General features: G+C 44.9%; 1 protein-coding gene across 1 annotated transcript; it reads left to right on the top strand.

Annotated features, from left to right (window-relative positions):
• The first annotated feature begins 6296 nt into the window (after positions 1–6296).
• cables1 (Cdk5 and Abl enzyme substrate 1) lies at positions 6297–200012 on the top strand. The gene is made up of 10 exons (XM_072271720.1): positions 6297–6978; positions 92390–92461; positions 95204–95296; positions 114809–114886; positions 137756–137861; positions 153274–153430; positions 166445–166548; positions 191581–191687; positions 195601–195808; positions 198413–200012. Exons 1-10 carry the CDS (start codon positions 6533–6535, stop codon positions 198551–198553), a joined length of 1512 nt encoding a protein of 503 aa, XP_072127821.1. The 5' UTR covers positions 6297–6532; the 3' UTR covers positions 198554–200012.
• The last annotated feature ends 11344 nt before the right edge of the window (positions 200013–211356 follow it).

Raw genomic sequence — 211356 nt, forward strand, 5'->3', positions numbered from 1 at the left:
CCTCCCCTCTCTCGCCTGCCCGCCCTCGCTCTCCTCCCGCCCGCCGTCTCTCTCTCCTTCCCTCCTCCTCTCTCTCCTTCCCTCCCTCTCTCGCTCCTCCCTCCCTCCCCTCCTCTCCTCCCTCCCCTCCCTCTCCTCCCTCCCTCCCGTCCCTCCCTCCCCTCCTCTCCTCCCTCCCCTCCCTCTCCTTCCTCCCTCCCCTCCCTCTCCTCCCTCCCTCCCTCCTCCCTCTCTCCTTCCCTCCCGCCTCGCTCTCTCCTTCCCTCCCTCCCCTCTCTCTCCTTCCCTCCCTCCCCTCTCTCTCCTCCCTCCCTCCCTCTCGCTCCTCCTCCTCCCCTCTCTCTCCTCCCTCCCTCCTCCCTCCCTCTCTCCTCCCTCCCTCTCTCCTCCCTCCCTCCTCTCTCCCTCTCTCTCTCCTTCCTCTCTCTCTCCTCCCTCTCTCTCTCCTTCCCCTCCCTCTCTCTCTCCTCCCTCCCTCTCCTTCCATCCCTCTCTCTCCACCCTCCCTCTCCTGCCTCTCCTCTCTCTCCTTCCCTTCCCCCTCCCCTCTCCTCCCTCTGCTCCCTTCCCCTCTCTCCTTCCCTCCCTCCCCTTTCTCCCCTCCTCCCTCCCCTCTCTCTCCTCCTCCCTCCCCTCTCTCTCCTTCCCTCCCTCCCCTCTCTCTCCTTCCCTCCCTCCCCTCTCTCTCCTTCCCTCCCTCTCCTCTCTCTCCTTCCCTCCCTCCCCTCTCTCCTCCCTCCCTCTCCTCCCTCCCTCCTCCCCTCCACTCCCTCCCCTCCCTCACCTCCCTCCCCTTTCTCCTCCGTCCCTTTTCTCCTCCTCCCCTCCCCTCTCTCTCCTTCCCTCCCTCCCCTCTCTCCTCCCTCCCTCTCCTCCCTCCTCCCTCCACTCCCTCCCCTCCCTCACCTCCCTCCCCTTTCTCCTCCGTCCCTTTTCTCCTCCCTCCCCTCCCTCTCCTCCCTCCCCTCCCCTCTCTCTCCTTCCCTCCCTCTCCTCCCTCCCCTCTCTCTCCTTCCCTCCCTCCCCTCTCTCTCCTTCCCTCCCTCCCCTCTCTCTCCTTCCCTCCCTCCCCTCTCTCTCCTTCCCTCCCTCCCCTCTCTCTCCTTCCCTCCCTCCGTCTCTCTCTCCTTCCTCCGTCTCTCTCTCCTTCCCTCCCTCTCTCTCCTTCCCTCCCTCTCTCTCTCCTCCCTCCCTCTCTCTCTCCTCCCCCCTCCCCTCCCCTCCCCCCCCTCCCCTCCCTCTCCTCCTCCCCTCCCTCTCCTCCCTCCCCTCCCTCCCCCTCTCCTTCCCTCCCTCCCCTCTCTCCTTCCCTCCCTCCCCTCTCTCTCCTTCCCTCCCTCCCCTCTCTCTCCTCCCTCCCGCCCCTCCTCTCTCCTCCCTCCCTCCCTCCCTCTCTCCTCCTCCCTCCCCTCCCCCCTCCCCTCTCTCCTCCCTCCCCTCTCTCTCCTCCCTCCCTCTCTCTCCTCCCTCCTCTCCTTCCATCCCTCTCTCTCCGCCCTCCCTCTCCTGCCTCTCCTCTCTCCCTTCCCTCCCTCCCCCCTCCTCCTCCCTCCCCTCCTCCCTCTCCTCCCTCCCTTCCTCCCTTCCCCCTCCCCTCTCGCTCCTCCCTCCCTCCCTCTCTCTCCTCCCTCCCTCTCTCCTCCCTCCCTCTCTCCTCCCTCCCTCTCTCCTCCCTCCCTCTCTCTCTCCCTCTCTCTCTCCTTCCCGCTCTCTCTCCTTCCCTCTCTCTCTCCTTCCCTCCCTCTCTCTCTCTCCTCCCTCCCTCTCCTTCCATCCCTCTCTCTCCACCCTCCCTCTCGTGCCTCTCCTCTCTCTCCTTCCCTTCCCCTCCCCTCTCCTCCCTCTGCTCCCTTCCCCTCTCTCCTTCCCTCCCTCCCCTTTCTCCCCTCCTCCCTCCCCTCTCTCTCCTCCTCCCTCCCCTCTCTCTCCTTCCCTCCCTCCCCTCTCTCTCCTTCCCTCCCTCCCCTCTCTCTCCTTCCCTCCCTCCCCTCTCTCTCCTGCCCTCCCTCCCCTCTCTCCTCCCTCCCTCTCCTCCCTCCTCCCCTCCACTCCCTCCCCTCCCTCACCTCCCTCCCCTTTCTCCTCCGTCCCTTTTCTCCTCCCTCCCCTCCCCTCTCTCTCCTTCCCTCCCTCCCCTCTCTCCTCCCTCCCTCTCCTCCCTCCTCCCCTCCACTCCCTCCCCTCCCTCACCTCCCTCCCCTTTCTCCTCCGTCCCTTTTCTCCTCCCTCCCCTCCCTCTCCTCCCTCCCCTCCCCTCTCTCTCCTTCCCTCCCTCTCCTCCCTCCCCTCTCTCTCCTTCCCTCCCTCCCCTCTCTCTCCTTCCCTCCCTCCGTCTCTCTCTCCTTCCTCCGTCTCTCTCTCCTTCCCTCCCTCTCTCCTTCCCTCCCTCTCTCTCTCCTCCCTCCCTCTCTCTCTCCTCCCCCCTCCCCTCCCTCTCCTCCCTCCCCTCCCTCCCCCTCTCCTTCCCTCCCTCCCCTCTCTCCTTCCCTCCCTCCCCTCGTCTCCTTCCCTCCCTCCCCTCTCTCTCCTTCCCTCCCTCCCCTCTCTCTCCTTCCCTCCCTCCCCTCTCTCTCCTCCCTCCCTCCCCTCTCTCTCCTCCCCTCCCTCCCCTCTCTCTCCTCCCTCCCTCCCCTCTCTCTCCTCCCTCCCTCCCCTCTCTCTCCTCCCTCCCCTCTCTCTCCTCCCTCCCTCTCTCTCCTCCCTCCCTCTCCTTCCATCCCTCTCTCTCCGCCCTCCCTCTCCTGCCTCTCCTCTCTCTCCTTCCCTCCCCTCCCCCCTCTCCTCCCTCCCCTCCTCCCCTCTCCTCCCTCCCTCCTCCCTTCCCCCTCCCTCTCCTCCCTCTCCTCCCTCCCCTCTCTCTCCCTCCCTCCCTCTCTGTCCTCCCTCCCCTCTCTGTCCTCCCTCCCTTCTCTCTCCTTCCCTCCCTCCCCTCTCTCTCCTTCCCTCCCTCCCCTCTCTCTCCTTCCCTCCCTCCCCTCTCTTCCCTCCCTCCCCTCCCCTCTCTATCCTTCCCTCCCTCCCCTCTCTCTCCTCCCCTCCCCTCTCTCTCCTCCCCTCCCCTCCCCTCTCTCTCCTTCCCTCCCTCCCCTCTACTCCCTCCCCTCTCTCTCCTCCCATCCCTCTATCCCCTCCCTCCCTCTCCTCCCTCCCCTCTCTCCCCTCCTCCCTCCCCTCTCTCCCCTCCTCCCTCCCCTCTCTCTCCTTCCCTCCCTCCCCTCTCTCTCCTTCCCTCCCTCCCCTCTCTCCTCCCTCCCTCCCCTCCACTCCCTCACCTCCCTCCCCTCCACTCCCTCACCTCCCTCCCCTTTCTCCTCCGTCCCTTTTCTCCTCCCTCCCCTCTCTCTCCTCCCTCCCCTTTCTCCTCCCTCCCCTCTCTCCCCTCCCCTCCCCTCCCTCCCCTCCCCCCCACCCCCTCCCTCCCCCTCCCCCCCACCCCCTCCCTCCCCTCCCCCCCACCCCCTCCCTCCGCTCCCCCCCACCCCCTCTCCTCCCTCCCCTCCTCCCTTTCCCCCTCCCCTCTCCTCCCTCTCCTCCCTCCCCTCTCTCTCCTCCCTCCCTTCTCTCTCCTCCCCTCCCCTCTCTCTCCTCCCTCCCTCTCTCCCCTCCCTCCCCTCCCTCCCCTCCCTCCCCTCCCTCCCCTCCTCCCTCTCCTCCCTCCCCTCCCTCCCCTCCCTCTCCTCCCTCCCCTCCCTCTCCTCCTCCCTCCCCTCTCTCTCCTTCCTCCCTCCCCTCTCTCTCCTTCCCTCCCTCCCCTCTCTCTCCTTCCCTCCCTCCTCTCTCTCTCCTTCCCTCCCTCCCCTCTCTCTCCTTCCCTCCCTCCCCTCTCTCCTCCCTCCCTCTCCTCCCTCCCTCCTCCCCTCCACTCCCTCCCCTCCCTCACCTCCCTCCCCTTTCTTCTCCGTCCCTTTTCTCCTCCCTCCCCTCTCTCTCCTCCCTCCCCTCCCTCCCCTCCCACCCCTCCCTCCCCTCCCACCCTTTCTCCTCCCTCCCCTCTCTCTCCTCCCTCCCCTCTCTCTCCTCCCGCCCCTCTCTCTCCTCCCGCCCCTCTCTCTCCCCTCCCTCCCTCTCCTCCCTCCCCTCTCTCCCTCCTCCCTCCCCTCTCTCTCCTTCCCTCCCTCCCATCTCTCTCCTCCCACCCCTCTCTCCCCCTCCCTCTCCTCTCTCCCCTCCTCCCTCCCCTCCTCCCTCCCCTCTCTCTCCTTCCCTCCCTCCCCTCTCTTCCGTCCCTCCCTCCCCTCTCTTCCTTCCCTCCCTCCCCTCTCTTCCCTTCCCTCTCCCCTCCCTCCCCTCTCTCCCCTCCCTCCCCTCTCTCCCCTCTCTCCTCTCCCCCCCTCTCTCCCCTCTCTCCTCTCCCGTCCCTCTCTCCCTCCCCTCTCTCCCCTCCCCTCTCTCCCCTTCCCTCCCTCTCCTTCCCTCCCTCCCTGCTCTCTCCTCCCCTCCCTCCCCTCCCTCCCTCCCTCCCCTCCCCTCTCTCCCCTCCCCTCTCTCTCCTTCCCTCCCTCTCCTCCTCCCCTCCCTCTCTCTCCTCCCTCCCTCTCCTCCCTCCCTCCCCTCTCTCTCCTCCCTCCCTCCCTCTCTCTCCTCCCTCCCCTCTCTCTCCTCCCTCCCTCCCCTCTCCTCCCTCGCCTCTCCTCCCTCCCTCCCCTCTCCTCCCTCTCTCTCCTCCGCTCTCTCTTCTCCGCTCTCTCTCCTCCCTCCCCCCTCTCTCTCTCCTCCCCTCTCTCTCCTCCTCCCTCCCCCCCTCTCTCTCCTCCCTCCCTCCCTCTCTCTCCTCCCTCCCTCCCCCCCTCTCTCTCCTCCCTCCCTCCCCCCCTCTCTCTCCTCCCTCCCTCCCCCCCTCTCTCTCCTCCCTCCCTCCCTCTCTCCTCCCTCCCTCCCCCCCTCTCTCTCCTCCCTCCCTCCCTCTCTCTCCTCCCTCCCTCCCCCCCTCTCTCTCCTCCCTCCCTCCCCCCCTCTCTCTCCTCCCTCCCTCCCTCTCTCCTCCCTCCCTCCCCCCCTCTCTCTCCTCCCTCCCTCCCTCTCTCTCCTCCCTCCCTCCCTCTCTCTCCTCCCTCCCTCCCTCCCCTCTCTCTCTCCCCCTCCCCCCCTCTCTCCTCCCTCCGTCCCCTCCCTCTCTCTCCTCCCTCCCTCCCCCCTCTCTCTCCTCCCTCCCTCTCTCCTCCCTCCCTCCCCCCCTCTCTCTCCTCCCTCCCTCCCTCTCTCTCCTCCCTCCCTCCCTCTCTCTCCCCCTCCCCCTCCCCCCCTCTCTCCTCCCTCCCCCTCCCCCCCTCTCTCCTCCCTCCCTCCCCTTCCTCTCTCTCCTCCCTCCCTCCCCTTCCTCTCTCTCCTCCCTCCCTCCCCTCCCTCTCTCTCCTCCCTCTCTCTCCTCCCTCCCTCCCCTCCCTCCCTCTCCTCCCTCTCTCTCCTCCCTCCCTCCCCTCCCTCTCTCTCCTCCCTCCCTCTCCTCCCTCCCCTCCCTCTCTCTCCTCCCTCCCCTCCCTCTCTCTCCTCCCTCCCCTCCCTCTCTCTCCTCCCTCCCCTCCCTCTCTCTCCTCCCTCCCTCCCCTCTCTCTCCTCCCTCCCTCCCCTCCCTCTCTCTCCTCCCTCCCTCCCCTCCCTCTCTCTCCTCCCTCCCTCCCCTCCCTCTCTCTCCTCCCTCCCTCCCCTCCCTCTCTCTCCTCCCTCCCCTCCCTCTCTCTCCTCCCTCCTCCCCTCCCCCTCTCCTCCCTCCCTCCCCTCCCTCTCTCTCCTCCCTCCCTCCCTCCCTCCTCTCCTCCCTCCCTCCCCTTCCTCTCTCTCCTCCCTCCCTCCCCTTCCTCTCTCTCCTCCCTCCCTCCCTCCCCTCTCTCTCCTCCCTCCCTCCCTCCCCTCTCTCTCCTCCCTCCCTCCCTCCCCTCTCCTCCTCCCTCCCTCCCCCCCTCTCTCTCCTCCCTCCCTCCCTCCCCTCTCTCTCCTCCCTCCCTCCCTCCCCTCTCTCTCCTCCCTCCCTCCCTCCCCTCTCTCTCCTCCCTCCCTCCCTCCCCTCTCTCTCCTCCCTCCCTCCCTCCCCTCTCTCTCCTCCCTCCCTCCCTCCCCTCTCTCTCCTCCCTCCCTCCCCTCTCTCTCCTCCCTCCCTCCCCTCTCTCTCCTCCCCTCTCTCTCCTCCGCTCTCTCTCCTCCCTCCCCTATCTCTCCTCCCTCCCCTCTCTCTCCCCCTCCCCCTCTCTCTCTCCTCCCTCCCCCCTCTCTCTCTCCTCCCTCCCCCCTCTCTCTCTCCTCCCCTCTCTCTCCTTCCTCCCTCCCCTCTCTATCCTCTCCTCCCTTCCCCTTCACTTTCCCACCCCTCTCTCCGCCCCATCCCAGTCCGGGGACTGCCGGAGCGCTTCAAAGTGTCCGCACGGTGCGGTGCAGCCTCACGCTCGCTCATGTACCCACACGTAGACGCGGACACAGACACACGAGCGGACAGATATGCATTCACATCTATAACATACTCGGACAGATTTCTACATGCATAGTGATATAAATCCACATCTGCAGACAGCGGGCAGAGGGTTGGCACTAGCACTAGGCGATGGCGGCCGCTACGCGCAGCAACAGCAACTCGGCCGCACTGCACGGCGCTCACGGCAGCCTGGAGCCCCCCAAGAAGCGCATAGACCCGAGGAGAAGGCAGGCGGCTCTCAGCTTCCTCACCAACATCTCCCTGGATGGGCGTCCGGCGCAGGGTGAGGGTGAAGCGCAGGAGGACGAGGAGGAAGCACCGACCCGCACCGACTCCTGCCTGTCCTGCAGAGCCGGCGCTGCGAGCTGCGGGAATGCAGCGGAAGGGGAGCCGACGGCGAGGTGTGCCGAGCGCAGGGTGCACACCGGCGGCGCGGGCGCTTCCCCCAGGGGGAGGATCAATTCCTTCACTCTGGGAATTGTGCCCACTGCTTTCCTGAGACAGGCGTCAGTGCCCAACTACTGCCTGGAGCAGGGCCAGATTGGCAGCGCCGCTTTCGACTTACAGCGATCCAGGTCAGTGCCTAATCTCTACATTAATAAACCCTGCTAATACTTACTTACCCCGACTGTGGCATAGGCCGCCAACAGCAGCTCGCCAGAGTCCCCAGTCCTGGGCCAGTTTTTCAGTTTGCCCTAGGTGTAGCCCGGTGAAGACGCATCCTCTCCTCTGGAGATTCTGTCGGCGTTTCTGTAGCTTTGGGTCTTTACAGGATGGGTTTGCTAACCCTCCTCCTCTCGCAGCCGGGCTTGGTGGAATTCTGATGGTCGTCAATACAATTCCTATTGAATTGAGACCGTTCTCAATACTGCCTTGTTACCACGAGTTTGTTACTGTAAACTGTATTGTGCAGTGATGTTGCTGTATATCTGTCCATGGGCAATCTAGATGTATACAGTTTCGATGTGTTTATACCCTGTCAATATTATGTGTTCAGTTTATTATTGTGGCAGACATTGCTCTTAGATAAATGAGGCAAATAGTGTTAATATTTAGGTAGAGATAGTACAGCTAGTTTACACGAATTCATAATATCAAGTACAGTATTGTATGTATTTGGCTGTTGAGAGCTGGGCTATACTTCTCTTTCTATATACAGTATTTGTTATTTGCAAGGTTTGTCTTTTTACACATTGGTTGTTTGTTAGTCCTGGTTATGCTTAAAGATTTATTGTCAAAGGATATATGTCACCAAATGCAACCCTAAGATCCATTTTCTTGCGGGCATTCACAGTAAATACAAAGAAACACAATAGACAGTGAAACATGCAGAGGCAGACAAGCAACCAAAAGACAACAAGCTATGCAAATCCAAAAAAGAAAAAAAAACAATAGTCAATATTGAGAACAAGTTATAGAGTCCTTGAAAGAGTCCATAGGTTGTGGAATCAGTTCAGTATTGGGATTAGTGAGGATATCCATGCTGGGAGGTAGGGTTGTAAAGGAAGGTTTGGAATCTAAGACCAGAGGATACAGCCTCTAAATAGAGGGACATCCTTTTAGAATGGAGATGAGGAGGAATTTCTTTAGCCAGCTGGTGGTGAGTCTGTGGAATTTGGTGCCACAGGCAGCTGTGGAGGCCAAGTCACTGGGTACATTTAAGGCAGAGGTTGATAGATTCTTCATGACTCGGGGCATAAAGGGATACAGGGAGAAGGGTTATGAGACTGGGGCTGAGCAGGGAAATGGATCAGCTATCATGACATGATGGAGCAGACTCAATGGGCTGAATGGTCTCATTCTGCTCCTATATATTATGGTCAATGGTCTCTTGGCACACTGGCCTTCATAAATCAAGGTATTGAGTAATGGAGTTGTAGAAGACAATTGTGAGGCCTAATTTGGAGTATTGAGTACAGTTTTGGTCACAAACCAATGTGAAAGATATCAATAAGATTGAAAGAGTACATGGAAAATGTACAAGAATGTTGCCAGGACTTGAGGACCTGAATTCTAGGGAAAAGTGAACAGGTTCGGACTTTATTCCCTGGAGTGTAGGAGAATGAGGGGAGATTGATAGATGTCTACAAAATTATGTGGGGTATAGATAGGGTAAATGCAAACAGGCTTTTTCCAGAGGTTGGGTGATCTAGAGGCCAAGGGTTAAGGGTGAAAGGTGAAACAGGTTGGATTTCAACATTTAAGAGAAATTTTGATTAGCACATATGGAGTGTCTATCATCCAGGTGCAGATCAATAGGACTAAGTAGATTAATAGATCGGCATGGACTAGATGGGCTGAAGGGCCTCATTCTGTGCTATAGTGCTCTATGACTCTGAGACTCTATATGGATACTGCGATAGTAAATTCACTTTGTACTTTGAACTTTGTTGGACTGTAAGCTGAAGCTGGTTGGTTGAACCACTGATGGTTAAAGTTGTAACATCTAAAAGTTAAAAACCAGTTTAGGAAAGTGATCTATTAACTACTGTCCATCAAGATCACTGGTATTAAATATGAACTATTTTCAGCAACAATTCTAATTTCAACAAGAATGAATTGTTGGACACTGCTAAATTGTTAGATTATATATAATTTATTTAAAAAAATCTAATTGCTAATACTAGGCCGCATAATTTTAAGATATTTGTCGGAAAGTACGACGGGGGTTGTCAAAGGCAAGTTTTTTGCACAGAGAGTAGTGAGTGTTTTGAATGCCCTGCCAGAGGTAGAGGTGGAGGCAAATACATTAGGGACACAGTAGAAACTCTTAGATAGGCACTTGGGTGATAGAAAAATGTAGGGTTATGTAGGAGGGAAAGGTTAGATTGATCTTGGAAGGCCAAATGTTAAAATGCCAATTTCTATATGTAATATAATGCCAGATTATATATATAATATCACATAATTTTGACAATGTATTTGCAAGTTTATAGACGTTTTTTAAATCTCTAAGTTCACTTTTAACTCATTCTGTTGATGTGACTCTGAAGTTTAAAATACTTGTCAGTCCTTGCATTCTCACAATCCTCACTTGTAAAGGAGACCTTCGTTGTTGCTGTCCTTGTTCAGTAAGGACCCAGGTATCCTGTTAGCCCCTTGGTGCTCACATCAATTCGAATTATCAGCATCCTGCTTTACCAAAACGTATAATAGCGGAGCTTGGAATGACAAGTCTAAGGCCACATTCCATTACGTGATTGGTACTGTACAATCTAGCCCAATATTTTAAGTAGTTTAAAGTTAGGATGTTTCAGTTTTGAAGAAGTTGAAGGATAAAGTGTTGTTCCTTCTATATTTGATTTAGAACAGGGGTTCCCAACCTCTTTTGTGCCATAGACTCCTGACATTAACTGAGGGGTTCATGGGCCGCAGGTTGGGAATGCCTGATTTGGTATGTATGTGCAGTATTTAAATATATTTATTTCATATATTTTTCAGTTATGGTATATTTATGTAATACGTGGTTTACAGTGATGGAAACTTGGATTTAAAATTGTTGCAATAATCAATCCATGACTTTTATAATTTTGGAATATTTTTATTTTATGAAGTTTATCTGAATCCTTTCAAGCACAAGGGCCTTGTCAGTATTTGTAGTTTTTGGTAAAAAAGGTAGTAAAGAAATAAGTGTTTCATGAGCACAAGAGATTCTGCAGATGTTGGGAGCCCAGACAACACACACAAAATGCTGGAGGAACTCAGCAGGTCGGTAAGACACAGGAGCAGAATTAGGCCATCTGGCCCATCGGATCTGCTCCGCCATGCTACCATGGCTGATCCCTCTTTTCCCTCCTCCTCAACCCCTGTTCCTGGCCTTCTCCCTGTAACCTTTGATGCCATGTTCGATCAAGATCCTATCAAGCTCTGCCTTAAATACACCCAGCATTTATGGAAATGAATAAACAGTCGACATTTTGGGTCAGGGCCATTCTTCAGGACTGGAAAGGAAGAGGGGAGAAGTCAGAGTAAGAAGGGGGGAGGGAAGGGCGACAAGCAAGGGGGTGCTAGGTGAGGCCAAGTGGGTGGGGGAGGGGTGAGGTAAGAAACTGAGAGGTGATAGGTGGGAAAGGTATAGGGCTGAAGAATAAGCAATCTGATTGGAAGAAGTGAGAGAACGTAGAGGGGAATAGAAGATGGGGGAAGGAATCTGATAGGAGAGGAGAACGGACCATGGGAGAAAGGGAAGAAGGAGGAGCACCGGGGGGGGGGGGGGGGTGGTAGGCAGGTGAGGAGAGGAGGTAAGAGGCCAGAGTGGGGAATACAGGAAGATGGAATGGGGAGGGAAAAATTACCAGAAGTTAGAGAAATCAGTGTTCATACCATCAGGTTAGAGGCTACCCAGAGGGAATATGAGGTGCTGCTCCTCCTCCCTGAGAATGAACTCATCATGGCAGAAGAGGTGATGGACTGATTTGTCAGAACAGGAATGGGGATAGGAGTTCATATGGTTTGCTGCAGGGAAATTCTGCTGTTTTGTGGTTGGAGTGGAGCTGCTCGACATTTAACCCTAGACTAATCACAAGATTTTTTACAAAGATCAATTAACCTACTAATTGGCCTGCCTTTGGAATGTAGGAGGAAAACAGAGCACCCAGAGGAAACCCAGGCTGTTCACGCAGAGAACTTACAGATGAGGTCAGAATTTAAATTCAAACTCCAACATCCCAAGCTATAATAACATCTTGCTGAGCACTACGCTACCATGGCACCCCAATGTGTCAATAACATTTCCCTGTAGGTGTAGAATAACAGAGTAATTATCTTGTTACTGTAGATGGTCTATCGCTCGGAGGGAATGGGCCAATGTCACACTTCCAGTCAAGTTCCAAGAAAACACTCTCTAATGGTGAACGTGATCTGTGGGTCATTGTTTACTTTGGCTTTATAACCCTCTGAGTCATGACCTGGTGATGCAGGTAACTTGTGACTGGTGGTTAAACTGATATGTAATCCAGCCTAAGTAATAAGGAGAAGGAAAACTTTGATCTCAATCCTCACTGCATTGCATCTAAACCCACTCATGGGGAAGGCTTTGTTGGTAAACCCTGAGGGAAAAATCAAGAGCTGGAGTCCTACATTGAGTTCAACGCTGACTGGCAACTCCTGCGATGCCACTGGTCCCAAACTGTATCAGTGTTTGCCAATTCTTTGTATTGAGCATCTGCGTGGAGAGGGGGTGCCTGCTGAATGGGCAAAAGTTCGCTCTTCATATCGTAGTGCCCTGCCTTGCCTCCGCAACGTAGGCAGCTGGGATGCAACATCTGTGGCTGATCTCAACCAGTGGAGGGCCTCCTATTCCAACCTGGCACATTTAGAGATCAGTGTCAGTCTGTGTAGGTTTGAAGTTTATCACTTCGTGGTTCCAATCAGAAGATAGCAACTTCCGTGCATCAAGTTGTATTTAATTTACACTCAGTGGCCATGTAATTATTACCTCCTGTACATCCTGTATCTAATAAAGACCATAAGATATAAGAGCGAATTAAGCCATTTGGCCCATTGAGTCTGCTCCGCCATTTCATCATGGCTTATCCAATTCCCACTCAGCCCCAGTGTCATAGCGGGGCGCTGGGAGCGGACCCAAATGCAAGACACAGACACTGGAGTATAAGGAACAGGACTAGGTTAGTAAAGGCAGCAAGGGAAGAGGGGAAGAAATGACGCTGGACATTGACACAGGCCCTGAATGAGACAAGGATTCAGGGCCTGGGCTAGGACTTGGACAAGAGACACGGGACCTGGACGTGGATCTAGGAACAAGGAGCCTGGACTAGTGACACGGAACTCTGGAACCAGAGCCTAGACCAAGGACCCAGAACCTGGGTCTTGGTCGGGACTCAGAATCTGGGCCGTGACTCGGAACCAGAACCCGGGTCTAGGCTAGGACTCGTGGCTAGGATCTTGGCAAGGACAGGGTATGGCTACAGAACAGGACGTGGAACTGAGGTTCTTGGATGTGGCTTGGACAGGACGAGGTTCTTGGACGTGGCTTGGACAGGACGAGGTTCTTGGACGTGGCTTGGACAGGACGAGGTTCTTGGACGTGGCTTGGACAGGACGGGGTTCTTGGACGTGGCTTGGACAGGACGGGGTTCTTGGACGTGGCTTGGACAGGACGGGGTTCTTGGACGTGGCTTGGACAGGACGGGGTTCTTGGACGTGGCTTGGACAGGACGAGGTTCTTGGACGTGGCTTGGACAGGACGAGGTTCTTGGACGTGGCTTGGACAGGACGAGGTTCTTGGACGTGGCTTGGACAGGACGAGGTTCTTGGACGTGGCTTGGACAGGACGAGGTTTTTAGACGAGGCTTGGACAGGACAAGGGAACTCCAGCACTGGGCTGGGCAAGGTACTCCTGGGTTGGGCGAGGCACATGGACAGGAAGAGAACACGAAGCCTTGACTTGGTCAAGGGAGACAGGAACGCAGATCCGGGACCCCTCCTTGGAAACAGGACGTAGGGCCGGGTCGACATCTGCATCTCAGGTTCCTGGATTTTCTCCCCCTTTTAGAAAAGAGTCCACACATTTATTTCCCCATTCTGATGTTTGTTCTGAACAACAACTAAACCTCTTGACCATGTCTGATGGCTTTTATGCATTGAGTTCCTGCCACGTGATTGACTGATTAGATATTTGATTAATGAGTAGCTGACGAAGTGGCCACTGAGTGTATCATATCTCAACTACCACAGGTTCTGTTGCCCAGTTGAGATGGTAAACTATCAGTGCAGTGGGGACTGTGCACAGACATGAATCAGCTGTGATCTGCGCCACAGAAACCATAAAAATGCAAAAGTACAAGATAAATTATCAACAGCTGAAGGAAATGTACTTTCTCTAAACATGAACTGACGCTGGGATGGACAATTGCACCTGTGTAGCAATGCTTATGGCACCCTGTCAATGTGAAAAAAGTAGTTAATTCTTATCTCTATATTAAGTGCATGATGTTGTTTACAATAAAACTTAAAGTGAGTATAGCCTTGAAAGGTAAGATTGTAGTTAAGTTTATTAACTACACCATGTGGTTTTGCTGAGAATCAAAACAACAGATCTAAAGAACGTAACACACACACAGAGTGCTGGGGGAGCTCAGCAGGCCAGGCAGCACCAACGGGAAAGTCCTGATGAAGTGTCTCAACCCGAAACGTTAACTATACTGTCTTTCCACAAACGCTGCCAAGTCTGCATTCTGAGTGTGTTGCTTGGATTTCCAGCACCTGCAGATTTTCTCTTGTTTGTGAGATGGAGAAAGTGTTTTTATGAAGAATCGCACGCACTCTGCTCATGGACTGTTTGTCCCACTCCCTTCAGGGTACATAGCATCAACGCCAGGACAAAAGCAGTTACTTTCCATAAGACCATAACACAGAGGAGTAGACTTAGACCATCGAGTCTGCTCTGCCATTCAATCACGTTGGTCCCTTTTATCCCTCCTCAGCTCCACTCCACTCCCCGGCCTTCTCCCCATAACCTTTGCTGCTGTGTGCAATTAAGATCCTTGGCCTTAAATACACCCAACAACCTGTGGAAATAAACCCCACAAATTCACCATCCTCTGATTAAAGGAATTTCGCCATATCTCTGTTTTAAATAGACATGCCTCTATCCTGAGGCTGTGCCTTCTTGTTCTAGACTCCCCCACCATGGGAAACATCCTTTCCACATCTACTCTGTCTAGGCCTTTCAACATGCGAAAGGTTTCGGTGAGATCCCCCCTCATCCTTTTCAACTCCAGCGAGTACAGACCCTGAGCCATTTACCTGCCCCTCCACCGGTTCTTGTATCATCTGCAAACTTGGCAGCATAGCCATCTAAATCATTGCTATACAGCATAAAAAGAAGCAATCTTAGCACCCACCCCTGTGGAACACCACTAGTCACTGGCAGCCAACCAGAAAAGGATCCTTTTATTCCCACTCGCTGCCTCCTACCAATCAGCCAAAGCTCTAACCATGTTAGTAACTTTCATGTAATACCATGGGCTCTTAACTTGTAAGCAGCCTCACTTGTGGCACCCTGTCGAATGCCTTCTGAAAGTCCAAATATACAACGTCCATTGCATCCCCTTTATGTATCCTACCTGTAATCTCAATCAGGCAATTTTGCCCATAAGGAAACCATGCTGACTTTGTCCTGTCTTGTTATGTATCACCAAGTACTCCATAACCTCATCCTTAACAATTGACTCCAACACCTTCCCAACCACTGAGTTCAGACTAACTGGTCTATAATTTCCTTTCTGCTGTCTTCCTCCTTTCTTAAAGAGTGGAGTGACATTTGCTATTTTGCAGTCCTTTGGCATCATGCCAGAGTCCAAAGATTATTGTAAGACCATTACCCATGCTTGCACAATCACTACAGATACTTCCTTCAGAACCCTAGGGTGCATTTCTTCTGGTCCTGGTGACTTGAGTACCCTCAGGTCTTTCAGCATCTTTCTCCCTTGTAATAGTAACTGCACTCACTTCTCTTCCCTCACACCCTTCAATGCCTGGCACACTGCTCGTGTCTTCCACTGTGAAGACTGATGCAAAATACTCATTTAGTTCATCTGCCATCTCCCTGTCCCCTGTTATTTCCTTGGCCTCATTTTTTAGCGTGCCATATCCACTCGCATCTCTCTTTTATTTTTGACAAATTTGGAAAATGTTTTACTATCTACTTTGATATTATTTGCTAGCTTATTTTCATATTTCAACTTTTACCTCCTGATGATTCTTTCAGTTGATCTCTGTAGGTTTTTAAAAGCTTCCCAATTCATTGTCTTACCACTAATTTTTGCGTTGTTGTATGCCTTCCCTTTTGCTTTTACCTTTTTGACATGCCTGTTCTAATTCCAAGAGACAACAAACTGTGCAATTATGAAAGAAAAAATATAATAATAAATAAATAAGCAATAAATATTGAGAACATGGGATGAGGAGTTGTTGAAAGTGAGCCCATCGGTTGTGGGAACAGTTCAGTGTAGTTATGCCCCTGGTTCACGAGCCTGATGGCTGAGGGGTAATAACTGTTCCTGAACCTGGTGGAGAGTCCTGAGGCTCCTGTACGTTCTTCCTGATGGCAACAGTAAGAAGAGGGCATGGGCTGTGTGGTGGGGGTCCTTGACGATCGATGGTGCTTACCTGTGACAATATTTCATGTAGATATTTTCAATGGTGGGGAGGTTTTTACCCTTGATGGACTGGGCTGCATTCACTACTTTTTGCAGACTCTTCCTGGGCTTTGGTGTTTCCATACCAGGCTGTGATGCAGCCAGTCAGTACTTTCCACTACACATCGATAGAAGTTTGTCAAAGTTTTAGATATCATGCAGAATCTTCGCAAATTTCTAAGGGAGTAGAAGCACTGCCAGGCTGTTTTTGTGATTGCACTTGTGAGGTGGGCCCAGGGCAGATCCTCCGAAATGAGGAATTTAAAGTTGCTGACCCTCTCCACCTCTGATGCTCCGATGAGGACTGGCTCATGGACCTCCAAACTCCTCCTCCTAAATTATTATTACCTCCTTGATCTTGCTGACATTGAGTGTGTGGTTGTTATCATTGCACTATTCTGCCAGATTTTCAATTAAGTTTAATATCGCCACATATATCGTGAAATTTGTTGTTTTGCAGCGGCAGTACAGTGGCCAAGTGGTTAAGGCGTCAGTCTAGTGATCTGAAGGTCGCTGGTTCGAGCCTCAGCTGAGGCAGCATGTTGTGCCTTGAGCAAGGCACTGAACCACACACTGCTCTGCAACGACACTGGTGCCAAGCTGTATGGGTCCTAGTGCCCTTCCCTTGGACAACATTGGTGTCGTGGAGAGGGGAGACTTGCAGCATGGGCAACTGCTGGTCTTCCACACAACCTTGCCCAGGCCTGTGCTCTGGAAACCTTCCAAGGCGCAAATCTATGGTCTCATGAGACTAACGGATGCCTATATATAACGGTGCAATACATAGTCACATGGTGTGAGCAGAATTATCTGCAGCTTAATGTGAAAAAGACTAAGGAGCTGGTGGTGGACCTGAGGAGACCCCTGTTTCCATCCAGGGGGTCAGTGTGGACATGGTGGAGGATTACAAATACCTGGGGATACAAATTGACAATAAGCTGGACTGGTCAAAGAACACTGAGGCTGTCTACAAGAAGGGTCTGAGCCCTCTCTATTTCCTGAGGAGACTGAGGTCCTTTAACATCTGTCGGACGATGCTGACGATGTTCTATGAGTCTGTGGTGGCCAGTGCTATCATGTTTGCTGTTGTGTGCTGGGGCAGCAGGCTGAGGGTAGCAGACGCCAACAGAATCAACAAACTCATTCGTAAGGCCAGTGATGTTGTAGGGATGGAACTGGACTCTCTGACGGTGGTGTCTGAAAAGAGGATGCTGTCTAAGTTGCATGCCATCTTGGACAATGTCTCCCATCCACTACATAATGTACTGGTTGGGCACAGGAGTACATTCAGCCAGAGACTCATTCCACCGAGATGCAACACAGAGCATCATAGGAAGTCATTCCTGCCTGTGGCCATCAAACTTTACAACTCCTCCACTGGAGGGTCAGACACCCTGAGCCAATTGGCTGGTCCTGGACTTATTTCCTGGCATAATTTACATATTATTTAATTATTTATGGTTTTATATTGCTATACTTATACTCTGTTCTTGGTTGGTGCAACTGTAACGAAACCCAATTTCCATCGGGATCAATAAAGTATGACTATGAAAACATGAATTACGGTAAGTGTATATATAAAGTAGTTTAATTAAACAAGTAGTGCAACAATAGAAATAAAAAAAGTAGTGAGGTAGTGTTCATGGGTTCAATGTCCATCAGAAATCGGATGGCAGAGAGGAAGAAGCTGTTCCTGAATCGCTGAGTGTGTGCCTTCAGGCTTCTGTACCTCCTACCTGATGTAACAGTGAGAAAAGGGCAAGCCCTGGGTGCTGGACACCACCTTTTTGAGGCACTGCTTCTTGAAGACATCCTGAGTACTTCGGAGTCTAGTTCCCAAGATGGAGCTGACTTCTTTTGCAACTTTCTGCAGCTTATTTCGATCCTGTGCGGTAGCCTCCCCACTCCACACCAGACGGTGATGCAGCCAGTTAGAATGCTCTCCATGGTACATCTGTAGAAACTTGTGAATGTCTTTGTTGACGTACTGAATCTCGTTAAGCTCCTGATGAAATATAACTGCTTTCCTGCTCACTCTGCCCACTTCTGATCCCTCTATGAGGACGAGTGTGTCCCCTCGAGGGCCTTACCCGTTCTGAAGTTCTGTGGTTTTACTGATGTTGAGTGCAAATTTGAGAGTGCCCATCTGAAATTCTGCTAACAATAGTTGTGTCATCAGAAAATTTATAGATGGCATTTGAGCTATAAAGAGCCACACAGTCATGGATGTAGAGAGAGTAGAGCAGTGGGCTAAGCATATATCCCTGAGGTGTGCCGTGTTGAGGGTCAGTAGGGAGGAGATGTTACTTCTAATCTACACATTGTGGTCTTTCAGTTAGGAAGGCGAGGATACAGTTGTAGAGGGAGGTACAAAGGCCCAGATTTTGATCAGAACTGTAGGAATGATTGTGTTAAGTACTGAGCTGTAGTCAATGAACAGCAGCCTGACATAGGTATTAGTATCGTCTAGGCACGAAGAGCCAATGAGATCGCGTCTGCCGTAGACCTATTGTATCAAGAAAACAACCTCTCCCTCAATGTTGCAGAAACAAAGGAGCTGGTTGTGGATTACAGGAGGAATGGAGACGGGCTAACCCCTATTGACATCAATGGACCCGGGGTTGAGAAGGTGAACAGCTTTAAGTTCCTCCGCATACACATCACAGAGGTTCTCATGTGGTCTGTACACACTGGCCGTGTGGTGAAAAAAGCACAACAGCATCTCTTTCACCTCAGACGGTTGAAGAAGTTTGGTATGGGCCCCCAAATCCTAAGAACTTTCCACAGGGGCACAGTTGAGAGCATCCTGACTGGCTGCATCACTGCCTGGCATGCCCAGCACATTTGTAGGTGTGATCTTCCCACTATTCAGGACATTTACAAAGACAGGTGTGTAAAAAGGGCCCGAGTTATCATTGGGGACCCGAGTCATCCCAACCCACAAACTGTTCCAGCTGCTACCATCCAGGAAACGGTACCGCAGCATAAAAGCCAGGACCAACAGGCTCCGGGACAGCTTCTTCCACCAGGCCATCAGACTGATTAATTCATGCTAACACAGCTGTATTTCTATGTTATATTGACTGTCCTGTTGTACATAATATTTATTATAAATTACTATAAATTGCACATTTAGGGCCTAACAAGGTTTTCCCTTGGGCCCTATGGAAGGCAAGTGCAGAAATTGCCAGGGCCCTAGCAGAGAACATACTTAGCAACAGGAAAGGTACCAGAGGATTGGAGGATTGCCAATGTGTCTGAAAAAGGCTACAAACAGAAACCAGGAGATTAGAGCCTGGTGAATAGACAATAGACAATAAGTGCAGGAGTAGGCCATTCGGCCCTTTGAGCCAGCACCGCCATTCACTGTGATCATGGCTGATCATCCACTATCAGTATCCAGTTCCTGCCTTATCCCCATAACCTTTGATTCCGCTATCTTTAAGAGCTCTATCCATCTCTTTCTTGAAAGCATCCAGAGACTTGGCCTCCACAGCCTTCTGGGGCAGAGCATTCCATATATCCACCACTCTCTGGGTGAAAAAGTTTTTCCTCAACTCTGTTGTAAATGGCCTACCCCTAATTCTTAAACTGTGGCCTCTGGTTCTGGACTCACCCAAGTGTGGGAACATGCTTCCTGCCTCCAGCGTATCTAATCCCTTAGTAATCTTATATGTTTCAATAAGATCCCCTCTCAGCCTTCTAAATTCCAGAGTCTACAAGCCCAGTCACTCCAATCTTTCGACATATAACAATCCCGCCATCCCGGGAATTAACCTTGTGAACTTACGCTGCACTCCCTCAATAGCAAGAATGTCCTTCCTCAAATTTGGAGACCAAAACTGCACACAATACTCCAGGTGTGGTCTCACCAGGGCCCTGTACAGCTGCAGAAGAACCTCTTTGCTCTTATACTCAATTCCCCTTGTTATGAAGGCCAGCATGCCATTAGCTTTTTTCACTGCCTGCTGTACTTGCATGCTTGCTTTCAGTGACTGATGCACAAGAACACCTAGATCTCGTTGTACTTCCCCTTTTCCTAACTTGACTCCATTTAGATAATAATCTGCCTTCCCGTTCTTACCACCAAAGTGGATAACCTCACATTTATCCACATTAAACTGTATCTGCCATGCATCTGCCCACTCACCCAGCCTGTCCAAGTCACCCTGCATTCTCATAACATCCTCCTCACATTTCACACTGCCTCCCAGCTTTGTGTCATCGGCAAATTTGCAAATGTTACTATTAATTCCCTCATCTAAATCATTAATATATATTGTAAACAACTGCGGTCCCAGCACTGGACCCTGCAATACCCCACTGGTCACCGCCTGCCATTCCGAAAGGGACCCATTAATCGCTACTCTTTGTTTTCTGTCAGCCAGCCAATTTTCAATCCATGTCAGTACTCTGCCCCGAATACCATGTGCCCTAATTTTGCCCACTAATCTCCTATGTGGGACTTTATCAAAGGCTTTCTGAAAGTCCAGGTACACTACATCCACTGGCTCTCCCTTGTCCATTTTCATAGTTACATCCTAAAAAAATTCCAGAAGATTAGTCAAGCACGATTTCCCCTTCGTAAATCCATGCTGACTCGGACCAATCCTGTTACTACTATCCAGATGTGTCGTAATTTCATCTTTTATAATTGACTCCAGCATCTTTCCCACCACTGACGTCAGGCTAACGGGTCTATAATTCCCTGTTTTCTTTCTTCCTCCTTTCTTGAAGAGAGGGACAACATTAGCCACCCTCCAATCCACAGGAACTGATCCTGAATCTATAGAACATTGGAAAATGATTACCAATGCATCCACGATTTCTCAAGCTACCTCCTTAAGTACCCTGGGATGCAGACCTTCAGGTCCCGGGGACTTATCAGCCTTCAGACCCAGCAGCCTATCCAGCACCATTTCCTGCCTAATATAAATTTCCTTCAATTCATTCATTACCCTAGGTCTTTTGGCCACTATTACATCTGGGAGATTGTTTGTGTCTTCCCTGGTGAAGACAGATCCAAAGTACCTGTTCAACTCGTCTGCCATTTCCTTGTTCGCCATAATAAATTCACCGGCTTCTGTCTTCAAGGGCCCAATTTTGGTCTTAACTATTTTTTTCCTTTTCACATACCTAAAGAAGCTTTTACTATCCTCCTTTATATTCTTGGCTAGTTTACCTTCGTACCTCATTTTTTCTCCGCATATTGCCTTTTTAGTTACCTTCTGTTGTTCTTTAAAAGATTTCCAATCCTCCGGCTTCCCCCTCGTCTTTGCTATGTTATACTTTTATTTTTATGCTGTCCATTACTTCCCTTGTCAGCCACCGCCTCCCCTTACTCCCCTTAGGATCTTTCTTCCTCTTTGGAACGAACTGATCCTGCACCTTCCACATTATTCCCAGAAACACTTGCCATTGCTGTTCCACTGTCATCCCTGCTAGGGTATTGTTCCACTGAACTTTGGCCAGCTCCTCCCTCATAGCACCATAGTTCCCTTTGTTCAGCTGTAATACTGACACTTCCGAGTTTCCCTTCTCCTTCTCAAATTGCAGATTAAAACTTATCATATGATGGTCACTGCCTCCTAATGGCTCCTTTACCTTGAGGTCCCTGATCAAATCCGGTTCATTGCACAACACTAAATCTAGAATTGCATTCTCTCTGGTAGGCTCCAGTACAAGCTGTTCTAAGAATCTATCTCGGAGGGTCTCCACAAACTCCCTTTCTTGGGGTCCAGCACCAACCTGATTCCTCCAGTCTACCTGCATGTTGAAGTCCCCCATACCATCTGTAGCAATACCTTTGCGACATGCCAACTTTAACTCTTGATTCAACTTACGCCCTACATCCAGACTACTGTTTGGGGGCCTGTAGATAACTCCCATTAGAGTCTTTCTACCCTTAGAATTTCTCAGTTCTATCCATACTGACTCTACGTCTCCTGATTCTATGTCCCCCCTCGCAAGGGACTGAATATCATTCCTCACCAACAGAGCCACCCCAGCCCCTCTGCCCATCAATTTGTCCTTTCGATAGGACGTATACCCTTGAATATTCATTCCCCAGGCCCTGTCCACTTGAATCCATGTCTCTGTTATTCCCACAACATCATACTTACCAATTTCCAACTTTGCCTCAAGCCCATCCACTTTATTTCTTATACTCCGTGCATTCATATACAATACTTTTAATTCATTACTCCCCTGACCTCCCATATCAGTTCCTATTTCACTTGGCCATACTGTACGATCCCTTCTTGAGCTTTCTGCTCTGTTGATTCTGCTGTCATTCTTAACTTACTCTCACTTTCCCTGTAACTCCATCTTTATATTTCCAGTTCATCCCCTCCCCACCACTACTTAGTTTAAACACCCCCGTGTTGCAGAGGCAAACCTACCTGCCAGAATGCTGGTGCCCCACTTATTAAGGTGCAACCCGTCCCTTTTGTACAATTCATCCTTACCCCGAAACATACCCCAATGCTCCAAGAATGTAAATTCTTGCTTCCTGCACCATTTCCTCAGCCACACATTCAGATCCATTATCTCCCTGTTCTTGCCCACTCCAGCACGGGGAACTGGAAGCAAACCGGAGATAACCACCCTGGAAGTCCTGCTTTTCAGCCTTCTTCCGAGTTCTCTGAAGTCACGCTGTAGAATGTCTTTCCCGTTCTTCCCCACGTCATTTGTGCCGACATGCACCACCACTTCCGGATGTTCTCCTTCACCTTTGAGGATTCCTTGTAATCGGTCCGTGACATCCTGGATCCCAGCACCAGGGAGGCAACACACCATCCTTAAATCTCGCCTGTTGCCACAGAAACCCCTTTCTGTACCTCTCACTATGGAGTCCCCTACTACCACGGCTCTGCCTGATGTCTGTCTCCTCGGCTTTGCCTCAGCGCCAATTGTTGACTCTCAGACTGGCACTGTCTTCTGTCCTGACAGCTTCCAAGAGGGTGAACCTGTTTATGAGAGGCACATCTCCCGGAATCTCCTGTACTTCAAGCATCCTGAATCTGACATCTGTTGTGGGAAAGTTATTGGAAGGTATTCTAAGAGACCAGATATATAAATATTTGGATCAACATGGACTGATTAAAAATAGTCAGCATGGCTATGTGCATGGTAGGTCATGTCTAACCAACCTTCTACCGTTTTTCAAGAATGTTACCAGGAAAGTGGATGAAGGCAAGGCAGTGGATGGTGTCTGCATGGACTCTAGTAAGGAGGTTCAGTCGCTCGGCTTTCAGGATGAGGTAGTAAATTGGATTAGACTTGATCATGGACAAGGATAGATCTGGTCCTAGGGTTGAGGTTCTTAACTGGAAGAAGGCCAAATTTGAAGAAATGAGAAATAATCTACATAGCGTGGATTGGGACAGGTTGTTCTCTGGCATGGATGTGATCGGTAGGTGGGAAGCCTTCAAAGCAGAAATTTTGAGAGTGCAGAATTTGTATGTTCCTGTCAGGATTAAAGGCAAGGTGAATAGGAATAAGGAACCTTGGTTCTCAAGGGATATTGCAACTCTGATAAAGAAGAAGAGGGAGTTGTATGACGTGTATAAGAAGCAGGGAGTAAATAAGGTGCTTGAGGAGTATAAGAAGTGCAAGAAAGTACTTAAGAAAGTAATCAGGAGGGCTAAAAGAAGACATGAGGTTACCTTGGCAGTCAAAGTGAAGGATAATCCAAAGAGCTTTTACAGGTATATTAAGAGCAAAAGGATTGTAAGAGATAAAATTGGTCCTCTCGAAGATCAGAGTGGTCGGCTATGTGCGGAACCAAAGGAAATGGGGGAGATCTTAAATAGGTTTTTTGCGTCTGTGTTTACTAAGGAAACTGGCATGAAGTCTATGGAATTAAGGGAAACAAGTAGTGAGATCATGGAAACTGTACAGATCGAAAAGAAGGAGGTCCTTGCTGTCTTGAGGAAAATTAAAGTGGATAAATCCCTGGGACCTGACAGGGTGTTCCCTTGGACCTTGAAGGAGACTAGTGTTGAAATTGCAGGGGCCCTGGCAGAAATATTTAAAATGTCGCTGTCTACAGGTGAGGTGCCGGAGGATTGGAAAGTGGCTCATGTTGTTCCGTTGTTTAAAAAAGGATTGAAAAGTAATCCGGGAAATTATGGGCCAGTAAGTTTAACATTGGTAGTAGGTAAGTTATTGGAGGGAGTACAAAGAGACAGAATCTACAAGCATTTGGATAGACTGGGACGTATTAGGGGGAGTCAACATGGCTTTGTGCGTGGTAGGTCATGTTTGACCAATCTGTTGGAGTTTTTCGAGGAGGTTACCAGGAAAGTGGATGAAGGGAAAGCAGTGGATATAGTCTACATGGACTTCACTAAGACCTTTGACAAGGTCCCGCATGGGAGGTTAGTTAGGAAAATTCAGTCGCTAGGTATACATGGAGAGGTGGTAAATTGGATTAGACATTGGCTCGATGGAAGAAGCCAGAGAGTGGTGGTAGAGAATTGCTTCTCAGAATGGAGGCCTGTGACTAGTGGTGTGCCACAGGAATCAGTGCTGGGTCCATTGTTATTTGTCATCTATATCAATGATCTGGATGATAATGTGGTAAATTGGATCAGCAAGTTCACTGATGATACAAAGATTGGAGGTGTAGTAGACAGTGAGGAAGGTTTTCAGAGCCTGCAGAGGGACTTGGACCAGCTGGAAAAATGGGCTAAAAAATGGCAGATGGAGTTTAATACTGACAAGTGTGAGGTATTGCACGTTGGAAGGACAAACCAATGTAGAACATACAGGGTTAATGATAAGGCACTGAGGAGTGCAGTGGAACAGAGGGATCTGGGAATACAGATACAAAATTCCCTAAAAGTGGCGTCACAGGTAGATAGGGTGGTAAAGAGAGCTTTTGGTACATTGGCCCTTATTAATCGAAGTATTGAGTATAAGAGCTGGAATGTTATGATGAGGTTGTATAAGGCATTGGTGAGGCCGAATCTGGAGTATTGTGTTCAGTTTTGGTCACCAAATTACAGGAAGGATATAAATAAGGTTGAAAGAGTGCAGAGAAGGTTTACAAGGATGTTGCCAGGACTTGAGAAACTCAGTTACAGAGAAAGGTTGAATAGGTTGGGACTTTATTCCCTGGAGCGTAGAAGAATGAGGGGAGATTTGATAGAGGTATATAAAATTATGATGGGTATAGATAGAGTGAATGCAAGCAGACTTTTTCCACTGAGGCAAGGGGAGAAAAAAACCAGAGGACATGGGTTAAGGGTGAGGGGGGAAAAGTTTAAAAGGAACATTAGGGGGGGCTTCTTCACACAGAGAGTGGTGGGAGTATGGAATGAGCTGCCAGACGAGGTGGTAAGTGCGGGTTCTTTAACATTTAAGAATAAATTGGACAGATACATGGATGGGAGGTGTATGGAGGGATATGGTCCGTGTGCAGGTCAGTGGGACTCGGCAGAAAATGGTTCGGCACAGCCAAGAAGGGCCAAAAGACCTGTTTCTGTGCCGTAGTTTCTATGGTATGGTTTAGGGTTTAGACATTGGCTTTGTGGGAGAAGCCAGAGAGTGATATTAGATGGTTGTCTCTCTGACTGGAGGCCTGTGACTAGTGGTGTATCGCAGGGATCGGTGCTGGGTCCCTTCTCGCTTGTCATCTATATCAATGATCTGGATGATAGTGTGGTTAATTGGATCAGCAAATTTGCAGATGACAGCAAGATTGGGAGTGTAGTGGGCAGTGAGAAAGGCTATCATGCAATGTTTCCCCTAATTTGTAATGAGCAGTGTGTATGCTGTGCAATTTTTTGTCCAGTGACGACAACTTGTGCGCACTGAATTTCGGAACCTGAAGGTATTCTAAGAATAATAAGCTATCAAGTCCAGTTTGTTATTCATTGTTTAAAATAATAAAATAACTGTTAATAAGAACTTTGATCTGCTTTGGGTTTGATCATTTTCGCTCTTGTTCATCTGCACTCTCACAAAACATACGTAGCAGGCCTGTAATGAGTAATGAAGGGTTTTCTCGCTGTTCTTTTGCACTTCCGTCCCTTTGCTTCTTTGGAATTTGACATAGTGAATCAATAATTTCTTCAATAAAATAGATAGACAGAGAGACATACTTTATTGATCCCGAGGGGAAATTGGGTTTCGTTACAGTTGCACCAACCAAGAATAGAGTATAAATATAGCAATATAAAACCATAAATAATTAAATAGTAATACGTAAATTATGCCAGATGGAAATAAGTCCCGGACCAGCCTATCGGCTCAGGGTGTCTGACCCTCCAAGGGAGGAGCTGTAAAGTTTGATGGCCACAGAGAGGAATGACTTCCTATGACGCTCTGTGTTGCATCTCGGTGGAATAAGTCTCTGGCTGAATGTACTCCTGTGCCCAACCAGTACATTATGTAGTGGATGGGAGATGTTGTCCAAGATGGCATGCAATTTGGACAGCATCCTCTTTTCAGACACCACCATCAGAGAGTCCAGTTCCATCCCCACAACATCACTGGCCTTACGAATGAAAAGAGCCCTGTTCTAAAATCTGCAGATAAACCATGCTAAACTGTACATGGTCAACACTGTCTGCTTCAGAATCCAGGAAGGGAAATGTGATTGCATATGATTGTGAAATATACTTAACATGCCAGTGAGGTAGAAGGTGACAAACTTTTGTGCACAGACTTAATTCCTTTTTGCACTGGTAGCAAAAGATGTGTATGTGCGCACAATTGCACACCTTGGAGAAGGATCTACATCACGGGGAAAGACCATAAGACCATAAAATATAGGAGTAGAATTAGGTCATTTGGCCCATTGAGTCTGCTCCGCCATTCAATCATGGGCTGATCCAATTTTTCCAGTCATCCCCACTCTCCTGCTTTCACCCCGTACCCTTTGATGCCCTGGCTAATCAAGAACCTATTTATCTCTGCCTTAAACGTGCCCAGTGACTTGGCCTCCAAAGCCGCCCATGACAACAAATTCCACAGATTTACCATCTTTGACTAAAGTATTTTCTCTGCATCTCAGTTCTAAATGGATGCTCTTCAATCCTGAAGTAGTGCCCTCTTGTCCTGGACTCCCTACCATGGGAAATAACTTAGCCATATATAATCTCTTCAGGCCTTTTAACATTTGGAATGTTTCCGTGAGGTTCTTCCTCATTCTCCTGAACTCCAGGGAATACAGCCCAAGAGCTGCCAGATGTTCCTCATACTGTAGCCCTTTCATTCCTGCAATCATTCCCATGAATCTTCTCTGAACCCTCTCCCATGTCAGTATATCCCTTCCAAAATAAGGAGCCCAAAACTGCACACAATACTCTAAGTGTGGTCTTACGAGTGCCTTTATAGAGCATCAAGAATGGGCTGAAAAGCAGCAGATGGAATTGAATGCAGACAAGTGCAAGGTTTTGCACTTTGGTAGGACCAATGAAAGTAAGTCAATGGGAGTAGGCAGTTTAAATGGTTTTGGCATAGACTAGAGGAGCTGAAGGGCCTGTTTCTGTGTTGTACTTCTCCATGAGTATACGACTCAGGGTTGATGTGCATATGATTCTGCCTCCAACCTTGTTTGAAATTGTTCTTTTGCTCTTGAGATAGCCCCCTGTAAGTTGATGTGATTTTCTTGTACCGTCCTGGATCTCTAGACTTGAATGCCACAGATTTAGCCCTCAGCAAACTACAAACCTCCTGGTTCAACCATGGCTTTTGATTTGGGCATGCATACTAAGTTCTTGTAGGCACACTCATCCACACAGATTTTAATGAAGTCAATGATAGCTGTGGCATACTCATTCAGACTCGAAGATGAGCCCCTGAGTACAGTCCAGTCCACTGATTCAAAGCAGTCCTGTAAGCGCTGTTGTGCTTCCCTTGTCCATACCTTCTTGGTCCTCACTACTGGTGCTGCAGGCTTCAGTCTCTGCCTATGCTCAGGGAGCAGAGGTACAGACAGGTGATTAGACTTTCTAAAGTGTGGGTGTGGAATAACACGGTAAGCTGTCTTGATGGTAGTGTAATAGTGGTCCAGCGTGTTGATTCCTCTGGTATTACAAGTGATTTGTTGGTAATAATTATTGAGGGACATTTTCAAGCTGGTCTGGTTAAAATCTCCCAAAATGATAAGGAAGGTATCAGAATGCACTGTTTCATGCCTGTTTATCACATTGCTCAGGTCATCTAGAGCCTGTTTGACATTGGCCTGAGGTGGTTGTACACCACTACCAAGATGATTGCTGAAATCTCCTGCAGCACTTGATGACACTTGATCGCAAGAAGTTCCAGATCGGGTGAGGGGGACTGGGACAACAACAGCACCACGTTTGTACACCACAACCATACTGCAGCTCATCTGCCTTTGAAAGACTCAGCTGTCCTATCTTGAATTGTGATCCCAGCAAGCTGTATCACCATATCCGGAACGGAAGTGGTTAGCCAAGATTCAGTGAAACAAAAAACACAATTGGTCTTGTGATTATGATTATGAAGACACGTAGTCCTCTTTTATTATCATTTAGTAATGCATGCATTAAGAAATGATACATTATTTCCTTTGGTGTGATATCACAAAACACAGGACAAACCAAGACTGGAAAAACTGGCAAAACCACATAATTATAACATATAGTTACAAACAGTGTAACAATACCATAACTTGATGAAGAAAGTCCGTGGGCACAGTAAAGTTCAAAGTTTCTCAAATGTCCCACATCTCACGCAGACGGGAGAAGGAAGAAAAACTCTCCCTGCCATGCCGACCACAATCCGACTCTGAGTCATCCGAAAACTTCAAGCTCTGGTCAGTTCTCCGACACCGAGTACTGAGCGCCATCTCTATCTGAACGATTCGACCTCCTTCTAGGTCGCCAAAAGCAGGCAAGGCCGGGGATTTTGAGGCCTACCCCCGAAAGATTCACGACCACACAGTAACGACAGCAGCGAATGAGCGTTTCAGAAATTTCTCCAGATGTTCCTCTGTGCTTTCACGTCCATTCTCCATCAAATCAGAATTGTCCATGGCCCCTATTTAATGGAATACGATATCATTTTCACCGGAGAGCTGCGCATGCGCAGTGCGCTGCCATCTTCTGTTAATGTATAATTAATGTCCTTAATTATACCAAAATATAAGGAAATGTGAGTTCACTGAAATAATACTAAAATGTAAGGAAAAGAAACCGAGATGGAGGAGATCTTAAATGGATTTTTTACACCTGTATTTACTCAAGAGTACACACAGTACATTCAGTCACACAGAAGTGAGACAAAGCAGCACCACCTTCACGGAACTCGTGTAGATTACAGAGGATGAGGTGTTTGTTGTCTTGAGGCAAATCAGGGTGGATAAATCCCCAGGGACAAGGTGTACCCTCAGATCCTGTGGGAGGCAAGAGCTGAAATTGCTGGGGCCCTAGAGGAGATCCCGATCTGGAGGCACAACCTCAAAACTGAGAGGTAACCCTTTAGAACAGAGGTAAGGAGGAATTTTTTTAGCCAGCCAGTAGTGAATTTGTGGAATGCTCTGCATGACCATGCCCATGGGTATATTTAAAGTGGAAGTTGACAGTTTCCTGACTGGTCAGAGCATCAAACGACATAGCGAGAAGGCAAGTGTATGGGGTTGAGTGGGATCTGGGAGCAGCCAGGATGGAATGGCGAGCAGACTGAATGAGCTGGATGGCTTAACTCTGCTCTTACGTCTCATGGTCTTGTGGTTTGAGAGCCTGACAGTTGAGCATTAATAACTGTTGCTGAACTAGGTGGTGCGACAATGCTCCATGCAGATGTGCTCAAAGTGTTGGCTGGGGTTTAACCATGATGGACTGGACCATATCTTCTACCTTTCGTCATAAGATGCTGCAGACAGGTAGGCTGTATACGCACAGTCAAGACTGCGCAATGCATCCCCGCAGCAGCCTACACATCATCGAGGACACCTATACAGAAAAGTGCTGGGAAAGGGCCAGTAACATCATCCACCCTGCTCATGGACTGTTTGTCCCACTCCCCTCAGGGTGGAGGCGACATAGCATTCATGCCAGGACCACTAGACTCAAAAACAGTTATTTTCCCCAAGCAGTAAGGCTGATCAACACCTCCACCCACTAACCCACCTCTCCACAACCCCAACCACCAATACTATCATTTCCTGTCAGTCACCTTATGTACAGACCCTCCTGTGCCGAGCGTCACTTTATGGACATACAATCAATCTATGCATATAAGCTATCTTATGTATTTATATTGTGTGTTTTTTAAACATTGTGTTCTTTATTTTACTGTTTTTTTTTTGATCTGTAGTAGCAATTATTTTGTTCTCCTTTTAAACTTGGGTACTGGAAATGACGCTAAGCAGTTTTGAATCTTGAAGCACAGGAGAACATTTTCAAAGTTGAATGAGGAATATTTTATCTTATGAACTTGTTGGAGTAGCAATTTCTGACAAGTTGCCTGAAGTCCAGGGTTCCATTATACAGTATTGTGCCCGAACTGGATGTCTTTGACACACGGTTCAGATAGAGAACTATCCTATGACATTCCAGGGTCTCATCAGCTGACACACCGCTCAGCTGCAAGCTTGCTATTGTTCAGTGAACTAGCCTGACTTTGGGCTGCCCCGTTCAGCGTGCCTGTTACGCCAGCACTGCAGTAATGCGAACATTCTTGAGAGCACAGCACGACCCACGTGGCTGCCGAGACTGATAAATTATGAGTTTACAACAGCAGTCGCTGGTTCGTGGCTCAGCAGAGGAGCCAGTTACAGGACAGCATAGAAAGTTAAAATGCACGTCCAGAACAGGCGAATTAGTGGTTTCTTTTTGTAACGCCAAGACGATATGCTTAAACTAGTTCTAAATGACAGAATTTATTTGCGCTCGTCCAGCTGTGTTTCTGGAAGGAATCTCTTTCAGACAGTGACCAAAACAATTCACCCTGAATAGTAGCTTTGTTTTCTTTGAGGAGGATGTCAGATGATGTGTTTGGATTGGATTACTGGCTCCAGTACACTGCAGGAAACTGACAAACAAAGACAAAAATTGCCGTACTTGTAACAAATGAAATATAAAACCCTCATCTGAGTCCGGCGATTAGTATCATTTGCAGAGTGGCACACACAATAATTTTTAAAATTTATTTAGAGACACAGTGTGGAATAGGCCCTTCCTGTCTCACCAAACTGCGTTGCCCAGCAACCCCCGATTTAACCCTAGTCTAATCACAGGACAGTTGACAATGGCCAATTAACCTATGAACTGGTATGTCTTTTGACCGTAGGAGGAAGCTGGAGTACCTGGAGGAAATCCATGCGTTCATGGCGAGAATAGACAAACTCCTTACCGACCGCATCGGAATTGAACTCTGAACTCTGTCACCCTGAGCTGTAATAGCGTTGCACAGGCCGCTGTGTTACCATGACGCCCATTTGTTTCGAGTAGTAGTGACTATCCGTGAACATTTTGAGAATGCTGCGTAGTTTTGTTTCTCCTGATATTGGCACTAACAGGCCAGTCGTGAGTAGATGACCATTTCTGCTTCCTGATGGTAGTGGGTCAAACAGGTCGTGGTATGGATCCTCAACAATGCTAGGCCTTTCGTCTGCAATGTTCCTGGTAAGTGTCACAAATAGGAGGGAGCGAGATCCCAGTGATTCTCTCGGCAGTGGTTGCTACTCCTTTAGTTGTCTTTACTGGGGCAGGTGGGGCCTGTACAAAAGGGACGGGTTGCACTTGAATCCACGGGGGGGGGGCAACATTCTTGCTGGCTGGTTTACTGGAGCTGTTGCGAGTGGTTTAAACCAACATGGCAGGGGGATGGGAACCAGTACGACAGAGCTGAGGATGAAGCAGCAGGTTTACGATGGGTGTAACATGAATGTAAGGAAGGATAAGCCAATAATTGGGTTAAAATGCAGACAGAGCAAAGAGTTAAATTATACCATAGAGGCAAAATTCAAAAGGGGTGAAGAATACAGGACTGAAGGTGCTGTATTTAAATGCACAGACTATTCAGAATAAGGCGGATGAACTTGTGGCACAATTTGAGATTGGTCAGTATAACTTTGTGAGCATCACTGAGTCATGGCTGAAAGAACATTGAAAGCATAGTTAATATCATAGGATATACTTAGTATCGAAAGGATAGGCAGGAAGGCATAGGCAGTGGTGTGGCTCTGTTGGTAAGAGACGGAATTACATCTTTAGAAAGAGGTGACATAGGGTCAGAGAATGTTGAATCTTTGTGGGTGGGGTTAAGAAATTGCAAGGGTAAAAAAAAACCTTTATATGGGGATCATTTATAAGTCTCCAAATAGTAGCCAAGATGTGGGGTTGAGACTGCAAAGGGAGCTGGAAAGGGCATGTAATAAGGGTAATGGCACAATTGTAATGCGGGACTTCAATATGCAAGAGGATTGAAAAAACCAGATTGGTGTTTGATCGCAAGAGAGAAATTTTGTTGAATGTCTATGAGATGACTTTTTAGAACAGCTTGTGTGTGAGCCTGCTCGGGGAAAGGCTGTCTTAGATTGGGTGTTGTGTAATAACCCAGATCTTATTTGCGAGCATAACATAAAGCAACCCTGAGGAGGCAGTGATCATAATACGATAGAACTCGTACTGCAGCTTTAGAGGGAGAAGCATAAGTCAGATGTGTCGGTATCACAATGGAATAAAGGGAATTACAGAGGCATGAGAGAAGAGCTTGCCCTAGCAGATACTTCTGGGGTTGACAGTAGGACAGAGATGGTTGATGTTTCTGGAAATAGTTCATAAGGCAGAAGATAGATATGTCCCACAGAAGTAGTTCTCAAATGGCAGGTGTAGGCATCCATGGATGACAAGGGAAGTCTACTCTTTAAGAAAGGAGGACAGCAACAGAAAGCAAATTGTCGACCAGTTAGCCTGACCTCAGTGGTTGGGAAGATGTTGGAGTCAATTGCTAAGGGTGAGGTGATGGAGTACTTGGTGCCACAGGACAAAGTCAGCATGGTTTCCTTAGGGGAAAATTCTACCTGACAAAATTCTTGAGGAGATTACAAGTAGGATAGATAAAGGGCATGCAGTGGATGTTGTATATTTGGACTTTCAGAAGGCTTTTGACCAGGTGCCACACATGAGGTTGCTTACCACATCAAGAGCCCATGGTGTTAGAGAAAGGTTACAGACATGGTTAGGACATTGGCTGATTGGTAGGAGGCAGCGACTGGAAATAAAGGGATCCTTGTCTGGCTGGCTGCCAGTGACTAATAATGTTCCAGGGGGTTGGTGTTGGGACTGCTCTTTATGGTGTATATCAATGATTTTGAAAATGGAATCATTTGTATTCAAGTTTGCAGATGATACAAAGATTGGTGGAGGGGCAGATAGTGATAAAGAAACAGGTAGGCTGTAGAAGGACTTAGATTAGGAGAATGGGAAGAATGTGGCAAATTAAATACAATGTTGGAAAATGCATGGCCATGCACTTTGGTAGCAGAAATAAATGAGCAGACTATTTTCTAAACGAGGAGAAAATCCAAATATCTGAGATGCAGAGGGTCTTGGGTGTCCTTGTGCAGAACACCCTGAAGGTTAACTTGCAGGTTGAGTCGGTGGTGAGGAAGGCAAATTCAATATTAGCATTCATTTCAAGAGATCTAGGATACAAGAGTAGGGGTGTGATGCTGAGGCTCTGATAAGGCCTCACCTCGAGTATTGTGAACATTTTTGAGCTCATCTAAGAAAAGATGTGCTGGCATTGGAGAGGGTTCAGAGAAGGTTCACAAGGATGATTCCAGGAATGAAAGGGTTATCATACGAGGAACGTTTGATAGCTTTGGGTCTGTACTCACTGCAATTTTGAAGGATGAGGGGGTTTCTCATTGAAACCTGTTGAATGTTGAAAGGCCAAGACTAGTGGTCACCAACCTTTTTAAGCCCAAGATCCCCTACCTCGACCTTAGTGAAAGGCAAGATCTACCTACTAAATCGTTTAGAGAAAAAAACAGCTCAGGTTGTACTTCCAATTTGAGGCCTTTTATTTGGGCTAATTGTATTTGAATTACACAAAATACATTTGTCAAACTTTCAAATTAATTCAAACAAGAAAACAGTGTAACTAGCATATCGAACAGGCCATAGCTGTCTTTCTCTAAGAATATTACATACTTCACATCTTTAATTCTAAGTTTCATTATTTAATTTTATTTCAACACGAAAAATAAATGAATAAAAATTGACTGTTGCACTCAGTGTGATGACTGGGGCTGAATACTTTCTGCTCGTTCCCTGAAATTTGGCTCATAACTACAGACAGCCAGTCTGAGACAGTCTGTGAGGTGTCTGTCAGTAAGACAGCTCCTGTACTTAGATTTAATAAATTTCATCTGTGAAAATGCAAGTTCACACAGGTAAGTTGACCCAAAGTAGGCACTGACAAAGCCATTCTGACCAATACAACCAGCTGAGCTGTTTGCATTACATCCAGGGATTCATCGAATTGTAGTGAAAAATATCCACGTCCTCTGACGGTGACTCTACCCTCCTTGTCACTGTTGCAGGGCCAAGCAGTATATTATGTATTGCGGTTGTGATGTCGTTTTCGTTTTTAAAGTCATTAAAAACAGTCTCTGCGGTAATGGCCATTGTTTTCTTAAATAAATCGCCATCTGTAAAAGGCTTCTTGTGTTTAGCCAAAAGGTGACTTACATGAAATGATGCTTCAATAGCAGCCTTATTTTGAGCGGCATGTTTTGTGAAAAACGATTGCTGGGCCTTCAACCCAGATTTCAGCTCCTCAACTTTCCTGGCATGAATTGTGCTCTTTGTGGGGTAGGTGTCTTTAAATTTCTGGTGGTTGGTAATGTGGTGCTGCTCCAGATTCCCTCTTTTAGTCAGTGCTTGTGTTTGGTGGCACAATATACATACACACTTGTCTTTCACCAAGGTAAATAGAAATTCCTCTTCCCATTCTGGATGGAATTTGTACTTTTTTGCCTTCTTTAGATAGTGGATAGGGGAGAACCAGTGGATGTGGTATATTTGGATTTTCAAAAGGCTTTTGACAAGGTCCCACACAGGAGATTAGTGTGCAAACTTAAAGCACACGGTATTGGGGGTAAGGTATTGATGTGGATAGAGAATTGGTTAGCAGACAGGAGGCAAAGAGTGGGAATAAACGGGACCTTTTCAGAATAGCAGGCAGTGACTAGTGGGGTACCGCAAGGCTCAGTGCTGGGACCCCAGTTGTTTACAATATATATTAATGACTTGGATGAGGGAATTAAATGCAGCATCTCCAAGTTTGCGGATGACACGAAGCTGGGCGGCAGTGTTAGCTGTGAGGAGGATGCTAAGAGGATGCAGGGTGACTTTGATAGGTTGGGTGAGTGGACAAATTCATGGCAGATGCAATTTAATGTGGATAAATGTGAAGTTATCCACTTTGGTGGCAAAAATAGGAAAACAGATTATTATCTGAATGGTGGCCGATTAGGAAAAGGGAAAGTGCAATGAGACCTGGGTGTCATTATACACCAGTCATTGAAAGTGGGCATGCAGGTACAGCAGGCGGTGAAAAAGGCGAATGGTATGCTGGCATTTATAGCGAGAGGATTCGAGTACAGGAGCAGGGAGGTACTACTGCAGTTGTACAAGGCCTTGGTGAGACCACACCTGGAGTATTGTGTGCAGTTTTGGTCCCCTAATCTGAGGAAAGACATCCTTGCCATAGAGGGAATACAGAGAAGGTTCACCAGATTGATTCTTGGGATGGCAGGACTTTCATATGAAGAAAGACTGGATGAACTAGGCTTGTACTCGTTGGAATTTAGAAGATTGAGGGGGGATCTGATTGAAACGTATAAAATCCTAAAGGGATTGGACAGGCTAGATGCAGGAAGATTGTTCCCGATGTTGGGGAAGTCCAGAACGAGGGGTCACAGTTTGAGGATAAAGGGGAAGCCTTTTAGGACTGAGATTAGGAAAAACTTCTTCACACAGAGAGTGGTGAATCTGTGGAATTCTCTGCCACAGGAAACAGTTGAGGCCAGTTCATTGGCTATATTTAAGAGGGAGTTAGATATGGCCCTTGTGGCTACGGGGATCAGAGGGTATGGAGGGAAGGCTGGTGCAGGGTTCTGAGTTGGATGATCAGCCATGATCATAATAAATGGCGGTGCAGGCTCGAAGGGCCGAATGGCCTACTCCTGCACCTATTTTCTATGTTTCTGTGTTTCTTTCGTGGAGCCTCCGCCATGCTATCAGGACATCACGAGCGAGTGTCGTATATTGATGTTTGCGACAGTCTGTACTCTTATCTAATCTAATTGGTCACTTTGATGCAGCACAAGCTACGCTGAAAACGCGGTGCGTGGTAGGGGAGCTACACACATGCGCACTGGGCAGAAAGAACAGAACTAAAACCCAGCAACCCGGAAACAATCTCTCTTTACAAACAGCTTTCAGTAGCTGAAGTATTGCTATATTACCATTATCCTAATTAGTATTACTTATTTTTATAATGCTCACATTACAACAGTATTTGTGTATTTATTTTTGATTTTTTTCGGGATCTACTGGGAAACTCTCAAAGATCGACTGGTTGATCGCGATTGACGGGTTGGCGACCACTAGCCTAGACTGACTAGGTTGGAAAGGATGTTATCAAAGATGTGATAACAGCACATTTGGAAAGCAGTGAAATCATCGGACAAAGTCAGCATGGATTTGTGAAAGGAAAATCATGTCTGACGAATCTCATAGAAATTTTTGAGGATGTAACTAATAGAGTGGATAGGGGAGAACCAGTGGATGTGGTATATTTGGATTTTCAAAAGGCTTTTGACAAGGTCCCACACAGGAGATTAGTATGCAAATTTAAAGCACACGGTATTGGGGGTAAGGTATTGATGTGGATAGACAATTGGTTGGCAGACAGGAAGCAAAGAGTGGGGATAAATGGGACCTTTTCAGAATGGCAGGCAGTGACTAGTGGGGTACTGCAAGGCTCAGTGCTGGGACCCCGGTTGTTTACAATATATATTAGTGACTTAGACGAAGGAATTAAATGCAGCATCTCCAAGTTTGCGGATGATACGAAGCTGGGGGGCAGTGTTAGCTGTGAGGAGGATGCTAAGAAGATGCAGGGTGACTTGGATAGGTTAGGTGAGTGGGCAAATTCATGGCAGATGCAATTTAATGTGGATAAATGTGAAGTTATCCACTTTGGTGGCAAAAACAGGAAAACAGATTATTATCTGAATGGTGGCCGATTAGGAAAAGGGGAGGTGCAACGAGACCTGGGTGTCATTATACACCAGTCATTGAAAGTGGGCATGCAGGTACAGCAGGCAGTGAAAAAAGCAAATGGTATGCTGTCCTCTCCGTCTCTCCTTCGACTCCCCGCCAAAAACCCCCGTTCCCAGTCATATGAGACAGCATTATCACCCGAAAAGAAAACAATACATGAATACCCATTGGCTAATAGCACCCTGCTATCTGTATTAAACCAAGCAAATGTCTAGCGAGAGACTTTCTCAGCATTTAACATAACAAAGAAGCATTCCCCAGTATAACATAACAAAGAAGCCATTTTAATTAGCCTACGCAGTAACATAAGAGACGAACCCCTTACACATATGTTAAAAGACTGGATCGACTAGGCTTATACTCGCTGGAATTTAGAAGATTGAGGGGGGATCTTATTGAAACGTATAGAATTCTAAAGGGATTGGACAGGCTAGATGTAGGATGATTGTTTTTGATGTTGGGGAAGTCCAGAACAAGGGGTCACAGTTTAAGGATAAAGGGGAAGCCTCTTAGGACTGAGATGAGGACAAACTTCTTCACACAGAGAGTGGTGAATCTGTGGAATTCTCTGCCACAGGAAACAATTGAGGCCAGTTCATTGGCTATATTTAAGAGGGAGTTAGATATAGCCCTTGTGGCTAAAGGGATTAGGGGGTATGGAGAGAAGATAGGTACAGGGTTCTGAGTTGGATGATCAGCCATGATCATACTGAATGGCGGTGTAAGCTCGAAGGGCCGAATGGCCTACTCCTGCACCTATTTCCTATTTTTCAATGTTTCTATGTTTCCCATGATGGGGGAGTCTAGGGCAAGAGGGCACAACTTCAAGTCAGAGGAGTGTCTGTTTCCAACAGAAATGCAGAGAAATTCTTTTTTCGCCAGAGGGTAGTGAATTTGTGGAACTTGTTACCACAGGTAGCTGTGGAGGCCAGGTTGTTGGGTGTATTTAAGGCCGAGCTTCATGGACCATCAATTGGACACAGCATCAAATGTTACGGCGAGAAGGCCAAGAAGTGGGGCTGAGGAGGGGAAAAAGCATCATCCATGATTGAATAGTGGAGTAGACTCAATGGGCCAAATGGCATAATTCCATGCCTGTGTCTTATGGCCTTATGGTTTTAAAGACTGCATAAAAGCCAAGGAAAGTGCATATTAAGTAGCAAAAGTGAGTGGGAAGTTGGATGATTGGGAAGCTTTTAAAATCCAACAAATGGTAACTAAAAAAGCTATAAGGGAGGAGATGAAATATGTGGACAAGCTAGCCAATAATATAAAGAGGATACTAAAAATTTTTCAGTTATATGAAGAGTAAAAGAGAGGAAAGTGTTGATATTGGTCTATGGAAAATGATGCTAGTGAGGTAGTAATGGGGGATAAGAAATGGCAGATGAATTTAATGAGTACTTTGCATCAGCCTTCAGGTTGACAGTGTGCCAGAGGTCTGTGAGTGTCAGGGAGCAGGAGTGAATGCCATTGCTATTACAAAGGGAAAAAGTGTTTGGCAAACTCAAAGGCCTTAGGGTGAATAAGTCACATGGACGAGATGGATGACATCCCAGAGTGCTGAAGGAGGATTCTGAAGAGATAATGGATGCATTGGTCATGATCTTTCAATAATCAATTAATTCTCACAAGTTCCCAGAGGACTGGAAGATTGCAAGTGCCACTCTACTCTTCCACAAGGGAAGAAGGTAAAAGAAAGGAAATTATTGGCCAGTTAGCCTAACCTCAGTGGTTGGGAAGGTGTTGGAGACTATATTAAGGATGAGGTTTTGAGGTACTTGGAGACTAATGATAAAATAAGTCAAAGTCAGCATGGTTTCTATAAAGGGAAATCTTGCCTGACAAATCTGTTAGAGTTCAAGGAAGTAACAAGCAGGTGGACAAAGGAGAGGCAGTGGATGTCATTTACTTGGATTTTCAGAAGGCATTTGATAAGGTGCCACAAACGAGGCTGCTTAATGAGATAAAATCCCGTAGCATTGCGGGAAAGATACTGGCATGGAAGGGGAATGGCTGTCAGGCAGAAGGCAGTGAGTGGAAATAAAAGGAGCCTTTACCTGGTAGGCTGCCAGTGGCTAGTGGTGTTCCTCAGGGGTCAGTATTGGGATTGCTGCTTTTCACATTGTTTGTCAATGATTTAGATAATGGAATTGATAACTTTGTTTCAAAGTTTGCAGATGATACAAAGATAAGTGGAGGGGTGGGTAGTGCTGAGGAAGCAATGTGATTGCAGCAGGACTTAGACAAATTGGAAGAATAGGCAACAAAGTGGCAGGTGGAATACATTGCTGGGAAATGTATGATAATGCATAATGCAGACTATTATCTAAATAGGGAGAAAATTCAAACATTGGAGGTGCAGAGGGACTTTGGAGTCCTTGTGCAAGACTCCCAGAAGGTTAATTTACAGGTTGTGTCTGTGGTAAAGAAGACAGACACAATGTTGATATTTATTTCATGGGGAATAGAATATAAATGCAAGAAGATAATGCTGAGCCTTTATAAGACTAGTTAGGCTGCACTCAGAATACTGTCAACAGACTGGGCTCCATATCTGAGAAAGGATGTGTTGTCAATGGAGAGAGTCAAGAGGAGGTTCACGAGGATGATTCTGTGAATGAAGGGGTTAACATATGAGGAGTATTTGGCAGCTCTGGGCCTGTACTGTCTGGAATTTAGAAGAATGCTTGGTGATCTCATTGAAACCTACCAAATGTTGAAAGGACTAGATAAGATTGAAGTGGAGAGGATGTTTCCTGTGGTGGGGTATCCAGAACTAGTCGGGGGGAACCTCAAAATTGAAGTGCAACCTTTTAGAACAGAGGTATGGAGGAATTTTTTCTTAGCCAGCATGTAGTGAATTGGAGGAATGCATATACTGAAATTAGAAGTTAATAGTTTCCTGATTGATCAGGGTATCAAAGGATTTGGCGAGAAGGCAGTTTTATGGGGTTGACTGAGGTCGAGGATTAGCCATGATGGAATGGCAATGGCCTAATTCTGCTCCTATGTCTTATTGTCTTATGGTCTTTACAACTACACACACGTTTATTCCTTCTGTGAGCAGGATTCAGCAAACCTTTATCATCCTTCTGTAGGGAATCTATAGTACTTCAAGCAGGTTCCTTATCAACGTGTCTTCACAATGTCAGCAGGGGAGTTTTCCGAACCAGAAAGAATAAATTAACACAAAATCATTCACAGGAGTTGATCAAGATATGAAGCAGACTGAAAGACAAAACTACAAAAAATATATTTCTGAAAACCTCTAACAATAATTAACATCTGGACTTATCTTTATTAATTCCAGATGTTAATTATTTTATAAGACGCACAGGTTGAGTGGACAGCCAGAGACTTCTTTCCAGGGTGGTAATAGCTAATATCAGGGACATCATTTTAAGATGATTGGAGGAATGTTTAGGTGGGGGATGTCAGAGGTAAGTTTTTTTTTTACTCAGAGGAGTTCCTTCTAAGATTCAAGATTGTTTAGTGTCATCTCCCGTGCACAAGTGTAAAGGAGAGCAGAGTAATTGTTATTCCGGATCCAAAGGAGCATAAAAAAAACACAATAGATATAAAAACAGAATAATTGTAAATACATAAGACAGATTATATGCACCGATTGTATGTCCATAAAGTGACACTAGGCACAGGAGTCTGTACAGAACATAACTTTGAAAGGAAATGATGAAGTAGTGGTGGTTGGGGGTGTGGAGGGGTGGGTTAGTGGGTGGAGGTGTGGATCAGCCTCACTGCTTGGGGAAAATGATTGTCTTTGAGTCTCATGGCCCTGGCATGCATACTATGTAGCCTCCTCCCTGTGATGGGAGTGGGACAAACAGTCCATGAACAGGGTGGGTGGGATCCTTCAAAATGTTACTGGCCCTTTTCCGGCACCTTTCTGTATATACAGAAGTTGTTGATAGGGGGTAGAGTGGTGCTGGCGATGTGTTGGGCTGTTTTCACTTCGAGAAGCGATGTGATACATACACTCTTATTTATATCTGTAGTGCTTGGATTGAGGTGGTTGAGTGTCACATTCCTAGGAGTGAGAATCTTTAATCATTTGTGCTGGTCCAGCCATGGAGATGCCAGATCAAAAGGCCTGAAGGACAGTGCCTATCCTGCTGTTGTGACCATTGAATGGAGCTCTATGATTAAACTCTTGATCTCACAATCTTGTCGGGGCTTTGCACCTTTTGTCTGTTTGCTTTTCCCTTCTGCTCTTGGACTCTTGGATTAGATGAGTTTAAGGACTTGTTTCTGCTGTAGTGCTTCATGACTCTGTCCTGATGTGGTGGAGTGATTTGTATTGATGGCATACCAAACAAACTTTATCACTGTACCGAGGGACATTTAAGACTCTCTTACATGGCATGTGGATGATAGAAAAAACAGAGGGCTATCTTAGAATAGGTTGAAGAAGGCAGGAGAACGGGATTGAGAGGGATAATAAATCAACCATAATGGTATGGCAGAGCAGACTCAATGGGCTGTATGGCCCAAATCTGCTCCGATGTCTTATAAGCTCAAAACAACGTTGTGGGTCGAAGACCCTGTACTATACTGTCGGGTTCTATGTTCTATATAATAATAATAAACCAATTTGCTAATTAGACCATCAGAATTAATATCCAAACATTGAAAACAAATTTGATGTCTCCAATAGTCCATGAGCAGGTGTATGTATTAGGACTAAACTCGATCAAATTGCCACAGGGAGATTTGAATGTAATCTCTGGGCTAAATTGTTACTTATCTGATGGCATCACAAGAGATTCTGCAGATGCTGGAAATCTCAAACCACACACACACACACACACACACACACACACACACACACACACACACACACAATGCTGGAAGTTTTGTACCGCTGAGTACAGATGCTGCCTGACCTGCTGAGTTCCTCCAGTATTTTGTGTGTTGATGTATAATTGCAATCAGTCCTTGAGCAAGTGTATGCCTGATGTCTGAAAGGGATGTAGGACAATGATTGTACATGCAGACAATTATTCCATTAATGAAGATTCACATAGCACACTACAGCACATTAACAAGCCCTCAGCCCATCTAGTCCATGCCTAATTATTATTCTTCCTAATCCCATTCACCCACATCTTGATCTCCATAGCTGAAAATACCCCTCCCATCCAGGTACCTATCCAAACCTCTCTCAGATGTTGAAATTGAACTCACATTCACCACTTCTCCTGGCAGCTCGTTTCACATTCTCACCACTCTGAGTGAAGAAATTCCCGCTCAGGTTCACCTTAAACACTTCACCTTTCACCTTAACCCATGACCTCTAGTCTCACCTGACATCAGTGGAAAAAAGTTTGCCTGTATTTACCCTGTCTATACCCCTCATAATTTTGTATGCCTCTACTGAATCTTCCTTCTTTCTCCTCCGCTCCAGAGAATAAAGCCCTAACCTATTCAACCTAGGGTGAAGCATTTTCAGTAAACAGTTAAGTACAATTTTCCTCAGTTGTGTGTGCAGAAGCAGAACACTATGTTATATTGAACTACGTGGTTTGAGACTGTTCCGTGCTGTATGCTGACTTAGGTGAGCTCTCGAGCTGGAGATTGGAATTGTCTTCTGTTCCCATTCTGATCAGTGTCCAGTGAGGATTGCTGCTTGTGTGGGAAATGTTTGCTGCTGCGATCGACTTGGCTGTGTGGAGGCCGCAGTTGAATTGTAGGGTATCACTCTCTGCCAAGTTGTAGAGATGATGAACGACCAGTTGTTGAAATTCTGGAGAATGTCCAGCAATTTGTGTGTCCCAACCAGAGTCGATGTCTTCAGCAAAGGAAGAAACTTCTTTTGGGGAAAAAGTGGTGTAATAGATTCACAGAGCACTGAGCAGAGGTCTTATCCATCTCCTGGGAAGAAGTAGTACAACTATTATCCAGCTGATTACGCAGGTTTCCAAACATAATACAGTACGTTTAAAATGCAGAACAACACGTTAATCCATCAACAACACACACTCAGTGCTGGAGGAACTCAGCAGATCAGGTAGCATCTGTGGAAAAGAATAAACAGTCGATGTTTCAGGCTGATGCCCTTCACTGGGACTGGAAAGGACGGGGAAGATGCCAGAACGGAAGGGTGTGGAGCAAGACCCTGTACAAGCTGGAAGGTGATGGGTGAGATTAGCAGAGGGGATGAAGCAAGAAGCTGGGAGATGATAGATGGAAGAGGTAAAGGGCTGAAGAAGGATTCTGAAAGGAGAGGAGAGTGGATCATGGGAGAAAGTAGAGGAGGTCACCAGGGGGAGGTGATAGGCAGGTGAGGAGAAGAGGTAAAGGGCCAGAGTAGGAATTAAAGAAGAGGGAAAGGGGAGTGGAAAATTAGTGGACGTTGGAAAAATTGATGTGCACACCATCAGTTTGAAGCCTGCCTAGATGGGATATATTTCTTATTAGAAATAAACGTTGATATATTGTATAATTTATTCCTCAATATGTAGGATTTTTATTGAAGATCTTACACAAGAATGTAAGTGAACTGAAACAGGGATAGGCCATTCAGCCCCTCTTCTCTGCTGTCTGTTCACTCTACTAGTCTCCTTGTTGTTCTAATTCATTAATCTCTGCCTTGAATAGATTCAAAGATTCTGCCTCCACAGTCCTCTGGGATAGTGACTATCTGCAGTTGTATCCTCTAGTTCTAGATATTGCTATCAGGGAAACATACTCATAACATTTAACCTTGTCAACCACCCTTGGTTTTTAGTATGTTATAGCAAGTTCACATCTCGTTCTTCAGAGCGTCAATGACCACGGGTCTCACCTCAGTGGCCATGAGTCAAACCTGCTCAAATTATCTTCTGTGACAACCAGGAATCAGCCCACTTCCAATCAGACAGATTACTCCTTAGATGTGGAGACCATAACCCCACACTGTAGTACTGTTACCATCAGGTAGGAGGTACAGGAGCCTGAAGGCACACACTCAGCAATTCAGGAACAGCTTCTTCCCCTCTGCCATCCGATTCCTATACAGACTTTGAAGCTCTAAAGCTTAACCTTTTTTAATATACAATATTCCTGTTTTTGCACATTTTTTAATAATCTATTCAATATATGTAATTGATTTGTTTATTTATTATTATGTTTTATTTTATTTATTATTTTTTTCTCTCTCTATATTACATTGACCTGCTGCTGCTAAGTTAACAAATTTCACGTCACATGCCAGTGATAATAAACCTGATTCTGATTCTGATTCGGGTTTGGATTCGTAATCACCTTGTAAATTTGAATCAAAGTGTACCTTTCTTTAGCTTTTAACCTACTCAAGGATCAACCTAGTGTTTGCAATCTACATAGCCCTCCATTTTTCCACCAAGCATGTGCCTATCTCTGTGCAAAAATCTTGGTTCTAACCCCATCCTATACTTTCCTCCAATTATCTTAAAATTATGTACTCTTGTATTAGCTGTTTCCACTCGGGGGGGGGGGGAGTCTTCAGCAATCCACTCTACCTATGTGCCTTATCTTCTTGTACACCTCTATCAAGTCACCTCTCATTCTCCTTCGCACCAAAAAGAAAAGCCCCAGCTCACTCAGCCTACCCTCATAATACATCTTCTCTAATCCAGCAGCACCCTACTATATCTCCTCTACACCCTCTACAAAGCCTCCACATCCTTCCTATAATGAGGTGACCAGAACTGAACACGATATTCCAAGTGTGGTCTAACCAGGGTCTTATAGAGCTGCAACATTACCTCACGGCTCTTGAATTCAATGCCTCCTGACTAACGAAGGCCAACACATAACTTTGAATGAGTCTGTGAGCGAGGCTGCAGTCTATGTAGTGTCCTCTGGCCCTTGGAGCTATGCTACCCAGCAACCCCTGACAACCCCGACTTAACCCCAACCTAATCATGGGACAATTTAAAATGACCATTTAACCTACCTGGTACGTCTTTGGACCTTGGGAGGAAAGTGGAGGACCCAGAGAAAACCCACACATTCCATGGGTGGGAGTACAGAGACTCCGTACAGAGGGCCATACGACACAGGAGCAGAATTTGGCCATTTGGCCCATCGAGCCTGCTGACCATTCAATCACTGCTGATCCCTTTTTCCCCTCCTCAGCCCCACTCCCCGGCCTTCTCCCCATTTCCTTTTAATATGTGTGCAATCAGCAACCTACCAAGCTCTGCCTTAAATACACCCAACAACCTGGTCTCCACAGCTGCTTGTGGTAATAAATTCCACAAATTTGTCACCCCTGGCTAAAGAAATTTCTCCGCATCTCGGTTCTAATTGGACATCCTTCTATCCTGTGGAGGCAGTGAGTGGGAATAAAAGGGGCCTTTTCTGCTTGGCTGCCAGTGACTAGTGGTGTTCCTCACGGGTCAGTATTGGGACCGCTGCATTTCACATTGTTTTTCAGTGATTTGGATCATGGAATTGATGGCTTTGTGGTAATGTTTTTCGATGATACAAAGATAGGTGGAGGGGTAGGTAGTGCTGATGAAGCAATGCGATTGCAACAGGTTCATCAGGTAAGATTTTCCCTTCAAGAAACCATGCTGACTTTGTTCTTTATTGTCCTGTGTCGCCAAGTACTCCATAATCTCATCCTTTAACAATTGACTCCAAAATCTTTTTAATCACTGAGGTCAGGTGAACTGGTCTATAACTTCCTTTCCATTGCCTTCCTTTTTTCTTAAAGAGTGGAGTGATATTTGCAGTTTTCCAGTCTTCTGGCACCATACCAGGGTCCGATGATTTTTTGAAAGATCATTCCTAATGCCTCCACAATCCCTTCTGCTACCTCTTTTAGAACCCAAGGGTGCAGTTCATCTCATCTGGGTGACATGTACTTTTAGGTCTTTCAGTTTTTTGAGCACCTTCTCGCTTGTAATAGTAACTGCTCTCACTTCTCTTCTCTCACACCCTTCAACGCCTGGCACAGTGAAGACTGATGCAAAATACTCATTTATTTCAGCTGTCATCCTCTTGTCTCCTGTTATTTTTTCTCCGACCTTATTTTCAAGTAGTCCTATATCCGCTCTCATCTCGTTTTTTGTTTTTACATACTTTAAAAAGTTTTACTATCTACTTTGATATTGTTGGCTAGCTTCCTTTCGTATTTCATCTTTTCCCTCCTAATGATTCTTTTAGTTGCTCTCTAAGTTTTTAAAAGCTTCCTAATTCTCTATCTTTCAACTAAGTTTTACATTATTGTATGCCCTCTTGCTTTTACACTAGCTTTGACTTCTCTTGTCAGCCTCGGTTGTACAATTTTGCCATTTAATTTTTTTTTGGAATACATCTTTCCTGCACTTTCCTCTCTTTACCCAGAATATCACACCATGGCTGCTCTGCTGTCATTCCTTCCAGCATCTCCTTTCAAATTTCTGTTGAACTCAATCATATTGTGATCACTGCCTCCTAAAGGTTCTTTTTCCATAAGCTTCCTGATCACCTCCGGTTCATTGCATAACAGCCAATCGAGTCTAGCTGATCCCTAAGTGAGCTGAACAACAAGCTGCTCTTGAAAAAAATCTCATAGGCATTCAACAAACTCATTCTCTTGTGATCAATTCTCAACCTGATTTGCTATATCTGTCTGCATGTTAAAATCTCTCATGACTATCATAACATTGCCCCTTTGACTTGCCTTTTCTATTTCTCATTGTAACCTGTGGTCTGCATTCCAGCCACTGTTGGGAGGCCTGTATATAACTGCCATCAGGGTCCTTTTACCCTTGCAGTTTCTTAACTCAACCCACAAGGATTCAACAGCTTCCAATCCTATGTCACATCTTTACTGATTTAATGCCATTCTTTACCAGCAAACCACCCCACCCCATCTCCCTACCTTCCTACCCCTGCAATACAACTTGTAACCTTGGACATTCAGCTCCCAACTACAACCATCCTTCAGCCACAATTCAGTGATGACCACGACATCAAATCTGACAATCTGTAATAGTGAAATAAGATCATCCACCTTATTTATATACTCTGTGCATTGAGATATATCACTTTGAGTACTGTATTTGCTACCATTTCTGATTCTGTATCCCAAATGCATTGATTCTCACACTGTTGGCTGCAATTATGTACTATCACCTGCCTGACAGTCTGATTACACGCTATCTTTGCCTTTTTATTATCTGTCCCTTCACTCTGGTTCCCATCCCCCTGCCAAATTAGCTTAAACCCTCCCTCCCCAGCAGCTCTAACAAACCTGCTCACGAGAATATTGGTTCTCCTTGGATTCAGGTGCAACCCGTCTCTCTTGTACAGGTTGTACCTCCCCAGAAGAGATCCCAATGATCCAAGAACCTGATGTCCTGCCCCCTGCACCAGCTTCTCAGCCGCACATCAATCTGCCAAATCATCCTGTTTCTAACCTCACTGGCACCTGGCACCTGCAGCAATCCAGAAATTACCACCCTGGAGGTCCTGCTTCTCAGCTTTCAGCTCTCTAACTTCTCTGTTGAGGACCTCTTTGCTTTTCCTTCCTATGCATACCAATCTGTCCCAAGACATCTGGCTGCTCTCCCTCCCTCTCTAGAGTGTTGTGGATGCAATCGTAGACATCCCTGACCCTGGTACCTTCGAGGCAACATACCATTCGGGTGTTCTGTTCTTGTCCACGGAATCTCCTGTCTGTTCCTCTCACTATTGAGTCCCCTATCACTACCACTCCCCTCTTCTCTCTCTTTCCCTTTTGCATCATGGACCCACGCTCAGCACCAGTAACCCAGTCTCCATGGCATTCTCCTGGGATGTCATCCCCCCACAACAGTATCCAAAATGGTATACTTATTATTGAGGGGAATGGCCACAGGGGTGCTCTGTGCCAACTGCCTATTCACATTTCCGTTTCTCCTGACAGTTACCCGGTTACTCACCTCCTGCAACTCTGATCGATGAGCTCCTCGCCCTCCCATACAAGCTGAAGGTCATCCAGCTGCTGCTCCAGATCCCTAACATGTTCTTCACGGAGCTGCAGCTGGAAGCACCACGCAGATGTAGTTCCCTGGGAGACTCTGGGTCTCCCAGCACTCCAACATCCGGCATGAAGAACACACAACCGCCATTTACTACACTCTGTGGTAAGAGGCAAAAAAAAGGAACCTTAATAGAAACTTAACTAGAGCCAATGCCGCATTCGTGCTGAAGTCTCCTTTGAGCCAAAGCCTGACAATCCTACTCTCACCACTGGCTACTCCCAACAATGGCTGCCCTGCTTGTCCCCTTTGTACTTTTAAACAGGTGTCGCTGACCTGCGAGAAACCTCGTCACTGTGGCCTGCACCCAATGCTTGTGAAGTTCCTGTAACATCAGCAGCATTGGCGTACTGTAATTACCCTATCTATTAACAACAAAAAAGAACAATCACCGTTCGTCCACAATGGTTCTGCCCAGCATTAAACCTGCACTCTTATTTTCTGAATTGGACGTAAGTCAAACAATTTCCCCCAGGATCAATAAAGTATGACTATGACTATGAAGCTGGGTATCAAGTTACAAACAAGGAAATGAACAATACCTTAACACATCTTTTACATGTAGATAATTTGGAGTTATATGCTCCTTCATCAGTTAAGGTAAAGCAATTAATTCAAGTAGCAGAACTATTTTCAAAAGATACAAACGTGACCTTTGGAGTGGGTAAATGTAGAGTATTAAACATACAGAAAGGTGCAATAGGGCTAATAGAATACAAAACAGAGCAGCAGGATACAATACGACCGATGGATGATTGTGAAACATATGCCGTAAGTCTTTGGGATATCAACAAGCAAAGAAATTAGATCATAGCGTGATTATTTACTTTAAGTCTTAAGAAAATCTGTCAAACAGCACTCAACAGTAAAAATATAGCAAAGGCAATAACCACTTACGATATACCTATATTAGTGTAATCTTTCGGCATATTATATTGGTCCAAAACCGATCTGGAAAATTTACAAAGAAACATAAGAACTGAAATGACAGATTTCAGAAAACATTATGTACATTCAAATGTGCTTAGATAAACACTACCTGGGATAGAGAGGGAAGAGAAATAACTGACATTAACAATCTACACAACAGTTAGATAAAACTTCTGAAGATATACTTTCATGAACAAAAACAGGAATCGACACTCCACACAAGCATACGCCATTCCGATAAGAAGTACACACCACTAAACTTAAATGTGACCACAATGCAGAAAAATGAAGAAATTATCACTATCAAAGAAAAAGTTAACCAATGGAACAGCATGACCCTTCAAGGAAGGCATCCCCATGATCCGAGTAGACTAGATGTTCACAAGAAAGCATCAAGTGCCTGGCTCAGTGTTGGAGACCTCTCCTGAGAAACAGACGGCTCCTGTGGTAATACAGGACCAGGTGGTTTACCCCAAAATGATTAAAAATACATAATAAAAGACCAACAGATTCAAGATGATAAATGTAGAAATTGTCGGAAAAAAAACCAGAATCAGTCCAACACATTACAGGATCCTGTAGCAGTTTAACACAATCTGATTACTTACACAGGCACAAACAAGTGGCAAACATCATTCATCAAAGCTTGCTTTTAAATGCAAACCCATAAGTGAAATTGCTCCTTGCTATAAATAAGAACATAAGAAATGGGAGCAGGAGTCGGCCATCTGGCCCGTCGAGCCTGCCCCGCCATTCAATAAGATCATGGCTGATCTGGCCATGGACTCATCTCCACCACATAACCCTTAATTCCCCTACAATGCAAAAATCTATCCAACCTTGTCTTAAATATATTTTCTGAGGTAGCCTCCACTGTTTCATTTGGCAGATATACAGGCCTGATCCAGTTTTAGAGTCAGAATACCACAAATTATATTGTGACGGATCAATTATTACGGATAGGACATTGCATAATAACCATCAGGATATCATAATAGAGGATAAACAAGTAGGAACAACTTATTTAATAGAAATAGCCATTCCAAACACACACAACCTACAGAAGTCAATCAGTGAAAAACACCTGCAATATGCTGAATTGGAAGAGGAAATTGAAAAACTTTGGGGCTTGGAGAAGCTATACATTGTCCCGATAGTAATATCTACAACTGGTTTCGTCCAAAAGCATTAAACAATTTGGGCTACACAGTAATATCTATGTAAATGTTCAGAATGCCACAATACTTAACACCACTAGGATAGTCTGAAAGTTCCTAGTGATTGAGAAATGAGTGTGCTTGTACTTCAGGTTTTACCAGCTTGAGTTGAGAAAAGAAAATGTGTTTTCATTAATGATATTAATAGCAGTGCAGTGCAATGTCTCATTAGAGGCACTCATTAATAGAAATCCTAAACTGTAATAAAATGAGAACACCGAAATGGCAGAAGGGATTAAGAAACAAAATTGGAGCAGAAATAACCCACCGATTGGAGTATAAAATGGATAACCCGAGCAAGAAAGTTGAGAGAAAAGCTAAGGAAATATTAATAAAATATAAGATCCATGTCAGATACGATCAACCTAACAAAACTATTGTGGAATTTATAGGTGCACTAAAACAAAAGCTTGGTGCATAGAAAGCTAGACTAAATATATACATGATGTGTGACAGACGAAGGAAACAGAATTATCAGTTCAGAACAATGAAAAAGGTTTGAACAGGGTATTGAAGCTAAATTCAATGCAGAATTACCAACAAATAGACTGGTATTTTACCAGTAGTGGGGTATTTTTTATAAACACTTTTTAGCATATCCATTGTAACTTCAGATTGCATTTCTTCATTCTGTGAGTGTGTTCTTTTTCCTCTCTCACCCAGCTCGCTTCTTAATTGTACATAACCCTGTTTGACCAGATATTAGACCAAAACTGATGAAGCCCACCATAATCACCATATCCATTAACATTCAAAATAAACTGAGGCATTTTCCAAGTTGATTCTGGTTTTGTCTAGCTTTAAACACACACTTGAATTTACTGAATCAGATGAAAAGAGTATGAAATCAGAAATAACCAAATAAATTATATCTTGACATACCTTCTCTACATGGCATTCAACAGTTAGGCCTACACAGCAATATTTCTGTAAATCTCAGAAAACCACAATTATAGACACCACTAGAATAGTTGGCAAGTTCCTAGCAATTAAGAAATTAGTGTGCTTGGCCTTCCCTGTACCTCAGCATTTATTAGTTTGAGCTGAGAAAATAATAAAAATAATAATAAATAGTAAAGAAATAATACTGAGAACATGAATTGTAGAGTCTTTGTGAGTCTTTGTAAGGTTGTGTAAGCATTTCAGAGTTGTGGTGAATGAAGTTAACCATGTCGTGTGAAGCTAACCAGAGTTGTGGTGAGTTAATCAGGAGTCTGATGTTTGAAGGTTAATAACTGTTCCTATGTAGGATTTTGCAAATAAAACGATGTGAGGCATTGCATGTTTAAGAAAAACTGTGACAACACATTTATTGTACTCCAAACACTGGACACAAAAAGTTTGGTAACAGAACTCATGTAATATGTCATCACGTCTGACCCGCCTCTTAAAGTAAACCCCAACTCAATGTTGGTGTTTGTGAATTATGTATGTTTCCTCCAGTGATATTACCCCACAAAGCCCTGCCCCAGAGCTCACTAAAACCGACATTGGGAGCCTGTCCAGAGTTCAGGTGAACCGCCTGGCTTCAGACCTGTACAGCAGGTGCCTCTGGCTTGTCCAGATGTGTGTTGTCACACTCATGGTGGTGTCGTGATGGCAGGGCCATGGTAGCGGAATTCTCCTCTTGGTTTTAAGTGGTCCACTGAAACACATTCAGGTTTACCCCTCTTATTTATGATAAACATCTTCTCTCTGTTCCAAAATGTGAACGGGCCATCATAAGAGGGCCTAAGGGAGGGCGGGCGTTGGTGTGCATATGGCTGACGAAAGCAAACAAGGTGGAGTATCGGTCAACAGGAACCCAGGAGTGGTGTATGCCATAATGGGAGGTAGATATATGCGCAAAGGAATTAAGTTTACTGAGGAGGGTGGAACAATGTTGACAGACCAACCTAGTGGTCATGGCATCTGGAATAAAATAACCCGCGTTATTAACGGTTGGCCATATACCATCTCAGCCACAGACAACTGCAAGTCCTCTTTTGGAGCAGTTCTGAACTCTAGTGTTATTATCTCCCGTGGGAGGCAATCATTCATCAGGAAGGCCCTCAGAGCTGCCTTTAAGGAGTGGTGAAACCACTCGCATAGGCCATTTGACCGGCTAATAGACCGTGGTGAGATGTAGCCTAACGCAAGGGTTCTGATCCATCACGGCCCAGAGGTCTGATGAGAACTGGGGACTGTCAGAGGAATTATCGGATGGTATGCCAAACTGAGCAACGCAAGTGTTGATTAATGCCAAGGCCATGTCTGCGGCTGCCATCGATGCTAGAGGGATCTGGTTGTACGGTCTACCATGGTAGGGAGGTGCATGAAACCGCAAGGGGAGAAAGAGGATCAACAAAGTTAAATTGACATGGGACCTCAAAAGGTGCCAATGGCACCTGAGCATGGTGGTTAATTTCTTTCCACTGGCACTCCAGATAGGCTGCAGTCCAATCGCACACAACCCTTCTAAGGCCTTGCCACACAGACTTTAGTGCAACCATTTTCTGTGAGGTCTTCTGGCCTGGATGCGAAATGCCATGTATGGGGTCAAAAGCAGTTCATCTTCAGATTGCGGGCATGATGCGATGAGGGCAGCCAGTTGAGACATCACACAGGGGAGAAACCCCAGCTTCCCTGAACTTAATGTCAGCCAACCACAAGCCCATGCCTCGACCTCAGGGTTGGTAGCTTGTTCAGCTGTCATTGTCCACCCCTATGTGTATGGCCTCATCAGCCACAGCAGTACTTTTCCCCTTGATATGTTGTATATCAGTTGTGAACACTGATATGCAGGCCATGCGGTATTGCTGCCGTGCAGACAAGGGTGCGATATTTTGGCCATCGTGCACAAGGGTTTGTGGTTAACAGAGGCTGTGAAATGGCGACTCTCTAGAAGAAAACGAAAATGGTGGACAGCCTAGAGACCGAGAAGCTCACGGTAAAATGTGCTGTACTTCCTTTCAGGGGGACTGAGCTGCTGGCTGAAGAAGGCCAATGTTCGTGCACAGCACCATCAGCATCGTCTGAAGTGTCAGTAGTAATGGCTATGGGTGCGTTGGGGAGAAGGAGCGGCAGTAGGGTTGCATTGGAAAGAACTCGTTTGGTATCATCAGATGCCCAGATCGTGTCCGCTGACAGTCAAGCACAGAGGGGTATTGTCTTTAGACGCATTATACAGGGGGAGCATAAGTTCAGCAGGTCGTGGAATGAAGTTCACCATGCCTAACAACTCCTGCAGTTTGTTAGTAGTGTGGGGCGGGTAGCAAATCCATCATAGTGGCTACTTTTAATAGGAAGGGTTTTGCACCTTCTGCAGAGATGCGATGGCCAAGAACGTCAATGGTTGACAACCCAAAGTGGCATTTAGCAGGGTTAATAAGCTCTCAAAAAGTGTGCGGAGATGAGAAACGTGTTCAGCTTTGGATACACTGGTGACAAATATGTCATCCCGGTAAACATAAAATCTAAGTCATTTAATACCGTAAGATAAGATATAGGAGCAGGTTTAGGCCATTTGTCCCTATCGAGTCTGCTCTGCTCTTTCCTCTTGGCTGATCCCTGTATTCTTTCTTGCCCTGACCAATCAAGAATCTGTCAACCTCTGCCTTAAATTTACAGAAAGTCTTGGGCTCCCGCAATTCCACAGATTCACCACTTTCTGGCTAGAGAAATTCCTCCTCGTCTCCGTTCGAAAGGGACACCCCTCTATTCTGAGACTATGTCCTCTGGTACTAGACTTTCCCACCATCAGAAGTGTTCTGTCCGCATCCACTCTCTCAAGGCCTTTCAGTATTTGATAGCTTTCCATGAGCTCATCCCTAATTCTTTTGGATTCCAATAGGCCCAGAGCCATCAAACGCTCTTCATATGACAAGCCATTCAAATCATTTCCCTGAACCTCCTTCAACCCTCTCCAGTTTCAGCACATCCCTTCTAATATCAGAGGCCCAAAACTGCTCACAATACTCCAAGTGAGGCCTCACCAGTGCCTTATAAAGTCTAAGCATAACATCCTTGCTTTTATACTCTAGTCCTCTTGAAATTAATGCTAAACTTGAATTTGCCTTCCTCACCACAGACTCAACCTGCAAATTAACCTTTAGGAAGCCCTGCACAAGAACTCCAAAGTCCCTCTGCACCTCTGATGTTTGAACCTTCACCCCATTTAGATAATAGACTGCACTATTGGTCCTTTTACCAAAATGCTTTTTGTACATTTCCCAACACTGTATTCCATCTGCCACTTTTTTGCCCATTCTTCGGATTGTCTTAAGTCCTGCTGCAATTGCATTGCTTCCTCAGCACTACCTACCCCTCCACCTATCTTTGTATCATCCGCAAACTTTGCCACAAAGCCATCAATTCCAGTATACAAATCTGTGACAAGTAGTGGTCCCAATACTGACCCCTGAGGAACTCCGCTAGTCACCGGCAGCCATCCAGAAAAGGCCCCTTTTATTCCCACTCGCTGACAACTGTCTGTCAGCTATTCCTCTATCCATACCAGTACCTTTCCTGTAACACCATAGAATTTTATCTTGTTAAGCAGCCTCATGTGTGGCACCTTATCAAACATCTTCTGAAAAGCCAGGTAAATGACATCTACTGCCTCTCCTTTGTCTACTCAGTGTGTTACTTCCTTGAAGAACTGTAACTGATTTGTCAGGTAAGATTTCCTTTACAGAAACCATGCTGACTTTGACTTATTTTATCATTAGTCTCCAAGTACCTCGAAAACTCATCCTTAGTAATAGACTCCAACACTTTCCCAACCACTGAGGGTCATTGCACAACACCCAGTCCAGAATTGCTGATCCCCGCTTGGCCTCAACCACATGCTGCTGGACAAAGCCATCTCGTAGGCAACCTAGAAAATCCCCCTCCTGGAGTGCAGTACCAACTTGGTTTTCCCAATCTGCCTGCATATTGAAGTCCACCATGACTATTGTAACATTGCCCTTTTGGCATATCTCTCACTGTAATTTGTACACCACGTCCTTACTACTGTTTGCAACACCCATCGGAGGCGTCTTAATTTTGCAGTTCCTTAGCTCTGTCCGGAGCTATTCAACATCTTCCCATCCTACGTTACTTCTTTCAAATGATTTGATTTCATTTAATTACTCTGGAGTGGTCCTAGAGCATCGGGGTTTTGCACATAAAACAATGCGAAGCATTTTATGTATAAGAAAAACCGAGCAACTCATTTATTTTTGTCCAAACACTGAACAGAGAATGTGTGGTCACAGAACTTCATACGTCATCACGTCTGACCAGCCTTTTTAATGTAAACCTGAACTTAATGTCAGTGGTTATAAATTATGCACATTACTAATTACATAAACCTCCATTGGAGCGAGCCTGGTGCTGTGGGTCCTGAGGCTCTGTACCTCCTTCCTGATGGCAACAGCATGAAGAGAGCATGTTGTGGGTGGTGGGGACACTGCCTTCCAGCAACCACACTCTGTGTAGATGTGCTGAAATGTGCGAGGAGCTGGCCGGTACCCAGTACGTTTTGTAGGGTTTTCCAAAGACATTGACGCTTCCATCCATCCATGTGATGCGATCGGTCAGGACACTCTCCGTGAATAGAAGTTTGTCAAGGCTTCAGCTGACATAGTGAATCTGCACAAACCACAGAGAAAGTAGTGGTGCTGCCGAGCTTTCTTTGCCATGGCACTTAGGTGCTGGTCCTGGGACAGATCCACTAAAATGATAACGCCAAGGATGATGCCTTTAACCCCTTTGTGGAAAATTGAGCTTGTGGTATATTAAAAGCTGAATTTATGTCTTTTGCAGACCAGCAATCTCTGATTGCAATCCCACTTGTTATCAGCAGAGGATGTTGAGGCATGTGCGTTGAACCAGCTGAAATTTTTCATAATCAGAGGACAGGTCACACATAACACACAACAGTCCGAAGTCACAAGAACAGGACATGTGTGGCCTGGACCAAGCATATGTTCAGAACACACAAAAAAATCTCATTTGGAGATACGAGTGAGACTGCAAAAAACTGGAAATGTGGAACAACACTCTGCAATGCTGGAGGAACCCAGCAGCTCGGTCAGAATCTATGTCAGCTAGGGGATGAAAGGGGTAAGAAATCAGCCAATTGCTGAATTCTGCTCCTACCTGATCTGATTTCTAGAAGTAAAGCAGTATTTAAATCTATTTGCAGTTAAGAAAAATACAAGAATTTGTAGCACAGGTGTACATGGGCCCTTACAGCTGCAGTGAAGGTTTATTCAGCCATGTTCCTCCTTCTCTACCTTCTATCACAAACACACATACTGTCTCACACTCTCACAACCACATACACACTCACACACACGCTTTCTCAAACACACACTCTCACATACGTGGTCTCTCACGCTGTCACATATTCTCACACTCACTCAAACACTCACTCACACACACACTCTCAAACTCATTTACTCTCACATACACACACTTACTCTCAAAAACACATACTAACACACTCCACTCATGCACACCAGACACTCTCATACACTTTCTCTCTCACACACACACACACACACACACTCTGTCTCTCTCTCACTCCAATCTGTGCTACTGACCTGTGCAGAATGAGGTAACCACAATCGGACAAGGAATGCTGTTCCCTATTTGGCCTCTGTTTCCCTTGCCTGAGGGAGGTGACATACCAGTTTTGTGCATACTGGTTTAGGTCAGGATTAAACCACTAGGATTACCTGTGACCTCCCTTCATTTGAACTTGCTTTTAGACTTGTGAATGGTTGGACCAGGTATTGGGGATGATGAAAATCCCTGGAAACATATATCAGCAACGTCTTCCTGTGAGGAGAGAACTGACATGGGAAGGTAGATTTTAGGGGAAATGACAGACTGTTGGGAAAATATTATCCCATTAAATCCTTTCAAACTTCAGGAAGCAGAAATTTACAAGTTTATTGAGTGTAGTTCAGCAGTGATTTTGGAATGAAAGGAAAAGTAATGTCTTGTAGCCATGGTGTTTTCTCAGCTGTTTCCAGGCAGTGCAGTGAATGAACAGAGAGCCTGAACTTATTTGAAAGCCATCTTTATAGCTCTGAAATGTATGCCAGTCTGATGCCTGTAAATGCTGATAATGTAGCAGTAGCACAGTACTAATCGAGCAACAGTGATCAGAGTCAAATTCCACCACTGTGTCGAAGGCGTTTGTACGTTCTCCACATCACCACGTGCGTTTGCGCCAGGTGCTCTGGTTTCCTTCCGTGGTCTAAAGGCGTACAGTACTGGTTAGTTGGCTTATTGGGCTCAAGGGTGTGATGTGTGGCACAGGCTTGCTGGGCCAGAAAGGTCTGTTACCACCTTCTGTACAGACACTCCTGTGCCTAGCATCACCTTACGTGCAATCAATCTGGGTATATAAGCTATCTTATGTATTTACATTAATTGTGTTCTTTTTATCATTGTGTTTTTTAGTTTATTGTGATTTTTTTATGCTGCAGAGTTATTGTGCTGCAACAGTTATTTCGTTCTCCTTCACACCTGTGTACTGGAAATGACATTAAACAATCTTGAACCTTGAATCTAAATGTCCTCTTTAAATATTTTAGCAACTAACACCCGACTTGTTTCTGAGTCAACTTTCCTTCATGTACAAAGAATTGGGCAATCAGGGGGACCACAGATGTGTAGTGTTTGGCACGTTCCTATACAGCTCAGCTCAATGGAGTTTGGAGTTCAATTTTCGCACATCTGTAAGAAGTTTGTATGTTGTTCTCCCTGTGAGTGTGTGGGTTTCCTCCAAGTTCTCCTGTTTCCTCCGACAGTCCAAAGATGTACCAGTGTAAAAACTGTGTACAATTTATGATTAGTTTGGGCTCAAAGGTTACGGGGAGAAAGCAGGTGAATGGGGTGAGAAGGATAGTAAGTCAGCCAAGATGGAATGGCAGAACAACTCAACGGGCCGAATGGCCTAATTCTGTGTCTTATGGTTTTATTGGTCTTAATTTTTGTTTTTTTAATGCTGTTTTATCTGATGCTCTGTGTCTGTGATGCAGCTGCAAATATGTTTTTCATTGCACCTGTGCATAACTTAATAAGAGATTTTGAAAGGATCCCAGAGTTGGTGGTTATAAGGCTTGCTTCTTCAGTTTACACTCAACAGTGGCCTGGTTCTGATTAGTGCTCTCCAATGTTACACAGGTTTCTAAGATAAACCTGTTTGCATCATTGCAGTGCCAAAGAAGGTGACAGTAACCTGCCTAAATGACTATCGTCCGGTTGTATTAACATCAAACGTTATGAAATGCTTTGAGCAGCTGGTCATGGAGCACATTAAAGTTTTTCTCCTGGATACATTGGACCCTTTCCACTTTGCATATCGCTCAGATCAATCCACCGACAAGGCAATAGCCTCTGCCCTCCACTTTCTCCTGTCCCACCTGGAAAATCAGGTCTTATATGCCAGACTGTTGCTTATAGACGAATTCAGTGCTTAACACCATCTTACTCCAGAAACTGGTGGGGAAGCTGTCCTCGCTGGGTCTCAACACCTCCCTCTGCAATTGGATACTGGACTTCTTAACACTGAAACCACAGTTAGCTCATGTGGGCAACAATGTCTCCTGTCCCATTATGCTGAGCACTTTAGTTTGTTACTCATGTGTGATTCATCTGTAGATTTTATCCTTACCTTCATAAGTTATCGGGAGTTATGTGTGTTATGTGTACTACTCTGCTTTATACCCTGGTTCAGAGAAACATCTCGTCTCTGTATGTATACTATATGGTTATATACGTTATATACGTGTATGTAGTTAAATAAGAGTGAACTTTGCTTGTCTTGACTTGGCTATTGAGTACAGAGATGGGATGTTATGTTGAAGTTGTGTAAGAAGTTGGTGAGGCCTAATTTGGAGTATTGTGTGCAGTTTTGGTCACCTACCTACAGGAAAGGTATAAATAAGTTTGAAAGAGTACAGAGATGTTGCTAGGGCTGGAGGACCTGAGTTTATGGACAGATTGGATAAGTTAGGACTTTGTTCTTGGAACGTAAAAGATTGAGGGAGATTAGATAAAGGTGTATAAAATTATGAGGGTAAATGCAAGCAAGCTTTTTCCACTGAGGTTAGGTGGCACTAGATCTAGAAGTCATGGGTTAAGGGTGAAAGATGAAAAGTTCAGGGGGAACATGAGGGGCAACTTCATTCAGAGGGTGGTTCGGGTGTGGAACAAGCTGCCAGTGGAAATGGTAGATGTAATTTTGATGTCAATGTTTAAGAGAAGTTTGGATAGGTAAATGGATGGCTATAGTCATGGTGCAGGTCGATGGTAGTAGGCAGTTAAAGTGGTTCGCCATGGATTAGATGGGCTGAAGGGCCTGTTTTGGTGATGTAGTTTTCTGTGTCTCAGTCAGTGTGTTTAAAAATTGCTCTAAGATTGCACAGTCGATTGAGTGGGGCAGGTTGACCACTCCTCACTGCACAGACATGGCATCTCCATGGAGGGAGTTCGGGGCACCGAGTTTCCTTAGTACACATGAAGGATGATCTCACCTGGTTCCTCAACACCGCCTCTTTTGTCAAGAAAGCACAGCAGCATTCCCACTTCCTGAGGAGATTGATTTGAGTGAGGCTGCCCATCACTCCGTTCTTTTACAGGAGCACCATCGAGAGTGTTCTGACCAGCTGCATCACTGTCTGGTATGGGAATAGTGAGCCATCTGACTGCAAGTCCCTGCAAAGAATTGCGCGAACCGCTGAGAGGATCACTGGGATCTCACTTGCATCCCATTTATTGCTGTATATGCAGGGTCCTTAGCATTGTCAGTGATCCCTTCCATCCGTTGAACAACCTCCTTGACACTCTGACATCCGGCATGAGGTACTGTAGCATTAGGTCAAGGACTGTTTGGATGGCAAACAGCTTCTTCCCTCAGGTTGTAAGACCACTGAACTCTCCGCCAAACTTAACACTATAAGACCATATAGGAGCAGAATTAGGCCACTCAGCCCATCGAGTTTGCTCTGTCATTCAATTCTTCCAGTCACCCCAACTCCCCTGCCTTCTCCCCATACCCTTTGATACCCTGGCTAATCAAGAATCTATCTACCTCTGCCTTAAATATACCCAATGACTTGGCCTCCACAGCCACTCATGGCAAGAAATTCCACAGATTTACCACCCTCTGATGAAAGTAATTTCTCCGCATCTCTGTTCTAAATGATGTCCTTGAATCCTGAAGTCGTGCTCTCTTGTCCTGGACTCCCATACCATGGGAAATAACTTTGCCATATCTAATCTGTTCAGGCCTTTTAACATTTGGAATGTTTCTATGAGATCCTCCCTCATTCTCCTGAACTCCAGGGAATACAGCCCAAGAGCTGTCAGACGTTCCTCATACGGTAATCCTTTCATTCCTGCAATCATTCTTGTGAATCTTCTCTGAAACCTCTCCCATGTCAGTATATCCTTTCGAAAATAAGGAGACCGGAACTGCACACAATACTCCAAGGGTGGTCTCACAAGTGCCTTATAGAGCCTCAACATCACATCCCTGCTCTTATATTCTATACCTCTAGAAATGAATGCCAACGTTGCATTCGCCTTCTTCACCACCGACTCAACATGGATGTTAACCTTTAGGGTATCCTGCACAAGGACTCCCAAGTCCCTTTGCATCTTTGCATTTTGAATTCTCTTGCCATCTGAATAATAGTCTGCCCATTTATTTCTTCCACCAAAGTGCATGACCATACACTTTCCAACATTGTATTTCATTTGCCACTTCTTTGCCCATTCTGCTAAACTATCTAAGTCTCTCTGCAGGCTGTCTGTTTCCTCAACTCTACCCGCTTCTCTACCTATCTTTGTTTCATTGGCAAATGATATTGTGGCCATCACTGAGACGTGGCTAAAGGATGTATGTCTCTGGGAGCTGAACGTCCAAGGATACACGGTGTATCGGAAGGATAGGCAATTAGGCAGAGGGGGAGGCGTGGCTTTATTGGTAAGAAACGATATTAAATCATTAGAAAGAGGTGATATAGGATCGGAAGGTGCAGAATCTTTATGAGTTGAGCTAAGAAATCGTAGGGGTAAAAGGACCCTGATGGCAGTTATTTACAGGCCTCCAAACAGCTGCAGTGATGTGGACTACAAATTACAACAGGAAATAGAAAAGGCTTGTCAGAAGGGCAGTGTTATGATAATTGTGGGGGATTTTAACATGCGAGTGGATTGGGAAAATCAGGTCGGCCCTGGATCTCAAGAGAGAGAATTTGTAGAACGTCTGCGAGATGGCTTTTTAGAACAGCTTGTTGTTGAGCCCACTAGGGGATCGGCTGTACTGGATTGGGTATTGTGTAATGAACCAGAGGTGATTAGAGAGATTGAGGTGAAGGAACCCTTAGCAGGCAGTGATCATAATATGATTGAGTTCACTGTGAAATTAGAAAAAGAGAAGCCGAAATCTGATGTGTCAGTATTTCAGTGGAGTAAAGGAAATTACAGTGGCATGAGAGAAGAACTGGCCAAAGTTGACTGGAAAGAGACACTGGCGGGAAAGACGGCAGAGCAGCAGTGGCTGGAGTTTACGCGAGAAGTGAGGAAGGTGCAAGACAGGTATATTTCAAAAAAGAAGAAATTTTTGAATGGAAAAAAGGATGCAACCGTGGCTGACAAGAGAAGTCAAAGCCAAAGTTAAAGCAAAGGAGAGGGCAGACAAGGAAGCAAAAACTAGTGGGAAGACAGAGGATTGGGAAGTTTTTAAAAGCTTACAAAAGGAAACTAAGAAGGTCATTAAGAGGGAAAAGATGAACTATGAAAGGAAGCTAGCAAATAATATCAAAGAGGATACTAAAAGCTTTTTCAAGTATATAAAGAGTAAAAGACAGGTGAGAGTAGATATAGGACCAATAGAAAATGATGCTGGAGAAATTGTAATGGGAGATAAGCAGATGGCGGAGGAACTGAATGAGTATTTTGCATCAGTCTTCACTGAGGAAGACATCAGCAGTATGCCGGACACTCAAGGGTGGCAGGGAAGAGAAGTGTGCGCAGTCACAATTACGACAGAGAAAGTACTCGGGAAGCTGAATAGTCTAAAGGTAGATAAATCTCCTGGACCAGATGGAATGCACCCTCGTGTTCTGAAGGAAGTAGCTGTGGAGATTGCGGAGACATTAGCGATGATCTTTCAAAAGTGGATAGATTCTGGCATGGTTCCGGAGGACTGGAAGATTGCAAATGTCACTCTGCTATTTAAGAAGGGGGCAAGGAAGCAAAAAGGAAATTATAGACCTGTCAGCTTGACATCAGTGGTTGGGAAGTTGTTGGAGTCAGTTGTCAAGGATGAGGTTACAGAGTACCTGGAGGCATATGACAAGATAGGCAGAACTCAGCATGGATTCCTTAAAGGAAAATCCTGCCTGACAAACCTATTACAATTTTTTTGAGGAAATTACAAGTGGGCTAGACAAGAGAGATGCAGTGGATGTTGTATATCTGGATTTTCAGAAGGCCTTTGATAAGGTGCCGCACATGAGGCTGCTTAACAAGATAAGAGCCCATGGAATTACAGTAAAGTTACATATGTGGATAGAGCATTGGCTGATTGGCAGGAAACAGAGAGTGGGAATAAAGGGATCCTATTCTGGTTGGCTGCCGGTTACCAGTGGTGTTCCACAGGGGTCCATGTTGGGGCCGCTTCTTTTTACATTGTACATCAACGATTTAGATTATGGAATAGATGGCTTTGTGGATAAGTTTGCTGGCGATACTAAGATAGGTGGAGGGGCCGGTAGTGCTGAGGAAACAGAGAGTCTGCAGAGAGACTTGGATAGATTGGAAGAATGCGCAAAGAAGTGGCAAATGAAGTACAATGTTGGAAAGTGTATGGTTATGCACTTTGGCAGAAGGAATAAACGGGCAGACTATTATTTAAATGGGGAGAGAATTCAAAGTTCTGAGGTGCAACGGGACTTGGGAGTCCTCGTACAGGATACCCTTAAGGTTAACCTCCAGGTTGAGTTGGTGGTGAAGAAGGCAAATGCAATGTTGGCATTCATTTCTAGTGGAATAGAGTATAGGAGCAGGGAGGCTCTATAAGGCGCTGGTGAGACCTCACTTGGAGTACTGTGGGCAGTTTTGGTCTCCTTATTTAGGAAAGGATGTGCTGACATTGGAGAGGGTACAGAGAAGATTCACCAGAATGATTCCGGGAATGAGAGGGTTAGCATGTGAGGAACGTTTGTCCGCTCTTGGACTGTATTCCTTGGAGTTTAGAAGAATGAGGGGAGACTTCATAGAAACATTTCAAATGGTGAAAGGCATGGACAGTGGATGTGGCAAAGTTGTTTCCCATGATGGGGGAGTCCAGTACGAGAGGGCATGACTTAAGGATTGAAGGGCGCCCATTCAGAACAGAAATGCGAAGAAATTTTTTTAGCCAGAGAGTGGTGAATCTATGGAATTTGCTGCCACAGGCAGGAGTGGAGGCCAAGTCATTGGGTGTATTTAAGGCAGAGATTGATAGGTATCTGAGTAGCCAGGGCATCAAAGGTTATGGTGAGAAGGCGGGGGAGTGGGACTAAATGGGAGAATGGATCAGCTCATGATAAAATGGCGGAGCAGACTCGATGGGCCGAATGGCCGACTTCTGCTCCTTTGTCTTATGGTCTTATGGTTAAAATTTAGCCACAAATCCATTAATCCCACAGTCCAACTTGTTGACATCATAAAAAGCGGCGGTCCCAACACCAACCCTTGTGGAACTCCACTGGTAACCAGCAGCCAGCCAGAATAGGATCCCTTTATTCCCACTCTCTGTTTTCTGCCGATCAGCCAATGCTCCACCCATGCTAATAACTTCCCTATAATTCTATGTGCTCTTATCTTGCTAAGCAGCCTCATGTGCAGCACCTTGTGAAAGGCCACCTGAATATCCAATTACACCACGTCTACTGCATCTCCTTTGTCTACCCTGCTTGTAATTTCCTCAAAAAATTGCAGTAGGTTAGTCAGGCAAGGTTTTCCTTTCCGGAAACCATGCTGGCTTTGGCCTATCTAGACATGTGCATCCAGGTACTATGTAATCTCATCCCTAACAATTGATTCCAACAACTTCCCAACCACTGATGTCAGGCTACAGATCTATAGTTTCCTTTCTGCTGCCTCCCAACCTTCTTAAATAGTGGAGTAACATTTGCAATTTTCCAGTCATCTGGTACAATGCCAGAATCTATTGATTCTTGAAAGATCATTGTTAATGCCTCCGTGATGTCTCCAGCTACTTCCTTCAGAACCCGAGGGTGCATTCCATCAGGTCCAGGAGATTTATCCACCCTCAGACCATTAACCTTCCTGAGTACCTTCTTAGTTGTAATTTTCACTGCACATAAATTTACTTCCCTGACACTCTTGAATGTTCGGTATGCTGCAGATGTCTTCCACTGTGATGACTGATGCAAAATATGCGTTCAGTTCCTCTGCCATCTCTGCGTCTCCCATTGCAATATCTCCAGCATCATTTTGTATTGGTCCTATATCTACCCTCAACTTTCTTTTACCCCTTATATACTTAAAAAAGCTTTCAGTATCTTTTGATATTAATCGCCAGCTTCCTTTCATAAATCATCTTTTCCTTCCTAATGACCTTCTTAGTTTCCTTCTGCAAGTTTTTAAGAGCTTCCCAATCCTCTATCTTTCCACTAGCTTTGGCTTTCTTGTATGCCCTCTCTTTTGCTTTTACTTTGGCTCTGACTTCACTTGTCAGCCACACGAGTGTTCTTCCATTAGAAAATTTCTTCTTACTTGGAATGTATCTGTTGCACTTCCCGCATTTTTTGTAGAAACTCCAGCCATTACTGCTCTGCTGTCCTTCCTGCTAGTGTCCCTTTCTAGTCAACCTTGGCCAGTTCCCCTCTCATGCCATTGTAATTTCCTTTATTCCACTGACATACCGACACATTGGAATTTAGATTCTCCTTCTCAAATTTCAAAGTGAACTCGATCATATTGTGATCACTGTTCCCCAAGGGTTCCTTAACCTTAAGCTCTCTTATCACCTCCGGATCATTGCATAACACCCAATCCAGCACAGCCGATCCCCTAGTGGGCTGAACAACAAGCTGTTCTAAAAAGCCTTAGACACCCTACAAATTCTCCCTCTTAAGTTCAGGTACTGGCCTGGTTTTCCCAATCCACTTTCATGTTAAAATCCCCAATGACTATCATGACATTGCCCTTCTGACACGTCTTTTCTGTCTCCTGCTGTAATCTGTAATCCACATCCTGGCTGCTGTTTGGAGGCCTGTGTACAACTGCCATTAGGTGTACAATGATGTCAGGTTCACTGGCCTGTACATTCCTGGTTTAGTTTTAAAGCCTTTATTAAACTACAGAAAAGTGTTAGTTGTCTTCCAATCCTTAGGTACCTCACCTGTCGCTAAGAATGACTTAAAGAAGTACAGAGAGGAAATTAAGAACCTGGTGGCATGGTGCGAAGACAATAATCTATCCCTCAATGTCAGCAAGACGAAGGAATTGGTTGTTGACTTCAGAAGGAGTAGTGGACCGCACGGCCCAATTTACATCGGTGGTGTGCAAGTGGAACAGGTCAAAAGCTTTAAGTTCCTCGGGGTCAATATCACAAATGACCTGACTTGGTCCAACCAAGCAGAGTTCACTGCCAAGAAGGCCCACCAGTGCCTTTACTTCCTGAGAAAACTAAAGAAATTTGGCCTGTCACCTAAAACCCTCACTAATTTTTATAGATGCACGTAGAAAGCATTCTTCTAGGGTGTATCACAACCTGGTATGGAAGTTGTCCTGTCCAAGACCGAAAGAAGCTGCAGAAGATCGTGAACACGGCGCAGCACATCACACAAACCAATCTTCCGTCCTTGGACTCACTTTACACCGCACGCTGTTGGAGCAGTGCTGCCATAACCAAGGGCACGACCCACCCAGCCAACACACTTTTCGTCCCTCTTCCCTCCGGGAGAAGGTTCAGGAGCTTGAAGACTCGTACGGCCAGATTTGGGAACAGCTTCTTTCCAACTATGATAAGACTGCTGAACAGATCATGACCCGGATCTGGGCCGTACCCTCCAAATATCCGGACCTGCCTCTCGGTTTTTTTGCACTACCTTACTTTCCATTTTCTATTTTCTATTTATGATTTATAATTTAAATTTTTAATATATACTATCGATTTGTACTTCAGGGAGTGGGAAGCAAGCGCAGAATCAAATATCGCTGTGATGATTGTATATTCTAGTATCAATTGTTTGGCGACAATGAAGTATAAAGTTTAAATATCTCTGCCAGAGCCCCTCCAGTTTCTGTACTTACCTCATACAGGGTGTGAGTGAGCACCCGATCAGGCCCTGGGGATTTATCCACCATAAGTGACCTCAAGATATCAAACACCTCCTCTTCTGTAATGTGTATACTGTCCATGACCTCGCTGCTGCTTTGCCTCACTTTTATAGACTCTGTCTGTCTCCCGAGTAAATAGAACTCCTCCATCTCTTTTTGGCTCCGCACGCGGATTACCATTCTGATCTTCCAGGAGGCCATTTTTGTCCCTTGCAATCCCTTTGCTCTTAACATATCTGTAGAATCTCTTCGGATTCTCCTTCACCTTGTCTGCTAGGGCAACCTCATGCCTTCTTTTAGCCTTTCTGATTTCTTTCTTAAGTGTTCTCTTACGTTTCTCAAACTCCATAAGCACCTCATTTGTTCCTACCTAGCTATACCTGCTATGCACCTCCTTTTTTTCTTAACCAGGGCCTCAATAGCCCTTGAAAACCGAAGTTTCCTACCCTTGTTATATTTACCTTTTATTCGACAGGCACATACAAGTTTTGTACTCTCAAAATTTCACTTTTCAAGGCCTCCCACCTGCCATGTACACCTGGGCCAGAAAACTGGCTGTCCCAATCCACACTTGCCTGATCCTTTTTGATACTATCAAAATTGGCCATTCTCCAATTTCGAATCTCAGCCTGTATATCAGACCTATCTTTCTCCATATTTACTTTGAAACTAATGCGATTATGGTCACTTGATGCAAATTGTCCCCCTACACAAGTTTCTGTCACCTGTTCTGTCTCGTTCCCTAATAGGAGATTAAGTATTGCACACTCTCTCATTGTGAATTCTATGTACTGATTAAGGAAACTTTCCTGAACACATTTGACAAACTCTATTCCATCTAGTCCTTTTACAGTACGGGAGTCCCAGTCAATGTGTGGAAAGTTAAAATCACCTACTGTAACAACATTATGCTTCTTTCAACAGTCTGCAATCTCTCTATAATATAGCCCCCTTAATGTGGTCACATCTTTCTTATTCCTCATTTTCACACATAAAACCTCTCTAGACAAGTTCTTCAGTCTATCCTGATTGAGCACTGCTATGATATTTTCTCTGACGAGTAATTCCACCCCGCTGTCTTAAATCCTGTTTGCTCTGTCGCATCTAAAACAGCAGAATCCTGGAATCCTGCCCCTCCTGCAACCAAGTCTCACGAGTGGCTTGTTGTTCAGTTGTTAAATTGAGTTGACTCTTCATGACCTCATGGACCATGGGGTTTTCATGGCAAGATACGGAATTATCTTTTCTGAAACATCTAAAGCCTGGCTCTCAAAGTAACCATCCCTGCCCCTGAGCCATCCAAGTCTCTGTAATGGCCACAACATCATAACTCCAAGTACTGATCCACACTCTAAGCTCATTCGCTTTGTTCATAATGCTTCTTGCATTAAATAGACACATCTCATACCATCGGGCTGAGTGCGTCCCTTCGCTATCACCTGCCTATCCTCCCTCTCACACTCTGGCCTGCTGCGTTCCAGCAGCATCTTCTGTGTGTTGCTCACATTCATTTCCTTGTGGATATACTCAGCAATTGTATTGAATATGATGATGATTATGAAGACACATAGTCCTCTTTTATTGTCATTTAGTAATGCATGCATTAAGAAATGATACATTATTTCCTCCAGTGTGCTATCACAAAACACAGGACAGACCAAGACTGAAAAAACTGACAAAACCACATAATTATACATATAGTTACAAACAGTGTGACAATACCATAACTTGATGAGGAAAGTCCGTGAGCACAGTAAAGTTCAAAGTTTCTCAAATGTCCCACATCTCACGCAGACGGGAAAAGGAAGAAAAACTCTCCCTGTCATGCTGACCACAATCCGACTCTTGAGTCATCCGAAAACTTCAAGCTCTGATCAGTTCTCCGACTCTGTCCAAACGATTCGACCTCCTTCTCGGTCGCTAAAAGCAGGCAAGGCCGGGGATTTTGAGGCCTACCCTCCGAAAGATTCCCGCAGTAACGACAGTAGCGAACGGGCGTTTCAGAAATTTCTCCAGATGTTCCTTTGTGCTTTTTCCGTCTCCATCAAATCAGAATTGTCCATGGCCCCTATTTAACAGATCACCGGAGCGCTGCGCACGCGCGGCACGCTGCCATCTTCTCCTCCCGCCGACTATAGTAACTATAACAGGATCAATGAAGAATCAACTTGGGTGCCAAAGATGATAAATAGTGCAAATACAAATATAAATAAATAGCAATCAATAACGAGAGTGTGAGATGATGAGATAAAGAGTCCTTAAAGTGACTCTGTAAGAAAGGAGGAAGGCAGCAGAAAGGAAATTATAGACCAGTTAGCCTGCCCTCAATAGTTGGGAAGGAGTTAAGGATGAGGTGATGGAGTACTTGGTGACACAGGACAAGATAGAACAAAGTCAGCATGGTTTCCTTAAGGGAAAATCTTACATAGAAACATAGAAAATAGATGCAGGAGTAGGCCATTCGGCCCTTCGAGCCTGCACTGCCATTCAGTATGATCATGGCTGATCATCCAACTCAGAACCCTGTACCAGCCTTCCCTCCATACCCCCTGATCCCTTTAGCCACAAGGGCCATATCTAAAACTCCCTCTTAAATATAGTCAATGAACTGGCCTCAACTGTTTCCTGTGGCAGAGAATTCCACAGATTCACCACTCTCTGTGTGAAGAAGTTTTGCCTCATCTTGGTCCTAAAAGGCTTCCCCTTTATCCTCAAACTGTGACCCCTCGTTCTGGACTTCCCCAACATCGGGAACAATCTTCCCGCATCTAGCTTGTCCAATCCCTTTAGGATTTTATACGTTTCAGTAAGATCCCCCCTCAATCTTCTAAATTCCAATGAATATAAGCCTAGTCGATCCAGTCTTTCATCATTGAAAGTCCTGCCATCCCAGGAATCAATCTGGTGAACAACAGGAATACTGCAGAAGCCGGAAATTCAAGCAACACACATAAAAGTTGCTGGTGAACGCAGCAGGCCAGGCAGCATATCTAGGAAGAGGTGCAGTCGACGTTTCAGGCTGTCCTGACGAAGGGTCTCGGCCTGAAACGTCGACTGCACCTCTTCCTAGAGATGCTGCCTGGCCTGCTGCATTCACCAGCAACTTTTATCAATCTGGTGAACCTTCTTTGTACTCCCTCTATGGCAAGGATGTCTTTCCTCAGATTAGGGGACCAAAACTGCACACAATACTCCAGGTGTGGTCTGACCAAGGCCTTGTACAACTGCAGTAGTACCTCCCTGCTCCTGTACTCGAATCCTCTTGCTATGAATGCCAGCATGCCATTCGCCTTTTTCACCGCCTGCTGTACCTGCATGCCCACTTTCAATGACTGGTGTATAATGACACCCAGGTCTCGTTGCACCTCCCCTTTTCCTAATCAACCACCATTCAGATAATAATCTGTTTTCCTGTTTTTGCCACCAAAGTGGATAACCTCACATTTATCCATATTAAATTGCATCTGCCATGAATTTGCCCACTCACCTAACCTATCCAAGTCACCCTGCATCCTCGTAGCATCCTCTTCACAGCTAACACTGCCGCCCAGCTTCGTGTCATCCGCAAACTTGGAGATGCATAAATGCGAATGGCCTTACCTGATGAACCTGCTGGAATTCTTTGAGGAGATTACATGTAGGATAGATAAAGGGAGATGCAGTGGATGTTGTATATTTAGACTTTCAGAAGGCCTTTGACAAGGTGCCACACATGAAGTTAAGAGCCCATGGTATTACAGGGAAGTTACTAACATGGTTAGAGCTTTGGCTGATTGGTAGGAGGCAGTCAGTGGGGGAAAAAAGGATGATTGTCTGCTGGCTACCAGTGACTAGTAGTGTTCCTCCGGGATCAGTGTTGGGACTGCTTCTAAATCATATATCAATGGTTTAGATGATGGAATTGATGGCTTTAGCCAATTTTGCAGGTGATACGAAGATTGTTGGAGGGGCAGGTAGTGTTGAAACGGGTAGGCTGCAGAAGGACTTAAACAGATTAGGAGAATGGACAAGAAAGTGGTAAGTGAAATACAATGTTGGAAAATGCATGGTCATGCGCTTTGGTAGTAGAAATAAATGTGCAGACTGTTTTTCAAACAGGGTGAAAATCCAAAAATCTGAGATGTAAAGGGACCTGGGAGTCCTTGTGCAGAACACCCTAAAGATTAACTTGCAGTTTGAGTCAGTGGTGAGGAAGGTAAATGCCATGTTAGCATTCATTTCAAGAGGTCTAGAATACAGAGAAGGGATGTGATGCTGAGGCTTTATAAGGCACTGGCGAGGCCTCACCTTGAGTATTGTGAACAGTTTTCTGCTCCTCATCTAAGAAAAGGTGTGGTGGCATTGGAGAGGATCCAGAGGCGGTTTGCAAGGATGATTCCGGGAATGAAAGCATTATCACATGAGGAACATTTGATGGCTCTGGGTCTGTACTCGCTAGAGTTTAGAAGGATGAAGGGAGATCTTATCGAAACCTTTTGAATGTTGAAAGGCCTAGACAGAGTAGATGCGGAAGAGGTATTTCCCATGGTGGGGGAGTCTAGGACAAGAGGGCCTCAGGACAGAGGAGTGTTCATTTAAAACAGAAATATGGAGAAATTTCTTTAGCTAGAGGGCGGTGAATTTGTACCACAGGCAGGTATGGAGGCCAGGTTGTTGGGTATATTTAAGGCAAAAGGCAAAGCCTGATAGGTTCTTGATTGGACACGGCTTCAAAGGTTGTGGGGAGAAGGCCGGGGAGTAGGGCTGAGGATCAGCTGTGATTGAATGGCGGAGCAGACTCATTGGGCTGGATGGCCTAATTCTGCTCCTATGTCTTATGGTCTAAACTGAGATTATTGGCTGTGGGAACATTTCAATGATGGGGCAAGTAATGTTGTGTATATTATTCAAGAGCCTGATGGTTGAGGTGGAGTAAATGGTTTTGAACCTGCTGGTGCAAGTCCTGAGGCTCCTGTACCTTCTACGTGATGGCGACATCGAAAAGAGACCATGACCTAGATGGTGGGGATCTCTAATGGTGCATGCTGCTTTCTTGTGACAATGCTTCTGTAGATGTGCTCAATGGTGGAAAGGGCTTTACCTGTGATGTACTGGGCCAAATCTACTGCTTTTTGCAGGATTTTTCCTTGAAGTGTTTCCATACCAGGCTGCGATGCAGTTGGTCAATGTACTCTCCAGTACACACCTGTAGAAGAAGGGCTGAGATGGCCTGTTTCCGTGCTGTAATTGTTATATGGATATAAGTTTGCCAAAGTGGTAGAAGTCCTGCTGAGTCCCTGCAAACGCCTGAGGAAATAGATGTGCTGCTGTGCTTTCTTCGCAGTTGCTTGCACGAATGTGCCGGGTCCAGCACAGGTCCTTTGAAGTAGTAACACCCAGGAATTTAAAGTTGCTGACCCTCTCCACCTCTGATCCTCCGATGAGGACTGACTGGCTCATGGACCTCTGGTTTCCCCTCCTGAAGTCTACAATCAGCACCTTGGTCTTGATGACAATGGGTGAGAGGTTGTTGTTATGGCACCTCTCAGCCAGATCTTCAATCTCCCTCTGGAATGCTGATTTATCACCACATTTGATTCGGCCTATAACAGTGGTGTCATCAGCAAACTTGAATGTAGTATTGGAGCCGTGCTCAGCCACACGGTCGTAGGTATAAAGCGAGCAGAGCAGGGGGCAAAGCACGCCGCCCTGTTGAGGTATTGAGGCCAAGGTCTTGGAGATTATTGATTAGTTTTGTGGGGTTGATGGTATTGAAGGCTGAGCTGTAAATGACGAAGAACATCTGATGTATGCATGTTAGTTGTCCAGGTGGAATTGAATTGAATTGACTTTGGGCCGGCTGGTGGCGCAATGACATCAGCGCCGGACTCTGGAACGGAGGTTCCCAGGTTCGAGCCCAGTCGGGTCTGCTCCCAAATGCGCTTTCTATCCGTGCAGGGTTGAGTGTCAAGATCGCAACTCAACCAAGTAAAATAAAGGGAAAAATACTGCAAAATGTCTGTGTGAGGAGTGGCGAGCCACACAGTCTCTCTCTCTCTGGCTCCGCGCCTTGTAAAGGCATGAAAAAGACGTCGTCCCGCCAACATCGCGCACACACGGATGGAAGCACGCATGCGCACAGCAAAAAAAAAAAATGAATTGAATTGACTTTTTTCCTTACATCCTTTGTATACATGAGGAGTAAAAATCCCGGACTGAGTGATGGCATCTGTTGTGGACCTGTTCCACCAGTAGGCAAATTGAACGGATTCAAATCGCCTCTCAGGCAGGAGCTGTTACGTTTCAATACCAGCCTCTCAAAACACTTCATCACTGTGGATGTAAGTGCAATTGGGTGATAGTCATTGATGCAGATCTCCACACTGTTCTTGGGCACTTGTATATTTGAAGCCTTCTTGAAGCAGGCATTGAGTGATTGCTGTGAGATTACGCTCTGTGCAATTTCCAAAAGTCACTGTATTGAGGAGGCACTGATCCGGTCTTCAGCTTAATTTCTACCTCAGTCGTTTCATGCGAAGGCTCTCTTTCCCTTACTGGCTGCCAGCTCCAAAACCAGGATTACAGGTTGATATTGTTTGTTTCTCTGGCGGAGAGCCTGGTCTGCTGACCAAACAGAATAAGAACTCTGCTTAGAAAAGGTTGGTACTGTGGCATGGCCATTAATTGTACAATTCAGACTCAGAGCATGATGCATAAAGTGCTCAACTAAATCACTCAACACTTTTAAAGAATAATAGATTGTCTTCCGCGTTCAGTGGGGTTCACAATGTTTCCAACTGGATTGGCAGAATGCTTGGCTTCAAATGTTTCATCGGATGTGGGAACAGGAGAGATACGGCGTGGAACAGGCTCTCCAGGTCCAACAAGTCACACAGCCCAGCAACCCACCTGCTGTATTTAGAAACAGAAAACCTACCGCACCAGACAGGCCCTTTGGCCTACAATGATGTGCCGAACATGTACTTTCTTTAGAAATTACCCAGGCTTTACCCATAGCCTTCTATTTTTCTAAGCTCCATGTATCTATCCAGGAGTCCCTTAAAAGACCCTATCGTATCCATCTCCACCGCCAATGCCAGCAGCCCATTCCACACACTCACCACTCTCTGCATAAAAAAACTTACCTCTGACATCTTCTCTGTACCTGCTCCCCAGCACCTTAAAACTGTGCTCTCTCGTGTTAGCCATTTCAGCCCTGGGAAAAAGCCTCTGACTATCCACATGATCAACGTCTCTCATTAACTTGTACACCTCTATCAGGTCACCTCTCATCCTCCGCTGCTAACCTACTAAATGTTACATCTTTGGAATGTCCGAGGAAACCAGAGAACCCAGAGGGGACACACATGGTCACGGGGGCAACGTACAATCTCTGTGCAGACAGCGGTGGAAATTGAAGCCGGGTCAGTGGCACTATAATAGCGTTACACTAACTGCTACACTACCACGCCACCCTGCGTGACCCAGGTGATCACTGTGTGATTTGTAGAAGGCAGAATGATGGAACGAGGCATCAGGCTAGCTCCCTGGAACAGGTGAAGTGGGACACCTTATTGTCGACTGCCACTGAATTTCATTGTTAAGAACTGCCATTCTTCCCATCCCAGTGAAACATGGACAGGAAGCCTGTATTATTTCCACAGCCAATAATGATAGAACCTGTACTTTTACAGCACCTCAAGGCAATAAAACATTGCAAGAACCTCACCTGTATGATATCAAACATATTCTAAAAGCATTTTCTTTAAAAAGCATCTTATCCAACCTCTTCTCAGATCATTAATATATTGGTTTAGAATTGAAGTTAATTTCATTATTATAAACACAAAAGATTCTGCAGTTGCTGGAAATGCGGAACAACACCTATAAAATGCTGGAAGAACTCAGCAGACCAGGCATTTATGGAAATGAATAAACAATCACTGTGACTGCAGCTGTTTACAATATACATTAATGATTTAGATGAGGAAATTAAAAGTAACATTAGCAAATTTGCAGATGACACAAAACTGGGTGGCAGTGTGAAATGTGAGGAGGATGTTATGAGAATGCAGGGTGACTTGGACAGGCTGGGTGAGTGGGCAGATGCATGGCAGGTGCAGTTAAATGTGGATAAATGTGAGGTTATCCACTTTGGTGGCAAGAACAGGAAGGCAGATTACTATTTGAATGGTGTCAAGTTAGGAAAAGGGGAAGTACTACGAGATCTTGGTGTCCTTGTTCACCAGTCACTGAAAGTAAGCATGCAGGTACAGCAGGCAGTGAAGAAAGCTAATGGCATGTTGGCCTTCATAACAAGGGGAGTTGAGTATAGGAGCAAAGAGGTCCTTCTGCAGTTGTACAGGGCCCTGGTGAGACCACACCTGGAGTATTGTGTACAGTTTTGGTCTCCAAATTTGAGGAAGGATATTCTTGCTATTGAGGGAGTGCAGCAGAGGATCACGAGGTTAATTCCCGGGATGGCGGGACTGTCATATGTTGAAAGATTGGAGCGACTTGGCTTGTATACACTGGAATTTAGAAGGATGAGGGGGAGCTGACTGAAACATTTAAGATTATTAAGGGATTGGACACGCTAGAGGCAGGAAACATGTTCCTGATGTTGGGGGAGTCCAGAACCAGAGGCCACAATTTGAGGATAAGGGATAGGCCATTTAGAACAGAGTTGAGGAAAAACCTTTCCACCCGGAGAATTGTGGATCTGTGGAATGCTGTGCCTTAGAAGTCAGTAGAGGCCAATTCTCTGGATGCTTTCAAGAAAGAGATGGAGCTCTTAAAGATAGCAGAGTGAAGGGATATAGGGAGAAGGCAGGAACGGGGTACTGACTGTCGATGATCAGCCATGATCACAGTGAATGGTGGTGCTGGCTCGAAGGGCTGAATGGCCTACTCCTGCACCTATTGTCTATTGTCACCATTTTGGACTGGAACACTTTTTCAGGACTGGAAAGGAAGAGGGAAGATGGGGTGTGGGGAGAAGGAATACAAGCTAGAAGATGATAGGTGAAGCCAGGTGCCCCTACCCACTCACCTTACCCCTCACTTGGTCGCACCTATCACCTCTCAGTTTATCCTTCTTCACCTTTCCCCACCTTATTCTGGTTTCAACCCCTTCCTTTCCAGTGCTGATGAAGGGTCTCAGCCCAAAACCTTGACTCTTCATTTCTCTCTGTAGATGCTGACTGAGCTAGAAACATAGAAAACCTACAGCACAGTACAGCAAATTTACTAACCCATCCCTCCACTTCCTCATCCAGGTCACTTATAAAAATCACGAAGAGAAGGGGTCCCAGAACAGATCCCTGAGGCATACCACTGGTCACCGACCTCCATGCAGAATCTGACCCATCTACAACCACACTTTGCCTTCTGTGGGCAAGCCAGTTCTGGATCCACAAAGCAATGTCCCCTTGGATCCCATGCCTCCTTACTTTCTCAATAATCCTTGCATGGGGTACCTTATCAAATGCCTTGCTAAAATCCATATACACTACATCTACTGCTCTACGTTCATCAATGTGTTTAGTCACATCCTCAAAAAATTCAAACAGGCTCATAAGGTACGACCTGCCTTTGACAAAGCCATGCTGACTATTCCTAATCATACTATGCCTCTCCAAATGTTCATATATCCTGCCTCTCAGGATCTTTTCTATCAACTTACCAACCACTGAAGTAAGACTCACTGGTCTATAATTTCCTGGGCTATCTCTACTCCCTTTCTTTAATAAGGGAACAACATCTGCAACACTCCCTCTATCTCTACTCCCTTTCTTGAATAAAGGAACAACATCCACAGCACTCCAATCCTCCAGAACCTCTCCTGTCCCCATTGATGATGCCAAAGATCATTGTCAGAGGCTCAGCAATCTCCTCCCTCACCTCCCACAGTAGACTGGGGTACATCTCATTCGGTCCCGGCGACTTAACCAACTTGATGTTTTCCTAAAGCTCCAGCACATCCTCTTTCTTAATATCTACATACTCAAGCTTTTCAGTCCACTGTAAGTCATCCCTACAATCGCCAAGATCCTTTTCCGTAGTGAATACTGAAGCAAAGTACTCATTAAGTACCTCTGCTATCTCCTCTGGTTCTGTACACACTTTTCCACTGTCACACTTGATTGGTCCTATTCTCTCACATCTTATCCTCTTGTTCTTCACATACTTGTAGAATGCCTTGGGGTTTTCTTTAATTTTGTCCACCAAGGCCTTCTCATGGCCCCTTCTGTTTCTCCTAATTTCATTCTTAAGCTCCTTCCTGCTAGCCTTATAATTTTCTAGATCTCTATCATTACCTAGTTTTTTGAACCTTTTGTAAGCTTTTCTTCTTGACTGGATTTACAACAGCATTTGTACACTACCATCCTTTCCCTGTCTCATTGGAGCATTCCTTTGAAGAACTCCACGTAAATATCCCCTGAGCATTTGTCACATTTCTTCCGTACATTTCCCTGAGAACATCAGTTCCCAATTTATGCTTCCAAGTTCCTTCCTGATAGACTCATATTTCCCCTTACTCCAATTAAACACTTTCCTAACTTGTCTGTTCCTATCCCTCTCCAATGCTATGGTAAAGGAGATAGAATTGTGATCACTATCTCCAAATGCTCTCCCACTGAGAGATCTGACACCTGACCAGGTTCATTTCCCAATACCAGATCAAATACAGCCTCTCCTCTTGTAGGCTTATCTACATATTGTGTCAGGAAACCTTCCTGAATATATCTAACAAACTCCATCCCATCTAAACCCCTTGCTCTAGGGAGATGCCAATCAATATTTGGGAAATTAAAATCTCCCACCACGACAACCCTGTTATTATTACACCTTTCCAGAATCTGTCTCCCTATCTGCTCCTCAATGTCCCTGTTACTATTGGGTGGTCTATAAAAAACACCCAGTAGAGTTATTGACCCCTTCCTGTTTCTAACTTCCACCCACAGAGACTCAGTAGACAATCCCTCCATGACAGCCTCCTTTTCTGCAGCCGTGACACTATCTCTGATATCAGTGCCACGCCCCCACCTCTTTTGCCTTCCTCCCTGTCCTTTCTGAAATATCTAAAGCCTGGCACTCGAAGTAACCATTCCTGCCCCTGAGCCATCCAAGTCTCTGTGATGGCCACAACATCATAGCTCCAAGTACTGATCCACGCTCTAAGCTCATCTGCTTTTTTCATGATGCTTCTTGAATTAAAATACACATCTCAAACCATCGGTCTGAGCGTATCCCTTTTCTATCACCTTCCTATCTTCCATCTCGTACTGTCTCCATGCTTTCTCTATTGTGAGCCAACCGCCCCTTCCTCCATCTCTTCAGTTCGGTTCCCACCCCCCAGCAATTTCTAGTTTAAACTCTCCCGAATAGCCTTAGCAAACCTTCCTGCCAGGATATTGGTCCCCTTCAGATTCAGGTGCAACCCGTCCTTTTTGTAAAGGTCACTCCTGCCCCAGAAGAAGTCCCACTGATCCAGAAATTTGAATCCCTGCCCCCTGCTCAGTCCCTCAGCCACGCATTTATCCTCCACCTCACTCTATTTGTATACTCACTTTTTGTGGCACAGGCAGTAATCTCGAGATGACTACCTTTGAAGTCCTGCTTCTCAACTTCCTTCCTAACTCCCTGTAGTCTGTTTTCAGGACCTTTTGCCTGCTGCCATCCTCTTCCTTTCCCTCCCCTTCTGAGCCACAGGGCCAGACTGTGTGCCAGAGGTGCGGCCACTGTTGTTTTCCCCAGGTAGTCTGGCCCCCTCCCCAACAGTACTCAAACTGGAGTACTTATTGTTAAGGGGACAGCCACAGGGGTACTCTCTAGCATCTGACCTCCTTCTCCTGACTGTTACCCACTTGTCTGTCTCCTAAGGACCTGCTGCATTCCTCCAGCGTTTTGTGTGTGTTTTTCTTGGTTTTGTTATTGCCACATTTACTGAGGATCAGTGAAAAGTGTTTTCCCTTTATAAGCGGCCTACTCTGATTTCACCAGTAATCTGTCATCACTACTGAACTGATGAGAGATTTTAAACTCTGAGACAATTCCAGTTCCCATTTTATTTGAAGGAATTCACCTCCTTTCAGATCAAAGTCAGAATAAATTTATTCAGAATCTGAATCAGAATCAGGTTTATTATCACCAGCATGTGTCTTGAAATTTGTTAACTTAGCAGCAACCATTCAATGCAACACATAATATAGTAGAAAAGAAACAAAATAAAATAATAACAATAATAAATAAATAAATTGATTACAGTGTATGTATATTGAATGGATTAAAAATAGTGCAAAAACAAAAATAATATATAAAAAAAGTGAGGTAGTGTCCAAGGGTTCAATGTCCATTTAGGAATTGGTTGGCAGAGGGGAAGAAGCTGTTCCTGAATCACTGAGTGTGTGCCTTCAGGCTTCTGTACCTCCTTCCTGATGGTAACAGTGAGAAAAGGACATGCCCCGTGTGCTGGAGGTCCTTGATAATGGACGCTGCCTTTCTGAGACACCGCCCCTTGAAGGTGTCCTGGGTACTTTGTAGGCTAGTACTCAAGATGGAACTGACTAGATTTACAACCTTCTGCAGCTTCTTTCGATCCTGTGCAGTTGCCCCTCCACACCAGACAGTGATGCAGTTTGTCAGAATGCTCTCCACAGTACAACTCTAGAAATTTTTGAGTGTATTTGTTGACATACCAAATCTCTTCAGACTCCTAACAAAATATAGTCGCTGTCTTGCCTCCTTTATAACTACATCAATTTGCTGGGACCAGGTTAGATCCTCAGAGATTTTGACACCCAGGAACTTGAAACTGCTCACTCTCTCCACTTCTGATCCCTCTATGAGGATTGGTATGTGTTCCTTCGTCTTACCCTTCCAGAAGTCCATAACCAGCTCTTTTGTCTTACTGATGTTGAGTGCCATACTGTTCCTGCGACACCACTCCATTAGTTGGCATATCTCACTCCTGTACGCCATCTCGTCACCACCTGAGATTCAACCAACAACCAATTTGTTGTATCATCAGCAAATTTATAGATGGTATTTGAGCTATGCCTATCCACACAGTCATGGGTATAGAGAGAGTAGAGCAGTGGGCTGAGTACACACCCCTGAGGTGCACCAGTGTTGATCGTCAGCGAGGAGGAGATGTTATCACCAATCCACACAGATTATGATCTCCTGGTTAGGAAATCGAGGATCCAATTACAGAGAGAGGTACAGAGGCCCAGGTTTCTCAATCAGGATTATGGGAATGATGGTATTAAATGCTGAGCTATAGTTGATGAATAACATCCTGATGTAGGTGTTTGTGTTGTCCAGGTGGTCTAAAGCCATGTGGAGAGCCATTGAGATTGTATCTGCCGTTGACCTATTGTGGCGAAAGGCAAATTGCAATGTGTCCAGGTCCTCGCTGAGGCAGGAGTTCAGTCTGGTCATGACCAACCTCTCAAAGCATTTCATCACTGTCGATGTGAATGCTACCGGGCTATAGTCGTTTATATTATTTTATTGTTACTCAATTTGTTATTAAAATATGTACAGTATATTTAACATACTTCCTCATTTTCTCACAGGCATTTGCAATCCTCTGGCTTAGAATAATGTACCTGGAGTTAGCAAACCCTCTGAAGCTTAAGGGAGTGGAAAATCATTCTGAATAGTTTCACTCTGAACGCAGGTACACACATGTTCAGAAATTGAGGGTGTGACTGTCAGAGTTGGGTGCAGGTACTCGGAGAGGTTTTGTGTGTGACCTCTTGAGCACTCGTCATGTCTGAGTTACAGTGCACTCGTATCTGAGGGAGTGGGGAGATGGTAGAAAAAACATATTAAAGTGTATGAAACATAGAACATTACAGCACAGTGTAAGTCCTTTGGCACACAATATTGAGCAGACTTTTTAATCTACTCCAAGTTAATCAACCCTTCCCTCCTACGTAGCCCTCCATTTTTCTATCATCCATTTGCCAAGTTATAAATTAAATCCTTTGAAGAGTTCCAACACATAATTTTTTGCAACCGTCATCTTCAATGGGATCCTACCACAAGACACACCTTTAATTTCCCCGCCCCCACCACTTTCTGTAGGAATTGCTCTCTCTGTGATTCCCTTGTCCATTTGTCCCTCCCCACTGATCTCCCTCGTAGCATTTAGCTCTGCAAATGGCAGAGCTGCACACCTGCCAGTCACCATTATTCAGGGCCCCAAACAGTCCTCCCAGGTGAGCAAACACTTCACCTGTGAATCAACTGTATCTGGCACTCCTGATGTAGTCTCCTTTACATTGGTGGACTGCGACTGCTTTGTGGAGCACCTTGGCTCCATTCACAAAAAGCAGGATTTCCCAGTGGCCATTCATTTTAATTCCAGTCCTCATTCCCATTCCAACATGTCAGTCCATGGCCTGTTCTACTGCCATGACAAGGCCACTTTCAGGTCAGGAGAGCAACACCTCATATTCTGTTTGTGTAGCCTCCAACCTGATGGCATGAACATTGATTTCTCTAACTTCCAGTAATTTCTCCCCCTTCCCATTTTCTATTTTTCCATTTCCTATTCTCACTCCTCTCTTCTCCTCAGCTGCCTATCAACTCCCCCTGGTGCCCCCTCCTCCTCTCCTTTATCCTATGGTTTGCTGTCCTCTCCTATCATGTTCCTTCTCCTTCAGCTCTTTACTTTTTCCACCTGTCACCTCTCTGCTTGTTACCTCATCCTCCCTCACCCACCCACCCACTTTCTCCCTCACCGGTCTCATCTATCACCATGTAGTTTATCCTCTTTCCCCTCCATCCACCTTCTTATTCTGACATTTCCCTTCCTTTCCAGTCCGGATGAAGGGCTTGGCTCGAAAGGTCGGCTGTTTATTCCCCTCCATGGATGCTGTCTGACCAGCTGTGTTCCTCTAGCATTTTGTGTGTGTTGCCTTAGATCGCCTGAATTTGGTGTGAATGCAGATTGACGAAGGGGAATTTCTTATTTATTATTGACAATAAATCAAATCAGTTGAGAAGTATATAATGGAAATTAAGGCAAATTTAAGACCAAAAGACCATAAGACATTGGAGCAGATTTAAGCCATTTGGCCCATCAAGTCTGCTGTGCCATTCAGTCAAGGCTAACCCTTTCTACTCTCCTCAGCCCACTCCCTGACCTTCTTCCCGTAACATAAAACATAGAGAACATAGAAATTTTCAGTGCATTACAGGCCCTTCGGCCCACAATGTTGTGCTGACCATGTAGCCCATTCTAGAGATTGCCTAGAATTTCCCTAGCACATAGCCCTCTATTCTTCCAAGCTCCATGTATCTATCCAAGAGTCTATTAAAAGACCCTGTTGTATCCGCTTCCACCACCGCCACCACCCTCTGTCTGAAAAACTTACCCCTGACATCCCCTCGGTACCTATTTCCAAGCACCTTAAAACTATGCCCCCCCCCCCCCCCGTGTTAGCCATTTCAGCCCTGGGAAAAAGCCTCTGACTATCCACTTGATCACACGATCAATGCCTCTCATCATCTTATACACCTGTATCAGGTCACCTCTCATCCTCCATCGCTCCAAGGAGAAAAGGCCAAGTTCACTCAACTTATTCTCATAAGGTACACCCTCCAATCCAGGCAGCATCCTTGTAAATCTCCTCTGCACTCTCTCTATAGTATCTATAGTATCCATATCCTTCTTGTCGTGAAGTAACCAGCACTAAACACAGAAGCAGTGAGATGACTAGAACTGAACACAGTAACCTTTGATGTCGTGGCCAATCTCCACCTTAAATACACCCAACAAGCAAGCGGAACAAGTGCCACACCTATCCCTACACCTCCTCCCTCACTACCATTCAGGGCAGCAAACAGTCCTTCCAGGTGAGGCGACTCTTCACCTGTGAGTCTGCTGGGGTCATTTACTGTGCTTGGTGTTCCCGGTGTGGCCTCCTGTACATCAGTGAGACCCGACACAGGTTGGGAGGCTGCTTCACCGAGCACCTATGCACTGTCCACCAGAAGAAGCAGGATCTCCCAATGGCCACCAGTTTTAATCCACTTCCCATTCCCATTCTGATATGTCAATCCATGGCCTCCTCTACTGTTGCAAGGAGGCCACACTCGGGGTGGAGGAACACCTTGTGTTCCATTTGGGTAGCCTCCAAACTAATGGCATGAACTTCAATTTCTTGAACTTCTGGTAATGCCCCTCAACCCCCCTTCACCATTTCCCATCTCTTTTTTCCCTCTCTCAACTGATCTCCTTGCCCACCCATCGCCTGCCTCTGGTGCCCCTGCCCCCTTTGGTTTCTTCCATGGCCTTCTGCCCTCTCTTATCAGATTCCCCTTTCTCCAGTCCTGTATCTCTTTCACCAGCTCTTCACTTCATTTCTCCCTCTTCAGGTTTCACTATCACCTTGTATTTTTCTCTCCTCTTCCCCACCTTTTAAATCTACTTCTCATCATTTTTTTCTCCAGTCCTGCTGAAGAGTCTCGGCCCAAAACGTCAACTGCACTTTTTTCTATAGATACTGCCTGGCCTGCTGAGTTCCTTCAGCAGTTCATGTGCACCTCTTGTATCTTAGTTGGTTGCCAGACTTGAATGCCCTTGATCTGGCTCTTAGCATATTTTGGATCGGACGGTTTATCCAGGGCTTCTGCTTGGGGAAGAGTCTGAATGATTTTGTGGGGACACACTTGTCTACAAATGTGTTAAGAAAGTCTGCGACGACTGTGTTGTATTCATTCAGAACCTCTGATGAGTCTTTGAATGCGGCACGCGACTCGAAGCAATCCCACAGTCACTCCTCTGTCTCCCACAACCACCTCGTTGTTGTCTTAATCTCTGGAGCCTTGCTCATCAGCCTCTGCCAGTATACAGACAACCAAATGATCAGAATTCCCAAAATGCAGTCTGGGCATGGAACGGTCGGCATTCCCTATCTTGATATAACAGTGGTCTAGTGTCTTGGGACCTCTGGTGCTGCAGGTTATATGCTGATGATAATTGGGCAAAGATTTCTTCAATCAATCCTGAATGAAGTTCCCAGATAGGACCTGAAATGTGTCGGGGTGGGCTGTTTCCCAATGGCAGCATTCAGTATCTTAAGTACCTGATTAGCGTTGGCTTTTGGCCGTAGGTAAACTGTGATCAGGGTCACAGAGGACAACTCTCTTGTTAAGTATATGGTCAGCACTTAATCGATAGATGTTCCAGGGCGTGGGAACAAGAGTTTGACAGAACACAGTATCTGAACTCCACGAAGAGTTTATCCATGAAACACAGACCTCCACCTTTTGCCCTCACCGAATCAGCAGTTCAGTCCATCCTGTCTTTCGAGAAGCCTTTGGGTCTGACTGCTACCATCAAGGAGGAGGTACTGGAGCTTGAAGACACACATTCAGTGTTTTAGGAACAGCATTCTTTCCTCCGCCAACAGATTTCTGAATGGACAATGAACCAATGTACACTATTTCACTTTTTTTATATATATAAATTGTAATTTATGTTTTTTTGTATACAATTTTCATGACACATGCCATTAATATTAAACCTGATTCTGCTTTTGACATTGAAGTTGTGCTGGTCCAATCACAGGCTGTGATAGGAAGGTGTCAAAAGTATCAGCGATCTCCATTGCTTCAGTATTGATCAGACTGGCGGCATGGGGTGAACTGTCTCCCAATAAACAGGAGGCATTACATAAGTGCATTAATGGCGAATAAAATCGAACAAAAAATTGAAATTTATAGGTGACAAACGCTAATCTACATGAGAGGACACGGTAACTTAGCAGTTAGCGGAACTTTATTACATCTTGGTGTTGGAGTTTAGAGTTCAATTCCGACGTCCTCTATAAACAGGTTTGTATGTTTCTTCCTGTTTACACATCCGTTTCCTCTGGCTGTTCCGGTTCCAACCCACAGTCCAAAGAGTTAGTATGTTCACTGATAATTGTAAAATGTCCTGTGATTAAGCTATAGTTAAACCGGTGGGTTGCTAGGTGACATGGCTCGAAGAGCAACAAGGGCCCGTTCCATGTTGTATCTCTAAATAAACAAAATGGGCACAATTGAATGGTTAGTTAGAGAAGGCTGGCAGATTTGCGTGGCAGAAGGTGTCAAGGGGTGTTCTGTAAGGATCACAGCTACCACTACAGCTGTTCCAAATCTGCAGTATATTAATTCAGTCTTCAGTCAAAACAAAACATCTTTTTCTAATTTTGCAAAGTGATAGAATGTTCATTTTGTGGGATGAATAGTCAACAGTGGGGAAGATTACAACAAACCTCAAGAAGAACAAATCAGCCAGCAGTCTGGAACTGAATTACCAAATATATTTCAGCAAACGTTACTTGCTGTTTTCTCTTACCGTGCCCAGTGTAGTAAGTGGCTGTTGTGTGTTCTTCATGCCAGAGTCTCCTGGAAGACCGGGAATCTCATGGAGAACTACATCTGCATGTTGTGTCCGGCTGCCGCACTTTGAGAACCACGTTAGGGATCTGGAGCTGCAGCTGGATGCCCCTCGACTTGTTCGGGAGTGAGGAGATCATTGATCGGAGTTACAGGGAAGAAATCACTCCTTAAGTTGTAGGAGGCGAGTAGCTGGGTGACTGTCAGGAGAAATGGAAATGTGAAGAGGCCATTTGTGCAGAGCCATTCCCCTCAATAGTAAGGATACGGCTTTGGATACTGCTGTGGGGAATGACCTCCCAGGAGAATGCCACGGAGACCAGGTTACTGCACTGAGCATGGGTCCATGGTGCAGAAGAGAAAGAAGGAGAAGAGAAGAGCGGTAGTGATAGGGAACTCAAGAGTCAGGGGAACAGACAGGCGATAATGTGGACGTGCATGGGACTCCTAAATGAATGTTGCCTCCCAGGTTCCAGGGTGAGGGATGTCTCGGATCACATCCACAGCATTTTGGAGAGGGAGGGAAAATAGCCAGATGTCTTGATACATATTGATACCAATAACATGGGAAGGAAAAGCAAAGAGATCCTGAGAAGAGAATTTGGAGAGCTAGGTAGAAAGCTGAGAAGCAGGACCTCCCAGGTAGTAATATCTGCATTGCTCCCTGTGCCATGCTCCAGTGAAGGTGAAAACAGGATGATCTGGTGCAGGGGGCAGGGCTTCAGGTTCTTCGATCATTGGGATCTCTTCTGGGGGTGGTGTGACCTGTCAAAAGTGACAGATTGCACCTAAACCTGAGGGGAACTAATAATCTTGCAGGCAGGTTTGTTAGAGCTAATGGGGGGGGGGGTGAATTAAAATAATAAAAGAGACATAAGACCATAAGATATAGGAGCAGAAGCAGGCCATTTAGCCCATTGAGTCTGCTCCACCATTCAATCATGGACTGATCCAATTCTTCCAGTCATCCCCACTCCCCTGCCTACCCTTTGATGCCCTGGCTAATCAAGAACCTATCTATCTCTACCTTAAATACACCCAATGACTTGGCCTCCACAGCCACTCGCAGCAACAAATTCCACAGATTTACCATCCTCTAAAGTAATTTCTCCACATCTCAGTTCTCTCTGAAGGCACTCAGTTTCCTCAACACTACCGCTCCTCCACCTACCTTTGTATCATTGGTAAATTTAGCCACAAATCCATTAACCCCATAGTCCAAATCATTGACATACATCATAAAAAGCAGCGGTCCCAACACCGACCACTGTGGAACTCCACTGGAAACCGGCAGCCAGCCAGAATAGGATCCCTTTATTCCCACTCTCTGTTTTCTGCCGATCAGCCAATGCTCCACCCATGCTAGTAACTTCCCTGTAATTCCATGGGCTCTTACCTTGCATGTGCAGCACCGTGTCAAAGGCCTTCTGAAAATCCAAGTACACCACATCTACTACATCTCCTTTGTCTACCCTGCCTGTAATTTCCTCAAAAAATTGCAGTAGGTTTGTCAAGCAGGATTTTCCTTTCAGGAAACCATGCTGACTTTGGCCCATCTTGTCATGTACCTCTGTAATCTCATCCTTAACAATTAAATCCAATAACTTTCCAACCACTGATGTCAGGCTAACAGGTCTATAGTTTCCTTTCTGCTGCCTCCCACCCTTCTTAAATAGCGGAGTAATATTTGCAATTTTCCAGTCATCCGGTACAATGCCAGAATCTATCGATTCTTGGAAGATCGTTATTAATGCCTCTGCAATCTCTCCAGCTACTTCCTTCAGAACCTGAGGGTGCATTCCATCAGGTCCAGGAGATTTATCCACCCTCAGACGATTAAGCTCCCTGAGCACCTTCTCAGTCGTAATTTTCACTGCAGATGTCTTCCACTGTGAAGTCTGATGCAAAATACGCATTCAGCTCCTCTGCCATCTCTGCATCTCTCATTACAATATGTCTACCGTCATTTTGTATTGGTCCTATATTTACCCTCAACTCTCTTTTACCCTTTATACACAAAAAAGCTTTTAATATCTTCTTTGATATTAGTCACCATCTTCATTTCATAATTCATCTCTCCTTCCTAATGACCTTCTTAGTTTCCTTCTGCAAGTTTTTAAAAGCTTTCCAATCCTCTGTCTTCCCACTAGCTTTGGCTTCCTTGTATGCCCTCTCTTTTTCTATAACTTTGGCTCTGTCTTCAATTTTCAGCCATGGTCGTGTCCTTCTTCCATTTAAAAATTTCTTCTTATTTGGAATATATCTGTCTTGCACTTCCTTCATTTTTCACAGAAATTCCAGCTATTGCTGTTCTGCTGTCTTTCCTGCTAGAGTCCTTATCCAGCCAACTTTGGCCAATTGCTCTCCCATGCCATTGCAATTTCCTTTATTCCACTGTCATACTGACACATTGGAATTAAGATTCTCCTTCTCAGATTTCAAAGCGAACTTGATCATATTGTGATCACTGTTCCCTAAGGGAAAATGAGGCTGGACAAATAATAATGGAGGACAAGGAGATAGCAGATGAACTGAATCAGTCTTCACTGTGGAAGGCACTAGCAGTGTGCCGGATGATGAAGTGCATGAGGGAAGAGAAGGAAGTGCAGTTACTGTTACAAGGGAGAAGGTAATTAAGGTCTTTCAAAAAGCTGAAAGACCTAAGGGTACATAAGTCACCCAGGCCAGATGAACTGCACACTAGGATTCTGAAGGAGGTGCCGGTAGAGATCGTGGAGGCATTAGTAATGATTGTTAAAAGATTATTGGACCCTGGTATGGTGCCAGAGGACTGGAAAATTGCAAACAGAAACGTAGAAAACCTACAGCACAATACAGGCTCTTCAGCCCACCAAGCTGTGCCGAACATGTTCTTACCTGAGAAATTACCTAGGTTTACCCATAGCCCTCTATTTTTCTGAGCTCCATGTATCTGACCAGGAGCCTCTTAAAAGACCCTATCATATCTGCCTCCATCTATGTCGCCGGTAGCCCATTCCACACACTCACCACTCTCTGTGTTTTAAAAAAAAAAAAAAAAAACTTACCCCTGATATCTCCTCTGTACCTACTTAAAAGCAATACCGCAAGCACCTTAAAACTGTGCCCTCTCGTGTTAGCCATTTCAGCCCTGGAAAAAAGCCTCTGACTATCCACACAATCAATGCCTTTCATCATCTTATACACCTCTATCAGGTCACCTCTCATTCTCCGTTGTTCCAAGGAGAAAAGGCCGAGTTCACTCAACCTACTCTCATAAGTCACGCTCCCCAATCCAGGCAACATCCTTGTAAATCTCCTCTGCACCCTTTTGGGAGGAGGAGAAGATGGCAGCGAGATGCAGCGCGCACGGCCTCTCCGGTGATGATAACTGTAATCTGTCAAGTAGGAATCCGTGCACAATTCTGATTTGATGGAGGCAGATGTGAGAGCACGGAGGAACATCTGGTGAAACTTCTGAAATGCCTTCTTCGCTGCCGCTGCTACTGTGTGATCCGAAATCTCCGGAGGGGAAGGCCCCGAATCCTCGGCTTTGCCTGTTGCTTGGTGATTGGGGCCAGAGTCGAAGTACTCAGCAGAGGTGGTGCTTAGTGCTCGGTGTCAGAGGGCTGGTCAGAGGACGGACTCAGAGTTGGACTGTGGTCGGGTGCTTCCAGGACACTGCATCGGCAAGTTTGTGGCGCTGGAAGCTCATGGCAGGGAGAGTTTCTCCCTTCTACCATCTGTGTGAGATGTTGGGGCTATTAGGACCTCGAGACTTTTTTTTTAACGTGCCCATGGTCTGCTCTTATCAAATTACGGTATTGCTTTGCACTGTTGTAACTATATGTTATAATTATGTGGTTTTTGTCTGTTTTAGTCTTGGCCTGTCTTGTGTTTCTGTGATATTATACCGGAGGAACATTGTATCATTTTTTAATACATGCATTTCTAAATGGCGATAAATGAGGACTGAGTGTCCTCATAATCTAATAATCTAATCTATGGTTTCCACATCCTTCCTGTCGTGAGGCTACCAGAACTGAGCACAGAACTTGAAGTGGGGTCTGACCAGGGTCCTATATAGCTGCAACATTATAGCTCCTAAACTCAATCCCATGATTGATGAAGGCCAATGCACCATATGATTTCTTAAATGTCACTCTATTCTTTAAGAAAAGTGGAAGGCAGCAGAAAAGAAGTTATAGACCAGTTAGCCTGACCTCCGTGGTTGGGAAGATGTTAGAGTCAATTGTTAAGGATGAGGTGATGGAGCACTTGGTGACACAGGACAAGATAGGACAAAGTCGGCATGGTTTCCTTCAGGGAAAATCCTGCCTGACAGACCTGTTGGAATTCTTTGATGAGATTACAAGTAAGATAGATAAAGAGGATGCAGCGGATGTTGTATATTTGCACTCTCAGAATGCCTTTGATAAAGTTCCACACATGAGGCTGCTTACCAAGTTAAGAGCTTGGAAAGTTACTAACATGGATAGAGCTTTGGCTGATTGGTAGGAGGCAAAGAGTGGGAATAAAAGGAACCTTTTCTGCTTGGCTGCCAGTGACTAGTGGTGTTCCACAGGGGTCAGTGTTGGGACACTTCTTTTTGTGCTGTATGTCAATAATTTAGATGATGGGATCGATGAGCTTTTTGCCAGATTTGCAGATAATATGGAGATTGGTGGAGGGCAGGTGGTGTTGAGCAATCAAGTAGGATGCAGAAGGACTTAGACAGATTCGGAGAAATGAAATGCAACATTGGAAGATGCATTATCACGCACTTTGGTATTTGAAATAAATGTCCAGGCTATTTTCTAAATGGGGAGAAAATCAAAAAATCTGAGATGCAAAGGGACTTGGGATTCCTTGTGCAGAACACCCTGAAGGTTAAGTTGCAGGTAGAGTCCAGAAGACCAGAAGACCATTGGACATGGTTGCAGAATTAGGCCATTCAGCCCATCAAGTCTGCTCCACCATTCCATCATGGCTGATCCTGGATCCCACTCAATCCCATACACTGTCTTTTCGCCATATCTTTTGATGCCCTGAGCGATTGGGAAATGATCAACTTCTGCCTGAAATATGCCCATGGACTTGGCCTCCACTGCAGTCTGTGGCAAGGCATTCCACAGATTCATTAATCTCTTCTATAAAAAAATATTCCTCCTTATCTCTGTTGTAAAAGGTTGCCCCACAATTTGGAGACTGTATACTCTAGTTCTGGATACCCCTACTGTGAGAAACATCCTCTCCACCTATCTAGTCCTTTCTACATTTGGTAGGTTTCAATGAGATCACCGCGCATTCTTCTTAATTCCAGTTTCTGGCCCCAATCTGCAAATGTTCCTCATGTTAACCTCTTCATTCCCAGAATCATGCTTGTGAACCTCCTCTGCACTCTCTCCAATGACAACATATCCTTTCTGAGATACGGGGCCCAAAACTATTGACTATACTCCAAGTGCTGCCTGATTAGTGGTTATAAAGGCTCAGCACTATCTCCTTGCTTTTATATTCTATTCCTCTTGAAATAAATGCCAACATTGCATTTGCCTTCCTTACCACAGACTGAACCTGTAATTTAACCTCCTGGGAGTCTTGAACGAGGACTGTTAAGGCCCTCTGCACCTCTGATGTTTGAACCTTCTCCCCATCTAGATAATAGTCAGCACCATTGTTCCTTTTATGAAAATGCATTATCATACATTTCTCAACACGGTATACCATCTGCCACTTTTTTGCCCATTCTTCCAATGTGTCTAAGTCCTGCAATCACATTGCTTCCTCAGCACTACCTACCCCTCCACCTACCTTTGTATCATCCACACAAACTTTGCCACAAAGCTGTCAATTCCATTATCCAAATCATTGATAAACAACGTGAAAATTAGTGATCCCAATACTGACCCCTGAGGAACACCACTAGTCACTGGCAGCCAACCAGAAAAAGACCCCTTTATTCCCACTCACTGCCTCCTGTCTGTCAGCCATTCCTCTATATCCATGTCAGTATCTTTCCTGTAATGCCACCGGATTTTATTTTGTTAAGCAGCCTCATGTGTGACACCTTAACAAATACCTTCTGAAAATCCAGGTAAATGACATCCACTGCCTCTTCTTTGTCCACCCTGCTTGTTACTTCGTCAAAGACCTCTAACAGCTTTGGCAAGATATTCCGTTATAGAAACCATGCTGACTTTGACTACTTTTCACATTAGCCTCCAAGTACCCCAAAACCTCATCCTTAATAATGGACTCCAACGTTTTCTCAGCTACTGAGGTTAGGCTAACTGGCCTATAATTTCCTTTATTTTGCCTTTCTCCCTTTTAACGAGTGGAGTGACGTTTGCATGGTGAGGAAGGGCAATGCAATGTTAGCATTCTTTTCAAGCTGTCTAGAATACAGGAGCGGGGATGTGATGCTGAAGTTTTATAAGGCACTGGTGAGGCTTCACCTTGAGTACTGTGTACAGTTTTGGGTGCTCATCTTAGAAAAGATACTGTATGTTGGCATTGGGGAAGTTTAAAGGGTTATCATATAGGAATGTTTGATAGCTCTGTGTTGCTGGAATTTAGAAGGATGAGTGGGTATATCATTGAAACCTTTCGAATTTTGAAAGACCTAGATAGAGTTGGTGCAGAAAAGATTTTTTCCCGTGGTGGGGGAGTCTAGAACGAGAGGGCACAGCCTTAGGATAGAGGGGCGTTAATTTAAAACAGAGATGCGGAGAAATTTCTTTAGCCAGAGGGTGGTGATTTTGTGGAATTTGTTACCACAGGCAGCTGTGGAGGCCAGGACGTTGGGTGTATTTAAGGCAGAGTGTGTTAGGTTTTTGATTGGACATGGCATCCAAGGTTACGGTGAGAAGGCCAGGGAGTGGGGCTGGGGTGGGGGGGGAAAATGGGCATCAGCCATGATTGAATGGCAGAGCAGACTTGATGGGCCAAATGGTCTAATTCTGTTACAATGTCTTATGGTCTTATAAGACATAGGAACACAATCAGAACATTTGGCCCGTTGAGTCTGCTCTGCCATTCCATCATGGCTCATTTATTATCCCTCTCAATCCCATTCTCCTGCCTTCTCCCTGCCCTGACTAATCAAGAATCTATCAACTTCTGCTCTAAGTCATCTGTAAAAATGAAGTCCACAGATTCACCACCCTCTGACTAAAGAAATTCCTCCTCATCTCTGTTGTAGATGGATGTCCTTCTATTCTGAAGCAGTGCCCACTGATCCTACGCTCCCCCACTATAGGAAACATACTCTCCGTCTCCACTCTATCAAGGCATTTCAACATTCACTGGGTAGTAGAACATAGACCATTCTGGTCCATGATGAAAGATCTCTGATGACACTTGTACAATTTGTTTGTGTGTTCTCCCCCACAACCTGTCCAAGTTGGTATAATTTGGTTTCAGAAATTTCACCACAGAAAAAGAGGAATTTCTAAACATTAAGCACAAAAGATTGTGCAGTTGCTGAAAATCCAGAGGAACACACGGTGACATTTCTGGCCAAAAATAATATTTCTAAATATTGTTTCTGGTGCAAAATTACCAAAGGATTTTGTTTTGAAATAGCAGTTCTGTCCTGTACTGATCCACAGGTGCAGAGATTGTTCCTCAGTCACTGTGGGTTGAATTGGAGTACGTATAGCAGAGTTTCATTGTGTGGTCTTCTTCCTTCCAGGCGCCGCTTGGTTTCTCAGCGTTCTTCATTGGAGACTCTGGAAGACATTGAGGAAAATGCCCCATTGCGGAGGTATGAAAATGATTGGTGATAACAGAAGCACTCTTGACTTTGTGACACAGTTACACAGTGCAGTATTATGATTCGTTCAGGTTGTCATTGGTGCTGGGGTGTGAGAGGCAGTAGTGGGGATCAGTTCCACTGTGCTCCCAATGCATGTGTCTCAAACAGCCTCTGACAACCAAGTCCAGCTCCTGGCCTTCACGTGTGACTTAACTACTGTAACCCTCAGGTTCGACTAGCGGCTTAATCTTGGGGAAGACAGCCTCCGGCCCAGCCCAACTTGAGAAATCTTGTTTGGGTGGATGCTGCGTGATGTGTTCCCTGTTACAAATCAGTACCACGAAATAACAAACAGTACACAATATGCAATTCAACGACTGAGCTTTATAATTTTCAATTTGACTAAAGTTAGTAAAGAAACAAAAAAAAAAGAAAAGGGCCCATTTCAATGAAACAGTCTAATGTGCACGTTGGAGCTCACGTTTCCATCCATTTGTTCCCCGTCGATCTTCTCTGAGCGTCACGGACCCACGGACCCTCCAGTCCAAATCCATTCCGTCTGGCGGTCTACCAACTCTCTCCACTCGCATCCTCTCTCTCCATCTCTCCCCAACAAAAGACCACAAAATCCCTTCTCTCAGACTGACAGGAAGATCAACATTCTTCTCATTGGATGGTGCACATTCCAAAGCCCCCATTATCTCTAGACGTAACCCAAACATTGCTGCTACAGAGAAACCATTACATTAGCAGTGGAACATTACAAAGAGGCTATTACATTAGCAGTGAAACCTTGCAGCACGTTACACTGCTCAGCCCAGTAGAACTTCTTCTGTTGACAGGAGAAGGGAAAAAGGTGGGTTACTGGCGCCTTAAAACCAGTCACTTTGAGCAGATGGGGCTCATCAGCCGTGGTTGGCTAGGAGAAGGAAAACTCTGATCTCAAACCTCCACTGCCTTGTGGCTATACCCACTCATGGGGAATGCATTAGGAGTAAACCCTGAGGAAAAATCCAGAGCTGGAGTCCCTAAGGCAGTCCTATGCTGTTCAATGTTGACTGGCAATTCTTGTGATGCCACTGGTAGCAAACTGCGTTGGTCTCTGCCTTTCTTTTGTTCAGCTGTGTGGAGAGGAGGAGCCTGCTGCATGGGCAACAGTTTGCTCTCCATATCGTACTGGTCTGGCTTGCATATCATGTCGAAAGCTGGGACATAATATCCGTGATCGACCCTGACCAATGGAGGCTCTCTCAGTATTGTGAAACCACTTTTTTGCCCAGAATGCAAGTGAATCACATCCATTCCATCAAACTGCAATGTTGCAGACATGCTGAGTTGTTGCCTCAGGTAGATTCGTCCCAGCTCTACAATATCAAGGATGAACTATTGATGCATTGAAGGATTACATTGCAAAAGATCCATTCTTCACGAAAAAGTAAACACTTGGTGGCGACTTTATTACATACCTCCTGTACGGAATGAAGGGATCACAGAGTGTACATTCGTGACCTTCTCCTGCTGTAGTCCCTCCACTTCAAGGTTAGATGTGTTGTGCGTTCAGAGATCCTCTTCTGCACGCCACTGTTATTAAATATGTCTATTTGGTTTACTGTCCCCTTCCTGTCAGCTTGAATCAGTGTGCCCATTCTCCTCTGATTCTCTTATTAACAAGGCATTTTCACCCACACAACTGCAGCTCCCTGGATTTTTTTGTTTTTCACACCATTCCCTATAAACCCTAGAGATCGTTTTGTGTGAAAATCCCAGTGATCAGCAGTTTCTGAGATACTCAAACCACCCTATCTGGCACCAACAATCATCCCATGGTCAAAGTCACTTAGATCACATTTCTTTGTAATTTCTGATGTTTAATCTGAATAATCTTCCCATCTGCCTCACTACAGGAAAGATGTGGAAGCCATAGAAAGGGTGTGGAGGAGATTTACAAGGATGTTGCCTGGATTGGGGAGTATGCCTTATGAAAACAGGTTGAGTGAACTTGGCCTTTTCTCCTTGGAGAGACGGAGGATGAGAGGTGACCTGATAGAGGTGTATAAGATGATGAGAGGCATTGATCGTGTGGATAGTCAGAGGCTTTTTCAGGGCTGAAGTGGTTGCCACAAGAGGACACAGGTTTAAGGTGCTTGGGAGTAGGTACAGAGGAGATATCGGGTAAGTTGTTTACTCCGAGAATGGTGAGTGCGTGGAATGGGCTGCCAGCAACGGTGGTGGAGGCGGATACAGTCGGGTCTTTTAAGAGACTTTTGGATGGGTACATGGAGCTTAGAAAAATAGAGGGCTATAGGTAAGCCTAGTAATTTCTAAGGTAGGGACATGTTCGGCACAGCTTTGTGGGCGAAGGGCCTGTATCGTGCTGTAGGTTTTCTATGGTTTTTTTTTTAACAACTGAACCCCTTGACCATGTCTGCATGCTTTCACGCATTGAGCCGCTGCCTCATGATTGGCTGATTCCAGTTGTCACTGAGTGTGTGGGGTACTCATACAATCTGCAAAGATTGGTTATGTAACTATCATGTGCCCTCCATGGGAATCAGTCTCGCTCACATTATTGGTGTGGATCTCACACACCAGTTACTGAGGGTGGGGGGGATTTAATTTAATCAGTCTCAGAATTGGTGTGGACCCTGTGGGACCACCAGTCCGGATTTCTCTCACGCACCAATTACTGAAGGTGGGGGGACTTGCTCTCACTCAGTCTCATGACTTATGTTTAACTTGTTTTTTTTCCAGATGTCGGACTCTGTCAGGTTCTCCCAGACCAAAGAGCTTTAAGAAGATTCACTTTATCAAAAACATGCGACAACACGACACCAGGAACGGCAGGTTTGATGTTCTTTTTAAAAATTAATTCAAAATTGAAAGTTTAATGTGAGTGCATGAGCATTTTATCCAATGGTATTTTAATTTAGCTGTCTTTGGACAACCCTCAGTATGTCTTGTCACTCAGCAACGGTGGTAATATATAGATCAAAAGCAGACCAGCGGAGACAGAAGCTGCTGGAAGATCTTAGGTAATCTTATAGTATTGTGTAGTGTTTGACACAGTGATATAACACTACATTAAAGGTTAAAGATGGATATAGCTCCACAGCTCTTCCCCCATCGGATCACAACATGGTTCACTTCATGACCAAAGTACAGCAACAACCAGCTACCACCAAGATAGTAAAGAAATGGGCTCCAGAGGCACTAGAGGCCTTAAAGGGCAGCTTTGAGCTGACTGGAATGTGATTGGTGAACCATATGGCGAGGACATTAATGGAGTTACTGATTTTTCTTTATTTATTCATTTGAATTGAATTGAACTGACTTTATTACTTACACCCTTCATATACATGAGGAGTAAAAATCATTGTTACGTCTCCGTCTAAATGTGCAACGTGCAATTTATAGTAATTTATAATAAATATTATGTACAATGGGATGGTCAATATAACATAGAAATACAGTTGTGTCAGCGTGAATTAATCAGTCTGATGGCCTGGTGGAAGAAGCTGTCCTGGAGCCTGCTGGTCCTGGCTCTTACGCTGTGGTACCATCTCCCAGATGGTAGCAGCTGGAACAGTTTGTGGTTGGGGTGACTCGGGTCCCCAATGATCCTACGGGCCCTTTTTACACACCTGTCCTTGTAAATGTCCTGAATCATGGGAAGTTCACAACTACAGATGTGCTGGGCTGTCCGCATCACTCTCTGCAGAGTCCTGCGATTGACGGAAGTACATTTCCCATATCAGGCAGTGATGCAGCCAGTCAGGATGCTCTCAATTGTGCCCCTCTAGAAAGTTCTTAGAATTTGGGGGCCCAAGCCAAACTTCTTCAACTGTGTGAGGTGAAAGAGGTGCTGTTGTGCCTTGTTCACCACACAGCTGGTATGAACAGACTACGCGATATCCTCAGTGATATTTATGCCAAGGAATTTAAAGCTGTTCACCCTCTCAACCCCAGATCCTTTGATGTCAATAGGGGTTAGCCTGCCTCCATTCCTCCCGCAATCCACAACCAGCTCCTTTGTTTTTGCAACATTGAGGGAGAGGTTATTTTCTTGACATCACTGTGTCAAGGTGATGACTTCTTCCCTGTAGGCGGCCTCATTATTATTTGAGATTAGGCCAATCAGTGTAGTGTCGTCAGCAAACTTAATTAGCATATTGGAGCTGTGGGTGGCGACACGGACATGGGTTTACAGAGAGTAAAGGAAGGGGCTTAGTACACAGCCCTGAGGGGCTCCTGTGTTGTGGGTGTCACCAGCTAAGCCAGCATTTATTGCCTATCCCTTGATACCCTTGAGAAGGTGGTGACGAGCTGCCTTCTTGAACTGCTGCAGTCCCTGAGATGCAGGTACACCCACAGTGCTGTTAGGGCGCGTCTTCTCAGCCACAGAAAGAGAGCCCTTAGATCAGGAGACAGGAAAGGATTGAAACGTGTGCAGATGGAGCTAATGGAGAAGATCAAGGTGGCTAAAGAGGAATACGGGGAGAGCTGGAGGACAAGCTTGCGCAGAGGAGCACACGGGAGGTGTGAAGAGGCATGAAGAACATCAATCAGCCCAGTTGTGAAGCCTTGGAATGCAGTCGTGAAAGGGATAATGAGTTAAAGCTATTCTTCTATAGGTTTGACAATTGCCCTCCTGTTCACACCCCTAAGCACACCAGTCCAGGTGTCAAGGCACCCAATACTCCCTCAGCACCAACACCTACCCTCCAGTTCCACAACGTGGATGAACAACACAGGCCACCAGTGTCTACATTCCATCTTTGCCCTGCACGTACCATCCACATCTCCACATACCAACTGCTGTTGTCCCAGTCTTCACCCCCCCACCCCTACCCCCAGCCCCCAGAGCTAGAGGTCATGGGTTAAGGGTGAAAGGTGAAAGTTTATGGGGAACATGAGGGGAAACTTCTTTACTCAGAGGGCGGTGAGAGTGTGGAATGTGCTGCCAGTGGAAGTGGTACAATCAAGTTTGATTTCAACATTTGAGAGAAGTTTGGATGGGAGGGGTGTAGAGAGCTATGGTCCTGGTGTAGGTCAATAGGAGTAGGCAGAATAATAGTTTGGTATGAACTAGATGGGCTGAAAGGCCTGTTTCTGTGCTGTTGTCCTCTATGACTCTGATTTGGTGCTCTTCAACCTTCAGTCAGTAATGGAGACTAACATTTTTGTACATGACTCCTACACTAATGACCCAAACTGAAATGTTGCCTTTCAAATTAGCAACAGTCAACATGGATTTGTGCGTGGAAGGTCATGTTTGACAAATCTTATTGAATTTTTTGAAGAGATTACTAGGAAAGTTGACGAGGATAAAGTGGTGGATGTTGTCTATATGGACTTTAGTAAGGCCTTTGACAAGGTTCCACACGGAAGGTTAGTTCGGAAGGTTCAATCGTTAGGTATTAATATTGAAGTAGTAAAATGGATTCAGCAGTGGCTGGATGGGAGACGCCAGAGAGTAGTGGTGGATAGCTGTTTGTCAGATTGGAGGCCGGTGTCTAGTGGTGTGCCTCAGGGATCTGTACTGGGTCCAATGTTGTTTGTCATATATATTAATGATCTAGATGATGGGGTGATAAATTGGATTAGTAAGTATGCAGATGATACTAAGATAGGTGGAGTTGTGGATGATGAGGTAGGTTTTCAAAGCTTGCAGAGAGATTTAGGCCAGTTAGAAGAGTGGGCTGAAAGATGGCAGATGGAGTTTAATGCTGAAAAATGTGAGGTGCTACATTTTGGTAGGACTAATCAAAATAGGACATACATGGTAAATGGTAGGGCATTGAAGAATGCAGTAGAACAGAGGGATCTAGGAATAATGGTGCATAGTTCCCTGAAGGTGGAATCTCATGTGGATAGGGTGGTGAAGAAAGCTTTTGGTATGCTGGCCTTTATAAATCAGAGCATTGAGTATAGGAGTTGGGATGTAATGTTGAAATTGTACAAGTCATTGGTAAGGCCAAATTTGGAGTATTGTGTATAGTTCTGGTCACCGAATTATAGGAAAGATGTAACAAAATTGAGAGAGTACAGGGAAGATTTACCAGAACGTTACCTGGGTTTCATCTCCTAAGTTACAGAGAAAGATTGAACAAGTTGGGTCTTTATTCTTTGGAGCGTAGAAGGTTGAGGGGGGACTTGATAGAGGTATTTAAAATTATGAGGGGGATAGATAGAGTTGACGTGGATAGGCTTTTTCCATTGAGAGTGGGGGAGATTCAAACAAGGGGACATGAGTTGAGAGTTAAAGGGCAAAAGTTTAGGGGTAACATGAGGGGGAACTTCTTTACTCAGAGAGTGGTAGCTGCGTGGAACGAGCTTCCAGCAGAAGTGGTTGAGGCAGGTTCGATGTTGTCATTTAAAGTTAAATTGGATAAATATATGGACAGGAAGGGAATGGAGGGTTATGGGCTGAGTGCAGGTCGGTGAAACTAGGTGAGAGTAAGAATTCAGCATGGACTAGAAGGGCCGAGATGGCCTGTTTCCGTGCTGTAATTGTTATATGGTTAAATGAGTCTTTAAACTAAGACTTTATATACCCTTTCCTGTGCAGTGAAAGATCCCCGGATATTATTTGAGAAATGACAGGGCACTTATCAGAATTGCGTTGATTATCCCTGACGTATGTTGTGAAATGTTTTTGTTTTGGGGCAGCAGTACAGTGCAATATATAAAAAGCTATGATGAACTACAATAAGAAATATGAAAAAAGTAATTAATGCAAAAAGAGAGAAAATGGGTCGTATTCATCGACCATTCAGCAATCAAATAGCAGAGGGGAAGAAGCTGTCCCTAATACTTTGAGTGTGCACCTTCAGGCTCCTGTACCTCCTCCTGGGTGGTGATGATACTTAATGATCTATGCCACCCTGAGGCACCACCTATTGAATGGCTTTGTGAAGGGAAGGTCGTGCCTCACGAGCCTAATTGAGTTTTTTGAAGAAGTAACAAAAAAAATTGATGAGGGTAGGGCGGTAGATGTGGTCTACATGGATTTTAGCAAGGAACTTGACAAGCTCCCCCATGAGAGACTTCATCCAGAAAGTTATGAGGCATGGGATCAGTGGAACCTTGGCTGTTTGGATAAATAATTGGCTTAAAGGAAGAAAGCAGAGGTTAGTAGTGGAAGGAAAGTATTCTGCCTGGAGGTTGTTGACTAGTGGAGTGCCGCAGGGATCTGTCCTGGGACCCCTGCTATTTGTGATTTTTATAAATGACCTGGATGAAGAGGCGGAAGGATGGGTGAGTAAGTTTGCGGATGACACGAAGATTGGAGGAGTTGTGGATGGAGCTGTAGGTTGTCGAAGGTTACAAGACGATATAGACAGGATGCAGAGTTGGACAGAAAAGTGGCAGATGGAGTTCAATCTGGATAAGTGTGAGGTGATGTGTTTTGGAAGGACAAACCAGAAGGCTGAGTACAGGGTAAATGGTTGGTTACTTAAGAGTGTGGATGAACAGAGGGACCTTGGGGTTCAAATCCATACATCCCTCAAGGTCGCTGCACAGGTTGATGGGATAGTTTAGAAGGCCTATGGGATTCTAGGCTTCATTAATAGGGGGACTGAGTTCAAGGGTAGAGAGGTCATGTTGCAACTCTACAAATCTCTGGTGAGACCACACTTAGAGTATTGTGTTCAGTTCTGGTCACCTCATTATAGGAAGGTTGTGGAAGCTATGGAGAGGGTGCAGAGGAGATTTATCAGGATGTTGCCTGGATTGGAAAACAAGTCTTATGAGGCAAGGTTAGCAGAGCTGGGACTTTTCTCTTTGGAGTGTAGAAGGATGAGAGGGGACTTGATAGAGTTCTACAAGATTATGAGAGGCATAGATAGGGTGGATAGCCAGTACCTGTTTCCCAGGGCACAAATAGCAAACACCAGAGGGCATACGTACAAAGTTAAGGGAGGGAACTTTAGGGGAGACATCAGGGCTAAGTTTTTTACACAGAGGGTTGTATTGCCTGGAATGACCTGCCAGGGATGGTGGTGGAGGCTAAAACATTAGAGGTATTTAAGAGCCTCTTGGACAGGCACATGGATGAAAGAAAAATAAAGGGTTACAGGGTAGTGTGGGTTTAGTACTTTTTTTAAAGGAATATATGGGTCGGCACAACATCGAGGGCTGAAGGGCCTGTGCTGTAGTATTCTAGTGTCTAAAGGTTCGTATTCAGCATGGAGGTCGGTGACAAGTGGTGTTCTGCAGGGATCTGCTTTGCAACCCCTCCTCTTTGTGATTTTTATAAATTACCTGGATGAAGAGGTAGGAGGGATGGGTTAGTAAGTTTGCTGATGACACAAAGGTTGGGAGTGTTGTGGATAGCCTGGAGGGTTGTCGAAGTTACAGAGGGACATTGATAGGATGCAGAACCGGGCTGAGAAGTGGCAAATGAAGTTCAACCCAGATAAATGTGAAGTGGTTCATTTTGGTAGGCCAAATTTGAAGACACAATATTGGATTATTGGTAAAATGCTTGGCAGTGTGGAGGATCAAAGAGAGGGTGAACATGTGCCAGTCTACATTGGTGCATTGACAGCACAAAGAGGGCAAACTTGTGCCAGTTTACATCAATGGGTCCACAGTGGAGAGATAATGAACATGTCCTGGTCTACGTCAATAGATTCACAACTCAGAGAGGGTGAACTTGTGCCAGTCTACATCGATATATTCACAGTACAGAGAGGGTGAACATGTGCCAGTCTACATCGATATATTCACAGTACAGAGAGGGTGAACATGTGCCAGTCTACATCGATATATTCACAGTACAGAGAGGGTGAACATGTGCCAGTCTACATCGATATATTCACAGTACAGAGAGGGTGAACTTGTGCCAGTCTACATTGATGAATTCACAGTGGAGAGAATCAACAGATTTACCTATCCTGTGACCATCACATAGAAGAAAATACAAGGCTTCAGTTTCTTTACATTCTGAGGAGGTTAAGGGCATTCTACCTGTCACTCTGCAGCAACTTCTACAGATGTACTATTGAAAGTATCCTGACTGGTTGCACCATGGTCTGGTACAGCAATTCAGATGTAGAGAATCGCAAGAAAGGGCAGAGAGTAGTCGACTCTGCCCAGTATATCATGGGCACATCCATTCCCACCATCGGTACTATCTACAGGAGGCATGGCCACAAGGAGGCAACAACTATCTTCAAAAATCTCCACCATCCAGGCCACGGCATCTTCTCACAGCTACCACCAGGCAGGAGTTACAGAAGCCTGAAGTCCCACACCACCAGGTTCAAGAACAGTGACTTCCCTTAAACCATCTGGATCTTGAACCACCATCGAATCATTAATCACTACCTCAATACAGCAGCACTGTGATTATTTTGATCAATCTGCACTACAATCAATTTTTTGTATTTTAGTTGTGTTCTTTCTGTGCATAATTTCTGTTTTCTTTGTGAATGCTGCTTATCTGATGCAGCATTCCTGCAACAGTACCTGCGATGGTGCTGCAAGCGTTTTCCGTTGCCCCTCTTCACATGTACTTCAACCATAAGACATTGGAGCAGAATTAGGCCATTCAGCCCATCGACTCTGCTCTGCCATTCCTTCATGGCTGATCCCAGATTCCACACAACCCCATACACCTGCCTTCTCGCCATATCCTTTGATGCCCCGACGGATCAGGAAATGATCAAATTCCGCTTTAACTATATCCACGAACTTAGCCTGCCACTGCAGTCTGTGTCAGAGCATTCCACAGATTCACCACCCTCTGGCTAAAAAAATTCCTCCTTGTCTCGGTTCTAAAGGGTTTCCCCTCAATTTTGAGGCTGTGCCCTCTAGTTCTGGATACCCCCACCACTGGAAACATCCTCTCCACATCTGCTTTATCTCGTCCTCTCAATGTACTTGAGGCAATGAAACCTGGCCTTGACTAAACACTTGTCATCAGTCCTTTTTTTAAGCATCGCATTGATTACTGCAGGCTCTTCTGCCGATATCCAGAACAAACAAATTTAAATTCTATGAGAAAAGCACACTATTCATTCAGTAGCCAGTTTACAAGGGTACGTGCTGAAACTAACAAATTGATTACTAGACCACAGTTTACAAGGTATCAAAAAGGATGCTCTCCTAGAAAGTCATAATTGTACGAATTGGTATGCTAGATTTTCCACAACTCTGTCTGTCTGACACACACACACACACACTCTCTCTCTCTCTCTCTCTCTCTCTCTCTCTCTCTCTCTCTCTCTCTCTCTCTCTCTCTCTGTCTCTCTCTGTCTTTCCATGTGTTTCTCTCTCTCTATCTCCTTCTGCGTCTGTGTCTTTCTTTCTGTCTCTCTTTGTGTCTCTCTCTGTCTCTGCTTCTGTCTGTCTGTCCCTCTTTTCTCTCTCTGTTTATCTGTTTCTCTGTCTGTCTCGCTCTCTATCTCAGGCCCCTGATCTTAGAAAAGATGTGCTGCATTGGAGAGGGTCCAGAGGAGGTTCACAAAGATGATTTCAGGAATGAAAGGGTTATCATGCGAGGAATGTTTAATGGCTCGGGGTCTGTACTCACTGGAATTCAGAAGAATGATGGGGGATCTCGTTAAATTTTTTGAATGTTGAAAGGCCTAGACAGAGTAGATATGGAAAGGATGTTTCCTATGGTAGGAGAGTCTAGGACAAGAGAGCACAGCCTCAGGATAGAGGGGCGCCCTTTCAAAACAGAGATGTAGAGAAATTTCTTGAGCCAAAGAGTGGTGAACTTATGGAATTTGTTGCCACATGCAGCTGTGGAGGCCAGGTCGTTGAGTGTATTTAAGGGAGAGATTGATAGGTTCTTGATTGGACATGACATCGAAGTTTACGGGGAGAAGGCAGGGAACTGGGGTTGAGGAGGAAATAGAAAAAAGGATCAGCCATGATTGAATGGTGGAGCAGACTCGATGGGCCAGATGGCCTAATTCTGCTCCTATGTCTTATGATCTATGGTCCAACAAGTGCACCATTCAGTGTAATATAATGTGTAATGCAGTCAGTGTATTATAATGAGTGTAACGCGGTCAGTGTAATATAATGTGTAATGAGTGTAATTGGTCAGTGTAATGTGTAATATAGTCTGTAATATAATGAGTGTAATATAGTCAGTGTATTATAATGAGTGTAATGCAGTCAGTGTATTATAATGTGTAATGCGGTCAGTGTAATATAATGTGGTCAGTGTATTATAATGTGTAATGCGGTCAGTATTATAATGAGTGTAATGCGGTCAGTGTATTATAATGTGTAATGCGGTCAGTATAATATAATCTGTAATGCGGTCAGTGTATTATAATGTGTAATGCAGTCAGTGTAATATAATAATGTGGTCAGTGTAATATAATGTGTAATGCGGTCAGTGTATTATAATGTGTAATGCAGTCAGTGTAATATAATAATGTGGTCAGTGTATTATAATGTGTAATGCGGTCAGTGTATTATGTGTAATGCGGTCAGTGTAATATAATGAGTGTAATGTGGTCAGTGTATTATAATGTGTAATGCGGTCAGTGTATTATAATGCAGTCAGTGTATTATAATGTGTAATGCGGTCAGTGTAATATAATGAGTGTAATTGGTCAGTGTAATGTGTAATATAGTCAGTGTAATATAATGTGTAATATAGTCAGTGTATTATAATGTGTAATGCGGTCAGTGTATTATAATGTGTAATGCGGTCAGTGTATTCTGTGTAATGCGGTCAGCGTATTATAATGTGTAATGCAGTCAGTGTATTATAATGAGTGTAATGTGGTCCATGTAATATAATGTGCAACACATTTGGTGTAATATAATGAGGGTAGCCAGTCTGGGCAATGGCTGAGTCATCTGTCAAGACTCTTATGGATACTGACAAATCAAATCTTGTCTTCACATTTGGGTAATTAATTATTTCTTCCAGTACAGTTGTTCTGTCAACATCCAATAATATGAGTGATTAAAGACAAATTAGTATTTGGTGAATAGTAATATAATCAGCTGTGAAATCAGGTTTCCTCTGTTGAACTGAATTAGTTCACATTGTCTCTGTGTGCCTGTCAACAGTAATATGGTCAAGGTTGGCTGACTGTTAGAAACAGTCCGTTTTTATGGTTGTTTGTGTTTTGGACCTTGAGCAAACTGAGATTATATACTTGCCATAAACACAAGGGATTCTGCAGATGCTGGAAGTCCACACAGAATACTGTACGAACTCAGCAGGTCAGGCAGCATCTATGGAGGGGAATGAACAGCCCACGTTTCAGTCTGAGACCCTTCTAATATCTAGCAACACACATCAAAGTTGCTGGTGAACGCAGCAGGCCAGGCAGCATCTCTAGGAAGAGGTACAGTCGACGTTTCGGGCCAAGACCCTTCGTCAGGACTAACTGAAGGAAGAGTTAGTAAGAGATTTGAAAGTGGGAGGGGGAGGGGGAGATCCAAAATGATAGGAGAAGACAGGAGGGGGAGGGATGGAGCCAAGAGCTGGACAGTTGATTGGCAAAAGGGATATGAGAGGATCATGGGACAGGAGGCCCAGGGAGAAGGAAAAGGGGGAGGGGGAAAGAAGCCCAGAGGATGGGCAAAAGGTATGGTAAGAAGGACAGAGGGAGAAAAAGGAGAGAGAGAAAAAGAATGTGTGTATATAAATAAATAACGGATGGGGTACGAGGGGGAGGTGGGGCATTAGCGGAAGTTTGAGAAGTCAATGTTCATGCCATCAGGTTGGAGGCTACCCAGATGGAATATAAGGTGTTGTTCCTCCAACCCGAGTATGGCTTCATCTTTACAGTAGAGGAGGCCGTGTTGATAGTCATATCAGAATGGGAATGGGACGTAGAATTAAAATGTGTGGCCACTGGGAGATCCTGCTTACCCTGGCGGACAGAGCGTAGGTGTTCAGCGAAACGATCTCCCAGTCTGCGTCGGGTCTCGCCAAAGGTGAGGACAAGGAGAACCCTATTCCTAGTGGGGTGGCGGGAGTAAGAGCAGATGTGTGTGAAATGGGGGAGATGCGTTTGAGAGCAGAGTTGATAGTGGAGGAAGGGAAGCCCCTTTCTTTAAAAAAGGAGGACATCTCCTTCGTCCTGGAATGAAAAGCCTCATCCTGAGAGCAGATGCGGCAGAGATGGAGGAATTGCGAGAAGGGGATGGCATTTTTGCAAGAGACAGGGTGAGAAGAGGAATAGTCCAGATAGCTGTGAGAGTCAGTAGGCTTATAGTAGACATCAGTGGATAAGCTGTCTCCAGAGACAGAGACAGAAAGATCTAGAAAGGGAAGGGAGATGTCGGAAATGGACCAGGTAAACTTGAGGGCAGGGTGAAAGTTGGAGGCAAAGTTAATAAAGTCAACGAGCTCAGCATGCGTGCAGGAAGCAGCGCTAATGCAGTTGTCGATGTAGCGAAGGAAAAGTGGGGGACAGATACCAGAATAGGCACGGAACATAGATTGTTCCACAAACCCAACAAAAAGGCAGGCATAGCTAGGACCCATACGGGTGCCCATAGCTACACCTTTAGTTTGGAGGAAGTGGGAGGAGCCAAAGAAGAAATTATTAAGAGTAAGGACTAATTCCGCTAGACGGAGCAGAGTGGTGGTAGAGGGGAACTAGTTAGGTCTGGAATCCAAAAAGAAGCGGAGAGCTTTGAAACCTTCCTGATGGGGGATGGAAGTATATAGGGACTGGACATCCATGGTGAAAATAAAGCAGTGGGGGCTAGGGAACTTAAAATCATTGAAAGGTTTCAGAGCGTGAGAAGTGTCACGAACATAAGTAGGAAGGAATATTCCAAGTGTGGTCTAATCAGTGTTTTTCCAGCTGATACATTACCTCACATCTCTTGAACTCAATCCCCCTGACAAATGACAGCCATTACAGCACATTCTTCTTAACCAGCCCATCAATGTGTATGTAAAAATAGTAGCCAGTAGATAACTTGGCCTTTCTCTTCATGAAACTTGGCAGATAGTAAGACAGTAAAACCACAGGATATAGGAACAGAATTAGGCCATTTGACCGATTGAGTCTGTTCCGCCATTTCATCATGGCTGATCCAATTTTCCTCTTGACCCCAATCTCCTGCTGTCTCTTGTAACCTTTCTTGCCCTGACTAATCAAGAATTTATCAACCTCTGCCTTAAATATACATAAAGACTCTGCCTCCACAGCTGCCTATGGCAAAGGATTCCCCAGATTCACCTGCCTGGCTAGAAAAATTCCTTCTCATCTCTTTTCTAAAATTCCTTCTCATCTCCATTCTAAAAGGATTCTGCGTGGAGGTCGGTGACCACTGGTATGCTGCATGGATCTGTTTTGGGAGCCCTTCTCTTTGAGATTTTTATCAATGACCTGGATGAGGAAGTGGAGGGGTGGGTTAGTAAATTTGCTGATGACACAAAGGTCGGGGTTGTTATGGATAGTGTGGAGGGCTGTCAGAGGTTACAGAGGGACATTGATAGGATGCAGAACTGGGCTGAGAAGTGGCAGATGGAGTTCAACCCAGATAAGTGTGAAGTGGTTCATTTTGGTATATCAAGTTTGAAGACAGAATATAGCATTAATGGTAAGATGCTTGGCATTGTGGGGGATCAGAGAGATCTTGGGGTCATGTTAATAGAACATTCAAAGCTGCTGTGCAGGTTGACAGTATTGTTAAGAAGGCATATGGTGTGTTGGCCTTCATTGACCATGGGATTGAGTTCAAGAGTTGTGAGATAATGTTACAGCTATAGAGTTGTGAGGTAATGTTACCTTGGTCAGACCCCATTTTGAGTTCAGTCTGGTCACCTTACTACAAGAAGGATGTGGTTACTATAGAGAGAGTGCAGAGGAGATTTGCAAGGACATTGCCTGGATTGGAGGGCGTACCTTATGAGAATAGGTTGAGTGTACTTGGCCTTTTCTCCTTGGAATGACAGAGTATGAGAGGTGACCTGATAGAGGTGTACAAGATGATGAGAGACGTTGATTGTGTGGATAGTCAGAGGCTTTTTCCCAGGGCTGAAATGGCTAACACAAGGCGGCATAGTTTTAAGGTGCTTGGAAATAGGTTCTGAGGGGATGTCAGGGCTAAGTTTTTTATGAAAAGAGTGGTGAGTGCCTGGGATGGGCTGCCAGCGATGGTGGTAGAGGTGGATGCAATAGGGTCTTTTAAGAGACTCCTGGATAGGCACATTGAGCTTAGAAAAATAGAGGGCTATGGATAACCTCAGGTAATTTCTAAAGTAAGTACCTGCTTCTAAAGTAAGTTTTCCCTGAGGGCTTCTTAACCTTAAGCTCCCTTGTTGCCTCTGGTTCATTACATAACACCCAATCCAATACAGCTGATCCCCGAGAAGGCTCAATGGCATACTGCTCTGAAAAGCCATCTTGTAGGCATTCAACAAGCTCACTCTCTTGTGATCCATTACCAATCTGATTTTCCCAATCGACTGGCAAGTTGAAGTCTCGCAGGAATATCATAACATTGCCCTTTTTGACTTGACTTTTCTATTTCCTGTTGTAATCTGTGGTTCACATCCCAGCTACTGCTGGGAGGCCTGTATATAACTGGCATCTGGGTCAAAAGGCAATGCCTCAGAAAGGTACCGTCTGTCTTTAAGTACCCCCATCACCCAGGACATGCCCTCTTCTCACTGCTACCATCAGGGAGGAGGTACAGGAGCCTGAAGATACGCATTCAACATTATGGGAGCAGCTTCTTCCCCTCTGTCATCAGATTTCAGAATGGACATTGAACCCATGAACTCTACCTCACTATTTTGCTGTCTTTTGCACTTCTTATTTATTTTTTATATTTCCTTTCTCACTTACAGTGATTTTTTATTATTATATCTTGCACTATACCGCCACAAAACAACAAATGTCATGACATATGTCGGGGATAATAAACCTGATTTTGATTCTGATTTCCTGAGCTGTCAGTCTTCAGTGAGGAACAGGGAAGTACCTGGGACTGGTGACCCAAGGGTGGGAATGCCTCTCTCTCTCTCCCGTGCCCCAGTCTGAGGAGAGACCCTCCACTGAATGCACTGGTCCAGCTCTGCACGAGGCTATCAAACCCACCAGGGTCTCCCTCCCTCCTATTTGTGACATTTACCGACCACCCATCCCACAATCTCTCTGACCTACTACCATCGGAAAGGAGGTACAGGGGCATCAGGACTGGGACTGTCAGACTGGGTAACAGCTTCTTCCCACAGTACCTGGCCACACTGAGGTCTCGTCACTAGGACAGCGAGCTGTTAACCGTTTTCTTGTGTTGTGCACTACATGTATTTCGTATTCTAGTTTATTTTTTGGTTTATGTGATGTATGTTTTGTGAGTCACTGTGGACCAGAGAAACACTGTTTTGTTTGGTTGTATTTATATACAGCCAGACGACAATCAACTTGGACTTGAACTAGAACCCTGGACCTCCCCCTGCTCTTGTGGCTATAAATAAGGAACTTACATAGAAACATACGATACAGGCCTTCAGCCCACAATGCTGTGCCAAACATGTCCCTACCTTAGAACTACCTAGGCTTACCCATAGCCCTCTATTTTTTTAAGCTCCATGTAGCCATCCAGGAGTCTTTTAAAAGACCTTATCGTATCCGCCTCCACCATCGCTGGCAGCCCATTCCATGCACTCACCACCCTCTGCGTAAAAAAACTTACCTCTGACATCTCCTCTGTACCTACTTCCAAGCACCTTAAAACTGTGCCCTCTCGTGCTAGCCACTTCAGCACTGGAGGAAAGCCTCTGACTATCCACACGATGAATGCCTCATTTCTCCCTCCAATATAAAACCTGTTATCATCATGGTGCTTTTTTTTTTTGCAGATTGGCTGTTTGTCTGTTGTTGGGTGCGGTCTTTCACAGATTCTATTATGTTTCTTGTATTTACTGTGAATGTCTGCAAGAGAATTCAATCTCAGGTTTGTACATAGTGACGTATCTGTACTTTGATAATAAATTTACTTTGAACTTTGAACTCTGGAGAATCAGAGTTAAAGGAACATCTCAGTGTTCCTTGGCTCGAAGGGATTTTTTTGTCTATGTGCCAACAATCTGTTTCATCTGGAGTATTAATGTAGTCTTCCCTTACAAGGTTTTACATCAGAAATGCGCTCAGTGAATAAGATTTGATAAGGGCTGTAATCGAGTTCTGAAGTGATCACTTGCAATTTGTAAAAGTCAGTGTAGCGGAAAGTCATAACTGTTCCTTGTTACAAAGAGCCATTCATTAAAGGAAAGCACCTGGGCCTAAATTTGAAATTTCTTATTCTGGACAGCAGTGATTTCATCTCTTTCCCATTCTTGTTCAATTGAACAAGTTAACTGCAGCCTAGAAACTATCAATCTTCCTTTGTCCAGTAGTGGTGTTGTGTTTCACCTTGCGTAGAGGGCTGGAACCACACAACGTATGATGTAAACTTGTTGCTGTGTCTGTGAAAGATTAAGGCATATATAGTGTTTCTGTGCTGAGCAGCACTGTAGCATAGCAGTTAACCCAATCGCTTTATGGCACCAGATATTGCTGATCGGGGTTCAATATCTGCCGCTGTGTATGTGACCGTATGGGTTTCCTCTGGGTGCTCCTGTTTCCTCCCACGTTCCCAAAGATGTACAGGTGAGGTTTAGTAAACGGTGGTCATGCAGTGTTGGTGCCAGAATGTGTGGCAATGCTTGTGAGCTGGAATATATTGGTTGTTGATGCAAAAACAACACATTTTACTGTGTTTTGATGTACTTGTGATAAATGAAGCTAATCTGTATCTTTAAAAAATAGTGAAAATAGTGACTAATATTCTCAATGTAGATGGCATGTACAAATCTAAATTTACACATTGCAAGAACAGTATCCTAATATTTACCTTATTGATAATGCACTCTCAGTGGCCACTCTATTAGGTACACCCGTGCACTTGCCCAGCAACTGAAGGCAAAAAAGCATGCAGGCATGGCCAAGAGGTTCAGTTATTGTTCAGACCAAACAGCAGAATGGGGAAGAAGTCTGATCTAAGTAAGTTTGACTGTGGAATGGTTGTTCGTGCCAGATGGGGTGGTTTGAGAATCTCAGAATCTGTTCCAGGGATTTACATATGCATCAGTTTCTAGAGACTAAAGAGAATGGTACGAGAAACAAAGAGCTTCCAGTGATCAGAACTTCTGTGGGTGAAAATGCCTTGTTACTGAGAGAGGTCAGAGGAGAATGGCCAGACTGGTTCAAGCTGACAGGAAGGTGACAGTAACTCAAATAACCACACATTACAACAGTGGTGTGCAGAAGAGCATCTCTGAACACACAACATGTCGAACCTTGAAGTGGATGGGCGACAGCAGCAGAAACCATGAATATACACTCAGTGGCCACTTTATTAGGTACAGGAGGTACCGATTAAAGTAGCCACTGAGTGTATATTTAGAATCAGAATCAGAATCATTTTTATTATCAGGCATGTGACATGAAATTTGTTAATTTAGCAGCAGCAGTTCAATGCAATACATAAAATAGAAGAAGAAAAAAATACAAATAATAAATAAATAAGTAAATCAATTACAGTATATGTATATTGAATAGATTAAAAACATGCAAAAAACAGAAATACTGTATATTAAAAACAGTGAGGTAGTGTCCAAGGGTTAAATGTCTATTTAGGAATCGGATGGCAGAGGGGAAGAAGCTGTTCCTGAATCACTGAGTGTGAGCCTTCAGGCTTCTGTACCCCCTACCTGATGGTAACAGTGAGAAAAGGGCATGCCCTGGGTGCTGGAGGTCCTTAATAATGGACACTGCCTTTCTGAGACACCCCTCCCTGAAGATGGCCATTTCGACCATAACTGCTGGTACAGTACACAGTAAAAATGAGACAACGTTTTTCAGGACCATGGTGCTACCTGAACAATACAAAAACTACACTGAACTACATAAAATAACACAAAACTACACTAGACTACAGACCTACCCAGGACTGCATAAAGTGCACAAAACAGTGCACGCATTACAATAAATAACTAACAAGACAATAGGCACAGTAGAGGGCAGTAGGTTGGTATCAGTCCAGGCTCTGGGTATTGAGGAGGCTGATGACTTGGGGGAAGAAACTGTTACATAGTCTGGTCGTGAGAGCCCGAATGCTTCGGTGCCTTTTGCCAGATGGCAGGAGGGAGAAGAGTGTGTATGAGGGGTGCGTGGGGTCCTACATAATGCTGTTTACCTTGCGGATGCAGCGTTTGGTGTAAATGTCTGTGATGGCGGGAAGAGAGACCCTGATGATCTTCTCAGCTGACCTCACTATCCGCTGCAGGGTCTTGCGATCCGAGATGGTACAATTTCCGAACCAGGCAGTGACGCAACTGCTCAGGATGCTGTCAATACAACCTCTGTAGAATGTGTTGAGGATGGGGGGTGGAAGATGGACTTTTCTCAGCCTTCACAGAAAGTAGAGACGCTGCTGGGCTTTCTTTGCTATGGAGCTGGTGTTGAGGGACCAGGTGAATTTCTCTTCCAGGTGAACACCAAGAAATTTGGTGCTCTTAACAATCTCTACAGAGATGTCAACGACGTTCAGCGAAGAGTGGTCGTTCCGTGTCCTCCTGAAGTCAACAACCATCTCTTTTGTTTTGTTCACATTCAGAGACGGGTTGTTGGCTCTGCACCAGTCCGTTAGCCGCTGCACCTCCTCTCTGTATGCTGACTCATCGTTCTTGCTGATGAGACCCACCACGGTAGTGTCATCGGCGAACTTGATGATGTGGTTCGAGCTGTGTGTTGCAGCACAGTCGTGGGTCAGCAGAGTGAGCAGCAGTGGACTGAGCACACAGCCCTGGGGGGCCCCTGTGCTCAGTGTGATGGTCTTGGAGATGCTGCTCCCGATCTGGACTGACTGGGGTGTCCCAGTCAGGAAGTCTAGGATCCAGTTGCAGAGGGAGGTGTTCAGGTGTTAATTTGAAGAGATCTGGAATACAAGAGCAGAGATGTGATGCTGAGGCTTTATAAGGCACTGGTGAGGCCTCACCTTGAGTATTGTGAACAGTTTTGTGATCATCATCTAAGAAATGATGTGCTGGCATTGGGGAGGATTCAGAGGAGGTTCACAAGGATGATTCCAGGAATGAAACGGTTATTCCAGGAACATTTGATGACTCTGGGTCTGTACTCGCTGGAATTTAGAAGGATGAGAGGATATCTCATTGAAACATTTGGAATGTTGAAAGGCTTAGGCAGAATAAATGTGGAAAAAGTGTTACCCATTGTGGCAAGTCTAGGTCAAGAGGGCACAGCCTCAGGATAGAGGGGCATCCATTTAAAACAGAGATGCAGAGAAATATCTTTGGTGGATTTGTGGAATTGATTAACACAGGTAGCTGTGGAGGCCAGGTTGTTGGGTAGGTTCTTGATTGGACACGGCATCAAAGGTTACAGGGAAAAAGCCGGGAAGTGGGGCTGAGGAAAGCAAAAAGGATCAGCCATGATTGAATGGTGGAGCAGAGTCAATGGACCAAATGGCCGAATTCTGCTGCTATGTTTTATGTTCTTATGTAATCAGAATTAAAATATTTGACCACCGGGAAGTTCTGATTTTGGCAGATGGAGCGGAGGTGCTCGATGACGTAGTACCCCCTTTTATGACAGGTCTCACCATTTTGGAAGCACCGGGCACAATTGATGATCTCTCATGTTAACATTATCTATTTGTGCTTTTGCATATTACAACAGAGGTGATAATATAGGGGAGCATTTGGTATATTTGTCCCATGTTATGACAAATCAATGATAAAACTCCCTTTGAGAATGAAATTCATCACATGGTTGTAACTGACAGCAGCTGTGGGAGTTAGTAGTCCTCTGACGAACCCGGGCTGAAGGGGCAGGGCAGTAACTCTGGAGGATCAGACCCAGTCATGGCTGCATGATGGTGAAGTAGGTTGAGGAGAGTTGACTCAGTGACAAAATGTTCAGAGCAGGTCGGACTTTGACAGTGTGAAGGGTGAAAGGGAATGAGTAGAGAAGTGGAAGCTGAGTGTAGAGTTTGCTGGAAAGGAAGTGTTAGATGAAGGATCATCTTTATTCACCATATCCATTTACATGTGTTCGGGATGGCTGTGGTGTGTTGTTCAGGCACGGCGTGCAACAAAAATAGCAACAGCATGCAACACTTACAAAGAATATGAGATGATATAGAAAGTAAACTTAGTGATTAAAGTATCGATATGTAATATAATGTGCATAATACCAGCATATATTTACAATCTACAGAGCATTATGAAAGTGACAAATTGTTTACGGCCTGTTGCAGTAGATAGAGGGGGTGGGTGGCAAACTAGAATGGTTGATCAGACTCACTGCTTGGAGGAATATATATTTAAGTTGGCGTGAAGCTTTTGTTTTAATAGCCCTATGGAGCTTTCTGGAAGGGAGCTTTTGGAAAAGGCAGCTTGCGGGGAGGGCAGTGTTGCAGTGATTTTCTCCGTTTGCATCTTTGTCCTGAACACATGGAAATATGAACTTTGGAATTGATATAAAAGAGCGAGGAATGAATAAATGAGGGAGGAGGGAGGTTCGGGTAGAGAGTGGTGCTTTGAGGCTGCAGTAAGGAGGAGCGTTACTGAGTAAGCTTTTCTGTGTCTGTATGAATGTGAGTGAATTTCCTGAATAAGGAAGTAGTGTTTGTGGGCAAATTCAGGACAGGGTCCGGTTTTCATTATCCAACTCTGTACTGGTACAATTAATGATGGCAGAGAAAGGGCTTGAATTGTGTATGTTGCTAGGGAAGGACCACCAGCAGTGAAACCTGGGAATGAATATGAGGAACAGTTGATGGGTCAGGGTGTCAAAGGTTACAGAGAGAAGGCAGGGGAATGGGGTTGAGAGAAATGATAAATCAGCTGTGATAAAATGCTGGAGCAGACTTGATGGGCTGAACAGTCTAGTTCTGCTCATATTTCTTATGGTCTTATATTGGCCGGCGAGGACCACTCTCCTGCCTTCTCCCTGTAACCTTTGATGCCTTGACTAATCAAGAATCTATTCACCTCTGCTTTAAATATTCCCAATGACTTGCCCTCCACACCCATCTGTGGCAATGAATTTCACAGATTCAGCACCCTCTGGTGAATGCAAGCGTTCCCAGATTTTTATGCTGTGGACCCCTCCCATTAACCGAGGTTGAGAACCCCTGCTGAAGCCTTGATGCGCGACATTGCCTAATAACAAGCACAAACCAATGGTTTATTTTTGGAAGTTCATATAAATCGAGACTCACTGTGTATCAGTGCTGTGATACCTGGTGCTGCTGACGTGGAGAAAGTGATTACATTCCTCTGGTTGCTGGATTCCTGAAAGCTAATTATGAGTAATTTGTCAATCTCTGCCTTTCTAGGATAGTGTTAATCAGCGGCAAGAGGTCGTTCTGCTCGGTGTTCTCAGTAATGCCGTATCAAGACAGCGCTCAGCCTGGGTGAGTAGAGTAACAGCCCCCACACCGCATTACGCGGGCTCTATTTTCTACTTTTGTGGCATCTCCTGTGACACATATTCATTGTTTCTATTGTACATCTTTGTTCTACTGTGAGTGGCTGCAAGAAAATCAATCTCAAATTGGTATGAGGCCTCCGCTGGTCGGGGTTGACAATGCATGTTGCGTTCCAGCTGTCTACGTGATACACAAGTCAGGGCAGAGCGATATGGAGAGCAAGCTGTTGCCCAGGCAGCAGGTGCCCCCTCTCTCCCCAGCTGATGAATCCAAAGGAACAGCAAAGACCGATACAGTTTGGCACCAGTGGCGTCGCAGGAGTTGCCAGTCAGCACAACTGCCATAGGGGCTCTGCGTCTGGATTTTTCCCTGGGGGTCGAGTCTGTACTAAAGAAGGCAAATGCAATATAAAAGCAATGAGATGATGCTGAGCCTTTATAAACTCTACTCAGGTGGCACTTGGAGTACTGTCAACAGTTTAGGGCCCATATCTCAGAAAGGATGTGTTGTCATTGGAGAGAGTCCAGAGGAGGTTCACAAGGATGATTCTGGTAATGAAGGGGTTAACACGTGAGGAGTGTTTGGCAGCTTTGGGCCTGTACTCACTGGAATTTAGAAGAATTGCGGGGGATTTCATTGAAACCTACCGAATGTTGAAAGGACTAGATATGGTGGATGTGGAGAGGATGTTTCCTGTGGTGGGGGTATCCAGAACTAGAGGACACAGCCTCAAAATTGAGGGGTGACCTTTTAGAACAGAGGTAAGGAGAAATTTTTTTTAGCCAGAGAGTAGTAAATCTGTGGAATGGTCTGCCACAGACTGAGGTGGAGGCCAAGTCCGTGGGTATATTTTATGCGGAAGTTGATAATTTCCTGATCAGTCAGGGCATCAAAGGATATGGCAAGAAGGCAAGTGTATGGGGTTGAGTGGAATCTGTGATCAGCCATGATGGAATAGCAGAGCAGACTTGATGGGATGAATGGCCTAATTCTGCTCCTATGTCTTATGGTCCTATTGGTCTTATAGAAGTTTTTCCCTTTGTCACAAGTATGGTCACAAGGCAGTGAAGGTTCGACAGAAGAGTTTTCCTTCCTTTGGAGGGCCCCATCAGTTTTCTGGATCATTGGGATTTCCTCTGGGGAAGATATGACCTGTACAAACATGAACCCGAGGGGATCAATATAGTTGCGGGCAGGTTTGTTTGAGCTCTGCGGAGAGTTCAAACTAATCTGCCCGTGGGGTGGGGACCGGAGTGATAGGGCTGAGGATGAGGTAGTTGGTATACAAGGAGATGCAGTGTGTAATGAGACTGTGAGGAAGGACAGGCAGATGATAGGGAAAATTAAAGTCAGTGGGATGAGTTGCAGTGTAATATGGGGACAAAATCAAAAAGACCTTAAGATCAAAAGACGTACGAGCAGAATTAGGCCAATTGGCCCATCGGGTTTGCCCCATCATGGCTTGTTTATTATCCTGTCAATGCCATTCTCCTGCCTTTTATCCATAATCTTTGATGCCTTGGCTAATCCTATCAATCTCCATTTTAAATGTACCCAATCACTTGGTCTCCTCAGCCATCTGTGACAGTGACTTTCTCAGATTCATCAACCCCAGCTAAAGAAATTCCTCCTCACCTGTGTGCTGAATAGATATACCTCAATTCTCTAACTGTGCCCTCTGTTCCTAGACGCCCCCACCATAGGAATCATCCCCTCCAATTTCACTCTATCTAGGTATTTCAATATTCGATGGATTTCCATGAGACCATGCAGAAACAGGCCATTCGGCCCATCGAGTCTGCTCCACCGTTCAGTCATGGGCTGATCCAATTCTTCCAGTCATCCCCACTCCCCTGCTTTCACCCCATACCCTTTGATGTCCTGGCTAATCAAGAACCTATCTATCTCTGCCTTAAATACACCCAAAGACTTGGCCTCCACAGCCGCTCGTGACAACAAATTCCACAGATGTACCACCGTATGACTAAAGCAATTTCTCCGCATTTCTATTCTAAATGGACACCCTTCAAACCTGAAGTCATGCCCTCTTGTCCTAGAATCCCCTATTATGGGAAACAACTTTGCCATATCTAATCTGTTCAGGCCTTTTACCATTTCGAATGATTCTATGAGATCCCCCCTCATTCTCCTGAACTCCAGGGAATACAGCCCAAGAGCTGCCAGACATTCCTCATATGGTAACCCTTTCATTCCTGGAATCATTCTCGTGAACGTTCTGTGAACCCTCTCCAATGTCAGTATATCCTTTCTAACATAAGGAGGCCAAAACTGCCCACAGTACTCCAAGTATGGTCTCATGAATGCCCTATAGATCCCCAACATCACATCCCCACTCTTATACTCTACACCTCTAGAAATGAATGCCAACATTGCATTCACCTTCTTCGCCACCGACTCAACCTGGAGGTTAACCTTTAGGGTATCCTGCACAAGGACTCCCAAGTCCCTTTGCACCTCTGCATTTTGAATTCTCTCCCCGTCTAAATAATAGTCTGCCCGCTTATTTCTTCCACCATGAATGTGCATGACCATACACTTTCCAACATTGTATTTCATTTGCCACTTCTTTGTCCATTCCCCTAAACTATCTAAGTCTCTCTGCAGGCTGTCAGTTTCATCAACACTACCCGCTCCTCTGTATCATCGGCAAATTTAGCCACAAATCCATTAATCCCACAGTCTAAATCATTGACATACATCATAAAAAGCAGCGATCCCAACACTGACCCCTGTGGAACTCCACTGGTAACCGGCAGCCAGCCAGAATAGGATCCCTTTATTCCCATTCTCTGTTTTCTGCCGACCAGCCAATGCTCCACCCATGCTAGTAACTTCCCTGTAATTCCATGGGCTCTTACCTTGCTAAGCAGCCTCATGTGTGGCAATTTGTGAAGGGCCTTCTGAAAATCCAAGTACACCTCATCTACTGCATCTCCTTTGTCTACCCTGCTTGAAATTTCTTCAAAAATTTGCAGTAGGTGCGTCAGGCAGGATTTTCCTTTCAGAAAACCATGCTGACTTTGGCCTACCTTGTCATATGCGTCCAGGTACTCCATAATCTCATCCCTAAAAATCAATTCCAAAAACTTCCCAACCACTGATGTCTGGCTAACAGGTCTATAGTTTCCTTTCTGCTGCCTCCCACCCTTCTTAAATAGCGGAGTCACATTTGCAATTTTCCAGTCATCTGGTACAATGACATAATCTATCGATTCTTTAAAGATCATCGTTAATCTCTTCAGCTACTTCCTTCAGAACCCGAGGGTGCATTCCATCAGGTCCAGGAGATTTATCCACCCTTAGACCATTAAGCTTCCTGAGCACCTTCACATTTGTAATTTTCACTGCACATACTTCACTTCCCTAACCCTCTTGAATGTCCAGTATACCGCAGGTATCTTCCACTGTGAAGAATGATACAAAATACACGTTCAGTTCTTCTGCCATCTCTGCGTCTCTCATTGCAATATCTCCAGCGTCATTTTCTATTGGTCCTATATCTACCCTCAACTCTCTTGAATTGAACTAAATTACTTTCTTTCTTACATCCTTCACATTCATGAGAAGTAAATATCTTTACATTACGTCTCCGTCTAAATGTGCAATGTGCAATCATAGTAATTTATAATAATTTATTATAAGTAGAACAGTCAATGAAATATAGAGTACATTCAAATCAGCGTGAGTTCATCAATCTGATGGCCTGGTGGAAGAAGCTGTCCCGGAGCCTGTTGGTCCTGGCTTTTATGCTGCGGTACCGTTTCCCGGATGGTAGCAGCTGGAACAGTTTGTGGTTGGGTGACTCGGGTCCCCAATGATCCTACGGGATCTTTTTACACACCTGTCCTTGTAAATGTCCTGAATCATGGGAAGTTCACAACTACAGATGTGCTGGGCTGTCCGCACCACTCTCTGCAGAGTCCTGCGACTAAGGAAGGTACATTTCCCATACCAGGCAGTGATGCAGCCAGTCAGGATGCTCTCAATTGTGCCCCTGTAGAAAGTTCTTAGGATTTGGGGGCCCATAGCAAACTTCCTCAACCGTCTGAGGTGAAAGAGGTGCTGTTGTGCCTTGTTCACCACACAGCTGGTATGTACAGACCATGTGAGGTTCTCAGTGATGTGGATGCCGAGGAACTTAAAGCTGCTCACCCTCTCAACCCCAGATCCATTGATGTCAATAGGAGTTAGCCTGTCTCCATTCCTCCCGCAATCCACAACCAGCTACTTTGTTTTCGCAACATTGAGGGAGAGGTTGTTTTCTTGGCACCACTGTGTCAGAGAGATGCCTTCTTCCCTGTAGGCCAGCTCGTTATTGTTTGAGATAAGGCCAATCAATGTAGTGTCATCAGCAAATTTAATTAGCAGATTGGAGCTGTGGGTGGTGATAAAGTCATTGGTATACAGGGGGTAAAGGAGGGGACCTGAGGGGCTCCTGTATTGAGCGTCAGAGGGTCGGAAGTGAGGGAGCCCACTCTTACAACCTGCCGGTGATCTGACAGGAAGTCCAGTATCCAGCTGCGCAAGGCAGGGCCAAGACTGAGGTCTCTGAGCTTCTTGTCGAGCCTGGATGGAATTATGGTGTCGAATGCTGAACTGTAGTCCAAGAACAGCATTCTCACATAAGCATCCTTCTTCTCCAGGTATGTAAGGACGGTAAACATAGAAACATAGAAACATAGAAAATAGGTGCAGGAGTAGGCCATTTGGCCCTTCGAGCCTGCACCGCCATTTATTATGATCATGGCTGATCATCCAACTCAGAACCCTGTACTAGCCTTCCCTCCATACCCCCTGATCCCTTTAGCCACAAGGGCCATATCTAACTCCCTCTTAAATATAGCCAATGAACTGGCCTCAACTGTTTCCTGTGGCAGAGAATTCCACAGATTCACCACTCTCTGTGTGAAGAAGTTTTTCCTAATCTCGGTCCTAAAAGGCTTCCCCTTTATCCTCAAACTGTGGCCCCTCGTTCTGGACTTCCCCAACATCGGGAACAATCTTCCTGCATCTAGCCTGTCCAATCCCTTTAGAATTTTATATGTTTCAATAAGATCCCCCCTCAATCTTCTAAATTCCAACGAGTATAAGCCTAGTTGATCCAGTCTTTCATCATATGAAAGTCCTGCCATCCCAGGAATCAATCTGGTGAACCTTCTTTGTACTCCCTCTATGGCAAGGATGTCTTTCCTCAGATTAGGGGACCAAAACTGCACACAATAAAGGGTATGCAGAGCTGTGGCTATTGCGTCATCTGTCGATCGGTTGTGTCGGTAGGTGAAATGTAAGGGGTCCAGTGTGGGTGGTAGCAAACTGCAGATGTAGTCCTTGACCAGCCTCTCAAAACATTTGCTTATTATTGAGCTGAGTGTGACAGGACGCCAGTCGTTCAGGCATGTTACCTTGGTCTCTTTTGGTACAGGCACAATGATGGATAATTTGAAGCAGGAGGGCACTCTACACTGAGAGAGGGAGAGATTAAAAATGTCAGTAAACACACCTGCCAGTTGTGCTGCGCACATCTTGAGTACTCGCCCTGGGATGCTGTCCAGTCCCGCAGCCTTGTGACTGTCCACTCGTTGGAAACACCGGCATACCTCAGCGTCAGAGATGACCAGGTTGCAGGTTGTAGCGGTGGCTTTCCTCGGAGGCTCAGAGTTAGTGACATCGAACCGAGCATAAAAGCGATTGAGCTCATCTGGGAAAGAGGCTGCGATGTTGGCGGCACCACAATGTTCGGCTTTGAAGTCTGCAATGGTATGCAGCCCTCACAAGTCACGTGTGCTATTCTTTTACCCTTTAAGAGAGAGGCAGAAGAAAGGGTACTCTCAGCCAGTTAGCCTGACCTCCGTGGTTGGAAAGGCATTGGGGTCTGTTACTAAGGATGAGGTTTCAGGGTACTTGGAGGCACATGATAAAATAGGACAAAATCAGCATGGTTTCCTTGAAATCTACTGAATCTACTGGAATTCCTTGATGAAGAAATAGTGGATGCATTAGTGATAATTTTTCAAAACTCGTTAGATTCTGCACTAGTTCCTGAGGATTGGAGGGTGGCTAATGTAACTCCACTTTTTAAAAAAGGAGGGAGGGAGAAACCGGGGAATTATAGACCAGTTAACCTAACGTCGGTGGTGGGGAAACTGCTGGAGTCAGTTATCAAGGATGTGATAACAGCACATTTGGGAAGCGGTGAAATGATCGGACAAAGTCAGCATGGATTTGTGAAAGGAAAATCATGTCTGACGAATCTCATAGAATTTTTTGAGGATGTAACTAGTAGAGTGGATAGGGGAGAACCAGTGGATGTGGTATATTTAGATTTTCAGAAGGCTTTTGACAAGGTCCCACACAGGAGATTAGTGTGCAAACTTAAAGCACACGGTATTGGGGGTAAGGTATTGGTGTGGGTGGAGAGTTGGTTAGCAGACAGGAAGCAAAGAGTGGGAATAAACGGGACCTTTTCAGAATGGCAGGCCGTGACTAGTGGGGTACCGCAAGGCTCAGTGCTGGGACCCCAGTTGTTTACAATATATATTAATGACTTGGATGAGGGAATTAAATGCAGCATCTCCAAGTTTGCGGATGACACGAAGCTGGGTGGCAGTGTTAGCTGTGAGGAGGATGCTAAGAGGATGCAGGGTGACTTGGATAGGTTGGGTGAGTGGGCAAATTCATGGCAGATGCAATTTAATGTGGATAAATGTGAAGTTATCCACTTTGGTGGCAAAAATAGGAAAACAGATTATTATCTGAATGGTGGCCAATTAGGAAAAGGGGAGGTGCAACGAGACCTGGGTGTCATTATACACCAGTCATTGAAAGTGGGCATGCAGGTACAGCAGGCGGTGAAAAAGGCGAATGGTATGCTGGCATTTATAGCGAGAGGATTTGAGTACAGGAGCAGGGAGGTACTACTGCAGTTGTACAAGGCCTTGGTGAGACTGCACCTGGAGTATTGTGTGCAGTTTTGGTCCCCTAATCTGAGGAAAGACATCCTTGCCATAGAGGGAGTACAGAGAAGGTTCACCAGATTGATTCTTGGGATGGCAGGACTTTCATATGAAGAAAGACTGGATGAACTGGGCTTGTACTCGTTGGAATTTAGAAGATTGAGGGGGGATCTGATTGAAACGTATAAGATCCTAAAGGGATCGGACAGGCTAGATGCAGGAAGATTGTTCCCGATGTTGGGGAAGTCCAGAATGAGGGGTCACAGTTTGAGGATAGAGGGGAAGCCTTTTAGGACCGAGATTAGGAAAAACTTCTTCACACAGAGAGTGGTGAATCTGTGGAATTCTCTGCCACAGGAAACAGTTGAGGCCAGTTCATTGGCTATATCTAAGAGGGAGTTAGATATGGCCCTTGTGGCTACGGGGGTTAGGGGGTATGGAGGGAAGGCTGGGGCGGGGTTCTGAGTTGGATGATCAGCCATGATCATAATAAATGGCGGTGCAGGCTCGAAGGGCCGAATGGCCTACTCCTGCACCTATTTTCTATGAAATAACAGGCAGGAAAGACAAAGAAGAATCAGTGGCTGTTGTTTACTTAGAATTTCAGAAGGACTTTGACAAGGTGCAGCACATGAGGTTGCTTAACAAGATCCTAATATAGATAATGTTTAAAAATTAATTGTAACATACTTATTTTAACTTTGGTTAACTGATTGGCATCTATTTGACGGGACAATACAAACTTTCATTTAGAAAGGCATGAATTGGTGTGGCAGTTGATGTAGTGGTTAGCGCAATAACTTTATAACACAAGCGTTTACCATCGATTCCCCGCACAGTCTGTAAGGAGCTAATTTGTTCTCCCGGGTGCATATGGATTTCTTTCAGGTGCTCTGGTTTCCTCCCATATTCCAAAGATGTACGCAATATGATTAGTAAGTTGTGGGCATGCTATGTTAGTGGCAGAAACGTGGTGACACTTGTGGGCTGCCCTCAGCATGTCCATGGACTGTGTTGGTCGCTGTCACAAGCAACGCATTTTCCTGTATGTTTCAAAGTTTCAATGTACATGTGGCAAATAAAGCTAATCTTTGTCTTCTTTGATCAGACCTCCACCTGGGTTTATTAAGACCAGGTAGCATCTCATTACTGGAATGGATTTTTTGAGGAGGAGGTGAAGTCGGTTGCAGGAATTTCCACCTTTATGTTCAATCTGGTGTACTAGTCAAAAGACTTGATGGGCCAAATGGCCTAGTTTTGATTGTATGCCTTATAGTCTTATGGTCTCTTAGCTGCTGATTTCTACACATCAATCTCCGTGTGTTTAAGTGATTACATTTATATAAAAAACATTCCTGAGAAAACGACTATCCATCAAACCTTTAATGTTGTTTTGTGACACTAAGCATTTATCAGTATGACATCATTCTGGATCTGTAGACAAAGTAAGCATTAACATTTTGCCTTTGAAACAATATTTAAGTATAATTTGAAAACAAGACCAAAATAACACTTTAATTTGAGGTTTTGATGGGACGTAGTAAGCTGTTATCTTGTCTGTCTCTGGCTTGTTCTGTCAGACCCCGGCGAGGGCTGATGTGGTAATGTGCGGCGCTGCTTCGTGCTTGGTACTGAGGCAGCAGACAGCACAGTGGCACTGTCCGTCAATCACCAGTGCATCTGGCGGCTGCAGGGTGGCCAGACCGGTGAAGAATTCATCCCTAGCCTGTCATCCTCCAGCGTCTGAGCAGTATGTATCAACTCCGTTATTCTGTGAGGTAATCATTTCTGTTCAGTTTTTGCCTTTACAGTTTGGAGAAGGTCAAGGATAGTGGTGGAGCAAAAGAGAGTTCTTTTCTACAGAGTTTCAGTTAAGCTGTAAGATGTATCTCTGACGCCCCTCGGGCTGTGCTTTGGTTTGCAGGAAGTAAAGTTAACTTCTGGTTTTATGTGGAACAACATAAGCGGTGATAGTGCCAGAACCCTGTTTTATCCTGCCAGCAGTACATTGAATACACAATAAGAAAACTACCAATATACTGTATGTATGTATGTATACAAAATTAAACAAATAGTGCAAAAAGAGAGGAGAAAAAGAAAAATAGTGAGGTAGTGTTCATGGGTTCAATGTCCATTCAGAAATCTGATAGCGGAGGGGAAGAAGCTGTTTCTGAATCACTGAGTGTGTGTCTTCAGGCTCCTGTACCTCCTCCCTGATGGTAACAGTGAGAAGAGGGCATTATCCTGGGTGATGAGAGTCCTTGAAGACAGACGTTACCTTTTTGAGGCATCACTTTTTGAATATGTCCTCGATGTGCTGGGGGGAGGCCTGATGGTGCTGGCTGAGCTTACAGCTCTGTCAGCTTTCCCCGATCCCATGCCGTGGACCCTGCCCCTCCATACAGACGGTGCTGTAAACCTGTGAGGAAAGTAGCCCCCAAGTTGCAGGAGGCAGGTAAGTTGGTAAATGTCAGGAGAGGGAAGGGAAGTGGGCAGCCAGTGCAGAGTTCCCCTTTGGCCAGCCCCCTCAATAATAAGCCTGCTGACCTTCCCGGCAGCAGCCGACGCTCTGGCACTGTGGCTCAGAGGGGGTGGGGGGGAGGGGAGAGAGGATCGCAGTAGTGACGGGGGATTCCGACATTAGGGGAATAGACACGAGATGCGATAGAGACCCACGTGTTTTGCTGCCTCCCACGTGCCAGGGTCAGGGATGTCTTGGATCGAGTCCCTGGCATTCTAAAGGAGAATGGTGAGCAGGCAGAAATCTTGCTACATATTGGTACCAACGACATAGGACGCAAATGTGAGCAGGTCCTGAAAAGAGATTTTAGGGAACCAGGTAGAAAACTGAGAAGCAGGACCTCCAGGGTAGTACTCTCTGGATTGCTGCCTGTGCCACACGCCAGTGAGGGTAAGAATAGGGTGATTTGGCAGGTGAATGTGTGGCTGAGGAACTGGTACAGGGGGGAAGAGGTTCAGATTCGTGGGGGGGGGGGGGTGGTATGACCTATACAAAAGGGACGGGTTACACCTGAACCTGAGTGGGACAAAAATCCTTTCAGACAGGTTTGCTTGAGCTGTTGGGGAGGGTTTAAACTAACCTGGCAGGGGATGGGAACCAGAGTGATATGGCTGAGGATGGTGCTGTTGGTTTACAAACAGGCAATGTGTAGTGAGACTCCTAGCAAGGAGAGGCTGATTATGGAGCAAAATTCCAGTCAACAGGATGAGTTGCAATGTAAAAGGGGGAAAATATTTAATACCTGCCTTTGCCCCTTTTCCTGTCAATAGAAACGGTTTGGCCTGGCTTAGTACCTAAGCCACACGTGAAGGCCAGAAGCTGGGACTGGTTGTCAGAGGCTATTCGAGGCGCATGCCATTGGGAGCAGTTAGTAGGTAGTGAGAGCTTATTCCTGCTACCTCCCTTGGCTATGACGATCTTAAATACCGCGATCAATCATATTTACACGGTGAGAACTGTATGGATACATTCACCCTGAAGAGTGAGCAGATACATAAACTCTGCAATCTGTACAGATACCATAAGACCATAAGACCATAAGACCATAAAATATAGAAGCAGATTTGGAGTCCATTCCACCATTTCATCATGGCTGATCCAATTTTCTTCACAGCCCCAATCTCCTGCCTTCTCCCCGTATCACTTCGTGCCCTGACCAATCAAGAATCTATCAACCTCTGCCTTAAGTATACATAAAGACTTGGCCTCCACAGCTGCCTGTGGCAATGAATTCTGCAGATTCACTACGCTCTGGCTAAAGAAATTCCTCCTCATAGAACATAGAATAGTACAGCACAGTTCAGGCCCTTCGGCCAACAATATTGTGCCGACCCTCAAACCCTGCCTCCCATATAAGCCCCCATCTTAGATTCCTCCATATACCTGTCTAGTAGTCTCTTAAACTTCACTAGTGTATCTGCCTCCACCACTGACTCAGGCAGTGCATTCCACGCACCAACCACTCTCTGAGTAAAAAACCTTCCTCTAATATCCCCCTTGAACTTCCCACCCCTTACCTTAAAGCCATGTCCTCTTGTATTGAGCAGTGGTGCCCTGGGGAAGAGGCGCTGGCTATCCACTCTATCTATTCCTCTTATTATCTTGTATACCTCTATCATGTCTCCTCTCATCCTCCTTCTCTCCAAAGAGTAAAGCCCTAGCTCCCTTAATCCCTGATCATAATGCATACTTTCTAAATCAGGCAGCATCCTGGTAAATCTCCTCTGTACCCTTTCCAATGCTTCCACATCCTTCCTATAGTGAGGTGACCAGAACTGGACACAATACTCCAAGTGTGGCCTAACCGGAGTTTTATAGAGCTGCATCATTACATCGCGACTCTTAAACTCTATCCCTCGACTTATGAAAGCTAACACCCCATAAACTTTCTTAACTACCCTATCCACCTGTGAGGCAACTTTCAGGGATCTGTGGACATGTACCCCCAGATCCCTCTGCTCCTCCACACTACCAAGTATCCTCCCATTTATTTTGTACTCTGCCTTGGAGTTTGTCCTTCCAAAGTGTACCACCTCACACTTCTCTGGGTTGAACTCCATCTGCCACTTCTCAGCCCACTTCTGCATCCTATCAATGTCTCTCTGCAATCTTTGACAATCCTCTACACTATCTACAACACCACCAACCTTTGTGTCGTCTGCAAACTTGCCAACCCACCCTTCTACCCCCACATCCAGGTCGTTAATAAACATCACAAAAAGTAGAGGTCCCAGAACAGATCCTTGTGGGACACCACTAGTCACAATCCTCCAATCTGAATGTACTCCCTCCACCACCACCCTCTGCCTTCTGCAGGCAAGCCAATTCTGAATCCACCTGGCCAAACTTCCCTGGATCCCATGCCTTCTAACTTTCTGAATAAGCCTACCGTGTGGAACCTTGTCAAATGCCTTACTAAAATCCATATAGATCACATCCACTGCACTACCCTCATCTATATGCCTGGTCACCTCCTCAAAGAACTCTATCAGGCTTGTTAGACACTATCTGCCCTTCACAAAGCCATGCTGACTGTCCCTGATCAGACCATGATTCTCTAAATGCCTATAGATCCTATCTCTAAGAATCTTTTCCAACAGCTTTCCCACCACAGACCTAAGGCTCACTGGTCTATAATTACCCGGACTATCCTTACTACCTTTTTTGAACAAGGGAACAACATTCGCCTCCCTCCAATCCTCCGGTACCATTCCCGTGGACAGCAAGGACATAAAGATCCTAGCCAGAGGCTCAGCAATCTCTTCTCTTGCCTCGTGAAGCAGCCTGGGGAATATTCCGTCAGGCCCCGGGGACTTATCTGTCCTAATGTATTTTAACAACTCCGACACCTCCTCTCCCTTAGTATCAGCATGCTCCAGAACATCAACCTCACTCATATTGTCCTCACCATCATCAAGTTCCCTCTCATTGGTGAATACCGAAGAGAAGTATTCATTGAGGACCTCACTCACTTCCACAGAACCCATGGATCAGCATGGTAGGCAGTCAGCAAATCTCCCATGACATTCCTGTCACTGCCCCAAAACATCAGGCTTGTGTTTAACATGATAACATGCAGAGAATGATAAAATCTCAACGCTCACGCTTAAGGATAACTAATTAATTACATTGCCCAGTTGTCACTAAGGCCAGTTATCTCATAATGAAGTACCAGTGACGGTGGGTATTCCAGAAACAGATTTCACTTGGATAACAAGACTATAAGACAAAGGAGCAGAATTAGGCCATTCGGCCCATTGAATTTATTATCTATCCCATTCTTCTGCTCTTCTCCCTGTAACATTTGATGCCCTGACTAATGAAGAGCCTATCCACCTCTGCCTTAAATACACGCAATGACTTGGCCTCCACAGCTGCCTGTGGCAATGAATACCACAGATTCACCACCCTCTGGCTAAAGAAATTCCTCCTCAACTCCGTTCTAAATGGATGCTCTTCTCTATTCTGTTGCTGTGACCTCTGGTCCTAGAATCTCCCACTGTTGGAACCATCCTCTCCACATCTACTCTGTCTAGGCCTTATAATATTCAATAGGATTCAATGAGATCCCCCCCCACCCCCATCATTCTTCTAAACTCCAGAGCCAGAGCCATTGAATACTGCTGTTACCCTAACCCTATCACAATTGTAAAATGTTCCCAGTATTGAAAGTGTTGTATGGAGCTGTTTTTTAATCCCCACTACAGAAAGTCTGCGCACCAATTGTTGTTATCTTATTCGTAGACCATTAGACCCAGGAGCAGAAAAAGGCTATTCTGTCCATCAAGTCTGCTCCGCCATTCCATCATGGCTGATCCCGGATCCACCTCAACCCCATACGCCTACCTTCTCAACATATCCTTTGATGCCCTGACCGATCAGGAAATGTTCAACTTCTGCCTTAAATATACCCACGGACTTGGCTCCACCACAGTCTGTGGCAGACCATTCCACAGATTCACTACTCTCTGGCTAGTGATTACATTTCTTTGTATGATTCTGGAAGCTTCTTTGAATCACACGTTTGGAATTAGGGCTCTCAGATGGGTTAACTAATAACTCTGATATACTAATTTGAATGGAAAATGGAGATTTGTTAAGTGTGTCCAGGATGGATTCCTGTCACAGTATGTGGACAGGCCGACCAGGGAGAATGCCATACTAGATCTAGTATTAGGTAATGAACTGGGTCAGGTCACAGATCTCTCAGTGGGTGAGCATCTGGGGGACAGTGACCACCGCTCCCTGGCCTTTAGCATTATCATGGAAAAGGATAGAATCAAAGAGGACAGGAAAATTTTTAATTGGGGAAGGCCAAATTATGAGGCTATGAGGCTAGAACTTGCAGTTGTGAACTGGGATAATGTTTTTGCAGGGAAATGTACTATGGACATGTGGTCAATGTTTAGAGATCTCTTGCGGGATGTAAGGGATAAATTTGTCCTGGTGAGGAAGATAAAGAATGGTAGGGTGAAGGAACCATGGGTGACAAGTGAGGTGGAAAATCTAGTCAGGTGGAAGAAGGCAGCATACATGAGGTTTAGGAACCAAGGATCAGATGGGTCTATTGAGGAATATAGGGAAGCAAGAAAGGAGCTTAAGAAGGGGCTGAGAAGAGCAAGAAGGGGGCATGAGAAGGCCTTAGTGAGTAGGGTAAAGGAAAACCCCAAGGCATTCTTCAATTATGTGAAGAACAAAAGGATGACAGGAGTGAAGGTAGGACCGATTAGAGATAAAGGTGGGAAGATGTGCCTGCTGTCTAGACTAAACAATAGGAAGTGATCGGATGGCGCTGTGCATCATTCCTCCGGTGACTGGACTGTGCACTCTTTCTGGATGTTACAGTCAGAGCTCTGCTTTCAAAGCTACAGAGCCAACAGAAACAGAGCTGTCCACATCACTGTGACCCAAATTCACAGGGGTTTGACCCTTCAAAAGCAAGGGGAAGTAGGGAGCAGGGAACACAAACAATGCAAACCTGTGATCTGCTCAGGAGAAAAATCCATCAATGCACCGAATAGGATTTAGATGCATTTAAAGAAAACTGACTACATTAACTCATTGAAAAATTGCAGAACTATATACAGTATCTTTAAAACATTATACACAGCAAATGCTGGAGTAACTTAGCAAGTCACGTGGCATCTATGAAGGGGAATAAAGAGTCATCTCATATTCTCGATGTCTATTGCTCATTTATTAATATTACTATTTCTTTTTTTCCTCTTTCCTTTACCACTTGCGCAGTTTGTAGCATTTTTTATACATTGGTTGTTCTCTGTCCTGTTGGTGGGGTCTTCCATTGATTCTACTGTGTTTCTTCTATTTACTGTGAATGCCCACAAGAAAATGAATCTCAAGGTTGTGCACGGTGACACGTGCACGGTGACACATGCAAATTGAAGATAAGTTTACTTTGAACTTTGGCAGAGGGAGGAAAGTGGAGCACCCAGAAGAAATGCTTGCAGTCAGGTGGAGAACATACAAACTCCTGAAGGACAATGGCGGGAATTGAACTCAGGTTGCTGACTCTGCTAACCGCTACACTACCCCCTTGTTTCCCTCGTTAGTTCCATCCCTTTCAATGGAGAATGAGATTTTGAACTTGTTGTGGTTATAATTCTTCTCACACGAGTCTGGACTGTGAGTGCCTGATGCCATGAGGAGCCTGACACTGTGGTCGTCGTGCAACATTAAGAAGCCCCGGCAGCTGCTGGCTTTCTCCTCTGAACTGGAGGAACCCTAACACGTTCCCCACTCTCACCACCCTCTGAGTGAAGAGGTCCACCCTCATGTTCCACTTAAGCTTTTCACCTTTTGCCCTTAACCCATGACCTTTGACCTTTGACAAGGTCTCACCCAACCTCAGTGGAAAGCACTTACTTGCCTTTACCCTATCTATACCCCTCATAATCTTGTATACTTCTATCAAACCTTCCCTCATTCTTGTATGTACTCGGGAATGAAGTCCCAACCAAGTCAATCTTTCCCTATAACTCAGGTCCTCTACTCCCGGCATCATCCTTGCAAATTTTCTCTGTACTCTTTCAACCTTAGGCCAAAACTGCACACAGTACTCCAAATTAAGTGTCGCCGATGTCTTATACGACTTCAAAATAACATCCCATCCCCTATACTCAGTACTTTGATTTATGAAGGCTAATGTTCTAGAAGTTTCCTTTGCAACCCTATCTACCTGTGATGCCACTTTCAAGGAAATATGGATCTGTATTCCAAGATCTCTTTATTCTGCCGTACTCTTCAGTGTCCTGCTGTTCACTGTGTAAGACCTACCCTGGTTTGTCTTCCCTAAGTGCAGCATCTTTTACTTGCCTGCATGAAATTCCATCTGCTTTGTGCATCATTTCTTTGGTGGTTGGACTGGATCTATTGTAATATGATAGAATTCATCCTACAGTTTGTAAGGGAGAAGATAAAGTCAGATGTATATTACAGTGGAATGAAGGGAATTATAGAGGTATGAGAGAGGAGCTGGCCAAAGTTGACTGGAAGGAGTCACTAGCAGGGATGATGGCAGCACAGTAATGGGTGGTATTTCTGGGGGCAATTTGGAAGGCACAGGATAGATACATCCCAAAGATGAAGAGGTATTCTAATGGGAGGATGCGACAATATTGGATGACATGGGAAGTGAAAGACATCATAAAAGCAAAGGAGAGGGGGTATAATATAGCAAAAATGAGTGGGAAGCTTAAAAATCAACAGATGGCAACTGAAAAAACCATCAGGAGAGAATAGATGAAATACAGGGGTAAGCTAGACAAAAATATAAAAGAAGGCACTTCAGCAAAGCGTTTGACAAGGACCTGCAGGGGAGGTTGGTCGAGAAGGTTCGGTCACTCAGTATTCAAGATGAGGTAGTAAATTGGATTAGACGTTGGCTTTGTGGGAGAAGCCAGAGAGTGGTAGTAGATGGTTTTCTCTCTGACTGAAGGCCTGCGACTAGTGGGGTGCCACAGGGGTCAATGCTTGTTGTTTGTCATATATATCAACAGTCTAATGATAATGTGGTTGATTACACCAAGATTGAGGTGTAGTAGACATTGAGGAAGGCTATCATTCGCATGTAGAGGGATGTGGATTAGCTGGAAAAATGGTCTGAAAAATGCCAAATGGAATTGAATACAGCCAAGTGTATTAAGGGTTATGGGGAAAAGGCAGGTAGGTGGAGATGAGTCCGTGGCCAGATCAGACATGATCTCATTGAATGATGGAGCAGGCTCGACGGGCCAGATGGCCAACTCCTGCTCCTATTTCTTAAGTGCAAGGTGTTACACCTCAGTAGGTCTAACCAGGGTAGGTCTTACACAGTGAACAGCAGGGTACAGAGGAGTGCGGTAAAATAAAGGGATCTGGGAATACAGGTCCATAATTCATCGAAAGTGGTGTCACAGGTAGATAGGGTCATAAAGAAAGCTTTTGGCACATTGGCCTTCATAAATCAAAGTGTTAAGTAGAGGAGATAGGATGCTATGTTGAAGTTATATAAGACATTTCTGAGGTCTAATTTAGAGAATTGTGTGTAGTTTTGGTCACCTACCTACAGGAAAGATGTAAACGAGGTTGAAAGAGTACAGAGACAATTTACAAGGATGTAAATTTTCCAGAAGACCTGAGTTATAAGGAAAAATTAAATAAGTTAGGACTTCATTCCTTGGAAGATTGAAGATTGAGAGGAGATTTGACAGAAGTATACAAAATTATGAAAGAAAAAGCCGGGTAAATGCAAGCAGCTTTTTTCCACTGAGATTAGGTGGGACTACAATCAGATGTCATGGGATAAGGATGAAAGGGGAAAAGTTTAAGGGGAACATGACGGGAAACTGCTTTACTTGCAAGTTTGTTGGAGTGCAGAATGAGCTGCCAGCACAAGTGGTGCATGCGGGCTCAATTTCAACATTTAAGAGAAGTTTGGATAGGTACATGGATGGGAGGGATTTGGAGGACTGAGGTCCGGGTGCAGGTCAATGGGAGAAGGCAATTTCAATGGTTCGGCATGGACTAGATGGGCTGAAGGGCCTGTTTCTGTGCTGTACTTTTTCTATGATTCCGAAAGTTTCTTCAGATATATAAAGTGTAAAAGAGAGGTGAGAATAGATATCGGACCGCTGGAAAATAACACTGTATAGGTAGCAATAGGGAACAAAAGAATGGTGGATGAACTGAATAAATATTTTGCATCAGTGTTTACTGGAGGTTTCAATGAGATCCAAATTGCATTCTTCTAAATTCCAGTGAGTACCTCATCCTTAATAACAGACTCCAACACTTTCCCAGCCACTGAAGTTAGGCTAACAGGCCTATAACTTTTTCTTGCCTTCCTCGCATTAGGGTTCTTAACCCTTCTTAAAGGGTGGAATGACATTTGCAATCTTACAATTCTCCAGGACTATGCCAGAATCAAGTGATTCCTGAAAGATCATGACCAATGCATCTGCTACTTCTTCAGCAACCTCTCTCAGGACTCTGGGATGTGTCCATCTGGGCCAGGTGACTTATCGACCTTAGACCTTTCAGTTTGCCTAACACTTTTTCCTCTGTAATAGCAATGACACTCACTCCGGCTCCCTGACACTCACGGACCTCTGGCACACTGCTAGTGTCTTCCACAGTGAAGACAGATGTAAAGTTCTCATTAAGTTTATCTGCCATTTCTTTGTCTCCCATTACTACCTCAGCAGCATCATTTTCCAGTGGTGCTGGTGGGCTGCTGATCTGGTGGTATTAGTTTTCCAACGGCACAGACTTCTGCCCCGGGGACTCCGTGCAACATACTGTGGCGGTGCATGAGCTGGTGAAGGCTGGCTATTTTGTGGTCACAAAGACGTTGGGGATGCTGTGCGAATCCTTCTGTTGACCTGGGTATAGGCAGGATGTGAAGCTACTCATGCACTGCTGTGAAGGGCCCCAATGCTGCAGTACCTGGTGTGGGTGTACTTACCTTCCGGAGAAATGGACTACCCCTCCAAGCTTGGAAGCCACTGGAAGGGACGAGAGAGGTGCTGCACCGCATCTCCAATGTGTGTACCGGGTGCGGTTTCCTGTGTGGCGGAAAGCAATCATGCTGTACTGGGACCAGCTGACATCGTATTGGCCCTCAGCCACCACCAAGCCAGCGAGGCTGAAGGAAGGAAGTGACACTCCAGGTGCCCTGCCTCTTATCTCACCAAACAGTGAGGGGCTACAGACACCTCACAGTGCCTGAGGTGGCAGCATTGACCAACACCGGGACTTGGGAAGAGATCCTGAAAAAAGACTACAGGGAGTTGGGAAGGAAGTTGAGACTGTGATGCAGCCAGTCAGAATGCTCTCCACGGTACATCTGTAGAAACTTTCAAGAGTTTTCGGTGATATGCCATATTGCCTCAAACTCCTAATGAGATATATCCACTGTCTCGTGCTCTTTACAGCTGCATCAGTATGTAGGGACCAGTGTGAGCTCTCAGAGATATTAGCACACAGGAACTTAAAATTGCTCACGCTCTTCACTTCTGCTCGCTCTGTGAGGACTGGTCCGTGTTCCCTCGTCTTGCCCTTTCTGAAGTCCACCATCAGCTTTCTAGTTGAGTGCAAGGTGGTTGCTGCCACACCAACTAGCTGATTAATCTCGCTCCTTCATGCCCTCTCATTACCATCTGAGATCCTGGCAACATAGTCGTATCATCAGCAAATTTATAGATGGCATTTGATGTGTGCCTAGCCACACGATCATGCGTATATAGAGCATAGAACAGTGGGCTAAGCACACACCCCTGAGGTGCACCAGTGCTGATCATCAGTGAAGTGGAGAAGCTGTTACCAACGTGCACAGATTGTGCCTTCTGGTTAGGAAGTCAAGGATCCAGATGCCCAGGTTCTGAAGTTTATCAGTGAGGACTGTGGGAACGATGGTGTTAAATGCTGAGCTACAGTTAATGAGCAGCGTCCTGACATCGGTGTTTGTGTTGTCCAGGTGACAGTCATAGTCATACTTTATTGATCCCGGGGGAAATTGATTTTCGTTACAGTTGCACCATAAATAATAAATAGTAATAGAACCATGAATAGTTAAATAGTAATATGTAAATTATGCCAGTAAATTATGAAATAAGTCCAGGACCAGCCTATTGGCTCAGGGTGTCTGATCCTCCAAGGGAGGAGTTGTAAAGTTTGATGGCCACAGGCAGGAATGACTTCCTATGACGCTCTGTGCTACACCTCGGAGGAATGAGTCTCTGGCTGAATGTACTACTGTGCCCAACCAGTACACTATGTAGTGGATGGCAGACATTGTCCAAGATGGCATGCAACTTACACAGCATCCTCTTTTCAGACACCACCGTGAGAGAGTCCAGTTCCATCCCCACAACATCACTGGCCTTACGAATGAGTTTGTTGATCCTGTTGGTGTCTGCTACCCTCAGCCTGCTGCCCCAGCACACAACAGCAAACGTGATAGCACTGGCCACCACAAACTCGTAGAACATCCTCAACATCGTCCGGCAGATGTTAAAGGACCTCAGTCTCCTCAGGAAATAGAGACGGCTCTGACCCTTCTTGTAGACAGCCTCAGTGTTCTTTGACCAGTCCAGTTTATTGTCAATTCGTATCCCCAGGTATTTGTAATCCTCCACCATGTCCACACTGACCCCCTGGATGGAAACAGGGGTCACCGGCACCTTAGCTTTCCTCAGATCTACCACCAGCTCCTTAGTCTTTTTCACATTAAGCTGCAGATAATTCTGCTCACACCATGTGACAAAGTTTCCTACAGTAGCCCTGTACTCAGCCTCATCTCCCTTGCTGATGCATCCAACTATGGCAGAGTCATCCGAAAACTTCTGAAGATGACAAGCCTCTGTGCAGTAGTTGAAGTCCGAGGTGTAAATGGTGAAGAGAAAGGGAGACAAGACAGTCTCCTGTGGAGCCCCAGTGCTGCTGATCACTCTGTTGGACACACAGTGTTGCAAGCACACGTACTGTGGTCTGCCAGTCAGGTAATCAGGAATCCATGACACCAGGAAAGCATCACCTGCATCACTGTAAGCTTCTCCCCCAGCAGAGCAGGGCAGGTGGTGTTGAACGCACCAGAACAAGTCTCTCCAAGGTCTTTATGATGTGGGAGGTCAATGCCACCGGTCTGTAGTCATTGAGGCCGCTGGGGTGCGGCATCTTCGGCACAGGGACGAGGCAGGACGATCTAGGGCCGCATGGAGAACCAATGAGAATGTGCCTGTGGTTGACCTTTCAGGGCAATAGGCAACTTGTAATGGGCCAGGCCTGGCTGAGGCAGAGCTTGATGCCAGCCAATAGAAGCATTTCGTCAGAGTGACACTGGACAGTAGGCAGCTCACACTACTCTTCTTCTGCACTGATATAATTGTTGCCCTTTTGAAGCAGGTGGGAGCTTCCATCTGCCGAGATTGAAAGTATCTTTGAACATCCCCACCAGTTTTCAGACCCTTACCAGGTACTCCATCAGGGACTGCTGCCTTGAAAGAGTTCACCCTCCTGAAAGACAGCCTGATATCGGCCTCCAAGACTTGGATTACTGTGAGCAGTTTTGGGCCCCTTTTTGAACACAGGGTCCAGAGGAGGTTTACCAGAGTTATTTTGGGAATGAAAGGGTTAATGTATGTGCAACACACATCAAAGTTGCTGGTGAACGCAGCAGGCCAGGCAGCATCTGTAGGAAGAGGTACAGTCGACGTTTCAGGCCGAGACCCTTCGTCAGGACTAACTGAAGGAAGAGTGAGTAAGGGATTTGAAAGTTGGAGGGGGAGGGGGAGATCCAAAATGATAGAAGACAGGAGGGGGAGGGATGGAGCCAAGAGCTGGACAGGTGATTGGCAAAAGGGGATACAAGAGGATCATGGGACAGGAGGTCCGGGAAGAAAGATGGTGGGGGGGGGGGTACCCAGAGGATGGGCAAGGGGTATATTCAGAGGGACAGAGGGAGAAAAAGGAGAGTGAGAGAAAGAATGTGTGCATAAAAATAAATAACGGATGGGGTACAAGGGGGAGGTGGGGCATTAGCGGAAGTTAGAGAAGTCGATGTTCATGCCATCAGGTTGGAGGCTACCCAGACGGAATATAAGGTGTTGTTCCTCCAACCTGAGTGTGGCTTCATCTTTACAGTAGAGGAGGCCGTGGATAGACATGTCAGAATGGGAATGGGATGTGGAATTAAAATGTGTGGCCACTGGGAGATCCTGCTTTCTCTGGTGGACAGAGCGTAGATGTTCAGCAAAGCGGTCTCCCAGTCTACGTCGGGTCTTGCCAATATATAAAAGGCCACATCGGGAGCACCGGACGCAGTATATCACCCCAGTCGACTCACAGGTGAAGTGTTGCCTCACCTGGAAGGACTGTTTGTGGCCCTGAATGGTGGTAAGGGAGGAAGTGTAAGGGCATGTGTAGCACTTGTTCCGCTTACACGGATAAGTGCCAGGAGGGAGATCAGTGGGGAGGGATGGAGGGGATGAATGGACAAGGGAGTTGTGTAGGGAGCGATCCCTGCAGAATGCAGAGGGGGGGGGGGGAGGGAAAGATGTGCTTAGTGGTGGGATCCAGTTGGAGGTGGCGGAAGTTACGGAGAATAATATGTTGGACCCGGAGGCTGGCTGGGTGGTAGGTGAGGACCAGGGGAACCCTATTCCTAGTGGGGTGGCGGGAGGATGGAGTGAGAGCAGATGTACGTGAAATGGGGGAAATGTATGTGGCCTGTTTTGTGGCTCTGGGCCTGTAGTTTCTGGAGTTTAGTAAAATGAGGTAGGATCTCTTTGAAAACTATTGAGTGTTGAAAGGCATAGATGTGGAGAGGATGTTTCCAAGAGTGGGGAGTCTAGGACCAGAGGCCACAGCCTCAAAATAAAGGGGCATCCATTTAGAATAGGGGTGAGAGGAATTTTGTTAGCCAGAGGGCGGTGAATCTGTGGAATTCATTGCTACTGGCTGTTCTTGGGCCCAAGTCATTGAGCACATTTAAAGTGGAGGTTGATAGGTTCTTGGTCTGTCAGAGTGTCAAAGCTTCATGGGGCAAAGGCAGACAAATGTGGTTGAGAGAATACATCGGCTGTGATGGAATGGCGGAGCAGATTCAATGGGCCGAGTGGCCTAATTCTGTTCCTATGGCTGATGGTCTAATGTGTTTTTCAGCACATTATTTCATCTGGTCCAGACCTTGCTGCAAGCTCTGATTGCCTTCATACCAGCAGAAGTGCTATACAAATGTGGTTCTCTTGACCATGAATCAAAATCTCCCTCAGTTTTGATGCAACATCAGTGAATGTGCAGGAGGTTCGAGTGGAAGTTGTGGAACTTTGTAATTGAAATGATGTTTATTCACTCTGGTTTCAGGGAGATGCAAGCGGAGGGTGCGAGGCCAAGGCATCCTTCCGGAGGAATCAGTGCCAAGGAGATGGTGGTTGGTCTGGAAGGAGTGGAACTGGGTGCAAATGGCAAGGTGAGTTTTCGACCACTGCCTTTAGTGCCTATGGGTCCAAGGAGATCGATGGCTTTTGTACATGACTGCAACAGCTTTAAAGATAAGCATGTTCACATAGTAACACACACAAAGTTTTGGAACATAGTGGTTAGTATGATGCTATTACTGCTCAGGGCTTTGGAGCTTAGAGTTCAATTCCAACTTCTTCTGTAAGCAAGTGTGTACATTCCTTGTGTGTGTGGGTTTCTTCCAGGTGCTCCAGCTTCCTCCCACAGTCCAAAGACATACTACCGTGTGGATTAGTTGGTTGTTGTAAATTGCCGTGTGACTAGGTGCGGGTTAAATCGGTGGGCTGTTGGGCCGTGCAGCTCAGTGGGCCAGAAGGGCCTGTCATAAATAATTTAAAATAAAATAAAACGGAGCAAATCAGGCAGCATCTATAGAGGGGAATAAACAACTGACAGTTCAGGAAAGGAGGGGGGAGGATATCTGACAAGAAGGTGGGGGAAGAAGAAGGAGGGCAAGCTGGAAGGTGGGAGGGGAGGAGGGGGTGAGTGAAGTCAGAAGCTGGGAGGTGATAGGTGAAAAGGTAAAGGGCTGAAGAAGAAGGAATCTGTTAGGAGAGGAGATTGAACTAAGGGAGAAAGGGGAGGAAGAGGGACAGCAGGAGAGGTGGTGGGTAGGTGAGGGGATGAGTAAGGGTAAGAGGAGAGCCTGATTGTGGAATCCACCTGCCTTCACCGGTCACCTTCTAGCTTGAATTCCTTCCCTCCCCCACCTTCTTATTCTGGCTCATTCCCCTTTCCTTTCCAGTTCTGATGAAGGGTCTCAGTCCAAAACGTCAACTGTACATTAAGCTTCATAGATGTTGCTTGACCTGCTGAGTGCCTCCAGCATTTAGTGTGTGTTACTCTGGATTTCCTTGTGTTGAAGCCTGATTGATGTTACAGTAGCTTTATGACGTGGGCACTATGTCTTTGACCTAAGGATCCATAAGACCATAGACCGTAAGACGTAGGAGCAGAATTAGGCCTTACAGCCAAGAGTCCGCTCTGTCGTTCCATCAAGACTGATCCCAGATCCCATTCAACACCAAACACACCTTGAACCTTCAGAGAGGGTGCAGAGGAGACTTACCTGGGGAGGAAGTTGTACGAGCTAGGGCTTTTCTCTTGGGAACAAATGAGGATGAGAGGTGACAGAGAGTACCCCTGTGGCTGTCCCCCTTGACAATAAGTACCCCTGTTTGAGTACTGTTGGGGGGATGGCCTACCTGGGGGAAGCGACAGTGGCCGCGCCTCTGGTACAGAGTCTGGCCCTGTGGCTCGGAAGGGTAGGGAAGGGAAGAGGATGGCAGCAGTGATAGGGGACTCTGTAATTAGGGGGTCAGACAGGCGATTCTGTGGACGCAGGAAAGAAACTAGGGTGGTAGTTTGCCTCCCAGGTGCCGGGGTCCGGTCCATGTACAATCCTGGGACTTCTTTTCTCGCAGGCATTCTCAGCAAATTATATAGGATAGTAACGATCAATGAAAGGTCAAGTAGAGTGCAGGAGACAACTGCAAATGCAAATACAAATAAATAGCAAAATTTAACTAGAGTATGAAATAACAAGATAAAGAGCCCTTAAAGTGTGATCATTGGTTGTGGGAACATCTCCATGGATGGGCAAGTGAGTGTAGTTATCCCCTTTGTTCAAGAGCCTGATGGTGGAGGGATAGTAACTGTTCTTGAACCTGGTGGTGCAAGATCTGAGGCACTTGTACCTTCTACCTGATGGCAGCAGCGAGAAGAGAGCATGGCCTGGGTGGTGGGGATCTCTGATGATGGATGCTGCTTTCCTATGACTGTGTTTCATGCAGATGTGCTCAGTGGTTGGGAGGGCTTTACCCGTGACGTACTGGGCTAAATCAACTACCTTTTGCAGGCTTCTCTGTTGTGCAAATATTGGTATTTCCATGCTTGGCCGTGAAGCCACCAGTCAATACACTCTCCACTAAACACCTACAGAAGTTTGTCAAAGCTTTTGATGTCATGCCGAAACGCCTAAGGAAGTAGAGGTGCTACCGTGCTTTCTTCGCAATTATCTGGGCTGAGAAGTGGTAGATGGAGTTCAACCCAGATAAGTGTGAGGTGGTTCATTTTAATAGGTCAAATATGATGGCAGAATATAATATTAATGGTAAGACTCTTGACAGTGTGGAGGATCAGAGGGCTCTTGGGGTCAGAGTCCATAGGACGCTCAAGACTGCTGCGCAGGTTGACTCTGTTGTTAAGAAGGCATACGGTGTATTGACCTTCATTAATCGTGGAATTGAACTTAGGAGCCGAGAGGTAATTATGCGGCTATATAGGACCCTTGTCAGACCCCACTTGGAGTACTGTGCTCAGTTCTGGTCGCCTCAATACAGGAAGGTTGTGGAAATCATAGAAAGGGTGCAGGGGAGATTTACAAGGATGTTGCCTGGATTGGGGAGCATGCCTTATCAGAATAAGTTGAGTGAACTCAGCCTTTTCTCCTTCGAGCAACGGAGGATGAGAGGTGATCTGGTAGAGGTGTATAAAATGATGAGAGGCATTGATTGCGTGGATAGTCAGAGACTTTTTCCCAGGGCTGAAATGGTTGCCACAAGAGGGCAGGGGTTTAAGGTGCTGGGGAGTAGGTACAGAGGAGATGTCAGGGATAAGTTTTTTACTCAGAGTGGTGAGTGCATGGAGTGGGCTGCCAGCAACGGTGGTGGAGGCGGATAGGATAGGGTCTTTTAAGAGACTTTTGGATAGGTACATAGAGATTAGAAAAATAGAGGGCTGTAGGTAACCCTAGTAATTTCTGAGGTATGGACATGTTTGTGGGCCAAAGGGCCTGTATTGTGATGTAGGTTTTCTATGTTTCTACATTTATGTGCTGTGTCCAGGAAAGGTCCTCTGAGATAGTAACACCCTGGAATTTATAGTTGCTCACACTCTCCACCTCTGGTGAGGACTGGTTCATGGACCTCGGGTTTCCTCCTCCTGAAGTCTACGATCTTGGACTTGCTAACGTTGAGTGAGAGGTTGTTGTTATGACACCACTCAGTGAAACTTTCAATATCCCTCCCGTCTGCCTATTCATCACCGCCTTTGATACGGCCCGCAACAGTGGTGTCATCAGCAAACCTGTATATGGTGTTGGAGCTGTGCTTAGCCACACAGTCTTGGTGTAAAGCGAGTAGAGCAGGGGGCTAAGTACACATCCCTGTTGTGCATTTGTACTGATGGAGATTATGGAGGAGATGTTGTTGACCGAAATGACTGGGGTCTTCAAGTGAGGAAATCCAGGATCCCATTGCACAAGGAGCTATTGAGGCCAAGGTCTTGGAGCTTATTGATTAGTTTTGAGGGGATGATGGTATTAAGTGCCAAGCTGTAATCAATAAAGAGCACCCTGAAGTGTGCATCGTTGCTGTCCGGATGTTCCATGGATAGATTGGACAGCAAGCAACTTTGTCCCTGGGGAAAAAAGGCTAAAACCTTGAATAATTTGAATGTGATTGGAGGAAAGTCTAGGGGTGATGTCAGAGGTAGGGTTTTTACACAGAGAGTGGTGGGTGCATTTAGCGCCCTGCCTGGGGTGCTGGTAGAGGCGGATACACTAGGGGGATTTCAGAGACTCTTTGATTGGATGATAGTAAACTGGAGAGTTATGTGGGAGGGAAGGGTTAGATTGACGTGCGAGTATTTAAGAGGCTGACACAACACTGTAGACCAAAGGGCCTGTACTGTGCTGTGATGTTCAATGTTCTATGAAGGACTCCATGGTATAACTGGCTTTTAAACCCTGAAACATCTCAAGGTAGTGTACAGCCCATGGCTGACTGATATCTGCAGTTTCTTTGTGGGCAGACACATCAGTTAAATTGTTCAGTGTGATGCTTCCACAAATGGTTACAAAAGCAATGAAGTTTTAGTCTCTTTTCATTTTTGTTGGCTGAGGAACGCATACCAAAAAGGTTAAGGTGAGGCATTGTCTTCAGTTATTTTGCCTAGACCAGGGTGACTAATAATAGATTCACATGGCATAAATAGAGACCTTTCAGGTCAAGATGACTGTCAATTCTCTGAAAGACTAATCGAGTTAATCACAGTTCCTCCATGGAAATGCACTTTCTCCTGTTCAAATGCAGCTCTAATTCCCTTTTGATTGCTATTATTCAATCTACTCCCATTTCCAGCCACTGCATTCAAATGACGGAAAATATGTCCATCAGACCCAGCAGAGAATTAACACACACAAAATCCGAGACCTGGGTCTTGGCTAGAAATGTCAACTATTTATTCATTCAGTCAGAGGGGGGAAAGTGAAGGTGAGCAGACAGGTAGTGCAGAGCACCCCTGTAGCCATTCCCCTGAAGAATAAGTTTACCGTCCTGGATACTGTTGGCGGGGACGACCGACCAGTGTGAGCCACGGTGGCAGGGCCTCCGGCACTGAGTCTGACTCTGTGGTGCAGAAGGGTGGGACAGAGAAGAGGAGAGCTGTTGTCATTGGAGACTCTATAGTCAGGGGAGCAGACAGGAGATTTTGTGGGCGTGAGAAGGACACCCGCATGGTTTGTTGCCTCCAGGGTGCCAGGGTCCGGGATGTCTCTGACCAGGTGTACGACATCCTAGTACGAAAGGGAAAGCACCCAGAAGTCGTGATACATGTTGGCACCAACGACATAGGCAGGAAGAGGGATGAGGTCCTGAAGCGTGAGATTCGGGAACTAGGCAAAAGGCTGAAGAACAGGACCTCAAGGGTGGCGGTCTCAGGATTGCTGCCAGTGCTACGCGACAGTGATGGTAAGAATTGGAGGAGATGGCAGTTGAAAGCATGGCTGAGGAGTTGGTGCAGAGGGCAGGGTTTTAGATTTTTGGATAATTGGGATCTCTTCTGGGGAAGGTGGGATCTGTACAGATTGGATGGGTTGCACCTAAACTCGAGGGGGAGCAATATCCTTGTAGTTTGGTGTGCTAGCATAGTTCGGGAGGGTTTAAACTAATTTGCAAGGGGGATGGGACCTAGAGCGATAGAGCAGTGAAAGAAGTGCATGGAGTAAAGCCAGATCTAACATACAGAGAGGCTTTGAGGAAAGAGAAGCAGAATAAATGGTGTAAAGACAGTAAGGCAGAAGGGCTGAAGTGTGTGTACCTCAATGCAAGAAGCATCAGGAACAAAGGTGATGAACTGAGAGCTTGGATACATACATGGAATTATGATGTAGTGGCCATTACAGAGACTTGGCTGGCACCAGGGCAGGAATGGATTCTCAATATTCCTGGATTTCAGTGTTTTAAAAGGGATAAAGAGGGGGGGAAGGGGAGGAGGGGTGGCATTACTGATCACGGATACTATTACAGCTACAGAAAGGGTGGGTAATGTAGCAAGATCCTCTTTTGAGTCGGTATGGGTGGAAGTCAGGAATAGGAATGGAGCAGTTACTCTATAGGCCCCCTGGTAGCAGCAGAGATACAGAGGAGCAGATTGGGAGGCAGATTTTGGAAAGGTGCAAAAATAACAGGGTTGTTATCATGGGTGACTTTAAATTCCCTGATATTGATTGGCACCTGATTAGTTCCGAGGGTTTAGACGGGGCAGAGTTTATTAAGTGTGTCCAGGATGGATTCCTGTCACAGTATGTGGACAGGCCGACTAGGGGGAATGCCATACTAGATCTAGTATTAGGTAACGAACCGGGTCAGGTCACAGATCTCTCAGTGGGTGAGCATCTGGGGGACAGTGACCTCCGCTCCCTGGCCTTTAGCATTGTCATGGAAAAGGATAGAATCAGAGAGGACAGGGAAATTTTGAATTGGAGAAGGCCAAATTATGAGGCTATAAGGCTAGAACTAGTCAGGTGGAAGAAGGCAGCATACATGAGGTTTAGGAAGCAAGGATCAGATGGGTCTATTGAGGTAGAAAGAAAGGAGCTTAAGAAGGGGCTGAGAAGAGCAAGAAGGGGGCATGAGAAGGCCTTGGCGAGCAGGGTGAAGGAAAACCCCAAAGCATTCTTCAATTATGTGAAGAACAAAATGATGACAGGAGTGAAGGTAGGACCGATTAGAGATACGGGTGGGAAGATGTGCCTGGAGGGTGTGGAAGTGAGCGAGGTCCTCAATGAATACTTCTCTTCGGTATTCACCAGTGAAAGGGAACTTGATGACGGTGAGTACAATATGAGTGAGACTGATGTTCTGGAGCATGTTGATATTAAGGGAGAGGAGTTGTTAAAATGCATTAGTACAGATAAGTCCCCAGGGCCTGACGGAATATTCCCCAGGCTGCTCCACGAGGCGAGGGAAGAGATTGCTGAGCCTCTGGGTAGGATCTTTATCGTATGATCCTATGATGGTTCCGGAGGATTGGAGGGAGGCGAATGTTGTCCCCTTGTTCAAAAAAGGTAGTAGGGATAGTCCGGATAATTATAGACCAGTGAGCCTTATGTCTGTGGTGGGAAAGCTGTTGGAAAAGATTCTTAGAGGTAGGATGTATGGGCATTTAGAGAATCATGGTCTGATCAGGGACAGTCAGCATGGCTTTGTGAAGGGCAGATCGTGTCTAACAAGCCTGATAGAGTTCTTTGAGGAGGTGACCAGGCATGTAGATGAGGGTAGTGCAATGGATGTGATCTACATGGATTTTAGTAAGGCATTTGACAAGGTTCCACACGGTAGGCTTATTCAAGAAGTCAGAAGGCATGGGATCCAGGGAAGTTTGGCCAGGTGGATTCAGAATTGGCTTGCCTGCAGAAAGCAGAGGGTCGTGGTGGAGGGAGTACGTTCGGATTGAAGGGTTGTGACTAGTGGTGTCCCATAAGGATCGGTTCTGGGACCTCTACTTTTCGTGATTTTTATTAACGACCTGGATGTAGGGGTAGAAGGGTGGGTTGGCAAGTTTGCAAACGACACAAAGGTTGGTGGTGTTATGAATAGTGTAGAGAATTGTTGAAGATTGCAGGGAGACATTGATAGGATGTAGAAGTGGGCTGAGAAATGGCAGATGGAGTTCAACCCGGAGAAGTGTGAGGTGGTACACTTTGGAAGGACAAACTCCAAGGCAGAGTACAAAGTAAATGGCAGGATACTTGGTAGTGTGGAGGAGCAGGGGGATCTGGGTGTACATGTCCACAGATCCCTGAAAGTTGCCTCACAGGTAGATAGGGTAGTTAAGAAAGCTTAGGGGGTGTTACCTTTCATAAGTCGAGGGATAGAGTTTAAGAGTCGCGAGATAATGATGCAGCTCTATAAAACTCTGGTTAGGCCACACTTGGAATACTGTGTCCAGTTCTGGTCACCTCACTATAGGAAGGATGTGGAAACATTGGAAAGGGTACAGAGGAGATTTACCAGGATGCTGCCTGGTTTAGAGAGTATGGATTATGATCAGAGATTAAGGGAGCTAGGGCTTTACTCTTTGGAGAGAAGGAGGATGAGAGGAGACATGATAGAGGTATACAAGATATTAAGAGGAATAGATAGAGTGGATAGCCAGCGCCTCTTCCCCAGGGCCCCACTGCTCAATACAAGGGGACATGGTTTGAAGGTTAGGGGTGGGAAGTTCAAGGGGGATATTAGAGGAAGGTTTTTTACTCAGAGAGTGGTTGGTGCGTGGAATGCACTGCCTGAGTCAGTGGTGGAGGAAGATACACTAGTGAAGTTTAAGAGACTACTAGACAGGTATATGGAGGAATATAAGGTGGGGGGTTATATGGGAGGCAGGGTTTGAGGGTCGGCACAACATTGTTGGCCGAAGGGCCTGTACTGTGCTGTACTATTCTATGTTCTATGTTCTATTTGTCTAGACGCTTACTGGAAGTTGATAGTTTCCTGATTGGTCAAGGTATCAAAGGATATGGCGAAAAGGTGGGTGTGTGCGATTGAGTGGGTTCCGGGATCAGCCATGATGGAATGGTGGAGCAGCCTCGATGGGCTGAATGGTCTTATGGTCAAGTGCACCTGCTGAGTTCCTTCAGCATTTTGTGTGTGGTGCTTTGGATTTCCAGCTCCTGCAGATGTTTTCATGTATAGGAGCAGAATTAGGCCACCTGGCCCATCGAGTCTGCTCCACCATTTCATAATGGCTGATTTAGTATCCCTCTCAATGCCATTCTCCAACCTTCTCCCTATAACCATTGATGCCCTGACTAACCAAGAACCTGCCAACCTGAAGACACTGTATTTAGCCTCGTTCTTCTCTTAAAAAAAGGTGGAGGTGTGTGTGTTTCATGATAAACCTGTGATATTCCGGTGTGGTAGTACTGCAGAACTCGTGCTCCCCTGACCTGGAACACCTCACGGTCAAATGCCACACATTTTGTTTACCGAGGGAGTTCTCCTCCATATCCTGACGACTGTTTACTTACCACCAGCAGTTGAATATAATCAACCACTTAAGATACTCATGCCACTGTCCCCAAACAAGAAACGATCCACCCTAATGCAGTTCAAATCATAGTCGGAGACTTTAACCAGGCTTGTTTGAAGAAAACTCTGCTCAGTTACCATCAGCATATAACCTGTAGCACCAGAGGTCCCAACACATGAGACCACTGTTATACTAAGCTAAGGAATGCCCACTATTCCATGCCCAGACCAAATTTTGGTAAATCTGATCCCTTGGCTGGCCTCCCACTTGCATCCCGGCAGAGGCTAAAGAGCAAAGCTCCAGTGGTTATCACAACAAACAAGTGTTTGCCGGAGGCAGAGGAATGCCTATGGGGTTGCTTCAAGTTGATAAATTGTGCTGTGTTGAAGGACTAATCTGTGGATCTGAATGAGTATACTATGGCTGTCATGGACTTTATTAAAACAGTTGTAGACAAGTTTGTCCCCACGAAGTCATTCAGAAACTTACCCAACATGAAGTCCTGGATAAACAATGAGATCCGCAATCAGCTGAAGGCCAGATCAGAAGTATTGAAGTCTGGTGACCAAGGAAATTCAAAGGGGTCCAGGTGTGACTAATGTTACTATAGTCGTGGGGGATTTCAATTTGCAGGTAGATTGGGAAAAATCAGGTCGGTGCTGGATCCCAAGAGGGGGATTTTCTAGAATGCCTATGAGTTAGCTTTGTTGAGCCCACTAGGGACAAGAAAACATAAGAACATAACAAATACGAGCAGGAGTCGGCCATCTGGCCCGTCAAGCCTGCTCCACCATTCAATAAGATCATAGCTGATCTGACCATGGACTCATCTCCACCTACCTGTCTTTTCCCCATAACCCTTAATTCCCCTACTATGCAAAAAATCTATCCAACCTTATCTTAAATATATTCACTGAGGTATCCTCCACTGCTTCATTGGGCAGAGGATTCCACAGATTCATCACCCTCTGGCAAAAGCAGTTCCTCTTCATCTCCATCCTAAACCTACTTCCCCAAATCTTGAGGCTATATCCCCTAGTCCTAGTCCCACTTGCCAGTGGAAACAACTTTCCTGCCTCTATCTTATCTATCCTTTTCATAATTTTACATGTTTCTATAAGATCTCACATTCTTCTGAATTCCAGTGAGTACAATCCCAGGTGACTCAATCTCTCCTCATAGTTGAATTTCCTCATCTCTGGAATCAACCTGGTGAACCTCCTCTGCACCACCTCCAAAGGCAGTATATCCTTCCTCAAGTAAGGAGACCCGAACTGCACACAGTACTCCAGGTGCGGCCTCACCAGTACCTTGTATAGTTGCAGCATGACCTCCCTGCTCTTAAATTCAATCCCTCTGGCAATGAAGGCCAACATTCCTTTTGACTTCTTGATAGCCTGCTGCACCTGCAAACCAACCTGTTGTGATTCATGCACAAGCACTCCCAAGTCCCTCTGCACAGCAGCATGCTGCAATTTTTTACCATTTAAATAATAATCTGATCTTCTATTTTTCCTTCCAAATTGGATGACCCCACATTTACCAACATTGTACTCCATCTGCCAGACCCTTGCCCACTTAACCTATCTATATCTCTCTGCAGACTCTTCATATCTTCTATACAATTTACTTTCCCACTCAATTTAGTATCATCAGCAAACTTAGACACACTACACAAGGTCCCCTCTTGCAGATCGTTAATGTATATCATGAACAGTTGTGGGCCCAGCATCGACCCCTGTGGCACGCCGCTCACCACTGATTGCCAACCAGAGTAACACCCATGTATCCCAACTCTCTGTTTTCTATTAGTTAACCAATCCTCTGTCTGTCCTTATACATCACCCCCAACTCTGTGCTTCCTTATCTTATGGACAAGTGTTTTATGTGGCACCTTATAGAACGCCTATTCTGCTATTCTGGATTGTGTGTTGTGCAATGAACCAAAATTGATTAGAGAGCTTAAGGTAAAAGAATGTATTACAGTGGAATAAAGAACGGAGATGAGGAGGAATTTCTTTAGCCAGAGAGTGGTGAATCTGTGGAATTCTTTGCCACAGGCAGCTGTGGAGGCCAAGTCAGTGTGTATATTTAAGGCAGAGGTTGACAGTATCTTGATTGCTCAGGTCATGAAGGGATATGGGGAGAAAGAAGGAGGTTGGGACTGAGAGGAAAATTGGATCAATCGTGATGAAATAGCGGAGCAGACTCAATGGCCTAACTGGCCTAATTCTGCTCCTATATCTTATGGTCTTATGGTCTCATAAAGGGAATTACAGAGGCGTGAGCGAGGAGTTGGCCTGAATTGATTGGAAAAGAAGACTGGTAGGGATGATGGCAGAGCAGCAATGGCTGGAATTTCTGGAAGCAATTCAGAAGGCAGAATATACACATATGCATCCCAAAGAGGAAGAAGTATTCTAAAGGCAAGATGACACAACCATGGCTAACAAGAGAAGTCAAAGCTAAAATAAAGAGAGAGCATATACTAGAGCAACAAATTAGTGGGAAGTTGGAGGATTGGGAGCTTTTAAAATCCAATATTACGCAACTAAAAAAGTCATTAAGAGAAAGATGAAATAGGAAAGTAAGCTCACCAATAATATTATAGAGGATACCAAATGTTTCTTCAGATACATAAAATTTAAAAGAGAGGTGACAGTGGATATTGGACCACTGGAAAACGATGCTGGAGAGGTAGTAATGGGGGACAAGGAAATGGCGAATGAACTGAATAAGTATTTTGCATCAGTGTTCACTGTGAAAGTCACTAGCAATATGGTGGAAGTTCCAGGTGTCAGGGGTCCTGAAGTGTGTGAAGTTATTATTACCAGGGAGAAGGTTCTTGGGAAACTGAAAGGTCTGAAGGTAGATAAGTCACCTGGACTAGATGGCGTACACCAAAGGGTTCTGAAAGAGCTGGCAGAAGAGATTAGAGATAATATTTCAAGAATCACTAGATTCTGGAATGGTTCTGGAATACTGGAATTTGTATATGTCAGTCCACTCTTCAAGAAGGGAAGAAGAGAGAGAGGCAGAGGAAAGGAAATTAGTTTGACCTCAGTGGTTGGGAAGATGTTGGAGTCAATTGTTAAGGATATGGTTTCAGAATATTTGGAGGCTCATGATAAACTAGGTGGAAGTTCTGAGGAAATAGAGAGGCTACAGAAGGACTTGGACAGGTCTGGAGCATGGGCAAAGAGGTGGCAGATGGAATATAGCATCAGGAAGTATATGATCATGCACTTTGGTAGAAAAAAAGAAAAGGTTGACAATTTTCTAAATGGAGAGAAAATACAAAAATCTGAGCTGCAAAGGGACTTGAGAGTCCTTGTGCAGGATTCCCTAAAGGTTAGTGCACGGATTGAGTCTGTAGTGAGGGAGGCAAATGTAATGTTAGCATTCATTTTAAGAGGACTAGAATATAAAAGCAAAGATGTAATGTTGAGACTTTATAAAGCACTGGTGAAGTCTCACTTGGAGTATAGTGAGCAGTTTTGGGCCCTTATCTTAGAAAGGATGTGCTGAAACTGGAGAGGTTTCAAAGGAAGTTCACTAAAATGATTCCAGGATTGAATAGTTCATCATATGAAGAGCATTTGATGTTACTGGGCCTGTATGCCCTGGAATTCAGAAGAATGAGGGGTGACCTAATTGAAACCTATCAAATGGTGAAGTGCCTCGATAGAGTATCTGTGGAAAGGATGTTTCCAATGATGAGAGAGTCTAAGACCAGAGGACACAGCCTCAGAATAGAGGGGCATCCTTTTAGAATGGAGATAAGGAGGAATTTCTTTAGTCAGAGAGTGGTGAATCTGTGGAATTTTTTGCCACAGGTGGCTGTGGAGGCCAAGTCTTTATGTTAATTTAAGGCAGAGGTTGATAGATCTTTGATAGGTCAGGTCATGAAAGGACATGGGGGGATGGCCGAGAGGTAAAATGGATCAGCCATGATGAAATGGTGGAGGCGACTTAATGGTTCAACTAGCCCAATTCTGTTCTTACATCTTATATTCTGTGGTGTTATGATTTCTGGAAAGTCATCTCATGGGGAAAATGGCCATTCTGAACTAAATCTGAGTCAACAAAGGATGAAAGACTGCTGCAGCAGGGCTTGAAAACTATCACTTTTTATGAAGCTAGGTCAAGCTACATTGGCGACAGCAGGTCTTCACTTCCAGATGAGCTGAATGCCCTCTGTGCTCACGTTGATCATCTAAGCATGGAGAAACCATCACACACTCCCACAGCCCCCTATGATTATAAGACCATAAGCTGTAGGAGCTGAATTGGGCCATTCGGCCCATCAAGTCTGTTCTGCCATTTCATCATGACTGGTGCAATTTTCCTCTCAGCCCCAAGCTCCTGCCTTCTCCCTTTGTGCCCTGACCAATCAAGAATCTGTCACCTACTGCCTTAAGTATACTGTACATAAAGACTTGGTCTCCACTGCTGTCTGGCAAAGTATTCCACAGATTCACCACTCTTTGGCTAAAGGTGTAATTTAAATCTCTGGGGCTGACGTGTGAGCAGCCTTCAGCAGGGTGAACCCACGAAGCACATAGGCCCCAGACGGGGCACCGAACCGAGTACGAAAGAACTGTGCTGACCAACCAGCTGGCGCCTTCACTGAGATCATTAACCTCTCACTTTGCCAATCTGAGATGCCCACCTACTTCAATTATACCGATGCTTAAGATGAACGTAGTAATCTGCCTCAGTAACTGTCGACCACTTGCACTCACATCCACTGTGATGAAGTGCTTTGAGAGGCTGGTGTTGAAATGTATCAACTCCTGAATGTGAAGTGACTTGGATCTGCTTCAGTTTGCCTACCAGAGCGACTGGCTCTTCCGTCAATCCCAAGACATCTGGGCAGCAAAGATGCAAACATCAGCATGCGCTTCATCGGCTGCAACTTGGCATTAAGTACCATCATCCCCTCAAATCTCTACAATAAGCTTCAAGAGCAACACACACAAAATGCTGGAGGAACTCAGCAGGCCAGGCAGCATCTATGGAAAAGAGTACAGTTGACGTTTTGGGCTGAAACCACAGGTGAATTGTTTGCTCACCTGGAAGGAGTGTTTGGGGCCCTGAATGATGGTGAAGGAGGTGGTGTAGGAGCAGGTGTAGCACTTGTTCCGCTTGCAAGGATAAGTACCGGGAGGGAGATCAGTGGAGAGGGACGAATGGAAACGCATCTTCCCCCCTCCCCCCCCACGTTCTGCTTTCCACAGGGATCGCTTCCTATGTGACTCCTTTGTCCATTCGTCCCTCTCCGCTTACAAGGATAAGTAATTTGGCGAGACCCAATGCAGACTGGGAGATCATTTTGCTGAACACCTACGCTCTGTCCGCCAGAGAAGGCAGGATCTCCCAGTGGCCACACATTTGAATTCCATGTCCCATTTCCATTCTGACATGTCTATCCACGGCCTCCTCTACTGTAAAGATGAAGCCACACTCAGGTTGGAGGAACAACACCTTATATTCCATCTGGGTAGCCTCCAACCTGATGGCATGAACATTGACTTCTCTAACTTCCGCTAAGGCCCCACCTCCCCCTCATACCCCATCTGTTACTTATTTTTATACACATATTCTTTCTCTCACTCTCCTTTTTCTCCCTCTGTCCCTCTGACTATACCCCTTGCCCATCCTCTGGTTCCCCCCCTCCCCCTTTTCTTTCTCCCTGGACCTCCTGTCCCATGATCCTCTCGTATCCCTTTTGCCAATCACCTGTCGAGCTCTTGGCTCCATCCCTCCCCCTCCTGTCTTCTCCTATCATTTTGGATCTTCCCTCCCCCTCTCACTTTCAAATCTCTTACTAACTCTTCCTTCAGTTAGTCCTGACGAAGGGTCTCGGCCTGAAACGTCGACTGTACCTCTTCCTAGAGGTGCTGCCTGGCCTGCTGCGTTCGCCAGCAACTTTAATGTGTGTTGCGTTATAACAAAAAGTTTATTTCTAACATAAAGGAAATAACTATAGATGTTGGAAATCATAAACATGGACAGAAAATATGGAAATCCTCATTGGGTCAGGCAGCATCTATGGAAAGAGAAATAGATTTAGGGATTCAGTTTGAAGACCAATCGTCAGCGAAGGGGAAGAATGAGAACAGGTGTATTTACGTCCGTCAACATCACCCTTCCAGTGGATGCGCTTTCTCCTCATGTTCCAGGTCTATGCACTATTCATCTCTTTGAAACCAACCCCTCCATATCCCAACTTTCTCCATTGCAAGATCAATAATCCCAAGTTCTGTATTGGGAATCAGAAACAAGGAGATTATTGTCTCCCTTGTACAACCTCAGCTCTGTCGGGCTCAGGGACAAGAGGTTACTGACCGTCTTCTACAACCTCGGCTCTAATGGGATCAGAGGCAGGAGTGTTATTGTCTCCCTTGTACACCCTCGACTTGATCAGGATCAGGGACAAGGAAGTTATTGTCCAACTTGTACAACTTCGACTCTATCAGGATCAGAGACAAGGGGGTTATTGTCCAACTTGTACAACCTCAGCTCTGTTAGGATCAAGGACAAGGTGGATATTGTCCAAATTCTACAACCTCGGCTCTATCGGGATCAGAGACAAGAAGTTATTGCCCAACTTGTACAACCTCAACTCTATCTGGATCAGAGATAAGGAGGTTATTGTCCAACTTGTACAACCTCAACTTGGTGAGGATCAGGGACAAGGAGGTTACTGTCCCCCTTGTACAACCTGGGCTCTATCGGGATCAGTTTCAAGGAGGTTATTGTCCCTCTTGTACAACCTTGGCTCTATCGGGATCAGGGTCAAAAGGGTGGTTGTCCCCTTTGTACGACTTTCGCTCTATTGGGGATCAGGGACAAGGAGGTTATTGTCTGTCTTCTTCAACATCAACTCTATAAGGATCAGGGACATGGGGGTTATTGTCAGTCTTGTACAACCTCAGCTCTATCAGGATCAGTCTCATGGAATGTCGGCTCTATGGAGATCAGGGACAAGAAGGTGTTTCAGGATACATTTTCACTGATAACACTTTTAATCATTTCCTTCCCAGACCGTTTCCTACACACAGTTTCTTTATCCAACTAACGTGCTTGGTGGACGGAGGAACACAATAGATTCCACGGCATCTTTATCCCAGTTTCGCAACACTAGCCATCGTAACACTCCTCTTGGGAGGGCCAGCAGTTCCCAGGGAAGCATCGAAACAGGTATGTAATGGGTGTAAGATGATCATACGTGAAGTTTAAGCTTACTGTATGTTGGACTTTCCTACTGCAGAGTTTGAGAGACCGGCACGCATAGTCCACATAAAGTTCCAATTCGTACTTGCCTTTGCCATGTAAATTACAGCTGGCAGACAGGAGACCATAACAAAGGGGTGACATGTTGAGGTAAGGAGGTCCAGAGAGGTTCACAAGAATGATTCCAGGAAGGCTTGCAGGCAGGTTTGCTAGAGCTGTTGGGAGTGCTTTAAACTAATATGGCAGAGGGATAGGAACCAGTATGATAGAGCTGAGGATGATCCAGCAGGTTTACAAGTAGATGATGGGTGTAACATGAATGTAAGGAAGGACAAGCCAATGACTGGGTACGAATGCAGACAGAGCAAAGAGTTAAATTGTACCACAGAGGCAAAATTCCAAAGAGCAAAGAATGCACGACTGAAGGTGTTTTTTTTAAATGAGTGTAGCATTCAAAATAAGGCGGACAAACTTGTGGGGCAATTATAGGTTGGTCGGTATGATGTTGTGGGCATCACTGAGTTGTGGCTGAAAGAAGGCCATAGATGGGAGTTTAACATCAAAGGATATACTTGGTATCAAAAGGAAAGGCAGCAAGGCATAGGTGGTGGTGTGGTTCTGCTGGTAAGGGATGGAATTACTTCTTTTGAAAGAGATGACATAGGGTCAGAGAACGTTGAATCTTTGTGGGTGCAGTTAAGAATCTGCAATGGTGAAAAAACCATTATGGGAATCATATATAGGCATCCAAATAATAGCCAAGATGTGGGGTTGAGATTGCAAAGGGAGCTGGAAAGGCACGTAATAAGACCATAAGTCATGAGAGCAGAAGTAGGCCATTCAGCCCATCGAGTCTGCTCCGCCATTCCATCGTGGCTGATCCTGGATCTCACTCAAAACCATACAACTGCTTTCTCGCCATATCCTTTGATGGCCTAACCGATCAGGAAAAGATCAAATTCTGCCTTATGGACTTGGCCTCTACCGCAGTCTGTGTCAGAGCATTCAACAGATTAACTCTCTCTGGCTATAAAAATTCTTCCTTACCTCTGTTCTAAAGGGTCACTCCTCAGTTTTGAGGTTGTGCTCTCTAGTTCTGGATACCCCCACCAGAGAAAATATTCTCTCCCCATCCACCCTATCTAGGCCCTTCAACATTCGGTAGGTTTCAATGAGATCCCCCCCCCCCCCCATATTCTTCTAAATTCTAGTGAGTACAGGCCCAAAGCTACCAAACACTCCTCATAGGTTAACCACTTCATTCCCAGAATCATCGTCGTGAACCTCCTGTGGACTCTCTCCAATGACAACACATCCTTTCTAAGATATGAGGCCCAAAACTGTTGACAATACTCCAAGTGTGGCCTAATTATTGTCTTACAAAGCCTCAGCATTATCTCCCTGCTTTTATGTTCTATTCCCCTTGAAATAAATGCCAACACTGCATTTGGCTTCTTTACCACAGACTCAACCTGTAAATTAACCTGCTGGGAGTTTGGACGAGGACTATAAGACCATAAGATGTAGGAGCAGAAGTAGGCCATTTGGCCCATTGAGTCTGCTCTGCCATTCAATCATGGGCTGATCCAATTCTTCCAGTCATCCCCACTCCCCTGCCTTCTCCCCATACCCTTTGATGTCCTGGCTAATCAAGAACTTATCTATCTCTGCCTTAAATACCCAATGACTTGGCCTAGGACTCCTTAGTCCCTCTGATGTTTGAACCTTCTCCCCATTTAGATAATAGTCAGCATTATTGTTCCTTTTACCAAAATGCATTATCATATATTTCCCAACACTGTATTCCATCTGCCACGTTTTTGCCCATTCTTCCAATTTGCCTAAGTCCTGCTGGAAACACATTGCTTCTTCAGCACTACCTGCCCCTCCACCTATCTTAGTATCATCCATAAACTTTGCCACAAAGCCACAAATTCCATTATCTGTAATTCCCTTTGTTGGGTAATGACATAATTGTAATGGGGGGCTTCAATATGTAAGGGGATTGGCAAAATCAGATTGCTGTCAGATCTCAAGAGAAGGAATTTCTTGAATGCCTGCAAGATGGATTTTAGAGCAGCTTGTGATTGAGCCTACTTGGGGAAAGGCTATCTTAGATTGGGTGTTGTGTAATAGTCTAGAAGTTATTAGGGAGTTTAATGTAAACAAATCCTTAGGAGACACAGATCATAATATTACAGAACATAGAACTTCTGATGTTCTATGTTCTGTAATATGATTGCATTCATACTGCAATTTGAGAGGGAGAAGCAATATCAGAGTCACAACAGAATAAAGGGAATTAGAGAGGCATGAGCAAGGAGCTTGCCCAGGTGGATTGGAGGAGGACACTGGCGGGGACGATGGCAGAGCAGAGATGGCTGAAGTTTCTGTGAATAGTTCACAAGTTGCAGGATAGATATGACCCACAGAGGGAGTTCCCAAAGGACCGAGGTAGGCAACTATGGCTGACAAAGAAAGTTGAGGACTGAATAAAAGCCAAGAAAAGGGCATATACAGTAGCAAAAGTGAGTGGGATGTTGGCTGATTGGGAAGCTTTTAAAATCCAACAAAAGGCAACTAAGAAAGTTATAAAAAGAGAAAAAATTAAATCTGAGGGCAAACTAGGCAATAATGTAAAGCAGAGTTTGAAAAGTTTTTACAATTATATTGAGAGTAAAGGGGAGGTGAGAGTTCATGTTGGACCACTGGAAAATGATGCTGGTGAGGTAGTAATAAGAGGACAAAAATATGGAACCCACCTTTTAAATTTGCTCCTCATGTTTTTTTCTCCAGTCCTGCTGAAGGGTTTCAATTTGAAACATCGACTGTACTCTTTTCCATAGATGCTACCTGGCCTGCTGAATTCCTCCATCATTTTGTGTGTGTTGTGCAGATGAACTTAGTTAGTACTTTGCATCATTCTTCACTGTGGAAGACACTAGCAGTGTGCCAGAGGTCTGTTAGTGTCAGGGAGCAGGCGTGAGTGCCATTGCTATTACAAGGAAAAAAGTGCCAGGCAAACTGAAAGGTCTTAAGGTGAATTTGTTGCCACAGGCAGCTGTGGAAGCCAAGTCTTCACATATATTTCAGGCAGAGGTTGATAGACCCTTGATTTGTCAGGGCAATCTCCTACTTGTACAGAGTCCACTTGGGGTACTGTGTTCAGTTCTGGTCACCACACTACTGGAAGGATGTGGATACTACAGAAAGAGTGCAGAGGAGATTTACAGGGATGTTGGCTGGACTGGAGAGTGTGCCTTATGAGAATTGGTTGAGGGAATTTAGCCTCTTCTTTTTGGAGCGACGGAGGATGAGAGGTGACCTGATAGAGGTGTATAAGATGATGAGAGGCATTGATCCTTTGGATAGCCGGAAGCTTTTTCCCAGGACTGATATGGCTTACACGAGAGGGCATAGTTTTAAGGTGCTTGGAAGTGGTACAGAGGGGATGTCAGGGGTACGTTTTTCACACACAGTGGTGGATGCATGGAATGCACTGCCAGCAATGGCGGTAGGGAAATTCTGGGCAGTTTCTAGAGTAGGTTACATCGTTGGCACAACATTGTGGGCCGAAGGACCTGTAATGTGCTGAGATTTCTATGTTCTAATAAATGATATGGTGAGAAGACAGGAGATTGGGGCTGAGAGGGAAAATGGATCAACCATGATGAAATGGTGGAGTAGATTTGATGGACCAAATGGCATAATTCTGCTCCTACATCTTATGATGTTATGGTGTTATGGAACAACTGTCCAACGTGCCACTGTTTAATACCCACCCCATTGTAGCGGAATAATTATCCACTGTGCCAGTCTGTAACAACCCCATCTCAAGGGAACAATTATCCTTCGTGCCAGTCTCTAATAACTCAAACCCATCTGAAGAATTATCCATTTGGAACAATGATGCATCATGTCACTGTATAATAACAATCCCATTGGAACAATTATCCACTGTACTGTTCTGTAATAATTATTCTATCAGATCAATGCACTGTGTCACTCTGTAACAACCCCATCCCATGGGAACAATTATCCACTGTGTCTGTCTGTAATAACCATCCCAATGGAACAATTATCTATCGGGCCAGTCTTTAATAACCTCATCCCATTGGAAAATTATCGGCTGTGTCAGTCTGTAATAACCTCATCCCATCGGATCAATTATCCACTGTGTCTGTAATAACCCCATCACGTCGGAACAATTATCCGCCATGTTAATCTGTGTCACCCCATCTCATCGGAACAATTATCCACTGTATCAGTCTGTAATAACCCCATCCCATGGGAACAATTATCCAATGTGTCAATCTATAATAACAATCCCATCGGAACAATTATGCACCGTGCCACACTGTAAGAACCCCTTCCCCTTGCAACAATTATCCATTGCCTCAAAGGGAGTGCATCTTTGAGAGAGAGATTTGGCAGAGAGAGATTGAGGTGCTGAGATATTGGTAACGTAGACGTACAGAAGCCTTTTCTTTATTGGTTGAGAGAGAAAGACACAGAGGGCTTGGTAACAAACACGCACAGCTGGTTGTCTTCATTGGCTGAGAGGATGAGATGCAGAGGAATTGCTAACGGGGTACACCACAAGCTTGTCTTCACTGGTTGAGACTGAGACGCAGAGAGATCGGTAATGAAGGCAGATGGCTGCCTTGTGATCATGGTTGAGAGATTGAGACACAGTGGGGTTGGTAATGAAGAGGTACGGCAATCTTGTCTTCTCTGGATTGGTAATGAAGATGCTTGCAGCAGTCTTGTCTTCGCTGGTAGAGCGATTGAGAAGCCGGGAGGTTGGTAATGGAGGCACACATTCTCTACCTAACATTCCTTCCCTAAGCTGTAACAGGCATGTTGTTGAAAGAAAGATGTTTGAAGGTTTGTCTTATGATGATAGGTTGAGTGAGCTCGGGCTTTTCTCTTTGGAGTGAAGGAATATGTGAGGTGACTTGACAGAAGTGTCCAAGATGCAAAGAGGCACTGATCAAGTGAGCACCCAGAGACTTTCTCTGGTAGAAATGGCTAATACGGGGGCGTAATTTTAAAGAGGTTGGAGGAAAGTATAGGGGAGAATCTAGGCAAGTATTTTTTTTTTACTCAGAGCATTGGGTGCGTGAAAAGCCCTGCTAGAGGTGGTGGAGGTCGGTGCATTACAGACATTTAAGGGAGTCTTTGATAGGCACAAAGGTGAAAAAAAATGGAGGACTATGAAGGAGGGAAGGGTAGATTTGATCTTAGAGCTGGTTAAAGGGTTTGCACAACATTGTGGGTCAAGTGGCCTGTGATATTCAGTACTGTTTGCAGGTTGACTCTGTGGTTAAGAAGGCATATTGTGCGTTGGCCTTCATCAGTCCTGGGATTGAGTTTAGGAGGCAAGAGGTAATGTTGTAGCTATATAGGACCCTGGTCAGACCCCACTTGGAGTACTGTGCTCAGTTCTGGTCGGTTGACTACAGGAAGGATGTGGAAACCATAGAAAGGGTGCAGAGGAGATTGATAGGGATGATTCCTGGATTGGGGAGCATGCCTTATGAGAATAGGTTGAGTGAACTCGGCCTTTTCTCCTTGGAGTGACGGGAGATGAGAGGTGACCTGATAGAGGTGCACAAGATGATAAGAGGCTTTTTCCCAGGGCTGAAATGGCTAGCACGAGAGGGCACAGTTTTAAGGTGCTTGAAAGTAGATACAGGGGAGACGTCGGGTAAGTTTTTTTATGCAGAGAGTGTTAAATGTGTGGATTGGGCTGTTGGCTATGGTGGTGGAGTCGGATAGGATAAGGTATTTTAAGAGACTCCTGGATAGGTACATGAAGCTTAGAAAAATAGAGGGCTATGGGTAACCCTAGGTAATTTCTAACATGTTCGGCACAGTGTTGTGGGTCGAAGGGCCTGTATTGTGCTGTAGGTTTTCTATGTTTCTATGACTGGAAGGTTCCAAATGTCACTCCACTGTTTAAGAAGGGAGGAAGACAAAAGAATGGAAGTTATAGGCCTGCTAGCCTATCCTCAGTGGTTGGGAATGTGTTGGAGTCCATTATTAAGGATGGGGTTTTGAAGTACTTGAGGACTAATGATAAAATAAGTCAAAATCAGCATGATTTCTGTAAAAGGAAATCTCGCCTGACAAATCTGTCAGAGTTCTTTGAGGAAGTAACAAGCAGAGTTGTCAAAAGAGAGGCAGTGGATGTCATTTACTTGGATTTCCAGAAGGCGTTTGATAAGGTGCCACACATGAGGCTGCTTAACAAGTTAAAATCCTATGGTGTTACAGGAAAGATTCTGGCATGGATAATGGAATGGCTGACAGGCAAGAGGCAGCAAGTGGGAATAAAAGGTATTTTTCTGTTTGGCTGCCATTGACTAGTGGTGTTCCTCAGGGGTCAGTATTGGGATTGCTACTTTTCACACTGTTTGTCAGTGATTTAGATAAAGGAATTGAGGATGATATAAAAATAGCTGGAGGGGTAGGTAGTGCTGAGGAAGCAATGCAATTAGAAACATAGAAAACCTACAGCACAATACAGGTCCTTCAGCCCATAAAGCTGTGCCGAACATGTCCTTACCTTAGAAATTACCTAGGGTTACCCATAGCCCTCTATTTTTCTGAGCTCCATGTATCCATCCAGGAGTCTCTTAAAAGACCCTATCGTATCCGCGTCCGCCACCGTCGCTGGCAGCCCATTCCACGCACTCACCACTCTCTGCGTAAAAAAACTTACCCCTGACATCTCCTCTGTACCTACTTCCAAGCACCTTAAAACTGTGCCCTTTCGTGCTAGCTATTTCAGCCCTGGGAAAAAGCCTCTGACTATCCACACGATCAATGCCTCTCATCATCGTATACACCTCTATCAGGTCAGCTCTCATCCTCCGTCAATCCAAGGAGAAAAGGCCGAGTTCACTCAACCTATTCTCATAAGGCATTCTCCCCAATCCAGGCAACATCCTTGTAAATCTCCTCTGCACCCTTTCTATGGTTTCCACATCCTTCCTGTAGTGAGGCGACCAGAATTGAGCACAGTACTCCAACTGGGGTCTGACCAGGGTCCTATATAGCTGCAACATTACCTCTCGGCTCTTAAACTCAATCCCACGATTGATGAAGGCCAATGCACCGTACGCCTTCTTAACTACAGAGTCAACCTGTGCAGCTGATTTGCAGTAGGACTTAGACAAATTGGAAGAATGGGCAAAAACGTGGCAGATGGAATACGGTGTTTGGAAATATATGATAATGCATTCTGGTAAAAGGAACGATAATGCAGACTATTATCTAAGTGGGAGAAGGATCAAGCGTCAGAAGTGTGGAGAGACATTGTGCAAGACTCCCAGAAGGTTCATTTACAGGTTGAGTCTGAGGTAAAGAAGGCAAATGCAATATTAGCATTTATTTTAAGGGGATTAGAATATAAAAGCAAGGAGATAATGCTGAGCCTTTATAAGACACTAGTCAGGCCGCTCTTGAAGTATTGTCAACAGTTTTGGGCCCCATATCTCAGAAAGGATGTGTTGTCATTGGAGAGAGTCCAGAGGAGGTTCACAAGGATGATTCCGAGAATAAAGGGAATTACTTTTCGTTCTCCTTTACACTGTACTCACTGGAGTTTAGAAGAATGTGTGGGGTTGAAACCTACCGAATTTTGAAATGTCTATGTAGGGTGGATGTGGAGAGGATGCTTACTATGGTGAGAGTATCCAGAACTAGAAGGCGCAGCCTTGAAATTGAGGGGCAACCCTTTAGGACAGAGGTAAGGAGAAATGTTTTAGTCAGAGAGTAGTAAATCTGTGGAATGCTCTGTCACACACTGCAGTGGAGGCCAAGCCTGTGAGCATATTTAAGGCGGAAGTCGATAGTTTCCTGATTGGTCAGGTCATCACAGGATATGGTGAGAAGGCAGGTATATGCGGCTGAGTGTGATCCGGGTTCAGACATGATGAATGGTAGAGTAGACTCGATGGGCTGAATGGCCTAATTCTGCTCCTATGTCTTGTGGTCTTATGGACCCATCAAGTCTGCTCTGCAATTCCATCTTGGCTAATTTATTCCTTCACATGGTGTACAGGAAACAACATTAAACGATCTGCCATCCCTCTCAACCACATTCTCCTGCCCCCTCCCTGTATCATTTGATGCCCTGACCAGTGAAGGACTTATCAACGTCCACTTTAAATATACCCAGTGACTTGGCCTTCACTGCCATCTGTGGCAACAAATTCCATAGATTCACCACCCTCTGGCTAAAGAAATTCCTCCTCATCTCTGTTTTAAAGGGACATCCGTCTATTCTGAGGCTGTGTCCTGTGGTCCACAATGGAACCAATGTTGTATTCACACTGGGGAGTAGGAGCAGATGTACAGTAGCTTTCAGGTAGTTTTCAACATGAAGATGATTCTGATGATTTGAATAATTCCCTTGTACATGCTATGTGGGTGGCTTCAAAAAGACATCATAGACTCCAGCCACATTACATTGTTTTCAGTATCTGAGGAAAGCCTCTGTTATTTGTACATTGCTTTCTATCTTGTTCAGTCAGTCATTCAAGTGCCTTAGCTTTATGCTAACTCTTGGTGACCCTGTAGATAAACACTCTCCAAGGCAACCTGTCTTACAATGCAGTTGCATGCCGGCTTTAACAATATAATTACCATAAAAACACTTCTGCTACATACTGCATAAAGCAAAGCCCTCTCCAGCATTGAGCACATCTACAAGGATTTCTGTTGCAGGAAAGCAGCATCCATCATCAAGGACTTTCATAATCTGGGCAATGCTCTCTTCTCACTGCTGCCATCAGGTAGGAGGCACAGGAGCCTCAAGACACACACCACTTGGTTTAGGAACAGTTATTGCCCCTCAACCATCAGGTTCTTGAACCAGTGTGCATAACTTCACTCACCTCAACACTGAACTGATTCCACAACCTACAGACTCATTTTCAAGGATTCTAGAATTTGTGTTCTAAATATAATTTTTTTCCATTTGCACAATTTACCTTTGTTTGTTCGTTAGTCTTTGTGTGTATATTCTCATGAATTGTATTCATTATTTTCTTGTAAATGCCTGCAAGAAAATGAATCTCAGGGTAATTAATGGAGATATACATACTTAGTTATTAAATTTTTCTTTAACTTTGTGAAGGGCCTGTGTCTGTGCTGTATTGTTCTATGACTCAATGACTTCAGCTTTTGAAGTTGGCACAGGTATAGATTATTTCTACTCTGGCACAAGTTCTGTCAAGTATACTCTATCTGGCACAGTTTGATTCACATGTACTCTATTTCTACAAAGCTGATTGATTTCGTTTCCATAGGGAAATATCCCTGTTTACTCGTCTTCACTGAGAAATATCCCCGTTCACTCGTCCCCACTGGGAAATATCCCTCCTCACTCATCCCCACTGGGAAATATCCCTCTTCACTCGTCCCCACTGGGAACTACCTCTGTTCACTCGTCCCCACTGGGAAATATCCCTCTTCACTCGTCCCCACTGGGAACTACCTCTGTTCACTCGTCCCCACTGGGAAATATCCCCGTTCACTCGTCCCCACTGGGAAATATCCCCGTTCACTCGTCCCCACTGGGAAATATCCCTCTTCACTTGTCCCCACTGGGAAATGTCCCCATTCACTCGTCCCCACTGGGAAATATTCCCCTTCACTAATCCCCACTGAGAAATATCCCCATTCACTCATTCCCACTGGGAAATATCCCTCTTCACTCGTCCACACTGGGAAATATCCCCGTTTACTCATTCATAGTCATAGTCATACTTTATTGATCCCAGGGGGAAATTGGTTTTTGTTACACTTGCACCATAAATAATAAATAGTAATAGAACCATAGATAGTTAAATAGTAATATGTAAATTATGCCAGTAAATTATGAAATAAGTCCAGGACCAGCCTATCGGCACAGGGTGTCTGACCCTCCAAGGGAGGAGTTGTAAAGTTTGTTGGCCACAGACAGGAATGACTTCCTATGACGCTCTGTGCTGCATCTTGGAGGATGAGTCTCTCGCTGAATGTACTCCTGTGCCCAACCAGTACATTATGTAGTGGATGAGAGACATTGTCCAAGATGGCATACAACTTAGACAGCATCCTCTTTTCAGACACCTCCGTGAGAGAGTCCAGTTCCATCCCCACAACATCACTGGCCTTACGAATGAGTTTGTTGATTCTGTTGGTGTCTGCTACCCTCAGCCTGCTGCCCCAGCACACAACAGCAAACATGATAGCACTGGCCACCACAGACTCGTAGAACATCCTCAGCATCGTCCGGCAGATGTTAAAGGACCTCAGTCTCCTCAGGAAATAGAGACGGCTCTGACCCTTCTTGTAGACAGCCTCAGTGTTCTTTGACCAGTCCAGTTTATTGTCAATTCGTATCCCCAGGTATTTGTAATCCTCCACCATGTCCACACTGACCCCCTGGATGGAAACAGGGGTCACCAGTACCTTAGCTCTCCTCAGATCTACCACCAGTTCCTTAGTCTTTTTCACATTAAGCTGCAGATAATTCTGCTCACACCATGTGACAAAGTTTCCTACCGTAGCCCTGTACTCAGCCTCATCTCCCTTGCTGATGCATCCAACTATGGCAGAGTCATCCGAAAACTTCTAAAGATGACAAGACTCTGTGCAGTAGTTGAAGTCGGAGGTGTAAATGGTGAAGAGAAAGGGAGAGAAGGCAGTCCCCTGTGGAGCCCCAGTGCTGCTGATCACTGGGAAATATCCCTGTTCACTGGTCCCCAATTAGAAATATCCACTTTCACTCGACTCCACTGGGAAATATCCCTCGTCACTCATCCCCACTGGGAAATATCCCTCGTCACTCATCCCCACTGGGAAATATCCCTGCTCACTCATCCCCATTGGGAAATATCCCTCGTCACTCTTTCCCACTGGGAAATATCCCTGTTCACTTGTCCGGACTGGGAAATGTCCCTGTCCACTCGTCCCCACTGGGAAATATCCACGTTCACTCGTCCCCACTGGGAATTATCCCTCCTCACTCGTCCCCATTGAGAAATACCCGTGTTCACTCATCCCCACTGGGAATTATCCCTGTTCACTCGTCCCCACTGGGAAATATCCCAGTTCACTCGTCCCCACTGGGAAATATCCCTGCTCACTCATCCCCATTGGGAAATATCCCTCGTCACTCTTTCCCACTGGGAAATATCCCTGTTCACTTGTCCGGACTGGGAAATGTCCCTGTCCACTCGTCCCCACTGGGAAATATCCACGTTCACTCGTCCCCACTGGGAATTATCCCTCCTCACTCGTCCCCATTGAGAAATACCCGTGTTCACTCATCCCCACTGGGAATTATCCCTGTTCACTCGTCCCCACTGGGAAATATCCCTCATCACTCATCCCCACTGGGAAATATCTCAGCCTATCCACTCATTCCCGAGTGTTTTCATTTTTGCCCCTTCTGTATGAAGCACTGATTGTTATTTACTCATTTTGTCAGGCCATTTCACCATTATTCAACTGTAACCAATGTTATAGTTCTGCCTACAACAGTGATCCTGTAAGTTGGAAATGTGAGGAAGTCCTGAATTCTGTTTGTTTATTTAGACCATAAGACAAAGGAGCAGAAGTCGGCCATTCGGCCCATCGAGTCTGCTCTGCCATTTTATCATGAGCTGATCCATTCTCCCATTAAGTTCCACTGCCCTGCCTTCTCACCATAACCTTTGATGCCCTGGCTACTCAGATACCTATCAATCTCTGCCTTAAATACACCCAATGACTTGGCCTCCACTGCTGCCCGTGGCAACAAATTCCATAGATTCACCACCCTCTGGCTAAAAACATTTCTTCGCATTTCTGTTCTGAATGGGTGCCCTTCAATCCTTAAGTCATGCCCTCTCGTACTAGACTCCCCCATCATGGGAAGCAACTTTGCTACATCCATTCTGTCCATGCCTTTTAACATTCGAAATGTTTGTATGAGGTCTCTCCTCATTCTTCTAAACTCCAAGGAATACAGTCCAAGAGCGGACAAACATTCCTCATATGTTAACCCTCTCTTTCCTGGAATCATTCTAGTGAATCTTCTCTGTACCCTCTCCAACGTCAGCACATCCTTTCTTAAATAAGGAGACCAAAACTGCTCATAGTACTCCAAGTGAGGTCTCACCAGCGCCTTATAGAGCATCAACATCACATCCCTGCTCCTATGCTCTACTCCTCTGGAATAGAGTACACTTCTGGCCCAATGAGCCCACTCTCCCCAATTCCAGCCCTCTGACCGTTTAACCTACCAATCTGTACGTCTTTGGAAAGTGCGAGGATACGGAAGCACCCACCTGACTATGGGGAGAGCATACAAACTTCATACAACCAGTGGTTGGGACTTTATCCCGGTTTGTTGCTGCTGTATCGGCATTGAGGTAACTGATACACCACTGTGCTGCCATGTAGAATGAAGCTTTTATAGCACAAACAAGAGAAAATGTGCCAATGCTGGAAATCCGAGCAACACAACACCAAATGCTGGAGGAACTCAGCAGGCCAGGCAGCATAGAAAACATAGAAAATGGGATCCATAGCATCTGTGGAAAAGTGTACAGTCACCATTTTGAGCCGAGACCCTTCGGCAGGACTGGAGGAAAAGAGACGAGGAGTAGATTGAAAAGGTGGGGTAAGGGGAGAGAGGATCACAAGATGACAGGGGAAACTGGGAGGGGTGTGGATGAAGAGCTGAAAAATTGAATGGTGAAAGGGTTACAATGCTGGAGAGTGACAGGAGAGGACAGAAAGCCATGGAATAAAGACGAGGCGGTGGGGGAAGCACCAGAGGGAGGTGACGGGCAGGCAAGGAGATAAGATGAGAGAGGGAAAAGGGGACGGGGAATGGTGAAGTGGGGGGCATTACCGGAAGTTGAAGAAATCAATATTCATGCCATCAGGGTGGAGGCTACCCAGACGGAATGGATTAACGCTGGTGTTTCCTCACAGGTACTGAAGTGACAGAGTTTGCAGAGTACGATCCCAACCTGGTGGACGACCCGCAGTGGCCGTGTGGAAAACACAAGCGAGTTCTCATTTTCCCTTCCTACATGGTAGGTGCCGGCACATTCCACTGGCTTGTGCGCTGTGGTTTTATGGAGCTGAACGGTCAAAACAAAACTGTTGGTTTGGCAAGCATCTCCCTGTCATCTGAAAAAGCACTGTAAGAGATTACCGTGGAAAAAATATTGTGAATAGTGCATAACATTCAGCACCTTTAAACAGCCTGTACAGTGACAAACAATTGGGGCAGCGTGTGGGCGTTAATCTTGTTTTTGTTGAGAAACAGACTTCAAGGTGAAATTCTCAAGGATATGTATGGGACTAGGCTAAACATCCAGACATTGATAAAATTCAGAAAATAATGCTTGCTGTTTAAAATGTGCTAATTCTGGATTTTCTGTATATACAATATTTTGTTTTTTTAAACTATTTATACTTTATACATTATTGTCGCCAAACAATTGGTACTAGAACGTACAATCATCACAGCGATATTTGATTCTGCACTTCCCACTCCCTGGATTACAAATATTAAGTATTAAAAATAGTTAAAATTAGTAAATATTAAAAATTTAAATTATAAATCATAAATAGAAAATATAAAAATGGGAAGTAAGGTAGTGCAAAAAAACCGAGAGGCAGGTCCGGATATTTGGAGGGTACGGCCCAGATCCGGGTCAGGATCCGTCAGCAGTCTTATCACAGTTGGAAAGAAGCTGTTCCCAAATCTGGCCGTACGAGCCTTCAAGCTCCTGAGCCTTCTCCCAGAGGGAAGAGGGACGAAAAGTGTGTTGGCTGGGTGGGTCGTGTCCTTGATTATCCTGGCAGCACTGCTCCAACAGCGTGCGGTGTAAAGTGAGTCCAAGGACGGAAGATTGGTTTGTGTGATGTGCTGCGCCGTGTTCACGATCTTCTGCAGCTTCTTTCGGTCTTGGACAGGACAACTTCCATACCAGGTTGTGATGCACTCTAGAAGAATGCTTTCTACGGTGCATCTATAAAAATTAGTGAGGGCTTTCGGGGACAGGCCAAATTTCTTTAGTTTTCTCAGGAAGTAAAGGTGCTGGTGGGCCTTCTTGGCAGTGAACTCTGCTTGGTTGGACCAAGTCAGGTCATTTGTGATATTGACCCCGAGGAACTTATAGCTTTTGACCTGTTCCACTTGCGCACCACCGATGCAAGTTGGGCCGTGCGGTCCGCTACTCCTTCTGAAGTCAACAACCAATTCCTTCGTCTTGCTGACGTTGAGGGATAGGCTATTGTCTTCGCACCATGCCACCAGGTTCTTAATTCCCCGTCTGTACTCAAACTCATCATTACCCAAGATACGGCCTACAATTGTGTTGTCATCAGCAAACTTATATATTGAATTTGATGGAAACTTGGCTACACAATCATGGGTGTACAATGAGTAGTAAGACCATAACTGGCAGTAGTCTATGTGGCTGAGAAGCAGATTCAGATTTATTTAGCACGCCTACTCTACAGTGAAATATGACATTTGCGTGAACAACTAGCACAACCCGAGGATGTGCTGGGGTCAGCCCACAAGAGCGGACACACATTATAGTGCCAACACGGCATCCTCACAAATAGAATAACTGTCTTTATTAGACTGGGAATAGATTATAACAGCTGGGAGACCATACGATGGAAAGTGTATGGTCATGTACTTTGGTGGAAGAAATAAACAGGCAGACTATTATTTAGATGGAGAGAGAATTCAAAATGCAGAGATGCAAAGGGACTTGACAGCTGTTATGCAGGATACCCTAAAGGTTAACCTCCAAGTTGAGTCTGTGGCGAAGATGGTAAATGCAATGTTGGCATTCATTTCTAGAGGTTATGGAATACAAGCACAGGGATGTGATGTTGAGACTCTATAAGGCACTCATGAGACCACACTTGGTGTATTGTGAGCAGTTTTGGGCTCTTATTTTAGAAAGGATATACTGACATTGCAGAGGGTCCAGAGAGGATTCATGAGAATGATTCCAGGAATGAAAGGGTTACCATATGAGGAACATCTGGCAGCTTTTGGGCTGTATTCCCTGGAGTTCAGGAGAAGGAGAGGGGATCTCATAGAAACATTCCGAATGTTAAAAGGCCTGAACAGATTAGGTACGGCAAAGTTATTTCCCATGGTAGGGGAGTCTCGGACAAGAGTGCAAGACTTCAGGATTGAAGGACGTCCATTTAGAACAGAGATGTAGAGAAATTACTTTAGTATCTGTGGAATTTGTTGCCACAAGTGGCTGTGGAGGCCAAGTCATTGGGTGTATTTAAGGCAGAGATAGATAGGTTCTTGGTTAGCCAGGGCATCAAAGGGTATGGAGAGAAGGCAGAGGAGTGGAGGTGACTGGAAGAATTGGATCAGCGCATGATTGAATGGCACACTAGAATCAATGGGCTGAATGGCCTACTTCTGTCCCTATGTTTTATAGTGTTAGGATCTAATGGAGTGCTGCCAAGATACAAGAGCGGCCGTGGAGTCCACTCCACCACTCCTTCATGGTCAATTTATTATCCCTCTCAACCCTGTTCTCATGCCTTCTCCCTGTAGTCAATGACACCCTTATTAATCGAGAACCTATCAACCTCCGCTTTAAATATATCAAATGATTTGGCCTCCACAGCCATATATAGCAATAAGTTCCACAGATTCACCACCCTCTGGCTAAAGAAATTTCTCTCTATCTCTGTTCTAAATGGCAGTTCCTCTGTACTGAGGCTATGTCCTCTGGTCCTAGACTCCCCCACTATGGGAAACATCGTCTCCACACCCACTCTATCTGTGCCCTCTGGTCTGAGACTTTCCCACTACAGGAAACATTGTCTCCACACCCACTCTATCTGTGCCCTCTGGTCCTAGACTCCACCACTATGGGAAGCATCCTCTCCACACTCACTCTATCTGTGCCCTCTGGTCTGAGACTCCACCACTATGGGAAACATCCTCTCCACATCCACTCTATCTAGTGCTTTCAATATTTCATAGGTTTCAGTGAGTTTCACCTCTCACTCTTCTGAACTTCGGCACTACAGGCCCAAACACTCCTCATACATTAACTCTTTCATTCCTGGAATCATATTCGTGAACCTCCTCTGAACCCTCTCCACATCCTTTCTCAAATAATTGGTCCAAAGGTGCTCACAGTGTTCACAATGGGCATTTACAGGTGTAACTCTATTAAACACTAATTAGACCACAGATGAATTGTAAAGTGCAGTTCTGGTCACCACAAGGATGGTGACCATTGCCACAGATGGTTGCAGAGGTCAAGTTACTGAGTATATTTAAAGCAGAGGTAGACAGGTTCTCAATTAGTCAGGTCAACTTCTTTAATATTGATTGGTACCTCCTTCATGCAAAAGGTTTCGATGGGTGAAATTTGTTTGGTGTGTCCAGGAAGAAATCCTGACACAATATTTAGACAAGCTGACTGGAGGAGAATCTATATTGGATTTGGTGCTCAGCATTGAACCATGTCAGGTGTCAGAACTCTCAGTGGGAGAACGTTTCAGAAACATAATGTCATATTTCACTTCGTTCGGGTCTCGGCCTGAAACGTCGACTGTACCTCTTCCTAGAGATGCTGCCTGGCCTGCTGCGTTCACCAGCAACTTTGATGTGTGTTGCTTGAATTTCCAGCATCTGCAGAATTCCTGTTGTTTGTCATATTTCACTGTATGTTTCAATGTACAGTAGGTGTGGTAGAAGGTGAGGCACAGGAAGACTGGAAACAGTTAACAAACATGACAAAATCTGCAGCTGCTGGAAATTGCAAGCGACGTACACAAAATGCTGGGTGAACTCAGGGTACCACCGCCAATCTCCTCCGTCAGGTGGAACTCGTTCGCACCCTCAATCATTTCTCCTTCTGCTCCAACCACTTTCTTCAAACCACAGGTGTAGCTCTGGGCACCCACATGGGTCTCAGCTATGCCTGCCATTTCATCAGCTATGAGGAGCAGTCCATGTCCCAAGTCTACACCGGCATTGCTCCCCAACTCTTTCTACGCTGCATTGATGACTGCATTGACGTTGCTTCCTGCTCCTAGTCATAGTCATAGTCATACTTTATTGATCCTGGGGGAAATTCAGCTTGTCGATTTCATCAACTTTACCTCCAACTTCCACCCTGCCCTCAAATTTACATGGTCTCTCTCTCCCCTTTCTCAATCTCTCTGTCACCATCTTTGGAGACTGTCTTTCTCCTGATATCTTTTATAAACCTATTGACTCTACCTGGACTATACCTCTTCTCATCCTGTCACTTGTAAAAATACCATCCCCATCTCTCAGTTCCTCTCTCTCCACCACATCTGCTCTCAGGATGAGGCTTTTTATTCCAGAACTACTGAAATGCTCTCCATCTTCAAAGCAAGAGGCTTTCCTTCCTCCACCACCAATGCTGCCCTCGGCCGCATCTCTTCCATTTCTATAAGACTATAAAGTATTGAAGCAGAATTAGGCCATTTAGCCCATCGAATCTGTTTTTCATCATGGCCTTGCAATTTTCTTCTCAGCCTCCTCAATCTCCTGCCTTCTCCCTGTATCCCTTCATGCCCTGACTAATCAAGAATCTGTCAAACTCTGCCAGTACACCTCCTCCCTCAATAGCATTCAGAACCACAAACTGTTCTTCCAGGTGAGGCAACACTCCACCTGCGAGTCTGTTGGGGCAATCTACTGTATCTGGTGCTCCTGGGCTGGCTTCCCGTGTATCAGTGAGACCTGACGTAGATTGGAAGGCTGCTTTGTCGAGCACCTTTGCTCTGAAGGCCACTGGAAGTGAGATCTCCCGGTGGCCACCCTTTTCAATTGTACTTCCCATTCCCATTCCAACATTTCAATCCATGGCCTCCTCCGCTGCCACGATGAGGCCATGCCCAGGTTGGAGGAGCAACATCTTATGTTCTGTCTGGGTAGCCTCCAACCTGCTGGCATGAACATTGATTTCTCCAACTTCAGGTAATTACCCCAGCCCCTCCTCTCCTTCACCATTCTCCATTCCTGTTTCCCTCTCTGGTCTTATCTCCTTACCTCACCAACACCTCCCTCTGATGCTTCTCTTACTTCCCTTTCTTCCATGGTCTTCTGTTCTCTCCTTCAGATTCCCCCTTTCTCCAGCCCTTTATTTCTTTCACCAATCAACTTCCCAGGTTTTTGCTTCACCCCTCCCCCTCTCCTATCACCTGCCATTTTGCACTTCCCTCTCCCCTCCCCTTACTGTCTTACGCTCACTCCTTTTCCTTTCCAGTACTGATAAATCTCTCTGTTCCGTTCCATTGATGCTGCCTAGCCAGCTGAGCTCCTGCAGTATTTTATGTGTGTGATGGAGCACTGCTTATGCTGTTCCACTGTTTATCAAAGGCCCCAATAATAAACACGGATACTTACAGGCCGGTAAGCCTGACATCAGTAGTGGGAAATTTATTGGAAGGTGTTCTAAGGGACCAGGTAGATAAGTATTTGGATAGATGTGAACTGATTAAAGATAGTCAATGTGGCTTTGTTCATTGTAGGTCATGTCTGACCAATCTTATAGAATTTTCGGAGGAAATTAGTAGATGGTGGCCTTTTTGACTGGAGGCCTGTGGGTCCACATGGATCGGTGCTGGGTCCATTGTTGTTTGCCATCTGTATCAATGATCTGGATGATAGTGGTTAAATGGATCAGCAAATTTGTGGATGACATCAAGATTAGGGGTGTAGTGGACCGTGAGGAAGGCCATCAGTGCGTGCAGCGGGATCTGGACCAGCTGGAAAAATGGGCTGAAACATAGCAGGTGGAATTTAATGCAGACAAGTGCAGGGTTTTGCACTTTGGTAGGACCAACCAGGGCAGGTCTTACACAGTGAGAATTGTGGTAGGGCAAAGGGATCTGGGAAAACAGGTCCATAATGTTTGAAAGTGATGTCACAGCGAGATAGGGTCGTAAAGAAGGCTTTTGGCACATTGGTCTTAATAAATCAAAATATTATGTACAGGACATAGAATGTTATGTTGAAGTTGTATAAGATGTTGGTGAGGTCCAATTTGGAGTATTGCAGACATCCCACCTCTCCCGGAAATGGCGGGAGTCTCCCACATATTGATAGCGGCTCCCTGATGCCTGTAAATTATATACAATATCCCGGAAATCGATTTTTTTGGGAGCGAGAGAGAAAGCAAGAGAGAGCGCGAGAGAGAGCGAGTGAGAGAGAGCGCGAGAGGGAGAGAGAGAGAGCGCCATGGCAGAGTGTTCCAAAAAAAGAAAATATAAAACGTACTTCACCCCAGACTACACCAAATTGTACCCCTGCCTAATAGGGATCAAAAATAATGACAGTGTTGCTTGCTGCACTGTTTGCAACAGTGACTTTTCTATTGCCCGTGATGGGTTAAGACTGTAAAATGTTGAAGTGAGTTTATTCATTCATTAGCATAGCTAACGTTATTTAAGCTAGCTGGCTAGCTGCTAAGGAGCTACTCTATTGCAGACATCCCACCTCTCCCGGAAGTTCTGGGAGTCTCCCGCAAATTGATGGTGCTACCTCTCTGAAATGAGCTTTTGCAGGGTGGGATGTCTGGTATTGTGTGCAGTTTGGTTACCTACCCACAGAAAAGATGTAAATAAGGTTGAAAGAGTACACAGAAAATTTACAAGATGCTACTGGGATTAGATGACATGAGTTACAAGGAAAGCTTGAAAGAATTACGACTTTACTCGTAAACAACCTCTGCATTTGGGAGATTTGATAGAGGTATACAAAATTATGAGGGGTGTAGACAGGACAAGTGCCAGCAGGACATTTGCACTGAGATTGGGTTGCACTACAACCAGAGGTCATGGGTTAAGAATGAAAGGTGAAAAGTTTAAAGGGGATATGAAGGGAAACTTCTTCATTCAGACAGTCATGAGAGTGTGGAACAAGCTGCCAGACTAGGTGGTGCATGTGAGCGTGATTTCAACAGTTAAGCAAAGCTTGGATAGGTATGTAGATGATAGGGGTATGGAGGGCTATGGTCCCAATGCAGGTTAGTGGGAGTAGGCAGTTTAAATGGTTTCGGCATGGACTAGATACAGGGCCTGTTTTTGCACTGTACATTACTATAACTGTGATGGTGACTACAACTCCCCCTATCTTTACTAAGCCTCAGACAGGAATAGGAGCAGAGTATATAGGGAAGTATTTAGTTAATGGAGGGGGATACGTATTGGAACCAGTCACATAGGAGGAAAAGCAATGAGGTCCTGAAAAAGAATTGAGAGAGTTAGGTAGAAAGCTTATGAACATCTGGAGAGGCATAATATGATTATGAATAGTCAGCACGGCTTTGTCAAAGGCAGGTTGTGCCTTACAAGCCTGATTGAATTTTTTGAGGATGTGACTAAACACATTGATGATGGTAGAGTGGTAGATGTAGTGTATATGGATTTCAGCAAGACATTTGATAAGATACCCCATGCAAGGCTTATTGAGAAAGTAAGGAGGCATGGGATCCGAGGAGACATTGCTTTGTGGATCCAGAATTGACTTGCCCACAGAAGGCAAAGAGTGGTTGTAAATGGGTCATATTCTGCAGGTGCGCCTCGGGAATCTGTCTGGGACCCCTACTCTTCGTGATTTTTATAAATAACCTAGATGAAGAAGTGGAGGGATGGGTTAATAAATTTGCTGATGACACAAAGGTTGGGGGTGTGGTGGACAGTGTGGAGGGCTGTCAGAGGTTACAGCAGGACATTGATAGGATGCAAATCTGGGCTGAGAAGTGGCAGATGGAGTTCAATCCAGATAAGTGTGAAGTGGTTCATTTTGGTAGGTCAAATATGATGATAGAATATAGTATTAATGTTAAGACTCTTGGCAGTGTGGAGGATCAGAGGGATCTTGGAGCCTGAGTCCATAGGACACTCAATGCTGCTATGCAGGTTGACTCTGTGGTTAAGAAGGCATACGGTGCATTGGCCTTCATCAATCATGGGACTGAGTTTAGGAGCGAGAGGTAATGTTGCAGCTATATAGGACCCTGGTCAGACCCCACTTGGAGTACTGTGCTCAGTTCTGGTCGCCTCACTACAGGAAGGACGTGGAAACCATAGAAAGCGTGCAGAGGAGATTTACAAGGATGTTGCCTGGATTGGGGAGCATGCCTTATGAGAATTGGTTGAGTGAACTCGGCCTTTTTTCCTTGGAGCAACGGAGGATGAGAGGTGACCTGATAGAGGTGTGTAGGATGATAAGAGGCATTGATCATGTGGATAGTCAGAGGCTTTCTCCCAGGGCTTAAATGCCTAGCACGAGAAGGCACAGTTTTAAGGTGCTTGGAAGCAGGTACAGAGGAGATGTCAGGGGTAAGTTTTTTACACAGAGACTGGTGAGTGCGTGGAATGAGCTGCTGGTGACGGTGGTGGAGGCGGATACGATAGGGTCTTTTAAGAGATTCCTGGATGGGTACATGGAGCTCAGAAAAATAGAGGGCTATGGGTAACCCTTGGTAATTTCTAAGGTAAGGACATGTTCGGCACAGCTCTGTGGGCCGAAGGGCCTGTATTGTGCTGAAGGTTTTCTATGTTTCTATGTGTAAGTTATTCTGCAGCCTACTTGTTTCCTCTACACGATCTGCTCCTCCACCAATCTTCGTATCATCTGCAAAATTGGCAACAAAAGCATCTATTCTATCATCTAAATTATTGATATACAGCATAAAAAGAAGTGGTCCCAACACTGACCCCTGCAGAACAGCACTAGTCACTGTAGCCAACCAGGAAAGGATTGATTTATTCCTACTCGCTACCACCTACCGATTAGCCAATGCTCTAACCATGCCAGTAACTTTTCTGCAATTCCATGGGCTCTTAACTTGGTAAGTAGCCTCATGTGTGGCACCTTGTCAAAGGCCTTCTGGAAGTCCAAATATACAATGCTGACTGCATCCCCTTCATCTATCCTACTTGTAATCTCCTCAAAGAATTCCAAAAGGCTCATCAGGCAAGATTCTCCCTCAGGAAAACCATGCTGACTTTGTCCTATCTTGTCCTATGGCACCAAGTCCTCCAGAACCTCATCCTTAACAATTGACTCCGATATAGAAACATAGAAAATAGGTGCAGGAGTAGGCCATTCGGCCCTTCGAGCCTGCACCGCCATTTATTATGATCTTGGCTGATCATCCAACTCAGAACCCTGCACCAGCCTTCGCTCCATACCCCCGATCCCCCTAGCCACAAGGGCCATATCTAACTCCCTCTTAAATATAGCCAATGAACTGGCCTCAACTGTTTCCTGTGGCAGAGAATTCCACAGATTCACCACTCTCTGTGTGAAGAAGTTTTTCCTAATCTCAGTCCTAAAAGGCTTCGCCTTTATCCTCAAACCGTGACCCCTTGTTCTGGACTTCCCCAACATCGGGAACAATCTTCCCGCATCTAGCCTGTCTAATCCCTTTAGGATTTTATACGTTTCAATCAGATCCCCCCTCAATCTTCTAAATTCCAACGAGTACAAGCCTAGTTGATCCAGTCTTTCTTCATATGAAAGTCCTGCCATCCCAGGAATCAATCTGATGAACCTTCTTTGTATTCCCTCTATGGCAAGGATGTCTTTCCTCAGATTAGGGGACCAAAACTGCACACAATACTCCAGGTGTGGTCTCACCAAGGTCTTGTACAACTGCAGTAGTACCTCCCTGCTCCTGTACTTGAATCCTCTTGCTATGAATGCCAGCATACCATTCGCCTTTTTCACCTCCTGCTGTACCTGCCTGCCCACTTTCAATGACTGGTGTATAATGACACCCAGGTCTCGTTGCACCTCCCCTTTTCCTAATCGGCCACCATTCAGATAATAATCTGTTTTCCTATTTTTGCCACCAAAGTGGATAACTTCACATTTATCCACATTAAATTGCATCTGCCATGAATTTGCCCACTCACTCAACCTATCCAAGTCACCCTGCATCCTCTTAGCATCCTCCTCACAGCTAACACTGCCGCCCAGCTTCGTGTCATCCGCAAACTTGGAGATGCTGCATTTAATTCCCTCATCCAAGTCATTAATATATATTGTAAACAACTGGGGTCCCAGCACTGAGCCTTGCGGTACCCCACTAGTCACTGCCTGCCATTCTGAAAAGGTCCCGTTTATTCCCACTCTTTGCTTCCTGTCTGCTAACCAATTCTCTATCCACATCAATACCTTACCCCCAATACTGTGTGCTTTAAGTTTGCACACTAATCTCCTGCGTGGGACCTTGTCAAAAGCCTTTTGAAAATCCAAATATACCACATCCACTGGTTCTCCCCATCCACTCTACTAGTTACATCCTCAAAAAATTCTATGAGATTCGTCAGACATGATTTTCCTCTCACAAATCCATGCTGACTTTGTCCGATGATTTCACTGCTTTCCAAATGTGCTGTCATCACATCTTTGATAACTGACTCCAGCAGTTTCCCCACCACCGACGTTAGGCTAACTGGTCTATAATTCCCCGGTTTCTCTCTCCCTCCTTTTTTAAAAAGTGGGGTTACATTAGCCACCCTCCAATCCTCAGGAACTAGTCCAGAATCTAACGAGTTTTGAAAAATTATCACTAATGCATCCACTATTTCTTGGGCTACTTCCTTAAGCACTCTGGGATGCAGACCATCTGGCCCTGGGGATTTATCTGCCTTTAATCCCCTCAATTTACCTAACACCACTTCCCTACTAACATGTATTTCGCTCTACCTAACATGTATCTTTCCAACCACTGGGGTCAGTCTAACTGGTCTATAGTTTCCTTTCTGCTTCCTCCTTTCCGAAAGAGTGGAGTAGGTTTTAGATGGTCGGCACAATCAAATGGCACGCACTGTGTTGTTCTTTGCTCTAAATTTGTGTCTTTCTGTACGTGTAACATTAGCCACAACAACAGTATATCTCCAATGCCTGGAATTTGGCAATACTGCCATAAAGGATTCTCAAAGTTCAAAATAAATTCATTATCAAAGTACATACAGTACTATCTGAGGCACATATATACAGCTAGGGTATCTGAGACCTGTACACAGACCAGTGTTTGTCAGTGTGGAGCAGAGTGAGTCAGTAAATCTCGTGGGTGCAAAGGATATTGTGAATGGTGAGGGTGGAGCGCCTGGGGAGGGGTGAGGGACAGGTGGCAGGAGGTGGAGTGGGTGCAGACACACCCAGCCCTGAGCACCAGGCAAGCTCACTTGATTCCAAACAATTGGTTTATTGATCATTACAGAGTGTCTGTCTGTGCTTCCTGCTCCCTCCCCTCTCCCTTTCCCACTCTCAGTCCACAATAGAGACTCATATCAGAATCAGGTTCGTCATCACTCACATATGTCATGAAATTTTGTTTTTTTTTTTGTGGCAGCAGTACAGTGCAACACATAAAATTACTACAGTACTGTGTAAAGGTCTGTGGCACCCTAGCTATACATATGTGCCTAAAACTATTGCACAGCACTGTGTGTATCACCAAATATGACCCTGAGATTCGTTTTCAATCTGTCCAGCCAAGATTCATCAGAATTTCACATCATGTATATTTCTAAAACATTGCCTCTCTCCTGAGCTATCCCTAAAAAGGTTAATCAGTGAAAGAGATGAACACTTTGTAGAGCTTAGACTTTGGTCAGTGGCAGGTGTGTGTCATCACCACACACACTATATGCGTTGGTTTGGATTATGTTGCTGGTTATTTACTGGATAAGCACAGCAGAAGCAATGGCCCAGTCTGTTAATTAACTTTGAAGCTGTCCGCCACTGATGTCTTGTCTCTCCTGCTGTGAGGTTGTTGATGGGAAACTGGGGCTGCTTGCTGCGCTCTGTCGGTCGATTAATGATTCTGTTTGTTTGTCCTTCAAAAACTTTTCCTGCTGTCGAGCTGCCACAAATTGAGGGGAGAGTGGGAAAGTGAATTTCTTTCTTTCTTTCTTTTTCAATCTTTTTTATTGAGTTTCAAGTTGATAAACATAACAATGATAATGATACAAAGAGATCGGGATTACAATAATAATGATTGACATATACAGACACAGACTCCGAGTAACATATTTAATTTAAACCCCCCAATCTCTTAATAGTTGAACATGAAAAAGATTCAAAAAGAAGTTTTTACCCCTACACTAAAAAAACACAAAACAGAAACTGGGCTGCCATATTTCATCTGTTAAAATCATTATTTGTCATTAACTCTGCTCCTCTATACACAAACAAAAAGTTATTTAAAAGGATTCAGAAAAGGTCAGCTTACATCATAAGAAAATGTTGAATAAATGGCCTCAAAGTGTCTTCAAATTTAACCAAAGGATCAGTGGTACCACTCCAAGTTTAAACATGTTATAGTTTGGGAAAACCATTGAAATGTAGTAGGGGGATTAGAATCTTTCCATTTAAATAAAATGGATCTTCTGGCTATTAATGTAACAAATGCAATCAAACAACAAGCTGAAGGGGATAAATGAATAGAGTCTATCACTGGTAATCCAAAAATTTCAGTAATAGGATGAGGTTGTAAATCAATACGTAAAACTACTGAAATAATGTCAAAAATATCTTTCCAATATTTTTTCAAAAAAGGACATGTCCAAAACATATGTGTCAAGGAAGCTACCTCAGAATTACATCCGTCACAGACAGGATTTTATGACCATCAAAACAAGCTGACTTATCCTTAGACATATGGGCCCCATGACCCACCTTAAATTGTATCAAAGCGTGTCTAGCACACATTGAAGAAGTGTTAACTAGTTGGAGATTTTTCTCCAGAATTAAATCATAAACAATTGCTATTAAATTCTTTTGATAGGGGTTTAAACCTAAAAAATTTTCTGTAATTTCAGTTTGATGTGATATCGGAAAAGTAGGTAAAATAACCTTCAAAAAGTTTCTAATCTGTAAATATCTGAAAAAATGTGATCTAGGCAAATTATATTTATCAGACAACTGCTCAAAGGACATGAGACAATTATCCATGAATAAATCACAAAAACATATTATTCCCTTTGTTTTCCATAAAAGAAAAGCTTGATCAGTTCTGGATGGTTGGATGAAAAAATTGGATATAATAGGACTTGATAGGATAAATTTATTCAATCCAAAAAAATTACGAAATTGAAACCATATTCATATTATATGTTTAGTTATTGGATTAATCATTTGTTTATTCAGTTTAATAAGTGCAAAGGGAAGCGAAGCCCCTAAAATAGAAGCCAATAAGAACCACGTACTGACTCACACTCGAGATTCACCCATCGTGGATATTGAATTTCATCCAAATCTTGCGTCCAGAACGTTAGGTATCGAATACTAATTGCCCAATAATAGAACTAAAGTTCGGCAATGCCAAATCGCCATTTTTTAAATTTCTGTAAGTATTTCTTACTTAACCTAGGATTTTTATTCTGCCATATATATGAGGAAATTTAAGAATCAATAATACCAAAAAGGATTTAGAGATAAAGATTGGTACCACCTGAAATAGATACAGAAATCTAGGTAAAATAATCATCTTAATAGCATTGATTCGACCAATCAATGATAGGGACAATGGGGACTATTTAGTAAGCAGTTGTTTAACATGATCAATTAAGGGAAAAAAGTTAACTTTAAATAGATCCTTATGCTTCTTAGTAATTTTAACACCCAAATAAGTAAAATAATCAGTAACCAGTCTAAATGGTGATTGTCTATAGATTGGAACTTGCATATTTAATGGGAAAAGCTCAGTCTTATTAAGATTCAATTTATAACCAGAAAAACTACTAAACTGAGCAAGTAATAATATTACTGCAGGAATAGATTTCTCTGGATTAGAGATATATAGTAACAGGTCATCTGCATATAATGATACCTTATGCGTCTCATTCCCACAAATAATGCCAAATATATTGGGTGAATCATGAAGAGCGATTGCCAAGGGCTCCAAGGCAATATCAAATAGTAAAGGGCTGAAAGGACAGCCCTGACTGGTACCTCAAAAAAGCCTAAAAAAAAAGGGGATCTCTGATTATTAGTAAGTCCAGAAGTCAAAGGTGTGTGATATATCAATTTAATCCAAGATATGAATTTTGGGCTAAAACTGAATTTCTCAAGGATGTTAAATAAATATTCCCATTCGACTCTATCAAACGCCTTCTCGGCGGCAAGCAAAGTAACACATTCTGGAGTTTTAGATGAAGAAGTATATACAACATTCATCAACCTCCTAACGTTAAAATACGGATAATGATTATTGACAAATCCTGTCTGGTCATCAGAGACAATTTGTGGCAATACATTTTCCAATCTAATTGTTAATATTTTGGAAAAGATTTTGGAGTCCACATTCAACAAGGATATAGGTCTATACGGTGCACATTCAGTGGGGTCTTTTTTTCTTTTAGGAATTAAAGAAATAGATGCTTCATAAAAGAATTGTGGTAATTTACCTACAAATAAGGCATCCTTAAAAATTCTACATAACCAAGGAGAAAGTAAACTTGAAAAAGATTTTAAAAATTCTACTGTATACTCATCTAGGCCGGGTGCTTTACCAGAATTCATCAAAGAAATTGCTTTCTTTATTTCTTCTTCCATAATAGGTTCATGTAATGTTAGACATTCATTAAGTGGTAATTTCAGAATATTCAATTTTCTTAAAAATTCATGCATTATTGTAGAATCATCAGGAATTCTGATTGGTATAAAGAGATATGGAATTCTTGAAAAGCTTTATTAATTTCATCGTGATCAACCATCAATGTACCATCCTGATTACAAACTTTAATAATCTGACGTTTAGCCGAAGTAGCTTTCAATTGGTTGGCCAGTAATTTATCTGATTTATCACCATGTATATAAAATTGACTCTGAGATTTAAGTAATTGATTTTTAATTGGGGATGTTAATAATAAACTGCGTTGCATCTGAAGTTCCACTCTCTTTTTGTAAAGCTCCAAATTAGGAGTGACAGAATTTTTTTTTTATCAATTTCTTTAATCTTATCAACCAATGTACGTATTTCATTATTAATTCATTTTTTCAATCCAGCAGAATATGAAATAATTTGCCTACGGATATATGCTTTAAAAGTGTCCTATAATATCCCACTGGAAATTTCTTCTGTAAAATTAGTTGAGAAGAAAAAGGCAATCTGTTCTTTAATAAAGTTAACAAAATGTAAGTCCTGAAGCAGAGTAGAATTGAACTGCTATTGTTACATCAGTTAATTTGACTGAAAGTTTCAGGGGCGCAGAGACGGCAATTGCATCATACTTATAGGCTGTAACAGATGAAACTAATCAAGAGTCAATGAAAAAGTAGTCAATTCTGGAGTAATTATGATATTCATGAGAAAAATATGAGAACTCTTTATCATTAGGATGTAAAAACCTCCAAACTTCTAAAATTCTGGAGTCAACTAAAAAGGAGTTCATAAAAATAGCGGATTTGTTTGGAAGTAACTGACTGGGCGCAGACCTGTCCATCGAGGGATTCAGGCAACAGTTAAAATCTCCGCCCATTATCAATGTATATTAATTTAAATTAGGAAGAGATGCAAATAAAGGCTTAAAGAATTCAGGATAATCGGTATCTAGATATTAACGTAACAACTTTTGATTATAAAATAAACTAGTAATTAACAGAAGTCTACCATTCGGGTCTGAAGTTGTTTCATAGTGAACAAATGAGATCGAGGAATCTATAAAAATTGAGACTCCTTGCACCTTATCCTGTGAATTAGAGTGAAATTGTTGTTCCTTCCAAAACCTAAAACAACGCTGATTATCCTCCTTCCTTACATGAGTCTCCTGGGCAAAGATAATCTGAGCATTCAATCTATGAAAAACCTTAAAAATCCTTCTTCCGTTTAATTGGATGATTCAAACTATTCGTATTCCATGAAACAAAGTTAATGATATTATCCATTGTACTTGAATAAACCATGTGGTATGTAAAGGGTTAATCTTACTGCGCAGGAAACTCATGAAACAGGAAGAGGGAAAAAAGTTTAAAGAGGAACCGGAAGTAACGACAATTCAGACATATTTGTAGTTTCAGATCAGCCCAGATGGAAAAAACTAAACTAAAAATAGCCCACCCCCACCCAAAAAAAAGCCTGAAATCTGGCCAATAGACAGCCAACAACAGGAATTCTGCAGATACTGGAAATTCAAGCAACACACATCAAAGTTGCTGGTGAACGCAGCAGGCCAGGCAGCATCTGTAGGAAGAGGTGCAGTCGACGTTTCAGGCCGAGACCCTTCGTCAGGACAATAGACAGCCAGAAAGCTATCTAGACATTTCCCTACCCCCATCTCTCTTGAAGGCTAGCCTCCAATGAAAAAAGAATTCAAAACACCACCGGCAGTCAAAACATTGAGAAGAGAATGCCATAACAAGCACCAAACAAATGTTAAAAAAACAGCCGTTTGCAAAATATTTTGAAAGGCAAGATCTTCGAAAGTGAAGCGAAATACAATCTTATTAATATTTCAAGAAAAAAAATCAATCACCAAATCAGATTCTTAATTATAATAGAATAAAATATTAAAGGGAGAGAAAGAAAAAGGAACTTTAACATAAAAGCATGATGAATATCCATACTCCAAAAGTACGAGCATTATCAAACCAAGGGCAACATTCTTCAAACTTTAAAAGTCCAAATCTATGAACTGGTTATTAACTTATAAACAAATGAATACAGGTATGAGAAAATGGTAAATTTATTAGACAGCTGAGATCAAACGTTGATCCTCAAGGAACTGATAAGTTTCATCCACGGATTTAAACCAATCACGTGATTTATCAAGCAGAACAACCCTGAGGTGAGCTGGAAATAGCAGAACTGTTTGGAACTTTCTTTAATAGAGCTCGGACATCACCAGTTTATAAGTCAAATGAATACAAACATGAAGAAACAGCAAATTTATTAGACATCTGAGCTCAGACCTTGATCCTCAAGAAACTGATGTGCTTCATCCACGGATTTAAAACATTTACGTGATTTATCAGGCAGACCAACCCTTAGACGAGCTGGAAATAGCAGAGCTGGTCAGAAATTTCTTTGATATAATTCAGACATCACCAGTTTAAAAAGCGATGTTTCTTGCATTACCTCAGGACTGTAGTCTTCAACCAGACGAAACTTGAGATGTCCATGCACAATAACCCCTTTCCGACGAGCAATTCAAATCAAATACTCCTTAGTATGCACATAATGAAATCGGAGTATCACAGGTCAGGGTTTCAACTCCTTAAGGGTTTAACTCTTAAAGACCAGTGAACGCGACCGAGTATAGGGGGAGAAGAAAAAACATCGGAACCGAACACTTCCATTAAAAATTGAGAAAAGAATTTAGTAAAGGCACTGCTCTCAACGTCTTCACTGACTCCTATTATTCGCAAATTCTGTCTCCGACTATGACTCTCCAAATCAATAGTCTTGACTTCATACTGTTCCAGTGTTTGAGTGGTCGAAGTTAATTTCTTTTCCAATAGATCGAGCCTGCGATCTCTCTGTCTCCCAGCTTCAACGAGTTCAGAAATTTGTCGTTGTTGTTTTTCGCTCTCCTGCTTAAGTACTGCCAATCTACCTTCGATCTCCTTTAACAATACTTCCAAAGTAGCAAATCTTATATCAAATTTATCATCCAAGAGCTTCGAGATAGCCTCCAGAGTAAGTTGAGACTGTTTAGGCTGTTCAAAAACACCTTCTTTCTTTCCATTTCCATTACTGGCTTCCCTGCCTTCAGCTAATGCCTTTTTTCCTCTGGTGGTCAATTCCATCGATTAAAAATCAAAATTCAAGCATATAAAAGTGTTATAAACACTTTGATATAGATAGTAGAAGGGTGGTAAGAAGATTGAAAAATGAATGGAGCAAAGCCAAAATGTGACCTAATCCATCTAGCGACCGAAGAGAGATCCCAGGAAATTTCTGAGTATACCTCTATGCTAATGGAATGCCATTGTGATGCTGCTGTGTCTACCCACTTTTGGAAACTTCAAAGAAAATTCATTATCAAAGTGCATACATTATATGTCAAAATACTGATTCATTTTCTTGCATGTATTTACAGTAGACCAAAGAAATACAATAGAATCAATGAAAAATCACACACAAAAAGTGATACAACCAATATACAAAGAAGACAAACTGTGCAAATAGGAAAAAACTAAATAAGTAATTCAGAGAGCATGAGTTGTAGAGTTCTTCAAAGTGAGAATCAGTTCCATGAAGAGGTGAGTGAAGTTGTGTTCACTGGTTCAGAACCTGATGGTCAATAGGTATTAACCGTTTCTGAACCTCGCAGTGAAGCAGCATTGGTTGAAAGTACAAATTCAGAAACTGACAGAGTGCGTGTCTCTGTCTGTGCGTATGTGTGTCTGTGTGTGTGTCTGTATGTGTGTCTGTCTATCTGTGTCACATAATGTTTGTTTAATAACATTGGCTTTGTTTACCCATGACACTGTTTACCCAGAACAACTGGAAAATTATGAATAAAAGTCCAAAAAAATACTGGTAATGCTGGAAGTCTGGGTAAAAAATTAGAAAATGCTAGGAGAGCTCAGGAGGCCAGTCGGAATCCGGGGAAGGAGAAACCGTAAACGTTTTGGGTATGTGACCCTTCATCAGAATAGAATTCAGCTGAAGGATCCCAAGGTACTCTAAACACAAGAGATTCTGCATAGAAGCATAGAAAATAGGTGCATGAGTAGGCCATTCAGCCCTTCGAGCCTGCACCGCCATTCAGTATGATCATGGCTGATCATCCAACTGAGAACCCTGTACCAGCTTCCCTCCATACCCCCGATCCCTTTAGCCACAAGGGCCATATCTAACTCCCTCTTAAATATAGCCAATGAACTGGCCTCAGCTGTTCCCTGTGGCAGAGAATTCCACAGATTCACCACTCTCTGTGTGAAGAAGTTTTTCCTAAGCTCAGTCCTAAAAGGCTTCCCCTTTATCCTCAAACTGTGACCCCTTGTTCTGGACTTCCCCAACATCGGGAACAATCTTCCTGCATCTAGCCTGTCCAATCCCTTTGGGATTTTAAATGTTTCAATAAGATCCCCCCCTCAATCTTCTAAATTCCAACGAGTATAAGCCTAGTCGATCCAGTCTTTCATCATGTGAAAGTCCTGCCATCCCAGGAATCAATCTGGTGAACTTTCTTTGTACTCCCTCTATGGCAAGGATGTCTTTCCTCAGATTAGTGGACCAAAACTGCACACAATACTCCGGGTGTGGTCTCACCAAGGCCTTGTACAACTGCAGTAGTACCTCCCTGCTCCTGTACTCGAATCCTCTTGCTATGAATGCCAGCATACCATTTGCCTTTTTCACCACCTGCTGTACCTGCATGCCCACTTTCAATGACTGGTGTACAATGACACCCAGGTCTCGTTGCACCTCCCCTTTTCCTAATCGTTCAGATAATAATCTGTTTTCCTGTTCTTGCCACCAAATTGGATAACCTCACATTTATCCACATTAAATTGCATCTGCCATGAATTTGCCCACTCACCTAACCTATCCAAGTCACCCTGCATCCTCTTAGCATCCTCCTCACAGCTAACACTGCCACCCAGCTTCATGTCATCCGCAAACTTGGAGATGCTGCATTTAATTCCCTCATCCAGGTCATTAATATATATTGTAAACAACTGGGGTCCCAGCACTGAGCCTTGCGGTACCCCACTAGTCACTGTCTGCCATTCTGAAAAGGTCCCGTTTATTCCCACTCTTTGTTTCCTGTCTGCCAACCAATTCTCTATCCACATCAATACCTTACCCCCAATACTGTGTGCTGTAAGTTTGCACACTAATCTCCTGTGTGTGACCTTGTCAAAAACCTTTTGAAAATCCAAATATACCACATCCACTGGTTCTCCCCATCCACTCTGCTAGTTACATCCTCAAAAAATTCTATGAGATTCGTCAGACATGATTTTCCTTTTAGAAATCCATGCTGACTTTGATGATTTCACCGCTTTCCAAATGTGCTGTTATCACATCTTTGATAACTGTCTCTAGCAGTTTCCCCACCACCGATGTTAGGCTAACTGGTCTATAATTCCCCGGTTTCCCTCTCCGTCCTTTTTTAAAAAGTGGGGTTACATTAGCCACCCTCCAATCCTCAGGAACTAGTCCAGAATCTAAAGAGTTTTGAAAAATTATCACTAATGCATCCACTATTTCTTGGGCTACTTCCTTAAGCACCCTGGGATGCAGACCATCTGGCCCTGGGGATTTATCTGCCTTTAATCCCTTCAATTTACCTAACACCACTTCCCTACTAACATGTATTTCCCTCAGTTCCTCCATCTCACTGGACCCTCTGTCCCCTACTATTTCTGGAAGATTATTTATGTCCTCCTACGTGAAGACAGAACCAAAGTAGTTATTCAATTGGTCTGCCATGTCCTTGCTCACCATAATCAATTCACCTGTTTCTGTCTGTAGGGGACCTACATTTGTCTTAACCAATCTTTTTCTTTTCACACATCTATGAAAGCTTTTACAGTCAGTTTTTATGTTCCCTGCCAGTTTTCTCTCATAATCTCTTTTCCCCTTCCTAATTAAGCCCTTTGTCCTCTTCTGCTGGACTCTGCAGATGCTGGAAATCCAGAGCAAAACACACAAAATACTGGAGGAACTCAGCAGGTCACACAGCGTCGACGGAAATGTACAGAAAGTCATTGTTTTGTGATAAGACCTTTAACGTCAACTGTTAACTTGCTGAGTCTAGTAGTTTGTGTTGCCCAAAAGACTCTGATGTTTTGTAGGATGCGGACCACAGACTGCTGGATCACAGTACCAACAAGATCAATTTGCTGGTTTCCTGAACAGAATGTTGACCAGTGTCTGTTCTCCCCACTCTCTCGTGTTCTCAGTGTCTGTTCTTCCCTGTTCTCAGTGTTATCCCCCGTTCTCAGTTCCTGTTCTCACCATGCTTAGTGCGTTCTCTCCAGTTACTAGTGGCTGTTCTCTCAGTTCTCATTGTCCTCTTCCCCCATTCTCAGAGTCCCTGTTCTCAGTGTTTGTTCTCCCGTTCTCAGTGTCTGTTCTCCCCGTTCTCAGTGTCTGTTCTCCCCGTTCTCAGTGTATGTTCTCCCTGTTCTCAGTGTTTGTTCTCCCATTCTGTGTTTGTTCTCCGCGTTCTCAGTGCCTGTTCTCCCCGTTGTCAGTGTTTATTCTCCCCATTCTCAGTGTCTGTTCTTCCCGTTCTCAGTGCCTGTTCTCCCCATTGTCAGTGTTTATTCTCCCCATTCTCAGTGTCTGTTCTTCCCGTTCTCAGTGTCTGTTCTCCCGTTCTCAGTGTCTGTTCTCCCCGTTCTCAGTGTCTGTTCTCCCCGTTCTCAGTGTCTGTTCTCCCGTTCTCAGTGTCTGTTCTCCCGTTCTCAGTGTCTGTTCTCCCGTTCTCAGTGTCTGTTCTCCCGTTCTCAGTGTCTGTTCTCCCGTTCTCAGTGTTTGTTCTCCCTGTTCTCAGCGTCTGTTCTCCCTGTTCTCAGCGTCTGTTCTCCCCGTTCTCAGTGTCTGTTCTCCCCGTTCTCAGTGTTTGTTCTCCCTGTTCTCTCGGTTCACAGTGTCTGTTTTTCCCCATTCTCGGTGGCTGTTGTCCCCTTTTCTCACTGTCTGTTCTCCATTTTTCTTATTGTCTGTTCTCAGTGTCTCTTCACACCGTTTGTTGTCCCCTGTTCTGAGTCTAGATTCTCCCCGATCTCAATGTCTGCTTTCCCGTTTTCAGTGTCTCAGTGCTTGTTCTCCCTCGTTTTCAGTGTCTGCTCTCCTCTGTTCTGTGTATCTTTCCCTGTTCTCAGAGTCTGTTCCCCACTTTACTCAGTGTTTTATACCCCCGTTCTCAGTGGTTGTTCTCTCAATATCACAGTCTTCTCTCCCCAATTGTTAGTGTCTCTTTGTGCCTGTTTTCCCCCAATCTCAGTGTCTATTCTCCCCAGTAAAGAGTGTCTGTCCATCTCCATTCTTAGTGTCTATTCTTTCCCATTGTCAGTGTCTATTCTCAGTACCACGTTCTCAGTGACTCTTGCCCCCCCCCTCCCCATTCTGAGTTTCTGTTCCTGGGTTTCGGTGAGTGTCTCTCCCATTCTCAGTAACTATTCTGCCCCATTCTCCGTGTCTGTTCTCCCACGATCTCACTCCCTGTTCTCCGCCGTTAACACTGTCCGTCCTCCCCTGTTCTTTGTGTCTGTTCCCCCGATTCTAAGTGTCTGACGTCCCCGTTGTCGGTGTCTGACGTCCCCGTTGTCGGTGTCTGTTGTCCTTGTTGTCGGTGTCTGTTGTCCCCGTTGTCAGTGTCTGTTGTCCTTGTTGTCAGTGTCTGCCGTCCCCATTTTCAGAGGGTCTGTTCTCCCCTGTCCATACGATTTGTTCTCAGTGTCTGTCTTTCCGTCTGTTGTCCCCTGTTCTCAGTGTCTGTTCTCTGTCTCAGTGCCACTTGTCCCCTGTGTTCAGTGTCTTTTATCTCACGTTCTCATTCTCTGTTCTCCCGGGTTCTCAGTGCCAGTTGTCCACCATTCCCAGTGTCTGTTCTCTCCCACTCTCAGTGTCTGTTCTCCACGTTCTGAGTGCCAGTGCCTATTCATTCCCATTCTCAGTGTCTGTTCCCACCATTCTCAGTGTAACTTCCCAGTTGTCAGTGTCTGCTGTCCCCATCTTCTAAACGTCCATTTTCCATGCTCTCCCAATTTCTCAGTGCCTGTTCTCCCCATTCTCAATGTCTGTTCTCCCCCATTCTCACTGTTAGATGTGTCGAGGCCTAATTTGGAGTACTGAGTGCAGTTCTGGTCACCTCTCTATAGGAAAGATGTAAACAAGGTTGAAATAGTACAGAGAAAATTTACAAGGATGTTGCCAGGTCTGGAGGACCTGAGTTATAAGGAACAATTGAATAGGTTAAGGCTGTATTCCTGACTGCAGGGGGATTTGATAGAGGGGTTATGAGGGGTATAGATAGGGTAAATACAAACAGGCTTTTTCCACTGAGGTTGGGAGCAACTAGAACGAGAGATCAGGAGTTAAGGAGGGAAAGTGAACTGTTTTAGGGGAACATGAAGGGAAACTTTACTCAAAGAGTGATCAGAGTGTGGAACAAGTGGTGAGCTGAAGTGGTGCATTTGAGTTTGATTTCAGCATTTGTGAGAAATACGGATGGAAGGGGTAGGGAGAGTTTTGGTCTGCGTGTGAATCAGCGGGACTAGGCAGATTAATTCAGTGACTGGTGGTGTTCTGCAGGGTTTGGGATTGGGATTGCTTTTTATGCTGTATAGATCATGGAATAGATGGATTTGTTGCCAAGTTTGTAAGTGAGATGAAGCTGGGTGAAGAGGCAGGTAGGATTGAGGAAACAGGTAGACTGCAAAAGGACTGAAACAGGTTAGGAGAATGGGCAAAAGAGTGGCAAATGAAATACAATGTTGGAAAATGCATGGCCATACACCTTGGTGGAAGAAACAACTGCGGACAATTTTCTGAATGGGGAGAAAATGCAGAAAACTGAGATGCAGAGGGACTTGGGAGTTCTTGTGCAGGATTTCCTAAAGGTTAACTTGCACGTAGAGTCAGTGGTGAGAAAGGCAAATGCAATGTTCAAAGGTCAAGTTTAATGTCAGAGAAATGTATACAATATACATCCTGAAATGATTTTTCTTCGCAAAACATCCACGAAAACAGAGAAGTGTCCCAAAGAATGAACGACGGTTAAACATGAGACCCCAAGTCTCCCCCAGCTCCCCACTCCCACACGTAAGTGGTAGCGAGCAACAATCCCCCCTCCCCCCACCAGCAAAAATAAACGTGCATCGGTACCATCACCAAGCCCAAGCATGTGCTAAGCAATAGCAAAGACACAGACTAAAGGTACCCTAAAGCTTTGCATTTCATCCAATTTCGACAAACCACAGGTTCTCTCTCTTCCTGGCAAGGGAGAGGGAGGTGTTCTCCGTTTTCACAGTGGGCGGGAGACTCAACAACCCGTGGTTTACAATCTTAAAAATCCGTTTTGTCACTTTTTTTGAGCTGTGTCCGAAGATCGCAAAGACCTCGGATCTTCGGGCCCACAGCGAAAGATTTTCCGGCCTCCCCGACTACACATGAGTCTCCAGCCATGACACCGACCCTTGATCTGCCCATCTCCAGAGCCCTGAGATCATAGGCTTCCTAACACGATCGAGACTCTCAGGCCAAACCCTTGGCATGTCGAATAATGGCCGGTCGTGGAACCCCGAGAACGGGTCCCATTCCCGCAAAGAACTGAAGCCTGCGTGTAACTCCAGGTCAGGGTCTTCAAAACAACCCTGAAAAGGACAAATAAGATAATAAAGGTAGAAATAGAGCTGTTTCTGAAGATGCAAGCATTCATTTCAAGAGGTCTAGAATACAAGAGCAGGAATGTGATGCTGAAGCTCTATAAGGCACTGGTGAGGCCTCACCTTGAGTATTGTGAACAGTTTTGGGCTCCTCATTTAAGAAAAATGTGCTGGCATTGGAGAGGGTTCAGAGGAGGTTCATGAGGATGAATTCAGGAATGAAAGAGTTGTCATACAAGGAACATATGAAAGCTCTGGGTCTGTACTCACTGGAATTTTATAGGATAGGGGGGGATCTCACTGAAACCTTTCAAATGTTGAAAGGCCCAGACAGAACAGGTGTGGAAAGAAAAAGAGGGCACAGCCTCAGTATAGAGGGATGTCCATTTAAAACAGAGACACAGAGGTATTTATTAAGCCAGAGGGTGGTGAATTGTGGGATTTATTACCACAGGCAGCTGTGGAAGTCAGGTCTTTGGGTGTATTTAAGGCAGAACTTGATAGGTTCTTGATTGGACAGGGCATTAAAGGTTATGGGGAGAGGGCCGGGGAGTGGGGCTGAGGAGGGGGAGAAAAGATCAGCCATGATTGAATGGCAGAGCAGAATCGATGTGCCAAGTGGCCTAATTCTGCTCCTATGCCTGTTTCTGTCCTGTGGTTTTCTGTGACTCATAGTCTTGTTGATGTTCTTGTCAAGAAATGCACATTTGATTGGTAGTTCACGAAGCCATGGTTACATCTAATGCTAAATCAGTGTTTCTTTTCTGTTTAGACTACAGTGATTGAATATGTCAAACCCTCTGATCTTAAAAAGGACATGAATGAAACCTTCCGAGAAAAGTTTCCCCATATCAAGTTGACCCTCAGTAAGATAAGAAGGTAAGACAGACAGTCACTCTGGGATCAAAACGGCCTGGTCAGTTCCCATGGTTTTGGGGGAAGGTAAAGGAGGAAGAGCAACCCTGATAGATTGACTGTGGTTTTATAATGTTGTTACACTGATAGCAGGGAGAGAGCCCTCTGAATTCTGAGTTGTTCTCATACTGGCTGACTTTCACAGAAACATAGAAAACCTACAGCACAATACAGGCCCTTCGGCCCACAAAGCTGTGTCGAACATGCCCCTGCTTTAGAAATTACCCATAGCCCTCCATTTTCCTAAGCTCCATGTACCTGTCCGTGATCTAATACAGACCCGTAAATTCTAATGTCGGAATAAAAGTTGAATATACTTAATCACAGAGAAAAACATAAATCAATTGCACAGAAGGCAGAACAGTTAGAGTTTGTTTATATCAGGCCAGGGAACAAAGTTCAAAAAAAATCATTTTATTATCACAGTGTCAATAAGATCATAAGACAATAAAACTTAGGAACATAATTAGGCCATTTGGCTTATTGAGTCTGTTCTGCCATTCACCCATGGCTGATCCTTTTTTCCCCCTCCTCAGCCCCAGTCCCCACCCTTCTCTCCATAACCTTGGATGCCATGTCCAATCAAAAACCTATCAAGCTGTGCCTTAGATACACCCAACAACCTGGCCTCCACAGCTGCCTGTGGTAATAAATTACTCAAATTCACCACCTTCTGGCTAAAGAAATTTCTCCACATCTGTTTTAAATGGATGCCCCTCTATCCTGAGGCTGTGCCCTCTTGTCCTAGACTCCCCCACCATGGGAAACATCCTTTCCATATCTACTCTGTCTAGGCCTTTCAACATTCGAAAGGTTTCAATGAGAACCACCTTCATCCTTCTGAATTCCAGAGTACAGACCCAAAGCCATCAAACATTCCTTGTATGATAACTCTTGTCTTTCCCGGATTCATCCTTGTGAACCTTCTCTGAAACCTGTTCACAATATTCAAGATGAGGTCTCACCAGTGCCTTACAAAACCACAGCATCACATCGCTGCTCTTGTCTTCTAGACCTCTGGAAATGAATGCTAACATTGCAGTTGCTTTCCTCACGGCCATCTCTACCTACAGGTTAACCTCGGGGGCGGGGCCTTTTGCACAAGAACTCCCAAGTCCCTTTGCATCTCAGGTTTTTGGATTTTCTCCCCATTTAGAAAATAGTTTGCATATTTATTTCTGCTACCAAAGTGCATGACCATGCATTTTCCAACATTGTCTTTCATTTGCCACTCTCTTGCCCATTCTCCTAATCTGTCTAAGTCCATCTGCAGCCTTCCTGTTTCCTCAAAACTACCTGCCCCTCCACCAAGTTTCATATCATCTACAAACTTGCATTTCTACTATCTAAATCATTGATATACAGTATAAAAAATGTGGTCCCAACAACAGCACCTGCAGAACACCACTACTCACTGGCAGCCAACCAGAAAAGAATCCTTTTATTCCCACTCGCTGCCTCCTACCAATCAGCCAATGCTCTAACCATGCCAGTAACTTTAATACTAAGGGCTCTCAACTTGGTAAGCAGCCTCATGTGTGGCACCTTGTCAAATGCTTTTTGATTGTTCAAATATAGAACATCAACTTCATCCCCTTTATCCATCCTACTTGTAATCTCTTCAAAGAATTCCAACAGGTTTCTTAGGCAAGATTTTCCCTTAAGAAAGCCATGCTGACTTTGTCCTATCCTGTTCTGTGTCACCAAGTACTCCATAACCTCATCCTTAACAATTGACACCAACATCTTCCCAACCACTGAGATTAGGCTAACTAGTCTATAATTTCCTTCCTGCTGCCTTTCTCCTTTCCTAAAGAGTGGAGTGACATTTGCATTTTTCCAGTCTTCTGGCACCATGCCTGAGTCCAATGGTATTTGAAAGATCACTGCTAATGCCTCCATATTTTCTACCGCTACCTCTTTCAGAACCTGAGAGTGCAGTTCATCTGCTCCAGATGACTTCTGTACCCTTGGGCCTTTCAGCTTTTTGAGCACCTTCTCCCTCGTAATAGTGACTGCACTCACTTCTCTTCCCTCACACCCTTCAACATCTGGCACACTGCTAGTGAAGACTGTTGCTAAATACTCACTTAGTTCATCTGCCACTTCCCTGTCCCCTGTTATGATTTCTTCTGCCTCATTTTCCAGCGGTCCCATATCCACTCTCATCTCTCTTTTATTTTTCACGTACTTGAGAAAGCTTTTACTATCCACTTTGCAAGCTTGCTTTCATATTTCATCTTTTTCCTCCTAATGATTCTTTTAGTTGCTCTGTAGGATTTTAAAAGTTTCCCAGTCCTCTATCTTCCCACAAATTTTTGCTTTGTTGTATGCCCTCTTTGACTTCCCTTATTGTACTATTTGTTGTACAGTTGTATTATTTTGCCCTTTGAGTATTTCTTCATTTTTGGAATACATCTATACTGCACCTTTCTCATTTTCCCCAGAAATGCATGCCATTACTGCTCTGCTGACATCCCTGCCAGCAGCTCCTTCCAATTTACTTTGGCCAACCCCTCTCTCATACCACTGTAATTTCCCTTACTCCACTGAAATACTGCTGCATCAGACTTTATGTTCTCCCTATCAAATATCAAGTTGAACTCAATCATATTGTGATCACTGTCTCCTAAAGGTTCTTTTACCGTAAGTTCCCTAATGGCCTCCAGTTCATTACATAACACCCAATCTGACAAACTGCTGTAAAAAGCCAATGCGTAGACATTCAACAAATTCACTCTCTTGAGATCCATTATCAACCTGATTTTCCCAGTTGACCTGCATGTTGAAATCTCCCATGACTGTCATAATATTGTCCTTTTGACACGCCTTTTCTATTTTCTGTTGCAATCTGTGGTTCATGTCCCAGCTCCTGTTGGGAGGTCTGTATATAACTGCCATCAGGGTCCTTTTACCCTTACAGTTTCTGACTCAACCCACAAGGATTCAACATCTTCTGATCCTATGTCACATCTTTCCATTGATTTGATGCCATTCTTTACCAGCAGAGACCCCACCCCCTCTGCCTACCTCCCGACACAATGTGTAAGTTGGAAGTTGTAATGTTGGGACTTTCAGCTCCCAACTACAACCATCCTTCAGCCACGATTCAGTGATGGCCACATCATTATACCCAACAATCTATAATAGTGCGACAGGATCATCCACCTTATTTCTTATACTCCGTGCATTGAGATATAACACTTTGAGCACCGTATTTGCTACCCTTTTTAATTCTGCAGCCTTCGCTAAAGCTGTCATGGAAATGATCCTTTGTCCAAGGGCAAGGAACACTTCAATGAACCTCCTTCCCTATCATCCTCAACGTGAGTGCCCTCCAGGATGTGTTTGAGTGACACCAGCTGGTGCGTTTGCCAATCCCTTAGCATTCTAGAAGTGAAGATCTTTATCACGTTTGCCTTAAATTTACTTCCACGGTGTTCTTTAAACATGCTGCTTTTTACCACAATAACAGGCTCAAAGTGCTGGAGGAACTCAACGGCTCGAGTAGCATCTATACAGAAGAATAAAGAGCCCGTGTTTCATACTGAGACCCTTCATCGGGGCCATAGTGTCAACCAGCTATTCCCCTCCATAGATGCTGCCTGACCTGCTGAGTTTCTCCAGCATTCTGTGTGTGTTGCTCTGGATTTCCAGCGTCTGCAGAATCTCTCATGTTTCTAATTTTCTGCTTTAATTAACCTCGGTTAATATGATGACTTTGGTGACACACATATAAAACAGATATCTTGTACAAACAAAAAGAACTCGATATACATGTCCTGAAGAAACATTATTGCCCCAGGACTACTTGAATTTCACGCCGTTGTATTTGTTTGGGAAGAAAGATTACTTACGGTATTTTTGATTTCCGCAGTCTGAAACGGGAGATGAGGAAGCTAGCACAAGAGGACTGTGGTCTGGAAGAGCCAACCGTGGCCATGGCCTTTGTCTACTTTGAGAAACTGGCACTCAAAGGCAAACTGAACAAACAAAACCGCAAGCTCTGTGCAGGTGCCTGCGTTTTACTAGCAGCCAAAGTAGGCAGCGATCTACGAAAGCATGAAGTCAAACATCTGATCGATGTAAGTACCTGAGAGGGAGAGAATGAGAGAGAGAGAGAGAGAGGCATATGGTGCATTGGCCTTCCTCAATCGTGGAATTGAATTTAGGAGCCGAGAGGTAATGTTGCAGCTATATAGGACCCTGGTCAGACCCCAGTTGGAGTACTGTGCTCAATTCTGGTCACCTCACTACAGGAAGGATGTGGAAACTATAGACAGGGTGCAGAGGAGATTTACAAGGATGTTGCCTGGATTGGGGAGCATGCCTTATGAGAATAGGTTGAGTGAACTCGGACTTTTCTCCTTGGAGTGACAGAGGATGAGAGGTGACCTGATAGAGGTGTATAAGATGATGAGAGGCATTGATCATGTGGATAGTCAGAGGCTTTTTCCCAGGGCTGAAGTGGTTGCCACAAGAGGACACAGGTTTAAGGTGCTGGGGGGTAGGTACAGAGGAGATGTCAGGGGTAAGTTTTTAACTCAGAGAGTGGTGAGTGCGTGGAATGGGCTGCCGGCAACGGTGGTGGAGGCGGATACAATCGGGTCTTTTAAGAGACTTTTGGATAGGTACATGGAGCTTAGAAAAATAGAGGGCTATGGGTAAGCCTAGTAATTTCTAAGGACATGTTCCGAACAACTTTGTGGGCCGAAGGGCCTGTATTGTGCTGTATGTTTTCTATGTTTCTATGAGAGAGAAAGGGAGGGAAAGAGAGAGAACGAGAGAGAGAGGGGAGAAAAAGAGAAAAAAATGAATAGATTAAATATTGAGATTGAACACCATGACACAATACACTGTTGAGGCAAACAAGCTAATCTTAATCTTACCAGGAATGAATCAATGTATGAGGAATATTGGATGACTCTAGGCCTGTACTCACTGGAGGTTAGAACAACGAGGGGGATCTCATTGAAACCTATAGAATATTGTAAGGCCTAGATAGAATGGGTGTGGAGAGAATGTTTCCTATAGTGGGGAAGTCCAATACCAGAGGGCACAGTCTCAGAATAGAGGGACGTCCGTTTAGAATGGAGATGAGGAGGAATTTCTTTATTTGTTTCTATATTTTGAAATTAATAAAAAGATTGAAAAAGAAAGAAAGAATTTCTTTAGCCAGAGGGTGGTGATTATGTGGAATTCATTGTCACAGACGGCTGTGGAGGCCAAGTCATTTGGTATATTTAAAGTGGAGCTTGATAGATTCTTGATTAGTCAGGGGGTCAAAGGTTACAAGGAAAAGACAGGAGGGTGGAGTTGAGAGGGAAAGTAGATCAGCTATAATGGAATGGCAGAGCACAGTTGATGGCCTAATAGCCCAATTTTGCTCCCATGTCTGATGGTCTTATGGAGAGATGCAGAGAGAGGTGAATATACGGAACAAGCTCCCAGTTTCACTACAACAGTTTCATTTAGGAAACACTTACATAGGGATGGAGGGGTGGGGTTTATAGAAATATGGTCCTAACACAGATAATTGTGACAGGCAGTGTGGGCTGGTGTCTGTGCCATGTATCTCTGAGACTCCAACCTCTGCCAGTGTACTTGCTAGACTCTGCACTATCCAGACCACCATGGCATCTACGTGTTTCGTATCACCCCTTTCTCCAAATTTCCAAAATCAATTTGATTTATTTCAGTGTGAGGACACCGTATCGGTGAGATCCACCATTCAGTGTGAGGACACCGCATCGGTGAGATTCACGATTCAGTGTGAGGACACCGTATCGGTGAGATCCACGATTCAGTGTGAGGGCACCGTATCGGTGAGATCCACGATTCAGTGTGAGGGCACCGTATCGGTGAGATCCACCATTCAGTGTGAGGACACCGTATCGGTGAGATCCACGACTCAGTGTGAGGACGCTATATCTTTATATCTTGTACTATACTGATGCCTCAAAACAAAAACATTCATGACATGTTAGTGCTCTTCTGATTCCGACTCTTTAAGCATGAGCTAAGAGGAAGAATATAAAACACAGTGCTTCAATTTCAGACGATTATATTAAATGTTTCAATTAGATTAGTTTATTTATTACATGTGCCTCGAAACGCATCAAATCAAATCAGATGATATTAAAGAGATTAGCTTTACTTGTCACATGAACATCAAAGCACACTGGGAAACGTGTCATTTGCATCACATTAAATCAGTGAGCATTGTGCTGGGCAGCCCACATGCCTGCCACAGTTCTAGCCCCACAACTCACTGACACTGTCGGAATGTGGGAGGAAATTGGAGCACCTTGAGGAAACCCACACAGTCATGAGGGAAATGTACAAACTTCCTCCAGACTGCAGTGGGAATTGAACCCCTATCTTGCAGATGGTGATGTGAAATTATGTTCTAATGCTTCGCCACCATGCTGCCCACGACAGCTACCACCACACTACTGTGCTACCCTCACACCCCTATCGTCACAGTAAATGTTATTCCTTTGTTTGTTTATACAGCATGGAACGGCCCCTTTCAGCCCAATGACCCACACCACCCAGCAACCCACCTATTTAACCCTGAGCCTCATCATGGGACAATCTACATGACCAATTAACTGACTCACTGGTACATCTTTGGACTGTGGGAGGAAACCGGAATGTAATGCTTGTTTTTCTCTTTCTCACAACAGAAACTGGAAGAAAAATTCCGACTTAACCGACGAGAACTGTTAGCCTTTGAGTTTCCCGTGTTAGTTGCCTTGGAATTTGCTCTTCATCTTTCCGAACATGAAGTGCTGCCACACTACAGAAGGCTTACTCAGCATTCCTAGCAGTGGCCAAGGGGGTCCAGGTTCTTCCGCCACTATGCCACACCCCACCCCCATCTACAGGAAGCAACACCGTTACAAAGGACTTTGAACATTCGAAGAGCATACTGTGACACATGGTATTCTCACATATTGATATCCCGAGACAAACTCTTCTATTTTTATATGTCCACTGATGAAAATGCACTTTTGTGACCTGGAGATGTAGCGTTGACATTTTGCAGTTATTTTCCTGATTAAGATGTCTATTGATTTGACATCCGCTGTCAGGACAAAACAATTGTTAAAGTTTGTTTTACAATTAGCAGAATTTTGAAGGAACAATCTCTGTCATATATTCTATAATAAATTGTTATATCATTGTTTCTTAAAGAATTTACTCCTAACCCCTGATAACTTTTTTCAAACACTAGAATGAGAAGTGACTTATTACGTTTATACATTTTTGTGTATAAAGCTGTTCGTTTTTCTTGCCTGCATTATCAATTTATAAGTGTTTCTCTCTGGGGATTATTGCCGAATTATAGAGATGAATAAAACCACAATCTTTAGCTTCATAAAGATGCTCTATGTTAGAGTTCATGCTCAGCACGTTTCCAGTGCTATGTTGAAGATTTTGTCTTTTCACAAGAACCTCTCTTGAACCATAGATGTTAAGCAGGTGTAAATCTGACTGCCGGATTTCTTTTTCCTTACGTATTCTTATGTTGAATGATCTTTCAATAATGCTTGACCAGTCAGATATTTGAATGATATGCTTTGCACTGTTAGTTGATGAAAACAAGCCATATTTCTCTGTACAAACAAGCACAAACCTAGGCCAGTACTTGCTGTTACTCTTTCTGGCTGCTGATAAAACAAAGGCTCGGTATTATTCTCCAAATGAAGTCCAGGCCAGAAAGGCTGAATGTAACTAATTTTACTCAGTTTTCCTGGTGATAATTCAGGTTTCTAATTTGCAAATTCCTTCAGAAGTGATTTCAATCTCTTGTCAGTATGCTGTTCTCAAACATTTGTTATGTTAATATATTTGGTTGGTTGGTTGGTTGGTTAAACCTATCACCCCTACTGGGGCACAGGCTGTCGACAGCAGCTCTCCAGAATCCCCTGTCCTGGGCCCGTCTTTCAATTTGGCCCCATTGAAGATCCTTTCTCTCCCAGGAATGAGGTCTTTGGAGTTTCCGTTGGTGTTTACTATAGCTCTGGGTTTTTACAGGATGCCGTTGCTAGCCTCACATCCAACCCTCCTCCTCCCACAGCTGGGGTTGGGATTATTGTTAATGGATTTGTTTTACACTGTTTCTCTGAAAACCGATTTACTGATTAAATTTATTTTGTAACTCTAGATGATCTTATGCATCTGCACCAATCTCTACTTTATAGAATATAATAAAAGTGCTGATAAAAAGTTCTGAAAGTTGTGCTGATGCTGTTCTGAAACATTGAATGCTCTAGGAGAAAAATAAAGGTTATTTATTGTGCAAGACATATATGCAAATGTTTTTAAAGATTCTCCCATGTGCAACCCCTGTTGTCAGTCCTGTGTATTTGTTTGTAACAGTATCTGCTTTGGCCACGATGGCTGCAATGGATGGAAAGTTACTGAACTTAATAAGAATAATAGTAACACCATACCTTACTATAACTACAAGCCTGATCTAGCTTTACAGTCAGAGTCCCAAAAATTATATTACAACCGCTCGATCCATTATTACAGACAGGACAATCCATAAGAACGGTCTCAGAATCAGAATCAGGTTTATTATCAGCAGCATGTGACGTGAAATTTGTTAACTTAGCAGCAGCAGTTCAATGCAATACACAATGTAGAAGGAAAAAAGCACAAAATAATAATAATAATTAATATGTAACACCTTGTAAGGTTTCACTGCTAATGTAATGGTTTCTCTGTAAGGTTTCACAGCTAATGCAATGGCTTCTCTGTAGCAGCAGTGTTTGGGTTATGACTAGAGATAACGGGGGCCTTGGCATGTGCACCATCCAGTGAGAGGCACATTGTTTCTTTCTTGTGGGGCTGAGAGAAGGGATTTACAGTCTTTTGTCTGTGAGAGATGAAGAGAGAAGACGCGAGTGGGGAGAGTTGGTAAACCGCAGGACGGAGTGGATTTGGAGTGAGGGTCCGGGAGTCGACAACGCTTGGAGGAGGTCGATGGGGAACGAATGGACGGACAACCGTGAGCTCCAACGTGCAGGTTAGACTGTTTCATTGAAATGGGCCCTTTTCCTTTCTGTTTTCTTTACTAACCCTCTAGTCAAATTAAGGATTATAAAGCTGAATTGCATATGGTGTACTCTCTGATATTTTGAGGTTCGGATTTGCAGCTGGGCAACACATCACACAGTATCCACACAAACCAGATTTCTCAGTTTGGCTGGGCCGGAGGCTGTCTTCCCCTGGACAAAAGCATGCTGGCTGTACTTGAGGGTTACAATTAAATAAATCAATTATAGTATACAGATATTGAATAAATTAAAAATCGTGCAAATAACAGAAATACAATATATTTTAAAAACTGAGGTAGTGTCCAAGGGTTCAATGTCCATTTAGGAATCGGATGGCAGAGGGGAAGAAGCTGTTCCTGAATCACTGAGTGTGTGCCTTCAGGCTTCTGTACCTCCTACCTGATGGTAACAGTGAGAAAAGGACATGCCCTGGTTGCTGGAGGTCCTTAATAACAGACACTGCCTTTCTGAGACACCACTCCTTGAAGATGTCTTGGGTACTTTGTAGGCTAGTACCCAAGGTGGAGCCGACTAGATTTACAACCCTCTGCAGCTTCTTTCGGTCCTGTGCAGTCGCCCCTCCATACCAGACAGTGATGCAGCCTGTCAGAATGCTGTCCATGATACATCTACAGAAGTTTTTGATTGTATTTGTTGATGTACTAAATCTCTTCGGACTCCGAATGAAGTCTAGCCGCTGTCTTGCCTTCTTTATAACTGCATTGATATGTTGGGACCAGGTTAGATCTCCAGTGATCTTGACACCCAGGAACTTGAAGCTGCTCACTCTCTCCACTTCTGATTCTTCTATGAGGATTGGTATGTGTTCCTTCGTCTTACCCTTCCTGAAGTCCACAATCAGCTGAATGTAATATTTCAGGAGAAGCAAACAAGAAAAACTTACTTAAAAGACATAGCCATTCCAAAACACACATGACTCTCACTCAAACACACAGAAATCAGTAAGAGAAAAACATCAGAAATCTGTTGAATTAAAAGAGGAAATTGAAAGACTACGGAACACATCCATCCTATAGGAAGGATGTGGAAACCATAGAAAGGGTGCAGAGGTGATTTACAAGGATGTTTCCTGGATTGGGGAGCATGCCTTATGAGAATAGGTTGATTGAACTCAGCCTTTTCTCCTTGGAGTGACGGAGGATGAGAGGTGACCTGATAGAGGTGTACAAGATAATGAGAGGCATTTATCGTGTGGATAGTCAGAGGCTTTTTCCCAGGGCTGAAATGGCTAGCACGAGAGGACACAGTTTTAAGGTGCTTGGAAGTAGGTACAGAGGAGATGCCAGGGGGAAGTTTTTTTTTACAGAGAGTGGTGAGTGCATGGAACGGGCTGCCGGTGACGGTGGTGGAGGTGGATACAATAGGGTCTTTTAAGAGACTCCTGGATAGGTACATGGAGCTCAGAAAAATAGAGGGCTGTGGGTGACCCTAGGTAATTTCTAAGGTAAGGATATGTTCAGCACAGCTTTGTGGGCTGAAAGGCCTGTATTGTGCTGTAGGTTTTCTATGTTTTCTATCAGCAGGGTATACATTGTCCCATTAGTAATATCTACAACTGGTATCATCCCAAACTCACTACACAATATTGTTAAACCATTAAGCCTACACAGCAATATTTATGTAAATCTTCAAAAAGCTACTAGAATAGTCTGGAAGTTTCTAGCATTTGAGACACGAGTGTCCTTGGCAATGCCCATACCTCAGGTTTTATCTTTTTGAGCCAAGAAAAAATAAATAATAATAATAACTTACTTATAGAACACATTTCATACAGACGATGTGGTTCACAATGGAGTAAAATGAACATGAAAGTAAAAGACAGAAAGATGATAGTTAAAAGCAAGGTTAAATGAATAAGTAAATAAAGCTGGTGTTTGAAAGGGTCAACTGAGTCTGCATCCTTTATGGTTTTAGGCATTGAATTCCGTAGTTCAGGAGCACAGTTCAAAATATCTGACCTGACAATTATCTTTTGAGAGAGATTGTTTAAATTTAAGGGACTGTCAAAGGAAGACCTGAGAGCTCGAGCAGAATTATAAAATGAAAATGATTCTCTGACGTAGTCTGGTCCCAGAACATCCAGAGCTTTAAAGACAATAAAGAGATTTGGTATTCTCACACTGAATGATGGATCTCACCGATATGGTGTCCTCACACTGAGTCGTGGATCTCACCAATACGATGCCCTCACACTGAATGGTGGATCTCACTGATACGGTGCCCTCAGAATTGTGAATCTCACCGATATGGTGTCCTCACACTGAATGGTGGATCTCACCGATACGATGTCCTCACACTGAATGGTGGATCTCACCGATACGGTGTCCTCACACTGAATGGCGGATCTCACCGATACGGTGTCCTCACACTGAATGGCGGATCTCACCGATACGGTGTCCTCACACTGAATGGCGGATCTCACCGATACGGTGCCCTCACACTGAATGCTGGATCTCACCGATACGGTGTCCTCACACTGAATGCTGGATCTCACCGATACGGTGTCCTCACACTGAATGGTGGATCTCACCGATATGGTGTCCTCACACTGAATGGTGGATCTCACCGATACGGTGCCCTCGCACTGAATCGTGAATCTCACCGATTTGTGGAAACTTGTACAAAGGGGTGACACCAAACACGTACATTCAATAGTGATCTGGATTCTGCAGAGTCTCACAAGGAAGAGAACTGTACAATCAGTTCTGCAAGATACAGGAAGCCAATGCAGAGAAGTTAGGATGGGAGTGATACGTCCTTCATCCTGGTTTCAGCTTCCACTGTCAACCAGTCGGGTGGTTTTTGTGGACCATTTTGAGCAATTATGTGCCCAGAGCTCTGTGGAATGTTGGGCATTGCCTCACTGGCATCTGACCATTGCTTGGACCAGTATCTGCTGTAGATCTTTTACCTTGGATTACCTAGATCATAAATCTAAATTTGATTGCTTGATGGCTCTGGGCTTGCACTCACTGGTGTTCAGCAGAATGAGAGAAACAATCACTGAACTACCTGCTTCTGTTAGGGAGCTACAGCTTATTAGGGAAAGTGAGCAGCAGATAGATAGGAGTTACAGGGAGTTAGTCACCCCGAGGCTGCAGGAGTGGGTGACTGTCAGGGAACGGATGGGAAGAGCTCAGATAGTAGAGAGCACCCTTGTGGCCATCCCCTTCAGTAATCGTTATCTCGTTTTGGATGCTGTTGAGGGGGTTGACCTGACAGAGGATGACCATGGCGATCGGGTCTCTGGCACTGAGCCTGGTTCCCTGGTGTCGAAGGGAGAAAAAAAGATGAGGAGTGTGATAGTCAGGCATTCCATAGTGAGGGGAACAGACAGGAGGTTCTGTCTGGTAGAGATACCCGCATGTTGCCTCCCAGGTGTCAGCATACGGGATGTTATATAACCATATAACAATTACAGCAAGGAAACAGGCCATCTTGGCCCTTCTAGTCTGTGCCGAGCTCTTACTCTCACCTAGTCCCACCGACCTGCACTCAGCCCAAAACCCTCCATTCCTTTCCTGTCCTTATATCTATCCAATTTAACTTTAAATGACAACATCGAACCTGCCTCAACCACTTCTGCTGGAAGCTCGTTCCACACAGCTACCACTCTCTGAGTAAAGAAGTTCCCCCTCATGTTACCCCTAAACTTTTGCCCTTTAACTCTCAACTCATGCCCTCTTGTTTGAATCTCCCCCACTCTCAATGGAAAAAGCCTATCCACGTCAATTCTATCTATCCCCTTCATAATTTTAAATACCTCTATCAAGTCCCCCCTCAACCTTATACATTCCAAAGAATAAAGACCTAACTTGTTCAACCTTTCTCTGTAACTTAGGAGATGAAACCCAGGCAACATTTTAGTAAATCTCCTCTGTACTCTCTCAATTTTATTGACATCTTTCCTATAATTCGGTGACCAGAACTGGACACAATACTCCAAATTTGGCCTCACCAATGCCTTATACAATTTCAACATTACATCCCAACTTCTATACTCAATGCTCTGATTTATAAAGGTCAGCATACCAAAAACTTTCTTCACCACCCTATACACATGAGATTTCACCTTCAGGGAACTATGCACCATTATTCTTAGATCCCTCTGTTCTACTGCATTCTTCAATGCCCTACCATTTACCATGTATGTCCTATTTTGATTAGTCCTACCAAAATGTAGCACCTCACATTTATCAGCATTAAGCTCCATCTGCCATCTTTCAGCCCACTCTTCTAAGTTGCCTAAATCTCTCTGCAAGCTTTGAAAACCTACTTCATTATCCACAACTCCACCTATCTTAGTATCATCTGCATACTTACTAACCCAATTTACCACCCCATCATCCAGATCATTAATATATATGACAAACAACATTGGACCTAGTACAAATCCCTGAGACACACCACTAGTCACCGGCCTCCAATCTGACACACAGTTATCCACCACTACTCTCTGGTGTCTCCCATCCAGCCACTGCTGAATCTATTTTACTACTTCGATATTAATGCCTAACGATTGAACCTTCCTAATTAACCTTCCGTGTGGAACCTTGTCAAAGGCCTTACTGAAGTCCATATAGACAACATCCACTGCTTTACCCTCGTCAAGTTTCCGAGTAATCTCTTCAAAAAATTCAATAAGATTTGTCAAACATGACCTTCCACGCACAAATCCATGTTGACTGTTCCTAATCAGACCCTGTCTATCCAGATAATTATATATACCATCTCTCAGAATACTTTCCATCAATTTACCCACCACTGATGTCAAACTCACAGGCCGATAATTGCTAGGTTTACTCTTAGACCCCTTTTTAAACAATGGAACAACATGAGCAATACGCCAATCCTCCAGCACCATCCGTGTTTCTAATGACATTTGAAATATTTCTGTCAGAACCCCTGCTATTTCCGCACTGACTTCCCTCAAGGTCCTAGGGAACATCCTGTCAGGTACTGGAGACTTATCCACTTTTATATTCCTTAAAAGCACCAGTACTTCCTCTTCTTTAATCATCATACTTTCCATAACTACCCTTCTTGTTTCCTTTATCTTACACAATTCAATATCCTTGTCCTTAGTGAATACCGAAGAAAAGAAATTGTTCGAAATCTCCCCCATCTCTTTTGGATCCGCACATATCTGTCCACTCTGATTCTCTAAGGGACCAATTTTATCCCTCACTATCCTTTTGCTATTAATATAACTGTAGAAACCCTTTGGATTTATTTTCACCTTACTTGCCAAAGCAGCTTCATATCTTCTTTTAGCTTTTCTAATTTCTTTCTTAGGAATCTTTTTACATTCTTTATATTCCTCGAGCACCTCATTTACTCCAAGCTGCCTATATTTATTGTAGATCCCTCTCTTTTTCCGAACCAAGTTTCCAATATTCCTTGAAAACCATGGCTCTCTCAAACTTTTAACCTTTCCTTTCAACCTAACAGGAACATAAAGATCCTGTACCCTCAAAATTTCACCTTTAAATGACCTCCATTTCTCTATTACATCCTTCCCATAAAACAAACTGTCCCAATCCACTCCTTCTAAATCCTTTCACATCTCCTCAAAGTTAGCCTTTCTCCAATCAAAAATCTCAACCCTGGGTCCAGTCCTATCTTTCTCCATAATTATATTGAAACTAATGGCATTGTGATCACTGGACCCGAAGTGCTCTCCAACACAAACCTCCGTCACCTGCCCTATCTCATTCCCTAACAGGAGATCCAACACTGCCCCTTCTCCAGTTGGTACCTTTATGTATTTCTGCAAAAAACTATCTTGCACACATTTTACAAACTCCAAACCATCCAGCCCTTTTACAGAATGGGCTTCCCAGTCAATGTGTGGAAAATTAAAATCTCCCACAATTACAACCTTGTGCTTACTACAAATATCTGCTATCTCCTTACAAATTTGCTCCTCCAGTTCTCGGTCCCCATTAGGTGGTCTATAATACACCCCTATAAGCGCCACTACACCTTTCCCATTCCTCAATTCCACCCGAATAGCCTCCCCAGATGAGTCCACTAATCTATTCTGCCAGAGCACCGCTGTTATATTTTCTCTGACAAGCAATGCAACACCTCCCCCTCTTGCCCCTCCAATTCTGTCACACCTGAAGCAACGAAATCCAGGAATATTTAGTTGCCAATTACACTCCTCCTGCAACCATGTTTCACTAATAGCTACAACATCATATTCCCAGGTATCAATCCATGCTCTAAACTCATCCACCTTTCTTACAATGCTCCTAGCATTAAAATAGATGCATTTAGGAAACTCTCCACCTCTTACTCTCTGTTTATCCTTAATGGAGCAAACAACTTTGTTATCTTTTTCTTCCTTCTGCCCTACATCTTCGGTCTGAGTGCTCCCGATCTCTGTCCCCTGTCTATCCTCCCTCACACACTGTCTACTAGCTTTCTCTACTTGTGAACTAACCTCCTCTCTCCTAGTCTCTTCAATTTGATTCCCACCCCCCAACCATTCTAGTTTAAAGTCTCCTCAGTAGCCTTTGCAAATCTCCCCAATAGGATATTGGTTCCCCTGATTCAAGTGCAACCCATCCTTTTTGTACAGGTCACACCTGCGCCAAAAGAGGTCCCAATGATCCAAAAACTTGAACCCCTGCCCCTGCTCCAATCCCTCAGCCACACATTTATCCTCCACCTCATTGCATTCCTACTCTCACTGTCGCGTGGCACAGGAAGTAATCCCGAGATTTCTACCTTTGTGGTCCTGCTTCTCAACTCCCTTCCTAACTCCCTATATTCTCCTTTGTCTTGGATTGAGTGCAGAGTATTCTGAAGGGGGAGGGCGAACAGCCAGAAGTTTTGGTACACGTTGGTACCAATGATGTAGGTAGAAAAAGGGAGGAGACCCTGAAGAGAGAATTCAGGGAGTTGGGTAGGAAGCTGAAAAGCAGGACCTCCAGGGTAGTAATCTCAGGATTGCTGCCTGTGCTACATGCTAACAAGCGCAGAATAGCATGATCAGGCACATTAATGTGTGGCTGAGGCACTGGTATAGGGGATAAGGCTTCGGATTCCTGGATCATTGAGGCATCTTCTGGGGGAGGTACGACCTGTACAAAAAGGATGGGTTACACCTGAACCCAAAGGGGTCCAATATCTTCGGATCAAGAAGACAGCGGTAAGAGGCTAAGGATTTCCAGCGAGAAGACATTTTATTTCTTGGAGTACAAGAGAGGCCAGACTGCGCAGGCGCGTGACATCAGCCAGTTGAGTGTGAACAGTTTAAAAAGAAAACCGCCATATCCAGCGGGCTGCGGAGTGAGAGGGTGCAGAGTGAAAGGGCTTTGGCTCAACAGGCTTCGGCGGAGACGGGAAGAGGCTTCCTGCGACCGTTGGGTCTCATGGTAACGGAGTAAGTTACAGTTTTCTGGTACTTGGTACAAACAGTAGCATTAGAGGTATGCATCTAGGATTAGTGTTGTGCTTGGAGTGCCAGATGTGGGGACCCTGGGAGACTCCCAGCCTCCCCAAGGATTACATCTGCACCAGGTGCACTGAGATGAGGCTCCTGAAGGACCGTGTTAAGGAGCTGGAGATGGAAATTGATGACCTTCAGCTATTTAGGGAAAGTGAGGAGGTGATAGATACTACCTATAGAGAGGTAGTGGATAGCACCCCTGTGACAGTCCCCCTCAGAAATCGATATATCGTTTTGGATACTGTTGAAAAGGCAGACCTAACAGAGGAGGACCACAATGAACGAGACTCTGGCATTCTGCCCAGTGCCAAAATCAAGAGAGCAAGAAGAAATGCGGTAGTTATAGGGGATTCCATCGTAAGGGGGACGGACAAGAGATTCTGTGAGCCGGACAAGGATACCCGGATGGTGTGTTGCCTCCCTGGTGCCCAGGTACGGGATGTCTCAGATCGAGTCCAGAGTATTCTGAGGAGAGAGGGCGAGCAGCCGGAAGTCTTGGTACATGTTGGTACCAATGACATAGACAGAAAAAGAGAGGAGGTCCTGAAGAAAGATTACTGGGAGCTAGGAAGAAAATTGAAAAGCCGGACCTCCAGAGTAATAATATCAGGATTGCTGCCTGAGCTTTGCGCTAATAATGGTAAGAATAGCAGAAGTAAGCAGATGAATGTGTGGCTAAGTAACTGGTGCAGGGGGCAGGGCTTCAAATTCTTGAATCATTGGGATCTATTTTGGGGAAGGTATGACTTATACAAAAAAGATGGATTACACCTGAACTCAAAAGGTACTAATATCCTGGCGGGATTGTTTAATATAGCTGTTAGGAAGGGTTTAAACTAAGTTGGCAAGGGGAAGGAAACCAAGGTGTTAGGGTCGAGGAAGAGGAAAATAGAAATAAGTCAAAAATACTGTGCAGCAAAGATCACAAGAAGGACAGGCCGGAGAATATACAGGATAATTTGCTGCAAAATAGAAATATAGCAAAATCGACAACAGATACTGATCTAAATGTACTGTACTTAACTGCACGCAGCATTAGAAATAAAGTGGATGACCTTGCTGCACAGCTGCAGGTTAAAAGATATGACATTGTGGCCATCACCGAGTCGTGGCTAAATGATGGATGTGATTGGGAGCTGAATATCCAAGGATACACAGTGTATAGGAAAGATAGGAAGGTAGGTAAAGGGGGTGGCGTGGCCCTGATGGTAAGTAATGATATCAAATCAATAGAAAGAAGGGACATAGGATCAGAAGAGGTAGAATCCTTATGGGTAGAATTAAGAAATGGCAAGGGTAAAAAGACACCAATAGCAGTTATATACAGGCCTCCAAACAGCAGCCGGGACGTGGACTACAAGTTGCAGCTGGAAGTAGAAAAAGCGTGTCAGAAGGAAAATGTCAAGATAGTTTTTGGGGATTTTAATATGAAAGTGGATTGGGAAAGTCGGGAAGGTAATGGATCTCAGGAGAGGGAGTTTGTAGAATGCCTACAGGATGGCTTTTCTGAGCAGCTTGTCCAGAAGCCCACCAGGGGACCGGCTGTTTTGGATTGGGTGCTGTGTAACGAACCTGAGGTGATTAGGGAGCTGGAGGTAAAGGAACCCCTTGGAAGTAGAGATCATAATAAGATTGAGTTCAGTTTCAAATTTGAAAAGGAGAAGCTGGTATCAGGTGTATCGATATTTCAGTGGAACAGGGGAAATTACAGTGGTATGAGAGAGGAACTGGCCCAAGTCGATTGGAAAAGTAAGCTAAATGGAGGGACGGCAGAGCAGAGTTGGATGAAATTCCTACAAGAAATAAGGAAAATGAGGGAAAAATATATTCCAAGAAAAAAGAAAATCATGACTGGAAAAATGGCACAAATGTGGCTAACGAGAGAGGTTAAGGCAAAAATAAAAGCAAAAGAAACGGCGTACAAGGAAGCAAAAATTAGTGGGGAAAATGAGGACTGGAAGACTTTTAAGAACTTACAGAAGGAAACTAAGAAAATCATGAGGAAAGAAAAGATGAATTATGAAAGAAAGTTGGTGATTAGCATAAAAAAGGATACTAAGAGTTTTTTTAAATATATGAAGAGTAAAAGAGTGACAAGGGTAGATACGGGACCGATTGAAAATGATGCTGGAGAAATTATAATGGATAACAAAGAGATGGCGGAGGAACTGAATGAGTATTTTGCATCAGTCTTCACAGCGGAAGACATGAGCAATATACCAGAGGTATCAGGGAATAGAATTAGGTACAGTCAAGATTACTAGAGAGAAAGTGCTTGGGAAGCTAAGTGGATTAAGAATAGATAAGTCTCCCGGTCCAGATAAGGTACACCCAAGGGTTCTGAAGGAAGTGGCTTTGGAGATTGTGGAAGCATTGGAAATGATCTTCCAGGAATTAATAGACTCTGGCATAGTTCTGGAGGACTGGAAAGTCACAAATGTAGTTCCGCTATTTAAGAAAGGAAGGAGGCAGCAAAAAGAAAATTACAGACTTATTAGTCTGACATCGGTAGTTGGAAAGATATTGGAGTCAATCCTCAAGGACGAGATTATGAAATACCTCGAGGTGCATGACAAGATAGGCCGAAGCCAGCATGGTTTCATGAAGGGAAGATCCTGCCTCACCAACTTATTGGAATTTTTTAAGGTAATCTGGAATAAGATTGACAAGGGAGAGGCTGTGGCTGTTGTGTACTTGGATTTTCAAAAGGCCTTCGATAAGGTGCCGCATATGAGGCTGCTCAATAAGGTGAGAGCCCATGGAATTATAGGAAAGATATTGAAATAGGTGGAGCATTGACTGATAGGCAGAAAGTAAAGGGTGGGAATAAAGGGATCCTATTCTGATTGGTTGCCGGTTACTAGTGGTGTTCCGCAGGGGTCGGTGTTGGGGCCGCTTCTTTTTACGATGTATATCGATGATTTGGATTATGGATTAAATAGTTTTATGGCTAAGTTTGTGGATGACACCAAGATAGGTGGAGGAGCAGGAAATGTTGAAGAAACGGAAAGGTTGCAGGGAGACTTAGTCAGTTTAGGAGAGTGGGCAAGGAAATGGCAGATGAGATACAACATTGATAAAT

Source organism: Mobula birostris, chromosome 1 (genome assembly GCF_030028105.1).
Source record: "Mobula birostris isolate sMobBir1 chromosome 1, sMobBir1.hap1, whole genome shotgun sequence".
Taxonomy (NCBI): domain Eukaryota; kingdom Metazoa; phylum Chordata; class Chondrichthyes; order Myliobatiformes; family Myliobatidae; genus Mobula; species Mobula birostris.

Excerpts from the sequence above, each read along its gene's own strand:
- cables1 (XM_072271720.1), top strand. The coding sequence starts at position 6,533 with ATGGCGGCCGCTACGCGCAGCAACAGCAACTCGGCCGCACTGCACGGC. Across the intron at positions 153,431-166,444 it reads CCAGGGAAGCATCGAAACAG|GTACTGAAGTGACAGAGTTT; the intron begins GTATGTAATGGG and ends GTTTCCTCACAG. Across the intron at positions 166,549-191,580 it reads TCATTTTCCCTTCCTACATG|ACTACAGTGATTGAATATGT; the intron begins GTAGGTGCCGGC and ends TTTTCTGTTTAG.